Below are 288,358 nucleotides of genomic sequence, written 5' to 3' on the forward strand. Positions count from 1 at the left end.
AAATGGAAGCACACAACTTGACTGTGTGAGGTCTTGTTCTTTTTCAATTTTCCTTTTGGAAGAAAGCTGCAGGTCTGGGCCTGAGGAGATCACAGACCATCTCAGCCACATGACTCTTGAAAGGACTGTGCTTAGGTAACCAGGCTTTTTGCTTAGTGACAAGACGGAGCTGGGTGTTAAAAATGCTCAGGGTGAACTTTGTGGCAGTACCTCAGTCTCTGTTTCTTCCCATTTAAACAGTGGTGGGACAATTAGGTGTAGGAAAAACTAGGGAGGATTAGATACTGAGTGCCCTGATTATTTAGGGTGGCATGTTACTTACCGAGGAGCAGTGGGAGTGATGTGTTTCACAGAAACCCTAGCCAGGACAACAGTATGAACAAAAAGTTCAATACATATCACTGCTGTCGAGAGTGGCTGCAGCGGCACAGGATGAGCTGGTGGGGACTGAAGCACAGCAGTACTTAGGAAAAAGTGTGTGCTAAAAGCTTTTCCCTGTATTTTTGTCTTTCATCAACAATCAGCTTAAGGCAAGCTCTTCTTTCTGTAACTCAGTGCCCAAAAAAAAACCAAGACACAAAACCAGGGAGCAAGTAACCTGGAAAACCTATCAGCAGCCCTGTAAACACACCACAGAAATGCTTCAACACACTTTCTTTTTGTCTCACTGAACCTAAGGTTTTGCTAAAAATGGAGCAACAGGAGAGGTACCCCAGCTGAAACTGAAGGCAGAATTTATCCCATGGGAGTGAACCCTACATGCTAAGATTACTTAGTCCTGATTGTCACGAGATATTCAAGTTAGAAAAAGTTAATTTGCAGTTCTGAAATCATGAGTTAAAAACACTTTCCTCTAAGCTGCCTGGTAAGCAAATGTCAGTGCAGGCAAAAGCCCTTGAGAAACCTTCACTGAGTACTAGGGTTGCAGTTAGTCTTTCACTAACTGCATTTTAGTGAAAGACACAACCAACTTCTTCATGTGTTTTTGCTGTGTTGCCTGTTTGCTGTGTTTGAGAGAATCTTGCATCAAAGGTTTTCATTCCTGCTCCTCTTGTACTGAAAGCAGGCTAAGATTTTGGCAGCAACTGGGGAAAAAATTCCACCTATACACAAAGAGAAGCCGCTGTCTAGGCACAGCTGAGACATCTTCCTACAGCCTCTGTGCCTATATATCTACATCACTTACATGATGCTTAAGCAAATAGGCTCCTGCTCTATAGGTAGAGGCTCCAAGATGTCAAATGTAGAGGCAGACTTTGCGTGTCACAAGACAGACTGTCCTGGTGTGACAGCTGGGAGAGCTGCCATGAGGAAGCTTGTACAAAATGCCAGAGACAGTGGTAACCAGAGCCTGGCTCCCTCCCCTTCCTGGATGCAATTTTCCTAGCTCAGCAATTCTGTTCTTTCCCGCCCATCCTATGGAAGCTGGGAGAGATTACTCATTCTGCTGCATCTGGGTGCATTTACAGGACTGAGACATCTACTAGTGGAAACCGTAACTGGAAATTGTAATTTTGAATGCTGGCAAAAAAAAGGGTGTGATGACACAAGAGGAGCATTGCCATGCGTACTGAAATTCATTTAGTTATAAAAAGAGTGTGTAAAATACAAATGTTAGACACATTTTACAAGCAAGGAAAAGATGCTGGTGGTAGTGAGTCAGACACACTTTAGTGGCCAATCCCTGTGGTCATACAGAGAGCCATACAGAATCAGCAGTGAACTCAGGGCCAGGACTCAAGTGTCCTGTGAAGGCTTTCACTGCTGGAGAGAAAAACTCCCCAGTTTTTACCTCAGTAGATGGCCCACTTCAGAGCCTTTGCCTTCAAACAGGAATATCCAGGATATCCCCAGCATGAGTGTTCCACACAACTTAGAGCCATGAAATGGCTTCTAATGGATGGAAACATACTGTTAAAGTTGACACATTCCTTTACCTTGAGAGCTTTAACTCATTCGTGTTCCCCATGTTCGCTCTTCTCCTTACAGCCTTCCCACCACTGCTCCGTCATGTGGCATCCAATCTCCTGGACACCACGTGCCCAGTGGTCACCAAACCACTTAAAGCTAGTCACTGTCTATGTCCTGATGCTCTTGGTGTCGCTCAGCTTTGCTTCGGGACAGAGCAGGCCATTTAAACATCAGATAGACAACAGAAGTAAGTATGAGTCTCACCTGACATGGTGACCCCACAATCTCTGCTGCACTGAGGGATCAGGGCTTGGCTGTCAGGTAAAGTTCAACAGCAAATCACGTAGGTGTTTCAGTGGTGTCACCTTGGTGTGAAGGCCCTGTGCTTCCGTTTGCACTTGTCAGTGCACGTACAGAACCTCATGTCTTTCTCACAGCCCTTAATTAGCCAAGGCAAACAGCATTATTGTTGATAAATATCAGAGAAGACACTAATGTGCAAAGGACAGATAAGAAAGTGTAAAGTATGCATCAAATATTTAAGCACCAAATTTTCAGGGTTCTGTAGACCTACCAGCTGCTGTGTTGTGGTAGTTGTGTTCTGTAGATCTACACAACTACTTCTAGATAATAAAAAAGAAAGCAATGGCCCAGCAGCTGAAGTTCACTTTGCAGACATCTTCAATTCTGTCTGGGACCATGAGTTGTCTCTAAGTCCAAATACAAGTGCTTGAAGTATCTCCATTCAGCGATGCTGTGAAGAACTGAGAGTATCCAGGTCAGGGATGGTAACATGTATCTGAAGTTTAAAGTAGCACACACAAACCAAAAGATTTTTGAGAAACATCTTTCCCCCAGGAGCACAGGCTGATAATGGTAGGTGGAGTGGGAGAGAGGCATTGTGGAGAGTAAGGTGTGCAGGCTCAGTGCCACACGTCTCCCCATTAAAGAGGATAGAGATGTTGGGAACCTCAGGTTTTAGGTACACAGGTGAAAGTTTCTTGGGTTTTGTTGAGTAGGAAGGCTGTTAAACACTGTGCTGAAAGACTTAAAAGATGTATTTATGGAGAAATTTAAAGGTGAGGTGAATTTTTTCCTCTGTTCAAGCATCAAAATGCACAGGGGAAAATCCTTCTTTCTTGACTGAGACTTTCATGTGATGGGGATGATGTATCGTGCACTTAAATTGTAATTTATTCCTGTTCCTGACAGTTGTCTGTCTCTGGAACAATTTGGGATTTCCCTAGGGTGGCATCATCTCCAGGGTGTTTTATAATTTCCTTTATGCTTTATTTTTTAATACATAGTCTTTAATACCTTTAAAATAATCTTTTTAATATTACAGTCTTGTAATACAACTGTAACCCTCTGTACACCTGCCTCAAAACTGCACTAGACCACAGAAATGTTGTGTGTCCAAGCTTTAAAAGAAAAAAAAGTTATCTATGAAAACTACTTCCTAAGTGAACAAGAATTAATATTTTATGTTTACCTCTCATGTAGGAACCCCCTCTGCAATCCAGTGGTTTTGTTAGCTTGTAGAAATGGTGTACCTGGTACTTACTGCAGAAAATTCGGATGGGCCCTTTGGCTCATGTTAGAAATGCAGGTTGCAGTCCAGATGGATAAAAATTAATTTTGCAACTGAATCCTCTTCCTTTGGGCTCTACACATGGAAAGTAATCTTCAAAGGCATCAGTAACCTGTGTGTCTGGCTGTGGCTTTTCCCTTTCTTTTTTTCCTGGGCTCCAAGTAAGCTAACATCCTCAAGATATTCAAGAAACACTGCCTCCAAGTACAGTGGTACATCTTCACTGAATGCTTTGAATTCCAGGTCCTGAGATCGACCCTTTTTGGTATGTAGGCCGTGGTGTTCGTCCCATCGGTCGCTTTGGGAAGAGGCAGCTGAGAAGCAGCCGTGGCAGCCTGAGGCCTGTGAGCAGACACCTGGATTTCATCTTGAATGCTTTGTGGGAGCAAAAATTGGACACAGAGGACAGTGACTGGTGATCTCTGTTCCCCAAGGTGGCAACCCACCCTCTGTTCTTTGAATTGTGCCCTCCCCTGCGCCTCAGATCTACAGTTTTCCTTTTGCCTAGCAATCCCACACTGCTCTTCTTTCTGCTCCTTGTGCAAGTACCTTCAAAAAGAAACATGTTCAGAGTGCAGGTAAAAGACAATGCATGGACACTAGCACTGAGTGCCACCACTACTTATAAAAACGTTTCTTCATTGTGCATCCCCATCAAACTCCTGATCCTGTTCACTGCTAGGTTCACTGTTAGGTTTATCCAAAACCTGCACAGCTTTTGGGCTGGGATTAAAACTCTGCAGTGTTAAATGTATCATGAAACCCTCCTGTCACATTTCAAAGTCAATGGCTGTTGATATGTAAAAATAAAAAGCAATGGTTGGAAGAAAGAAAAAAGGCTCTTACCAATTTTTAATGTACCTGCATTAATGGCATGAAATACTGCTTCTCTGTGTGTAGCTTTTATAGAGATTGTTAACATCCACTCTTAAGAATGTCTCCCTGAAGTACCCACTGGCCCTTCAGAATTCTTCCTGTACTGGTGGAGAGATATACTAATGAACAGAGGAGCTCCTATTGAAGATTAAGTATTTTCTCCCTGCTGAAGAAAAAATACCGGCTAATTGAACTCCTTGGAGTAGTTTTGTGCCTACTGCATATAATCATGCACCACAATCCAAAAGGAGCAAGAGCCTGAACGAGCTGATTCCCTTTAAAACAATGTCATTATTTTCAAGTACATTGTCTGAGCAAGCTTAAGTCACTCTTTGAGGATCACAAGCCATGTACTATCTACTCCATTAGTCCACATCAATAAGCCTGGAGGTGCAGCTCAATACCCCTACTTACTCATGTTAACATAACTTTGTTATATTACTTTTATAAGAAGTGTTACTCACAATGTGATCTTACATCTTGATTAATAACTATTAGCAGGAATAATACAGTTTAATCTATGGCTTATATCCAAAAAAAGTAGCTTGCAATTTAGGTAATAACTAATTGTTAAATCCAGGCCATGAATCATTCTGCAAAGGCTGAAGTTGAATGGACTTCCACTTCTAGTTGTGCCTTATGAGAACTACTACTAAAATTGAATAATAGTTGAATTAACCATTGCAGACATTTTAACCCTTCTTTCTCTTTTTGCAAATGGCCTGTCAGCAAGGGATGGGTTTTTATTATAATAAAAATGGAGTTAATTCTATTTAGAATACAAAAAAGCTGCGGACCCAAGGTGTTACTTAAAACACATTAATTTTACTGAATGCTTTCATGGTAGAGAAGATATGGTGATAAACATTTTGATCCGCATTAATTGCAAAGAACTCTGGAAGTGCAAGACCAAGATTATTGGCAGGGGTCTTGCTCAGTTTTTGTAGCCATCCCAGAGAGAGATCAAGAAATTCCACCTGAGAAACTGTGCTTGAGATGGTGTTTCAGCCAAGAGACTCAACGGTTTGGAGAAGACTCACCAGCAAATGTTCCTAACAGGATTCCTCCCACCCCAGCCTTAGAGGAGGAGCAGGAGGTGTGAACCGAGCGTGGGCCCTTGCTCTCGTCAAACCCTGACACCCCTGTGGAGATGCCCATGTCCCGGGTGTGACAGTGTCACATGTGTGGCTGCAGGTTCTGCACGCTTCCAGGCCAAAGTGCACATAAATCCAAACAACAGAGAAGAACTTTTTGGTTTTCTTTATGAATCAAGTAGTTGAAAAGGCATTCTTTTCATAAATCGCTTTTACTCTTTTATAATTTCTCTTGACAATAATTCTTGGTGATTATGCAGATAACAACAACAAGGCAAGCTTAATATTCACTCAGACTTAATCAAATAGGTCATATAGTCTTCATTTTACCCATTAAAATATTTTCATTTATAAAAATTAATCTAAATATAAATATTAACACTAAAGATTGAAATCACTTGATGACAAAATAATTCTTTGTGTGCTATAACATATGCTTTTATGATTTTTTTAAAACAGTAAATTATATCTTTGCACATATTTGGCACAATAAACATTTGTAAAAATTCAAATGCCTTAGAGCAGGTGGGATTTTTTTTTTAAGTTTTTTTTGTTGGTTTTTTTTTGCAATGCCTACACAGTACACATTTGTCTGTCAAAGAAGACTGAATATTTTAACATTGTAACACGATAATAGTTGCTTTTCATGCCTCGTAAGGAAAACAATCTACTCCAAACTTTGTTGGCTTGTTTAAATCACACTAACAGAACAAAAGCCAGAGTTATTCTATTAAAATTAGTCATTTCTGCATTGATATTACATACACAATATTAGTTATTATTTATTAGACGAATATGCAGACCAACCACCATTAATGACATTTCATAACACGCATACCTGCATAAACCAGAACCTGGGAATGTATTGTATACATACACGAGAACAGTCAATGGAGGAAGAGATTGAATAACAAAAAAATTACTAGGCATCCTACTCTGTTTAATCTCCTTTGCTGGATTGCATATATAAATAAAATCTATTTGTTTTATGTATATATTTATATATTAAACAGAGTGGACTAAATTCTTCCCTCACATCTGTGCAAACCAATTTCAGAGAACTAGTATTGTGTGAGAGTAAAAGAAGGCCTAGTTTCACCCAGAATGAACACGCTGGGTCAGATCTTGGGCAGATGGAAATTCCTTAAAGGGATGGAGTGACACTTATGTATTGTAAGTGGGAAGATGGTTGTATTTATTCCAAGGGTTCCTCACATGCAGCTGGACATCAGAGTACTGACAAGCTAGATGGCAAATGTGGATGGCAGATTTCAACTGGCACTGTTTTTCCAATCAATCCATCCAGCCATTCCTTGTTTTCCCCACTCACCCCCCTAAATCCAGCCTAGTCAGGAAATTCGCCCAGTTTTGCTTGTATTTGCCCAACCACATTGCACGGCCTGGAGTCCCAGAGAACTGCTTTCCTGCTGCATGTAACATGTGGCACTTTGTCCACTGGGAGCCCAGGGAATGCAGGAGTTCTCCTCCTTCCTGGTACCCACAGCTCTTGGGAGAGCTCATCACTTCTTTATGCTGAGGGGGAACTTGCCAGCCCACGCCTTCCTTCATAGCACATTTCACATCAATCCCATCTGTGCTTGGGTACCTGCTCTGCAACTAGTGTGGAAGGTAAGGGATTCACTGGCTTATCACCTCCTCTGAATACCTTCTTTGTATTCTTCAGAGCAAAAAATACCATAAATTGGCAATGTTCTCCCACAAAAGGGGGAGAGGGACACCCTGTAAGCAGCATCCTCCCTCCTGGGCATCTGCCAAAGGGCCTTCTAGTTTGACTCACCTCTTAAGGGTCTCAAGAAATGAAAGGAATATTACTATTCACAATCTAATTCAGAGTGGTCCAGTAGTAGTGGGGTGCATGTGGCACCAGCAACAGGCCCCAGCTACTCTTTGGGCCTCCAGACTAGTATAAGAACTGAAGTCTGGGCTACATTTGCCTCCTTCTCAGAAACACCAGTGAATGTCGGAAAGGAATCTCTGGCAAGCCGCTGCCACCCCACAACCACCAGTCAGTCAGCAGAGATCTCATCTCCAATGCTTTCACCTCCTTTTTCCAATCTTAAAGGTTTGGACAGAATTTATTCTGAACTAGAGCACGGTTGGCCATCACCAAGTGGACAATGCTGCCAAGAACAAGACATATGAAGGTGTTAATTTCTTTAACAGTGTTCAGATGTTTCCAGACACTGGGATCATAACTCAGCAGACATCTGGTCCACATGTGTGGCCACCAGTTCCTGCCTCAGCATGACACCCCTGCTGCCTAGAGCAATATCCCTAGCTTTGGAGTTGGAACATTCAATCTGTGAGACGTACTCTCAGAGAAGTCTTCCTCCTCCTACCAACCCTCCCAAGACTCCCACTGCCTCCCTGGGAGCAGAGCGAGGTACACAGATACTCCTCTCCTTCCATGCAGCTGAAAAGCAGCACACACTGCACAGAGTTGTTCTTATTGCTCGACACGACAGATGCCCACATGAATAGTAAGAGGCCAGCAAATATGGATCACAGGTCTGCTTTGGCAGATTAATTGGCCTATAATTATGACTGATTGAGTGTACAAAAACATACTGCAGTTTAAAGACATACTTAGTACAATCGATAGGGAGAAAAAGTGCATCTTAAAATGTGGAGCCTTGCATTTGAAACATAGCATCCTGTCTAGAGTCCTCTGAGAACTTTAAGGCAGAGTTTCCTGTAGCAGACCACGATGCTGAAGACTTGGACAGCTTTCTCAGTGAGGTATCCAAATGAAGCCCTATAACTGAGGCTCTGTGGGTTCTTGAGGGTCCATTTTCAGCTGGACATACACAATGGCTGTTAAGAAAAGGCACTCTAGTGTACAGCCTTAGGCAGTGTGTTATTGGCAGTAGGGAAGTGTAAGTTTAGTACATCACAGCAGATCCTATAGCAGGTTCCTAGAACAGAGAGGGATAGAAAAGAAAAATAACATGAATGAAGGACTAAACAAACCTGCTGAAGAACACAGCCAGGTCCTTTCCCTTCTCACCTCCCCATGTATTTCCTACATATCTTGTGGCACACTGCTTTGGGACAGTCATCTTTTCCCCTTTTCCCTCTATGGCTGCTGCAGAGAAATGACTGACAGCTGTCCTGGGTGGTCTGAGTGAAGCCTCTTTTTTCAAACCCTGCAGAGCCACCTGTCTACCCCTTAAATTCCACTTTGATAACCTTTGAACATTTCTCAACAATTAGTGAAATTCAAGGTAATTCTCACCTCCTAAGTTACAAGGCACAGCTGGTTCTCTGAGGGCCTGGTTCAGAGGTCTGAAATGCAGGGGATGACTAATTTAGTTATTCTTTAAAAAATACGGGTAGCACATTCCTGGAGAACTAGCAGCCAGGCTACATTATCACAGGCTGACATTCAGGAGCTGGTATTCTATGATACGTAGTCAGACATCTTCCAGGACACTGGTCAACCTCTTGTTCAAGAGTTGCCTCAGCAGTCTGTATTATTTTTTCCTCAAACTATCAAGAGAAGATTTCTGAAGATGCTGAAATACAGCTGCCTACACAGATAGTGCTATCTCTCTATCTGACTACTTTTAACAGAGTTTTAAAAACATTTGTTTACCATTAAGTCCTTGGCAGTGCTTTTCCTTTCCTTAGTTCTTTGTGTTAGAGATCCTTGAAGCATGAAGTTTCTGTTAAACGTTCTGACAGTGGTAACTGGAGAACCATCTATTTTTTCACCTGGGAAAAATACAAAAGGGGAGATTTTTCACATAAGAGATTGAAGCAGATTTAAAAACACTTATGAAGAGTCACAGCTTCTAGAGAGATAAAACTTTCCCTAAGATGTATGAGGAAAGCTGGATTCAATTCAAATTAAAAACAGCAGGCTGTGGTACTCCAAATAAATTAAAGTTTGAGGCCATGTCAATCAGTGGAATTACAAAAGAATAGTGCAGTGAACCAAGCCCTAGAATTTTCAGAGATAATGCTCTGCAGAGTTAAAAAAAAAAACCCCAACAATAAAAACCCACAAAAAATCATGAAAGAAAAAAACCACTTGATTTTATAAAGACATTTCACAGCCATTCTCTGACATACCAGGAACATTACTGAGCCATTTCATACAGCCTGAAATCAGCAAATACAGACTTTAAGGAAGTGATGGGTTGAGGAGGGTGACAGTCTCACTGTGTGGTGTCCAGCCACACTGCAGCAGCAGCACCCCTCTTGCAGGACAAGTATTGAGCATTCCTTATTTGCTTTCTCCAGCCTTCTGCCTCTGCTCTTGTTTACTTGTCACTGTCACAACTTTCACTGAAGAGAAAGTGGTGATGCTTTTAAATGTAACAAAGGGGTGTTTTATATAATACAAGTACATGGAAAATGAGGAGGATGGGACAGTCTATTAGGCTTCCTCTGTTCATTTCATAACTTAAACTTTTCCCTACTTTGCTGACTTGTACATCATATTGAATCTTACAAAGAGAGTCTCTGTCTCTCACTCTCTCTCATTTATATAACACTTTAGGCGCACCTTGTATTGGTGGAGCTGGAAGTTTTCTCCTCTGCTGTCTTGATGTGTCTATTGTATGCATCTGTAAACAACACATATACATTACTCAATTCCATTATAGAGAAAGAGGCAAGATTTCCCCAATGTATTTTTGAATACTACAGAATGTTCTGGCACCTGGTTTGTTTGCTTTTGATCCCGTTTCCTTGTCAGGCGAACACAGGGAGCCACGTTCAAGCCTGCAACAGTGAGAGCTGATATTCTGCTCTCAATATCTGAAATCTTCAAAGAAAATAAAAGAGAGAGACAGACAGATGGGGAGGGGGGAAAAGAAGTTTTAAAATTACTGTGGATGCCACTACTGAAATATAACCCTCCCCCAGTAAAATCCTCTTTAATAAGAAAATATAAACAGATGGCTAACTTCTTCAGCAATTCTGACACTTTGCTGCATTCTTTAGTCCTGACATTAAAAGGGGCTTAATTTGTTAGTAAAGATGGAGTAAAAGAACAATCCAACCTACCTTGTGACTCCAAGGAAGAGGCATTTTACTCCTTTTGAGGAAAAAAAGAAAGGAGGAGAGAAAACCTGCATCTGCTATCTCCCAATTACCTTACATAATCCCAAATTCATTCAAGCTGTGTTTTTAAAAGGGTACATTCAAAGAATGATTTTGTGGGACACATTTCCTAACTCAAAATTAATTTCATACATGCGCAAAGTAAATCCTCTGTCACAAAATCTAAACATTTGGTCTTAAATATTTATAGTTCAAATGCATATGCATATTAAACACAAGCATGCATAAATGCAGGCACACACTATATAAAAATACTGAATGCAAAAAAAAAACCTGCCAGGGGAAAGTAGTCTGATATTGAGAGTAGTGGAGACAAGTGTTGCCAAAAGAGAAAGAAGAGTCAGAGAAGTCAGACATATAACCCAGCTGATGATTGACAATGACACCTGAAGCCACAGTTGGCTTCACTCTGCAGAAGATCTTCCATTGGCCTCCTTGCATAGTTTAGGCCTCTCTCCTCCTCCCTATCATCCCCATTAACAGATTTACCCTAAAATAATGACCAAAGCCAAGAAAACACCACTGACATTTTGCCAAGTAGTACAGCAATGCACTTCTGACATCAGAGACATGTCAGGCTCTCAGATATTTGCTCAGCCCCAAGTTGAGCATGCTTCCACTGAGAGAAATCATCAGGTACTCCCCGTTAAACCCTGACACAGTCAGGTCAGGGCATCTTGCTGGGTACGGACTGGGCAGTGAGCTGCAAGCAGTGTTAGCCCCTTGAGGTCTGGCAGCATTATCTTGTTCAGCTTTTGGCACCAGATTCCAACTTGTCCTGAGCCCTGGACTTTCTGCAGCCTGCTAGAGCGGTGCTACATCACAGTGCACAAGAGTTCATGCCTTTGGCTGTGATGTGTGCTGCTTAGCATCTAAATCCCATGGCAGGCATGCAAGTCCTAGCCTCTGCCCTTGGCTCAGCCTCTGGCTCCTGTTGGCCTTTGCTGGTAGAAAACTGCCAACAGTGGCATCTTTTGGAAAGTGCTTGACAAGTTTCTGATTAGATAAACTGCCTCAGACTCTATTTGCTGCCTGACTGGGGCCATGCACATGACACAAAGCACACCAGGGGAGCTGCCTGGCAGCAAGGAGTAATCTTATGCAGTAAGAGGCTGCTGCAGTGCCACGTCCAAAACCAAGCTGCGGGAAGAAACAAAGAGATACAGTACATCTGTCTGGGCTGAGTTATACAGCTCAGTTATGCTCTGCTCAGCTTGTGTGATGCAGTCAGCATCTTTAGATCACCAGGCTACAGCAGAACAAAAGAATATTCAAAGTGTATACAGTGAGGTGGGCGTTAGGCAAGGCAGTGTGAAACCTGCAGATGGGGAGGAGCTGCTGTCCTCACCTGAAGCTCTGCATGGTGAACCTGGGCAGCTGCTGTGGCCACCTGATCCTCCAGATCGGCCAGCTCAGATTCCTCAGTCACACTGTTGATCTTGCGTGCGGCGTCTTCCAGGTTGGTCAGCTGCCCCTCCAGCCCATACACCGTGCTGGCTGTCAGGTACACCTGCAGGGCCAAGGCAGGGACAGGGGTCAGTGATTCCTGGTTTGTGGGCATGCAGGTTTGAGCAGACTGCATTTCCCATCATACCTGCAAGCTTCCCTGCTTGCTCGCCCACCACAGGGACATTTAGCTGGCAGAGGAAAGTCATGGGGAAATAATCTGAAAAGCACAGATCCACAAAGAGAAGGGACGAATGAGGTGGCTGCATTGCAGATTTCATAGGTACTACAATGGTATTCCAAACCAGATTTGTTCCAGATTGATCAGCAAAGAAAAAAGTTGGAAAGTTTTCTTTTTTTAATAATTGATATTCCATCACATAACACCCTAAGTATACAAAGAGAAGTCAACAGATCATGCCTCATATAAAGCTGTGTTGCTTTAAATGCACCTGATGCCTTCTGGCAGTAAAAACTGCACAAGTAACTGTTCAGCAGCAAATAGTCATTAACTTCCTATGGAGTAAGTGTGCTTATATGTGTAATGATTTTCAATCCCATCCTGCTCTCACCCAAATATACAGCAGGCAAAACCTTCCCACCTCGTGGGTCTTTGAGAGAACCTGTGGAGGATCAATAGGCTTATTTGGGCCACATAAGAGAGAATTACTGACTTTATAATTCAGAGTTCTTTCCTAAAAATGAACAACTCTTACTATTTTGGCACCCCTCTGGTATCTGTAACTACAGCTAAAGGTTTCATTTCCCATTCAGCCCCTCAGAGCAGTAATTAGTGATACACTGTGTTTTACTGTTTCTTTTATTTCACAAATGCCCTAAAGGTGCATGGAAGTCACTGGTTTATAGAAAAGGGTAATTTTCAAGCATTAGCTTTTGACATCTGTGCTTGAAATTGTGCAGAACCACACAAAAATACTGCACTTTCTGCCCATTTACTCTTTAGGCAAGAGATTTGTTTCCATTAGGCTAGTAACAGTGAGGTGGAAATTAAATATATATTCTGATTTTCCCCACTGCAATAGCAATAAAGACCATGTTGTTACAAAGCCAGCAGGAATTAAACATGGTTGTGGCCGACTTCAGGGTTCAAGGGGCAAGCAAACAGGATCTGAAGCAGATCCTTGAGCCTACACCTTCATTTCATATGTCTTCCACTCCAGTCATTATATCTGTCCACAATTCCTAGATCATTCAGTCCTTTGACATAAGAGGTATTCAAATAATTTATGGCAATGCTGTGGCTTTATGGATCAAAATGGGGGAGAATGACCAGATTGAAATTTGTTTACTTTCTATTCTTTTTCTATTTTTCATTATTGTTTCTTAATTGCTTGAAATAGATTTCTTTTTTCTTTCTGTCGTGCAGATAGTTTTTTTTCATGCATGTGACTTTGCTAAGAAACAAAATCACTACGTTTGTACAAATTGCATCTTGTAAGAACTTCTTCTAACTGCAGGCATGATATCTTTGAAAAACATATCTAAAAGAAATAATGGATCTGATGTAACATCTTTGCTGAAGTACCTTGGGACACAGATGGCCCATAAAGTTAACATGATGATTTAAATAGAAATGCTCCTGGTCTTGTTGGGTTTAATTATTCTAACCGTTCACATAAAAGATGCAACTTTTAAGTATGACACACCATAGCCAGTTCAGATTAAAAGGCAATTTTTCAGATTTCCCTGTCATATCTAAAAGCTTAGAGAAAGAAGAAATAGAACATTTTGAACAGCAGCATCTTTAGAAAGTTGAGGAAAAGATGCATTTAAGTGCTGTGGCAAAAATCTCTGCACAGTAAGATGTCCTTTTCAAGAGAGGAAAAGAAAAATCTAAAGAAAATGGGACTGATAGAAAAATGTGGGAAGGAAAGGTCATCAGTGTTTCTGTAACTCAATCAGCCCCTACATTTGTGAAATGTTGATGAACATTTTCCAGCTGGATCTAAAGAAAATATTTTTCTAAACAGTGTTCTCTTTACCTGGACAATTGTTATAGTTCCAAATAGCAATGGTGTCCTTGCAGGTCTCCCCTAAGTGAAGCCCTTATTCATACATTCACATTTAGATTGTAGAGACTTATTTTACCATCATTTAGGTATGTACAACTTCCACAAAACCCCAACCTTTTGCTGGTACAGATGGCCCTACATTCTCCACACTATGGACGCACAGCCCTCAAAAGGCTAGAGAGAACAAAAATGAACAGAGTGTTTATAAACACCCAGATCCTCTTGTGGAGGTTGCCACAAAGAGGATGTGGTTCATGTAGATATGGTCCCAGCTGCAATGTGAAAAGTTATGGTTTCCTGGATTTCTAAAGGCTCTTTACCATAGAGTTTAATGCTGAAATCTTCAAACTGTGACCATTTTGCACCTACTTCATGTCCTGTGTGGGACAGAGAAAGATATACTGGGGGTACACAGCAAGGCTGAGCTGGATACCTTGTGAGCTCTGCAGGGAACTGGGAGAAGCTAAAACCAGAGATGCTGCAGTGAAGGAGAAGCCAAAGCAAGAAATGCTCTGCCTCTGTTCCCAGTGTCTGCTCAGTGAGAAATGCTTGGCCCAAATGAATGATTAGAGGCCACAGCACCACAGATGCCAAAGCTCCACATTGCTGGGAGTGATTATTGAAGTGTAACTGGGGAAAAAAACATGCATCTTAGATAGTTTACAACACAGTTCTCCACAGGGAAAAAAAAAAAAAAAAAAAAAAAAAAGGCAAAAAAAAAAAATACCAGGACAGAAGCAGATTTCCCCAAATTGCTCTTTGTCCTGCAGAATTTCTTAGTTCTTCTGAAGATGTGGTCCAGCCTGGACTAGGATTTTTACTCCATATTCACTCTCCTACCAGATGAATTCTGTGGTGTTTGGACCTTTTGGATACTATTTGGATACTACAGTGCCAGAACTGGCTTTTAGTGCCATAGAGTATGTTCCACTCAGTTCTTAGCCTGGGGCTACTGAGAAAATGCATTTCTGTGGAGGAAACTGATTTTATCCTCTAAGAGGAGATTCTGTCTGAAAATTTTCTGGGGCTAAAGAAAACCAGGATTTGTTTTCTTGAATTGACCAGGATGATCTAATGGGACAGTTCAGACTCCTATGAGATCTTTAAGAGCTCCTAATGAAGGGAAAGAGCACTGAAAAGTAATCACTTAAATGAGGGAAGCGGAGAAAATTGAAAGTTAAAGGTGTACCAACTCCATTAAGTGGATTCACAAAAATTTCCAATGAGTAGTGACTTCCTTCTATGATTTGGCATTGTACTTTCCCCTGCAGATGACAGGTATTAATGAAAAAGGATGGATGATTTGGACAAGGCCAAACAAGTGTTTGTTTAATTCAGATTCTCCAGCCCGCTCTTTCTAACAGTGCGGGAGACAGCTCCCTGGGTGCTCAGCATTGTGTGCTGGGGAAGAAGAGCTTCTCCACTTCTCTGTGTGACTGGAGACATGCTTTCCCCACCTGTCCTTGGAGTGATGAGGTTGTGCTGAGATGAGGAAATGTGCAGTTTCAGCCAGGCGTGGCATAGCCACACTGCCACAGAGGTGTGGAGGGCATAAGTGAGCTTCTGCGATAGAATTTCTAAATTTAGTTGTAAACCCCAAAGCATCCAACTCCCCCTCCCCTCAGTATTTTAAAGTACATATTAAAAAACCCCCATCAACACAGTTAAGCACTGTTGAAACACAATTCTTCCCTATTTGTATATTTTTTTAAAACCCCAAATTAATTTTGAACACCCACTGATGCTGCCCATGTATTTTCCCTTTCGAGTTGGTGCACACAAACAGGTACCCCAACTCCCACATGTGAGTCTTTCACATACTGATTCATCTTCTTACATTTTCTTCCAGTGTGGTGAGCTGCTCATCGAGTCTGACAGGATCTGTGCCCAGCGGGAGGGTTCCTCGTCCTCTGTCCTGAATGTCATCTGGGAAATCACAGGGATCGGTGGATTCTGCTATCAGTTCTTCAGTGGCATTGATGACTTTCAGGACTTCTGTAGATATGTTGCAGAGAGAGACAGCAGAGTACTTCTATTTTGTTACAAGAACAGACAGAGAAAACAACAGCACTGAATTAGCATAGAGGGGTAAGGTATCAATCACCATCTACTAGCCACAGCTTTAGCCATGCTAAAAGCATATCCATGGCTCTCTCCTGCAAACAGACACAAGAACCATGTAATGGAATTGGAATTTATTTACCTTATCCTCCTTCCCTTTCTCACATACCCTACATACCATCTACACATGCAAAATAACATACACATGCAATTCTTCTACAACACAATTCTACTGGAGGGAGGGTTCAAATCTTATCCCAAAGGAGCACACAAATATCCAGCTTTAAACTCTAAGTGAGCTACATAAAGCTGGTTTTGCGAAAGTGTTTTAGACATATTTTAAAACACAATTTTCCTTTCTGGATACTGACAAAGAGATGTGCAATCATCTTTGTCTGTATCCACAGAAGCCATTTCATTGAAGATGCAAACATGGGAAGGCAATCTTCAGCAGCCCTGTAAGGATAGCATTTTACTAAAATGCTTCCTGTGAATTAAATGATCACCCCAAATAAACAAAGACTGAGCTAAAAGTGTGCAAACACTTGTATCCTTTTATTTTTTTTTTTTTATTTCAATTTACCTATTTTTTTTTAACATGGAATAAATTATATCAGATACCAAGGAAAAACAGGCAGTTTTATTGATCTTTTAAAAACAACTGAAAACCTTTTTATCAGTGTTCCGTACTGCCCTGATTCTTGTGATTCTCACACAGCTTTAAGCTTCAGGACAACTCCTCTGATGAAGTAAAAAAAATTCATCTGATGTATCTTTAAGCACCAAAGCTCAACATCCAAACTATACAGCTTGGAGACTGAGCCAAAGCTTGTTGAAACCGATAAAAATACTGTCACTTAATATATGTGCAATAACTTTAGTGTTGCTTTGCCTAAAAGAAAGTGTGGAAAAAAATTAAACCAAAATTTAATTAATTCCTCAAACCTGCAAATACTTATGCATGTGAATTAGGGGCCCACCTGTTTGTACATTTTCTCACAAACAAAGTATCTGTGGATCAGTACTGAGGAAATGGACAGTCTTTGGATTCTATGCAGTAAATTCTATGGTACAGGAGAGTATAACTGATTAAAAATGTCAATAGGCAGGATATGGGAGAAATAATGTTCTTTTGATTCCCACAGTTTCTGATGGGTTAAACTGGAAATCTACTTTCATTATCTCTTTCCTTTAATCAGCTGTCCATTCTTATGTTAGATAAGACTTTTACTGAAAAGCTACATTTTTAGCAGTACCTATTCAATTTTTGTGTATCAATACGTTAAGGCATCTTTAGCACTATTACTCATCTGAATTACAAGAAATAATTGGAATGAGAGATTAAAGAGAAGAACAAAGCAAATACAGTATGCTTCAGCACTCGATCTTTAGCTTGTTAGGACAGCCAACACAGCTACAAACAAGCAGACCTGGGACTCTCTTACTGAGAACAAATACTTGGACCCCATGAATAGCCTACTGTTTTTTTTTTCCATTTATTTTCACAAGTGCCAATTAGGTTAAAAACAGATCAATAATTTTATAGGAAGAAGAGAAGAAAGAAAATCAATGTTACTTTCTTTTATTATTTAATTCCACAAGTATCTAGTTCTTATATTCTGTGAGTAGTGAACAAAAAAGGATGAAAGCCAGACACTACATATTCTTCATCATATTCACTGATGTATGTTCTTCATTTCTGTACTGTAGCCTCACTTTGGTGTTATTTCTTAAATTTTTATTATCCTTTTTAGTTAATGATGAATTAAAAAAAAAGATTATATTAAGTTAGAAAAAGTTGTTTTTATACCACAATATGAGAATCCATATTGGCATTTTTCACAGACCAATTACTATAAAATAATTTTTCTGTTTTCCCGGTAAAGTTGTCTGTGATAGAAATCTTTGTGATATCAAGATTTTGAGTGAAAAATACCCTAGCTTCTCAACAGGTATGCATAGGGGAAGAGAAGTTCAACAGGATAGAAAAGAACATCTTTTCATTTGGAAGATGATGAGTGATCACCTAGTCCAGCCACCTGACAAGTTCAGGACTGACCAAAAGTTAAAGCACGTCGCTAAGGACGTTGCCCAAATGCCTCCTATACACTAACATGGGTGGGCACTGACCACCTCTCTAGGAAGCCAGTGTTTGAGCAACCTCACAGTGAAGAAATGGTTCCTAATGTCCAGTCTAATCCTCCATAGGTAGAGAAATGGGATTTTTAAAAAACTGGATACTCAGTTAATGATTTTACGTACGTTTTACCCTCCTTTTGAGCAACTGTCAAAAGCTATTAAAACAGCTCATGTTCCAAAATGGTCAATTTACAAATATAGTAAGGTACTCTAGATATTATTATTTAATATGTGTAATGAGAAAACCCCAAAATAGAATTTAAAAAAAAAAAAAAAAAGTGTTGCCGGGTTTTAGTACTTCACAAACATCTCTCTTCCCTGACCACCCTTGTCAAACGCAGGATTTATAGGATCATATAAAAATCACCTGAAATTCAGACACACACACACATCAAGATCATCCTGGTAGGTGGATTTCAAATTGCTCCAAACACCTCTTGGTTGTCTAATTTATCTTGCCCTTGCAGGAAAGGTCATTGTTTGCACCTCTAATGACTCAGAGACAGCTGTCATGCCATGACTCAGGCTCTGTCTTGTCAAGCAAGTCAGAGAACTAATATGGATGTGGTAGATGTAGAAAGCAATCTCTGGTACAAATATCCAGCATAGGAAAGCTAAGTGCAGCCATTCTTCTTAAACTCTGGAATGCATTTGGATTTCAAGTGTGCTACCCCTACTTCTGAATTAACACCACCACTCCCAAATCAAATCCATGCAGCAGACCAAGATGTTTCTATTAGTTATGAGAATTTTTTCTTTTTACTGAATTTGAGACTAAGCATCTAATGGAATGAGGAAAACATGCATTTATCCTTTTTAAGATAATTAATATCCATGGTCATCAACATGTTAAGGACACAGTCAAAAGAACATGCTCAATTTCTCGGAGTTCTTTGTGATTGAATCTTAAAACCAATGAAATGCTAAAAATGTGTGTGTATGCAAGCATACATATATGTTTGCACAGAATATAACAAGTATCTTGTAAAACTTCTTTACTGTCATTTCTGTTTATCAGATGGAAAGTATTCCTGTTTTAAGATTATGTTTCAGTGGTCTAAAGATAAAGTGGTGTGATGACCGTTAGCCACTTCTCTTTCCTTCTGCTATCTCCCTTTCCTTTCCCTGTTGATACTGACAATATTTCCTGAGTTGTTTAACTTGAACATGCTACACTAGAAGGTGCTTTATAGACCATTATTTGCATTCTTGCACAAGTAACAGAAAGAAAACAGGATGATAAAACTAAAGCAATATTAAGTACCCAAATTGCTAAGAGCAGTTGAGCTTTAAGTGTATGCATCTCAGCAGCCTAGGACATTTTCACATCCTTTTCTCTGCATGAACATTATGGCTTTTATTTTTGATGCTCTTAAAATAGTTAAATTCTCTATTACTAGCACTATTTTTTCTGCACACTGTACTCAGCCATTAGTGTTTTCTTTTTCTCTGCCACAACCATGTCATCATTAGGCTCTTTTAAAGAGCATGGGAGGGAGTGACGTGCAATTCAACAGAGAACAGTGACATCAACAGCTAGATCAAGAAGTAGAGCAAGAACACCTTTCCATCACTAGCAGACCTGGCAGTATTGACCACATCCTTGATGACTTCTGGTGCAATCATTTTTAGCTCCAGTGTCAAAGTGTTATATCATGCACTGAGTCACAGTCAATATCCCTCTCTTTATGTAGGGAGATAAGGGGAGCTGGGGAGAAGATAAGTTTTGCTTTGCCACTGATTAACTCATCCTTTCAGAGTAACCTGACTGCATCCAAGCTGGGTGAAAACAAAAGCAAACCCCAAACGTGTCTCACTCATCTCCTCACCCTATGGAAGTTCATTGTAGAGTTTTGAGAAGGCCCTGAAAAGCCCAATCAAAGTCCTTCACAGGTCAGCAGAATCTGGGACACAAGTCACAGCGTGGGAAGAAAAGAGCCATCAGTGCCCAACTATGTGTGGCAATCATCAACCCTGACCTTCAAATGTGAGCCCTAACCACCAATTACCATGAAAACTGTGGGGAAAAAAAAGGCTAAATTTTTCCTGGCTGTCTGATGGCAGACAAGTATACCATGAAAAACTGTGATATCAAGGAATTACTCTTCTGTTCAAGTTTAAGACTTCCCACCCTGACCTTCAACATCAATATCTTCATTTATGGGCATTCCTTTAGAAAAAGAAGGCAAAATTATCTTACAGGCTGAGAGCTATTATTTTACTGATAGTCTCCAAAGTATAACACAGAGAAATAAAGTCTCTCTTTTTGACTGTGCTAGGTAATTCTGAATATTACATTTTACTAACTCAATCCACTGTCCTTATATAGTTACACATGTTATGCCCATTAACTTATAATGCCTTATTTCTAGAATCAAGTTGCCTATAATCACGAGAAAATATGTGATTTTCCAAGAGGTGACATATTATAGGCTAAGTTGGAAATTAAAATATTTACATCTTAAAACCCACAGAGGATTCTGATCTACAATGGACACAGACTGATGACATTACATAACTGGAAAAACACTTCTTCTTTAATGTCACCATTGATATTTTTACTAAATAAAATCAAGATAATTAGAAGATGATTGAAACTCATAGGACAAAATTAAGAGCAAGGAAAAAAGAAAAAAATTGAGAAAAGTTTATTAAGCATCAACTTCTAACACAAAAAAAAGTGATTCTTATTTCATGACTGAGAGAATGATGTATGACATACTAAAAATAGCAGGTATTTTAAAATATAAGATAAACATATATTTGCTTAGGGAATATAATGAAAATATTTTTAATATGTGATCCTCAGAAGCTGAGATTCAAATAGCACAGAATATGAAACCTCTTTCTGCCTAGAAGAGTGGTAAACAACAGTCACTACAGCAAAGTGAGAAGATACCTACTTACTGTACAAACTCTACAATGAATTAAGGGTTTTGATTATTTTTTAAATTGAGAGCTTAGAAAGATTTTTGAAGACCACTACAGTCAGAAAACTTCCTTCCAAATTTCTTAATATAGGTGAGTACATGAGAATAGAAAGTTCATACACCTTATCTTTGTCTTCTTTTCTTCTTTACTGATAAAACCAAATTTTCATCACAAGGCCAAACAAGGGAGCAGTCTGCATCACATATTAATTATGATTATAAAGTAATTTTCTGCAATGATTAGTGATTGTGGCCAAAAAGTATGATTTTTCAGGCCTCATATTTCCAAGAAAACATTCTGAGTTTGAGAATGTTGATTTGGAAATGTGCAAACCCTCAATATCACGTTATGGCATCTCTTACTACATAAGAGATGTAAGAATACACAAACAAAACAAAGCTTTCTCACCTGCTGCAATACAGTGGATAAAAACTGCAGCTTTAAATGAAGATCAAAAGCCTTTTGTTTTTCCTAGATAGTGGGAAAGCAGTTAAATAAAAAGGCAGAAAAGTTATATTAACAGCTACAGAGGTTAACAACTATATAGGTTCAGACTTACAGGGAAGTTCAGGATAAACAGCAAGGATAAAGAAACTACCAAGATTAAAATAGCATAAAATTTAGATTTTACATTTATTACTAAAATATTTTTTAAAAAGCAATGCCTAATTTAATTTTGTAAGATTTAGAGTAACAGAACTCATTGAGACAGATATGGCAAGTCACACACAATTGTTTATAAAATGAAAGAAACAGAGGGAAAATACTATATCCACCATCACTAAAAGTGTCACTAGGAACGAAAAGAAGAAGAAAAGCTATCTTCACTTTTGGAGTGTATATTGCAGCAATTTCAACAGTAGTTACCAAAGAGTCTGTACCTCACTTATGCCACAGTCAGATGCCCATGTGGGAAACACCTGGGCTAAGTTAAGTAAGATGTCTTGTGCCAAATCACTTCCTACTATTTGCTGCTGCCCCTCTCCTGGCCTCACTGTCCCAAAACAAACAAGTAAAACCTGTGGTAGTACAAGTCTCCAGTGACCAGCCAGTAGGCTTACAGTAATCTCCCTAATTTCCTTAGGCCTGTTTAAACTGAACTGACTGGTTTTGCCTTAAGCAATAACAAAACCACAGTTGCCCTAATGGCTGTGCTGTGACAGAAATACCTTCCAGCTGAGGAGCAGCATTTCCTTGAAACTCTTCCAGCTAGATCTGAAAGAGCTCAGTTTTCACTGCCAGGTCTCAGGGCAGTTTACTAAAGAAGACAAAATAGTCTATTTTCCCACCATTTTGTTCCAGCAGCTTACACAAATGTTCACTGATGTTCTGCAACTGGATCTGTAGAATGGCTGGGACATTTTCTCCTTAACTAAATAAATCTTTGGCAAGGAGAGAACTGAAGGAGATTCCCCTTGCATGCACACTGGACAGAGCTGCCTTGGGTGTCCACGCATGCAAGTTTTAAAACTGAGACTATGAGAAAAAATCTGTTTATGAAGATGCTGTATTCCCCATGTGAAGGCAGCTGAAGTGTCACCTCTTCTGCCCTTCACCAGTAGATCCAACAGGGCTTTGATTCAGCTGTTTAAACACAGGTAGACAAAGTGCAATTTGAAACACCTTGAAGTATGTGAGAATTTTGAAACAACACTGTCAGATATGACATCGACCTGGGAGATTCACATTTATTCTGGACAAGCAACTTAAGGCCCTGTGGGACACTAAGATATCTCAGATGGTCCAGCTACATCCATATTTATGCAACTGTACTGAGCCCAGGAAGAATTGCAGGCACACAAACATCACTGCTCGCTTTGAAAACTTTAAAAAAATAAATTTTTATGGTCTTGATGCTTGAAACGTAAGACTCGGATTTTGACAGAATAAACTTAGGATCAGCTTGGCATTTCATACTAAAGACTGATTAATAGCAAATACATAGGAGAAACACCTTGAATGTGAATTTTGTCCAGCAAACCACTTAAACCTCAGTTTAAAGCTGAACATATACTTGACTGCTTTGTTAAACTGAGAACTTATAATTTTGGATCCATTAGCCCAATGCGAAGATTATTGTCTCATACCTCTTTTCACCTTCCCTAAACAAAATGTTTTTTTCTCTGCTGTAATTCAAAATCCTGTTCATAGATTACCTGCAGTTTATAAACTTTAAAGATCACTTTTTACAATGCTGCCCACATTCAGTTTTTAATCCTGCACCCTGGGAGACTGCCCAGATAATTAACACAATCTTAAAAGCAATGATCCATGAGAACACGAGAATTAGTCTGAGCATCTTGCACACAAAAATGTGAAACAACAGACACAAATATCTTCCAAGCTGTTAACCCAGGAAGGTATCATTGTACTACACTGTTCAGCATTACTACCATAATAGCAGCAATGTAGTAAAGCTACTGTACTTACGCTGTTGAGTTTTTTGGTCAAAGTGATCCACGCGGTTCTCCTTTAGCAACTTTTACTCAGAGACTTCTAAAGCTTTTAGGCATATGAAGCTGGATGGCAGTTTCCTATAAACCCCTGCCTGAACCAACACACCAGCCAAAATACCTAGGAATTCAGGCAGTTGCAAGATAATGACCACAGAAACTACAGACATCATCTTCTGTGAGGACAGTGCCTGCACCAGCACTAATGCCTAAAGAAGCCCAGCCACCAGGAGACACAGGCTCATTCTCGCTATTACAGCACAGCTATTCAGCATCCCAGACACCCCCGCCAAGACGATTCAACAGGTCTGTGGTACACAGGAGGAATTCACTGGCATGTGCATGTCCAACGCCGCTCTCCAGCTCCATCAAGGCTGTGAGCAGATGTCTCTCCAGCGACCAAGTCCAGTGAGCCCCATGCTTGCCTGACCTCCCTTACTGAGCCCTGGCCACTCCCTCCAAGGCCAGCCCTGAGCACAGCCACCAGCATACACATCAGGGAGCTGCCTCTCTCTTCTGCAGTAATGTGTACCCACATGCACAGCTACTGGCTATTCTTGCTAAAAAGAGAGAGGCCAGGCAGATTTTCTGACAAGTGTCAATCTCATTATATCAGTAGTTGGAACAGTGCTGATTTACCTGGTGAAAAAAGTAAGATGCACTCTCTTGAAACAAAGGAAATAGGCCTCTGGCAAAAGCCAACATGAAAATGTTATTCATAGTTCATACTTTCCCCAAAATAAGGCTTTTTGAAACCTAAGAAGAATGAAATGTTTCCAGAGAATGGAAGCATAAATATTTAATGAAAAGATTATTTATGCTGTTATTCATGCTGTCAAGAGACTCGGGAGATTTCACTTAGGAAGCAGGATCCCACTGTGCTACTTAACAAACTCACTTAGAGGTTGTCATTCAGAAAAGAGCTACCGTGTCATGCAGTAATGTCAACAGACAACAGCAGAATTTAAACAAAATTACTAAGCCTTGATTGTAAGGTTATCTGAGCAGAAGTAAATGCATAAAGGGAATTAAGGAAATTCCTTACACGCACAGCACTTTGCATCAAGCTAATGTAAAGAGGAGAGAAACTCCACGTTACATGGAAGCTTAACTCACTTGCTAATTTGTATATCTTAAGCAAGTTGTAATACTAAGCAGAAGGAGGAAAAAAAAAAACCAAACCAGGAGTAAGATTTTGACAACTATTTCAGTTTTTATGCTATGTGGGCAATTGAAAAAATGGCAGAGGCTAACCTGTTTTTCAATAATCTCTATTGTTTCTGATTAAGTGCTCATAGGGATAGACTGCATTCAAACTGCAGCCTGCCAAAATCACCTTCTAGAATGTAATTCTGGAATACAGCATAAAATAAAGACCCAGTCAATTTATCTTCATGAAAGCATTAAAAGAGGAGGAGAATGGATGAAGGAGAGCATGAACTAAATACATCTCATTTATCATGCTTGCCACTCTCAGGATCAGTAACAATAAGATACTTCAAAGGGAATTTATATTTTTCTTTCTTCTTCAGGCATTCGTTTAGGGTTTGGGGGAGTAAAGCAAAAACTAACCAACACATACATTAAAAAAAAAAAAAGAAGAAGAAGAAGAGCAAGACAGAAAGAATTATGCAAATCATTGTGCTAGTACAAGATGTTTCACTAAGGTAACAATTGCACAGTTTGAATTTTGGTTTGTTCTCATCTGAAGTTTAGAGGGGCTGAAGGCCAATTCTACCCTAAGCATGGCTTTTGGTAAAAACCATGGCCTTTCACTGCACAACTAAGACAAATGGACTTCTCAGGGCTCTGTATACTCCGGAAAGACCATGAACTACTTCTGTAGCTTAATAAGCACAAAATATTCTCCATAGAAACAAGTCTGCTGCAAGATTACGTTTGTTTTAAAATGAGAGCTGTGAATCTCCACAAGAGCATTTTATGCAATCACAAACTGAGGGATAATGAAAATGAGGGTGCTGAAAATCTAAAAATATTTAAGTCTAAATCCCCAAATTAACTTGGGTTAATTAATACCTACCTTAATCCTCAGGTATCCCAGATGAACCAAATAATTAACTAAAAGGTCGTCATATTCAAATTTGCATCTTAAAGGCAGAAATACAACTCAAAAGCTCAATTTGAAGTGAGAACTGAGAATCCATAAATGCGAAACAACTTCAGCTAACTCTCCATTAAAGATAATTTCTACCACAACTTCAGATCATAATATACTAAGACCCTTTTAAAAGCATCAGCTCAATGTGTGATTACATGAGATTCCCAGTTTCCATTAAGACAGAAGTCCAAGTTTTTAAAGGTGCAGAGAGGTGAAGGTCAGATAAGCACCAAGTACTTAACTTCCAGTGATTAAAAACCAACACATGTTTTTAAGTCTTATCCTATGGTCAGATGTACGAGAACTAAAACTTCCCAGCGATTCAAAGCTGCTGAAGTGTTAGAATGTGTGTCAGAATAAGCTTATGAGAACAGAAGATTAAAGACTAACAAAGACAAGCAGCATGGCTAAATTATAAGCAAGGTGGCTAAAGTACAGTATTTACATTCAGGAACAAAAAGCAGATTCTAGGCACTCCAGCTCTCGTTTTAATGGTGCAGAACTAGTGCTTCTGTATATTTAATTTAAAACCTGATGCCCAGGTCAGGACGCTGTCTCTGACCAATAATGACGAGTGCTAGTCTGAAAGATCTGTAAATCCCTACAAGTCAATTCTCCAACAATCAGGCTTTCAAAAGAGACAGCATATTGAGACTTCTGGCTTTGAAGGCATCTAAAATTACTGGTTGCCTGAAAATAGGTTTTCTATGCTTGTCTTTCAAATGACATCTACTCATCCTTAAGTTATTGCATCTTTTATGAGTTTAGGTATGTCTGTATTTTAGACTGACACAGCCCCACAGTATCGAACACTGTCATCTTCATTATTTTCTTGTAAGATGTTGGCCAGCCCACTTTCCAGAGAGAAGGCACATGTCAGAAGATTTTAAAGTACCTTTAAGGAAAACTTCCAAGAATAAGAATGAAAGCAGTGTGCCTGTTTCTCTACACCTGGAGAATGCTCCCCTGCCAATTCTGCTGAACTCCAGACCATGAAGAGTACTGGAATATCCTGGTTTCTTTATTATAGACAAAAAGAGTATATACTATGACCATTAATGATGAGAACATTTTTATCCAAATCAAATAAAGGATTAGGAACTCCAAGCATTCCTTCTTTGCTGAACATGGTAAACCCTTCTTTTTTAAAATTTAAGAAATTTTTATTGGGAAAAATATATTAATCTCTGCTTCATTTTAAAAAACTGACATACAAATTTTAAAGAAATAGCAAAATTAGGAGAGAAAAAAAAAAACAACCAGTATTACTCTGCAGATGCCCACAGATGAATAAGTACACCAAATCCATACATTCACCATTTTCTGTGCTCTGTTCTCTATACAGGAGCATTTCAGAAAGTCCTCTTTACAGCCTTTCATTCTGGATTTCATTTGCATCATGTTAACTCCAGCTAGTCCATATATGCTGTTGAATAATGTGATATTGCTGTTTTGTCTTTGTAAACTAAATAAAAACAGATTAAATGCTGCTAACAAGCTCTGACAATAAGGCCTTTATGTGACTTCTTTGGAAAGGTTGTGTGGAGGTATGGAGGTATTTGCACACGATAAGAAAGGTATTTATACTCCAGTGTAGTCCATGGCTAAATAACTCAGAATCAGAGTCACACACTCCATACATTTGGAATATAAGAGGATCACCCAGTCCAACTCTTCTGCTCAAAGCACATGCCCAGGGCCATGTCCAGTAGAATTTTGACAATATCCAAGGACACAGACTCTACAATCTTTCTGGGAAACCTATTCCAGTATTTAAACACCACCACAGTGAAAAAACTTTTCATTTGGATGGGACATCTTGTATTTCAGTTTGTGCCCACTGCTTCCATTCCTGAGAGTGGAACAAGTTCCATTTCCACTTTATTCCCCACATCAAACACTCCCCACTCTCCCCCATCACGTATTTAAACACATTCTCCCAAGCCTTCTCTTCTTTTCTTGGATAGACAGTACCAATTCTCTCAGCCTCTCCTCCTACGACAGATGACCCCATTTTCTAATCATCTCTGTGGCCCTTCATAGGACTCATTTCAGTGTGTCCATGGGTCCCCTTGTACAGGGGAGCCCAGAAGAGGACACAGCACTCCAGAAATGGCCTCACCAATACTTAAAGGAGTTGCATGAGATAATCACTTCCCAGGTGCAGGATTTTTTATTTCCCTTTGCATTTGACTACTAAAAGCCTTTTTAAAGCCAAAATAAACAATACTCATAGCTCTGAATGTGTCAGATTGCCATGATCTTTCAAAGATGAACCACACAAGAACGTGGGCCAGTTCCCTCAGGTCTTGGAAGTGCATCCCCATCAGACACCATGCATAAGTGCACATCCCATTTTTTGAAATATTTGCTAACCTGATCCTCCTCTACCAAGGGTAAGTCTTCACTGCTCCAGGCTTTCCCATAGGTCTCAGGGGCCTGGGATTCTTGAGGGAAAATCTTACCTGGAAACTGAGATGAAAACAATGTTGTGTATCAGCCTTTTCCACGTTCTGTGTCACCAGACCACTGCAGTAGTGAGCCCAGCTTTCCCTCATCTGCCTTCTGCTGCTGATGGACCTGTTGAAGACTTATTTTTTCCTTTGTGTCTCTTGACAGATTCAGCTCCAGATGGGCACTGGCTTTTGTGACACCATTCTTGCATACTTGGACAGCATCTCTATCATCTGCCTGGATGACCTGATCCTGTTTTCACCTCCCAGTGTATTAGTTCTTTATATAATTTGAATAAAACACCTTTCAAACTATGACAAATAGATTTCCTTTAGAGAGTTGTCCACATACCTTGTCAAAGCTGAGCTGCTGTGTACACAATACCCCAGTCAAGATATGCAGCAGACTAGAATTAGCCTAAGTGGACCTAAGGAATAGGAGTGCTTGACTGAAGGGGCAGCACTGGGCTCCTATAGCACCAAATTCAAGCACACCACAAGATCTGAGGAGAAATTTAGAGGTAGAAAGGGAAGAGAGGAGGTGGTAAATCCTGTGAGTGACACTGAAATCTGGTATCTTATTGTAAGGGTGAAAAGGCACAAATGAAGGATCTCAGGCACCATCAGAACTGACACCAAATTTCAGTTTCGTTAGAAAATTTTACTACTCTCAGAAGTCTATTAGCTGACAGGGTAACAGGGTTGGAAAGCTTTAAAGAAACACTAAATATTTTGATAGAGACACAAAAGAAGAATCTATGCCATCAGCATGAACTAGATGAAAATACAAAGAGAGGAGCAACTAAAAGGATGGAAAAAAAACACTTAAACTGTCTGGTTAGCAAAGAAAAATAGGATATGTTTTTAAATCAAAAAGTGTCAGTCAATTCTCAGTCAATATAAATTGACATAATTCCATTAATATTACCCAGTTAACAGTTTTGTGGCACAAGCTAAGTTCCCTGCTTGGGACTGATGCTGTAGGCTGGCTGTTCCTCACAGAGAGGAAAACATACCTTGACTGAACTTTTATCTCCATTAAAGATAATTTCTACCACAACTTCAGATCATAAGAGGTTCAGGCTCAGACCGGCATAAAGGACACCAGGTTTTTTTAAGACACTGTGTTCAGTTTTCTGGCCAGAATTTTCTCCTTTTGGATTCTAACTCTTACAGTACTATCACCATTCGTTTACAACTACCACTTACCTTCTTTAACTCTTCCTGAATACTTTTGCCATTTTCCTCTGAGGACAAACTCTCTTTCTGGTTTTCCAGATCTGCTCCAGGTTCTGACTCTTGTTCTTCTCCAGATGATGTTTCCTTGTCACTCATTCTAGCAGCAAGCTGAAATAACCTGGATTTAAGCTCATCCTCCATAAGTTCAGGCTTGACATCATGGTGCTGATCCTCATTGCTTATATCTGTTTCTGATAAATCATCAAAATCCTACAAAGACATTAGAATAAACCATATAATTCCTGTGTAGGCACAGAAAGAAAAAACAAACAGCTTTCTAGAAAACTATAGGTATGATCACTGCAGGGAAGCTAGAAAGAAAGCACACTAAGTGTTCTGATAAAAAAGGAATGCCAGTAAACCAACACTTGCTTGATTACATTCATCATTCCTGCTTACTTTCATGTTATCTAAAAAGGAACTATAAAAATCACTATGTATCTGTGAGCAACTAATAAAACATGCCTCCATTTCCCATTCCCAGCACTGCCATCCCTCGCAGGCAGAGTGCAGATAGAAGTGCGGTGTGGGAATGAAATAACCTGTAACCTGGCAGTTGTGTTCAACTTTCAGCTTGCATTCCCTGACTGCATGGTCTTGAGCATTATCCATGTTCTTCTTAAACACTGCTGGAAACAACTTTTGAAAAACTTCTCTTTTGTTACATGATATTGCTTAAGGTTGTCAGCTTTCCCAGTGATTATTTGCATCTCTACAGAGATGATTTTTTTCCAAATGCCAACCTTCTTGGAACAAGTTCGGTCTTCAGGAGCATCTCCTTTTCTGAGTCTTGGATCCTTAAAGCTGGGAAACACTTAAAGGGTCAGTTAAATACAGTGGGTGCTACAGACTTGGCCACAAGTCCCTTTAGAAGCTGAAGAGAAGCAAAATCTTTTTGCAAATCTGTTTATCAGGGTGCCTGTCCAGCATTTAATAAGGTGGAACGGGGGATAGTTTTGTCAGCCCTTGCTGACAAAATCTGAGAATATCTCATAGTTGTTCTAAAAACTAATCCCCAGGTATGTATCAATTCATTTTCTGGATCTGTGCTGTCTGATAAGGACCCAATTTGCCCTGATTTCCACTACAGTCCCTGGAGAGAGACAGGCACCCCCCCAAAGCAACCTGTTCCACCTACACCATTTGCTGCCTTCTGGAAATGTTCTCTCCCTGCTAACTGCTAGAGAAAGCTTTGAATCATGACATTGTTTGGTGCTTCAGCCAAACCCATGAAATAGGATGGTATTAGGTGGGTTTAATTAAAAGTGACAGATATTTTGAAATGGAGCACAACTGTGCAAAACCACCCAGAAGGAGGGTATGAAGAATTCAGCCTGAGACCAGAGTGGTAGGTGCATCTCAGCAGGTCTAGGAGGATGGTTTGGAGCAATTCTCAGAGAGGAAATTATTCATGTCTGCCTTAGTTTCTCATACTGTGACAAGACCAGACACTGCTGGAGAGACTAAAATCTGTTCTCTCCTCCATTCATTTGGAAATACATAAACAGGAGCAGCTGTAGCAGCACTGTTCACGGATGAACCAATTGCCTCCAGTTCTCACAGGAAATGTTAACTCTGCCCACTCCCTCACAAACCCTACCCACCAAACTGCTTTTAATGGATTGACACATCGTGTTCATAATGTCAGTTCTCATCTTTCATACAGTAAACTGTACTGGAGTGTTCACCACTTTCACAATGTTCTGGACAATTTTTGTCTGCAGTTATTTGCAATTCAATCAATTACACAACTAAATCATTGCTTTATAGTTCACCTTCAGGATGCAGACAGCCTTTTAGAAAATCAGGATTTGAAGGTAAAATGGAAATTTGAGAGCTACAATAGAAGGGGAACCATGGGTTTATGTTGAAACTCTTTTCCCAAACAATCAACTTTTGCAGAATAAAAAGCTTTTTCTGCTAAAAAGCTGTTCAATGATCAAACCCCAAGATTTCAAGTGAGTGTGTTTTCACCTCAGTTTTATAATGACATGCTCTTATATACATGCAAAAGACTGGTGTATTTCACCTCTTAAATTAAAATTCTCAATCATAATGATGTTTCCTCAAATTGCAGAAGTTTCCTTCAGACATTTGTTGCCATCACTCCAGAACTCATTACAAATATCAGTATTACACTCCAACCAACAATCTGCCAATGACCAATACTCAAAAATCACTGAACTACTATTACAAAACCCCTGAAACCTGTTGCTGAATCAATCAGTCCATCAATTTGTACCCAGGAAAGAAACAATCATAATTTATGTTATATATAGGACAGAAAGCACAGCTAAACTGTGCACTTGTATTTTATGAGAATACAGTTTAGTGAAGATACAGCTCATTAAACCTGAGCTATTTACAGCCAGGTATCTAGTCTAAGCTAATTAATGGAACTCCTCTTTATTTTATGAACTTCCATTTATTTAATTGGTACCTCCAAAAACCTGCTCTCATCTACCAAAACACCTGGTTTAGGATTACAGCTCTGCACTAGGGGTGTGGGCTTACTCTAGCAGTGTTGATGAATATTGAGCATGGTTTACTTTGAGGTCAAGTCTGCAAGGTAAAGAAGAAAAGCCCATTCTATGCAGACATTTGAGCAGATCAAGCTTGTAAAGGCAAAGAGTTTGGTATTCCTGTTTAAATGAGCTTACAGATACATAGATAAAATCTAGTGGAGCAGTGAGGGAGGCTGGCAATCCAGAGTGGTGGATTTACCCACACTTCCTCCTTACTCCTGTATTGACTTCACTGTGCAGCAGGACATACACGAGTCCTCTGGGGGCTTCTTAAACAGATCTGCTTAGCTTTAACTGCTTAGCATCTTTATTGGGGTAGCAATGCACATATACACCCTTGGAAAGCACCACTAGTCAATCTAAGGAATCTGTATTGACAACAGTAATATGACAACTTCTCTTGATCTAGAAAAAATACCAGTCTTCATAGGATCACACATGGCACCAATTAGAGATCTTTTTGCTAGATCTGCCAGCACAGATGAAAGTCATGAGATGCCTTGGCAACCCCAGGGTCTCACTCACATTAGCTAAATCTGTGTTTTGAATACACATTGTTTCTTGGGGGAGGACTCATCTTGAGAGTATTGCCTGTCTTACAGCAAGGCTCAGGTATGTCTATTACCCCCTTTTTTAGCTTTCCAACCTCCTTTAAATGAACGAGTGGATTATCTATATTGGCTAGAGCTGTTAATTCCTGTGCACATGCAGAGATAATGGTACCTTACACTGCTGCACTTTGTGGTTTGTTAATAGCAGGCTGCTTGACTTGTGTGTTGGGCTTTTCAGACAGTGGCAGCAAACTATTCGCGAGGAGATTATACTTCTCATGGATTGACAAGTTAAAAAATGCATTAACAGACATGAAAACAATAAAATAAATAAATTGAAAGGTACTACTACTGTTGTTTAATTACATTTTGTTATTCTTTACTGTTCATGTTTTCACTCTTTCTGGTAAGTTTTTATGACATTTTTGTGTCATTACACAAACCATTTTGTAAACTCCGATTTGCATCTATCAGCAATATATAATGCTAATAACTGCAAAGAATAATAAAGGGCTACCATTTTATCTGAAGACTGAGTTTCTGTGAGGGCCTGGCAGACTGACACAGCCACAAACCCAGTTCCACGAAAAGAAAATCAAGTGTTTCTATGCAAGCATAAGTCTTAGGAGACAATGAAAACAAGAAATACATCTTTACTCATAAATAGTATCCAAATCCTTGCACACAAATTTCTGATAACTCAATGTAATCAGAGTGGACAAAAACAAAATACAAAAAAAAGATGCTCCAGAACAAAATCCATGTTGAACTACAAATTCCTGAGGGAAAGTTCCCTTCACATAGGAAACCAAAAATTGCAAACTAAAATTTTTAGAAGAATACACAAATTGTGAGGTTTGCAGGCAGTTTCTCAACAAGAGCCAGAGTGATTTCAGGGAGCTGTTTTCCAAGAATACATCCCAAGCGCCATCCCGTGGGAACAGGCAGTCTGACAGTGCTCACTCCTTACCGGGCTGCAGGGCAGGAGGGCTGTAATTAACAGGTGGGGTCTCCTGATCAAAGAAACAAACTCATAATGAGGGCACTTCTTTCACTTGAAGCAATTAAGCCCCTCCACTTTGCATCAGAAACATAAGAATTTCAGCTACATTAAGCAACAATCATATCCTTCTCTCAAAAAGATAATGAGAGCCAATACATCAACATTATTATTATTAATGGTATCAACTATTACAATTACTACTAATAAAAACAGATAATGATTGGTGGCTTGAGTGTCCATTTTTTTAAAAGGTCACCATTTGAAAAATAATCATTAAAATCAAGGTTGCACTTTCCAGTTCAGTTCCCACAGATATAGAAGTCTTTTGTGGTACATAAGCAATCAGATATTATTTATAGCACGACTTCGGTTTTATCAGGACAGTTTTCATATCTTGCTTCATGACTGTGTTTATGGCATATCTACAGGCAGCTCAGTAAAGGAGCTTGTTCTTTTACTTATCCTTAAGCAAAAAATTCCACAGATACAGCACATTTTGGTATCTGTTCTCAGGTTTCCTCTTCTAAGTCACTGAAGATTTTAAACAAAATGATCTTCTCTCAGTCACAAAGCTGGCATTCCACTGTTTTGTCTAAAATATATTTTAGAAAAACACATGCCACAGCATTATCCTAATCTAGGAACTGGATACTGGTAAAAAAATACCTCATTTTAAATTGAAATATTTTGTGAGTTATGAACTGAGTGCAGTTTTTCTAGAACATAACTGCTTACAACTCTCTAGACTCAGAGCAAAGAAGAAAAAGGGCTTGTCTTCATCTCACTGAGAAACTTGGAGAGTACAACACAAGAAAGCAACCTTCGCTATTTGAAAATTAAAAATGATGCCCTAATTTTTATACTGATAAATTGAAATCCTGTGCTGCAATGCTGATGAAAACATAATGGTTAACAAATTATAATCTTATTATTAAAATGCAGTGAAATAAGATTATATTCCAATGCAGTAAAGTACAGAAAAAAAGTGTGTTTCTTTACTGCAATTGACATATAATCAGTCATTCAGTTTCTAATATCCAGAGATTCAACAAGAGTTGAAGTTCTAATGTCCTGAGGTTCAACAAGAGTTTAGAAGAGTTTGTATGTTTGTCTCTGCAAACTCTGCATAATCTCATATGAAGAGCTATGCCTGATTTAAGACCTTGGAGTCAATCTTTTTTAAGTCTATGCTGTCTGCAGTTCTTCACACACCTACACTATAATTTTGTAGAACTGTTTCTATGTAGGGCTCTCCCTGCTGCAGCCTCAATCATTTTACCAAGATCAATACATTATTCTGGGGAATATCTGAAACTCTGGCATCTCTTTAAATACATTTTCCTGAGCAATGTAAATGATGTCTGGCTAGTTCATTTTCATATATTAAATCAGGTTCCTTACACACGTGACAATTTTACTGGCTTCCTAGAATTGTTCAACCATGCAACATCCTTCCTCAAAATTGTGGTAGTCAGTCCATTCCTGGTGCCAGTAGTGCCAGTTTGCATGAGGCTGGAGTAAAAGTTTGACAAATGTGAGGATCAGCTGTCAAATCAGCTACCTCAGTGTGTATGTGTGTCCAAACACAAACTAAACATGTGCAAACCCACCCATACATTAACTTCCTAGTGAGAATTTCATTGTTTTGAAAACAGTGGCATGATCTGGAGGCAGTGCTCCTCTGCTTGCCCCACTGAGGTTGAGGGAGCAGGAACAGCCTCCTTTAGCCTCATGGGTAAAATGAAGGGGAGAGGGGATTAGAATCCCGGATCTTGCACTTTAAGCACAGCAGAGTGGTTACAAGAGACAAAGCAACTCACAAAAGACCTGGAAAGAACAATCATTTTCCACACCACCTTGCACTTTGAAGCACACACTAATTTGCTAAAGGATGTCATCACGGATGTTTGGGAAGCATCCTGCCTTTCTGACCTCACCTAGATGAGCATGAGGGAGGTTTACATTGGATCCTATGAAAAATTTCTTCACAGAAAGGATTATCCAGCACTGGAAAAGGCTGCCCAGGGAAGTGGTTGATTCACCCTCCCTGGAGGTATTTAAAAGACGTGTAGTTGTGGCACTTAGGGATAATGTTTAAAAGACGTGTAGTTGTGGCACTTAGGGATAATGTTTAAAAGACGTGTAGTTGTGGCACTTAGGGATAATGTTTAGTGGTTGGCCCTGCAGTGCAGGGTTAACAGCTGGAATTGAGGATCTTAAAAGTGTTTCCAATCTAAATGATTCTATGATTCTATAATGGCTCCAGGATTTTCTCTGTGAGCTCGGATCTTCCATGCTCTGCATACTGCCTATTGTGATTGGGAAGCTACAATATGAATACAGACACACTGAGATCATGCACAAATACATAAAGCCAGAAAGCTAAATGCTGAAGTCTGTGTACAAGATATGGTCTTTGTGCAGTCCCTGTAAAGCCTTGTAATTCTGCCTGATGTTTTAAGAAGTTAACAATGGCCACTGATGTGCCATCAGATCACATTATTATACATCATACTCCCCTTCAACTACTGTTGATTTTAAATATATGAGGACACGAGTAAAAATGAATCAGTACAGAACATCCCAAACACCCACACTCTGTCCTAAAAGCAGATAAATGGGTGCAGAATTAATGTCATCCAGCATTAAAGCCCTGCTGAAATCCTAGAATCCTAATACTGACTTACAATCAGCTGTACTGATGTTTTTCTATAGGAAATACAGGCTAGTAGCGTTAGGAAAGAAAAACTGTTCCAGGCATCCTAAATTTGGTCAGATAGCTTTAAGACTGAATCAGGCTGCTCGCAATCAGAGGCACAGAGAGAGGACAGCCCTGAGCTCCTTGCTTCAGGCTTATTATTACTCTGCTGCAGCAACGATGCAGCTTCAGGATTTAAGAGGGGTAGGATGTGGGAAATGGAACTGGACAAGGGGTCAATATTCTCCTGAGCTTGTGTGGGGTTAATATTCTCCTGAGCTTGTGTGCTTGCACTGCTAACAAAATTCTGGGGGAATAAATGGATCCCTTAATATCAGTCCCAGGCCTGGACAAACTCCTAATACGGGAAACTTCTTGGCTTTCTGATGATCCAACACTTCTCCTTTAAAAGAAATGTTTGCTGTCTTCAAGCTGTACGAACAGCTTTTCCAAGTTTGAGACATTACAGCCTGGGGTTTTTGCTTGTTTGTTTGGGTTGTTTGTTTTCTTCTCGAATTGACAAATTATTTAAGTGGAAGTAGTTTGCAAACACTCACCCTAACACATCAGAACTCATCTTAAGGTGATCAATTAAAAGTAGACATCACTTGGACTGGATTTCACAAAAAGTCCTTTTTGAATTTCTGCTGCTCATTAGCTTTATCCCTTGCCAGAATATTTGTAGACACTGCAGAGCAGATTGCCAGGCATATGAGTTATTTCTTATACCAAGAAAACAGAAGTTAAAAAAAAACCAAACCAACAGAACAAAACAAGTGATTAACTAACATTTCTTAGCTGTTGACAAATCCTGAGGGACTTTTTCCTAAGAGCACTGTATTTTACAGCATTAACCATGTCTTTGATTGGAGGAAAGTGGTCTATTTGAGAAAAAGGTGAAGCCTGTCTAACACTCTACTTCTCTTCTTCTTATTTAGGAGATATGAGGAAGATAAAGCTTGCAAGAACACTCCACCTCCCACTCATGATTCACATGATATTGCCAGCATAGCTTAATTAGTTTTGCCCACCTCTTCTTAAGAATGCATTTGGTAAGCTCAAACACAATTACCTGACTTAAATTCATCTTGTTGACTTTTGCCTGATTCTTTTCTTCACTTAAGTCTTCAGAGACAGCTTTGTTCTTCTTCCACCTTCTTGATCTCTTTTCTAAATCATAATGGACTTCTTCAGTCTCGCTGCTGTCTGAATACTCCAAGCTAGTTGCCTGTGGATTGAAATTTACATCTAGTTCTCCGTGGAAGTGCTTCTTTTCCATTCTGGGCATATCGCTTTGAGTTCTGCTTTGCAACCAGAGAGGTTTTCTAGGTCCTTTAGCTTCCTGGGAAAAGTTTACTGAAGATGTTTCTGAATCGGAGAACAGTGTCTCAGTGTTGGTGTATAGCCCAGAGGACGGGGAAGTCACTGTTTGGTACTGATCATTGCCATAAACCCACTCAGTGCCATACTGGGAACTGGAGTAATAGAAGTCGTCGGGCAACTGCCGAGGTCTCCGCCGCAGCTTGTTCAAGGCCACGTTCCAGTCGTAGTCATCCTCGCTGTCCGAGCCCATCTCATCATAGGCAGACACAATGCTGGACTCATTCTCCAAAGCTTTGAACACCTGACTCTTTGGTTTGGCGAGCATCCGAGGACGAGGCAGAGCCACATTCTGCAAAGCCACCCAGTTTCCATCGGTGCTTTGGAAAACGGAAGGCGGACCTATGAAAAGGAAACAAGAATGACTGTGATCACACTGTGAATGGCTGATTTTACTTGCCACAGATTACAAGTTTCAACAAAACTAACAAACAAATGCAAGTGCTGCTGCCACATGAACTCTCCCACGTTGAGAGCCAAGCTGCCCTACTGCTCAGAAGCCACCACTTTGAGTCCTGGTGATGACTAAAATGGGAGAGTAATTGGACCAAAGCTTTTTTCTAAAAGAGTGATTAGGAAAGACTGATGGAACATATGCACACAGGCATGTATAAACCCTGAGTTTTGCAAATGTCTTTGGTTCTGTGTTCAGTTCTGATCCCCACATTGAAAAGGAAAGATGGAAAAAGAATCAGAGAAGAGCAACAAAGGTTGTACCAGGTTCTGAAATAGTGTCCATTCAAGGAATGATTAAGTAAACTAGAACTCTGCCATCTGGAGGACAGAAGACTGAGAGAACACATGCTAAAAGAGATAGGGGAATCTCTTCCAACCTAATTACTAGATGGCATGAAGTGAAGCTAGAGAAATCAAGGTTCTAAACAAACAAAAGAAAGAAGTGGGATGCAACAGAACCAGACCCATAGAACTTCTTGCCTAAGGTTGTTCTGGAGGCTTGAAATTATCTGTGATAAAACAGAGATGGCTATGAACATGGAATCTAAACAACTAAAATTTACTAAATACAGAAAAACCTTCCTAGCTGAGATAGTCATTAAATAGAAAGCTCTAGAGGTTCAGAGTCTACTTAGAGGCAGTATGAAAAATACTTGCTTTGTCCTAATCTCTCCTAGACTCCTAATCTCCTAATCTCTCTTGCTTATGTTGCTGTTGTTGTACCCCAGACTAAATACCAAATGAGCTTTCTGTCTGACACAAGCACTGCTACTCTTGTATCCTTCCACATTTTCAGAGTATGTTTTACAATTTCAACACAAAAACCAAAAGAAGTCATAAATATGGTCAGAAAGTGCTCTTTCACTCTCATAACTCTGAGAATTGTATTTCTTCTAAATTTAGATTTAATTTCCAATTAAAATTGCAAATTCCTCTCATGGGAAATACGGATTTGTGATGACTTTGCCTTCTGCAGCACTTGAAAAATATACAATGCCATGGATTTACACAGTAATCCAGCCTACTGAATGAACTTTTCAGACTTAAGGACTCCTCCCATGGATCCCAATTTGTTATTTTCAGAAACCTACAGAAATACTTAATATAAACCTTAGTTTTCTCAAAATGTAATCAGAACATGACTATTTTCAAATGGACACAGTAACACCTGGATGTGTTGTAGAATATAATTAGGAATTTTGCATTATATGGTTACAAATACTAGGATGAAAAGAAGATTACTTTTTCCTCAGAACTATTCATAAAGAACATTAGTATGCAATAAGCTATGATAAGTTTAAAAAACAAAAAGTCTGAAGTGCACTACCACTACCAAAACATCCCCACAAAAAAAAAACAAACCAACAAAAACCCCAACAAAAAACAACAACAACAACAAAAAAACCACACAAAAATTAAATGGTAATTAAACTTAGGAGCTATGAGAGTTTTATGACAAATTTTGCATTTCTTACTCATTTGAATCCTTTTGGCTTCTTTTCACTTTCTAAGTTTTAAGTCAATTCAGAGAACCTGAGAAAATACAATTCTTACTCCTGCTTAAAAGGAAATCAAAATTATACTAATTTTATTGTAGCAGTGACCAACCAAGGATATAACTGAAGTCAGGTGTGTAATTAATAATTCTTTATTGTAACCCAAATTTTGGAGTAAAAAAAAAACCCCAAACAAGCTATCAAGCAAAAGAAACCTCTGCTTGTTTACTTTTCACAACTATATTAACTAACCTAAGTATAGGGTTCTCCTGAGAAAAAGAACTTGCCTTAAAATATCGTTCCTTCAAACAAAGCCAACAGCTCTGCAGGATATAAATCTCTAACAGGAATTGAATTCGACTGCACCATATTACACAAATGTAATGGGGAGCAAAACCTTTTTTTCTCCCCCAGACCATATCCCTTTATTCTATTTAACACCACCAGATGAGAATCAGTCAACCAACTTCAGCTAACTGAAGAAAGGACAGGATAGTAGTTGATTACATCTTAGAGGACAAACAAGGTAGAAAGCCACTGAGAACTCTATATTCAGAAAGCTGACTCAGTTTTATCCCAGTTTTATTCTATAATGTCAAGTGCTCCCTTCCTGATTTTTCAAAATGAAGTCACTTACTTGACAGAATGTTTTTTTTCCCACAATTCTTTAGGCATAAGCTATAATTCATCCATGTGAAAAAAAAAATATTTAAGATGTTTCATTGTAAGACTACTGATAAAGGGGGAGAAAAAGGACAATACCATAATTTGCCTCTTGAGTCACCATTTAAACCAATATGAACTGTAACCAAAATGAATCGTGAACTACTTTTTTGGCTACATGCCTAAAAACCCCATTGATGTTACCACACCAGACTCTTGGTTGAGATTTCTCTTGTTTTCTGTATCATAATACAAAACTGCTTATTACTGCATAGGTGAGACCATATTTACAGACACTAGAACAATCAACTATTTACTATTAGTTCAACAGGCACCACAATTTCATCACAAATGTGTTTTTTAGATGAAAGAAGCAGAACAAATCCTCTGCGTAGAGCACCTGAAAAGAAATTGGGTCAATTTGTTGTTCTGCTATGGTTAAGCAATTGTTAAATACTTAATTGCTCAACAGTTGAATGCAATGGGATTCAAGTGGGTTCTTAAATTTAAGCACCAAATTAACTGCTTTACTGAAAATAGGCCTTCCACTAGAATTCTCAGGAGAAAAACACTTCTGACAGTGGGTTGATTAAGAAATTCACGAAGTAATGCATACTTGGTTAAGTCAGATTTTAGTACTACTTTAAAATTAATTTCTTTCATGGGGGAGGAGAAGTATTGAAATCATCTAAATTTCAGTCTCCTCAGTGATCAACTGGCATTACAGATAAACAAATTGAACAGATGGGCAGCCCCAGTCCCTGGTCCCCACCAAACCCAAACACACACTTTAACTGCTTCTGCTTGTCAGCACCTAGTGAGGCAGCTGTGGGAGTTACAGCACCAGTGAACTCACCCCACAAAAGAGAAGTTTTCTGCTTGCACAGCTTCAGGAACCAATGTGCTACAGGGGTCAGATGGGCTCTACAGCTGCTACTAGAGAAGAAGCAAGAACAAGCAGATTCTGCCCTGGGATGACAACACTTGGAGCAAGGGAATGCTGATGTAACAAGTTCAGCTCTTCCCCTTGTGCAGCTGTAGGGGTAAAAACTAACCAACTCTATGGTGAGGGAGTTGCCTGGTGCTACTATCTCGTGGCCTCACAAATGCTTCAGCCAGAACAAGAGAGGCAGTGGAAACGGGACCACCCCAAAAGCAGGAAGCCACAACTGCAGAAGCATAGAAAGGGTGAGGTTGGAAGGGACCACAGTGGTACAGCTGGTCCAACCAACCTGCACATGGCACAGGATTGCATCCAGGTTCTTGAATATCTTCAGTGAAGGGGACTCCACAGCATCTCTGGGCAACCTGTTCCAGCGCTTGGTCACCTGCATAGTGAAGAAGTTCTTTCTTATATCCAGGTGGAACTTCCTGTGCACCAGTTTCCGCCTGTTGTCTCTTGTCCTATTGCTTGGCACCACTGAGCAGAGCCTAGCTCCATCCTCTGACACCCTCCCTTCAGATACTTATATACATTGATATACTCTTCATTTACAACCTGTCTTTATGTCATCTAGAAGTAAGCAGGGAATTGCATTCTGTCCCAGAGTACTGATTCAGGAATGGAGCTGACTTGGAAAGCTGCTCAACATCCATCATCGATATTTACATCCATACCTAATGCATGATGACAAAGGTCAGATCCAGGGAAGCTGCTGGTCGGTGAAGTTCCTACTCACACAACTTCCTCAAACTAGTCTGGAAGCACCAGTGAATAGGGCTGCACAGAACACTGTATTTGTGAATTCATCAGGGTTGAAAATAAAGTTGTAAGGAGGAATTCTAAATTATTTTAATGACCATGTAACCTTGTGAACAGTTACCCTGTACCATTAAAGGGACACAATGGGCTGCAAACTCCTTCAACTGGAGGACAGATTACCAATGACAAAGCAGGGCCTTTGAGTTCTTGTTTCTTAGAAACCCTGAAATGTATCCAAACTAGCTGTCTAAATTTTGTAACAGCCCAGAATCAACGTCACAAAGACCCAAATTCTGAATATTTTTTTTAAAGAAAGTTAAGTGATGACATAGCCCAATGAAATTGTGACACGACAATATCAAATATACATTTTACATGTGACTTCTGAAAGCACAGAGGTCAGCAGAAATGCCCTTGAGAAGGTCTTTGCTTTAAGCTGTATTTATTCCACATGGGAGTGAGAACCAAAAAAAGATCTTATTCGTACTAGAAATATTTACTTGTTTCATTTAGCCTGTCTACACTCTTCCAGCTGGGTAAAGCAGAGAGCGTGCGTTCCTTCTGCTTCCTGGACTGTCCCTTTTGCTGCCTCCGAAGAGCTTCAGTCACAGATGATGCAGGGTCTTGTCCTTTACTGGCCATATCTTCACTAGCCAGGGAGAATGCAGACTGAGACCTCTGTGGGATTAAAAATCAAAGAGTGTAATTTAAAAATAGAAGTAGTTAATTATCCAACTCTTAACCATAATTAGTATTCAGTTACCCATGGAAGTGTGGGATCTGCTAACATCACAAAGAGGATTTAATGTATTCAAAAGAATTCAGTGTTAGATTGCTTATTTATGTGCATTTCTGATGCTATGCAAAGAGGCAGGAAATTGTTTATACTACCATGGACCAGATGGAGAGAAATAATTAAGGTGAAGTTGTTGGGAATGTGCTTGGTGAGGACTGATATCAACTGCTTTGACTCAAGTTAGCCAGAAAGGGATCCCTTTGTGGTGAGACATGATGATCTATTGTTGGCTCAACAGGCCATCTGGTGTAACAATTTGCAGAAGATAAAAATTTTTAAAAAAAGCAAACAAACAGCCTGTTCCCCAGAAACAGATATGCAACTAAACTGATTTTAATGCAGAATTCTATTTGCTAGGACATACATGTATAACACTCAATATATTGAGCAGTTTAATGGTGTCTTACTAAGGGAATCAACTTAGGCTACAATTGCACATCCATTTAGTTCTAGGAGGGTCACATTTCAAGGCATAATAAGGTAAAATACTGTTGCGATTGTTAATCAGCCTGACTGCTACTGAGGGGAAGGGACTTGCCTTTGGTTCCACATAAACAGATCAGACATTTTAGTTTTGACCTAGGCACAGAGAAGTCAGTCAGTTACAGAAGACACAGTTAAATTTGGCCCGTTTTAAAAAGCTTTGAGTACAGTCAGTGTCCTGCTGATTTCAGTAGAACTCACACTTGCATATCAAATCACAAACGTAGCTCTAGAAACAAGGCTTTCAGAGCTTGAGTCAAGTTGCCTTCCCAGCAGAGTCAGTAGAAGACTGACTTCTATGCCAGGTTTTCAAGTGGCTCCGCTGTTCTGCACAGGCCAAGTTGGCACTCTCAAATCTTTGCACATTTTTAGTGATGTTCAAATTACAAATAATTAACTAAATCTGTTACTCTCAAAAGGGCCAGTCTTCGCCTGTATCACGGGTCTGCCTTGCACTGGTGCAGGTGAGGTAAAGGAGAACTTGACTTTCAGCTATTTTCACATCCCTTCAATTCCCAGGGCAGCATAAGCATTGCTGGGAGTCCTGCTGGCTCGAAAGCCACACTTACACTACTTTCTGGCTGCACCTCCTCTCATCTGAAATGCTCCTCTGTGGGACTCATATACCGTGCCAGAAGATTTAATTAACTGCAAATCTTCCTGTATCCTTGGCTCAGCAGTAAAAGGAAACACGATTAAGCACAAGGGTTTAGTTTGGCTTCTGAATTCATGAAGAAAGGCCAGAAATATTGCACTAGAATAAAGTACTTTCTATAACTACAATGACTGCACAACTTTGTCGATCTTGTTCATACAAAGACACAGGTCATAATATGATGCATTGGTGTGTTTCTTTTTAAATTTAGTGATATAAACTATTCACAACACGCTTGAAGTAATTTTACTATGGAGAAACTTTCAGGTGCGTCTCTTTTACAAGTCAGCAATATTCAAGTGTGTATTTAGTCTGTTCCAAACCTTGAACTAGATCTTTCACTGATCAAGAACATCTGATTCCTTCTTAATTCTGAAAAAGTAATAAAATAATACAATGCAATGCATACAGGTACCTAAACTGTTTCACTGTAGGAAATTTGCTCCTGAACTTTGATTTCATCCTGCAGGATATGTGGACAATATAAACAATTCTGCCACAAATTTGAAACCTGAACTGTGCCGAGTTTTAACTGTGCTGTGGTTCACTTCATTGTAAAGCTAGAACTACCAAATTCGCCATGCTTTCAATAAATTAGTCTGGTGTCTGTCGCATCTTTTGAAATCTTTGTGTTAAGGTTGTTATATACTGGAAGCAGCAAGTTGTTGTGGCTGACCATGAATATTCTCTCGGGGCACATTTTTCTTCCACATACATATAGTAAATATGAAAGATAAGAGATGCTGAAGATGCTGAATTAGGAGTATCTATTTTCCCTTATTACTCAAAGAACTGGATCTTTAAGGAGAAGAATACCACAAAGAGCTTGAGTAGTCTGTAAAACGATAACTAGGACTCCAATAATGAGAGCTATCTATGTTTGACAGCTTTCCTGTTTTGTTTAAATGGCACTTTCTTGTGTGCCTACTCACCATTCCATAAACATCACAGTAAAGTGATGCCATCGCAGTGATGACAGCATCTGCTCTTTGCTCTCAATTCACCTCAGACCTTCCAGCAGCTTAACCCTGACAAGGCAGAACTTGGCAGGGGCTTGCAAAACCTCCTGAAGAAGCAAGGCACTCCTGCCCCCAGGCTGATGCTTTGGCAGCAAAGCTGTGGCCAGCAGTGCCTGAGCAATTTGAAGCCAGCTCAGGTGCATCCACACTATGGGGCAGATAAAACTTTCAGAAGGACTAGGAGAGACACAACAGCTTAAAGGATTTAAAAAAGAGAAGATGAACAGCCTGAAGGATGAAAGGAGCTGAAAAACCAGGAGGCACAGAAAAGGAAGTGGACACAGTCCCATGTGGTGTAGTAGCCTAGGATCTGAAATAAGCTCAACCAAACAAGCTTATATAGCAAAAAGCTGGTTTTTTTGTTTTTGTGGTTTTTTTGTTGTTGTTGGTTTTTTTTTGTTTTTTGTTTTTTGTTTTTTTTTTTTTGTTTTTTTTTAAATTGTTTGCTAAAACTTTTGGGTTGGATCAGAGGGAAACTGCTCTCCGCAGTTTCTGTAAGGTCTCTGTGGAGCAGGAAATTGCTATTAGGCAGGAACTACTGCTAAGAAATTTTCCCAGGAAATCCAGTTCAAATACAGCAAGGTGTACACACCAAAACCTTCTGGTCCCTCCAAAGCTTGGCTTGAGGCCATCCTCATTATTTTTCCACACTTTATGTGAATTTTTGATAAAATCTGTCTTGGACTCCTCTGCTAGAAGTATCACCTCTTCTCACTGAGGACGTTTCAATGTAACAGAAGGCTCAAGGAGAGAAAAGTAATGGCATGATAAAATAGCTTCGCTGCACCCCTGCATTTAGATCCTAAAAACCAAGACACTGTTGAACTTGCACTCTTCACTACTACATTTGCAGCTGTGTGTAGTTCTTGTACCTGGAGAGATTGAAATGATCAAGAAGTACCAATGTTCTAATAAGCTCCAATTCAGAAGAATATATAAAAGTAGAGGATTACATTATTTCTTGTTCTGAAAGTTAGTTTTAGGTAGGAATGGAGGGAGAAGTAGTAGAATTGTGTTTTACTCAGACAAGCAGGGGTGGAAAGAAAGCATAAACTTTCATCCCTGAGCAGTTCAAATCACTGGTAGCACTGATAATGATACAAAAAAGGAATGTCAATAGCCAAGCTTAGTGTAGGAACAGGACAGAAGCACATCCTGGCATGAGAACAAACCAGTCTAAATTGACTGCATTTTTCGGAGCACAAAAGCAAATGTTTGTCTACAGGTTTATCTCCAATCAATTAGCAGTCATTAGATCATGACTCTATCTGAAATGCAAATGACCTCAAGACCTCCTTTTGTTGTTTCTGCAAATAAAGAGCAAAGTAGAAAGTTAGTTATTTGGTGTGAGGCAACACAGCAAAAGCCCTAATCTTGGCTGGCACATTTACATCAACTTAAATTCAGCCAGCACCACTAACTCCACAGTCCTACAGCTGTAGCACGAGCTACATCCTACTTCCCTGTGGGAGGATTCCACTGCTGCGCTGACCTGTGCAGGCAGCAGAAGCATACATTATTGTATGCTGCATCTGTTACCTCTTCTTCACAGAGGCAACAGCCCATCTGTAGATCCATAGGGGATGTCTTTCCCTTGGGGAGATTTGTATGGAAAGCAAAACACTGAAAACAAGGGAACAGGTTTGAGAAGCCTGCCTGGGGGCTGATGCTCCATGTGGTTTCCCTGTGAATGGATGCATGGAAGTACTGGAGGTAAGGCTGGCGACCCTGGTAGGCTCTTGGACCAGTTTGCTTTGGAATAAGGGATTTTTACTGGCCAAGTGAAGGAACCATGTCCCTTCAAGCTTTATCAGCTGCCTACATGCTTGGACTACAACAAGATCTCAGGGAAGAAGAACTAAAAGTAGAAAAAAAATACAGGAGCCTAGATATAATTTTCAAAAGAAGGCAGGAAGGTAGGAACTTTGATTTATAAAGACATGAGATGTCAAGAAAGGAGCTAAAGATGCTTGGCATTTTTCCTAACCAGAAGTTTTTCTTCCTCAGCAAACAAAAACCCTGACACATCCGCCAAGTACTATTTTAGGTGTATTTATGTGTTATAAATGACAAGGTTGCCCTGTAAGTTTGCAGTCGGACACTGCTGGTTTCTGCAGTAAATTGGTGCATCAGCAGATGGCACTGCAGCCCCGTGAATCATTTGCTGCGCTCTGAACACACACTACAGAGGCAGGTGCTGCTTGCTGAAGTGCTGGATAGTACAGCACAGCTCAGAAAATACAGCTGGGGTATTGACAGGCATTTCCAGACACTTGAGTTAGATGAGTTCCCCACCAAATCCTGCCTAGTGGCACCTACTGTGACATGTTTGTTTGTTTCAATTACAGACACATTATTAACCTTTTATTTTTTTTTTTAATCCCTCTTCAGGGATTTCTGTTGCATAGTTTATAATGTCTGGATGGAGAGAACTCAGCCTTCATTTTTCACTGAACTAGAACTAAAAGGAATCATCTAATTCATTGATGGCCTTGTATAAGAGACAAAGTGGTTTCTGAAGATTAAAGAATGAAGGAGTGAATAAAAAGTAATCCTATCTTCTATTAATAAATATAAATATTCCATTTTCTATCAGTAACAATTTATGAGCTCACTCTTCTGAACACCAAATAAATAAAAGCAAAACAAGTAACCAAAAGCAAGAACAACCCTATAAACCACAATACAGAATATTGAGTCTAATGTTGATAACCTATAGATTCTTTACCTTCAACAACTGCCTCATATGTATGCATATTGTTTAGAGAGACAACATGAAGATTTTGCAATAAAAGATGAATAAGTATAGGTTTTCACCAAAAGATGAAGAGGAGTCCCTCTTTCTCCTAAAGAAACGCCAAAATGGTAATTTCAAATAGGTCCCAAAAGCATCTGATGGGACTTTACAACTGGATCACACATGTTTTTTCCCCCACTTCCCTCCTCTTTCACCCTGTTTTCACCCTTACATTATGCTTCAGTCTGGTATAATAGTGAAACAGTAATTTATTCTGCAATGATTTGAAATGATCAAGGACTCTCCCAGGTTCAGAAAGGAACTGAGGACCCCAGGTGCCACAAGGCAGCAGCAAGGTCACCACAGCAGGTCCTTGCAGGCACAGGGACCTCAACACCCATGCTGAGGGCAGGTACCTCTGGATTTGGGCAGCAGAATCCTGTGCTGAGCAAGCTCTGACCTGAGCAGCAGCTGCTAAGTTGGGCTTTGAGGACTACCTTGTTTATTCAGGGAATCAACCTACAACTGACATATTAAACTCAGATGACCTAAATGCAACCTTATCGATCCCCTCTCCTCCCTTGCACATTCTGCAGCTATGCCTGCCAGCGGTGCAGCAAATCCCCTTCTCAGCTGCGCTCTGTGAATATAATCAAGGCACAGAAAGAACCAGCAGGTCTGGTAGCAAATACAGCAGCAATCCCTAGGCATTAACAGCTTATGCATCCTTTGGTAAGAAAACTCCCACACCAGGAAGGAGACAGTAGGAGCTTGCAAATGGTGCCACTCTGCCATAGCCTATTTATCCTGGAAGTGATTTTTGCTCTGCTCAAATGTATGCAGTCCAGACATCTAGCAGTGGGAGTGAAATACCAAGGGTTTCGAGCATCTGTTCCTTAGTTAATCTTGTATGTGGCAAAGGATCTGATAACAACCTTCTGAAAAAGGGCAAGAACAGGCAGATGAATAGATTTTCACACTCAGTTGAAAGAAAATTCCCTCCTAACCATCCCTTGTAGATATCCCAGCCATCAGGGCAAACCCTTGAAAGCAGGGTGGGAGAAAGCAACGATGACTGGTCCCTCTCCTGCAAAATCCTTAGAACATGTGTCTTCCTAGGGTCTGCCCAAGCCGGCTTTTTGCTCACTAGTGACAGACATCCTGGCTACAATGAATTGCTTCCATCCTTCTACTGGCCTCTTAGACATCTGATTCCTTAAAAAGCACCACTCCTTTGAAAAGGCTACAAAAATAATGATTAGCTAATCAGGAATAGGTCTGTCAGCAGGATGAATTGCACAGCTGTGTAGTAATATGTAGAGACACATTTGGCTGCACATTATTTTGGTTCAGTTCGAATTAGCTGACCTTGATTAACCAGATGGAGACGAGGGTTGTAAGGGAGAGAGACAAGAGGTTATTCCTCAACAAACCCGTTGCTGCTGGGCATGCCAATAGCTCTACACCATCACCTATAGTGTAAAAAGAAGGAAAAAAAAACCCTGGTCCCACATGTGGAAGTGCTACTGCTTTGTTTGCAAGGAATTTGTAAGTGAGTAATAATGGATATTTCATATTGATCCCAAAATATGAGTATAAACTTCCTTTTATTGTACTTATGGGGTTAACAATTTAGGAAAGTGCTAGGAGCATAAAATACCATAGTTTGATCAATGTAATGGATTTATGTGAACAAGACTATTGAATTTTGTGGAACAGAGGCTAGATATACTAATGCAACTGTAATCCATGCAGTGCCTTTTCAAGGTACCCTTATGCATTTAGCCATTACTGCTCCTCACATGCTCACCCAGAGCCCATCCTTTTTCCCTCCTTCCTCATTTTGAATGTTGTGTGACATGTCCTGAAAAAACCTAAACAAGTGAAACTAAGAACAAACAGGGAAGATACTTCCCAGTTTGAAGATACTGAGAGCTCAGTTAGTATCCTGGGGTGACAGTACTGCCATTTTACTTGCAGAAGAGAAAGAGGAAGAGCAAAAGGCAGATCCATGGTTCTGGTATAGGACAGGAGGATTTTGCTTTGCTATTAGCACACCTCTCTGGAAGAGTGCTTGTGTGTAAGAGGGTAGGGGGAGGAGGTGAGTTGGTACTCATGTTTCAGGTCTAACTGCAGCCTTGCACATAAACACATTCATTTTTGTCAAGTGAATACTCTTCACTAAACACAACTATTCTTTTTTCATCCGTCTCGTCTCTAGGTATCTCAGTTCCCTGCGCAACCTTTCATGTCCTGCTCTGACCCTCATCTACAAAGCTGTGCTCAGCACAGCACTTGCCCAGAGAGAATCACTGTATCTTCTACTCAAACACCAGAGGAAGCCTTAAGTGCTCTGTGTTTATTTACTTCTTCCTCTGGCAATACACACCCTGATTTAATCTAAAAATAAAGTAAGGTTTGTCAGGCAGCCTAGCTCTGAGCATCACAGGTTTTAAGTTAAGACCTGAAAATTCTGTGAAACCCAGGAATGGATTACAGTAGCATCTTGAAAACCAAATAAAGCTGAAAGAACAATATATGAGGTTAATTATTTAGAAAATAAACATTATACAATGACCACCCTTCTCCATCCTTTCTCCTACTCCCCTTCATGCCTTAAAACCTATCTTGGTTTGCTGACAGTATGCGCAATGCAGCTGAATGTAGGCCTGCATGGGCTCCATCATGTACCTAGCACCCAAAACCATCTTGAAAGTTTGCACATGTAACACCGTGAAACAAACAAATCAGTAATCTTATGCTAGAGATGCATCTCAAGAAGAATTATAAACTCAAGCTACACGAACAACTTTAAAAGGACAATGCTGTCATGTTTAGCCTTGCACTGATTATTTAGCAACCTGAGTCTTAAAATCTGGCACTAGTTGCTGAGTCAAAATCACAGATTAGTTGTATCCTATCCTGCTGCACCAGTGGAAATCAACCAGTATACCATGGACAGAGCCTTCATAATCTGAAATCCAGATTGTTTTTGCAGCGAGATTATAATGCTACAGTGTCATGTGTGGAGTCAGCAGATGCCAGTACTATCTGTAACCTGGAAAGTATTTAGAGAAAGCTGGATCTTCAAATAATAAATATTAATGAAAAAGACATCTTATTTTTAGAGCACCAAGTGCTTTTCCATCTCAAAATGCACTGTTCTTTCCCATTCTGTGCAAAGAAGATGGTGCTGCAGTTGGCTTCTTTCAAAGGAAACAATACAGCAAATAATTTGTTGGGATCCAGCTAAAGGGCTTCTGGATAAAGGCACACCTGCCTTACTGGAAGTAGGTCCCAGCAATACATGTCATGCAACCTTCTGATGCCAGCTCTTGCATAAAAGTTAAAAGCTCCAACTTCCCTCTGACAAGACACATTTATTTACGAGACAAATATGATGTTTCTGGTGCGGTCATTGACAGATAGGAACTGATATCAGCTGGTACCTACAGTGCTGTGCCTGTCTCATCTGAAATCACTCTTCCACTGTGCTGCATGACTGCTAAACAGGATTCCTCCCCAAAAAGGTCTTCTTCAAGCACTTTTGTTCGAGACTAACCTAAAAAGGTACAGAGCACCTGCAAAACCTCTAGGGATTTCCAGTGCAGTGCTAGACCTCAAGCTTGTGAAACCTTTCTTCTCTTTACAACAAATCAAATAGAGAAAAAAAGGGAAGAAAAAATAAACAGCTGTCAGTACACTGTGGACCTTATAATTAGCTTAACCAGTATATTTCTGCTTCCCCTGAGGTGCATCATAATGTGTATTTAATGAAATCCTCCTTTTCCCTATATCCCTAGCTGTTTTATATACTATAAATTATGGATGAGCTTCTGTTTATATATGCAATCTTTATGCTGTAAAATAAAGACCACTAATACACCGCACTTAAAGCACACCAGGGTGCCTTCACTCTATCAATGTTTAAATGGGATACAACTTGCCAACTGGTCGTTTGCTCTCTGGCTGGCAGTGATGGATGGTGGACGAACTGGACAGAGAAAGCAGAGGAGCATCCACCCATTGCTCTGCACTCTTCCTATCCCAACACTCCACAGCCTTTGCTTACTGGTAATGAGAAACAGATGGTGCTATCCATCTCTTTTTATGAGATGAGGAAATAAAATATTCAGCCCTGTTTCACTATTTTTAGCCTGTGTGAGGAATCTCAAAAAAATATAAGAGGAAAAAAAAGAAGACAATGTCTGTAGCTACTAACACACCGTAGTACTGCAGTTAGACAATCAATACTGAAGTTTGGAGGGGGAAAGTGAGGAACTTATTATTTAATTACTTTTTCAAAGCAAGTGGTTTTGAATGAGCAGGGAGGTAATGCAGGGCTTCCAGAGGCCACTGGAAATTTCTGGCTGATATGGATGAGCTGCACACAAATAGCGGTGATAAAAAGAAAAATTGCTTGGTAGGTGAAACTGCAAGGTAATATCTGGGATTATTAAAGCATCCCCTAACTCTGTAAGAAGTGACTTTGGTAATAAAAAGCAATGCAACAATAAACATGGGTTTCTAAAGGGCACTGTTACAGCATACAATAGTCTTGTATTATATATTATTAGTTTCATTGTGCTAGCAAAAGCACATGTATTATCTTCTGCACAGAAGACAAAAAATATTTCCTCTAAGATAAATTTTGAGGTTTAAATTATGAAATTCTGACTGGCTTAAGATTTTCTATCCTTACCTCCCTTTCCCCCACATGTCTGTCTTCCTGTTAATCATGTTTCTTCTTTCCTTTTATTTAACCTTTCCTGCCTCTGCTAATTTGTTAGCCTGGTACCAAAGAAATACTTGAACAGGGGAAGTTCCAGTTAAATAACTTTTACTGGGAAACAGGTTCACATATGTAACTCCGACACAGTAATAGTATCCTTGGATAGCTTTGATAGAAAAAAAAAAATGAACTCTTGTTTTTCTTCTTCCTTCCACTGGGATTCTTGTGGCCACTGTGTCTGTCTGCAAAAATCTTGGTTACACTAGGAACACCTGTGCTAATAAATCTGTTGCAGTAGACCCCTCATTAGCTGTGGTGTGTACTAATATTAAAAGGTTTTTATCATTACAGGCAGATCTCTGCTTCAACTAAGCCATCACACACACAGATCAATGTTAGGATGTATATACACAAATCAAGAGTTTGGGGTTTTTTTGTCAACAGAATGTCATCAGTTAGGAACGAAGAAAACTTCACTTATTATAGTGGAATCCAAGAAGATTTGCTGTTACAGACTTGGACTCAAGAGTTCCTGGGAGGCAGTAAGAAGCTTTGCCTGGAATGTGCATAGGGCCTCTCTGACCGCTTCTGTAGAAGCTAGGTATTGTTTCAGAACGAAAAAAGTTGCAATTCTTTTGACAGAAAAGATAACTTTCTCCCACGACATACAGAAGAGAAAGTGATGTGGTTTAGTCCTGCAGATGTACTGACAGATGCATGCTTCCTATTTGTTGCTGAATGAAAACAAAATGGAATGGAAAAGAATCTCAGAAAAAGGAATTTGAGTTGTTTCAGCACTGCTGATGAAAATCAAGCAGGCTGTATGTGCTCCACGTTTGCTCTCCACCAACTACCTTACAGTAGACTTTCCAGCAGGCCCAGGTTCTGTGACTTTAATTGTGCTAAGAGCCTAACATAACCGCAACTATCTTAGCTATGGGAATGACTGGACCTATACTTCCTTTACAAGGGTGTCTGGTCATACTAATGAAATTCTCTTCTACTCAGAACAAGGCAAAAAATAAACGTCTACACACTTCAAAGGAGAAAAAAGTAAGGTAACACAACTCTAGCAAACCAAAAGGCAGAAACTAAATTTATGGGAAAGATGAAACAAGTCACAGCAGATGGCCAAATTCATTCGTGTTCCTTAAAGCATTGTGGGAAGACAATTGGAACAAATGGTGAAAAATGTGGCAAAAGGCCCTGTACAGAGGTAGAGTGTTCCTATAAAATACCGTACACATCTGGATCTCTAGTACTGACTGATGGCTACAGAGGTTTCGAAGTTGTTTGCACCTTGGTGTGACATTTCTGCTTACCCAGTGTTTTTCACAAAGTCTACTATTACTCAAACCAATGAGCCTCCCTCTGGCAAAAAAATCAGGACTAAATTGTTACTTCAGAAGAGAATTTCAAAGTGTGTCGAGTTCAAAGTTAACTCTCCAAATGCTGAACAGGCTTCTGGTATAATGACTGAGGATTTGAACAGGATATTTCTCTGAGTCCTGTCCTTAAACTTAAGAAAGAAAACTTGTTTGAATCAGACACAAAATTAGCTCTCTCTCGCTGCTGGCTTTTATATTCCACAAACAACTTGCCTAGGGAGCAACAGAGCAAAGCACTTAAATCATGCTCACCCTAACTTCTGACCACTGATTAACAGTGGTGCATTACAGGCAATACCCATTCATTTTGTAAATAGGTAGAAGACTAGGATACAAATCTGTATCTCAGCGACTCTGGCCCACAGTCAATTTTCTGGCATAAATCTGTTCTCACTGGGAGTGTAAGTGAGCAAACTTAGCTGGGAACTAGGACATAGCCCACGTTCAGTTCTGGTGGTTCTGCTTAGTGGGGGAGAGGTGGTTACTGGAACAGCAGCAGGACACTTGGGAGCAGCAGCTTAAACCACAGTGTCAAAATGCACTGGAACTAACTCATCTGTCGCTGTCTTCCCTCTCTGATTGTCAAAGTGCTTGTCCAAGCCTACAGCTTATTTTCACTTCTTTTTGCTTGCTGCTCTTCTAAAACTGTTTCTAATGCGGCTTGTCAGATTTTCTTTAGCTATATAGCAGGAGATAAAGATGTGCTGAGAAATAAGTGGAAGGAGGAAACACTCCTTAGTGTAAGACATAAATGGCGCTTTGCAGCTGAGTTTACTTTTTTGTTGCTGGTGGTGGCTGTTTTCTGTGAGATGGCTGAGGAGAAAAAGATACATTACAGAAACCTGATTTTATACAAAAGAAAATATAACGCTCAGCAAAGGTTAAGTGAGCAGAAACACTGTTGTGAGGAATAAACACTGAGGCACTGAGTACTGCTAGCATTCAAATCAGGCAGTGAGACTGCTCATATCATAAACTTAGTCCTCCCCAACACAGTCACCAAAACAACACAATGTCGGTGAAGTACCTCCATGGTCCATGGGATGTTAGGAAAGCATGAAACTGAGTGACAGTTTGTTCAGACATAGAATTAACGACAGAATTAATGCTTGTTCTCTGCAAGTCTCTATGTACCATTCCAGGCAGCAAGTACACTTATCCATGACTGCAATCTCCTGGTTTTGTGCACCAGAAAACCTGGCCAGTTGTGCTGTGCCACTCACCCACAAGGTGTAGGACCCCCTGCGGCTCCCTGGGAACGTCAGCATGCTCTGGTCCGAGACAGCGCCGGATGCCAGGCCGCTGCTCCGCGACGGCGGCCATTCCAAGTCGGCCTCGGCCTGCTCAGGTTTGCTTTTCTGCTTCTTTATAATCTGCAGGGTAGGGGAGAAACGGGGTGGGAGGGGACAGAAAAATGCTGCTCGGGAAATATGTCTGAGCCACATGGAGAAGATCTAGATGAACCCTGTCTCAAGGTAAGTTCCCTAGGAAAAACATCTGATTTTCCCTTTGCTCTGGCTCCAGCTCATGCAATTACTTCCCATCTGAAGTGCTACCACTTGCAAGCACATAAGCATCGAAGCAATATATAACAGTGCCTGTAGGAATACCAGAGGTGAATTCCATAAACATAGGAACCTGTTGCTACAGTAACACTTCAGCAGCATCTAAGTGTCAAAGTATTTTCTCAGACAAGACTTTTTTGCCAAGAAACATAAAAAAAACTAGAGATATGGGGAATTTCAAAGGCTCCCATGACATGCAGACACATTTTAGTGAGAACAATCAGGTCTAAGGTCTCTAGACACTATTTTTATTTTTGAAAATCTGCACCATCTTGAGAGAGCACTCACGTCTCCCTACACTAACAGATTATATTCTGCTACACTTTGTTTCCACAATTAAGATATAAAATATCTACAGAACATTTTTCTATGGCATAAAAGATTTTGTTAGGCAGCTCTTGACAAAAACAGTAGCAATTCAGGCTTGGCTGAGAGAGGCTCTGGACTATGAAAGCCCTGATAAACAGACTTGATAGTCTAACATCACCATTAAAAAAGAAGGCAGATTATTTTGCAGTGAGCTGCTGCTCTTCTGGCTTTTCTTGATAGCCTTATAAACAACATGTTCCTCTTCAGGTGTGTGAGCCATACACTGTTAAATGCCACAGCCTATACAAAGATGTGGCGTTTGAATGCTAACAAAGCTTATTTCACATGGAAGGAGACTAACTTAGCAGAGTGGTTACTGTACTGACCACAGGACTTTAACAGTGCACTGTTCGTGCTCATCTGGCCTTACTTCAAATTGTCCAGACAAACTCAAGAGGTACTTTTTCCCACTAACCCTCTACTTTCTGCCAACCATGAGCTTTGCAGGGAGAAGAATGAGCTTTACATAGAAGGCTACAGAATTCAGACACATCAAGGGTTCTGTGATTTTTTTTTTTTTTTAGTGTCTCTGTCACAGCATCATTAAGAGAATTGTGTTAATGATTGGCATTGTTTTCTTCAAACATGTTGCAGATTCGGGGTTCAGTAGACGGTATGGTCAGAAGTCATACTTCTTTACACTGGCCAACTTTATCTTTTGGGAAGTGATGTAAATCATCGAGGGCCATACCTTTTGACATTAGAAAACTTTGTGTCTGTGGGGAAGTGAAATACAGATGGAAAATTCCATCAAGCAAAGACCTTCCCTTCCAAGAAAGGACATCACAAACCTCAGGGAGCGGCACCTCTCAGCTCTGAACATGTAGGACATCAGGTTAGGCACGGGATTGATCTTCCTTATAAACTGATCTGTCAGACATAGCTGATGAAGCCTACACTGTCGTAGTTCACTTACTTTACTTTTTAAGTTGGTGCTATCCTTTTTGTTGTTAGCAGTGTTTGAGCTCAAAAATACTGTGTTTTGGCTATTAAACTTAGGGGGGAAAAAAGCATACCATACCTTCTGCACAATGGTTGTGGCCAGCTCTTCTATGAGGTCCTCCTTGTGCTCCTGCAAGTAACAAGCTTCATTCTGCTTGTCCTGCATGAAAACGGATAACTGTATTTGCTAAAATCACATAAAAACAGCCTTCCCACAGAAAATGTATAGATTGGGAACTGGCTAATATCCCCTACTGGCACTGTGGGAAGAAATGATAGGCACTTTAAGTGCATGTCACCTTCTGAAATGCAATGTGCATCTTTAATACCAGTTTGTAAAACCCATGCCCAACTCTTTAGGTATATCACGAGACAGTCCACTACTTCATCATGTTTTTGTTTGTATCTATTTAGTATCTACCACTATGCAAATTAAAAGAAACATGATTATCCTATTTAAATTAATAGTTGTTTTTTTTTTTTAAAGTGTTACCAGGCTGTCACTGTAGGTCTCTGCCTTAGAAATAGCTTCTTCCACTGCTTCCTCTGCAACACGTAAGGCCACAGCAAGGGTATCCATCATGCTGTGTCCTAGGTGAAGAATAAGATAAAACCACCATGTCCTTTATATACACACATTTTGCATAATGAGCTCCAAAATTCAGATTCATATTCTGGACGCATACTCAAATCTTAAATTGTTCACAAAAAAAGTTATTTCCTCAATTCATAAATATGCACAGTAAAATAAAAAAAACTTAAGACAGAAATTGGCTGCAATCTCTAAGTTTCTGCTTAAATGTAAATCTTAGATACAATAAGACATGGTATTTTATGTTCCTTAGTTTAGACTGTAGCAAAATAGTTTGGAGGAAATAATTAAAAGAAAATTTGTGAAGTTCCTATAAGCAGGAAAAACAAAATTTAAGAAAGAGAATGAAAAAACATATACGAGCATAGGAAAGCACAGGAGAGGGAAGTAAAAAAGACTGAACATCAAGAAAATCACACTAGAAAAGGCATGTAGTAGGTGTAATGCTGAAGCAAGATGTCCCAGCATGATATGCTAAAGACTTTGAGTGTCTTGCTGAATGGTTCAGCCAAAATATGGTTGGATCTGCGGACAAGACTTACCAGCACTCTAAGCTACTTGTCCACTAATTCAAAGTGAAAGGACTGCTTTTTAATCAAAGGAGATTTTAGCAGCATACCTTCTGTCTGTTGGTAGAAGGTAGAGTCACTGCCACAAATGCTTCCTTCATTCTCAAAGCTTCCTTCATACAAACTTCCTTCTGCTAAAAAGAAAGACAGAATCATGTGTTACTGTAAGAATTACTCATTAACAACAGAGGCATTATTAGATTAGAATATTCACTCAAGATATGGTGGCACTGTATGCAACGAGGGATAACTGGAAAATTCCTCCTAGATGTTGCTGTTGGATAAATCATGACTGCAGGAGCTTTTCTACAAAACATGACTGCTTTTATAACATAGACTTCTCATTCATTTTGAAAGGAAAAAACTATTACTACAGTAAAAAAGAGATGAAGAAGCTACTAGGCATAAAACTTACACGGCAGAAGTTAAATACAGGGAATTTGACTTTACTATGACATTTGGGGTAGAAATAGATTCGATATTTTAAAGGGCAATCCTGTATAAATAAAGGAAAACCCAGACACCTATACTAGTTCTTATCTTCAAAGGGAACAAAAGGTTTACCTAACAGTCACAGGGATGGCAGAAGAAAGTTAGCAATGACATTTAGACTCAAAGGCCTTCCGTAGAAAGGTCTAACCGAGAGGGGCACACACCACTGCAACTCATCATTGCATCGCTCACACTAGCACCCATTCACTGAGACTATGGTTAAAAAAAGGCAGCAGGTCATATAGAAGTTTGGAAGCATCCCTGGCCACAGTTTTTACTTCCATTGTCCTACTTCTGCCCTAACTAACCTCATACATATTTGTTTTCAGTTTTTAAGGAACCTTCTCATGAAATATGAATTTGATACCCAAAAAGGAAAAACACTAATAAATCACGATTTAGTAAATAGGTTGCTTCTCCCTAGAAGCTTTTATGTCAATTTTCATAATAAATGAAAATAATAAATAATAATTTTCACCTAAAATTTCTACTCAGGACTACAGAGTCTACTTACCATCCTATATATTTTCAGAAAAAAACAAAGTAAGGACCACAGAAAAATTACAGTACAAATTTTGAAATAATTACAAGAGTAAATTATCCGGTCCAATAAATCCAGTGAAATGTCAAATATTCAGCTAGCTGTGGTCTAATTAATTTGCTGAAGTTATCATTATGACAGCAAGCTCCACTACTTCAAACCCATTTTCTGACTCCAATCACTCTTCTTTTGAGGCGGGGCATTAGAACAGCATAGTTAGGGGTGAATTGTTCTTCACTTAAAAGGTTGATACCAATACTTTATCAGTATCTTTGGTCTATTTATGAACATTGATACAAAAACAAACTGTGGCCAGTTTCAGATCCTTAAGCATGCAAAAATCTAAGTAAGGAAACGTCAGTTTTGGTCAACTGAATGTATCTCAAGTTAATCAAATTTTGTCTCAAACACCACAGAAATATGCCTATGGTCAAATGTTGAATGCAAAATTATTTTCTCATTCTTTGACTACACAGAAATGTGATAAATTTGGGGATGCGAGCTAGAATACAAATTGCAATTTACTTTGTAGACAGTTCTTCTGTATCAGTGACATAATTAAGAACAAACATTGCTTGAATTCTTAAACAGCTTTCTAGACACTTCATCCTTTTCTCTCTCCACTGAGCTATTTCTTTCACAAACAAGAAAATTGCATTAAAAATACTACTGAAATAATTTTCATTGTCTCAGCTTCTGTGTTAAAGTAGATAAGAACAAATCTTATAAGAAATCAACACAGCTGTTCTTACCTATTGCATCAGGACAAAGTCCACTCTCCAGTCTATGCTTCTTGTACAAGTTCTTCAGGACCTTGGCACTTCCAAAACACTTAAAGCGGCTTTTGACATTATTGTAGTACCAATCCAGAGACTGGGTCCTTAGGAGTCTAAAACATAAACCACATATTTGGAATGATTATACAACAAATAAATGTGAGAAAAAAGAATCTTTTAGGCTTCAGATCACAAACCTATTAATGAATGAATACTTCTTTACTGTTTGTACTTTGCAAGTGTCTGGTATACTAAGGAAAGAAAAAACCCAAGAGGTTAAGCCCTAAATAAGTTCTTTACATTGCTTAAGGGTTTATTTGGTTTTGGTACTATCAGATGATAGAGAGTTGGTGTCTCCTTTTACATTACAATGTTCATGCTACAACCTCTTAAAAAATACAAGCAAGCCTTGGAACAGCACAGGGCTTAAAATAGCTTTCATTTACACAGATTTATAAATAATATAAGAACATGAACCCATCAGTGTGCCACAAAACCCCTTCATTTACATAAAAATACATCACTGCTTTTATCTGGGGAAAACAAGAGAGTAGACAAAGCCTAACAGAGGACCTCAAAGCAGAAAGAACTGCAGTTTGCTTTCTCACTTTCCACAGGAAGCATCACTGACAACAGTAATTCATCTTAACAGACTTGTCCCCAGAGCTCAGGTACTTTATAAAGCCACGAGATACTGGCAAGCTCTGTATTCTTTTGAGCGTGGCATGTGGCAACTTGCTTCACGTGTTCCTTCAGCAGTGCATGGAGAGAACCTGTGCCACATTCCCAGGCAAAAACCACCTCAGGTGACCACAGGGTAACCCATCACAGCCCTGAACGTTTCCTACTGAGGGTGTCACTGGGGGGGTATGCTAGGGTTCCATCTATAAATTAAGGCTGATTTATTCTTAACAGCAGAGTTAAATGAACAAAAGGCTAATGTCAGTGCCCAGTGTCAATATATGAACCCCTAAAGAAATTATGTCACCACGAGGAGGGCTGGACTCTCAGCACTTCCAGACTTCAACATATTTAGATGATTTAACTCCATTTTTTAAACCCAGGGCCACATGTGAAAAATAAAATAAAATGACAGTCCCACTGTCACCTTCAAATTTTCCTTCAGGGACTCTGGACTGTTTTCTTTGTAAAGTGTAAGCCAAGTGACAATGCACAATTTTTGTTTTGTCACCTACTGACAGACTGGAAATGTAGTTCTTACTCAGCACCAAACCTGAGGAGATACTCAGTAACAAACAAACAAAAAAACATGCTGAGCCTGGGGGTTCAACTATGTGTTTTCAGTCTGCATCCAGACTTTCTACATTTCAGTATACTGATAAAAAGGAACATCCACTTAATGAAAAGCAGAACATCATGATAGAGTCCACTTATCTGTCATCACCAGAAAGTGCTTAGTAGCAAACACCAGCAGTGGGAAATTAAAAATAAAAATCAATGAAGCCTATCGTATTCAAACTGTGAACCCTTAAAGTTACATTAGCTGCTCTACAGAAGACAACTGAAGAAAAAGCTCATAATGGAACAGAAGTCTATTTTTTTCTCCATTCTGTCTCAGCAAGTAGATACAGGAGAGATGTTTACAGGTAATGTAAGAATATTAGTCCTTTAATATCTATTTGCACAGTAATGGAAAAAGTCCTTTTTTTTTTTTTTTTTTTTTTTAATCCTTACACGTGGTGCACAGATGACTGATGAAACACGAGTGTCCAAAGCACAAGCAACGGGAAGAATGCCTTGATTTGTCTGTGAAATACAGGGTTGCTGAATTGCCATAACGTTGCCACCAAGAGATCTGCTATGATGCCTGTCCAAGACCTGACCCACTGACCAGAGCTTTGCTGCTGGCAGAGCGTTGAAGCAGAATGGAGGAAAATTTCTCTCCCAAACCTGCAATTCTCTGGAATTTTGAGAACCTGCCTTCTTTGTGGGCAGGAAACACTTGCTCTCACGTAAACTGCATCAGAATACTGTGTCTTCTGCTTGCTGAATTTCATTCACTTTTGTCCACTAAGTTTCTACAGAATCTGACCAGGTAAGATTTCAGTCAATAGCACAGTGTCAAAATAATTAAGAAGGATAAAACTTCATGACTGGTTTGGAACTGGCTTAGCAGGGTGTACTGACCAGAAAGGATGCTCTTCTGCCCAGTAAATTCAGCTTTCTCCAAGCTGTCCATAAAAGAAGCATTGCAGCATCATCACCACTAGGGGACTCACGGCACTGGGAGTCCACAAATACATTGTTTTAGGGCTTTGAAGCGCCTTACTAACTCCCTCAGCATGTTTACCAAGTGACCTCAGCTGCGCTAGCTCAAGATGCTAAACTTGTCATCTTGGAAGTCAAGTAGACCCAGTTCTTAATATTCAGACAGAATGACAAGATAAAAAACAGAGAGAGTAACCTATCTTGGAATGCTCTGTGTGAGTTAAGATAGTCAGCTATGAATGCTGACCTAGCACCTTGGGAAAACAAAAGATGTGATTCATTGCAAGCTTGCTTCCTCATCTTCTTTCCTGTGTCACCATGGTTTTATGGGTTTGATCAATACTTTTTGTATAAAAGCAGAAAGCTAACAGCACTAGTTTCTTGATGAGGTGAGAAGGCTTTGCAACTAAAACAGGTTTTTTATTTGTAATCGTAACATTTTCTGTATGTGAAGTTCGGAAGATTCAAATGGATAGAGATTATATATCTCAAAGCAACCGTGAAAGGAGATGCTTGCCTCTTTGTACTAGTTAATCTGGTGTAAACACAAGGATTTTTTTTTTAATTTTTTTTTTTATTATTTTTTTTTTAGGTTTCCTTGTTGCTGTAGGATTAACACTTTGTGAGTAATCTAATCATCTCATGCTTCCCTCCTATGAGCTGGAGAGCTACCAACACTCCAAATCTATGCCTAGGTCCTGAACATGTTTTATAACCGATTACAATGCCTCGTCTAAAGCTTTTCAGCCTCTTAACTTTCAAATAAGTCACAATGTCCCTGCTGATTCCTCCTGCGGAGAAAGGATTTGGAGAAGAGAGAACTTCTCTTATAGATATAAAATAAAGAACTCGCTCAAAAGAGAAATAAGAGCATTTTCACCTCATTTCAAAATCCTTTAATGCTGACCTATATTTTAAAGCTGTTTTCTGCAAAAGCAGTCCATGAGTCCAGAATAATGAAAGACTATGACAGTGCTAGCCTTAAATTGTTGGAATGAAACACTTCCCTTATTAGCTTTAACAGAAAGCGTGCAAATTCTCTCTGTGAAATAAAAGTTCACACTTAAAGGATATTATTTGTCCACATTTTAAAGAAGCAGGACTGGTTGAAGCCATTTCTTGCTCTTTCTGGGCAACCAAGACTGCTATGTCTTTATTGATAAATAGCTTTAAACATTAAGGACATTATTTATGTTATATAATACTGCCGTGGATTTGAGTTGTATTTTGATATGCTTTTGGCAGAGGACAATACTGGGATTTTAAAATTATGTCTTACTAGAAAGTGTGAAAGCAAGGAAGATGCTTTTGATTTCACATTAAAACTTGAACAAGTATTATAAAGCCCCTGTCCTTTTTTTAGTGACACAATGTTTTTGTCTTAATCAAGCAGCACCATAAGAAAGGATTAAAATCTTTGCAATTTGTTTTCAGTACACCTCTCACCTAAAGCACCCAAATAGTAAAGTTCGAGCACTTCCTTCAGGAACTTGAGAAATATCATAAATGCAAATTGTCAGTGGAAAAGCAACATCAATGTTTAGTTTTCACTCTTTGAAAGCATTCCCTGGGCTCATTGAACTGCCTGGAGATTCAGCCAGGAGTGAAGTGACGGAGGGGGTGGGAGCCAGGAGAAGATGGACTATTGAGCTCTGTCAGACCTGGGACACCAGTGGACATGACTCCCCCAGAGCAGACCTGCTTAGCCAGATGCTGGGCTGGAGACAGAGCCATACTGCAGTTAAACATTGCTGCCTCTAACTCTGATGTTCCCCCGCAGACGGGTGACTGCTGCTGCAGGACTGGCAGCCTTGAAGCCTTGGCCCCTCCTGGGAAGCTGTACATCCATCTCCCTCTGGCTGCATTAGCGCCATGTTACGCATCAGTGGTTGGGAAACTCCAGCTAATACGGACTAAGCCGTGACAGGCACGCTGCCTGTCACAGGCCCCCCCACCACGGGCTCTCTCCCCGTATTGACTCACACGCAACATGAAGCTCAAGGCCTTTGTTTCCATTTCCCAGCACAGAGTGGCCTCAACCTGGTGCCCAAAGAAACAATTAAGATTTAACCTGTCACTTCTAATTTACTCGTTTTCGAGTAAAATTGCTTCAAACTCAACATCCTGAACTATTGCTTCTCTGCCAATGGCAATATTTGCTTTTTCCTTTGGGCTGATGCTTTAGAGCTTGTAATGTACTGCTCTTTATAAATTGTTGAATTAAAGGTTTTTAGTTCCTTTCAGTTTCAGTGAAATCAAACCTACTTCCAGGTTCACCTTCATTCCCATCAGCATTAATCATTACAACACAAAACTACTACACACATGAATATCCTGCCAAAGATCAGTTCTCTAAAAATCAGACTTAAAAAAACTAAATATATTGAGAAAGTTCAGCACCCTGAAGCCCTGAACAGGAACCTTGGCCAAGCCCATGTTATTTCAAGAGGGCACTGCTCTGACTGTTTTGCATTTATCCTGTGCTTATGAAAGGCAGTTATTCACACAGGAAAAACAGCTCCTAATCATTTATCCCAGCAGACCATTGTTAACTCTTTGTGACACTTCCCTCCCAAGCCTCAAGTTGAAATCCAATTTATTTTCTTCTTGATGGAATTCTGCAGGTCACCTATCTCTCAAGAAGTGCTGTTCCAGAAAATTTCTTTCTCCAATTACCCACAGCAGAGGGCTGCACACAGATTACACTGTGACAGGTCAAAGCACAGCACACTGAGCCATGCAGGTGTGTCACAGGAAAGGCCACAGCAGGGCACGACTAATTCACTGCTCTGCAGTCAGCAAAATCCAAGTAAGAGCAGAGGGGAGACTCTCTTGAGTCAAAGCATCTGGCCAAGAATGAAAACTGTCTATCCCACTGAAAACATCAACTGTCTTTCTCTACAAGTGGAACAAAACAATTGTCCATGTTCCTCAGTGAAATCATGACTTTCCTGTGCAGCAGACATTAACCTGGCCCAATAACTGCACTGCAGGCTACAGTTGATTAATTATTGGGAGAGTTCAACCAACAGGACAGTACCACAGAGAGCATTTCCTTAAAAAAAAATATCCTCCTAACCATTGACTGGGAAGTTCGCTGCTCCAGTTTGGGTTTTTAAATTTCAACATGAAGCAACACATTTGAAATAAAAAATTAAGGTTAGCAGAGAGAAAACAACGATTTGCTTGTTTACGAAAGACAGCAGTATGTGCAACCCTCAAATTTGGTTACTGTCTCCTTTACCTTTGAAATCAGAGTCAAGAAGTTGGATGAGGAAAACAGAGTAGGTTTTACACAGAAAACCTACATATACTTCATGAATAGAAAAAAGACAAAAACTTGTAACAAGTTCACCTAATGCTGGTAATTGAGGGAAGTATTAAAACCTCTACCACCCTGGCCCTTTAAACCAAGTCTCAGTGCCTTTCCAAAGGGACATGACAAGGATTGCTCACAGCAGCATGTGCCAAAGTGCAGGAATCACCTCCTTGTTATGAAGCAAGCCACAGCAAGTGATTGCTGGTTCATAAAAATAAGATAATGAGTCATACTAGCTGAAATAAAAGGCTTGCCTAGCCTTGTACTCTGCGTCTGGCCATTGGAAATGACATGGAAGAGATGACAGGAAAGGTCCAAGTAAGCAGAGACTGACTTCAGCACTGGTCAGTTCAGGATTCTGTGCTTGACATTACAACAAACAAAGCCTCAAAAGACACAAATGGATGGACTTATATTCCATAAATTTGGCTATACTTCACCTGAATCTAGGCATACTTCTGGCCCACTCAAAGCTCTCTGACAATCAGACTTTGCAGCTACTTGCTATATAGGGATGCTTTGCCTTTCTTCACCTTAACATCTACCTCCTAATTTTCTGGATGCCCCATACATGCCCTGACAGGAGATGCAGCAGCAAAGCTGTCTAACACCAGCATGCAAAAACTGGGAAAAAAGCTTTAGTGAAAATACAGGCATTGTAGAACAGCTGAGGAAAAACAGCAAGTAATGTCCTGGTTTCAAAATGAATTGAAGTTCATGTAGAATCATATTTCCTTCTACTGGATAACATTTCAAAACTCACTAAAAAAGGAGAAATATCTTAAATATGTGGTATGCAAAATCCACTAAAAACCCTTTCTCCATTCACAGGCAGTTCTCTGTACCATAAGTTTTTGACTCATATGCTCAGTGGTAGACTGATCTAATCTAATCTGTGTTAAAATAAACCATGAGATTGTTGATCCTTAAACACAACATTCAATTATTGGACAGTAATCAGTATGTAAAAATCAGGTGTCAAGCATGTACCTCTAATAGCCTTTTTGAAAACTAGAATGGAGAAGATACAGTGCTCCTCTTTTAAGAAAATCACAGACTGAGCCCATGTTTTATTAAATAAAAGAAAAAAGAAAAGAGAAAGATTGATTGATATTTGTAATCTTTGTGCTATTCTTTCCTCCTGTAGGAAAACAGACACAAGAGTAGAACCTGTCAGCATTTAACTGAGCTATTTTGCCCTGTATTTTCCCTGTGAGGCTGTAGGTCAGGATGTCCTGGCTCACAAATAAATGTGTATTTGACATATTAACATGACTTGCTGCTCACAGAAAGCATATTTTGTTTTAGGGCAACCCAAGTGAAACACAGATTTTGCAGCAGTTATTAAAGTCAATTTTTAAAAAGAAGAGTTTTCAAACCCAGTGCTTCACTGTAATTTAGCTGACTATAAACTCCAGGGGTGACAACATGATTGTGGAGAGTTAACAGCAGTTAAAGCAGTGACCTAAGAAGGGGCAGGACCTCTCTTCAGGCATCTACCAGCAGTAAAAGATGTAAGAGGCCACATCCAATACAGCTCCTGACATTATCTCAGCACGAGCTAATAAAATTTTGCCATAACAACACGCTTATAAGGATGTTTGTCATGTCTTACAGTCATTAGTGAATGTTTTTTCCCCATTTTTGCCTTGTAAAGAGAGCCTCAGTTAACTGATATTTATTTATTCAGAGCTGACTTGTGAACTGTAAAGTTCAAAAGGCTGCATTGCAGGGGAGCTTGCAGTACAAGTTACTGCTACTCTCAAGGCACTCTGGCAGAGCCCTAAGTCATAAAAGAAATGGGATCGCATTGGTGTTCCCCCTGCCCCCAAACATTATGAGCTATACCTCTATCACTCCCAGCAGATATACAGGCAGCCTGCTCTTAATGACTGCCGATGTTGCAAGAGCTCCCTAGCCATCCACCGATGTTTTCCTATCCTAATGTTGAAAGGTTTTCGTAACATTTAAGCTGAACCTTCCTTGTTTCTATTTAAACAAGACAGTTTAAGATGTTTGCTCTTTTCCTTCCCCCCCCCCCCCCGCCCTTTTTTTTTTTTAAAAGAGGCTAACGAATCCTGCTTCATCCCAGATCGTGTTTTCTAGTCATCAAATCATTCCCACTGTTTCTTCCCCTGGGATGAGTAAGAAAACACCCAAGTGGTCTGTGTGGTTCTTTAAACACAGACCTAGAATGGATAATCTGAGGCCATTGCAGCACTCTTTCATGAAAGCCAAATATAACTGTGGGGATGTGACTCTGCACAGCACAGCCCCAGTGGATGACATTCCACACTGAGAGCACCAGATATGCCACACTGATCCTGAATCTGGGCTATACAATGCTGTGAGCGACACATCCCTCAAAGTCTTGCTGAGACTTGTGCCATAGGAACTGCCAACTCTTTAGAAAGAAAGTGCTGGTCAAACTAAGTGAAGGCTGTTTTCTTTAAACTGATAATAACATGGATGACACTTTCTTAAATGAGGTTTAAAGTGTCTCTATCTGGCATTTAGCTGTTACACCTTGTTACTGATCAGCAAATAACTGTCACGAAGAGAACCATGAAGCCTGTCCTTCACCAGAAGCATTATGGTCATATCCATAACACTACCAACCCCACCTGCCCATTTCTCTTCATTTGACTCCTGCTTTGGTGTGTAATAATCCCCAGATGTTACTGCAGCCACTGTAGATCATTCAGTGGCCAAAACTGGTCTGTAGCCCTCATCACCACACATGTAAATGGAACGAGAGGACTTGCCCCCTTCCTTTTCTCAGCCCTTCTACATGTTTCATTCAATGCCTGGAAATTTTTTTCTCACCACACTGCCAAGTATTTCCCTCTTAAGCCTTTCATTATAACTCTGATCTTTACACAGCCCATTAATACTACCTGTCAACCCTGTCAAAGAAGAAAATTAAGTAACCACTGGATATTTGAAACTGAACGGAAACAAGTCCAAATCCCTCTGCAAAAGCCGGAACGCTCAGATACTGCACAAATGAAACATTCCATATATTCAGTGCTCTTTTCGGGATACATTCCTGACATTTGTATAAGATCCATGGAATTTATTTCATGATGCAAAAATCATAAAAATAAAAAATATTACCTCTGAAACAAATATTCCCCCTTAAGTAATTTCACCCAGAAATTTCATTTCATGTAAAATTTTTGTTTCTTTTTTTTTTTTTTTGGCCATCTTAATTTGCAATAAAATACATTTTCAATATCGCAGTATTTTTCAAAGGAAAGGAATTTTATATCCTGGCCATCTGGTACCAGATACTTTTATAGGCAAATCTTAAGAATACATCAATACTGCATAATTAATAAATATATGACACTCGCAGGCACACAACATGCTAAAGCAAAATGCAAATAAACATGAATCAAAACAAGTTATTACAGCTACACTGAACACACATATATCGGCTGTCCTTGTCACATTTGTTTCTATTTGCTACAATGCATCAGTCTAATTTTTATTTCAGATTTCTGAAAGAAGACACAGAAAAAGAACAAAAATCCACACTGACAGTACCTCAAAAAGAATGCATCCTGCTGCTTCTCTTAAGAAACAACAACAGCAACAGATACTCATAAATTCTCAATTGCAGAGACATTCATTTCCTGCTGTGCTATTACTACAAATTTATCCTTTGCACCTACCCACTGAAGTGAAGGAAAATTCATACGGAAACCTTATGTAAATAAACTTCCAAATGCAGAGAGCAACATCAAAACACCCTCAGGAACATTTGCTCATTGAACTTTGCATTCATGTTACTGAAACAAAAGTTATTTATAGTCAAAATACAACTGAATAGAAATGGCTATGAATAAATGCACCATTCACCCACATGAGAAATGTTTTCCATAACCACAGCAGATATCAAATGAAACTACAGAGCATAAAGGCACTTTGATTAGTTACTCAAATTACCTAAGTGAAGGGTTTTCTTTCTGTAAACTTCATTTTTAATCCACAGATTCTTGAAAAACAGCTGAAGAACAACAAAAGTAAGGTTGATGAAGCATAAAAATTTTCACAAAAGAGATACAAACTCTGCTCCATCAGAAAAAAATACCAGAGGATAAACCATGCAAATTAATTCTGTAATCCTGATTAGAAAAATACGCAGGGCTTTTAATATAGAGCTCAAGAATACCAAAAAGACAACAATCCTCTGCCTGAAGGTCTGTTTCTGTTCTTATATTTCGAGAAAGCTGTGAACAAACAGCTGTGAAATGCCAGCAAAGATAAGAAGATTCATCACCACGCAAAATCAATGAGAAAGCTGGGCTCATTGCAAGATTATTTAGGTAAGAAAGAAAAAAAGTGAAAAATAATTTAAAAAAAACCAACTTGCTGGGGATCGAAGAGATGCAACTTCAGTTCCTATCTTTTGTACTGGTTACCTCTCCCCACGAGCCCAACTTCTGCTGGGGTGGGCTGCATTGCTTTTTTTCCAGGAGCTGTGCACACAGTGACACCATCACCTCTCTGGGAGAAGACATACTTGTCGCTTTGCAGCTCCACAAGCCACAAAATAGCTTAAGGAATGCACTGGAGGCACTGCTATGTTAACCAGCAGGAGCATGACACCGCCAAATCCTCCCATGCAGGTCCCTAGCGCGGAGGTGTAAGGAGAGTATTTCCTCGCTACCCACCCACCCATTGTGGTAAGAGGAAGAATGAGATGCAGTGATATTACACTCCCCAAAGAGCAAACTACCCAGACAAGGTTCAGGTGTTTATCCAGCAGTTGCAAGGAGATTTCCTTGAATTACAGTGGAAAATGGGCCAGAAGTAGAATAGCTGGCCAGTCCCAGGACGTGGGTTTAGTCGATCACTGCACCTCAGCAGCTCTTCCCAAAAGGACAAAGGGCAACCCAACAGAGCGTATTGCAGTGGTACTCTACTGCTGCATGCACATGAGCATCCCACACGTACCTCCTATGTTACCTACCACTCCATTTCTGCTTTTCTATCTGTTGTGCTACTTACGCCTGGAGCTCACTGATTAAGCCTTTAAAACACACACATAGCATGACTGTAGGGTTTTTTTCTTTTCTAATAATTTATTTTTTCAACTAACTCCACAGTCACTGCATTGAAAATGGTGAGGTTTTCCCGGTTACACAGAAAATATTTTTAGTTAGAAGCTTTATTGTGCAAGCTGTCTAGCAGTCTGACAAAAGCTAAATTCCAGCTTACGGCTGAAAACTGTAGGAAAAATTCCAAAGCCTTTATAAATTATACAAATGAGACTTTAATCCCAGCTGGCCTCACTAACAGGGGCTCTACATCTGGGCACACATACAAATGTTCTTTCATATGGATTTTCGGTTATTTGAATAATGAAAAAATGAAAAAAAAAACCCCAAAAAATCCCAACCCCAAATCTCTGTTTTTTATAAATGCTTGTATCAGAGCAATAAAAAACCAAGCACAGATTAGCCAGACTGTCAGAGAAATACAGCTGTTTCTCAAAATTGCTCCTGCTTCTGGGTAAAACTGATCAGCTATCCAGAGGATTCACTTCCAAACAGCAGAAATCTTCAAAGCCATACAATCTTCCTGCCTTCTCCAAGGCAAGCTTATTCTCATTTGCACAAGGCAGGGGGTATCCTCATAGGGCACCCAGTTGTGACAAGATGCATGTGTGCATGATATCAGCAAGTTTGATCAACCAAGAAAAATGGGAGGAACTAAAAGAATCAGTGTATGAACAGGAGGGATGGAAACAAGAGGAGCCGCAAAGCTACCCTGGTCATGCACATGTTGATGCCAGCATGCAGTGTGCCTTTGAGTGCCCTGCTGCCAGCCTTCAGCTGCTGGCAGTGAACGAAGCATAAACATCAAAGTCCTCCTGAGCTACATCCACAAGGCTCAGCTGAGAAGAGCCCCTGCTTCACTCACAGAAGAAATGCACACCGAGAATTTCTGAGTTCCCATCAAACTGCAATTAGTATCTATCTGCTAGATAAATGCTTTATGTTACTTGGCCTAGACATCTCTTCCTGCTTTAACTCAAAAGGTATCACTACCACAGCTTTCCATGTTTGATTAAGGTAAACACACAGAAGTAGTTCTGAAGAATAAAGAAATCAAGTTATTTCTAACATTTTTCCAAACATGTTGCTTAAACCCAAAGTGAATAAAGGGATTTAATGCAGAAGTGCTGCATAGAGACACTCATGTAGTTTCACCTGGTGGTGGCAGAGGAGATCTCACTGCAATAACAGGAGGTATCTTGGGCATCCCGCCTGTGTGTGGTTACCACAGGGAAAGATGGGGCCAACAGAAGCCATTTCTAATTTCTGAAACACTGTTTATTCTCACCTCTCTTCAAAGGAGACAGAATTTAAGCCAATTCTGAAGCAGAACTTCTCTCACAGAGAAGAGAAACTTGACAGCACTTTTTGGGGGGAAGCAATCCTAACTACTAGGATCACCCACTGAGCAGGCTGTTTATAGTCTGAACTACCAGCTGCTAATATGGCTCACAATACAGGCTGCCAAATGGCTGCTGAGCCCCAGTGGGCTGGAGACAAAGAGATATGTCTGTCTATCCTCTACAGCTAAGGTAGATGCCTTAAAAGCACGAAAATCTTCCTTCCCTCTGCACACATGCAGTACTTTAGTGAGTTACTGTGGGTAATTCATGCTGCTCCTGCCCCTTCTTCTTGTCATTCATTTTCACCATCCTTCTTCCTTTCCTTAGGACAATGTGAAGGTAGGATAAATGATTTGCTTGCACAACTGAAGACAAATTTGCAGAGTACTAGGGCAGGCAGGCAGAAGGCAATACATTAAGAATGTTCCCAGTGTCGGTTCATTACCAAATTGACCTTATTTTAGGAGGTCAGACTACAAGAACTCACCAGGCCAAGCAGAACCAGGGATATGAAATGTCCAATATACATAATGCTTAAATTTTATCCCACAGCTGGTGCAATTCTGCATTTGCCCTGTTACAAAGACAGTGCAGGTGCTAAAGTAATTTCCATTACACAAATACCCATGAGAAAATAATTAAATGATCATTTTTAAAGGATGTTTTTTATGAATTGGGCACACATATTTTCAACCAAAAAAGTTAAAAATTATTTTGGACACAGAAAAACATTAAAAGAATCATATAACTGAGACCCCGAACAGATTAGTCTTAAAGATGACAGATTAATCTATACAGAGTCAGATGGATACATTAAATCTGGTAACTGTGTAAAGAAAAATGAAAAGATAAAACCAGTTATCTCTTTTAGATATGAAACAAATACCAACTACTCAACGGTGTTTACCCTCCACTTTTCCTTTAGTTTTGATGAACTTCCATTAAAAAATATTCTTTTTCATTTCTTTTCTAAGTTCATTTTTGAAAAGGACTACAGACCACAGGAGTAGAAACACCAGGGAAAGAGGGAAAACACAAAAATCAGAAAAAACCCCCACCTGACTTTGAGTTCTAAGATGGCAAAAAAAAAAAAAAAAAAAAAAAAAAAAAAAAAAAAAAAAAAAAAAAAGAAAGTCATTCTTCTCCACCAGTCCCCAAAAATAAGAGGCTGTATTAATACAAAGTATGAAGAGTCTCCATTTACTTTCAGCATATTAAGGAAAATAATAGAAGGATCTACATGGACACTTGTCTCTTAGAATGAATCATACCTTCAATAATGACAGGTTAATAGTGCTGCTTTAAAATATTTGGGTATTACACATCTAATCCATCTCAATACTATTAAATAACACAATCTGAGATAATAATAACAAATACTCTGCAAGCTGCAACAATGGGATTACTTATTAAGTATACCAAAAACAAAAACACAGGTAGTGAAAAGGGATTTTCCAAAAATGTCTAGAAACAGCATTAAAAACAAGAAATCCTCTAATAAATAGTAACCAAAGTATTTTCGCAGGTCAGAGACAGCTACTAATCCTATGATATAAACCATGATCCAAGTCCTAATATTTTTAGAGATTAACTCTGTAATGGAAAAAGTGCAGCAGTTCTATGGTAGGTGAAGCAGCTAGTAAAACTACTTTACATATATTTTATTTTTATGTGACATTTTATATGGTCTTTACTACTCTTTACAATCAATAAGACTATACAATATACCACAAGTTATTTGAAACTTACTACCTCACTGACAATAATGCCATTATTTTAAAGCAATTAAGATCTTCAAAAGGCAGCCAACTAAAATCTCAAATAGTAAATAAAAGAAAGGGCCAAATATCCTTTAAACTCACTGAGGCACCAAAAGACTTGCTTCCAGTTAGTTTGGAGATCAGTGTTGAGAAAGGAATTCAGACATCTTGACTCGAGGGCTTGTGTTTTCCACTCAAGTTGACTGTTCTCTAATTCTGAGCGAATAAACATTTGTCTTAAAGCTCCATTTTCATATCTGCGATTTGTTCAAATTAGATATTTTAGATTAGATGCTTGTGTTGAGATGCTTAGATGCTTGTGAAGAGAAAAGGAAACCAACACTCTCAAAATCTTTACACATGGATTACTGTGAGTGAGATCAAAGGGTCGTATAAGGCAGTGTGACAATGCATGCAATCCTCTTCCAAATCCACTAGGCAAGCAGCATATCTGAACTTGGAAACAGCCTGCAGCCAAGGATTTTGCAGATTGTTTTGTTAAGATATACGGCAAGAATTATTAATGGCTGAATATATGACTGTAGATGCAAATCTTGAAAAGTGATCATCTCCATTAAGCCTACTTAGCACTGCTTCTGTTCCAACAGCTTCACTGCTGTGCTCTGAAATGTATCAGAGTAATAAGACATTCCTATTCTACAGCCAAGGAGCCACAAACACATACCATGTGTCCCAGCAAACTCCTGCCATACAAATCCCTTCATGCAAGCCTGTGTACCCTGTGGCCCAAACACTGTCTTTATTCTCACAGGATTTGGGATGACACAGAAGAAGCTCCATGCCCACACCTACAGGCTTCTGTAGGGTTCCTCATGCTGCCTCATTCAGAAAAGACCATCATTCCTCAAGACAAGAGTTATCAATAGGGAAATGTAGTCTAGAAATATTTTTGGTTAGTATGATCAAAAAAGCTCCATTTCCCAAGACACCACAGTAGCAGGAATCAGGTCAATTAGCTGAATGCTTTTAGTTACATTCCCTTTTTTTAAACAAGACCATCACTCCAAGTTTGGGCTTATTGAAAAACACTGAATCCTAGGCTAAATGAAAGCTCCATAAAGTAAGAAATTTCAGAAGAAAAGGGTATTGTCTTCCCTCCTGATACCACCCTTGGATCCAATGTCACGTCTCAATCCACCTGTAGCATATTACTTTGAGAAAAAGCTTTCATAATAGTCTTTTATCCTGTTGGAAAATAATACTTGCAGAAATTTCTGTGTATCATTGATAACCAAATGTGTCTGCCACTGTGCCAGCAAAGCAAAAATATGTTGCAGCAGCCCTCTTATTAGAGGGTAAAATGAGCCAAGGCACTGAATTCTTGTTAAACACAACATAAAAAGGGTCCTGGTTAATTCCTCTTCACTACTTAGTCATCTTAACTCCAACTATTCGCTGACTCTGGCTGCAGTAAGCTCCTACTGTAGGTTTCCCTTGCAGCTTCTGACTGCTGGCTCTTTCCTGTTAAACTATGACTGTAGGTGTTAGTTTGCAGACTGCAAATGCAGGCTTTCACCTAGCTAGACTGTGACTGCAGGTTCCAACAACAAGCCCTACCTGCAGACCCAGACTGCCCTTGGAGCAATCATCCTCTCTCCCCAGGATCCCGCTTCATGTCCCTCAGTATTCCTCCTCCAAGAGGATCCTCCCCTTACCAGCTCACCCACTCTCTTCTCTCACTCATCCTTACTGGATATAGCTGCTACTCATCAGGGGCGAGGCTGTACTGGTTAATTAACACAGCTGTTACTTATCAGGGGTGAGGCCCCCTGTATTCTCTTCTCCTACAAAATGTACTTTGAAAATTACCATCAGGACTCTGTTTTGACCTTTGTATTACCATGCAAATTCAGAACAGATCAGCCACTGATGGCCAGTGGTAAGTCATTGACCAATACATGGGGATATGAGGACAGCAAATCACCACGAAAAACCGAGCTATGTTACTGACACTGTCATTTCAGACAATTCGGTACAGAAAAGAACTGGAATATCCAGCTCCACTCTAAACATTCTTTTCCAGACACCCATATGTGAGCTGTGAGGCACAGGAAGGGAGCACATGGACACACAACACAATGCACGTGCATGTGTTGTGCAGCACCACAGGACTGCAGCAGCTCTACACACACTGCTCCGCAGCTACAAAGACATATTAAAGACCTACCAAGCCAAACTACTGCAGCCATTATCACAACACTTCTGCTGGGTTATGTCCAAGTTGCCCATCACTCAGGGCCTGAACTTAGTGGTTACTTACACAACAACAAAACTTAATTGGTAGATCACCAAAGTTTTTCATGGGGGATTTAATTTCTGTTAACCAAACCTCTGACAACAAAGGAGCAATATGTTGCTGCCTTTGAAATTGAGTCACTTCAGTAGGAGGACAGGGAGGATGAAGAGAGTATGGAAAGATTTTTCCAACATTGAGTCTTCAAACACATCATCACCCAATTTGTACGAATGCCAGCCACTGTTTTTGGCAGACTAAATGATGTCTTGTTGTATTCTACAGCAAATTTGTTGACTCTAATTAGCAATTTGGGAATAGAGTAACAAGAAAAGAGAAATAAAAAATTAGAGTGCACAGTTATATAGTTAGTGAGACACACACTCTCTCATTTTTTTTTTAACGTAGCTGTACATAGGTTGTGTCCAGCTGCTTCTTTAAAACCAGACATAAGTAGTTCCACAGAACAGAATATCATTGTTTACACTGGAAAAGACCTCTAAGATTATTGAGTCAAACTGTTAAACTAACACTGCCAAGTTCATCACTAAACCATATCCCTAAATGCCCCATCTTCAGGGATGGTGATTCACCCACCTCCCTGGACAACCTCCTTTCAGGGAGTCCTAAAGAGTGATAAAGTTTCCTCTCAGCCTCCTTTTCTCCAGGGTAAGCAACCCCAGCTCCCTCAGTCTCTCTTCATGAGACTTGTGCTCCAGACCCTTCCCCAGCTCTGTTGCCCTTCTTTGGACACACTCCAACACCTCAAAGACTTGAGACTGTGATGATTAAACAAGGAAAAGACAAGTGGCAGATTTGTCTTTTTTTTTTTTTTTTTCCTCTGTTGTACCCAAGCTTCTTTCAGGGATATTTAGACACAAAGTTCCAGCAGATGGAATATTTTCTGGGGTTTGCTATACACTGCTCATAATCCTTTCCTCCACAAACAGGTCTTTTGTGGCCTCATGCCAAATTTCTCCTATTTGAGAGAAAATAATTTTTGTCACAGCCAGAAAACTAATAGTTCATCACCTCTCTTCACCCATATAGCTGGACGTAGGGGAAGTGATGCTGCCTGCAAATGGGCCATTTTGGCTGAAGGGGAAGAAGCAACTGACCTCACATAATATCCTTAGCTGGACATTGCTTCAATAAATGAACTTTCAGCTGGCAGCTGTGACTCTCCTGAGGCTTTCCCAAAGCCCTGCCTACCTGAGCTCAGCTAGCATTTGACTAAGCAGGAGCAGTAGCTAGCTCCATGATCTCTCATAGCTCCATGGAGACTTCTGTTTCTCTCTGAGTGTCAGGTGTATGACCTGGGTACCACTTCTCTTTATGAGCTGTGGCTAGAGAGCCACTGAAGAAAAGCAGCCTCCACCACCTTTATATATTACAGGTAGCAGATGCCTCATACAGGAGAATACAAAAGCAAGTCGTAGTCTTAGCCTTTCTCCAGGTGTTTCTTGAAGAGCATTTTTCAACCTCAGTTCCCTTTACAGACAAAGGGGGTATGGGATGGCAATCACAGAATATGAATCAATGCACCTAAAAAGATGGATGAAGCACTTTAGTATGAACATCCACCCCAAAAGAGTTTCTGACCAACTTAACCATAGTCAATTTAACCACAGACATTTAGACCTTCCCCAATGTCCTGCAACATCTCCTTTTCGCTGTCTTCATTGTCTAACACCAAAAGACTCTAACAGATGCAAAAATATAAAAAGAACAACCTTCCCTGCTTCCACCACTGCCTCTCCTCTACTCTTAAAAGTCATGTTTTTTGTTTTTGGTAAGGACAGCTGCTATCACAGCTTTTGTTGCTGACTGAGTGCTGAGAACTTGAAGTGGCACAGGTGGCTCTAAGACACCCATCGGTGCTGAATCAATTTTTCATAATTTCTTTCTCAACAAGAGCAAATGTATCTTAAACGGCTGCCTTTTACAGAAAAGGAAAGTGAACCAAAAAACTTGCAATGGCTTTGGCAAGAACTACCATTAAAATGACACAGATAGAGGCTAGAGTGCTTACATGGCATTGATGAGCACGTGAAAAACCCCAAAGAATGCACAAGTAATAAGAAGTTGAATCATACTTTTTACAGGAATATTTCAAATTTACATTTTGAAAATACTGTATCTTCATACTGAAAGATTGCTTGATTTTGAAACTAACTCAGGATAGTCAGCACTGAATATTGTCTGCTAAGATATTTGTGTCTTTCAGGAAGAGAGTTTACAAGAGGCATATTTCACAGTGTCATAGAATTGTGGAGGTTGGAAAAGACCTCTAAGATCATTAAGTCCAACCATTACATTAAAACATTAAAATCTGCACGATCACAGAAGATTAGATACAGAACACTCACAAACCTTGAGCAATTAAAGAGGCCATACAGTTACTGTGTGCAGAGCTCTTCTCTCCTTAAAACTTTCCCTTCCTCCTCTCCTCACAACTCTGTTAGCACAGCAGCCTCACTGGCAAGCAATAGCACTTCAGCCAGGGGCAGGCTAGCACATTCACTGGGAGCTGCACCCCTTGGGTGAGCTCACAGATTTTTGGCATGTCTGGCAGGTTGTCCAGCAGGTGACTGGCAGTGGCTGGTGTACAGCAAGTAGGCAGTGATCAGATGCTCTGTCAGAACAGGTAGTCTGCCCATTTTGGCTGTCAAACCTACACTCCAGTCCAACATGTGCAACAGCCCTCGCTGAGGCTGCCAGCCAGACAGGTTACCAAGACAGCAGGAGCTGTGGTCTTGAGCTGGGTAGAAGAGAGGGAGCACAAAACAGTACCGGAGTATCAACACAGGTAATAGATGCAACCCCAACAAACATGTGCTTGTTGGGCACCCCTGTTCTAAAAGATTTAGGGCAAACCATAAAAGCCATAAATTTTCACTATTTGTCAGTGTCACCACAGGTTATTGTTATGTATTAGAGCTATTGCAAAAGATGGGAATATAACAAGCATCTATTCCCCTAAGGAGTAAACAAACAATCATCTGAGTGAGTGTCACAAACAATCATCTGAGTCTTGAGAAAATTTTGCATGCCTCTATGTGCCTGTTCTTAAAGCTCTGGTAATATATAAAAACCTTTGCTTTTTGTGAGAGGTGATAAAGAAAATGGATTCCTTGTGCAAACAAGATCTAAAAGTTTTATTCAAGGGGTGAAGAAACCCATTTTGAAAAATCTGCATTACCTTCTGCACATCTTGGGATTCCCTTGAACTCCTGACTCATGTTGATGCATCTGCCAGGGCCCATTTTCAGCCCTCACAGCAGGACTAGCAAGGACTAAATGATGGGCAGGTGTCGTGGTAAGAGTCTAATACAGATTCTGACGGTGAAGTATCAGAATGATGAGAAAACAGGGTTGGGTTCACCTGTGCTCAATTTCTTCCTCCATTCCCTCCCTCTCTTTGTTCTACTTCTTTTGCAGTCCAGCTCAGGAAGGGGTGTCCAAAAATCCCTAATCCTCCCTCAAAACAAAATTCCTCTTTGAAGTCTTCTGTGCATTACACCCACTTTGCCAAATTCACATCAACACTTTAGCCAACTAACACCCCAAGCCTAGCAAACCCTACTATAATTAAATGCCGCCTCCCGCCCTGGCTTCAACAGCTGATTCTTTTGTGTCTGCAAATTCTTCTGGCTCTTGCTTGGCATTTACTGATACTCTTCTTACCTAACAAAAATCAAAGAAAATTTTAAAATGCTGATTATAAAACTTTTCCTCACTTTAGGATAGCTTAAATCTTTTCACCTAACACAAGCTTTTAGGCAATTGTCAGCAGCTTGCTGGTGACACTTTGTGTGATGGCATGAGAGTTAACTGGGGGTGGCCAAGGAAACTGGCCACCCATCACTCACATCAGACTGCCTAACTCACTTGCTGGAACAGGATCCCCCCACTGCTAGTATATTGGTAGTGATCTTGAGAAATACAGGACAAGAAGTCTACTGCAGGCAGCAAAGAACAAAAGAGATTTTATGTAAGTGTAGCTCAAGCTGAAAGGATAAAATGCCACCAAAATTTTCTTCCTCGCTCTTTTGAGGGAAAGGTGGATTAACTGCACTTGGTACAGCACTGAATCCACCAACTAACATGTTCAAAATATTATACAGGTTTATGTATTTCAGAAGGTTACATAGAATTAGCGTCTTTGACAAGCTTGTTACACATGAATTCACTGTGAATACTTGCAGGAAAAGAACCATCACAGGAAACAACGTGCACATCTATTTGGTTAAACAAGAGGTCAGAGAGGAGTATCACAGAGACAGATAGGTTAATGATTGCCTCAGTTCATTAAATGTCATTTCCATGCTTTCTGTCAAAGTTCAGTCAGACAGTTCAGAGTAGTATTAGGGCCATTATTATTTCAAGGCATTTGGTAGGAAGTGATTTGTAGCAACAGCTTCTGAAATTAATTTCTAAATTGTCAGCTGACTCACTTGTATAGTTTGTCAGGCACTTGTGGTTTCAATAGTCATGAATAGATAAACCAAAGGTACAGTGGCTGGACTTTAAAGATAAAAAGTGGGATTCTTGTTTATATACACAGACCCAAGGAAGGTTAATGAGTCATAAATATACAGTATTTAAAATAAGAAATGTTCTGTGTTACAGACAGCCCTCTGCCCCAGACACCAAAAGACATGAAACATAAAGGGGTTTATTCCTAACACATACCTTAGGATTAAGAAGCACGACCACAAGATGGCACAAACCCTCATCTTGCATATTTGAGTTAGCCCTAGAATGCTTTATGCTTTTGCAGACTAATTTAATATCAGATAATAGGAGAGATGAAGGACTCAAATTTTGTAAGAGGAGTATAAAAGACAACATTAAGTAGTCTTTTTTTCTATTCCACTTACTGCATTTTCATTGCAATCAGAACTTAAGACTGTGCTAGTTTACAGAATTTATATATAGGTAAAAAGGAAATATTGAATTTGGAGTAAGGATGATTGCTCTACTGACAGAAAATTTCAAAGCATTTGTTCTGAAAATCCTTCTTTCAACAGGTAAATCTCTATTATGTAGGAGAGGAGACACTTGGAAATAAACCTACAAGATTTCTGTAGAATAGAAATCATATCTATTCAGTCCTACAGATCAAAATATATTTCTGATACCAAAGTTCTTCATGTTTTGTTATTCCCAAGGCTTGGCTGTTTGAAATAGATGGATCAGCTAAATTTTTGGCAATAGCTGGTTTCTAGAACACTCAGTATTATGCCCAAAATGAACAGATATATTTCTTAATTCGAAAGTACCATAAAATCTCAGAATTCAAAAATATTCCAATAAAAAACTACATACAGGCTTATCCTCTTTATTCTATATCAACATCTTTGTTAGCATCAACGCTATTTCGTATTTATCTTGGTGTCATTATGATCAGAACTTCATTCCTGAAACTGCCTCAGTGGCTGTGAGAAGACACTGCCATAGGTGTAAAAGCCACTAAGAACTTTTACTGGAACTTTTGATAAGTAATAATGCACAAAAAGCTCTTGCAGAAGAATGGAAAAGTGACCACCAAATCACAAATTCCAAAGGCTGCCAGTAATGCAAGTCCCAGAGAGGGACATTCTCAAGAAAACATGTTGAAATCTATGTTAGGTGGCAGAAACTATTTTAAAAGGCACTTAGACCTGCAATGGAGGTACAAGGCTATTTAGCACGCTGTAGCAGTATCAGTAACCCAGAAATAAGAGTGGCGGCTATCCTTAGCTTTCAGTACAAGAAGATCTAATGAATTCTTCATCACTATCACAGCACATCCATTTACTAATCCTTCACTAACAGTGACACTGTTTTTAATCTTAGGAATAAGACAGACAAAATGCAAGCTGGTGTTAGATGCTGACTTTTCTGTTTCAAACCAAGTTGCTTTTGTACCAGAGTAATGTTGCTTGTTCTCCCTTGGTCTCAAGGTGCACCACTTCTCCTCCACTGTCATTTCAGACTTGCTCCCTTTCTTTTTATTGCCATTAGACCCAAGTTCCCCTGAGAACTCCAGTTACCAACTCGGCCCAACATAGACAGAGCAGCTGTCTGTGTACCAGAGCTCTTCACTGTCAGATGCCAACTAGCCCAGGGCCTGCAGAATCAGTGGAATCTCTGCCTTCAGGAAAACTCACCTACTATGCACCGTTGAAGCACAGCCCCTGGAAGCCCAGGATCATGGACACTCAGGCCTAACTCATCTAACTCACCTCAGTGCTTCTGATGGATCAGCTGTCCCAAACCAGGGCAAAACACAAGCAGGTCCACCAGGAAAAAAAACCAAAGAACTCCAGCAGATACTTTCAGTCCCTTAACATTCTCCAGACCTGGAGTACCATGCAGTGACAAGAGATTCTTCCTTTTTCTATGTAAATTCCTAATTTCTAGGTAAAGCATCAGATAAATCAACTTCATGCTCTTCTTTCAGCCTCCAAAACATACAGAGTCCTTCAGTAGCATCAACACAAGCATTCCCAAATAGCCTGGTCATTTAGGACTTACATTTAAATCCTACAGAAATACTAAAGGGACAGAGATATTAAAAGGAAAAAAAAAGATTTGAGTTTAAATTAGCATCCTCAAACAATAATGTGCAAAAAGGGAAATCCCATCTCAGCTTCTTGATCTGTGCGTTAAGAGGGACAAGTACATTCTCCTTCATGCTGCTGATTTGTAAGTGTGTGGTGATGAAGCTGAAAGGGGCACATATCCATGGCTCACATCCATGCATCTGCACCAAACAGAACAACACATCACCAACTGCAGCAGCACTGATGGTCATTAAGACACAGGGAGAAGGAAATCCATGCTCCTTCCATTCATTACTCCTTCCTCCACCTATTACCTAGGTATCTGGCACTCACCAAAAAACATGTCCCAGCAGATGCTAATGAAGAGATTAATCAGAGAAGCTTGTACCAGCATGTGACCCTCTAGCTCATACACGTTGTGTTGCCTCTGCAGAAGACTGGTCAAGTCATTCACCAGCTCTGTGTTACTGCTGCTGGAACAGGGGAAGGGATGGGCAGACAAGCAAATCCACTACAAATGAGTTAGGCAGAGTTTTAATCAAATGACTCACAGTAACAAGTGAATAACAGGGATTATGAAAGTACAGACACTGTTGCATGAGGCCATTCATATGACTTGTTCTCCCCAACGATGGAAGATGTAAATGAATTGAGGACTATTGACAGTGTACAATTCCTATTTTGCTGCCTGCAATACAATTTAGAGGTAGATTCCACAGACAGGCTGAGCCAGAGATAAAAAGTGACATGAGGCAGTTGGTAAAGAAAGAAAAACAGACTCAGCTGATGTTTTTTTGCACTTCTTCACCCCCAGAGATATGGAAACAAACTGATTGCTAAAGGCTTATCAAATGGGGCTTATTCTTCCAGTGATACTGCTTATTCCCCTGGTGAATCAGAGAAGTTTTCTGCATGACTAAGGTTGTTTGGAAGCCCAGCTCCTCATAGCCACACACAAATTACTTGACACTAAAGAGCATCTCTCTCCACTGCCCAGACATGGGCTGGCATGAACATCAGCTGAAACACTGGCAGGACTTTTCAGAGACCCCAAGGTAACTACACAAGCCTGAATTGCTGTTATTCTTCCTAATACTCCAGCAATTAAATGGGATGAAATCCTAGGCTCCTTCACCAGGATTTAGGGGCTAACATGCCAGAACATCATTCAGTTTGTATACCAAGAGAACACCAATGTTGACAAAACCCAAGGCTTTTGCAGCACTTTGATCTGCGGATCCACAAGCTTTCTGTGTGAATGTTCAAGTCTTACCTCCATTTCACAGATGGAATAAAAGTGCTAAGCACAGGGAGGAGTGGTTCAATAGTAGTTCAAATCGCTTTTGCATGGGACACACAAGTGAAATGGTCACTCACTGATCATATCAATGGAGTAAATCACCACAAACCCCCAGGATTTCAATACATGTTTGCTGTCAGTCCACTTGACTTGCATGTCTCATATAAGACAAAACCAAGTTACTTCAAAATACTTTATAGTCAAGCGAAAAATATGTGGAGTAACAAGGGACAGTGAACAAATGATAAATAGTTCAGATTAAAAGATGATCCAGTGAGCAAAGAGGCAATGATACCATCCGCCAGCATGGAATAGATCAAGCCCTGTGAAGCAGCAGCAACGTGTCTCATTGGCATACATAAAACCTGTGGCCCCTACTTTGCCTGTGGATAAAAACCTCCTCAGGAATGCATGGTGCTATTTTCATTGACCTTGATTCTCCATCAGAAGTCAGGAAGTAAGGGAGGATTTTAAACACACACATTCTCCTAGCTTATTTTGCACAAACTTCATGGGACAACCCCACAAAGAAACCATGCCTTGAATGCAAGAATTCCATGGAACTGTATGTTACACAGGTAAAATACTAGTAAATTTAGTATTTTCTAGTATGAGCCAACACTAAACGAATGCCTTGATCTTTTCCCAAAAAGGTAACTTCTTTGATAAAGTTCATGAGCATTTTCAGCTACCAGGGATCCTTTGGTCATTGCTAAAAGCCTACTTTATTAACTCTAGTTTGTCTAGCCAAACATCTCCAGTAACTTAGACATTCTTAATCTCTTCATTGTACTCCAGGTAACAGAAATGAAAGCTAAGATCCAACCGACTTTTACCAAAACGTGGTTCTCATCTCGCATCATGGTTTTTGATAGAGACTGATTTTCATAAAATGTATGTGATTAATTTATTTAACAAGTCTCAAGAGAGGACATATCAGTTTTCTAAGCAACTCTTCCCCAAAAGAGGTGTTACTTCTCCTTTCATCAAGAAATGACAGCCAAAGCAGAGAGAGCCAAAGCTATAGCAGCAGCTTGAATAATACAGAAAAAGCAACAAGTATGCCAAGCTCATCAGAAGCATTACAGGAAGAAAGTAAAAAAAACCTCTTTCTCTGCCCTAATGACAGAATCGTGTTTGCTTACAAGCTGAAAATCTTAGTGTCCACCCCTGACATGATACTACATAAACCTGCAATACTCCTCCCTCCCAAACAAAACATCCACAGGCTTACAGACTGACTCAGCAGATGAAGTTTCTAGACTATGCCCTTTCTTTTAACTGGGGCTTATTGAAACAACAACAACAACACCCCTTTCTTCTTACATTAATTACAATAAAGGTTAAGAAATACTGTGCTACAGAGGCCACACAAATATCCGAAACAGAATCTTTGTTCGTTCCCACTTCTCTTTAAATCTTCTTACTTGGATTTCCTTTTGTGTCTAATATGATTAGTAGCTAAAAAATCTCAGCCTCGGCTTTCTCCCTGAACCCACTTGTTTGCTACAGAATTTGCCTCAGCTATGTCTTACTGCTCCTGTAATGCTTCCAGTCTGGTCAAGTTAGTAAGCTACTGAAATTCTGTGGATCAAGCAGGATCATTATGGAAACAGGGCAGGAAAACACCAATTCCCAGGTATGTTTTAAAGTCAATTGAATGTGTTACAGGCTTTCCACACCTGATGTGTTCAGGAGTTACAAATGTGCCTCCAGAAGTCAGAAGCACTACACAGCAGGTCAGAATTTCTCCCGAATTATCTGCACTCTGTAGCAGCACTGCCGAACACCTCAAGGATCTGTTCAAGAGCACTTCAAAACTTCATAACTTGACTGAATTTGAAGCAAGGTTCCTGATGCAAAAGGGCAGGACTAGCTTTAAGCTGCGTTGGTTTCACTTCATATTTCCTTCATTCCTCAATTGCCTCTGTATCTCTTTAGAAAAATTTATTCTTGGGCATATTTGAAGGGTATTAACCTATGCTTCCAGAAAGCAAATGTGCTCATAAATTGTTTCACAGAAGAAAAATCACTTTTGTCAGTTACCAACACTTCCCTCTCTGATTTATGCTGCAGAGTTTACTGGCCTCTGCAAGCATCCAGCAAAATTGGAAACTTGCTAAAGGAATTTTTAAGATCACTTCCTCTAATAAAATGTTAAAAAAAAAAAAATCCCTCCAAAACACCAAAGCCCCAACTTTCTGCATCTGAGCTATCACCAGGGAAGAGCACTGAAATCATACCATGCTGACACAGTACTACAGAAAATCATGGAAGAATACCAACAAACTTAATAGACTATTTCCCTTATCAGAAATGTGTTATTGGTTCTGAAACTTAAGAAAAGACTGTGAATCCATAAACGACATCCCGGAGCCCTTCAGATCACACTCACTCATCTCTCTCCATATGATGAGCTCATATTCAGAACTGAAACGCCTACAGACATTAATAATGTGAAAATCTATAGAAAAGTATATGCTGATAAGGGGAATGTAGAAACAACCTTCAAATAACTTTTCTTTGATCAAATTCTACTTTTTATTTGAAATTATTATTTCATTCCCAGACTCTTGAAATGGTCTTATATTTCAATTCAAGTAGTATAGGTTTTATAGGTAATACTTTTTAAAATGAAAAGAAAAAAAATCAGCTCTTGAAAAAGAATACTTTGTCATTACTGTCCAGTGCTTTGGGGTTTCTCCATTAGTTCCAGATTTTTCATTTTGAACTTTTTCACTCCCACCATTTCTTCTGATGCCCTACTTTTACCATGTTATTCCCATGCTGCCAGAAAAGGAAGGAAAGATATAAAATAAAATTGTTCAAGAGGGGCAATGCCTTTCTAAATCTCCTTGTGTTCTGACAGTTCTTTTTGTTGTCCAGTTTCCTCCAGTTAGGTTTTAACTTCACAAACACAACTGTGATTTCTTCTTCATAAAATGTATATAACAGTAGTTTTCATAAATGTGTTTTGGAGATAGATGAAGTAGCAATATCTTTTCCTAGTATAGCCTCTCACATTGCTTTTAACTTTGTAGTTGAAGAAATGCATTTAGCCTTTCAAAATTTTATTTATTTTTTAATTTAGTTTTGCCTTTGAGCAGAAGGTAAATAAACTATAAGTTATTATCAAATAGTGTCACAAAAAATTCCTTGTGTTCCTTTCAGGGAAACAAAGGTCCTTCCAGTAGTCACTGACTGTTCACATTTGTAGCATTTGGCTGTCAGAGACAATCCAGCCTGGCTTCACAGCAGGCTAGTAGATGTTAATTGTTGCAGCCTTCCCTTTCAAATCCAAACGCTACTTGTAAGTTCTATTGAAGACTTATTATTTTAACCTTTTTTTAGGACCAAGTAGAATCACATATTTTCTTCTACTTTTTCTAAGAAAGTTTGGTGATTTTGCATTACCCTGTATGGAAGCTAAAAATACAACTGTAGGAGGACCCAAACACAACTGTTTCATAGAGTCAGCTGGTTTTCTAGTTCATTTTGCTTCCATTACAAGATCAGACAACTTTTCAAATACCCCAATAGCCTGCATAAACACAATTAGGATCACTTTAAACAAGTGACCTTGTCACAAACTAGATGGGACCCTAAAGATGGATAGCAGCAGCAGCCCATGGATTAACCATTTAGGAGGCAACTGGAGACTTTTTGTCACCCCTAGGGTAATTCAGTGACACATGCACTGAGAAACATGAGTCTCTTGTCCTGTCATACAACCGGAGCAGCTCCTTTTAAGTGTTGGCCAGTGCAGACCATATTCTTCAGGGCGACTGATCAGAAATGAAAAAATGGGGCAGCGTGATGGGGGCTGAGTTTTATGGCTGCCAAAGGAAAGATGACACCTTGAAAGAAATAATTTTAAATTGCTCATACAGATCACCAAGCTGTAAATTAAATGTGTCCAAATTATGATCCCCCCTCCAAAATATGAAGCAAGCAAACAAAAAGAAAAAACAAAAACAACAAAAACCCCAACAAAAATGTAAATGATTGAATAACATGCACACAAGTAATACCTTCATACATACATTTGATATAGACCAGAAACATATTTAGAAACTTAAGATATCTTATCTGTGTGTCTTAAGCAATCTAAGTTGCAACAGACCTACAGAAAGGCAGTGAGAAGTGGACCAGCTCTTACCTTGAAGTGAGGGATAATGAGACTTATTAAAAAGGAGAGTTATGCATGACAGAAGAACAGGGCTGAAAAAAGCTACTGACAAATCCACTAAGATTATCTGTGAAACAGATCTTTAAAAAAACCGTGTCAGACTGAAGGTTTTTTTGATGGAAAACACAATTAGCATATGGAAGAATTTTTTGTCACAAAGCATGAGCGGCGACTAGAAGTTCATAAACAGAGCAGCACACATAATGCTTGCATGACAGACCTGGACTTCAACCAGCCGATGATCTAGAGCCTACGGTGCTTCACAATCAGCTTGTAACGCCAGCAAGGAAGGAGCAAGGTGCCATGTCAAAGGGCAAAAACCACTTGCCAAGACATGGCCTGATGCCTTTTACCTCTCCAGCATAGAAAGGGAATGGGAAATTTTTAGATTAGGCTATAAAACATAAAAACACTGATCCACTGGAGAGGTCAGTTTGTTCCCAGTAGTGTGCACCGGCCCCAGGGCAGCGTATGATCTGAGAACCACAGCCAACAGTTTAGCTGCTGGATTTAGTCTGCTTTAAAAAAGTGATTTTTTTTTTTTTTTAAGTTTTCTGCAGAGTTGGCACACTGATCAAATCTGAGAACTGTAATAATATCAGCTATCTATGTCTCAAGGGGAAACTTTGCATTTAGTCAAGTTGTAGAGAATTAACAAATTACAGATTTCAAGGCTATTTTACCTTTTCTGAGAGACCAACAATTTATCAGGAGCGTATTTAATATTTTGTAGGCCAAAGAGGATGTTGGAGAATTCAATAATTGTAATTAGGTATATTTAGCTGCAGTCATTAAAAGGATAAATCTAATAAAACTGAGTTAGGGGTTTTGGTTTTTCTTTGCTCTTGTTAAAACAAATCTTACAACTTTAAAGGCAAAATTTCTGTGTTAATAAACTGGGGGTTGGGGAAAGGGGGTAAAAAACACAGGTTGCATTTAAAGTAGGATGAAGCAGTAATATTTTACACTCTGGATATTACCCACCAGAACCTCAGCAGGAATAAGCTAGGGTCAATATAATGAGTTTGATTAAGGTTCTGTCACGAAAGCAGATTGAATTACATGTTCCAGCAACTGGCATAAAAAGGCAGCATTAAGTCTAATTCTGAACAATGACTTGTTCTGGGGAAGCTCAACTTACATTACAGTGGTGGGGAATACTATTACTCACTTTTATAAAAGGAAAACCAGGACACAGGGAGCTAAAGGGGATGTAAGCAAGATTTCACAGTCACAGAATTAACAGACTGTTTAGCAGCCAATTACCAGCTCAGTAAAGTTCCTTCTTAATACTTTTTATGTCTTATTCTAACTGTGATAATAATCTAGCTCAGTTCTTTAATTAAAGAAACAAACAAACAACAACAAAAAAAAAACCCCACACCAAACTTAAACCAAATGAATATGCACAAATTTTTATAATCAGAAAGACAGATAATTTTTCCTCGGAACAGAACTGCTACTGCTTTACATTCATTTCATGGTAAAAGAACATTGGCAAAATTCAAGACTGATGATAATTAATACAGTAGTTTGCCCAGATATTCATTAGCTCTGCCTTAGTGAATCAATGCATTTTCCTTTTTTGCTTTAAGGGATCCTTATTTTTCTTAATACTCGAACACTGACGACATGCAATTATCTGGTACTTGTTTCCTGCTCAGGAGCCTCGTATAGCGACAGAGACTTCTGAGCTATGTTTGTGATAAAAACCATTAATTCTTACAGAATACATTATTTCAGAGTCCAAAGGAAATTAGCAGCTCATTGCTATTTCCTGCTCACCTCAAAAATGCCTGGAAAAAATGAACAAACAAAATCATCATCCTTCAGTTTACCGAAAGAAAGCTCTTCAGAGGGATTGAAGCAACTAGAAACTGTGTCTAAAAATATTCAGCCTAGTTATTCTGCCAAAGTGAGGGAAATGTCAGCTGGGTCATTGAGGCTACAAAATGAATATCCATTCTGATGTGATTATATTATGTACTTTTACCTGTTCATCTACCTGTTTCATCCCTGTGTTGCAGCTGGAACACAGTTCTCAACAGGCACTTTATGGTTCAAACAGCAAACACCTGCACTTCTAAATGTGCTCGTGGCTTTGCCATGGACCGTAAGGGTGTAAAACGAGGCCATTAATGTCTGATACAATGAAACGTTTTGGGCTGTCATCAGCCTCATCCTAAGAGCAGCTAACAAAATTACTGAAATGCTTTAGACTGTTTATGATTAGCTCCTCTAAGGGTGACACAGTCTATTGCAATACATTAAGGCATATAGAAATGGGATTGTGACTAATCAGTAAGTTATAATACACCTCAGCTCTGTGCACGAGAGACCTTTGTGTTCTGCTTCATTCATAAACTTAAGTGGAGCAAGGTAACAAAACTAATTGTATACTTGGCATCATTCTTCAGTGAGTGCTGGGAAAGTGCTTATTCTCTCTTTCTTCAGATTTACTATCCAGATTTTATAAAAGAAATCAACTAACAGGTTTTTGTCCTGTCAACTACTGGTAAATGGCTATAATATTTGACATAAGATTTCATATCTTGCCAGCTGGATGAGTTTTCTCCCATATTTACACCATCAGAATACCTGTTTTTCCATGTCTTTTTCTCACTCATATTTTATATATATGTGTGTATATATGCTAAGTCATAAAAGTAGGCATGGCTTGTATTTCTCTCTAAGACCATACATAAAATAGTCCGCTCTTCGTGTGAATTGATGTTAACCATCTTCTACCATACATACACAAACATTCTTATATCTTTTAACTTCTTTGCATACAGTGAAATATATTTTATTGGTTGGAGACACACTGGAGAACTCCACCAGAAGGAGACAAGAAAATGTACCTGAAGTTTGTAATTGTATAAAGATTATGTAAGCAGTTTACAAATGTATATGATGAGACGTAACCCTCTACAATTGTAGCTGCTGAGACTTTCGGTTGTTCAGTGCTTTCCTGAATGGGAGAGCGCAAGAAAACCCCAAAATATTTCAGGTATTTCTTTCCAGATTATGTTCAAACATCACTTTCAGATCAATATATTTTAAGAAAGCACCTTTGTCACTTGCAATTTTGCCAGTATTCAAAGATTCTGAATATTGGTAATTTTCTCTGAAATACAAGTTTAGGATGGGGTAACTGTGTGTCAATTTTATAATTCCAAAGCAGATCTTCTTTCTTTAGATTCAAATGATTTTGTCCCAAATTCATGCATAAGCCACAAACCCACCTTTAGCTTTTTAATTCCCCAAGAATTATGATGATCACTGGGTAACAGAGGTTGCTACTGGGGAACAAATAACAAGTCACTTGTGAGAGCAACCAGTTCCATAATCACAATTTTTACTTTCTTCCTATTGAAGCCAGGGCAGGAGCAGGCCAAAAGTCCAGTTCCACTGCACAGGGAAATGTCAGCACTTGGAACTGAAGACCCTGCAGTCTTTCTCTCTCCTCGCTGGCCTTCTTCAGAAGTTATAGCCAGAAGCCTGCCATGACCTTTAAGGCTTCCCAAGAGTGAAAACTCAGCAAGGAAAGCTTTATATGGAAAACAGAGGCCAGGTCCAACCACCCATCAAAAGGTGGTGGAGAATGGCACAGCAGGAGAAACCTGACTGACCTGGCTACTGACCATGGGGCTGTTACACTTTCCACATGACTGAATGCCAAGGACAGGCTACATAAAGTCACTCTGTGAGAGGGGGAGAAAGGAGCAGGTGGAAAGAACTGCTTAGCATATGTCAGAGCTCTTCTCCAAAGACACCTGCCAGCACCCTGCACCACTGCAGACATTTCCTGGGTAAATCCACGCTCGTAATACACCAGCAACTAAATCTGGCCCCTTTGTTTTCCTTGCTATGCTGGTTCATCCTTGCTTCCTCCCCACAGCACTGTGCAAGCCCTTTCGTTCCGTACTGCACCCAACATTCCCCTGACAACTCAGACATTAAGAAATATGTCAATGCATTCAACTAAAATCACCTCAAATCTGGTGCACGTGTTACCCTCTACCTGCACAACTGCTTGTAAAGGTTCAGCAAATACAATAGCTTTTAGTGGAACTTGCCGCCACATCCTTTTGGTTAGTTTCTTGCTTGACAGAGACTGAGTATCCAACCACATACAGTGTGGAGCCATGGAAGTAGAGCAATATTCTGGTGGGGGTGCTAAGTATTATTTTGCTAAAAACTTGGAGAGGAGGGTGAGGCAGAAGTTCCTGACTGGCAGATGGTTCCAAACTCCCATACCTTGCCTGTGGCTCCCACCCAGCAGCCAAAAATTCATATGGACAAACAAGTGGACCTCCCACCCTTTCAAAAAAGTCCCCCTCCTGCTAACCTGGGCATATAAAGGTACAGCTAGTTTTTTAGTCTCTCCCTCAGCCTTCTCCTCCTACTGCATACTCTAGCAGCTCATGTATATTCTTCCATTATAAGGGACTTCCCTTTAAATTGCAGAAACATTGGCAGGAGAGGCAGAAATTTCTCATTAGCCTCCTGGCAAAGGACAGAGTCAGAACAGAGTTGTTTTTCCAGACTGGCTATCAAGGGAAGAAAGTCCATGGAAGTTTTTATTATTACAAAAACTGGGATCCCCAGGCTAGAGTCTCTTTAATATATTTGCAGCTACTTTTCCTACTGACAGCCAGAGCTACAGTATCTGTTGCTTCCAGAATTATGAATAACTATCAGTTATTCACAGCCTTATTTTCTACAATCAGTACAAAGATCGTCTCCATAGCACAGGCACCAAAGATGGGAACAACTCAACAGCAACAAGCCCAAAGTACATTCTCTAATGGCATGCCCTGTCTCTGTTTAAATTGATTATAACTGCAAGAGAGACATAATATCCTTTAAAGGTGTTTTTATAGAAGAACAGGAATATGTTTCACAATGAACCAAAACAATCAATTATTTGAATATGCCTAACTTCCCCCTCCCCCTGTTCATCCGACAATAAAAATAAACATCCAGGATTCTGAAGCTGCTGCAGCTGGCAAGACAGAACACAGATGAGAGAATTATCCTCCCATTACCTATGGTTAAGTATATGCAGTGTAATAATGTTTCAGCTTCTGCTCACTTCAGAAGCAGTGGTTCCCCCTACATTAGTGGGACAACACACCACTTCTCCAGCGTCACAACACAGATGCTGTGATGCATCTGGCAAGACTTCACATCGATGCTTGTAAAACCTGTGTTATGACTGCAGCACGAGAAAACAGTGTTTAATGTTAATGCTGCTTCCTGGAATACAGTTAAAATGCATTAAGAGAGAACATATGCAGGAACACTACAGAATGTTTGTCAAAACACTGTCAATACAAAAAAATAGATGCAATGCTGAAGGAAACACATCCTACACCACTTACAGAGAACACTGTGGATCATCAAAACATCATTAAATCAATAAGTAGTTTACTTTGCATCAGTGAGCTCTCAGCATATCTGTATGTCCAAGGAAACTCCTGCCATGGTTGTGTCCACTCCCTTAGGCAGCTGCACAGCACTGCACTGCTTGGGATTTTAGCAGTGCCAATAAACACTGACTAAACATTTATACTCACTCATAAATTTAAGAAGTAAAATTATTTTGTCCATGTAAGCCCTTCTGTTGCCAGATTTGATTTTTGAAGTCTGCATTTGGGGAATAAGCTATTTCAGAACATTAATTAAGGTCATTATAAATGTAAAGATAAATCAAAGATAAATCAAAGCATCTTCAAGAAAATCAATGCTCCCTCTACATAGTCCAGATAAATATTGTGCAGAGATAAATTTGTCACAAGTTCAGAAAACAAAACTTAAAATTTTTGTCATGTTCACTGCATCTCAACATTCAATATTGCAAGGTATTCCCCATCCTATGATTAAATCACACACTAATGTTTAGAACTGAAAGAACTGCATTGCAAGGACAGTGATGCACAAGGAATGAAGTCATCTTACTGTACTGTCATGCACAACAAAGATATGGGTATCAGCATTAGAAATGGTAAAAAAATAAAGCAATAAGCAGATTTACCTGAAGTAGTAACTGTGTTCTATTCCTGCTTTGTTTCATATTCCTTTCCGGATAAATACCCCTAAAGTATATTCCCCACTATGCACTAATATTTTATTCATAGCATATGTACTCCTCATTATTAAGTGAAAAACTGTAAGGTTTTCAGAAGGAAGGCAGGGGGTGGGGGGAAGAGAAGGGCCCCCATTCCCAGCTCTCCCAGATAAAACTCTTATGCTGCAGGTGGACAGAAGGATTCTGCTGGAGGGAAGTCGCAGTGTGTGCAGCTCCTCTCAGCAGCGCTGCTCTCCCCAGCACAGGCAGCTCGAGCGCAGCGGAACAGCCTGCAGTGGAATAACAAGAGAATTTCTCAAGTGCCAGTATAAGCGAAGGAGGGGGTGTCAGGGAAAGCAAGGGAAGAAAACGCTCGGGAGGCTGCTTCTCTCTTCAGCTAAGGCATGCTGTAAGTCCCTCTTTCATGGGGGTCCCACAAAAGGATAGGCACACCAAAGGTTTTAAGGCTCTGAGATGCTGTGTAAGATCTAACACAGGGAGCTGGCTAAAATAACCGTTAGGGAATGCAAGGTATTGCATTTCCCACAGCAATATCAACACCTCCCTGTTACAGCTCCTGTAACGCAATGTACGTTTTGAGACAAACATCAATATGGTGTGTGATAACATCTTCGGCCTGAAATCTAATTGCAAAATCAGTCTAGCTACTACCCCTCCTCAAGATTCATTTGACACTTTTTAAATTTTGCTAGAATTTACAGATATCATTTTCCCCAATGTATTCTTTAGTATTTTCTCCCATCTGACAATGAACAAACAACTAAGACAGTAACCCTTGCAAGTGCTTAGACAGTCCTGTTTACAGCCCATTACCGAACAGTAATTTAAGTGACCACAGAGATAAAAAATTACTCTGCATGTACAAATAGCCAGCAAATCTACACAGCACACGTGCCAGACAGACTTTTATCAGATATGTGCAAGGCTAAACCAGCCATCATGTAAGTGGAGTGTAAAAGACCTGCTGAGCCTCAGGCTGAGCGTGAGGGTTATTCATCTGGCATCCCCTGCTGCAGCTCCCGGGCAGCTCCAGGGGCTGAGCTGACATACAGTGTACGGCTCTGGCACTTTCCTCCAGCCCTGGGGCTAGATCCTAGGCATCCTCCACATGTGATCTCACAGGCAGCCACAGCACCTGACTACAAATGCACCTTTTGCATTAAACAACAGGAGTTGAAATGTTTGATTTCATACATATTATTGCTAACAGCAGACTTTTTAAGGGAACTCTAACTATTAAATTACTACAGTCTCTTGTCCATGCTGACTTTAATAACCAGCCTTAAGGGATATGACCCCAATTTTCTCTCACCCACAGCTTTAAAACAACATTACTTACAACTAGTTGTTTTAAAAAAAAAAATTCACAATGATGTAGTAATGACTATATTTTGTAATCCAGCAATATTAACTCAGAGAAGTTTCAGGGAGAATTTTCATCCCCATGTGGTTTATATATGCTAATTCCTATGCAAATTAAAAACATGCTGACACATCTTATTATAATACTTGTCCATTTTGAACATGTATTTGGTGAAATCATCACAATCATATTATGCTTTGGAAGATGAACACATCCCAGCCTCTACTGTTGCCACGACACGAGATGAGATATGGATCCATCATGGGAGTGTATCCTCCACTTTGGGAGGTGGGTGTTCAGTACCACTAAAATTGCGTGGACAGTGGGTGGCAGCAATTTCTTCCCTACATTATGTAATTAGTTCTGTCAATCCTGACCTTTTAAAAACTCAGACTATAAGAAATAGAAAAAACTGATTTATTTTTACTTATTGCTTCAATATTCTAGCAGTTTAGAATCATATTTTCTGCTCTAAAGAGCTGAGCATCACAACTATTTTTAAGAAAGAAGCCCTAGTTTCCATTACTGTAGAAACTGAAGCTTTAAGGGGAATCACAACAAGATCCATAATAAAATCATGACTGCCAGCAACATCACATACCATGTGAAGGAGAAACCCCCTTATGACATCATGCTGTCACTAAACACAAACTGCTGACAACTTATGAGGAAGGAACAGCAAGTAATGTGAGATCATGAGTGTCACAGTATTGTATAACAGCATGGCTGGGACACTTCTGGATGAGGAAGGGACTTGTGAGGGGACGGACACACAAATATCAGCCCAACAGGCACTGCCTCTCTGGTGACAGCTGTGAGAAAAGGCAAACACAATTGCAGAAAAATCTTTCAAAAGAAGAGCACTGCCTCAAGGCTGAATGGCTCTAACAAGTCAGATTAGGGATATCATGAGCTCAAGGCATTTGTACGCTGCTTACGTTTACTGCAGCCAGATAACAGTGGGTGTCCTGGTCTGCTTCTACATGCAAGCACAGTAGTGCATGGCTCCAACCAGCCCTGAGTGAGGACAGTTCTGACTATTCTCCCTCTTAGCTCCTGTAGATCTGGCTCTCTAACCGTGTGTAAGATCTTTGGCTACTTTGGATTCCAAACAGCAATACAGACAGATGACACAGGGAATCAGCTATTCCAAATCTTGCTATGTGGCTCAAGGCCCGATCATGAGCATACTCTGCAGATATGCAGGGCCAGGTGGTTGACAGACCACGTGCTGACTGAGCACATCTCACTCTTGGGCCACCTACACAAGCACAGGCCATGCCACACTCCTGTGTGAGTGACACCAGCATCAGCAGGAACAACACTTTCATGAGTCCTGATCTAAGCCCTGGAGGTGTGATAGCTCTTACACATCAAAAAGAGAAGATTCTTGTCATTATAGCTCCCTGTTGTACACTATTAACACAAGGGCCAGGCACATCCATCCCTTTGTGAAAAATAGGCTCCTTGGAACTGTGTATGAGAGATAAGTGGTAATACTGATGTGAATCCTATTGTTACACGGTTGGAGACCCCAAGGCCTCCAACAAAACACAGAGAACTGTACAAACAAGAGGCATTCCTTGCCTAAGGGAGCTAATCATCTAAATGAAAAAGACAGGCAGGGAGTTGGAGGGAAAGCAGAAGCCCAGAGAGGTGAAAGCAACTTGCCCATGGCCATGCAGCCAGTCAGCAAGCAAACCAAAAATAGAGGCTGACCCCTTGATTGTCAGGCCATTGTTCTCTCCACTAGACTGAATCTCCCATGGTGAATGTGACACTGAATTGGTATTTCTGTTTTGCTGCTGTCATTTTTAAAAATAAAGCATGACGACAATGTCACTGTACTGAACCGCTGTAATCGAGGCCACACAAGCACTTTCAGGAACAATACCGAGGAGAACTTTTGCTAAGAGAAGAAAGCAAGGCCCCCAGACACAGGGACTGGAAAGCATACCCTGATTACCAGCTACTCCTCTGCCAGGAGAGACAAGGGTTACTGCAGTTTTGAAGGCTCTATAAGCATCAGTGCCCTTACCTTTAGAGCAAACCCTGGACAAGAAGCGCAGCTCAAGAATGCAGCTGAGGGCAGACACTATTAGCAACTGAGAAAGGATCTGGCCCTGAGAAGACTGTATGGGTGTCTGCAGTAGCTCTCAAACTGGCAGGGCAAATTCTGTGCCAAACGTGGCACTTGCACATGAACCACTGCTGACAACTGATCAAAGTCCTGGCTGCTCTGGACACCACTCCAACCTGCCGAGCCCTTGTCCTTTTAAAGCACAGGTTTTCGTCCCCCATAAATGCCCCTTTAAATGTGGTAAAGTCTTCCAAAAGACCTACATCTACATTTTTAAAGGGCTGCACCTGTGTCACTTCAGACATCGCAAGCATAAAACAAAACTTCCACCAATGTGTACCTGAAGCAGTTTTTCAGAAAACCCCAATGAGCATATGGTATAGTACTTGGAGAACTCAGCAGGAAGAAAAGCCACACATGCTGTCCCTGTGGAACAAAAAATCAATTACCTGCATTCCAACAACTTTTCTCAAGTGCATCGATATTTTATTACATTAATTCCAGAATAAAATCACACAGAATTCTTTCAGTTTTTAAACACGCCTTCTTGGTACTACATACTCAGCCTTCATACCCCAAACTGGAATGCAGCAAATGCTTTTCTGATCTTGAAGGAGTACAAGAAGGAAGATTCAGGGAACTACAGGCTGGTCAGCCTCACCTCCACCCCTGGAAAGGTGATGGGAGAAAATTCCCCAAGAAAGCATTTCCTAACACATGAAAGACAAAAAGACAGTAGTCAGAATGGAGTTATAAAGAGGAAATCATACCTGACCAACCTCATTGCCTTCCTCAATGAGATGACTGGCTTGATGGAAAAGCAGAAATCACCAGCTGAGTCTGAAATTCGACTGGCTGGAAAGCAGGTTTGCCTAGAAGGACCTTGGGGATCCTGCTAGGATAGAAGCTGACTATGAGCCTGGAACACACTATTGTAGAAAAAAAAAAAAAAAAAGAAAGGGAAAACAGCATGCTGGGCTGCCTTAGTATAAGCATCAGACCAAAGAAAGTGATCCTTCCTCTCTACTCTACTCAGCACTGATGTGGATGCATCTGGAGTGCTGTGTCCAGTTCTGGATTCCCCAGTACAAGAAAGACAAGGACTTACTGGAGAAGTCCAGGGCAAGACCACAAAGATGATTAAGAGACTGGACCATCTATGGGAGACGAAGAGAGGCTGGAGGACTGGAGACTCTTTATAAAGGAGAAAAGAACACTAGTGGAGTAATCTTATCAATGTGTACAAACATTTCATAGGAGGAAATTAAAAAGAGGGAACCAGGAAGACTCTTCTCAGTAACGCCCAGTGATAGGACAGGAGACAATACAGGGAAATAAAAACACAAAATATTGTATTTAACCACAAGAAAACACTTCTTTTCCATTTGAGAGTGGTGGAACAGTAGGACAGGCTGCCCAGAAAAAGATTATGGATTCTCCGTGAAGATATTAAAAGCTTGGTTGGGTGTGTTCAGGGAAAACTGCTCTGGCTTGAACAGTGGGCCTGGACAAGATGATCCCAAGAGGATAACTTCCAACCTCAATGACTCTGTCGTTTGCTGGTCCTTCAATACATAAACAGCAGCCTTTGCTTGCAATGACCCAACTACAGCTGATGCAAGCATATGCAAGTATCTCCCCATGGTTTCTTGGTGTGCTTTCTCTCCTTCTGCCAACAACAGACTGCATCAAATTGCAGAATTTAATTCCCATTTTAAAACTTAAATGTGACAAGTAATTATTCCTTAATAAGCTGTTGTAATTCACCTTTATTATCTTGTGTCCTTGTGACAGCTGTGCATGCTGTGCATATCCCACTCCTTTCCACCTTTTGGCATGTGAACTGCACTCATTTACCTCATTCCCACTAAAAGTGAAAATGCAGAAATTAAACTGAAGGGAAGTATGTAATTGGCTTCATTATAGAAAGCAGAGGAAACTACCTCACAGAAGTAATCATGTCTGGCACGAAAGTCAAAGAAATTTGCAAAACGCGAGTGAAACAATGCAATTTATGAAGATATTTCAATCTACTATAAATACCGGAAAGGTACAGACTCACATATTCATATCAGAATTCTTTAATTCTGATATGAAAAGAATTCCTTCTTTGAAGGAAGAAAAGTATCTTAAATACTTAATTTACCAACGTTAAAACATTCTAACTTTCTTAAAATATAAGCTGACAGATTTCAGCATATTATTAAATGTATATTATACTTAGTGCTTCCTTCTCCTTTGGGGAAAAAAGAATAAGAAAACTATACTTCTGAAGAGTAAAAATTCCACTATTCCTAGGCCGACTTGATTGAGAAATCAGTAATTCAAGACTTACAATGCATCTTACAAGCTAAAATATTGACTTCTGTACTACGATAACAATGTTGGTATAGCAACAGGTCTTAAGATTCAGTAAGTCAGACACTAAAACTTCTGGCTATGGCAATTCTGGCTTCCTCTGGTAATCTGCACAGCATGGCAACACTCCAAAACACAACACTGTCAAACTAGAGTGGGGAAAAAAAAAAAAAAAAAAAAAGAAAAAGAAAAGGAAAAAAAAAAAAAAAAAAAAAAAAAGCAAGCTTGGGAAATTTATGTTGTGTAATTTCCTGGAGGGAAAAAAAAAAAAACAACCCACCCTAAAACATTAAAAACCCTAGTAAGATGGCAAAGGTAAAAAAATTAGGTTTTCCAAACCAGACGAATTTCATAACACAGATCAATAGTAAAGTAAGAAAACTGAAGTTGTGGTTTCCCTTCTGTACGCTCTAAGTCCACCATATTCTTTTTTACTTCCTATAGTTAAAATTCACACTTTCAGGCCAATACTGTTGTGTAACCAAAGAAAGAAAGAGCCATACCACAAAAAACAAATCCAAACTAAATTTTGTGTTTCTCACACTACAAAGCAGACTACTGTGGCTAGTTCATTAGAAGAATTAGTACAGGAATAGGCATACTTGGTTATGGCAAAACAAAGTTCCTCAGTATTCTGGTACAGCACTCTGTTGGAACACAGGTTTCTAGTAAAAGAAAAGCTCAGTTACTCAAGGCACAAAACCAATCTGCCAGCAAGAGAGGAGAAATATGGATTAAGATTTCACAGTAAAACTTCAATATGGTCTCCTGCTTCCAATGTCACCTTTAAATTTAGAAAAGGTAAATCTCTCCCACTACTAAATTTTCCCTATCATGATTAACACTTAATTGATCATCAGGAGCAGTAAAAGGATCTTGAATTCAGCCCAGCTTGCAAAGACAAGAGAAGCCACACTCACATGACCAAATAATCCATGATGGAACAACTCATAGCTCTGTGTTAATTAAGGTTATAATTTGATTTTCAGCATTTAAAGGAAATCTCCACAGCAGGCTGTGAGGAAGAAAGCAAGCCACCTTCCAGAAGGAAAACAGTACTAGAATTTACTATTCAATATCACACAGGATTTCTGCAGCAAGTCCATCCATATTAAGGCCCTACCATGCCTGACAACAGAGAAAACAAGTTGGAGGAGATAATTCCTGCCCCAGAAAAGCCTGAAACCTGGCAATATGCAGAACAACCTATGAACAATATGCAAAGCAATCTGATCTACCAAAGCCTTGATGGATGATCTTAACCACAGCACATGGATGGCTACACTACAGCAACGTACTCCAAGATTTTAATTAGGCTGCAACCAAATGAGTGGACCAGGTTTCATAGCCTCACAGCACATCTCACAACCCCAAATAAATCCCTGACCCCCACTACGAGAATAGAAATTAGGAGAAAAATGTGCTTGAAATGGAAACAAGACTCTTGCTTTCTGCTGTGTGCCAGCACCTGCTTTTGTCTTAATGCTCGTCCAGTAAATGAAAATGCATTGCAAGAACAAGCAGAATTAGAACAGAAAGCAATATGGCTCCAAGGCAGTGTGACAAGTGTGACACCCTTATATGGTGGCTCCTTTGCTGAAATCATCTAGTTAAGTGTAGAGAAAGATAAATATACCCTGTAATGCAATTAGCTTCTAAGCACAAAAGAGGCGCAATGATCAGAAAAAGATTTATTGGCATCATCAATGAAAACACACAGTAAGAAAGGAAAATACTCATCAGTGCTAGGAAGTGTGTCCCTACCAAGTTAATTACAGGAAGTGAGCAGGTAAGGTCTGAAGTATATTGTAAACTGGCTTATAATTAACTGTTACTCTCTTAAGATTACCTGACATCTTCATCTGTTCTTCATTACTTGGATAAACTTCAACTCTTTGAATTGTGTTGTACTGGGAATTTGCCTTGCATTAAATATTTAGGAAAAAAAAACAATGTTGTTCTGCAATTTCTAAGGATGAGGCTAAATCCACACTTTCCACGTATATGGAAACATTAATCTTCTGAATTTTTTCCTTGAGATGCTTTGCTCTTTCATGTGTTGGAGGACAACTTCAGAAAGACACCAGAAAGTTTGTGCAGTTTTGCTCCATGAAAACAAAAAAAGAAACCTTGGCAAAACTATGTGATTTTGAGAAACCACAGCAAAGTTTACAGAGACTTTGCAGCATGATGTGACTTTGCCAACACACTCTATATAAAAATAAATGCTCACTAAAGCACACACCCTTGCAAAAGCAGGAGCAGAGCCTGAGTCATCTGCTGTTGACAGATCTCTAAGAAACAACTTGACAAAGCATTGCATTTTACTCTCAGGCTGCCGCCCAAAGGCTAACAACCACCTGCTGCTCCTCTTGCCTTGAGTGCCAAAGACCTGCAAGGTTTGCAGAAACAGGCAGATGCTGATATAGATGCACATAGGTCTCAGTCTAATAGCACACGAGGAAGACTTCTTTTGGTTTGCTCTTTTCTTTGCAAGGGGACTACAGAAGCTGTGAAGATTCCTGTAAAGAAACGTAAGCTGTGCCTCCAGGGCAATTTTAGGCTTATTGACCACATTACTCTCAGCTTCTGAAACAAATGAAACAAATAACGGCTTTAACCTCTAGATAGTCCTTTTTTCTCTTCTGCAGTGGGACAATAAGTCAGATGTCCTGTGGGCAAACCAGTGAGAAATCACAGACTGAAAAGAATTGATAATGCATATGTGTGAGTTATCCCTTCACTGTCTTCTTTCTTAATCACTGCAAAACATCTCTCATGTGCTCCCCATTGCAGCTTAAAATGCTCTTTATACACCTTTATGTCACTAAGATACTTAGAGTATTAGATTGTGTTTAACCGATCCCAATGATTTTCTTTTTGCAGCCCTCAAGATTATACAGAGTGTTAAAAATATTTTTAAGAAACATTAAGAGCAAAGAAAGACAATTAGATCACTACTGATGCAAATATTAAATCTATTAGCTGATAAAATACATTGTTGGTAAAAGTAATAACCAGAAGCACTAAGATTGACCTGAACTGTATCTTTTCTTAAAAATAACCAGCTCTTGTATTTCAAGGTAAAGCTAGAGAATGGGAAAACAGAAAAGTGAAATGTTACAAGGAAATATAATCAAAGATCAATGACAAATAGAAGGTCTCTGGGAAAATGGCTCAAGTTTTAAATAGCAGGTATCCAGTGTAAGCACAGAAACATAAAGAAAGTAATTTCTCTGCAGAGTACATTACATTTTTCTTTCACTTGCATTCATTTACTTGTCTGTTCATTTGCTCTGAGTTTTCTCAGTATCTGACTTATTATTTACAAGATGAAATTCCTAGTATTTTTACTGGGAAATGAACTGCCAAAATAGTCCCAAAAAATCTAGGCATTTTTTTGGCCCTTCTGTAATTTCACCATTTGGGTTTAAATTTTAAGCCTATTTCAATTTAGCATTGTAGTCAAGAGTCTGTAGAAGTAAACTTAAGTTAAAAGACCCAATAAAAATCTGCAAATTTGTGTCTGTTATCCCAAACCCGCCAAACTAAAAGGTCAACCTACATCTCAAATAGATCCAGCTACATTAAGGTATGTACCTGCAAGGCAGACTTTCACAAAAAGCTAAAAGCAGTACCTATCATAGCCTGCAGTCCTATAAGGCTCACAGTCCCAGGTTTAAGATTTTAAAGAATACTTTTCATTCCCACTCATACTGTACTGTGGTGCAATGAAAGTTGTGGTTCATTTGGGAATGTAAGATGAATATGTCAATATTGAACAGAGCAGGGATAGCTCAAAGTTGCTGTCTGCCCCAGAAAGCATTGAGATCCACTCCCTTTAAGAGATCAGTGAGTAATGTGCATTTTAAAAGACTGTCCCGCTGAACAGAAGAGTATAGGGGATGTAATTTTGAGTCAGCAAAGAGATTTTAAGAGCTTCTGTCAGTGAAACATTATGTGTTAATTCCCTGCTGAAAAAAACCCCTTTCATTATAGAGAATGGCAGAAGACCCAAGTCTTAAGAGGAAATTCCCCATACATAACAAAAGGTTTCAGTGATTAAGTGAAATGGGAAGTCTGAACAGCTTGCCCTGTTCTATCATTATGCTACATTATGGAGAGAAATTATTTTTAAATTAGATTAAATTCAAATTAATCAAGATACTTACAAAATTTTCAGAGTATTTACTTCAATGCCCTAGATGTAGCTGTTAATCTTAGCAGCAATATGAAGGATAGCTCTTGTGAAGTATCCCTCTTGTGGAGCCCTGCTTCAAATATTTAATTCATTTTAACTTCAATTATGGAAACACAAACAGTATTGACATAATAACATCAAGTAAATTTCACAGATGATGTTAGTGAATATTTATTTATAGTTCATATTTATTTATATAAGCTAAACCAGGACCACATGATCCCACTAGATATATGCACACTGACTCTGAAAGGCAAGTTTGGTTTCAGGGTGGTTTTTCCTCCCTCTGACAGCACCACTGTAGATTTTTAAAAATCCTAAATTAACATTTTTCGTGTTATTCTTGTAATGAGGCCAAAGAGGCTGTAAATACACAGAAATGCCATTTAGACATGGTACTTTTACACACAACTAAATCCTTGGCATCAAAGGAAACACAGAACCTCAAATGACATCTGGCAGAGGCTTTGTGTAAACCAGTTAAAAGGCCCTAAGTATTTTGTGATCTTTCAGTGTAAACTTATGAAAACAGGAGTACCTGGAGGAAAATAATCAAAAATTTGAATTCTTTTGGAAAAGCAGAAAGCTAGGCAACTCATCTCATGGAAGGAGCTTATTATCTCTTGGAAAAAAATATTTTTCTATCGCAAATCCAGATTAAGTTAGCAATTTGTTAAAAAAAATTGAGATGGTACAGCTCCCGGTCATAAGAAAAAGCAAAGCTCATTTAAATCTTGATGTCAGCTTGAATTAATTTATTTCAGACCTGTGGCAATATCCCCTGATGCTGCAGGTTTTTTAATTATTAGGCATAAAAGCAGCTGTCTAATAAATCCCAACAGTAAAGATAACAGTAGAACCATTTTACTTTCTTGCAGACTCTCTGAGGCCATAAATGCTGCATTTATTGTGAGTGTTCAGATAAAGATGAATCTATAGAAGCATATGGAGGCAATTATTCACCTAGAATTAAAAGCAGAACAGACCTGTGAGACCTGTGCTGAAAGGAGCGAGCCTTTGAGCTCTGGAAACAGCACTGTGCCAGTGCAGGGGCTCTGAAGATTTGTTATGTGAGTTTTGGTACCAAGGAACATTTTATCTCCTCTAGGAAGATGGTGCACTAGTGAAAGCAAGCCATTTTAAATGAGGAAAAGGAAGATTTTCTGCCTGTCTTATGGATGTGCCAAATAGGGAAAAGAGCCAAACAACCAATATGTTGCTGTTCTGACAGGATTAGAAGAAGTCACATCACAGAGAAGCAATATAGACACTTAGCACCTGGCTCCCCACCCCAGATTTCTTTAGATTTGCCAGAATCTTTGCTACTAAAGGCAAAAGACATTTTTAGCACAAGAAAGCCGCCACAAAATCATGATAAGGGAGCTATGCTTTCTGGCTTGCCTGAACAGAAACTGCCCACTACTAAGGAAATTCTGGCTAATACACAGTTCCAGTTAAAAGCATTCTCTAATTAAGCTAATTCTTTCCCACCACATAGTGTCTGAGGTTTTTTTTCTTGCAAAATGTAAGTAACAGAATTTGGGAGGTTCCATCAATAAGGCCTAAATAACAACCTCCTTGATACACAAAGCCTATCTACAGAATGATCCAGATCTTACTAATGAAGGGCAAGAATCATGTTTGTTACATGATGATTTTCTCTTATACATGTTGTAACAATATAAGTTACTTGAAATAGGCAGGATGAAACTTGAAATAGGCAGGATATTAGCTCACTGTATCTACAAGCTCTGCTAAAAGGAAATTACTTACAGAATCCAAATTCTCACTTACATTAAGCTCTCATTCCTGGTCTGGCTCCCCAAGTTCATCTTTATAAACTTCATCTGCTGGTCTTCCCAGAAAGGACAGGAGGAGATGCCATTTGTGTAAGTACACCCATATCTGATTTCATGAACACGATTTGCTATAATTTAAGAAATTCCATCACAAGGGACCAGGTTACTTGTGAAAAATCTCAATATAGGACAATTTTTAGAGTTTACTTTATCGGCTGTACAATTTCAACCAAATCGGCCAGCCCTGGACATAAGCCTGAAACAGTTTGTTAATTGGAATGTATGATAATGTCTATGTGTTAAGCAGAAGAAGCACAGTTTTCAGATTTTTTTTTTCATTATAAAAAAAATTATTAAACCCATGAAATCTAACAGCTAAAGACAGCTACTACGGAGGAGGTGTTTCCCTTTGCTAAATGCAAGGCTTTATTTTTATGTTTTGGTTTTTTCTGATCAAGATTTCCCATCTGCTATGTTCTCCACTAAGGAATTTTCCAGTGAGCTCTCTTCAGATTTCACTTGACAATCATTTGGACAGGAAAAACTGCTTTTCCCACAGCTGTCTCTCAGGTTCAACTGCCCTGCCATGACCATGGAAAAAACACATCATTGCAGTGTGAACGAACTTTTAAAAGTCTACAGTGTGGGGTTTTGTTAATCCGAAGGCAGAAACTCCAGCTCTGTTTCCCCACCCTTCCACTGTTTTCCCATGTTACAGCAAAATCTGAACCATCTTGATGCCTTTCTGAATATGGACCTACCTTGTGGATATAACAAAGTAACATGTTCTTCTGCCTTGGAAAGTCCTACTTCAAACTCTGGCCAAAATAAGGCACAGAGCACACAGACACACAATAAGGTTAATAGAGAAAAGTAGACTAGAGATACTCTCCTTCTGACAGATGAGATGAGGCTCTGGACTGATCCTTACAGAGGATGCATAAGTAGGAAAGTTTTAAAGTGTCTGACCTAGTTAAGTGGATGCTGTATCTGTTGTTCATCATTCAAGACACAGTAAGTTTATCAGAGCCTGGAGCCTTCCAAAACACATATGGAGCCTGTCACATTCATGATTTTTATTTGAACTCCAGGTCTGTATGACAGCAAGTATATACATATATATATATATATACATATAATAAGTTCACATGAGCTTATAGAGATAGGGATTACATTTCTCTCATAATGGAGCAAAAAAGGGAAATCCAGAGTGACCTACGCAACACCAGATGGTGAGCACCTTCTGAGCAGGAAGCAGAACCCAGGCCCGCCTTCTACTCCCTACCTGAGTTCTGTCACCTACAGAGTAATAAAAGTACTTCCTCCATTCATGTACTGTAAAAAATCTACAAGTCCTCATATATATCTGAGATATGAGATATGTCAAAACATGGAGGAAACACCCTCTTCCTCCATAGCAGAATCTCTGTATTAATTTTCTACCTTTAGATATACATCAAAGTTATGCTTTGATTTGAAGTTCCTCTGCCCTTTACAAAGCATCCAAAGACATTTGAAATGCACAGAATCAGCATCAGCAACCATCCAGGAAAATGGAAGTGTCCAAATAATTTTGAAAGCCACAATGATGCCTTCATAACCTAAATGAAAATTCTGCAACTATCAGACAGCTCATGAGATTCAACACAATTCAGAAGTCATTGCCTGGCTTCAACAATGAGAAGGCATACATTCCCTTTTTATTTTACAAAGTAATTCTGACAACATTTTTCAGCTTAAGCAATGCTGCAGTGGCGACTTTTCAATGTGCCCTTTAATAACTGGAGTGGTACATGTGAACTGAGTGAAGCAGAATCTTTGTGTGACAGGAGCTAACATAGCCCATGAAAAGGCTAAATCACATATTGTATCATAAAATAAGAAAGTTCAGAAGTGGTGCTGATCTGTATTTACATTCTGGTAGCACCCATCAGCTGTTCTGTGCCTGAGATTTGAACTGGATTTAGAGAAGGTGCTTTCCCGAGAAGCTCTACACTTAAACATAAAGGAATTACCATCATCATCTATTATATTTCACCAAAAAGGACCTGGGGCACACAGAGTTTAACACAGCTGCCCTTAGACAGAGATCATCTGATGGAAAGCTGACATTCAGAATTTCAAGGCAGTGATTTCCTCACATGATGCTCTAATATCAGTAACTTGTGCATCTGAGCAATGGCAGCCGTGGGAAAGGATGCTGCCAAACTTGGAGCAAACCTTCCAGAGGTGACATATATGCTCATTTAGCACAATGTTCTATATCTCTTTGAAAGTCAACAGATTTAAATAAAGCCTGCAAGGCTGAAGTCCTGGTTGTCTGAGATCAAAGAGGGTTTCTGTCCTGAAACTCCCTCCTTAATGTTTTTCACATCCAGATTACTCTAGACACTGTTACTATAGCTAGTCCATGCTGACATCTGAGAAGCTTATTTGGCATCCATTCATCCTACCAAAAAGTGAGCTGTCACTAAAAAAAATTATCAGAAAAAAGAGATATGGCTACAGAGAGCTCAATGTGCATTGTTTTGAATTTACCTCTGCATTTTACTCAGGCTCTCACTTGCTGCCTTTGCAAGCCCTGCAGAACCTGCTGTGAATAACTTGCTCTGTTTCACCTTGGACCTTTCATCACCAGAGAGGAGATCGCTGGAGCCTCAGTCACTACAGCCCCGGCAGCTGGCACAGAAACCTGATACCTGAGGAGGAATAAATACTGTGATTTTTCCAGCTGGCTGTCCCTTTTTCTTTTTTTTTTTTTCTTTTCTTAAGTCTATTAATGCAACATATTTTAAAGTCATAGCCAGCTATCTATAAAGCTGGAAGTCTGTGTTTGCTAATTATATTAAGCACTGGAATGTGGTAGCTTATGGAGTGTGTAAGGCAGGTATCCATCAAACCATTTGCAAATTATATACTGGAAGTGCTATTCAGGGTCCTGAACATTACCCTCCAGTGTTACTAATCCTTTATGCAGATATGTGCTGTTTAATTGCTAGTTGGGAATTACAATGACACGTTACATGACTAATTTTTCAAACTACAGTTGTACTATTTCCTCCACCCTCCCCCTTATATTTTTCCTGTCAATCTCCTTTTACTCTGTTGCTGTTTCTCTTGCCAGAACAACATCCTTTGGTAGCAACTGCAACACTTTAAAAGTAGAAAATACAGTATTTAAATGTACCACACAGAATGGACTCAGTAAAGCATGTTTTCACATGTCCCAAAACCAACCCTCTCTACCCAAACCCTATGTAAGATTGCTTTGAAAGCTGGTGTCTCCAAGAATATTGAATCTCTAATTATAATTTTCACAATGAGAAAAATATAGAGAAAAAATAAGAACAACCACTGTTGCCACACTATGCTCAGGACTAACAGAGACACTAAGTTAAGTATGTTCTCTGTGTGAGTGGTCTGTACTCAGAGGAGTTTCTCAGGGAACAATGTTGGTACAGACATGTTCCAAAATAGTAGCCTTAAATTCCCTTACATCCAATAGCCCTTGGATCCTAGATGCAAAACACAGTAAGGTATTTTGTGACAGGTCACAATGCCAAAGACTGAAAGGCACCAGTTGTAATGTGGGGTTTTTTAGAACATGTAAGAGAACTAACTCCCCACCCCAACTCCCCGCAAAATGAATGGCTCAGAATTTCTGACGCACAAGAGGCAGGGTCATTCAAAATGTAGCTCACAGTGGAGCTACATTCACACTTCTCAGTACACCACTCTACAGTCTTTTTCCTCCAGGACAGTTTCCAAGAGCTTGTTTGATCGAAGGTATGCTCTGCCACCACAGACAGTCCTGGCTACTGCTGAGTTTGCAAGATTGCGACAAGTCATCATAATTTTTTCCTTTCTGCTAACAGATATTAATTCACTTTTTATCTTGCCAGAGTTTGAAAGTGATTTTGACAGTTGCAACTACCTGAGATACAGAGAGCTCAAGAAATCCCCTAAGTTATGAAGTCCTGCAAACACATCAGGGACAAGATTTCAACTGTGACTCCTGATGTAATTTCTGCCATTCTTAATATGGGTGTCCTCTATCTCACAACCATTTATTCAGGTTTCCGTACTCCAGGCACTATTCTACAAGCCCCTACATTGTCAACCAGGAAAAACCATGAACACAAAGCAGATCTGTCATCAGCAAATTAAGAACAATGTGAACCATGATTTCTCCATTACGCTATTAATCTCACATACAACCTCAGAGTGTGACAGATGATGGGAAACAGTATTTCCTAATTAGATGAATAAACTTTCATTCAATACTAATTATTTCTTGGGACCTTAATGAAAATAGAAGGAAGGTTCACCCAGCCTGAGGCCTGCAGAAGCACCCCACAAATCTTCACATCAATGGACAGAAACAGAGATGAAACAAAAATGAACCAGTATGGACATCTGACTCCCACATATTGCCCAGAGAAATCACTTGCCGAATTACAACAAGCTTTACAGCATATTAAATTTCAAATCAAAAAGATGAGGACAGGCAGTATTACAGACCCAGCAGCCGCACCCACCTCATTACTTTACCAAGATTCCTTCCCAAAGCAAAAGTGTTCATTCAGGAAGGCACTGGCCACTCTGTCACACAACAGTCCTTGAAAAAGGGGACTAACAAAACTCCTTCAAAAGGATGTTAGCAACTCCCTGTTGGCTTCTAACACCTAGAGACAAAAGTCAAACTGTAAAGCCACACCATGCTGATTCCCAGAAATGTACATAAGTTTCAAGTATTTTGGTGAGGGATAGGGGTAGGAAGAAAATGGAGGACATATTTGGTATGATTATTTTTATGTTGGCCCTCATTATTTTCCAGTAACTGTGAAGAATTTTTGTTTTTACTACAGCACCTTTCTGATGAGAATAATTTATCAAAGTAAATCCCAAGCACACTATAAACCCAATACTAATCTGAAAACAAAAGCTTTCTTTTGCTATGATCAAACAGCACTTCCAAAGACTTCACAACTTCTTCAAGCAAAAGGGCTCTGGTTTTAAGCAATTTTTATTTATGTCTATGTCAAAATTCAATCTTCCTTTTTTGAAGCTGCTGCTGCAAAAATAAATTTTAAAAAAGCATAAAACAACTTTAAATGAAAGGGGGTGGAAACTCAAAGACAGCTTTAGGTCAGAGATGGGTTTTCCACTACGTTAACATGATCCTGTTCGTGAAAACAAGATAAATGAAAGAGCTGTCTGTTAGCTCCTGCACTAGAGTGGACAAGATGTTTGCCTGGACAGCTCTAGCAGAAGATGCAGCTGGGATGTATGAAAGGAAAGTGCATGAAAAACACTTCCAGAACAGGTAACAGGCAACCATTACTATTTATCTCATGATCCACAAAACTAGGGTCATATTTTGCAAGCAGAGTGAGTGGAAGATATAAGAAGAGTAATTATCTCTCTAACCAGATTCATGCAGTGCTTATCTGAAAGAAGATTTCACAAAAACCTAGATGCAGAAAAGATACTCTACTACAAAAAAAGTACAAGAAACCTAAATACTTAATTCAGCAAATTGGTTTGGAAAACGTCATCTTTGTCAGACACGGGCAATTGCTTTTTCCACCTCCTTTTTCCCACAAGTTGCAGAAGCAGGATGGAACACGTGAATGTAGGATCTCATAGATTCTTACTGGAGACACTTAAGCAGTGAGTGCTTCAGTATCTATTTCATGTGAAAGGTAGGCCTGAACGATAAGAACACAGAGTGACTTGTTTATTGATGTGGTCAATCTTTTATAAAATGATAAATTAAATTCCCATTTTAACTTCTTTGGTAACACAAGAACATTTTAAGAAGGTACTACCGCAAACTGCACTAGCTAGAGGAAATAAGCATTTGTTACTGCCCTTCGCTGCCAGTGGCTACAAGTCCAGAGGATTTCTAATTTTCTCACCAAGGAAAAAAAAACCTCTTTGCAAACCACAGCAAACTTTACTTTGTTAAATCTTGGTGATTGCACAAATACAATAGAAGAAAGTATGAAGACTCACCAAATGCTGAAACAAATATCAAACATCAAACCAGGTAGCAATCTTTCATTGGTGATAATAAAAAAATGTTCAGTGATATGGCTGCGTGAAAGGGCACTCTGCTTAGAGCTACCTCTAGAGTGTTAACCACAGCATGGCTTCTTGCTTTATTACATACATTTTATGATGAACAGCACATAAAGTTCCAGTTGCAGAACTGATGCAAGGGAAGTTCTTCCATAAATTGTGCTTGATACTTAATATTTTCCATCTCAGCTACTGTAAGGCATGATGTTCCCACGTGACATTAAGTGCCCATACTTTAAGAATCTCGTGCAATTTTAATTAGCTTTTAATTTGTCACCCTCACTGAGAGTCCCTCAGCTTTTGCAAAACTGAAAGGCTAAGTAAGTCCAACAAATAATTTGTATGCTGCTTATTATGTGGAAAAACTGTGTTACATCCTTTCGTATCCAGCTTCTCCCAGGTTAGCAGTCCCAAGATTTTTTAATGTAATATTTATTACTACTAGGGAAAATGTTTAATAGCCTTTCTTACCTTGACTTGCTGAAGGTAGGTGAAGCCAAACACAGGCAAGCATTTATATATGAACATTGAACATAAAGCCGTGATATTCTACCCTCATTCATTCCCTAGGAGAATCCAGGAATTAACCTTTCTGTGCAACTGAAAACCACAGAGGTTTAGGCATGCTGACTGCAGCAAAACTCCTCTAATAACAGCACATTAATAATACTTAGCACTTTATAACCAGAGCATTTAACTTTCTAACCAGTAACTTCCAAGAGCTCAGGGTCATCAAATCCATTCTGCACAGGGGGAAATCTGACACATGGAAGTTTCCCCAAGGTGACTTGACAGCTAAAACTGGGATCCAGAGTTTCTAAAACACTGATTAGTCCTCCAGGCACTCAGGCACACATTCACTTTCAAGGCTACTTGAAGCTAGAAAAGATCTCCTAATCAGCACTAGTATTTAGCTGTTTTAATAGACCTCTCTTTCTTACTCTCCTCTTCAATTCCATTTTTAGATACTTTTCTTAAATCTAAGTGCAGCATTGCAGTCTGCTGTATGTTATGCAAGTTCAGCTTTATTCTGTCTAGCAAAAATGAAATTCTTCACAGCGCATACTTCAAAATAATTAAGACAGATCAGTATAGCAAAAAACCCAGCAGAGATCAACCTGTCAAAGCAACCAGTCTGCACATTTCTCTCTCTCCTCCTCCAGTTAGGGAACAAATGAATAAACCAAAGACTGTTCTTGGCTCCTGTGCAAAATCAAAGCTCTTGTCCTTGCTCTTTGTAGGTACAGTGAGCAAAAGGATATGGTGTCTATGATCCACTGTGATGCCAAAGCATGGTAAGGACAAGGAGGTCAAGCAACAGGATACAAAACAGAGAGACAGTGGCAGGACAAGGAGGAAGAAAAAAACTTAGAATAGAGCAGCATTTTTTGAAGGAATTACATCAATTTCTACAAGTATATACAGCTGAGAAAAATAATTTTCACTGCAATTTACTTAAAATTAGTGAATCCTTTAAGTACAATACGAATGGAATCATTCAGAGAACTTTCAAAAAAGCAGAACAAGACCATATAGGTCAAATGAAGACAACAGGCACATGGTAAAACTAAGACTTTATCTTCTGTGCTATGCCACAGAGCAAGTGAACGTTCCTATACAATTCTATGATCTTGGAGGCAAAAACACATTTCTTGGCATTTACTTGACAATGTCACAGCTTCTAAGTTCTGTAGAAGTTCTCACTAATGTCAGACAGGGACCTCAAACAGCAGAAATAGCAACTGTCACAAAACTATACACAAAACTCCGAGCTATGGCTGAGGCAGACTACCTAAAATACATTTCGGCTTCCTTTTACCAGATGGCTGAGCCTGCTTGAAAGCAAAACAAAATTGCTAAGCAGCATTGTATCTTCATTAGTTCTCCACAACTAAGTCCTGAAACTGACTGTTTTTGTTACAGACAAACAAATACAAACTTCAGTTATTAATCAGAAGTATCACTTTTCCTCAAGTACCACACCAGTGTTTTGCCAAATTTTGGTGCTTTCTTTCCCTTTTTCCCTGTAGAGACTGTAAAGAGTTTTACACTAAAACTTGCATCAGCTAAACAGAAGAGATGTATCCTTTTGGCAAGCTCACTTAAACTTTATCATGTTTCCACAAATACATGCTTTGTTCTGCTGACATTGACACACATCACATTGTTTTACAGAGCCCTCCAAACAAAACCATATGAAATATAAAGATTTTATTTAGGACTGTTCCTGAAGCTGGCAAAGCTCCTTTCTATTTGAAGAGTGTTCTGCCTGCCAAGTGAGTCTAGACTTTTATTTTCCGTTGCAATTCTCATTTTCTCAGAAGCATTGCTCCATTTTTTACATGAATGTTAATTCCAATACGTGCCAGTTGCAGAAAAATGTACTGGGTACTGCATGTAGACTGGACCTTAATGCATTTTCTCAGATCTCACTCTGATGTGCACTGAAAAATCCTAATGTATATCTAATTAGGCTAACAAATTTTCAAGTTCCAGTAAGACAATTACATTTACTACTGATGCAATTTGTTACAGTCTTGTTATATTCAGCAAGGCACCCCCAAAAAACCAAAAGAAAATGTAAGGAACATTCAACAATTCTGGATTGAAGAGTTGATGAAGGTAATTGATATACCTTTGGTTTCTTCTTTTTCAAAGCAGCAGTTAAATAGGGTGTGTGAAAATCAAAGTTTAAAAAAAAAAAAAAAAGAAAAAGAGCAGTTCTCTTAAATGTTCAAATAAATCTCTGCTGCAAGCAACCAGCGTGACAATTTTTGAGACACAGTTTGAGCCACCTAAAACACTATTTTGACTGCAGGAAGCCTGAGTACGTGCAGCATGACTGTGCTCTTCGCTAGTTTATAACATAATGGAGAAAAGGACCAGTGACTGAGTCTCTTCCTCTTAATAACTGTTACTAGCAAAGGACCACCACCAACCAGAATAATAAGAAAGCAGAATAATGACTTCCTGCAGACCTTCTCACCCATGGCCTGGCTCAAGAAAGCAAGGCAGGAGTCCATTAAGTGATGAACTTTCACTACCTGAGCAAGAGTTTCGAGAACAACTGAGAAAATCACACACCAGATGGATCTGAAGGCATGAAAGGATTAGGTGCCCATGCTCCCACGCACAACAGAGACAGAAATATTTTAACATACAGATGGTGAGACCAGAAGAAGTGAACCAAGAACGCAGGGGAATTCAGTCATGAAAAGTTGAGGTGGACAGCCAGATGTTTGTGCACCTTATTTTGGATTGGACTCTATATACTTATACTACAGTGCAGAAGCAAAACGTGATTATTTTAGAAAACGTGCAAAAATATGCATTTTAATGGATTATGTCCCCTTTTTTTCTCTTTTTTCTTTTTTTTCTCTTTTATATTTTATTATTTTTATTAGTACAAGTGTTAAACCAGAAAGCAGAGTATCACAAGCAGGGTGTTCTGGGTTATGGCTCCTTGGAGAATGGAAAAGAAAAGTGATCTCACACACATGGAAAGCATGACCTATTTCTACTAAATGAGCAAAGAACCACTGTGTCTGGCATCAAAAGCGTTAATAGAGGGCAAAAAAAACTGTACCTGGAATCTACTTAGCCAAGAGGACTTAAAAAGGACAGACCTCAGCAAGCTGCCTTTATACATTGTCTGACAGGTGTCTAACAAGGAGACATTGTACAAAGCTTTGGAAGAATCGGAACTGCACTATACAGGAATCAAAAACTTGAAATTAGTATTACATAATTTTATCAAAGAGTACTTACAGACTAAGAAGATACACGAGAGGTGAAACCCTGAAGAACATTAACAATAGTATTCAGAGACAAATCTAAATCAAAAAGCATTTGTAGCATGTGTGCTAAATCTGGGAAATTGGGAAATTGAAGGAAGGTTCTCTTGCTCTTCACAAGATTATTACAGACATTGCTGTAAAGACATTTTTGAGCCTGAGATTCCATACCAAGCCCAATTTCTAACTTTTTAAAAGATATATGGCAACAGCAGATGTGCTTTAAAGGAATTCAAACACCAAAGTTTTCATCGGCTTACTGTTTAGTTCTCTGCTTTTGGAAGAAGCAGAGACTAACTTTTTTGACCGATTTTCTACAATGTTCTATGTTTCAAATGCTGACCTGAATTTTCACTCTCTGCTAAATGCTAATGCAGATGTCTGCTTCGGAAGATGAAAATCAACAGAATAGGTATCTCCACTGGGGTCAAAACTTAAAAGACTAACCCAACATGTCTGCTTTTCTTGAGTGTAAAACACTGCCTTCAGATATTTCTAGCCCACTAGCGCTCACTTTCTACTGTGCATCTACTCTAAGATGTGCAGGCAAAAAACAGCTAAACCAAGACCCACCTCCTCTATCTCTGCTGCCTTATCAAACCTAAAATAAAAGACACAAGCAGAGGAGCCGGGGAGAGGCAGGAGAACACAGTCCACCTGAGGAATAAGTCACTGTGAAGACAACAGGAACTCACAATAGACTGCTGTGCTTTCCGCTGGAAGAAATACTGACCAAGAGTTAAACCCCCAAAAATTTTACCACCCACCTCTCCCTAAATACAAAAAAATCCCCCACCAAATCAAAATACATCAGCAGCCTCTGAGGAATACTAGCCCGTGATCTACCTACAGGGATTTTTAAGTAGCACAGAGCAATAAACCAGAACATAAAATGATTAGCAGCAGTGTTAGTTAATTTATTCACTGAAAAATTACGCAAGCTGTGTGTCAGGTCTCATAAATAAAGAAAATGTGTATAACTGAGTTACAAGTGGGTGACTCTGTGTGCTGCACAGGACTGTGGGCAAAGCCCTGACTTCAAGGGTCAGAGACAGCATTTTTATAATATAGCTACAGATTTTTCTTCTGAAATTAAATTCTTCTGAGACATATTCTGTGGAGTCAGCAAAACGTATTTTAAGTGCAGTTCATCAGCATCCACAAACCTAGCTGCTGTGCTGATGCCCCTACGGGTGAACACAGAATAAATGGAAGAAAGAGGTGTAATATGAAATGGTTGAATGACTAAGGCAGAAACAAGCACTGGCTCCGCAGCTCTCTGTGTTGCTGGAAAAGATACTCCTGCCATTCATCTGCCTCCTCACCAGGGAAAAGGGGGTTTCTGTAGGTTTTCCAGGGTAAAAAGCAGAGAAGGATCAGGTGCCCCAAAGAACACAACCACCTTTGCCTTCAAAGACTGATGTTTGGAAATTGTCATTGTCTATCTAGGATTCCTATGATTTTAAGGACCTGTGTCAAAGGGCACACACTTACTTCACAGACTCTGTAGGAAAGCTTATGGCATCCTGGCCTGTATCAGGAATAGTGTGGCCAGCAAGAGCAGGGAGGTAATTCTTCCCCTGCACTTGGCACTGGTGAGGCCACACCTCGAGTGCTGTGTCCAGTTCTGGCCCCTCAGTTTAGGAAGGACATTGAGACGCTTGAGCGTGTCCAGAGGAGGCAACGAGGCTGGTGAGGGGCTTGGAACACAATCCCTGTGAGGAATGACTGAGGGAGGTGGGGGTGTTTAGCCTGGAGAAGCAAAGATTCAGAGGTGACCTTATCACTCTCTACAGCTTCCTGAAAGGTGGCTGTAGCCAGGTGGGGTTTGGTCTCTTTCTCCAGGCAGCAACTGACAGAAGGAGAGGACACAGTCTTAAGTTGCACCAAGGGAAATAAAGGTTGGATATTAGGAAAAAGGTTTTTATGGAAAGACTAATAAAGTCCTGGAATTGTCTGCCTGGGGAGGTGGTAGAGTCACCAGCCCTGGATGTCTTTAAAAAAAAGACTGAATGTGGCACTCAGTGCCATGGTTTAGTTGAGGTGTTGGGGCATGGGTTGGACTCGTGATCTTGAAGGTCTCTTCCAACCTACTGATTCTGTGATTTCAAGTGGGAGTTAATGGGAAACAAGAGGGAATAGTATGGCTTTGGTGACCACAGGAGTATCATAAAGCATTGCAGAGACTTGTCTCTTGTCTTCATCCTGTGTTCTCTAGTAAAGAGAAAGATGTAGAATAAAAAGGCATTTTTGTCACATTAGTTTTAGTCACCAGTGGTCAAAATTAAACTACAAGGAATTGAGTTACTTCATTCACCCTTCTTGTCTGAGTTAAAAAGACTTTGACTTGTTGGTCAGGACTACGTCACCACAGTTATGGCTGCTTTTGGAACTTGGCAACAAGGACCAGCACAGTCACCATCCAAGGAATGGCCCCTCTGCCACTGTTAAATGTTTTGTTTTTCTGGTGCTATCTTTAAATGTTGGGGCTCTCTTACCCTCAGAAGGGTGATATAGTAAATCCCTGATACCCTCTGCAAATAGAAGCCTGGCACCATATTCTTAGTAGATGTTATAAATTATAACAGGTTGCACCACTATTTTCTTTGGGTACCTGCCAAAATAGGCTCAAGGCAGCCCAACCAGTAAGCTGGCATTAAGAAATACACTCTAAAACACAGTCACAGCTGGATGATCTATTCACAAATATTCTTCCTTCCATTCCTGACCCATCAGTGGGATTAGCTGCCAAACTTTTAACTGCCGTACCACCATCTGTGCTCAGGTTCCATTAGTAACCCAGGTGTTTCAGAACATCCCAGTCCTGCACAAGTTATGCCCAGTTACTGCTTGCTGATACATCAGTCCAGCTAAACAAGCCTGGAAAACGCAACAGGTAAACAAACATTCTCAGAACAAATTAACCTCTACAAAAACCAGGCACGTCAGGAATAAATCAACCTCTATATAAATGGGTACTTCATGTTCTGTCCCACCAGAGTTAACTACTGACAAATACAAGGAAAAGCTCAGGTCAGGCCACAGCTGTTTTGCACAAGTTGCTGAAAAATAGGCCTTTACCTTGCTTGCTGACAGACACTGCAAATCCAAGCCTTCTCCTTCTTCTGGTAAGTGCTGCAGCTCTTGCAGATGTTGTACTTGCAGTCTTGGCACTGTCGCTTGCTGTTGATAAGAAATGTGAAAGGCGAACAGCAGCGAATGCAGCAGTGCTCATTGAACTTCTGCTGCTTGGAAAGGATGCTGCACTTGTTACCCTCTTCATCCAACTTCTGCTTCATTTCACTGGAATGAAGAGAACAAAAACATAAACAAAATTTCAATGGGAAATTTTTACACTCTTTCCACATATTCATGTTATACTCTTCAAATAACTTTTGCAGGTGTGAAATGAAAATGAGAAATGCATATTCTAAATTTAGAATTGGAAACCAAAAATTCCTATGTTCCCTTAAGACACCCATGGTCAACCCACTTAAACTCTCCCTGAGTCATGAACCAGAGCAAAATTTACTCATTCCAGAGAGACAACCCTAAGAAAAGCCAGGTTGCTGCTCCAGGCGCTTCAGCTGTGCCAAGCCATAGAAGCCATGTGAAACTTCAGGGCTGCTCTCAGAACCCTTTACAAATCAAAAATCAGTTTATGAAAGTCAAAAACCTTGGCACAGAGTAATAAAAAAATCCTTCTGACCAATAGTTTTGAAAACAAAAAGTTTGTTTTGTTCTGACCCATAGGGTCATATTATTCATAATAGCTCCATTTTGTCAAGCAACATTAATGATATCCTTCATTTCAGAGAGATTTAGGTGCTTTATTAGTTAGGACCAATATTAAGACAACTGCTAAATGTGAAAGTGTTTTCAGGCCCTCTGCATAAAGTTTCCTGTATTACAGCAGAAGAGCTCACTTATTTAAAAAAAGCTGAAATAAATTGTGTTTGCATAGTATCAAGTAAATTGCTTTCTCCCCTTTTACAGTGCTTTTGATATTTACAAATTAGGCAATATATTTCATGATAGGAGTAATAAAAAAGCTTGCAGAAGGAAGAGTTTGACAGCACACAAGTCTGCAAACTCCTCACGCATTTTGGCACATACAACTAGGACATACACTACGAGAAGAAAAAATAAGAATCAATGAAAAACGAGTAAAAAAAAGCTTTTAACACAGAGTGCACTCACATTCATTCTCTCTATTTCTCAGAACTAGTGGTGAGCACCTTACTATTTCCAATTGCTGATAAAAACTACTTTTAAGACTAGAGTAACACAAAAGTCTAAACAAAATTTAGAGGTACCACAAAACAGACGAAGCTGCAAGAAAACTTATTCATAACACGCTGACTTACTCTTAAATTAACATTTAAATACCTTGCTACAGGAAAAAAAGAATACACTTATTGCATACTTATTCAGGAACTCAATCAAGATCATCTATTGATGAGATGATCAAGAACATCATTGTGAGCCAAGCCTAGAATTTTAAAAATAATCACATTACTGGGCTATATATCACCTTATTTGCCACTTCTGCCTCAGATTCGTAACTCAAAATAAAACCAGCCTGTTTTATGAAAATCTGAAAGGTCAATTCTAAACTTCCAATCTAAAAGACAAGTAAAACAGTGATCTAAACCGTATAATTTTTGAACTTGCACATACAACATATTTAAGCGTATTTCCAATATATGCCTTTTAATAAATTTAAAATTTGAAAACAATGTATGTTTCTGCTGCTCACACCCTGTACAAGGGTTTTACTAAATTAGACTAGGTGCTCAAACAGATACTCCTTGCACTTTCAAGTAAATAATCTTTATGACTTTTTTCTGTCCAGATGGCAAAACTTCCTTGTTCTGCCACATTTTTACAGAACGTGCTGAATGAAAAAGGTAAGAGATTATCATGTAAAAGAGGAAATGTCTGAATTATGCAAGTCAAACTGGCTTCCTTGGGTAAAGTGATGGAACTATCCCAGAGATTAAATGGAATGGCTAGACTAGTTTGTCTTAATCTCCATTACTCCCTCCTGCCATGGTACTACATGGACAACCTTTCTAGCAGAAGAGAGGAAGTGAACCATCTCCATGTTGCTCCTCCAACCACAGCAGGCATGCTGTCTGCAGCAATGGGGAGAGACAAAGCATTGTTTCTGCACAGAAGGTCAGGCAGGAGCCCCAGGTCCCAGGACAAAAGCTGATGAAGGTGAGGGCTCTATGATTCAAGGAGGATTTCTGGCATGGAAAAGCATTCAGCAGCCCAAGATGTTGCAATCTTTGCTTCAGGATGGAGACCCCAGGCAGCAGATCCTGGCCTTCCCATTAAAACAAGAACAGCTAAGGAGTCAGGGTCAGGGGGAGTGATGAAAGAAGAGAATTTTGTCCTTACGCAGTTTTATTATCTTCCAGAACTAGTAACGCTGATGCCTAGTAGTATCAGCCCACACACGCAACACTGTTATGCTCAGTGGCATTTTGAACCCTCATTAGGGCCCTGATGCATGATAGCAAGATAAACCACAGAGGCAAAGCTACCAATTAAAACACTACAATAATGCCTACAATAAAAAAACAGGCAGTTTTGTTCACAACAGAGCTAATAAAGCTTGATACCTAGAAAAAGCTGAGCACACACTGAAATCTTTTCATCAGAACAGGCATTAATTGCATCTCTCTCGTCTATCAGGCTGCCAGTATTCATTACAGTGGTAGAACTCAATACCATTAAGGCATCTGCTTCAGTGTTAAATAGGACTAAAATTTGCCAATGGATTAAAAAAGTAAATAGGATAGGGTTGGGCAGCCTGTCAGAGAGAGAGCATGACAGAAAAAGCCTAATTTCCACAGGAAACCAGGCAGAACAGAAAAGAAAGCAATGCACATCTCTCTGACAACTGTAACAAATTAGGGTTCTCATACATTGCCTGCCAAAGGCTATTCTATAAGGAGTCAAATGGCAAAAGGGACTGTCAACTGGACTTGTCATTTGAAGCCAAAAGGCTCCTCTCCACACTCCTTCCTTGGAAGCAAAACATGGGTCTCATATGAAAGAGAAGTGCTGCAATTCAACCTGCCTGGTTTGAGGAAGATTAGCTGAAGTGAAATGTAGGCACTGGTTTACACTCAGCAATACCGAGAAAACCTTACTTGGACCATCCAGCTGGATGATCACCCTGAGTGGATGATTAATGTGGTCATCAATGTTGATACACTGAGAAAGTTTGTCGCACTGAAATTCAGGAGGTACAAGCTGAACCTCAAAGCATCCCAAATTTGAAAATCTCAGGCTTTACTTTCAGGATGTTTCAAATTGTTTAGGGCAAGAAGATTGTCAGAATGTTCTAAGGAAAGGGCAGCAGCCAACAACAACTGATTGTCTCATGAAGTGAAACTCGCTTCCAAAAAGACGACAGCCACGTGTGCAAGAGCTATTTCTAAGAAGGTGGTCGAACCCCTTGGTCATTGCAAACATTATCCCCCGCCTCCCCACGCAACACTATTTCCCCCAACAAAACACAGCAGAGGGGGACAGGACAGAGAACAGAGAGACAATGCCTCTCCCTCTCTGAATGTGCACTCGTGTGTGCTTACCTCCCCAAGGAGGTAACATAATGTATTCACAGATGTATACACAGAATAAGTGTGAAAATAAAACAAGCGACAAAATACAACCTCACAAAAAATGGCCCTCTTGGGGTAAGCACAGAACAGTGGGAATGACAAACGACAGAATTTATTCAGAAATCACAGCTGATGGGGCTCAGCTATTATGGTTATGTGTAACATAGTAATAAGCACCTGTGGAGAAGAGAACTCCTGCTATGTGAATGAATCTCAGACTGAGTTCCATTTTCTTTCTCGAGTGGTTGCATTTCAACGATTGCTTACAAGTACAAAAGAAGCAAAAAATACTCGATGGATATCCAACATATCTATCACCAAAACCAATTCTGTCAAAGAACATTGTATGAGTTCCAAGTTCCAAATAAATTCAAAAATAAGCAGATGCATATTAGATTTTTCTAGAAGCTTTTACTAATGAATTTACACAGTTTGCATAAAAAATATGTAATTAATTTCAGTCAATGTTTTAGGTGATAGGCTCCTGGCATGTAATTCCCAGAAATAGTCAGATTAGGAACACTTTCTATCACACTGTTTGGATGTAGGTTTTTCTATTATATTCTGAGGGTGAATAGTTGTCTTCCCCTCACCACCCACTATGTCTTTGTGACTTTTATAAACATAAATTAAATAGCTTCCATTGGTATAGTTTACTTCTTCTTAGTGTCTGGCAGGTTTAAACATAATTCTTCAATGTTTGCCTGAACAATGCCTTCTCCTCTAATAAATTTCTTCAAAACAACTGGTTTATTGCACCTCCTGAACACAGAAATACAAACTTTTTTGAGTAAAGTATTTCTAAAAGTTATCTCCTTTTCTTTTTTCGTTTTTTTTTTTTTTTTTGGTATGCTTCTGACCAAGAGGCATTACTGTGACTAAATACTCAAGGGATGGGCCAGGTGGAGCTTTAACCTCAAACTGCCAAGTCAGTATATATATAATATACACATTGACAACTTGCCAGAATAAGAAAATAATGGGAAGTTTCAAAAAAAACCCAAAAACCAAAATCAAAAAAACAAAAAAACAACTGTAAAGAAGCCTATGATGAGTTAAAAAAACAGGTTAAAAAACTCATTACTAAATGTGTAAGTTTAGGGTGATTGAACTCTAAACCTCCGGGTGCAGCAATGAAAAGGAGACCACAAAACAGGCATTTGTATTACAACACAAAGCTAATCCCCCCACACCCCCCCTGTTTTTCATATAAGAAAGAGAACAGTTCCTGGTGAAAACCTGATAGCTGGCTTGAGCCCCAAGACAGAGTCTGTATAAGCAAGTCTGTCAGTCAAGCTCCCAAAAATGCAGCTCTCTACTCTTCTCTAAGGGCTTCTCTAAGCCCAGTTATTGGGCTGTACCATCTTACTCTTGCCTCACACCAGTCTCCATTTCAGGAGTTTAAACCTGGAAGTTTAAAAGCAAAGTCCAGCTGGACTGCTTCCCATTTCCTCTGCTGCTTTCTTAAGTGATGGATAAATACAATTTTTCCTGCTGTTTAAACACCTGTTATCTTCCCCAGTAGAGTAGAGGCTAAATCTATTCTAGTTGCCTGCACAGGCAAAGAGGAAAATGGAAGGACAATGCTCCTGGATTCACCTCACTCCCTCCTGATGAACAGAGGAGCAGTGCTTTTACAAGTTCTCACAGACGGGTAGAAAGTTTCTCCTTCGGTACTACAGATGAGGGTTTCTGTTTCTTCTGTTTTCTGTCCTCTTAATTCAAATTACATCTATTTTATTAAATAAGCCATGTTTTATCCATTGGCCTTAGAGCCTTTTTTACTTCAAAGACTAACGACCACACAGCACACACTGCAAAGTGCTTTTCTTAGGAGAAGAGCATTTGCCCAGCTGAGTAACTGGTTATCCCTCTGCACTTGTTTGCACTGTCTCACTTCCCAGAGTGGATCCGGAGCACTGCATGAAGACCACTAATTTTTCTTAAAACTGGTTTTGATCTTAGTTTGACAACTGCTAAAACGCTCTTTCCCTCCACAGAAGAGAATGCCTTCAGACACTTTTCTGTTCAGGCATCCTTAATACTCTCACCTATGCATAACAAACTACTGATGCCTTTTGCTTAGCACAAAGTCTGGATTTTCGCATATTTTGGGGAGTAGATGAAAAAGTTCTGATGTACCCATTTCCAGCCTTTCAGAGAGACCACTTTTACCACTGCTCCTCGTGTTTTTCCACTCCCACAGTCAATCCAAATTTGGCACACTGGGCTAGGAGTTTGCTTGGGCTACAAAGATGACCTAAAAATACAGGTTTTCCCAATATCCTCTAAGCTACAATGCTGAAGGACAAAGGGCTTTTCATATTAAGTGACTAAAGTGTACACAGTGTTCTCATCTCCACTCTTCTGAAACCCAGCCAGAGCTGGGGTAAAGATCTTTCAATCTGTGGGGAACATGACAGTCTCTTACTCCTTGATTACTAGTACAATGAGAAGGAGTCACAGGCTGAATGTGACTGAAATTTCTCTCCCATTCACATGTTTTCAATCTGACGTTCAAGGTCCTAGATTGTGGTAACTACAAGCAGTTCCCACCTCAGCGCTTACTTCCTCTCTCCTTCAGAAATGGACCAACCAGGTTAGTAAAATGCTGCTAAATTCAGGAAAAACACCCACTGGAAGTTTTATAAGCCTGACTCCTGGACAGGGATCTGAGAGAACAAGCCAAAATTGCCAAGGAGAGCTGCTCAGTGTTTTATCCCTTCCATATTTCTTGTGTCTCAAACTGTGGCATGGTACAAATAGGGATGAAGCTCTGTGCTGACAGAGTCGTACACCTTTTCCACCTGCAATACACAGTAAAAACTAAATTCTCCCAGCAGGCATATGCCTCCTTCACTATTTACTCTCTATGAGTTCAGTGCTAGTTTCTTTTTGCTGCCTCTTCTTCTAAAGTATTTTATTCTTCTCCACCAAGACAGGCATCTACACAACTTCCGTATAGTACTACATCACCATTTCTTTTGTTTCCTTGATGTCTTTGCTAAATTTCCCCTAGTGAAACTAATTGCTCTCTGAAGAAGTGGAGCATAGGATAGTACTATAGCAAATGCCAAGTCAATTCATTATCTTATCATCAAGGCCATTTTTCCTAAGTTCTTATCAACACCACCACAAGTGTGCTTTGTGCTATATTTAACACTTAGCACATGAAATAGTGCTCTACACATCGCTGGTACTATCAAAAAGCCATGCTAGGCACACATGCAAACACACCACTTGCATTTGGGGAGCCTTGGAGGAACACACATCACGTTAATCTGTTCAGAGGGATACCAGTCCAGCAGCAGTAGCTGACATTTTTCGTGATGATTAGACAGCAGAGAGTGTACCATAAATGAGGGGGGGCAGGGTGCAGGGAAGAGGGGGGAGTGACAGCAGTAACGTCAAAAAACATCCTAAAGCAAAAAAGCAAACCACAAACCCCACTTCGGGGGGGGGGGGGGGAGATAGGGGGAGTCGAGCCCTAAGAAAATCATAAATAGTTATGAGTAAGTCACTTGTACAAAAATCACAAAGATTAACATTTCACAGTCCAATTACTCCAACTGCAGTTGTATTCTTTTACTTAAGACCTAACCAGCATCTCTTCAGTTTTTTTTCCCTCTTCAGCTTTTAATTTCTATAAAATTATAAGATTAGATTTCTATAATATTCATGTGTATTCGTATCAAATCTCACTTTCTGTATTTTTCCTTCTCTCATCAAAAGTGGAAGCAAAAAGTGAGGATGCTGTATATATGCTATGCTCTGATCTGGGGACAATCTCTTTCTAAAAATAAAGAAATCCATCACAGTGGAAACACTGTTTATGGGTTTTACTTTTATAAGATCTGCAAACACTTCTTACTCTTGGAAAAAATTGCATTGACACCTTCATATTTCTTATTAAAAACCAGAAAAAAAATGTTGTGCAGACTAACCTGTGGAAGTTTTGTGCTAATCACACTTGAACCAATTAAACCGCTGATAGAATGAGAAAAATGTCAACATACTCAACAGTTACCCTTGCCAAAAACACAGATTGGGCACTGTGTTTGCTAGAGAGAAAGCCAGACAGCACCAAGACAAATTGTGGTGCACTTGCCCCAGACCAGTACCTAGTTTGTCATACCAGGTTCTATCCTAATCTGTTAACAATTTCATGCTGAGGCGAAGCTGTTTCACAAAATAAGTGACTGCTGCTGTATTACTTTATAGACATTGTGCTAATGGCTATTAGGGGAAGTTTCCTTTTCTTTTGCCAGCACAAGCACTGTCAGTCAGTGTCTATCATCAGCTGGAACTGACTGACATGTCCGAGTGTAGATAAATGAAATAAATACTATACTGTTTTGATTTTAAATTCCTTTTCACTTCATAAACACATAAATTGTCAAGGGACATTGTATTTAACCCCATTTTCTTTTGTCATGTTGGATTTCACTGGAGCACAAACTGTGCACCACATTTAACTGATAGGCTTTGAAATCTTCTGTGGGCAAGTGGAGCAGCAAGGGTGAAGCAGGTTTTGAAATACAGAGGAGATATTCTGGGAAGCTCTGGGGACATTGGAAATCTCTACATGAAAGCTGAAATGATCTTTTTTAAGACAGTGCCATGACTACAGGCTCCTTTGCCCTCCCATTCTTTTACTGCCCCATGAGACATATGAAAATAAAGCTGGGTTTTGACATACTTTTCCCTCCTCACTCTTCTTTCTCATCTGCTCTCCTATCTCAGTTACAGCTTGATCTGCAGTAAGGTAGGGTAGTCTGAGGTGAAATAATGTGTCAGTATCAGGGACAAGCACTTTTGCTGCAGGTTAAATCCTACAGGACCTTCTGGTTAAATCCTGGGTTTGACTCAGAATGATCAAAAGGTGTGTATCCATACTGGACATCAACTGCAAGTGATGGTAAGCTGGAAAGTTTCCCCCTTTCTTCCCTATTATGTCTATATTGAACCACTAACCACTACAATCTGAGTGATTTTTTTTATAATTTCGCCAGCATATGCCCCAGCCCTACAATGTGACTACAAAATGGTATGCTTAAACTATTATTTAAAATAGCATTTTGGAGCATTTTTCTCTTAGATTATGAACCCATAATACTTTATGTTGTACTACCCTATCAAACTTCCTAACACCCTAGCAAAACATCATTAGCTTTACCACCTTTCTTATATGGCTTCCCTGTTTTTTCCTTTCCCACATTTGATACTGATTTTTAGTAACACAAATATTTGCTATATTTGCCTTTTTCTCATTTCCTCTCAATAAGTGTCATTTAGCTCTCCCTGAAGTGTATTTCTCACTGCCCGTCTGGTACCTATCCTTGGAGACCTTTTTCCTGTGAGGTCCTGACTTTTAGTGCAGGTTCATTCCTAGAGAATGATAAATACAGACAAGCATTCTTTAGAATAAAGCATTTTTCAACTCAAAAACCCCAAAAATACTTTAGTGAAAGTATTTTTTAAAGTGTACATACTCTTCCATCATAGTTACATGCAACACATTCTTTCATCACTGGTGACATCTTGTGAGTCCACCTTTCCTTGAAATCCAATTTAATGCCCATATTAACTTGAAAAACTTCCTTTAATAATAGAAACAGTTCTCCTACATTAAACAGTTCTCTCAGTGCTCCTTTCACAGTGCCATCTGGCTTGACCTCATAAAGCACAATTCATAGCCTGGCCAGTGTACAGCAGGAGAGTAACCGAGACATGGGCTCTGAAAATCCCTGAAGTATTCACCATGAGTCATTCTTCCCTCTTCCTGGCTGGACTTCTAGCAATGCAGGCCTACAAAGATTTGTTCTGGAATCGCTGCTGTTACTTGACCCTTCCCCACAGATCACACAGCAGAATAAACAAGAGCAGGCAGCAGAGCAAACAGCAGAGCTCGCTAAGGAACTAGGTCTCACAGCCTGATGACTGTGAGTGTGTTAGAAAGAACAGCCCAGAGATTTTCATCCTGGTTTGTGTACAGACAGGATGAGTGATGCCGTGTAGTCAAGGGCCTTCTGCCTGATGACACTGGCTCTGAAATCTGCCCTCCCCAACCACTGGCACTCCAGAACCCCAGTGGGATGGGAACATTGGGAAAGCCCTGTCCTCCACATCCTCCATGGGGAATGCAACACAAACCAATCAGTATGTATCCTCCCACACTAAAGTCCACTGAGTATTTTGCCACTTTCTGCAACAACCACAGGAGCCCTAATGAGGCATTAAAAGAGAGCAGAAGGCATTAACAAATGCCTTAGGCCATCCATGGGCTTATTTCAGCTGAGACTCCTGTGAAATCCTAGGATCACACCATGATGTTCCCATTAACTCAGTCTCAGAGTGAATACCTTTCAACTGTAGCACTCAACACTTTACTTTCAATAAGTCTGCATGTATATAGCTCCTAAAGTCCAATTCCAAATCCACCTCATTGAAACACATATATTTTGGGTAGTCCTTTAAAAAATATTGGCATATACTATTTCTATCGTAACACCTGTATTTAACAATGACACGATCTTCCGTTAACATTTTCATAGTACTTTGGCCATCTTACAGTTGATGTTCTTAACTTAATCCAGAACTTTTTCTTATGGGAATGTTTCTGCAAATTTAACAACATACTGGTATTTTAACATATAAAAGAATATACAGTAATGGACTGAAAGGAAACCAGTAAGCAACAACAAAAAACAAAGAAAACACCCTAATAATTCAGAATTTATTTAGAAAATAATAATCTTTATTCTGCAGCTGTGAACCAGAAGTGCTGTTTAGTTTTATTCTGCATATGTGTGTAAGCACGCATACACTTACAGCTAAACTGCATTATTCAATATCCCTTGCAAGTGAAGACCAGGATTCTCACTCACCTAATACTCTCTATACCCCATTCCCATGGAAACGTAGTACTATGGATTGTCCTTGACAAGACAACTTAGCTAGAGAAGAGGAAAGCCAAGTTACCAGACAAATAGCCTATTAAGGAACTAGAAATAAATTTAAGTCCTCTTGTGCAGATGCTCCTACAGCTCTATGAATCCCAGTAAATCTTCCTTAGCCCTTGATAGTATGCCTCACCCCAGACACAGAAAGCTAAGGCCTGTGAACTGTCCCAGAGGGAAAAGGAGGAAGGGGAACTTCATAAAGCTGCCACTTCCATTAATCTTCTCAGCCTGTTTGTGCTCTTCATCTTCTCAATCAGCTATCTATCAATCTGAAGTACAGCAAACACACTTCGGTGGGATGTTTTTGGTGAATGGAAAAAAACCCCCTGAAATAACACAAAAACTTTCAAAAAACGTAAATTCACCTAATTCACAATTAGAATTCAGATTAGCTGGTGCACATTTGGAAAAGACAGAATGATTTTTCACCATTTTTAAAATAACACGTTTTGAATTTTAAAAATGCCATTTTGTTCTGACTTTTTTTGTAATAAAAGAATTTCAAATACTATTATTCACTTCGTCTGTGGACAGTACCATTCAGATATGTGATGCCTCTCTTCTCTCCCTTGAGCATTTCCTCTCTTGAAAAACAGCAGATGGAAGACATCTCCCCAGTGGGGACTTTATGGCATAATCAGACCCGCAGACTTGGTTCGCATACTTGGTGCAGACCCTGTGGCTGTGTCTGAATTTGTGAGATCTGCCTGCACCAAGAGCAGACCAGTATCCTGAACCGGACAATGCTGAAGGCCTACACCTACATAGCATGTAGGTCCTCAGCTTTGCTTCAGGGACGACAGTATGATTCCCTGGACCAAACATTCCCACACTGCACACAATCTGAACCGGTCTAACTGTGTAATTCATTGGTTCAGAAACATTGACTTAGTTACTTCCAGAAAGAGTCTAGCTTGTGCACACCAAAACCAGCCTGTACACCATGCTGTAATAAGTGAGGAGAAGGAGTAGGCTTGCTCCAGAACTGTAGCTTCTGATTAGGAATTCTTTTTCTTTTAAAATAAATCACTGGGCCAGAAGACTTGTGCTGGAGTTTTTGAAAATTTCCCTTGAAATAACATTAGAAGTTCAATGTATCGTACACCCACTTCATTTCGAGACATATTCTGGATTGGTATACTTAAATTTTAGCTTTATAAAGCATTCCCAATAGGACTCTAATTTGCACCAGTTAGTTTGAAATTCCTTTGAACATAACTGATTTAATTCTCCATAGCACTGCATTGGCTCAGAGTGGCGTCACTCTAGTAATTTCATCAATGCTGTGGTCCAAGAAGACAGACAGGGTAACGGAACAAGGAGACAAAAGGTACACCTTTGTAGCTATGGCCTGAAATACTACCAGAGGATGGTCAGACTGTCAGTTTTTATTCAGCAGCAGAAAATGGGTATGGAGTAATCTAGGGATTCTCTAAAGAAAACACAAACACATTTTCTCAGACTTTTCTGCTACCTAGCAGATGTCTGTGCTTCAATTAATTCCTCCTTCCCTTACCACGCTTTCAAACAAAACCTAGCAAGCTGCTTTCCTCATAGGTACACGTAGCTTGGATTTACCTTCCGGACTGAGCAGCTGGAGTGACAGTCTGTGGGCAGAGAACTGTCAGCAGATACTCCCTTCCTAAAGCCCTCTTCTTCACTGATGCACCGTCACCTGAATTACAGACCAGATCTACTTCTGATGTGTGACTGTAAGTGATTTAAAATTAAATATATTGAAAAGGAGAATTACTGCTTTTAAAGTAACAATTTGTTCTCAAAATCCAATATTTATTCTTAAGAAACAAAAGAAGAATGACTGTGAAACACAAATCTTTCAAAATAACAAGAATATGAAAGGACTGGCATGTCCATAAATTCAGGACTTCAAAACTTGCATGATTAAATTATCACAAGGGACCATCTCCGTAACTGAAAGATTGGTTGATTTATAACAAATATCAAAATGCATTTAATTAAATTGCAGGTGGAAGGGGATCCTCCAGTAGGAGCCAGAACAATATAATTAAAAGTTACACAATTATACAATTAACAATTAAAAATTCTGGTGTTAACAAAATAAATATTTCTTTTTAAGAAATTAAGAGCTCAGTTTAGTTTTATACATTTAGTTGGAAATATGTGAAAAGACTAAGGAGTGACCAATTTGGTGCTTAGAGGGTAAGAGAAATGCAACTGGATAACTCCTTCAAAACAGTTCTAAAATTCACATTTAACCAAAATTTTACTGCTTAGAAAAGGTCTAACTATGTTTTCTATAAATATTCCCTAACCATGGAGGTGCTTTTCCATTCCCTTCCCTTCCACAGAAAACAAAGCAATCACCATTTATTTTCTGTCTGTTTGCCCACTTCTACCCTATGCCATACTTTTTACAGCTTTGACACTTTTATCTATTTTCTGTTAAAGTACGAACACCCTGGAAAAGGTGCAAGTTAAATTCAGAAAATATGTCATAGAGGGTCAAAGGTGGACCACAGGAACCAAAAGGCAAATAGCTCTCCCCACAAGCAGAGGTGGAAGAAGCAGGTAATCAAGAGTTAGTTGTTGGCAGTTTAGCAGCCACTTATATCCATTCAAGAGTAAGAAAAATATAGCCAAATACTGATATAGCAAGATGATGGCTTTCTTCACACACAAGGCTATATGATTTTTCACAGAGTTCTCTACTTTATTCTTAAATATTTCAAGGTTGTTTTAAACCACCATTGTAGGCTAAGGGTGCAAATTGCAGTTACTGTGGCAGTATGTGTAAGTCAACATAACAAGGCACTATTTTAAAACTTAGAGCTAAACAAAATTCTTCTAAAAAATCTTGACAGATGCTTATTTTCGCTGAGAAAAATAATTGCACAAATTCATTCCTACAGCAAAAGTCTAATTATACATAACATTTTTGAGAGCTCTGAAACACAAATTGGAATGCACCAATACTTGTAATAAAGGACTCTCCCCTTGAGGGGAAAAAAAAAAAAAGCTTTAGAGGAATTCGGTATGCTGGTTATATCTGTGTAACTACAAAAGCAGATAAAACAAAAGCTCTGAGTACAATCAATATTTTATAAATCAAAGCAAAGCCTTACTTCATAAACCAGAAGGAGAATTGAGAAGAGCAGCTGATTTATGAAAACCATTATTTAAAATCAGCAAGGAATTAAAGCAAAGCATTTCTCTTTCTGCTATATAGGCAAAGTATGCACTGGCTCTAACACACATAATCAATTACGGAGAAAGTTGTAGCATCTGAAATATTTCCTCCTTGCAAGAAACACTGAAGTTACAAAGATTCCCTTGACTGCAGCTCAGTTCAGTTTTGAACAGTGCCACCACAATCTGTGCCCAAGAATTACTCAAACCACTCTACAAATACATTTAAAGCTCTCTAGCACACTAAAAAACCTGAATGTCTAACTTGGCAAAAGTACCAGTTCAAAGGCTTCACATGGGACAGATCAACATCAGCTACACTCAATGGCAAGAAAAAGAACAGACTAAGCTCAAATAACACACAATAAATAAATAATTATAGTGATGCTATAAAAGCTAGCAGCAATTTCACAGATTTTTGGCTGTACAGTGCCCAGCTAAAGCCCAGAGCACAAACCAAGAAATACAAAGCAATAAAAAGACCCAATGTCATTATTAGATTTGGTCATCTGCACTCTGTGCTCAGGACATATTTTTCCAAATTGCATTCTGAATGCTTTCAGCCTGTTGGTACAGATGTATGTGAATATTAGATCATACCACCCACGGACTACAGATACTCAAGTAGGATGTTAAAGATCAGATATTTGGTTCCTCAGTTACGGGATGCAGAATGACAGGTGTTTCACTGGAGCTTGTTTTTCAGGGAAGGCTTAGCCTTTCTTGAAAATCAAGTCCCTTAAATTTCTTCCTCTCTTCTCTCTTTGCATATCTCAAAATTTAAAGATACAAAAGCATTGATCAAACAGTTTTTACTCTCTGTTGCTAACTGGTACAATATCAGCTCTTGTCAAACTTCATTAAAATGGGTTATATTCAATACACTGTACCAGAATATTTGCCCTTTTTTTTCTATCTTAAAGTAATACTACAAATATCCAAGTAAAATAAAATACTGTGCTGAAGGAAACTATATAAACTGTCTCTACCCTGTGTAGCTGAGAAGTTCCTCCAACAATCTTCTCAAAAACCTTCAATGACTATAACTTCTTCAAAACCCTTAACAATAAAGCATGTGTTTACGAGAGGGTAGAAATTCCCAGATTTATTATTTAATCAGGAGAACATAAAGGCAAGTTTGTAAAAGATCAAAGAAACAGAGATGCAAGAGAAAAGTAAGCTACATAAACTGGAGAAACATTTTAAAATATGTATTATATGCCTGTTATGTTTGTGTTATGCAATTATAACAACCAAAATCCCAACCAAACTCTTTGAGAGCGTGCAAGTATTTCATCTAAGGAGGTCTAATGTTCTATTCAAGAAAGCACAAGTGAGTCATTTTTACTTCCTGATTAACACTACTAAAAAAGCCCCAAACCCAAAATAACCTAATAAAAATAAAAACATGACATCTAGATTTTATTAGGACCACGATTCTCACATCTGAGATTAACAGGGGGTTTGCCCTTCAATAAAATCAGAGCATAATAAAAGTCATTTAGCACAACCCACAACACTTTGGTGTGAATGTATGTGACCTAACAGGAGTGACACAAAATTCACCTACTTCAGTATCTTAATATTAGACACTACATCAGATACAGTAAGCATAACAGGATCTGCTACTTGGAAGGAAAAAAATGGTAAGAGCAATGGCATTGATTTTAATTAGCAGGCTGTGTATTTCTAAGATGTCTCTGGCATCCCAGTGCCAATTATCCTGATATGTACTATTTTATCAAGCCATTGAAAGTGGATCCTTAAGGGCATTTATATTATTCAGTAACTCAAGCTAAGTTCCCTTCAAGTCAGTGAAAATATTCCTCTTCCACACAGGGATAATCTTTCTCGAGTTTGGAGATGTGCTCATATTAAAATACACTGTTCAGGATTCAACATTTTACTTAGGATTATCTTCCCAGAGCACCAGAAGTTTATTCTTAACACTTATTTTGTAGTTTCTTTTACTCCTTCCCTTCAACAACCTGTATGTTTGTAGGTCATCAGATAACAGCACATATGGTGTAACACTGCACAGAGGAACAACTTCACCCTTCACCTCTACTCCTCCTGCTTTTCAACCTTCTGCTAATGCAGCAATCCATCGCGTAATACTTAAAAGCAGTAACTACACACACACCTGTTCTCACGAGAGGCTTTGTGCTGGCACATCCAGAAAGGAAGTCATGGCGACTGATGCATTTCTGAGAGCATCAATGTCCCTCTGGAGATGTGCAGCCAGATACATTTACCTCATGCAACACCAGGCCTAACTGTGCAGTAACAATTCCCACTGCATTTCACATTTCCAAATGTTGACAAAAGAAAAGGAACTATGAAGGTGTCATTACAGTACGGCCCTCTAGAAAGTTCACCATTCATAACCAAAATGTTTATTTACTCAAATATTGCTAAACACATACTATTTCTGTTACTTTTCTCACGAATACGAATTTTAAACCTGATTATGCCACATTTTGCTTAAGCAAAAAACCATCTCACTTTTTTTAAAGAAAAAAATTAGTTCCAGATTCTCCAATACTGCTAATTTAATCTTCTTTTTAGATTTCTGGTGATCTTTTCCAGCAAAATTCTCAACCTGAGTTAATTAAGAATCATCTGCCTCTCTTAAGGCTTTCACTGAGTATTATAGCACTGAGTGCATTCCTTTATATTGACTGTAAAGCACCTGGTATTGTTAATTGTCTGCCAGAGACCAAGGAATTCAGTGGCATATTGCAAAGACATCAGGTACCCTAGCACAGAAATTTATTCTGTATATGGATACATAGATATATACATATATACATATACATATATATATATATATACACACATATATACATATATATAAATAAAATCAATATGCTCCTGCATAAACCATGCTTTTTCCATGCCAGCCCAAACCCATTTGTCTAAAGTAGGTGACATATAGAATACTTGCTGTACACTGTGCTCTTGCTGCTGTTATTCAGTAGCATTATCATTTTCTCCCTCCTGCTCTAAGATTTTGGATTTTTCACACACATCAAGCTTGGGAGACTTTATAACTTCTTAAAATTGAGTATTTAAAACGTATTTTCAATGAACTGTTTAAACAACAGCTAGTAATTTATCTCAACAGCTTTTTCATTCAGTCTTCACTTAAAAACTCAATCTCTGAATTAAATTTCACCCTTTTTTTTTTTTTTCTTTTGAAAAGCACATAATCAAAACCTGCAATCAGCATTACAATAGTTTGTCAAGGCTGCATCCTGGGCTGTCTGTAACAGACATTGAAGCCTACAGGTACCTCCCTCTCTTGGATCAGGGCACCTCCCCTGTCTATTCTTTGTTTGGTTCCTTCTTTTTCCCTTCTCCTCCATATTTCAATTTAGTGACTAACAGTTGTGCAGTGACTGACTTTAGGCTTGGGAAGTAAATTCCATGATGGACTACGTACAGTCCATGTAACACCTGGGATGGGCAGGAGTTTTTGGAACAAAGATAATTTGGGGGTTTTTATCTTCCTTCCAGTTAAATCTGTACCTCATTATTATTTGAAAAATGAATTCCCTGGCCTAACCGTGCAAAAATAATTGGATTTATGTAGTGTAAAGTTGATGATGGTACATGTGTTATCAAAAGGAACTACAAGAACACTTAATTTTATACCATGTAGTATCTCCTGTACTTTCATTGTGTCCTTTCTTGTCCCTTCTGTAAGGCAAACTCTCTTGTTTCATTTAATAAGAAAGCTGCTAATGAAAGCTCTCATTATTATCTATTACCTTCTATCCTGATCAGAAGCAATGATTATTTTAGGCAAGAAGGCACCTTCAGATTGCCAGTGGAATTATGAGAGCATCAGCACTACATTCATCATAATTTTTACATCCTCCTGTGTCTATCTTGCACAGGTACAGTATTTGATACGGCATCTTCCTACCTATTTCCCATGAGTTTTCAAACCCAGGCAGAACATCTGGCCAGGTTCCTCTATCCAGGTGGCATTGCCCAGCATTTGTTAAAAGGGTAAAAAAGAAAAAAATAAAAAAGAGGAAACAAAATTAAAAACAAAACCCCAAAAAAATCCCAATCCAGTCAGAGTTTGAAATAAACCATTACCTATGTCGTTAGAGACACCTTTGACTTCACGTAACTGAAATCCTTCTGTTGCCTCTGAACACTTTGTCTTTCATTTCTAGATCTCCGTTTAATAAGTTAATGAACAAAAGACCTTAATATGAAGCCCCACATGCCTCTAACCAAAGCTGAAAATTCAGTTTGTTCCTACTCCTTAATCTAGTTGCATTTTCTAGTCTGTAATACTTCTTTATTTCTAACCTCCTGATAACATCATGACTTTTTCTTCATTTTTTTTCTAATGATAATTCTTTTTTTCCTTGAAAGTTTTCTTGAAATTGAAACAATTAATGCTATAGAGTTAGGCAGAGGAAATAGCACAAAAAGTTCAAGACTAAAAATTTAACTCTGACACCTGGAGTTTGATATAAAATATAAATGTTATGGCTACTGGTTTTTTTAAATGTTTAGACAAACACTAATGGATTAACTGAAATTGGACACAATTCCTTAATCATACAATCCTCTTGCTTCATTTGATAAATGCAGATGATAACATTTACCCAACTTCTCTGCAGGGCACCATCATAACTGCAAGTGAAAAGTGCTATAGGAGGTATACATAATGGATGCATCTTAATTGATTCTTTGTTGCTAGAGATAATGACATTAAAAATTGAAAACATACAGTAAGATGATTCCAAATCTATTATAATTTCTCATCCTATTAATTAAGATCTAACATAATTGACAGCTAAAAAATACTTTTCATTATGTTAACAAAACAATGGCATTTAAATAGCGTTCAGAATAACAAAACATACACGAAACACTGCAGCCTGTAGAAAATTAGCTGAACTCCAAACCACATCAAAATGTTTTGCTAGAAATGGTGGAAAGGTTATCTTCAGAACCATGAACTACCTCATCACATATTCGTTTGTTCAAATTATTCAGGCATGCCTAAGAAAATTTTATCTTCCACGAACATAAGAGATATATTTTTCCTATGCACATTTAAGCTCCTATAGAAGAAAATATTACAATTGAAACCATTTATAAAAGTTACTTTAAGCTACAGTAGCTTCATTTTCTGGCTCAGTGTAGGCCTAAATAAATAATTTTCTACACATCTATTTGTGACTCAGTCACAAATCTTTTCAACCTTTATTAAGCAAAAATGGCTATCAACATCTGAATAGAGAAGCAGAATAAAAATGCTTTAACAGTCTTTCCAAATGGCTGAAATTACCTTCCCAAAAGTAACAACAACAACATGAATCACAAACTGGGTCCAAATTTTTCAAGCAGTGCATCATTAAGATGATCATTAACATTTTTTCCATGATGGATTGTGTTCTCCTTACCAAAACATTTATAGAACAAGAGAAGGCCTTAAGGTTGGGTAGGCAGGTTTGTTGCCTTCCTTGAAACTAAGAAAACGTATTACACATGGAAACACCAGTGTGTTTTTACAGATATGTGTATAAAAAAAATCGAACATATCAACACACTCACATGCTGCTTTGCTGCCCGGTCACTAAGGATCAAAAGTCTCTGTGCAACTTTTCTCAGCAAATTTGCTAATTTCATTATTTATTCTTATACAGCTTTTAAAGGAAATCCAGTAATAATCTAATACTAAGAAAAGTGATCATTTTTTCAGCCTAGCCTGATTTTCAAAAATCAGTATTCAATCCATGAAAAACATGCCCTCTTACTACTCAACAGCTTCCTTTCCTCAAGAGCTTCCATTGAGTGAACTCACTGAAAACCTTTTAAATCCAAGTGCAGTACAACAACTCGGTCACCATAATTCACATTTTTCAGACTCTTCAAGGCCGCCTGCTTGATTTGCAAGGAGTGACTTTACCTCCAGGATCAGGTGGATTCCTCCCCAGTATTCTTGATTTGAGTGTGACTATTTTCTTTACCAACTTCATTATTCTTTGAGTACAGAAGTCCTGGTGTGCAGCTTGCCCATTCCTGCATCCTCTTTTGGAAACCAGCATCACATATCAAATCCATTAATTTTCCTGGTATCAATTTAGGAGACAATTTTCATACCACAGTTCAGCTATTTCATTTTTGAGTTCCTGTAGAACCTGTGAGCAACTGCCATCTGGTTCTGGAGACTAATTTCTCTTTACTGATTTAGTCTAAAACTTACTCTTGACACTTCCAATTAAGGCAGCCCTCACACAGTGAGAGACTGATGTGAAAACTCTTCTAAACTCTTCCAGTAAAAAAAAAAAAAAAAAAGAAAGGCAATGCAAAAAAATTCTTTTACAGTCATTAACTGAACTTATCTTCCTCTATGGCTTATTTTTCATCCTCCTCTTCAGACAGCAGACTCACTCAAAAACTCTCCAGAAAACTTCCTCTTGATAGCTCTGCATAAAATTCTGGGGCTTTTTGGTTTTGGTTTTTTTTTTATTACTTCCCCATCTTTAAAAAGCATTTGAGCTGCACTAATTCACTGGTAAGTTCAGTCACCCATGTTACAGAAAACGAAGGGAAGTGATCAAAACTGAATTGTTAGTCATTCCACAAAGAAACTTCATTTTCCTTTCAAGTCCTAGTAATAGACTGCTACTTCTCTTTCCCTAAACATTTTGTTGACCAGAAAAAGTTAACACCAACAGCATTCTTATTGCCATCTGAATCAATACAAATGAGATAATTTACACCTCTAAAACATCATTCCAGCTTTTCTGCAAATTCAGCAAACATGACTTAATTGGTTTGGTTCTAACCACATTTTCCAAACCTTTCTCCATAAAGCAGCTAAATTTGTTTTCCTCATGAAGTATAAACTGCCAAAATAGTGGCCAAATGTTTTGCTCAGATTTTCAAAATCAAAGGGGATATGCCTGCAGGAAATAATATTTTTTACAAAAATAATCACATTCCACAAAAATGCCAAAAGTATTTCAGAAATGAGTAATCTACTATCACTGGCTTACAGAAAGACACCGTCACCTACGCAAGAGCTTTCAAATGACTAGAATAAGATACAACCCTGTATTCATGGAACATCCTGAAGTCTTCCAGAGCTGATGATAAGATGAATAATAGCAATAGCAAATGATGCACTGCTATTTTTTCATTACTGAGTAATTCGCTTTAGAAGTCATTAGGTAATTTGGGTTTAAAATGAGATGCTGAGCTGTTCTTGCTGCTATTTTTTTCTTTTAAGTTACAGATTCCCGACTTCAGCCGGTAGTTATGTAATACTGTAAAAGCAGATCACTCTGGTTTCCAAGAATAGTTTTACCAAGTATACAGTTAACTAAACAAGAGAACCCAGGAGTTCTGCAAATTACATACTGCTGTTAATTTTTTATTATTTCTCCAGTAAACATGATTATTTCACCAATAAACTTTATTAACTGATGTCCAGTGCAACACCAAGAAAATAAAGACTGCAAGTAATACTTTGCTGGTGCTCTTGACTGCATACCATAATGTTCTGCTACATTACCTGATGCAGAAAATTAAATTATATGCTTACTTTAATTTTCTCAACCTGCCAACATTGGAAAGAAGGCTATTATATGAAAGAAGTTCATTTAAACCAAAGGTTATTATTAAGTACAGATTGGGAAAAGAAACTGCAATTACCATTTATTGGCTTTCATTAGCAAAAGAAAACAGAAGAGTATCTATTACTACCAAGTATTCTATGGCTTAGTTCAGTAAGTTTGCTCTTTAGGCTTGCAAATAGGCAACAAAAAGGTATCAATGTAAATTCAGTTACAATGTCAGTTTCCCTTAAGCCAAACACTTTGATTTCACCACCTGAAGGGACTGAGAAAGCCCTTGTAGAACACCTCCAACAGCCCAGCCAGGAGCACAGCAGCTCAACACAGAGAGAAGGAGTCAGGGACTTTTGCAAGAGATGCAAGTTCTCAAAGAAAACTCCGGGACCAGCCTCAGTAACAAGATTATCTCTTTGGATCTACCTGATCCTCATTCAAAGAATGGAAAAGCTAGGGTAAAATACCAACAGGCCCATCCTTTCTGAGCCTAAGCTCTTCCATCTCATGTAAATCAAACTGAATCCCTGCACACAAATGAAGCTATTCAAAAGTCACTTTGCTGGTACTTGTACTGGATTTCTGTTTGTTCTGTGCAAGTGAAAACAACTTACATCACTTTTGAAAAATGAAAGTATGGAGAAGAATGTTGGTCCTTCAAAGGACTATGTTTAAAAATCTTTTAGAATGGTAAAGCAAAAAAGGAAAAAAAAAAGTATATTATCAACTCTACCACTGTGACATAACCATACAAAATAAGGCATATAAAAATATAAGCATTTCAATTGCAAACATCTGTGTAGTCTTACAAAAAGAAGACAAAACTGGAAGAGCCAAGTGCAGCACAGCAGGACAGAACTGCTTCATTTGATCAGTATGGAAAATTGCATTAATAGCAGAAGACTCGACAGATAAAACAGCATTCAAGAAGCTGCATTATTTTTAAAACACCACTTTACTCTTCTTTCTAAATTGATAGATCTTTAAAGAACTAGCATCTCAGATCCCTAAGTTAATGAAACTAGTGCAAAGATCCATCACTCCATCAGTACAAATGAAAACTGTTTCTCAACGACATTTCTGAGTTTCCAATTTTTTGAAAGAGCAGGTTTCAAGTGCGCAATAAACAGCTCCACCTACTGTCCCTGAAGCAGAGAAAACATTTCCCAAATCTACATTTCCAGGCTGTGGCAAGTACAAGAGATTTGTTATCATGCCCTTCCACCCTACCCTTTTGCAATGTGCTATGCCTGAAAAACATGGATATCAAGGTACGAAGAAGAGAATCGGCCATGTAAAATCCCACTCTGAAGTTCTTGAGATGTCCTTAGGCAAGTGAAGGTCCCTATCCCAGTCAGAGAAAGCACAAGAGACCCACTGAGACCCAGACCCTCCCACTCAGCTCCTGCCACATTGCACCAGAAGGGAAGGAAAAGATACTCCCCCAGCAGTTCTTGCTGTTTTGATGTCTTGCATAAATAGCTGACTCTCACCACCATTGTCTGTCTCCCAGTGAGAACTATCTGAAAAACAATAAAGCACTACAGAGACCAAATCAAAGTCTGATACAACTTGTTACAGATTTTTTTCTGATTTTTGAACATGCAAGATTCTTGTGTCTGAGAAGAAGTGTATCCAGCAACACGAGATGACAGCGAGCTTGAGCTTGGATCTTCTGTATTGACATGAGGAGCAATGCTGTGATAGATAAGAATTGTTATAAAGTTATAAGTTGTTGGTTATAGAATTGTAATGTTTTGTTAAATTTAGTTCAAGAGTTATAATGCTGTTTGGCAGTTTTGTCCACTCTGTATCCCTTACCCCAAAATCCCACTTACCTGATTCCGTCGCCTTTCCGTCGAGTCAAGCCGTTGCTGCTCCCTGGCATCACTGCTCTCCATTTCTGCCTGCTGCTTTGCCTGCCTGCACCTAGCCTGTCCCATTGGCTTGTTCCCTGCTTGCTCCACTTCCTGTCGGATCCTCTTCCTACTTCCTGCTGACAACCGGCCTGTCAGTCAGGCTGCTGCTGCCACCCTCATGGGAATTAAAAGAGCCCAGCTGCATGATGGGACCATATCAACACCAAGAGCCCCTGGCCAAAACGAGCCAACTCGAAGTTTAAATCTGCCAAGGACAGCACTGGACGGACCATACACAAGGGTATTTATGCTGAGGGTTTTCATAAGCTTTTGTGTCTCACCATAATTTACAAAGCACTTAAAGAGCAAGAGACCCCTGGACTCCATGAGCCACGAAAAGTTCTTTGGAACCCCTGCAAGGCAAGAACTCCCACTCTGCAGCACGGGCAGCAAAGTGGATTGCACTTCCTCCTCAGCGGTGTGGACGAAAGGGAGCAGCAGCGGCGTAGGCCACCCCTCGAGACCCCGCTTTATTAATAAAGGCATTTAAAGGAGAAAACTGTGTCTCCTGCCATTTGTAACAATGCTGTACCAACCCTTATGAAATCAAGGGGCAAAATTGACAAGGTCATTTCCTACAGTCTCACAGTAGCTCAGCTATTTTGATGCATTGGTAAGACTTTTACTCAGCTTTCTTTGAGTAATGCTCTCCTTTGTAAACAAATCAATTATCAATGGAGAAAAAAGAAAGACTGCACTTCCTTCCCTTTCAAGAATCACAAAAACATTCAAATACTGCAGCATTAAGGTACTCAGAAAAGCACAATTTATGATCTTTGAGCTCCAAACTAGTTTATAACTCAAGTAACTCTTCAAAGATGAAAGTAAGTTTATTTAACTTAAAGTTGCCTGTTTTAAATAACCAGTAACTTAACATACACAAAATCAACCTAGATACTACTTATATGCTCTATGGGACAGTCAAGTTTTCTTGTGCTCCAAATAAAACCAGTAAAGTCCACCCACAACTCCTACCCCAATGAGCAGGCTTTAAGCATCTTTGAAAAAACTTGTAACCTGCTTGTGAAAAAAGCAGAGCACAAGCTGTCTGTCCAGCTCTTTGGGAAACATCATGAGACTGCCCAACTGCAGTGTCCAGGCAGCATTCATGATTCTCAGGTGGGATAATACCACCACATTTATAACCATAACTAGATGTTTGAAACTATTGTGACATAAGATGGATAAAATATGTTTCATGCAGAAAGGAAAAATATTTGTGAAGTTTTTGTGGGTTTTTTTGCTTGATCTTCGATTTTTTTTAATAACATAAAATTAGGATGATTCAAATGAATCACACTGAAGTTAACTTTTGCTCATGTGAACCAACTGGCACAAACAGTCATGTCAACTGATTGTAATACATTTAGTAAAGGGAAAAGTTGTGTTGGGAATTTGAAAATAATCCTGTTCCATTTCCTACTACAGGGTCACACTGGAGTAACAATATTAGAGGAGAGAGCTGCACAGAGGAGAAGCCAGAGTAGCAGTACATGGCATCTCTTTCACACAGTCTTGCCACCTTCCCCCAGGGCCCCAGGCTGGATTACAAGACACACTTTTTCAACCTGATGTTAACTGCTCCTAAAAATGTCACCTGCCAAATGTGAAGCCATCAAATGCAAGGCTTGCAGCCCAGAATGCAAACCAGCAAGGAACACGCCAAGATCCTAATCCCAGCAATCTTTCTCACTCTCACTGGAGCCTGTTTTAGCTCCTAAATTTAGGATCTGTCAGTGTATCAAGTAGATGGCACTACAAGCTTTGGCTGAGTAGAAGTGGGGTGCAGGCTCAATAGGAGTATATTTCAGTAGCAGCACAGTTTAGAAGGATGCATACACTAACAAAACCTAACTCTTAGGAAAAAGCAGGGAAACATTCTTGCCCTTTGCATGGATGCAGGCCAGATGAGTAAGTGCAGTTACACGCAGCACACCGCTGCCATAACTTTCAAAACCAGAAACTTCAAGTTTATGACTGTCATTTTTCATAAACACAGACTTATTCAATAAATATGAAAACTTCTCCTGTGGGGAGGAATTTATATTAAATGCCTTGTATAACATCTTTGTCCTTAATTATTTGGATAGTAAGTGGAAATGTGTCCATTTCAAGGAAGTTACAACTCTTCCCAGTTCCCAGCAGTGAAAACAAGGTTGGCTGAAGCCAGGCTTCATGCCAGGCATTCACAAGGACTGTTATGCCTTGGGTTACGCCTTGCTGTGACAGCACTCCCCTTACCCGCTATTATCTAACCTCTCTCAAGGACACTGAGACACTTGAGAACTATGCTGATAGGTGGAAGCTGGACACCTTGCTTCCTGTTCATCAACACTACACTGAGGAGTTCAAGCTGTTTTTAAGAGGGTGGCCAGTAGCATCCACACATGCAGGGCATTTTGGCCCCCCCAAAAGCGGTGCTCATAAATACATTGGTGCATTTACTCTAAATTTCATGCAATTTCTGCTTCTTTGCAAACAGAGATAGCTGAGTTAGCTATACCACTGAGCAGCTGTACCTGAGCTGATGTGACTGCAGTGAAGCTGCACTTTTCCCGATTCCATCTTGTTTTGATTTCCTCTTCCAATAAGATAGAAAAGTTACAGTTATTCACTTAAGCTACTTAATATGTGTGTTACAGACCGCAAAATAAAAGCTCAGCAAATACCTCCAACAATTTAACAGCTCTAAGGAAGCAGAGCAGGTTTTGGGCATTTGCTTTTGGGACCAAGAGTTTCACAGGATATGTTCAAGCCACTGCATGTGTGATCAAGTTTCCTTAAAGTGTGCCCTGAACCATGAACTATCACCTTTGCTGTATCTGAGTAAATAAACAGAGTGTCCTCCTTTCAAAAAGTACAGTTAGAAAACACTCAAGATCCAGGGGCATGATGTATCAACGTCCACCAAGAAAGTACACACAGCCTCTCTCTTATAGCCCTTTGAACCCTGTGATTAATACAATCCCAGGCAAAGCCTTAGCATAACTGTAATAAAAATATCTGTTGCAATTTAAACTAATATTAGCAATCTTATGTTTTGCATGCATATCCATTTGAGGAAATTGGGTCAATCCTCATTTTGTTCTTTCTTATGGATACACTATGTAAATTCTGTATTTCTTTAGATGAATAAAATGCAAAATACTGTAAAATCCTGGCAAACACTGTGTCTAAAACTCAGTGAAACATATAGCCAGACTCACAAAACCTACTTAAAAAATTAATGTTATTTAATCTGTTTTGTAATGTCCTCTTTTGCTCAGTACAATAACACAACTCAGTAAAGGTGCCTTAACACTGAATTTATATTGGTTTTATGAGAGAATTTATTAATCAGATAGAACAAGCTATCACATTCTGATAGATTTCATATCTATTTCATTATACACTTTTATTCTCATATATTGTAACTATTAGCTGCATCATTCCAACATTCTCAAAAATGTAGAAACGTAAGACAAAAAATGTGGTGAGAAAAGAAAACATACTCAGCACCAAGAACAATGTGCATAAAATAACTTAGCTTGTTATTGGCACTATTTTATTAAAAGAAAGAATGAAAGCTCCACTGTACTGGAAAAAAATAGCTGTTCAGATGCCAAGTCTTAATAGCTCCATATGTCTCATCAACTAAAAATCCTGAGTTTATTAAGCTCCAGAGGGGAAAAAGAAGTTCATAGCAGAATCAAAGTCATACCTTTTTCTTCCTAAGAAAAAGACCACCCTGGCTGCTTCTAGATACCCAGTCCTAAGAAGGGTCAGAGTACAGGCTAACCCAGTATCTAGACAAAGTCCATTAGACCATGAGGGTGAGCTTTTCTAGCTTTCCCCAATGGAAGTAACACTCCTGATTAAAAAAAAAAAAAAAAAAACAGCAGCTTTCCCCCAATTCCTAGCAAGTGAGCATGACGGAGATTTGGGTCATTAGAGAATTTTGTTGGGGTTTTTTTTTGTAATATAAACATCAATTTCAGAACAATTCTGAAATTTCAAAGAAGTCTGTACTGTGATACAGTGGAGATACTCAAGGGGGTATGTTCATGTGGACAGCAGTTGCCAACAACCATCATTTGCTCTTGGCCTGGACTAGAAGGATTAATTGACTGGGAAAGAACAGTCCACAGATTACTTACAGACTCCATGCCTAGTTAACAGTGATATTATGAAGTTGTATCAAGATATGACCACAGTTTTCATCTTACCAGTGTATTCCAGAACTCAGTGAAATACCACTTGTACTACACAGGATAAAGACCAGGGCATGGTTCTGTTTCTCACAGTAGTTAGGTGAGAAAACATTGTCACTCTTTTGGTGCTGGATACCTTGAAACTTCCATCTAATTTTCAGTATCATGTCATTTTTCTACCGGGAGCTTTGGCTGCAATTACTTGCAACCTTGGTTGCTGCAGATGTATTAAGACTGAAAAGATAATGTGAAACAAAAAAAAAACACCCTAAATTAAATATTTCATTAAGTATTTGTAGATCTTCTTATTTCATTAAACCAAACTCTAAGCTTTTTTGGCTGATGGACAGAAGGATATTAATATGAAAAACATGTAGGTCAAAATTTGATGCTTTTCTCCCTAAGTAATAAGGCCATACAGTCAGTATCTGGGCACCTTGTATTCACTGTATTCCTTCACCCCCTGCCCCACCCCCCGTTTTTTTTTTTAATTACAAGATAGTTTACACTCAAAATTCAAAACATGAAATTTCAAACAACTTTTGAATACAAATCTTCTCAATTATCCTCAGTGTCCTACCTCCTGTCTTTCTTTCTACTAAAGGGCAGCTGACTAGAAGTGCTTTGAGCAACAGAAGCAAAGATCAAGGCAGCTGCCTGTCTTGGTGCTTCACCTGACACAGAGACAGAAATTTATGCTTTTTGAGGATGTGTGTGTCAGGCAGCCAGTCACCCTAGGTTATACAAGCTGAATTAAGGCAAATTGGGCATGGAAGGGTCTTCATGAGAACATTTAGCTCATACCTCCCCCCCAAGGCTGATTCACTTACATATATACAACTCCTAGTGAATATTTCTTTATTCCAAGACACTGCTAGAAATGGAGAACTTGCCGTTTTTGCAGGTAAGCACTAAAAAGTCTCACTACCCTCAGTGCGTAACGGTGCTTCTCAGTGTGAACCTACACGTCAATTTAAACACATTAATTCATCTCCTAACACCAGCTGTTTATTCCCTCTCTTATTCCAAGAATTTTTTACTTATTCGGTCTGTGCAGTACACATCAACCTGATTGTGCTAGGCTGCAGGACCTCTGAGGTATTTCAGCCTCATTCTTGGGTGCACACTGCATTTATTTCACCTGTCTAATTGAGATTTCTTTGTGTGGCAGAGCTGCTGTTCAGTAAGCATTCAGGCTAACAGTTGTGGGAGCTGTACACTTACTGAAAGAGCTCCTGCCACTTTCACCATACATCAGAAATGGTCAAATGAGGACATGGGAAGAACACACATGCTCATGTTTTCTAATTTAATAGACTCTGACCTTCCTTCTTCTCATGTGACAGTCAGGGATTGTTCATCCTTTTTTCAGGAGTTCATGCCACTGCCTTTCACACCTTACTAAGCATCTGCTAAAACAAGCTTTGTATCTAAGAATCTGGAAGTAGTAGCTTGCATGATATGCCATAGGAGATACAGTGAATTAAGTTAAAATACAGGGGAAAGTATCTGCTTTCTCTAAGTGTAACAATTAGATCCATAACACACAAACTTTACAAAGCCATCCTCTCTTTCTCCCCCACCCTACGTTCTAAAGGCCACAATGGAAAAGAAAATGCACAATAGATTTAATCTGCTCCTTGTCTGACCAAGGGCTAGTAGTACATGATAAACATTTAATGAGGTTGGAATTAGGACAATTTTACCTCTTTGACTCAAGTGTACACATTATACACATCCATCAGCTTAACAACACTAATCTTTACAAAGGAAGACAGGCAAGGACATGAGATGGTCTATTAAAAATTAATGTCTTACTTTTTACAAAATCAACTACAGAAAGATTTTTGAAATGCAACAAATCTTTCTGTAACTAAAATTCGTTACTTCTGCTATTCTACCACCCCAACCATTAAATTAGCCTTTCTCCTATTTTTATGTACTCCAAAGATATTGCTTTACATTTTGTACTATGCACCTCAGTGACTCACTCATTTGATCATCTTTTGAGCACACAGTGAAAACATTTCCTGAGTAAATCACACAAATAGGATTATTCTGAAGCAATTTCACCCAGGCTGAAACCACAAGACAGAATTGTACAAGAGGAGGTCAAAAAGTACTCCACTTAACATGCAAAAGCTTTCCTGTAAATAGGAAGCAGTTTAGGGTTAACAAAGTGAGTAAGATGACCCATCAGGCACTGAAATCTGCAGTAGAAATGAATGCTAGGTGAAAATAGATAACACCGAAATGCTACAATCTAAGTCAATGATGTGGTACCCATCTTAAAGAGATGGAGTCCTCACAGCTACTTACAATCTTAAACAGTCAGGAATAATAACTTACGATCTCTCCAAAGCCTGGAGTTTTTACTTATCCAAATTGATCAGATTTTTCAGGACTGTAGTATTCTAACTAACCCAAAGCAGCAATCAAGATGCATCCACCCTATGTTACTTCATTCATTCAACATCTCAATTAAGCAACTGAAAATTCTTTTTTAAGATAATTAAAATACAGAATGGCACAGCATCAGAAATAGAAGAAATCTACGATAGGAAGTTGCAATCCTTTTACACTTTATTTTAGAAGATGTTTCCTCAGGTAGCTGACTGAGTTCAGGTTACTCTTATTTTTCTTGCACTATAATTTCCCAAGAAGGATTCTTACTTTCAGCCTAGTCTGACAACGCAAAAAAGAGCACAAATCTCATGAAATTTCTTTTATCACACCAAAATGGAATTAGGTTTTAACCTTTGGATAGATGAAGACTCCCTGTCTGTGATCGTTTAAAATTCATGTTCTCCACATTCTCTCATCTCCAGAGTTTGAATAAAATTTGCTTTAATAGTCTTTATGCTGCCTGAGTCTTGTCATACAGCAAACTACCACACAATGTCAATCAAACCCATGTATCTTTAATTTTTGATAGAGGTAAAACATTCAACAATAAAGTGGCAAAGATAAAAAGTTTTTCCTTTGCTTCTTACAAATCTACACCTATAATTACTCATGACAACTTCAGTTAAATGAATTTCAATAAAAAAGGTCAAGCCATAAAGGCCTAATTAATTTTACAAATACTCAGTAGTATTTCTCTGGAGAGTTAGAAAACCTGAAAGGACTAATTAAGAATGAGAATATGACATGGTAGCTCACAATTATGGAAATTCTTTTTCATGCATTTTCATTCTGATCTAAACTTGTTGGAACACACCTCAAATATTTCACTGAGTTGTAGTTACAAAGTAAGTCAAAAATGTTGAAAGGTTACAGAGAAATTATCATTTCCCTACTTCCTTTATCTTCTGAAACAAAATACTTCAATTGTTTATATACATACGTAGGGCATAGTAGGGCAATTAGCAGGTTTTACCTTAGCGTTCAGTTTTCTAGTTTTCCAATATAGGGGAGTTTACTTGTATCGTATAGCTTCCAAAAATAAATATCTATATGAAATTTAGACCATTTTAAGTGAACACCAGGAGAGGGTTACACTAGAAAGCCACTGAATTATTTAAAATATATTCTGAAAAATAATCTGTCTTATTTCAAGATACTCCTCTTCTGCTTTCATCCAAAACTGACGAAAGAAACAATCCGCAGCATACATTGGCATGATAAGCTCAAAGCTCATACAAGTACCTATAAAATTCCAGCTTTCCTGTATAAAGAGGAAAGCATGCGGGAAAAATAAATCTTATCAGAAACCTAAAGAGATAAAGACTTCAATGCAAGTTACAAAAACACTTAAAATTCTGTTTTACTCCAGATTTCCATGGTACATGATGTTCAGCATTTCAGGCCAGCTATATCAAGTGCATCTTTTGATACTGCCTGTTAAGAGAATGGAGTGAGATAAACCCACAGAATCCACTCAGCAGTCACCTGTTTCACAACGAGAGTGAATAGGATTACACAATATGTATAGTTCTACTTTGTATGGAGGGGACATGTGATACCCTGTGGACACAGACTGTTCTGCCAACAGAGGTAAACAGAACAGTAATTATAATTAACTACATTTTTCTCCACTGGATGGATTTCTACACACATCAGCCCCCAACAAAATGAAAATTGATTTTAATACAATAGAATAAATACCATGCCATAGAATAGGGTAAAATATTGCTATTTAAATAGCAAGAGAGATTGTAACTTATTGTGGGGATTTTTGTTGTCTGGTTGGGTTTTTTTTAGTTTGCTTTAGAAGAACCTTATGTTGTTTTCACATGTCAAAAGCATATTTTTCAGCTCAAGGTGGTAAGTTTAGGCTCCATACCATCATGAAAATACAGTATCTATTAAGTAATCACAGTAAGACCGCCAGTAAGGAAAAAACACCCCCCCACACACAAGAAAAAATCAGCATGCCCTCATTTGATAAGCATTCAGACATTCTCATCATCTTTAAAATAATGTAAGCTGTAGCAATCATTCACAAGTGCAGAGACTACTCATAACATCCAGATACACAAATATACAAAATTACTTGAAATTACACACTGCTTTAGCAACTCTTAAACTTGCAGTCATTTGCTGAATGACCTTGCAACCCTTTACATGATGAATCTGCTCTTGCCCTTATAAGACAAACACATAGTTCCATGAACCCTGAATACGTGGATGTTGTTGTTGCCATACAGGAATAAACAATCTCTCAAATTTCATTATATAAAGCACTTTTGATGAGCTTCAAACTTCTTTCATTTCCAATTGCTTGGAGAGAAAAAATGAAATCTCATTTTATTTTCAACAGCCCTTTGTGGATAGTCTCCTCACCACCACCAAGACATAATAATAAATTTTCAAGAAATTCTGCTTTACTTTTAACATATAGAAATAAGCCTTAGGGCTTGCATTAATCTCCCACAGTTTCACAGTATTCTTTCATTAAATATCTCACAAGCATACACTGGCATAGTTTTTTTCCTGCGGGGAAAAAAAGAAAAGGTATTTCTATTAAAGGCATCCTCTTTTAATAAGAATAGGTTCTAACCCTTGTGGTCTGGCTATTTAGGGCTGAAAAACAGAGTTTTTCCACTTCCACACAAGCAAGTAAAAACTGGAAACATCTGGGCAAGAAATATAAATCTCCTACAGAAAAAAAACTTCAGCTATTCCTTATTTAAAGGACCTTGAAAAATATTCTATTTATATAATCACACATTCAGTGACATCAAAAATCTTAAGCTACAGTTATGAAAACATGGAAGCATGGAAATTTATCTGATTTGATAACAAAATGTAAATAATTTGATAACAAAATGCTTTTGTGACAATCTCATTAAATTTATACAGTGGAACGTCGCTCAGAGAGGTAGAAGGCATTTAATCATCGTTTATGGGGGCAGGCATTTTTCTCCATTATCAAGTAAGACACCAACCAGTTGAGAGACCCAGAATGGGCAAGAACCAGAAATGAGGCCCAGGTGGGACAGTGTTCAAGGCAATACCTACAGAGGTGGGAAGGCTGAGCTGCCTCAGGGCAGGATATTTAGCCCTGCTCCCACAGTGTATCTATATCGGTTTTTCTGATGCCTGCGCCTTCCACATGTGGACAAGAAACCCTCTCTTGCACAGGAGCTGTTCCTTTTTTCAGGGTTGAAGAGGTCACAGATTCATCTTCAGAAAGTCCTTCCTGAATACATTTGGGCTTCAACTACATCACCTTATTAACCTCAGTCTCCAGCTTTGAAATTGGACCATTAAGGGGATAAACAATACAGGTTTCCTGGGTTCTCCAAGGCCAGAGTGACACAGATTGTAACTTTCCTGAGTAAGGCAGACACCCCACTCAGCCACATCTTATGGAGATGGAAAACAACATCAGAGGCAAGACAGAACCTAAAACAACCTTAAAACAAACACACACAGATGGAATTAACTGTAAAATAGAAAACCTAATTAAACGATTTTTGATCAAATCCAAGAGAGCAAAATTTTAAAATATAAATAGCAAAGATAGTAACATTTTAATTTTCCTGATCTTTTGTTGTGTTTAGTGAGGGTTTTTATATGCTTTTTGCTCCACCACACTCTATCAATATGTAAAGGCTGATACTGCATTGACTTGCTTAGCAGTAGAGCTTTGTGAGACCAAAATAAGGTATTGTTGCTTTGTTGTGTTGTGCCTCCTCACTGAACACTTGAGGGTCTTCAGCCTTTTGAGTGTGTTATGTACAAACATGCAAACCAGAAGGAATGCTCAACACTTGAACGTGGAATACAACTCACTAGCACCTATATATAAAACAGCTTTGATTTTTCACAGAATTCTCCCATCCCTTGCACCAATAATAATAATAGAACTTGGCAGCTTGAATTTTTAACCTCCTTTGCTAACCAATGAAGATCATGGAGTTAGCATACCAATTACTATATTAGATACTCAGTGATTTATGCCCCACAAAAACTATGAAATCTTACCACTGTCATTAGTCCACTTAAAAACTACTGAAAGTGTGCTTAACTTCATGCAAGCGTCATCTAAACAAGGCAGATATGATCATCTGACTATGGGATGTTGCATATTTTAAAATACTTACTTTGCAGAGAAAATGAGGCCTCCCATTATGTTCAATAGTAAGTTTTCATACAGTTGAGATTAAGATTAGATCTCACCTTTTTTGTTGTTTTTGGACAGCATAGCATGGAATGAAAACTTAGCTCTGAGTTGTGATACTTTTAGTAACTGTGGAAGAGAGCTAATTTGGAGGATGCAACACTTCCATACAGTCAATGTATGCATCAAATATGGACGTTTGCATATGACTGGGTCCAAATTTCTGCATGTGATTTATTTTAAACTGTCTTCCTAATCTAATGTAAAATCTGCTCAGCTTGGGAGATACCCCTCTGCATATTTCCAAAATATCCATCAATAGTGCTGGCTGTCCCACAAAAGGGAGAAACAGAGTCAGGGTAATGTACACGTCCTAGATTATCAACAATCAATTCAGCTGTAAAAAAAGCCCGTCCTAGGACTGCAGCTTTATTTCCACATTTGCCATTAAGAAATGTTTTGCTTCTTTCAGTAGGAAACATCCAAAATACCTAACAATTAAGAGGTTATTAACATTACAAACTCAAGGAAAAAAAGCTGTAGAAATGTAATTAGGTATATTCAAGAGTGCTCGCCTATTAGGTACATAACATGTATTTTTTAATATTGCTTAACTGCAATCCATTCTCTTGGGTTATCAAAAAACACACATCTGAAAAATTTACCTGGGAGAACAGAACTAGAATCTTTAATCATGGAAAATACTGCACATTCTTTACATTTGTTTAGTTAATCAGCATATTATCCCATTGCCTTCCTCCATTACAGTTAGCCACGACAAACTTTTGTCATTTGGGTCAAAAGATCAAAGTTATGAAATTGAAGTTCAAAGTATTAAAAACCTTAGTAAGTGTTGATTTTCTTATTCAACAAAACTGTGTCACACTATGATCTGCCCAGAAGGGTCTGTTTGTGTGTTTTGCACAGCTCACAACATGTGCTCTCTCTGGCACTGAGGCCTTTTACAGTGAGGAGTACCCTGGACCAGACACTCAACATGTGTACAGTAAGAGACTTCAACTGTGCTGGTAACTGGCCTTGCCTGCCCTGCCTGCTTAGGCAAAGCACTGAGAAACAAAGAGAACTAACTTGCCAAGACTCACACAACCATTTGGTCACAGGGCTCACTCACAATGTTCTCCCAGCTCCCCCAGAGCTGCCTTGTTTCTGGGTCACATTGTCCCCTTCTCTCGGAGATTATCTTCCCCAAGGAAGGCGCATTATGAAGGAAATAGGTGCACAGAGCACAAGCCCTGTGAGCACTTTAAAGCCTGGCAGTATTAGGCAAACAGTTGGGATCCTCTGCAGGCATTAATTTTCTTTCCTAATGAAAAAAGTTTATTTCAACTTCTGCCTGTGTCCTTATCTCTAAATTTAATGAGGAAACAGCCTCTTTTCTGCTGTTTTCCAAGTCTCTTTGATCTTATGATTACGTACATTGCTGGTTCCTTGCCATTATATAGAATCTGAATAATGTATATCGATGCCAGATAGCTCTGAGTACACTGTGTACCCAGGAATAATGAAAAGCTGCTTTTCTGTAACAGGAATCTTAGGAGTGGTTCAAAAAATTTTGGGAAGGAGAGGAGGAATATCTAAAGCTGTCCCACAGTGATTCCATGCTCGTTCCATGTCTGCATCACCCTAAATCACATGGGGGTGCACTGGGCAGAAACAAGAAGACAAGAAATAAGTCAAAAAAGAACTGCACATGGACCTTACCAAAGACACACTGGGCTCACTCCCTCTTCCTCCTCAGCAGCACACAGGAAGTATGCTGAGGGAGGACGGAGGACCTCACCTTTCACAGGCCTGAACCATCCTCCCACCCAGGGAGCTAACCACTGCACTTCAGTCTAAAACATTTTCAGCCTCAAGGAACAAAACCACCTTTACAAAAGCCAAACTTCCAGATACCTTTGTTTCTAGGAAATTCTGTCCACTTTGGCCTTACCATATTCATTTGCTTGCTCACTTTTTCTCCTGTACCACACACCTCTGAGGAGACAGGGGATACACCATACACACTCTCACTGAATACACCTATATACCAGGAAGAAAAATTCACTTTCTTTTATTCAAACCAGTGGATCCCACTTACCTTCACTTCAGACTTGCATTTCCTTGGTCCTCCTCTATTTCAAGCTGATGGTACACAGCCCTCCCATTCCAATGTGGTTCTGAGGTACGTCAGGGAAAGTTTCTGTACAAGAGTAATAGCTAACCCCATTATTACCACTGCAACAACTGATCTCAGTTACATTAAATCCCTGGTAACACTTTCCTTTGTAATACCTTCAAAATTTTGATTCTTCTCCTCCCTATCAATAATACTGTGAATATTTTGGACAGTTACATGTGGGTTGACCAAGACAATGCTGACATTTCAGACTTACAGAAGTCTGAAAATAAGAACAGCTACTCATCTAAGGTAAAAAAAAAAAAAAAAAAAAAAAAAAAAAAAAAAAAAAAAAAAAAGAGAGATCTGCAGCTAAACACAGGTCTAAAATGAAACAATTCTGAAATTCTTTCAGCTTTAATAATCTTTATTCCACTATGTTCCTTTTTATGTTTTACAGTTAACAAATAAATTTGGACAGAAAAAACCAAAGCATTAAATATTAATTTTCAAAATACCAATTATTCCACTATCATGAGAGCTAGGTTAAAAAATTTATACGATAATATAAAGGGAAAAATATTATGCATCAAAAATCCAAAGGAAAGTCAGCTTTTATGGTGGGGTTTTTATGGTTTCTTCCTTTAGTATATCACAAATTTTTACATTCTAAGCTTGGCTCTATCTGCTTTTACATCCATAATGTGCCAGGTCTCCAAAGGATGCTTATTTATGACACTTTCATTAGGAGGGTACAAATTTAGATACACTAGAAATTTAAGATTCAGGATATGCACAATTTCACAAACAAGCAGTGCTATTCAGGAACTTGAAATGAAAGCAGTACATAAAAATAGATCTGAAACAGAGACAAGCAAAACAGGCTACTTCTGCAAATGATCTGCTGTGACTTCTCTGCACACATACACACATTTAAAGAGGCAGAAAAAACCACACTTTCTGGCCTGTTTCAACCAGTTACTGAAAAAAATTTGTTATTTATACTTCTGAAGTATAAGGACAGTACCATCATTATCATAACTCTCTCACCCGCATACTTTGCATTCTCTTCTACAATGTGGAAAATATTACCCTGGAAACAGTTGTTTCAGGACGATTATGCAGAGGAAAGGCAAGCTGAGAGCTTGAACCAAGGCCTGGCCACCACAGGTAGTGACTTGCACTATAGAAAGCTCCTCTGCAGCATCTGACAAGTCACTTCTTCTCTTCTGGCCTCCACTTGTCTTCTGACCTGCATCCCAATTTTACCTGGCTATCCAAAAGTCTCAGGGATGCATAAAAGGCTGCACAGACCAAAGACTAGAGTACGCAGATGCTAACGCAATTGAAGATTAGGCACATACTAAAGTGAAAGAGATACGTAGACAACTCTGGTGTTTATCAAAGGCTACAAAGCTTTAAAAGCAAACAGGAAAACAGACAGGGAAGCAGCTGCTTGCCATAGAAAGGGGCTAAGTCCCTGTACAAACAGCATGCAGCCAGCTCTTGACATGCAAAACCAGCATCATGTTGTTTCCAGACTGGGGAATTACACTGATTTCAACAGCTTCCTTTAAACCCACAGTGGTGTTCAGCCAAACATGTACCACCTTCAGCACGAGGGGGAAATACGTTCCTGAGCCTAGCAAGAAGGCTTCTGAAAACACAAAAAAACGCTCTTATTTCCTGAGGCTATCAGTGTTAAAATGTCAGTTGTAAAGAATCATTTACACACAAACGTGGTTGCATAATTTAATTATATAGGGATTCTGATATCATTAACTATTAATTAAATCATGCAGACAAGTGAATTTTGCTTGCAGGCAAGCTATCTTTCCCCAAATTATAATTAAATAAAATATTACCAAATAAAAGCTGCAGAAACAAGACAATCTGTGTTCACTGCTGCTGTGTTTTCCTACAGTCATAAAGGCGATGCTTCATAATTCCAGCATACTAATTAGCAGTATGGTGATATAGAAAGAAATCACCTGTTGCAAAGGCAACTTCATTGACTTGGAGTAAAGTCAATACAAACTACTGGATCCATTCAAGACAAAATCTCAAAAAAACAGGAAGGCAAAACTTTATTTTCTAAACCTGAGTTAAAGGGACCACAAAGATATCATCCAGATCTTCAGCATTTTTCATAGTGGAACACACAGAGATGAAATTCACAGCCGAAGTCAAATGTAGTTTCAGAAGAAAGCTGTCTCCGTAGGACCTCCCAAAAAATTTGGAATAGTTTGCATCAAATGCACATTTCATAAAATATACAAGGACACAACCCATGCACTCATTCTTTACATGACTGAGGTCAACAGTACTTAAAAGGAAAATGAAGGAATATGAACATAATGAAGAATGACGACATGGAGGAAGGTTTTCCAGGGCAGTATTGAAAGCAATCTACTATTACACAAATTTGACTATCCCGCTCAGAAAAAAAAATTTTGAAGTTTAAGACTCCTCCTCTAAAGATCCCTAAAGAATTTATGAAAAGGAAAAAAAAAAAGAAAAAGAAGCATAAAAAATTCTGTGGGAAGAATCAAGCCTTTTGTGAGCCAAACTGATGTTTAATGATGCAAAGAGAACATACAGGTATATTGGATCTCTTAGTATGTATCAAAACCCATGCAAGTTAAATAAAATAATCAGCTAGAATTTGATGAGACAATTTTAGCATCAAAGTCTATAGTACAGTCAAACCCAGCATCCCTTTTAACTTTTCAAGAGCCAGACCACCTTGGCACCTGACTGCAATTTAGTATCTTTGTCCTTACTTACTTTGGTTTTAGGGTACTACATAGTCCTTAAGATCCAGGGTCAGATTACACTCAGATAAACATGGTGATGTGATCACAAATAATCACTGCCTGCAATAGCAGAGAGCCCCACACCTGTGTTAAGCACAGCCTTCAACTACTCAACTTCAACTACTCAAAAGACACGGCCAGGTTTGGGCCAGGTTTGGCCCTTCAAAGGCACTTAGACATTTAACTCAAGGAAATCAATGGAAGGAACTCAAGTATCTCCAAAGGCTGTGGGACAAACTGATTTCTCCAAGGTCAGACATCAAAGTTTTCTGTATAAACTCCACCTCTTCTCTGGTCACAGGATATTCCATCTTTTCTGTGAGACCACTGGTGCAAACCAGGCTCCTCAAGGCTAATAGGGACTGAGGAGTTTTCATGTGCATGACAAACATAGAAGCTAAATTGCTTTAGTTCAGAGGGTCTCCCATATTACCTCACTGAATAATTCAGCATTGTACCCACTGGAGTGAATGGGGTGATGTAGATTACTCAGTTTTATAAATAATACACTTGAGTAGCAGGCAGCCCAGCTTCTAACAGAACAAAGAAATTGTGGCAACATTTTAATGCTTTTACTATGTCCCATTTAAGTGCAATGAACCTGCAGCAAAATCTAACCTAATCAGCTTCCCTTATGCAATTTCCATTAACTGCATCTGAGAGAAAAAGCTGTTTTTGCAAGACTTTATTACAGCAAGAACTATGAGCTTTTCAGCGACCTTCAAAAAAAGCTTCTCATCTATGTCTTAATGAAAAACTTCACAAAACTTTACAAACATTCGGATGGCGTTTTTAAAACCATTAAAAATCAAGTTGAACTAATCTGTGCTGCACAGTCTTGACAATAAGAAATACAGATGCTGAACAGATTGGCCAACTATAAACAAAGAGAAGCTTTCAATGCACCCTCAAAATGGAAAGAGATTAAGAGGCACTGCCAGCGGTTCACTGTTAATTAACGAGGTTGAAAAAAGAATATGTTTGCAAATGACAAAGACAGTCAGAAGAAACTCAAAATAATAAAGATTGTTGGTAAACTGTCTGAAGAGAAACATCTGTGATATCCAGTAAGAGAATAATCCAAGGCTGGAGACTTATACAGAGAGAACCATCTGTGCAAACACGGGATGAAGACAGTGGTGGAGCAGTCCCAGAAGAACAGCAGAAGCTGAGTGCAAGGCAACAATGTTTTCAATACTACAGCAGAACCACAAAGCATTGACAGACTAACGACCCAAAAAACACCTGAAATCACCATTCTTTACACAAGTAAGATCTCAGCTAAGCTTATTAAACCAGGGAAAGGTACTCTTTTTCAGTAATATAGGCACTAAGCAAATACACTCAGCAGCAGCAACTGTAATGATCTGAGATCTAGAGAAAAAAAAAGAGATACACATATAAAGAATATCTACCTAATAAAAATTATTAAGTCTAGAAAAAAAGCTGATTTCCAAAGGTCCCATTTATGTCTCTTCATTTTTCTTACAATGAAATGCTCACAATATGTAATTGGCATGTTTTTAAATAGCTGAAATTCATAGTCAGGGAAAAGAATAAAGAGGAAATAAGCGGATTAGGTAGAGGGTGCAGAACATAACAAAGAAACACAATCAGGGAAATCGGGAATGCTTCTGATTCAAGGAGACTATCACTTGGCAATAACATTTCCCTATTTAAAAGTGGGAATGTTTTCACATGAACTCCTTTCATAACTGCTGTGGTAGCTACAGCATACAGACCCAGACAGGATCTTCTAGCCCCCAACTTTCAAACTGTTTCATGAAACAAGCATGGTTATTCCCTAGTAACAGCTCTTTAGCTTTAAAATACGATTCTTCAGAATAAAACTGCGCATCCATGCATATCTCATCAAAATTTCTTTTTTCCTCAGGTACATCCTGAAAGTTTTTAATTTTTGAGGTGAATAAAATAGAATTGTGGAATAAATATAGGAGCTCTCTCTCCTGTCTTTTAATAGAAAAAGAAGGAATCCATCATCACTCACAGATTTATGGACATGTCAGCTGTGTGCTGACATGTACACCTGGATAGTTTTCTGTCTCTCATACTTAACCATCTAAGTTAAGCCTTCATCTCACTTCAAAAATTAGTTGAGCATCAAAGCATTAGGACTGTGCGTGTAGTGAGGAAAATGATTGAGCAGATATGTCAAATAAACTGTTCAACTGCACCAAACGATGTTTCAACTGGAGGTAAACTGTGAAATGATTGATAAATCTTGTCTGATTTTCTGCCTTTGAAAACGTCAACGTCAACCCTTGAGATTACTTCACACAGTAAAAATGAAAATTGTATTTACATTAAAAGTAACCACAATTTTGATCTGGTGACATAAAAAGTTTATTACTTACATTTCATCATTCTTTAAATGCAGAGATATTGCAAAGTAGTAGGAGCGTACTCCTTACCCTGAGCAAAAGACTTTTTTTCCTGTTTATCAAAGGTCACACCATATGACTTCAATGCATTTTTCTTCATTTCAGAGGTCTAGCATTCCAAAGTGACACAAGATACAGTTGACCGACTTCAGATAACATTCCTAGACAGTCTGATTCAGAATACCTTCAAGGTTGTATGTTGAACATCTTAGAATATGTCCAGATTTCAAAATACACAAGACTTCTAGGATGACTGGGCTCAGCATCAAAGATTCTTTCACAATAGTTTGTGAATTGCTATAATAACATTTTCTTCAGTTAACTTAAGAATTGTGTTTGCAGATGGGCGAAAAAATCAAATTTGTTTACATGCATTTTTTCCAACTTGTTCGCTGTTCTCTTTGCCATAGTAAAAGATATGCCTACTTTAATTCAGATAAATGAAGCATAATTTCTGACAACAGCACGTTACAGGTGTGAAAAAATAAACAGCAAACAATTCATTGCATACTGAAATGCCAAATTAAAGGTGAATTCAAATTGACAGACTAGTCTTTAATTTTCACTGGAATAGCTATATCTGGAAATTTCTGTTTTGGTTCATTTTGTCTTTGTAGTCTGCAAAATACTCTAATTAATGCAATTAAACAATCATATTTAACTAGAAGGATTTTGCTGAGACACAGCAGCAGACTTAGAACAGGCACATTTTAGAAACTGTCTAGGCTCCACTTTGACAAATCAAATAATAAAAATTCAGCAGACCACAATTGTCAATCTCAGCTATTTTAACTTTCTCTCTCACACTGTTCTCAAATGAACATCACTGAAAAAAATCTCCCTTGAAAATACCACATACTAAAGCATACCCATTTGGAAATTACTGCTTTTGTGCACAATAAGGAGTATCTTCATGGAATAAACTATTTCCACTTAACTTCTTTATTTTAACATACCTTTTCCTTAAAAGATTGATCCCTTACACACTTAATTTCTAGTCATCACTTTCAGCATTTCAGAATATTGTTGTCAACAAACAAAATCAATCTCCATGCTCTTAATTTCTGCCTAACTATGTGCCCTTAACTATTTTCTCCAATTCCAACACAATTGCCATGCATTTAATCAGCAAAAAAGCATACACATCCCTGTGTTCAGTGGCTTTTATATTATCAATTTGGCCACAGGGGTTTATTTTTTTCATGCTGGAAAAGTCAAAATGTTGGATGAGAATCTTTTTTTCTCTCTCTGCATGGATAAAACTCAAACTAAGTATGGACCACTATATGCTAAAACCTCTGGAATCAGCAAAAGTACTAAAAATACTGGTATCTGCATTAATTTCAAAGAGTTAGAAATGCACTAACATCTGTGAATTCACATTCGCAATGCAAGAGTATACTGGCAACTGCTGCTTACAGAACAGAAAAAAGAAAAATGGAAGAAACAGGACAGGGGGATTGTCCTCAAAACCAACCAGCACTTTTACACTTGCATCTGTGAAAGGAACACTAATTTTACAGTTTATAAGAAAGTATATAATCAGTGAAAAAATATACTGACTTTCTAAATAAAGTAATAGTAAGATATTAAAGGAATGTAAATAACATTGTGCTGACAGTTACTGTCAGGTGATAATAGTGTTTTATTGGCCTTTAAGTGCCATAATCACTAAACTATAAGCAGTCATGAAACAGACGTTCAGTTAAAGTCACTAACATGCCCACAGCATGGATGGCAAGCTCCATGTATCAAAAGAACCAGCCCTCTAGACCTTTGCCAGTAAGCACAGAAGACAGAACAGAATACACAGAGAATACAGAAGCAACCAGCATCTTGACCTAGGCTTGTCACAGGAAACCTGTGACAGGAAATTCCTATTAGATATCAGGAGTGAGATGCCCAGTGAGCATGGAGTGAAGGCATAAATTCATAGTAGTTCAGTGAAGCCAAACAAAGCATTCACTCCTGACAAGTCTGGCTATCAGCACAATCCTGAACTGGACAAGCCACAGTTGGACCTCCTGGCCTTGAGAGGAAAGGTGATTCCTCAGCTGCTTCCCCCATGTTCTCCAGACATCTGACCAGGCATAGGAAGGAAAAACAAGTAAGACAAGGCAAGGTATGGCAAACTTGATCTGGAGATGACCAAAATAAGAGGATTAACACTTTAGACATCAAATGCCGTAAACAAACAAAAATTTTGCAAATTAAAAGTCCTTTTAGAAACATGAGCGAATCAAAACACCCAGCACTTTTGATTCAGAGCAGTTGGCCAGGCTGCCTTGGAAGGAAAGAAGCACATTTGCTACAGGATAGTGAAATTTGAAGAAAGAGAGTCTGGCATAACTGGGAGAGTTGTAAGAGGGATCAACTTAACTAATCATAAAAGGTACTATTGCTGAAAACGTTGAAAATAAAGGACACGGAATCTGACTCAGGCAACTCCTTTTTTAAAAAAAGCAAACCGCACAAAGAAGTGACAGGTGTAGCGAGCTGCTGAATGCTTGAAGCATGTGAGGCAAAAGGCATGGAGATGAAATCATAATGTAAGTGATCGTGGCATGGCCTACAGTTCTGAAAGTAGATAGAAAAGAAAAATTAAGTTTGGCAACTCAACTAGCTGATACTACATGCTCTTTTGGTACAGCCCAGAGGCCAGGACCTACAAGTACCAGCAGATTATAAGTTCAAAGTGATGGGCTGGCTGATGAGTTCATCTATGGCAGTGAAAAAGGTAGCAGAAGGCAGACCAAGCAAAGTTCAGGAGCCCCATTTAGCCACAAATAGGTAGCCGGAGTTCCACAAAGTTTTTGGATTTTTTTTCAGGTGGGGTGAAGGCTGAGTTTGATCCAAAAAGGAAACAGGCCCAGCATACGGACTGATCAATTCATTACCAGTAACAAGACAGTAGTCCTACTATTTGATACACAGTATCAAAGATCAAGAAACAGATGTTGTAAGATGTCCAAAAAAAGATGAAACTAGCACTTGAAAAAGAGAAATCCTTCAAAGCGAGTGTTGAAACAGCCACTAGGGAAAGAAAATCGAGACACATGTTCTCCACTTTGTCAAGATTTCAAGACCAAGATTTCTCTGGTTCTGAAGACTATTGTGATGGCAAAGAGGTGGTTTAATTAGTTCAGGGGAAGGGGGGAAATCACTCAGAGGAGTAGCCCTGTAGTTCTGCTATTTAAATTCCATTATCCACATTTTACTGTATTCTTAAAATACGGCAGACTTTTAGAGTAAACATATTCACTACTATAACTGAAAGCTACTGGAGTAGGAGAAGAGTCTAAAAAGGATGCTTCCTTTGGTGACTAGACAGAGCTGAGGGATGACTGAAGCTTTTTGTAAAAGTGAGATGTAGGAAGCATTAGGAAGCAAAAGAATGAAGACAATTAATACCCCTAAACCTACCAAATGATGAAACTGTTAAAAGATTCCACAATAATTCTATGACTTCTCAACTGAAGGCTTGAAAACCCTTGCATAGATAATGCCCATATGACAATAGTGTCAGCCTATAATAAAGGGAGAAAAGCACATAACCTGAAATGTACTGGGAGCTTCATGACTGAATCTTTCCAGTGGATTTAAAAAATTGACAAAAAACCCCCAAAACAAAATAACAAAACCACCAAACAAACAAAATGAACCCCAAAAACACTTGAAATACAAGTGGGAGGCACAAAAAGTGTAACATTAAGTACCTTGGTCTCTTTTTGGAAGATTTTAGTTGTAGCACTAGAAGCCAGTTTTAATCCCGAATTTTTCCACGGCAACTCAACCATGTCAATGGGTATTTTGATCAGATTAAAAAGTGTGTAAGAGACATTTACAAGAATACATGTTGGCCACAGAATTACAGTTATAAGACAGGGTTGGCAAAAGCAAAAAACTCTTCATTAATATTTAAAAGGAAAAAACTCATCTCTCATCCACATAACTGCTCTTTTTTAAAATTTATAAATAATAATGAACAAGACATTTTATTTATGAATAGTAACAGTCAGGAAAGCTTTACAGTTCACATTACTGGAGAAACTTAGTTGAAGTAAAACACATGAAAAATTAATTCTCCCTAAACATATCTCACTTAATACATCCATTTATGCATTACATTAAAGAAGCATGCATGCATCTCTGAGCTTGTGTTCATATCATGTCTCAGTTTCAGAAAGAGTCAAGGCAAAGAAAATACTCAGAGGCAATCCAACTGAGTTCAAGTGCTGTTCTGACCACATATTTTCAAAAATAAACATACTTTGTAGAAGTCAGAGAATAATTAAGTGTCCAGATGCCCATTTAATTCTTACCCTTTGGCAAGCTTGATCACTCCCATGCCATGTGTTACATGGGCATGTTTCCACAGAGCTCAAGACTAGAACAAACAACTCCCTCTAAGACAGACTGCTCAGCAGAGGGCAACTACTTTATCATTGCCACTTATACTTAAATTTGAACTTGTGATCTTCAGGCAAAAAGCCTTATATCCTTGTCATCAATGCATTATAATTATTTACTTCTTTAAACACAGGAACACTAATTGTAAATGGCAAAATCTCTTGAAAACAACTGTGGTGGAAGGGGTCTGTAAAGTTATGCCACAAGATGTGATGCACCTGGCGTACCTTTCAGGTTTTCTGTTCCTCTGCTGATGATATTCCTGTGATATCTACTGCTCTCAGCAATACAGATGACGTATGCATCCTGTCTTTTTCAGTTGAAGTAATTAAAGAGCAAAAATTCCTCACACTTTACTTATCACCAAGTACAATCCTACGCAATTACAGTGAGGGGTTTATTTTAACTGCTGTACAGCTTTATTACTGGCAATTTAATTATTTGTCAGTAGTTTCATTCCTAAAGAGTGGCAAATGTATATGATATTCTAAACGTCTATATTTTGCAATTAGTTTTAATGAGGAAGTGTTCCTAATTATAAAATGTTTTGCATAATTAAGCCCCCAGAATGAGCAAATGTGACACTTGTACACATACCTGTGTGCTACTTTACTTTGTTGTCCTTTATATTACCACACTATGTGTTAGAGTACTACAATAGGATGCTACTTCTTTATTTTGATCTTTTTTGTTCTTGTTTTTACTCACCTAGAGTATAAAACCATTTAGCTACCTACCACTTCCGCTGTGCTTTTACTACAATGGCTTGCGAATTCAGAAGTCATCCCTGGGCAACCTGTGCCAGTGTTTGGCCACCCTCAGAATGAAAGAATTTTTCCTGGTTTTCAGAGGAAACTTCCTGTGTTTCAGTTGGTGCCCAGTGCTTCCAATCTTGTCACTGGGAACCACCAAATGGAGCCTGGCTCCATCCCCTTTTGTACTCTACCTTGAAGTATTTATGAAAAAGTGTTAGGTTAGTTACTCCTGAGTCTTCTCTCCTCCAGGCTGAACAGTCCCAACTCTCCCAGCTTTTCTCCATAAGAGAGATGCTCTGGTTCCATGATAGTCTTGGTGGCCTTTCAATGGACACTCTCCAGTATGCCCATCTCTCTCCTGTACTGGGGAGCCCAGGACTGGACCTGCAGTCCAAGAGCAGCCTCACCAGCGCTGAGGAGGAGGATGATCACCTTCAAACTGCGGGCAGTGCATTGGCTAATGTTGCCCAGAGTAACATTACCTTTTTTTTTTTTTTTTCTGCAAGAGCACATTGCTGGCTCACGTTCAATTTGGTGCTCAGCAGGTCCTTTTCTCACAAGGTGGTTTCTAGATGGGCAGCCCCCAACGTATATTGGTGCCTGGGGCTGTTCCCCTCCACATGCAAGACTTTGTACTTCCTCTTGGTGAACTATAACCCTACTCCAAGAAATCATGAATAAAAAACATGGAGTCTATTATTTTGTTATGAATTCCTACACAGCCACACTGAAATTAAATAAAAGTTACTTTCAACACAGAAATTTAACAGTAGCCTTTCAGCTAAATGAGACTGAAGAATAAACAGATTCGTTTAATACCATGCTTAATTAACTTCCTTTTCTCTTCTTAATGGAACAGTCAAAAATGATCCATTACTTCATAATACAAGATCATACACTTCTCTATACAGATACAGAGAAAAATTACACTGTTTCTGATATGTCTAAGGAGCAACTATGGAAACAGAATGTCATTGCTTCTAGTTCAGAAACAACATGATATACTAGACCTGTAGATTATGCCTATATATCAAATTTGTACTGTATGGATGAAATACAGAAATTAGTCTTTCTATTTCTAATCAGTTTTAAAATGTAGAAAACACCTTAATCTTAGCAAAATTGGAGAACACTCAGAGACCAACAAATTGTTGCCAACAGAATCAACAGCAAGACACAGAGTATGAAGGACAAACTTATGAAACAAAAACTTGAAGGAATCTCTGTGCTGAAGAAACACTTCTTAACAGATGCAGCGTAATCCCAAGACTGGTTGTGTCTAAGAGTATCTGAATACTCTTATCTAGGACAAAAAACCTGAATCTGCCTGCATTTAGTAGATTATCACAAGATGTTTCTCTCAGAGCAGTATTTTCTACGTGGGTTGAGACTGCTGGCAGGTTTCAAGATTTTTTAAGTAAGAAGAAAAGTCAAGATTGCATAGAGTTTATTAGGTGACCAGAAGGGTTAGACTCCAACAGAGAGGAGTGCAGTTTTGTTCAGCCTAAAGTGAAAGCTAAGTTATTCCACTGCTGACTTGGTAATCACTGACAGGCCTGGCACCAGGAACAACTCAGCACCCCAACAGCACCAGGAGAGCTCCCTCCAGTACTGCTCTTTGCCTGGGAGCCATAGGAAGACACACAGGGAGAGGACACAGAGCAGGCTCTCACTGTTCAAAGAGAAATTTCTCTGCACTTTGTTTGATTTTAAAGGAGATGGTTTTGATGCTATTTTTAACTGCATATAATAGTGCAGAAAGAATTGTAGTAAATGAAAGCAAGATGATGGAATCTTTTAGGAATGAGACATTGTTGAATGAACATTGTCTCGTTGCACAGCCTCATTTGACCCTAAATGCAGTAGAAACTGCAAACTTGATAAAAAAACAAAGTTCATTACAGTACACACTGTAAGGCATAATATAAAAAAGCACTCAAAAGAAACAAGCTGGAACAAAATATATTGAGTAAACAGCAGTCCAAATTCACTGGCTCAACTAAGGAAGTAATAAGAAACAAAACAGAAGATTTGATTTTCACAAGGACCATGGAAAATATCAGGACATTGAGAAAAACAAGTAATTTACATTCATAATGTAAAAAAAAAAAACCCTTAATGATTTAGCTACTGTAAACCTAGGAGAAATGTTTCCTGTTAACTTTTAAAACAAATGGAACCCAGTAAAAGATTTGCCAAACACATTCTAACACCCATTCTTCCATTTCTGAATTTCCACAATTACTGTAGAAACAGCTTCCTTTTTTACATTTTTTGGAAACATTGTTTTTCACGCTACAGTACTAAAACAATTTACAAGAAAGCACTCTCATTTAAAAGAACTTTTTATTGTTTGCTCTACCATTCTTGTCTGTATTTTGTTATCACAGTACTCCTATATATTTTGCAATCTGCAGGGCACACACCTAAAGCACAATCCCACTTGGTGCTTGTCCCCTCTTTGCAGTTATTTTTCATTCCCATCATTTCAGCTCCTCTAACTTAGGGCATCTCCTCAGAGCCAAAGATCATTTGCTACTAGCTATGGGAGCAACACCTCACTCTCCAAACACTGTCACCAGATGGAGATTGTGCATTAATTGCTGGGCCAACTCAACTGGGCCAGCAGGGTACTGGAACCAAACATAGTAGAGCTAAACCACCTGACTTAACATGAGTTGTTTGACTGAAAATATACATAAATTTTTAAGAGCTGCAAAAGAAGCCATGCATATTTGTTTAGAGAATGCTGGTTAACAGAGGTAAGTTCATTACCTAGACTTCAGTGACCTTGGGGACAATCTTCACCTGATGAGAGTGCATTTATGGGTGACATGTCAAAGGAAAGCCATAGGATCTCTTCCTTCTCTCCCTGAAGGGTAAAGAAGAGGGCTCATAGCTATCAGCACCAGCTAAATCCTGAATGAGATTTCTCATTCCTCACTCACCCTTACCCTCTCCATGCTCTCTGCTTAAAGAAGTATAATCTTGGTAACCTGGATGGTTTCCTCTGCACAACACTGCTGCAAGTCAGCAACTCAAGGCAATACTGAAGCCAGTGCCTTAAGCAGCCCTGTGATGACACAAACTCAACAAGTTTTGCTAGGCACAGTTAAGGAGGGAACATGCTTCCCACTTGCCCTCAGCACTGAGCACTGGCTGCAGAAATGAATGCTCTTTCTGGCCTTTGCGCTGAGGGGTGCACTCCAACAGCACCAGCTGCCCCCCTTCACCTGGGTGAGGCCTCTAATTTCCCCCCCTTTCCTCCAAAAGTACTAGTTAGTATGTCTGTAATATTTTAACCCCAAATTTTTAATTCTATGATACAGAAACAAGTAGGTGTCATTATGACAATAAAAATTAGTTCTGTATTTAACTGTATTCTTTTGTTGGGTTTCTGTCTTCTTGGAAAAAAAAGAAAAAGCTAAATAGATTTCTTTTTCCCCAACCATTGACTGCTTACTTCATTTTCAAATAGATGGAGGCCTCACTACTCAGACATTTATCTAACAACCAAATCTTGCATTACTAAACCATAGTGTTGAACACCTTTTCATTTTTTTGTTCTATTTAAAATAATTTAAACTCTTGAGACAGGGAGACAGGAGAGAATGCTGCCCTTTACTCTCAGACCTATACTAACAGCCAGTGCTTTGTGACATACATAAAAATTTTGAAGCTTTATGGAATTACAGGTAAAAATGATCAGAAGTCACCAACCAGGTCTAGCTAAACTATCTTGATCCTGAGATACAGGATAATTAAGATTAAATATGTTACCTCAGTACTGACAGTGTCTTTTCAAACTAAAATTTCAGTCAAGCATTAGTGGACTTTGTTTCTTCTCCTTTAGAAGAAAAGAAGGCAAAGTTGCTCCATTATTTATATTTAATGAATCATTCAAAGACACCAGTTTTGTCTATTTATAATTGCAATGTTTAAATATAGTCCACTGATTGCTTCTTGTCTTTTTGAAGTACCACATGGAAACATCTGTGAGTTTATTTTGGAAAAAAAATCAATAGAACCTATAAATTCAGAATCCAAGTGGCTCTTAATTGAAGATGCTGATGCTGACTGGTACTTAACATGACTTCCAGTTTCAGTTTAGGTCCACTGGGGTCTGACCCTTCCAGTGGTTTCCAAGAAGAATATAGAACAGGAAAGCAAAGGGGGAGCCCCCAAAGATGGGGAAGAAAAGGAAAACCAGGGAGAGATTGTATTATTGTGTGTGGAACATGCTGATGCCAACTGCTTCTCTCTCCTCTGACTCCCTCCGTTTTGACAATATTTCTACTCCAGCCCTTTTGAGGAGGGGTACTTCCTGTCAGCTATACTGTCAGAATAGGGATATCTGTCATGACACTTTGTGAGAACTGCAACACATGGTTCCCTATGTCCAGAATTTTTTTTTAATCATATGCTGCCTCTGGAGCTCCTAGTTAAGAGTTACTACTGCCACAAAAGAGAACAGCTAAGGAGAAGCAATGCAGAACTAAGTCTTCTGCTGGACAAGACTGCTCCAAGACTGTCTCTAGCTGCCAAGAGATCAGTAGGCTCATGCTTTGCTCACAAGAATGCCCTCTCCACACAGGTATCCAGTTTCTCTCCCTGCACCACTGCTGGCTGTGACCTCTCACTTTCCATATCCTCGTAAGAACTTCTGCACTATTTAAAAGGCACAGAGTATTTCTTACTCTCACATGCTACAATCTCACTGCCTTCCCCATGGATTTATCAGAGTAAAACGTGAATCCAATCCAGTCCCTGGTGTCTGAGGTGTAACACAGGGACACAGACATAACCCAGATACCTGGAATGTGCCAGGACACTGAAAGAAAGAAACGTGCCAACAGTGGGAGCCAGGGAGAAAACCCCACTTTTGCAAACAACTATAATCCTGTGCCTACTCTAAAAATTTATTCAAAGCTGTAGCCACCACAGGAAATTTTTAAACAGTCTCACTGTACACTCAGCTCTCCAAGTAAGAATCAGATATAGTGAAATAAAAGTAAATAACAAAAAACTAAACAAGACACTAAAAGTTCTATGTCTCAATTGAAAGTTTCAGTTGAAATAAGCTTGCCTTTTGTAGTTGAGCCATTACTTTATAGTAACTGCTAGAATTCATACTGACCTTAGCCAAAGCATTCTTCTGTCTGTATGATCATGTCCACAAAGCATCTCAGGCCATCTGCCCCTTGAGATCATGAAACAGAAGCTTATCTGGAGGTTGGGCATATGAAAGTATAACTTTCTCCTGACACTTAACAGGATATAAAGGCTTCTATTAGATTAAGGCATACCTGTAACTAAATAGTGAGATGAGCTTGTAGATGGTGCACCAGGAAAATGAGGATGCTGCATACACTATGTCTACTTGGTAGTTGTCCACATCCAGCATGACAGCACCCATCTCACAGAGGTGTTTGTCCCACTTAAGGGAGGATTAAGGGGCAAGGAGAGAATGAGTTAAATCCTTTAATTTTTTCTCTCAAACTAGAAGTTTGTTTCTTTGACTTAATATTCTATGTCTTGTTCCAAATAGAACAATACTATTGTCAACTCCATATAATTTTATAAGTAATTTGTGAATTAAAAACTAATGCTGTGCAATTTTCCAACCTGACAAGTATGGGTAACTACGATGATCTGTGAGTGAAAGGGTCAAGCAATTTCCTAGTTGAGATTTTTTTTATTTCTCAGTGAGGTAAGCAACAATTGGAGGAAGGAAAGGCTTAAGCATGACATTTCAGAAGCCAGAAGTTGTTCTTGTAAAGCAGATGAACTGTACAATTCAAAACCAGGAAAATCACATATAATTACAGGTCAAAAAGCTAAAAACATTAAGGAGGGAAGGAACCAAAACATTGAGAATCTAAAAGACCAACTAAATAGCAGAAACAACTAGAATGAACATATGCATAGAAGCAGAAAAAGTAGAAAATAATTAAGTGAATTGAAATAAGACAGGCCATCAAAACACTAGCATGAGCAAGATGTACTGCTCATCTTTATATTTTGATGAACAAGAGTACCTAAATGGTCTGGTTTTCCCTCAGGAAATAAATGTTAGATTTTAACTTTCAGAAGGAAAAATAAAATAAATTTGCAATATTTTTTTTTTTTAACAGTACTCAAGTTTAATGAAAATAATTTGACAAGCCAGAGGGCTATCTGTTCAAATCGGAGATTAATTAAACAAGACTTGTTTAATTATTCCTAAAATAAAACTGTTATATTTATCTTTTTAAAAGATTTATCAGTGGAGAATGCTATCATCTCTAGACTTGGAAATCTGAAAGATTACCAGCCATATATTGAAGGTTTTGAGAACTGCAGTATGAAAATAAAAGTTAGTTCAGTCTTAGGGACAAGCAAAAAAAGGATTTAACTGCAAGATGTTCCCATACAGTAAAGAGAGTGCAGATCCTTCAGCCATTTGACACAGTAACAGCTTTTATATCTGGTATAAAGACTAGATAATTCACACACATCCCTGCTTACTAGTGGGTCTCCTTTAATTCCCTTTCTAAAGGAACTCCATCTAACACGCACGTCGACTAAACTGTGTTTCAGAACAGACTGGCTTTTCTCAAGAAAAATATGCAAACAACACAAAAGACATCTGAGCTTTTGCCAGACTACAGCTAGCTGTAAATATGGATCTAATAATTCGGTACATGCTGTACAAAGTTGTACAGCTTTTCAAAATTGGGCATGTTAAGAACATGCAGACTTTATCAATAACTAGGCCACATATTTGGAAATGGGGATAATCAGTTTAAATCTTAGTCAAACTTAAAAGGTAAAGCCTAAAAATAAGATTACAGTAAAACGCATTAGCGGCACAACAGCTGCCAGAAAGATTAAAAATGAGTGAAACAATTGAGCCTTTGACACAAACACATCAATCTGAGATGCTCACACTGTCATGGAGAGACAAGGAGTCATTAGAAGAATCAGGTACAGATGCAAGAGAATCTGTGTTCTAAAGAAATGCTTTTCGTTTGTTTAAACTATGCAGTTGAAACATAATGTACAGGTTTATTTAATCCATGGTAACTTCTGCAACTTCATTATTTCAGAAGCTAATGCAGCAGGGAAGGTGAAGAAGACAGACACATATTTGGGACACACAAGGTTTTTTTCAGACTAGTCTGATTTTAGTGACTGTGACTTTTGGAGTGATGAATTTTCCTACAGATCATATCTTCTTTTTTCTGTACACAATCTTGGCTGCACTACCAGTATGAACAGGTCTTTGAAGGAAGAGTCATTGGCATTCATTTGCTCTTTTTAAATAACCTGTTTCCTCCTTATTCAACCATGTACTATAATTCACACCACCAATGCAAAATGATGAAAACAAAGTCTATATTCACACTTTTCACTACACTCAAGGTTTTGAAAACCTATTTGAACTATCCCCATGCAGCTAGCTTTTTTTCTGAGAAGTTTTAGTCCTCAGACAGAAAATATTCCATACCTTTGATCAAGCATGACAACCTTTGCTATTTAGTACTGCTGTCATATTTTAAAGATAACTATAACATTGGGGAAGTGGATAATACTGGAAAGTGGTTGTGGTAGAAATTAATGCATTTGAACTAGTCAAGTTTTCTGATTTGTTCTCTATTCCTTTACTAGTCTATTGTCAACATCCTTTCAGATTCCTTCTAGATAGTCCACCACCACTGAGTACTGAACCAATTCCCAAGACATAAGTCCTTCTTTAATCGCAACAGCTGATTTATTAATTTAAAGGTCAAGGTTTTTAAGTTTTTTTCTTCTTCACCATGTAAAGTTCTTGGTACTTACCTAAGTTTAACCCCATCTGCATTTAAATACTGGCACCACAAAGTCCCCTGGAAGTTTTCATGGTTGCTTTTGACTCACAGGAATCTTTCTCCATAATGAAGAAATGCCAACATATTGCAACTTCCTGTCTAATATTTCAATAGGGCAAACACTCTTGAGTTTTTGAGACTCTGAGTTCACTCAGATATGAACCCCAATGAAAAAATACTTAAATTAACTGTGCTGCAATCACATTATCTATCTGTAATGTCTCCTTTTCATCTTCATAAGTATTAGCTTTGCTGACTCCTGGCAAATTTGTTTCTTGCTTATTATGTATTAATAGCTGTTATGCACTTACAGATTAAGGGAGGGGGGTTTGTTATTTTGTCTTTAAAATGTCAGAGTTTACATCTTTTCCATTTTCTTCAGTGGATATTGCCTTCACTTTTTGAAGGAGCATTTTTATTTTCAACAGATATTTCATTCAGCTTTCTGGTGCTTCTTTTTTCTTCTTAGAGTTTACCCTTAATTGGGACATTTCCTTGAGCCTCTACCATTCAATGTAATTCATCCTGACTCCAAGCAGCCTCCCTTTTAGCTGGTTCTTTTATTTCTTTTTTTAAATTAAAATCCTCTTTGTAACTCAAAACACTAGACAAAACGAAAGTAAAACAAGGGTACAGTGGTGCCAGCACCTCCACCGTAGAAATAGTTCTGCAAAGAATAAAAGACTTCTATATGCACAGCCATCGTTCCTCTTTCTCAGACAAAAGACACATAAGATCTAGTCCAAAAAACCAAAAAGCTTTAAAAACTCAGGGATGCTGTTCAACTAGCGACACAACTATGAAGACAAAACTTGCTTAGTCCTACCACTGAATGCAAGTTACACATAATTGGGTGCTTATAACACAACAGTTCCAGGATTACATATGGACTGGACCTAGCAATGCAAAGCATTTCCATCCTTAATTAATAAAGATTAAAAATCTTTAAGCTTTTCATCCCTCTTTTCCACCCCCGCCCCCGCCAAAGAATTTTATGTTGTCCACCTCTACAGCTAAGTCATTCCCACTAAATAATAGAAAAACTTCTTCAAGGTCAAGTGCAAGGGCCTGCATAAGGTCCAGACAATCCCAAGCACAAATATAGGCTGGGCAAAGCATGAATTGAGAGCAGCCCTGCTGAGAAGGACTTGGGGCTCCTGCTATATGAGAGTTGGACATGACCTGGCAATGCACACTCACAGCCCAGAATGCCAAACAAATCCTAGGCTGCATCAAACACAGGTGGGCAGAAGGGTGAAGGAGGGGATTCCGTCTGCTCTGCTCTGGTGAGATCCTATCTGGAGAGTTGCATCCAGCTCTGGCGTCCCAGTACAGGAAGGACATGGACCTGCTGAAGCGAGTCCAGAGGAGAGCCACAAAAATTATTAGAGGGCTGGAGCACCTCTGCTACAAAGGCTGAGAGAGTTCGGGCTTTTCAGCCTGGAAGAGAGAGAGCTCCAGGGAGACCTTAGAATATTTTCCAGTACCCGAAGGGGCTAAAAGAGAGACAGAGGGGAACTTTATATACAGGCATGGAGTGATAGGACAAGGGGGGAATGGCTTTAAATTGATAGAGATATTAGGAAATTCATTATTGTGACAGTAGTGAGGCACTGGAACAGGTTGTCCAGAGAAGCTGTGGATACCCCCATCCCTGGAGGTGCTCAAGGCCAGGTTGGATGGGGCTTTGTGCAACCCCATCTGGTGCAAGATGTAACTGCCCAAGGCAGAGGCCTGCATCTAGATGCTCTTTAAGGCCCTGCCCAACCAAAACCATTCTATGACTCTTAAATGATTACAGAATTGGAGTCGTTGAGTGGAAAAAAACTCCTCACACACCAAACACATATATGCCTCGTGTTGGTTGGCTAAATAGGTAAAACATGTTAGATCATTTTATTCACTCTAGTAGTTTACTTACTTATTAAAGGTTTGTAACCACATACATACTGCTATTACTTAATTTTTCATTTTTGATGCAAATATAAAATTTGAAAGCTTCTGGCTTGTTCACCCTTCCAAACGCTACTTCTCCAGTGATTTCTAGAGCTCAGTCTTGCCACATAAAGTCTGATCCAACACTTGTCTGGCATAAATAGTTCTTTTAGATCATAAAATACTGAGGTCCTAAAAGACAGTTCTTTTGACACACAGTAGAACATAACTTCTCTTCTGCCAAGAAAAGATAAATCACACAGGCTCAAATAACCAGGAACTGCAATACAGAAACACAGCTGGTTAGCAAGAAATAACCAAACCACCAAGAAACAAATCAACCCAATCCAAACCTGAGAAACGTGTTTTCATTTTCTTTCAGTAAGAAAGAAATGCTTTTGCACTAGGTCTTTCAGGCATCACGAATTAGTATTCCAGGATGACTTGTTGCAAGTCAACCTCACATAAGTGACCATTTGTATTTTGAGAATATTGATTACATGCAGTTGAAGAAAGCTTCTTGAGCTAAAAAGCTGAGGTTCAATAAATGAAAAAAAAAAGCCAGTAAAAACTGACTTGCCAATGTTAAAGTAACATATGCCTAAGGCATCTTCACAACATCTTTTAAAATTCTGGTCCCTATAAATAAACATCTAATAATTAACAACAGTTAATTAGGCCTATACCCAACTTATATTAATGTTGTGAATCATAAATATTTTTCACAATTGGCTGCTGTGAAAAGGATTGTGTGTCATATGCAGAGGATTAGGATGCCACATTGGAAGTGATCAGGAACAGACGGATTTATAAGAACCACTGATCCAGTTTTTATGGAAAGAACATGAGCGTATCTTTTCCTACAGTTTCCAGAATGCAGTAGCATGAATCTCTTATAGCAGTCTTTTTATTACTGAGCCTTTTAAAATAAAAATTTCAAAAAAAGTAGAGAACAAAAAACAAATAGAAGGTAATAAGGATGTATCACTACTGAAATGCTCAAAGTAGCAGAGAAAGCCAAACTTACCGAGTCCTGCTTCTGCAAACAGTTCACAGGAGGCTATGCTCTGTCTACAAGTTGCACCTTGATTTAATCCTCATGTAACAGTATATAGCATACCAGAGCAAAAGGAACCAGTGCAAGACCTCTTGCACACCTATCCTTAGAAACAAAAGTCAAAAGCAAGAAGCATTCACCTGGATAAAAAATACATTCATAGCTCTCTAAAACAGAACTAGCCCTAAGCAACTGTGCAGACAGGAAGGTCCTAGTTTAGAAGCACCAAGCAGCTTAGGTTGATAGGAGCTTTACTCTGACTTGTGTTCTCAAAGCTATTAGCAAGTTTTCCACTTTAGGCACTTTCAAAATGGTCTGACTTTAGCTTTACAATACATTTTTCCTTTGAAATTAAGTCCTCAGTAAGAAGAGAAAAGGGGAGAATTGAGGTCTGGCAGCTCTCCTTCTTCCTCAGCCATTTTCATACATAAAGTGATAACTTACTACATAAGTAGCATCATTGCTCAAGGACCACTTCCCAATACCACGGCTCCTGAAAAGTCAGCCTGCCCGTAGATCCACACAGGAGCTGCATCTTGTCAGTGGGACTGGCTTTCCAGAGATGCAAAACATGGGACATCCCTCTGACACCTAAAGGGACTGGCTGCTATTCCCCTCTCTTGATAGAAAAAAAAAAAAAAGTCCTACAGGACACTGAGTCATTGCTATAGGTAAATCATGTCATCTACTAGCTACCATTTAAAAAATGTGGACATCAAACCTTGAAACAAATGGGGTGTTCATTATATCCATAAGAAACAGTTCTGGGCTTCCAGTACAAGTGAGAGATGGACATCCTATAAAGTACAGCAAAGGCCCACTAAGACTATTTAGGGACTACGGTACCTCTCCTATAAGGAGAACTTGTTCTGCTCAGCCTGGAGAAGAGAAAGCTCAGTGGGGCATCTCATTAGTTTTTCATAAATACTTAAAAGGAGGGCACACAGAAGACAGAGCCAGGCTTTTTTCAGTGGTTCCCAGTGACAAGATGAAAGATGATGGGTACAAACAGAAACACGGAAAGTTACCCCTGAACATCAGAAAACAGCAGTCACCTCCATGATAAAGAGAGCACTGGCACAGGTTGTCCAAGGAAGTTGCAGAGTTTTCCTGGAAGAAATTTAAAAGTCACCTGAACGTGGCCCTGGGAAACTGGGTCTTGGTGGTCCTGCCTCAGCAGGGTTGTTGGACAAGAGGACCTCCAGAGGTCCCTTCCAGCCATGCTATGATTTTGTGAACATCAACTAAAAAAGAAAGAAGCATGGCAATTTATCATTTTCAGAATAAACTGCACTCTAAATTTCACATGGTGCTCAAACCTCAGCAATCTTACTAAATGCTGAGTAGGTCTCATCAATGAAGCACTCTTTAGAAGATGGCTCAGTATGCATGGATTGGCAAAATTCTGAGTATTACTATTGGATCAATACTTTAATTAAGATGGATGAAATTATGTTTGGGAATTACTTTTAGCAGTAATAAGGCAAAAAATTTCCACTTTCTTACTCTGCTTTGATATTAAATATAAATCACAGTGTTGAATAAGCCTCTGGCAAGGTTAATTAGTAAAGCAATATCAATCAAGCATAAAATTCTCACGGGACAAATGTTACCCATGGCAGAAATAGAGAACAAGAAGAGACATCCATCAAAGATTAAAGGCCAGGCAAAGACCATGTTGTTTCCAAAACGAGACCCTAAGCTGGGCAAGCACAGTACAAAGCTTAAATAGACTATTTGAATGCATCACCTAATACAATACCTCAAATCCATCAATTTTCATGTTAAAGTGCATCTGAATGGAAATACCCATTTACAGCATGCCAGTTTAAATATCACTGGCTTTTCCCCATTGTAAATTTAAAGTCATCAATTATTAATCATTGATAGAACAAAAATCTGGAAACAAATATATGAAAACATGTTCCCTGATGCCCCAAGGTATTCAATCAAAACTTCTGGAACAGTTCCATAGCAGTTCTAGGCCTCACATGAAATGAATCATTCATTTGGTGTGACTACCCAAAACATCTTGCTTAGGCTCAAACTCATCAGCTCTATTTTCCAACTCTAAGTAGAGGATTTGCTGTTCTACAAGTGCCCTCTGATTATAATGCCCAAGATTTTGGAGAAAAAAAACCAAAACCAAAACATTTCTAAATCACAGACTAGATGCAACTCTTAGAATTTTGCACCCTTCCTGAACAAGGTAACATTACAGGAGTCATCTCCTCACTGAGGTGGGGTCATATACCTCATCTGTTGTACAGGCACTGTGTGCTTTCAGCTCCCAGACAGAGAATCAGAGCTAGGGACACTTAGTACTTCTCTGAAAGTCTCTTAATGAGACAGGACTAGGAAGCATCCCTGACTTCATTTACTGAGCCTAATGCATGGAAAAAACAATGACGAGAAAATTCTTCCAGACAATGAAATTTATTTTTACTTCCAATTAAAAACAAATGAGAACTACTGAAAAAAGCAGCACCACAGGATGTCATGCTTGCACAGTTAAACAAGTGTTAGGAAATACATGAATTCACACAGAATGCGTCATTAATCAATTCTACATTAGGAGTCAGCTTTTAATTACACTATCGCATGCTAGATCTTCAAGTTACTCCTGAAATTTCCCACTGATATGGAGTCTTGATGGCCTTCAGGGTATTTCTGACTCTTCAATAAGGTACTTCCAGTATGAAGCTCCCCTTCCTTCCCATGCTGTAGTCAGAAGCCACCAGCATCAGAAGGCTGATAAACTACTATAGGCCAGAGCAATATATATACATACATACATATATTTATATACATATATGTATACATATATATATACACACAAATCACCAAGATATCAGCTTTGCTTACAAGAGAAGTGTTCTCAACACTCATTAGTTTAAAAGGTAGTTTGAGCCTGAACTAAATACATCCCAAAAGGAGCTGAGAAACAAACTTGGACTTCTAAAGCTTGCTAGCTACTTCATGCTGCCTGCATTTAATTTTCTGGATGCTTACCAACATACAGGAGGAAGAAGGACAAAAGACATTTTTAATTATTGAAGGAGTCTAGTTAAAAACATAAAATTAAAAAGAAATCCAGACCATTTAATTTAACACAAAACAAAAACCTACAATATCAGAGCTATTGTTCATGACCAGTGACCCAGCACACAAAGAACCTGAACAAAATAAATGAGCATTTTTTTCTGTTATCTGAAGAGAATTATCTTTATTAAAACCAATCTAGCCTTTATGAATAATACACACCAACTTCAAAGAGAACAAAGAACAGCTACTCATTACAGAATTACCTCTAGGAGGGGGAAAAAAAGGACTCAGTTTTACTCAACAGATCTGCTTCCTGGTACTTCCAGTCAGAAAGACAGCCATAAATTGCCATGTATTTTAAAAAGGGGAAAAAACCCATAGCATTCTTCTACAGCCAGCCTTGCTGAGCAGGAGCCACCATGGTGGGCTTTGCTGCCAAAGGCACCCTTCATGTGCTGGGAGCAGTTCAGGCATTATTGCCACAGCTAGTCCAGCACGCAAGGGAAAAGGCGTTCTGCAGGATGCTGTATACAAATAACCTGGGTATTCCTACCACTTAAGCAAGAGATGATGGATGCTGTGATTCGAGACAAACAATAGGAAATAAAGCCCACTCAGTGCACAGGTGGATGGCAGGTCCACTCAAAGCAGCTACACAGGGAACATAGCAGAAATTGGACTGTTGTTGCATCTTCACAAGGGGCTTCACAAGCTGACAACAAATTGTTGAGGAAACACAGATAAAAACCATGTTTAATATTCCTGTGGCCTTCATGTAATGAGGTTGAAATTTAAAAAAAGGTCAGATAATAGTTCTACTGGATGGGTAGAAGGTTAAATGCCCATCAAATCAACTGCTGCAACTATCCCTGCTGTGAATTACTGCAGCACACACTTCAGTTTACTAGAAAGATAACAAATTATTTTGACAGGTTTTTTGCCACACTTTAAAGTGTTTCCCAAGCATTAAAAATTAAAGGCTTGAAATTTAGTGGAAGACTGTGAAGAAAATCAAAACCTCAAGTCCTCCATCTATTTTTCAACAACAGCTGCTATTCCAAAACTGTATTCTAAAATTAAGTTTTATAGATGTATTCATGCCAAGGTCAGCAGCTTGGCAGAGAACCTGTCCCAAGCAGACTTTAAAGGAACAACATATATACTTATAGACAACTTGTCACTTGGAATATATCTTTTCTCAAAGCAGGATGTGGATGCTTGAGGTTCACAAGCATCAGTTAAGCACGGCATGCCTGGCCCAGAGAACACTGCACTTCAATGCTACTAGCTGAGGGTGGAGTTTGTCAAACACAGAAGATAAGGCATCTCTGAAATTGTTAATATTTTATCAATACTTTGGAGCAAACAATGCTGAAAACCAGTTGGGAACTAAGCTGTCAGTATGTGCCAGCAACTAACTTAAATGCTTAATAACATGCTGAAAAAACATAACATGTTAAACAGAAGCACAAATAACATGAAGTTTGAATATATTTTCTTTAAAGGCACATACCACTTCATTTTTGAAATTAACATCACAATTAATATATAACAAAGTTGGTTCAAGTGACCAACTCCATCTGTGAAAAGTCTGATAGAAGTCTCATTCAGATCAGAAATATCTATGCATACAACAGTCCCCAAAAGATACAGTTGCAGAATTTTAGACTTTTTCTATGCCATAGTGTAGAGGACATGATTCTAAGAATCTTTTAGCATTTCTAACAGTAAGAAAACAAGAGAGCACGTTGATGAAGGCAAGGCTAAAAGTGAAAAAAGTAGCATTAAATACACAAATTCTTGAATGAGATGAGTAAGAAGTCATCATGACAGCAAAATGGAATGAAATTCAAGTGGGTAGTAAAACAGACATCATAAAATGATATTCAGTCAAAGCCGGTCTTACAAACTGCCCCACTCTCTGCCAAAACCCCACAAAAAAACTTCACACCTTTATATGATTATTATTCCAAATTTTTTGTCCCAACTCTTCTAGCTGTTAGCACTGATGTTAATGTGTAAAAGTTACACACAGAGGGATAAATCTGTATGCAACACTAATCTGACTTGCTTTGCTTCCTCTACTGCAGCCTAACACAGGAAAACTTATTTGTCCTCCTCTGCCCATTCCCTCAAAGAAACTCTTCTGTCTTGACAAACTCTCTCTTTCTGCCAAGTATCCCGTGTTCCAACATTTCTTCATTTTAATAACTGAATATCCTTATTTGGGGGGGTAGTGATGCTAACAAAAAATACTTATTTATGTATTACTTCATTAAAATAAAAATAGAGTTGACAGCTTATTGACAGAATTCATTAATATATAAAGGAAAAAACTCGAGTTTAAATCACTGGACTCATTGCTACAATGTGTAAAGAGTACAAGCCAAGACAGCAACAATAGTCCTCTTATGCTTTACTGAGAAGGTCACACACAGGATTAAAGCTGATAAATCTCCATGGGTGCATGGTTCCATAGATCTTGTGTCCTCAAGATTAAACCTTTGGTTTTCATTAATACTACAAAGAGCAAGAACAAAACCTTGTTGAATCAGATACATAAGCTTATTTCAAGAAATGCCAAAGTCCCAACTCAAATTCAAGAAGATAAAGAAAACCCCAACACAGTCTCAGGATGACTGAGGCAGGAGCCCAGGTCACTGAAACCAGCTAATCCCTTGCTAAGTAAAGGTCTCTGCCCAGCTAGAGTCTTTGTACCCACAGAACGCCATTGGTTTCCTCAGGTCGAGTATGTGCTCAGCTAAGCTTGCAAGTCTACTAGATGAGGATCAGGTTTATTTCCCAGGGTGCTTAAACTGGCTACCAGCTTCTCCTCTATCTACGTCAATGCCGTCCAATTTCAAATTCCTGCATGAAGGATCAGTAGCCAGACTGGAGACCTCCAAGAAGCAGCACAGCTCAGAACCAGACACAGCTGCCAGTTTCAGAGAAGGATCAAAGATCCACAAAGCAAACCAGCTCCTTTGCTCCACATTCCCCTGAGGCAGGGCAAAATTGAGACCAATTCTGAATTGGTGTAACAAACATTGCAGCTAATAGCAGAGTTAATTTCAGATGAAATGCAACTCTATTTATACTGTACTGGAGCTGCCCTTTAGCTACAGCAAGAGAAGTACTCCTCACTCCTTGGACAACCCTTCAACCCTCTTCAGTCTCTTGACTCATGCCCAAATGCTCAGGAAAGAAAAGCTGCAAGCCTGCAAGGGGGAGAGGCTGGCAGTACACACACACTAAACAGAAACAGGTAATAATTAGACATACAGCACGAATGTGACATTGTTATAAAAGAACTTTGCAGTGAGATCAGCTAAGAGAGATGAGGTCAAAGTAGTGCTGCTGCAACAGCAATCAGAAACGTTTAATGGAGATAAGAGTGACTGCACTAACATGTCAGAGATGTGAAGGTTGCACATGTCTTGTAAAATACTTTATTCCACTAATTACAAAACTTTCCCAGAATACTTTTATTATAAAATGCTCTATCAGAAGTCTAGTTTAAAAATCAGTTGCAGAGGATGAGGGAAAAACAAAGAGCACACTCAACTCAGATTAAGTTTATTTCCCCAAAACAAAGAAACCTTTCTGAACTCCCTCTGACCCATGCCTCTGTCATCTACAGTCCCTCAAGTACTATCAAATTGATTACAGGGGATTTTATAGAACTTAAATAACCCTCAAAGATCCTGCATTTATCCCTGCCAGGGATGCGTGACTCACATTTCAAAAAAAGGCCACTCTAACACACTTGGCAGCTAAATATATTGGAACCAATTATCACTGCACAACTTCAGTTCTGGTGAGTTCACCAAACAGAAGGACTTTTCAGATACACTGTAAAGGTCCATTCTTCCAGCTGAATGAGCAACCTAGAGTTGCCATCAAACTAACTATGTGAAAGCAAGCAATAAGAATCTGCCTAAATTGCTTACAATAATAAACATTTTTTAAAAACACAGCCATGTTTTAATGTTTACATTCAAAAGTGCAAAGTTCACTTTTCTTTGGTCAGGAATAGATTATTTAACACTGTAACACATTTCAAGTTCTTGTTGAACAAGAGGAGGCAAGATGATACAAATGAGAAACTGACATTGTATTTTTTTTAATTCTCCCCAAATGTTCCTGAAAGATGACAGAAAAACTCCTAAAAAGCAAAGTTCTTCTTGCCTAGGAACAGAAAACGTTTTAGGTTTTGTTTTTCTACACAGAGTAGGAAATGCTATACCTAAAAAGAAAAAATAGTAACTCTTGCCTTCTTTAACCAGAGGTCTTTGAAAAACTGTTTACTGAAGGGTCGGTTGTGCTCCTAATACCTGGGTTGACAATACTGAGGTGACTTATCTTCTCCCTTACATGCATTAACAGCAAAACACCACTTACACAAAAGCAGTTGGTTCTCTGCTGCAAGGCTCTTTTATGTAGGCACTTGCACAGATTTTTTTCTAGGACTGCATCTATGCTGGAGCATAGTAAGGCACACAACCAATCTGTTTGACTCCCGAAACATTTTAGTCCTGTTTGTACTGCCTGGGAGCTAATAAGCCTTGCAGGGATTTGTCAGGGAATATGCCCCTTTCAGCCCTGAGACCATAGTTGCACTTAGTAGAACCCAGTTCTGCTGCACTGATGTCTGCTTTCCTGCCCAAAACACTATTCATTCCTTCAGCAAGAGGCACGAACAAAACATGCTGATGGACTTAACAATCACGAGGCACACCTCCCAGTCAATGCAATGATCTGTAGGGGATGTAAGGTGATGCACTGATCTGTAGGGAAAAAGACAAGCTTTCGAAGGAGGGCAGAGAATGTGGTAGTTAATGCAACAGACCCCTCTTCTGCAAGTGTTTTCAGCCTCCTACCAGTAAGCAGAGACAGGTGAGAGACAAGTAGGCTCTCCTACCTCTTTGTTACCAGGAATCATTTACATAAATCATCTACAATCTTCCACTCTCTTCATTTCAGAGTTAATGAAATGATACCAGAGCAGCTGGAAAGAAGTACAGGAAGATGCAAGTGAGTGAACAGAGCTTTAATATGTCCCATGAAGAGTGTCTTGACCCAGAAGATTAGTCCCTCTCCACTTTCTGTCAAGATGGAAAACTGGCCTATGGCAAGGCTTCAAGAGCAGTGAAGTGAATGCCTGTCCTGCTCCAAAGCAGTGACAGTATTTTAGCCACTATCTACCAAGTTTGGAACCATTTCTTTTATATAAGCAGTTAAACTTCTTCGAACAGTCATTTTCTGGTGAAAATATAGGTTTCAGCCACCTAAAATTCCCTTCAGGTGACCAATAAAGTTTTTACAGTATTACCCCCAAGACAGCTAACTACTCCTATAGACACATCTAACAGGAACAACAGCTACACAGAATGTTGAAAAACTGCCTCAGTGCCAGATTTCAATACAATTCCTATACTGCACTGCTGTGTTAAGTAACTAAATAACAAACAAATCTGTAATTTGTTAGCAAAAAGGTTTCAGTAGACTGAAGGCACAAACACTGCATCTGCCCAGAGCATGAAACGGGAAAACACAGTTGAATCACCTGGAAGAGTCTTACCAAATCCTTGTGATGAGTTCAGGAATTTAAAAATGAAATCCATTTAAAGTATTTATACTACAATTTGCAATGTTATATAGATTTTTTATCTTGCACAAGACAAACATTAGTAGGCAAAAACCTTAATAGCCTACTTCACTGTTAACCTTTTTAATAACCAATTCACTTTTAGCTACAAAAGTTAATGACAGATTTTCTGCCAATGCTAGTGGAAACCAGCTGAAGTAGGTTAAATATGAACATAATCCACAATATGCATGTTTCCAATCAACTAAAATTGTCTTTCCTGTCACAATTTAGTTCTTCATAATTAACCTTGAAGTGACAACTCTAAATGGATAGACAAAAGATACAATCTCAGTTCTCTAACTGTTGAAGATTTAGGTCTATAATGAAAGCTAAAGCCTTTCATATGATAGGCTCATTTTAGCTAACAGACGCAGAAATGCTACTTGATTTGCATCTACCCCACAGAAACTAAAAATATTATGACAACTGTAAATAGCAGGTTTTAAACAAAGGCTCAATATGTCTGAAATTTTAACTCTTGAAATGTTATTATCTCAGGGGTGGATTTGTGAGATGATGGTTCCAGAAATATTACCTTGAGTTGAAACACAACTCTCTTTTTTTTTTATACTGCAGACTCTCTCCCAGTGAGTATTCATACTTGTTTGATGAAAATCAGCATATAACTTCTTATTCCTCAGAAGCCCTGAAGACATAACATTGCTAAATTGAAAACACAGATGGCTTTATTACTTCTTATGCAACATTTCACAAAAAAATCTAATTACTCACAGTCACGCAACCCTACTGGTGATGAAAAGGCTGCACAAGCAATACTTCCATCTCACCAATGCTTCAGGGATTTTAAAAGGATTGCAATGAATTGAATTGAAAGAACTCAGCTCACCTTTTGCAGCAGCTGTCAAGTCTGCAGTTAGTATCAAGGGGATAGAGAATGCAAGTGATAACAGAATACCAAGAAACAGCGAATATCAAACTTCAAGTAAGAATTTTTATATTCAAGTCTTCTGAACTAGGCGTACATTAAAGGGTTTCTTTAAGTCAAACACGATCACACCTTGCTGCACCTTGCTAAACCACAGTCTGCCAAACTCTGTGAAGCCTTCCTCACTTCCCCGAAGGTAGGACAGATTTGTGTGTCCATTCCGGCATCACACAGAAGAGCTTCCAGACCACATCCCAAATCCCCTGTGTACACACACACAGACATTCACTTCAGCAAGATAAGTGCAATTCTTTTCCCCCTACCACACACTTCATGAGCCAAGGAAGAGGCAGGATACTAAGGAAAGCATGACAAAATCCCAGTGCCAGTTGAGAATTTCCCAACAGCAGAAGAAAGTTCCTACACTCTCAGTGCTTTAAATCAACAGCCAGGATCACTGCAATGCCAATGCCAATGGCATATGGCTTCTGGTACACAGGAAACAGGCTCTTCTGCTTTTAAGGGCAGCTGCTCATTGCACAACTTCCTTCTGTATGACACTCCCCTTCTAGCCAGTTTCCTGGGTAATTTCACCAGATTTTGCATAATGTGGAGGAAAAATGGACACCTTGTCAAATGATTCCTGCCAGGAAACAACACTCACTTTTAAACAACTGCTAAACATCATCAGGACTATGCATGAGCTTTGTTTAAATACAGAATTTTCATAGCCTTTTCTGACATTGATAACAGAGAGAGTAATTATATAACTCAAAAGGTTCTGCAATAAATACCACTGTGTGGTTTATTATGGCCAAAGAAATGTATTTTCTGTCTCAAACTCTAAAACAATGACAATATGTGCAATTTTCTCAACATTTGCCTATCTGTTAAAGCAAACCTAAATGTTTTCCTAATAGGAAGTGCATCATGTGTGATCAACATGAGGTAGTAAATAGTAGCTCACAAGCCATGTAGGTAAAAAATGAACACACAGTACAATTTAAAGCTTTGCAAAGCAGCTGAATACTTGGAAACAAATGAGGAGTTAAAAAAGAGAGAAGACCCAGATAACATGTATCAATAGATAGATCTAATCAGCACTGACTAATACCATGACTTTTTCTCACCACAGATATCTATGGAGAATGTTTTTTCAAGATGTGCAGCATATAAAAAGACACAGTGTTTATTATTTTCACCATCCAATTCCTGACCACTTCATGAAACCCAATATCCATTTCCTAGAGATACTTAACAGTAAGCTGTTTTGGTCTCAAGTTTTGCTACGTTACGCAACTACAAAACGCAGAGACTTAAATACACATGTATCTTGGAGTTGTAGTGCCTCACAATTTGGTTTTTATTTCTCAGAAAGAAAAGACTAGATCGTGACTTTACATCCTCCATGGTAAATGCTGTTATCTAAAACTAAGCTATTTGAGTGAAGAAAGAAATCCATAGTACTGAAGAGGAGTTTTATCCATGGACAGCCAACTGAGATGAACTCATAAACCGCAACAGAGGCAGCCAAATCAAGAAACCATAAGCAGAGAAAGGGAACATCAGATTTCACCAGATAAAAGTGACTTCAAAGATATCCTTTCTTCTTCCATGTCTTTCCTAATATCCCTTGTCTTAGATAACCCAAATCACCATTACAAAGTGTAAAATGCTGAAGCAAACTTATCAAAAGAAAACACCACCACATTAACCAAGTTAAATGTGGAGACATCAAATACATGACTGAAATGCTCTGCAAATTTCTGAGATTACTGTTCTGCAACAAACATCAGTATTTGAAAATTTTTCCACTGAAGGAAAAAAGCATCATAGCAGTTTTTAAAATTCTTACCTGTTCATATACACTACAATTATGTGCTGCTGACTTACTCATCACATTAATTGCAATTAATGCTAATGGCAATAATTGATGCTAAAGCAGCAATGCTTGCAATAACATATATTTAAAATAACATATATAACATATATATTTGAGATCATAATTTCTGCTCAAAGTAATGACATCACATTCTCTTCTTGCAACATTATCCTCTGCTGTAATTAATTCAAAGTAGATGTTGTATGGCCAGGACTATTTGCTTAAAAGAACACTTTAATGAAGAGTCCTGCCTACAGGAACTTCCTGTTCAATAGCCTACAAGACCACATAACTGCTGAATCTCAGCAGTCTCACTTGCTCTTCCTATCAGGAGTCCTTACTGATATGCATCTAAAACCAATCTTACTTAAACCAGCTACTGTAAACATGAGACTGGGGAAAATTTTGGGAAACAGTCTGTTATCATAAAAAGCGCCAAAGATATCACCTTAGCCAGAGAAATGTAGGTCAACGCAGAGTACTCCTGAAAAGTGCATAAAGTAAATTTCTGTGACGGTGGAGTTACTGCCCTTCCTTTTTGAGACCTAAGTTGATTAATGGAATGCTGCATATTTTTACATTACTCAAGGGCAGACATGATTTGCATTAGAGTGCCTGGAACTGCTTCCTCAATTGACGAAAGACAAATGAAGTTTGAGAGAACTGTTGACCAGAGAAACACTTTTTGGTGATCATAAACTCCATTAATGCCTAGAATAATATTTTGTTTGATTACAAAGAAAAATTATTCCCTCTTGTGTTACTAACACTTGTGTTCCATCCTCATTTTTTATTCAGTATACAAAAAGATAAGAATACCAGCCTGGAACTAAACCAGAATTTGTGAAATGTAAAGAATTTAAAGGTTATTTCCCCTGAGACCCACTATAAAACACTAAAAACACCTTCAAGCAGGTATTTCCAGAAAGCTGATGTAATCTATGTCAGGAAAACCCTCGTTTACAGTTTGCTGACAGAAGTGCCATCCAAAAGAATCTGTGCTTAAGACTATTCCAAACACATGAATGTTAATTCAATCTCTGCCCAGTGTTTCTGAAACTGGGCTACTTCCTAAGTCCTAAGCTAGCTTTTCAAATCACAAGTTTGCATCTTTGGAGAGCTGCAAGTGAAGCCTGTGTTAACGGCAGACAAGAATGTACATGTTTAACTTGTTATAAACCCCTGATTTCAGAGGTCTTCCTCTGATTTCTCACCTGCTCTAACAATCTGAAAGCACACTTTGCTAGTGTGGTTGTACTGACTAGTATTCTATTATATACTAGACTAGTAGAAAACTAGTATATAGTCAATATTATTCTATAATATTAATAACAGAACATTAAAGCTCATGGGAAAAAAAAAAAAATCCGAGTGGCAGAAGGGAAAAAATGCTCAGGCTACTTTATACTTTGCCTGCTGAGACACAGAAAATTCATCAGTCCTGGACTGATATATAAATTGTTTATGCGCTCCTTTTGGAACTTAAAGGAACTCAGTTTTACACAGATTCACCACTTACCATATAACAAACCTGTCAGTTCACAGATCACACTAGCTAGCTAGGTGTCATGTTAGCACTGAAGAATTGTTCTCAAGAACCATGCTGCGTAAAATACGAAAGGAAAATAAATACACAGTATTTATACAAATATAGAAATACACAGTAAATTCACAGTAATTTTAATCAATTTACAATAAAATTACTTTTCTTTATCTAGATAACCAATTAGCTTTACATGAAACACAAATTCATAGTCCCCTTTTATGCACTAAATTTGGCTACCTGTAACAATATAACAATGAAATAACAACAGGCAACATTTATGAGGCATATATAAATTTCAAATAATATTTTATGGCATGGAGCAGGTTTCTTTACTAGTGACATTATTTAAATTACAGTCCCCTATCTAACAAGAGATATTCTATATATGCCATACAAGTATGTGACTATTTTCATATTAGCCCACAATCCAATAAAATGAAGTTTTCAAAAGACAGAGTCACAGGTGACATCTTGCTACCGACTGAAGGAACATCAATTGGCAAGACAGGTTCATTCTTTTGTGAGACCAACGCAGCGGAAGGATTACCACAGGATTATCTCCAGGATAACTGACAGCCTACATGCAGTTCCAAAAAATCCTGGAAAATTCATCAGATGTTCAACACTCCTACCAGAAGACCACAAGTTTATTTTTATTCTTAAATAGGAAAGTAAAGGAGCAGAAAACCCCACAAAATCAAAACAGAAGCAAATAACTCATCACTTCTGCATGTTTGAGAACTATAAAACCCACAGAATCACAATGGCAGCACTAATGAGCTTCCCCCCTTTAATGACAGATCCTCTATCACAATACAATGGTCCCCTCCCTCCTAGTGCTATGCTGAGAAAAAACATAAAGTCCATCATGCACTGATGAAAACTGAAGAGGGATAAAGAAGAGAGATGCCACCAGCACATAATCAGCCACCCTCACTGACAGATGCTACACAGTAGCCAAGAGAGATACCAAAGATTCTTTTGTTAAATCTCAAATTGTTCCTGTACAGCAGAAAAAAAATTATTAAATCCCTGCCACCTCCATCAGGCATCTCTTTTAATTGCTTCCTGATTTAGACTTCTTTTGATTGAGATGCAAACACTGACTTCTGTGCTTCATTCCATTCTCAATGCACTTCACAAAACCAAGACAATTTTGGACTATCCTTTCAAGCTGAAAGTGCTACAGAAACACCACATAATTTGCAGTCTGTATCTTCCAATATTTACTAGCCAAGTCGTAATCCAAACCGTACCAAGAACCACATGTAATTTGCCATTAACCAGTATTAAGTTCACATCTTCCTAATGCACTGAAGAATAGCATTAATGAAGACTTATTATGATGCTCTAAGATACTAATTCTATTGTAAACCAGCTTTATAGAGATATATATTATTTTCCTTTATGGAGGTAGGATAGCAGAATGGGTAAAGTAAGTACCATAGAGGAAAAAGCTTTAAAAATATGTTTGTGTTCAACTGCTTTCAAGAGAACTTTAAGTCATAACTAGAAGGAGAATCAAATTATTACAGCAATAAAGGAAAAGACGCATAAACAAATATATAGAGTAGTTATAATTCATTCCAATCAAAAACAACTCCAGTGGGCAGTTCAAAGACATTCTCTCACTTCAGGCACAGAGCCAAATACACACCAACTGTAAATAAAGCCAACAATAGATTAACAATTTACCCCAAGTTAAATTACACTAAAAAGTATGACTGCAGTAACTGCCCATATGTTAGTTCCTTCCCTTAGGCAAACATGAAGCTCCTTACTGTACCCCTCAAGGGTAAATTATAATTATCTTGCATTTATCATAGGGGTAAGATTATATACTTAAGCAACACCCATTGCAGCAAAACTTTGTGGTATATTAGGTTGCATAATACCCGCAGCTGAGATACATCTGACAATTTTTGTATGTCTAAAATATTATAAATGCAAAACTTGATTTATTGATTTCTCCTCCTACTACTTTTTTTAATTATTATTTTCACAGAAATAGCAAAAGCAAATCCATTTTATTTCATATATGAACCAGTAAGTGGCAGAATGTGTTACAGTTAAAAAGTATCTCCAAAGATATTTCTGAAGCTACATTTTGGAAGTGTTGACGAAGTGTTTTGACATCTGTGGTACTCTCCCACACATGCATATCCCTCTTTCCTTTAGCTGAAAATATTCACCAAGTTCATTTAGAAAACTTCATGCTGAAAATTTGGGCATTTTTGAAACAGAGATCAGTGGTTTCTAAGATACACCTTAAGTCAGTTGGCTCCATTCCTCACAGAAGTTGACTGGTAGTCCTTGGAACTCACCATAAACACAGAACATGATTATAAACACTAAAAATTGACCTCCCCTTAACCTACACACAGTGACATTTTTGGAAAGCAAGCAGATTCTAGTTTGCAATAGTTCACTTTGGAATGAGGTATAGTAGTGAAGAACCTGGCACAAGTGATTATCAAGTAGCTGTCTTTACACAGACCTCCTCAAGTTCCTAGACTCAGGACAGATTCATAAGAACCATATCCCCTTTTTGGCACAGCTAATTCCTCTGGCACAGCTTTGAGGAGGAAGCTGCACAACACAAGACTAATAGAGAACCTGAAGGATGAGGTGCTAGGTAAATACAAACTCACCAAAGCAATTTATTAACATTCACCTCTGCTGATTCAATTGGTTGAGATGGATCTCGCGACATAATCCCTTAAGCTTCAGCACAGTGAACAAAACACCCAATTTGCTCTAATGCAGCAGCCTTACCTCCCCAAAGTGCTCCTTCCACACACAGAACATTTATTTGTCATGTGGATTCCAAGATGCTTTTGGTACTTCATGGGCTTCAGAAAGGAAGTATTAGGAAGTATTCAAAAGGCACGTTTTTATAATGAAAAGCATGGACAATGGGATACAGATCCATAGTCAGTTGCTCAGCTGCAAGGGCAACTCAACTTCACAGCAGCCCTTTTTCACTCTGTCTTCCTGTGCTGTTTCTCACAGCCGTTCTTCGTTTTACTCCCAACTGGGGGCAAAGTAACTGGCCACAAAAAATGACCAGAGAAATTTCAATGACTGTAAAGAACACAGAGCATGGAAATGCTTGAAGTAAGCAAAGCAAAGACTATCCCTTGATTCACCAACAATACTTGAAATAAATCAGCAAATCTAAGCCAATATTAATTTCCATAAATGTCCTGTCTCTGAAATATTATTATTCTTCTTAAAAATGGCTACTACTTTGTAGGCAGAGGCAGAAGTATTTTCCTTTCACAGACATTAGTGTTTCTTTAAAGTATACTTTTACAATTCCATAATGCCTATTACTGAAAAAAGGGATTACAAGTCAAATTTCACATCTAAATGAAAAGTCATAGCTCAGATTGATAATAACCTAACTTCATAATGATGAGCAGTATTTATTTTTTGGAGAATCAACAGTGTGTATAATGAAGATGGGAAGGCCTGCAGCTTCAGTCAGATCCATCCAGATTAGTGCAGACAAGGGCAGGCCTATGCCATGTTGTTACAGAAACTTACGGTAAAACAATTCCCTTCTGTCATAAATAAACTCCAAAACCAAAACCCAATCCACATTCTATATTCAACACCTCTTCCAAAATCGTAATACTTGGTACTACTTACAAGTTACTAAACATCATATGGAAATGCACTCAGAGTATCCCTGTTCTCTAAATTCTAATATGAAGAAGAAATCCTGAATAAAATACATTATGCAGCCATTCTTCTCATGTTTACTTACATGTTCTGCCATAACTTGAACGTACTACCAGTTGTACTGCTATAATAACATGCAAACAGAGAAACCAACACTTAAGGTAGACTAAACTGTAAAGACGGGAGTACATACGCAAGAGAACATCCCCTTCCCGCACTGCAGGGCCAGTCAGGTGAGAGAAGATTACTACTACAAGTCATGTTTAACAGCTCAGACTCTTCATACACAAGACATTGGAGATTAAATATTGATTTTACATTATAGCTATTCATTATCACTAGGAACACTCATTCCTTTTAGCTAAATTGTAGCCAATAATTTGATTAGTCATAACTCACAATGAAGACCAAATTACACAAAAAAAGCCTGCAATAAGTTTTATAACATCTCTGCAACATCATGCTGCTTCCTTTAAATACTTAGCCACAGTTTATGCAAGCTTGGCACATTAAATGCAGGATGTACTTCAGCTACATCTCCTGTAGCCAGTCTAATATTTAAAATGTGAGCTGGAGGCAGTTATTTCTATACAAGTTTCTCTAATATTCCCTAAAATAAGGTGCTTCCTTTTGGCACCTTTTCATAAGCATGAAGAAACATGAGAGATGATGTTTGGATCACCAGCATTTCCTCTCAGTTGAAACTGCATTCGTAAATACATTTTGAAAAAGCCAAAACTCACACTTGGCATTGCCTATACTCAAATCCTTGGCAGAAAGAACTTGTTGAGAAGTTCCATCTGTGCTTCTCCTATAGCATCTACATGCCATTCAGATAGCAAGAAACATCATGGTGGGGTCCTAAGATAGTCACAAGCATGCACAAGCAAGATGCACACAACTAGTTTTAGAGCCAGCTACCCATAAGCTGCCCTTTGGAAGTACCCTGGCATTTTTTCCTTCATTAGGCAGAAAAAAAATTGGGCCAAAATCTATAACTTGAATCAGATGAAAGTTTTTTGCTTCAAAGGCCAGATTCTTTCAGTGGGCTGGTTTCTCTCTTGTAAAGCATAAACTAGACCCTGACTATCTTGTCAGCTGCAAACACTTTCTCCACTTACAGGTGAGGCCAGGACCAATGTCAGAGTCAGCGGAACCCACATACTCACCACCCTTGCACCAGGACCCTGTGGTGTCAAGGGAGGAAGTTTGGGGCAAACCACAGGAAATGGTGCTGCACTGCACAAGGTAAGACGTTGCATCATTGCTGAGAAACCTCTTTCCTTGTCTAACCCCAAACATGGCATTATTCCCTATCAAGCAGCACACTTGGATCGACATTTCCTGAAATTAGCAGCAAGTAACAGTTTCTAAATGCATTCTAAAGTGCACCCTTACTGACTGCAGCAAAAACAACCATTAGCTCTGACTTCCATGCAGAATTCATCCAAGTAGCCATTTTTTGATAAGTAACTTATCCTGACCTGAGAACGCTGCTAAGGAATAGCTGTTAAAATATTAAACACAGCTGTTGAGAGAGGGCAACACAGTAACAGTGTAAAGCATCTAGTACACAGATGCAGTTACTGACAACTCTTAATCCTGACAGGCTGAGCTAGAAAACAGGTTTGCATCTTGGAACATTATGTAACAAAATTGGTGATAAGCTATAAAAAAAATGTCTTGCTCTTAATCTTGTTAATAAACCCCTACTTCCAGGAAAGAGCTGTAGTGCCCTACATATGTTTTAATCTTGTTTTATAAGTCAAAGCACTAGTAAAATAATGTATTTAGATGCAGCTAGGATTCTGATGAATCATTCCTTGCACCCAAAAATAATTTTAGGCATGAGTGCTAAACTCATGACAGCTCAGCAGAACCTTGCACTGGAGAAGCGTGCAGCTGTTTTAACATGGCAATCGCAAAGAACAATTTTCTCAGAGGACTAAGACCTTTTATCACAGGGAGAGAACATATCTGTCAGGACAACCCAGGAAGCAGAATAGTGATTACCTGTTCAAATAAAAAAATAAAATAAGTCAGAGTAATGGGCTTCCCCCACACTGTTCATCAGAGTGAAGAGCAGGAAGGCTGACCTTATGAAATCACTTCAAGTAATAAGGTATTGATCAACAAGTTCATCTGCTGGAACTCTGAAGCTTGACACAATGAGACCAATCTCCTGTTCCTTCCTCACTAGGAAAACAGCTATAAAATGGCTTTGCTTGGAGGCAAGGAGAAGGGAGAAGACAGACAGGAGGGGTTTTCTGCTCAGTTTTTGTTTGGTTTAAGGTATTTGGTACAAGCCTGCCACAGGAAGGAGGAACAAGAACTGATATTTAGAATCAACAGATAGCTACCCAAATGTCTGTCCTGGCATCTTGCCAGTTTGATATGACTCACACCGACAATATTTTGATTAACAAGCTTTGGAAGGAGTTCAATATTTTATCCACTACAAGACCCATGACACATACTGTAAAAACACTGAAGCCTACTGTAGATTGACAAGAAAGTGTCAAACTGGTTTCTGGGTTTTCTAAGGTGTGAGAGTTTTGCTTCTCTTCACAGGCCTACTCATGCTACAATAGGATATGCCACAAAAGAAGCAAAAATAAGAAAGTAGGCAAAAGCAATTTTAAACCATTTCATAATGTTCTACACAAGGCTCTGTTCTAATCCTTTACACATTCTTTAGTTAAAAAGGTAATTAAAACAACCAGAGCAGAGAGGGCCCTCCTGTGAGCACAGACATCTCATTTTTTTTTTCTGCAAATAAAACACTTCTGGAAAACTGATCAAAAATCACTGCATTTGTCTTTACTACAACTGAAAATGTGACTTTATAAAAAAAAAGCAGCAAAACTGATATTCAGCAACCCAGCCGTGAAAGACACAACATCACGCAAGATATAGTGATGTGTCTGCCTGTGGGACACAGTCAGTTCACAACACTTCCCTTGTGCTGTTCCAGCAAACCCCACGTAAGTATATTAAGTACCTGAACTGTTATGAACACATATCCATGTGGCACCAGAAGGTCAGCAGTTTTTCTTTGTAAATATGTTTTCTCAGGTGATTAACAGCAGTGGTTTAAACAAAAGAGAACCACCCTGCCTGCAAAGAAGCATTTTTCATCCCTGCCCAGTGCAAGTTTTACCACTGAAATATCAACATGCAAATAGCTGATCCAGCATTCACTAAGGTGATGGAAACTCTTCTTAGCCAATAATTATAGAAAGACAGCTTAAGTCACTCTAAGCATGGCCTCCCAAGGTAAAGTAGCCGCTGAAAGGTAAAGAATCTGGTCCTTTTGCAGTCTGCTCTGTTTACAGCTGATCAGCACTGAGCCCCTTCTATGCCTGAAGCCTTCAGCCCTTCTAATTTTCCTCCCTTTGTACTCACTCTGAAGGTTAAATTAAGAATCAGAACATCCATTTTTTAACCTGTCCACATGGCTAAAACATAACATCTACCACAATAAGATGATCCAGAAGATATTTTCTGTGAAATTATAATTTCACTTATTTAAAACAACTTGCCTTCTCAGCATTCCTGACCTAAAACAAATGGATACACGTATTTAAAAATACAGGCGTATTTACGTAAAAACGAAACTAAAGGGGGACTTGATCTGTACACGAGGAAACAAACCATTAGCATGTCCAGTCAACTTCCTCAAAAAGCCATCCATTAGTGTCGCAGGAACCCAGAAACGCCCACAGAGCTTCAGTGGCAGAAGGGATGTACACAAGGTTGTCCTGAGCATACACAGCAAGAAACTCAAATCAATCACTTTCCTAGTTACCCCAGATCTGCCTTGTTTGTCTACTTCAACTGATTCACAGTAATCTCAGCCCATCCATTTGCCAATATGTGTTATAATTTTAGCCACAATGGTTCTGGGTGACTACACTAACATTGGGGTAAATAAAAACATAACACTACTGCCAAATACCACAACGAACACATAATCAAAATAGAAAGATAATGGGTGAACAAGTGACAAAGAACCATAAATATTATTAATCTTACATCAGATTGAAAGCCATAGCAAAAAAGAAACTAAAACGATATGAAGCGGTAAGGCATAACAAACCAACCACTCTACTCACTAAATAGGTACATGTTTATCTTATTGTTATCTTACTAGTTGTAGCCAACTAATTTTTTCTCACAAAAAGTACAAGAGCAAACTGTCTGATAACAGTGGGAGATAAAGTTCTGAGAAAGACTTAAATAAGAGAACCACTGCAAAAAATCCTCACTGCAGAGAAATTCAAAACAGCTTTGCAGCAGAAAATGCAGATCACCAGTATGGCCTTCCTCCATACATTATGTCATTTTGTTTACAGAATATGGGAAAATGAAATAACATGTAAAAAGAGCAATATTATAAAAAACATTGGAATGTTAGCTCTAAAATATTTGTAATTTTACTTTACCACCTTAAAAACATTTCTTAGAAGTAAAGATAAGCTTCACTTCTTGCATTTTGCTAGTTAACTGTTCAGCTGCCACTAGAAAAGCAAAATTGAAGTTATCAACTACGCACAGTTTTTTTAGCTTTCTTTACTCTCCTGATACAGTGGAAATCTATCATATATTCTCTTAAGTATTTCTTGATCTTTAGAAATATTTGTTGCCAATGGGAATAATACACAAAAGGATTTGGGAAAGAGCTCCTTAAATCTTGGTGGGGAAAAGCACCCAAAAATAAAACTATCTATGATATGAAGAATTATACAGACACCCTATTTTAAGAAAGTAGCACACGCAAAAGCTTCAACAGTTCCATTTAAAGTCTAATGCTGCTACCTCAAATTAATTACAGGGGGAAAAAAAAGAAATGCAAAACCATACCTTCATTTATAGCTTGGTTTTGAATTTGTTAAAAGAAGTCTAAAAGTGTAACATAAAATATATATATATATATATATATCAGCCTTTTATCTTAGAAAAGATTAGAAAGCCTTACAGAGTTTCACTTCTAAATTGAAACTATATGGTAAACTTTGCCAGTCGATAACATTCTAAATACAAACACAATGGATCCAAGAATATCAAAGCAGATGTAATCTCTTTTCTTCCAGGCTGAAAAATCTAATCTACAGCAAGATCATATAATTATCTTATATATTTTCAATCACACAGTAAGACAAAAAAGATGTGCTGCAAACCAAGCAACCAAAACCAACCAGAGTGGCCTGATTTAAAAAAAAAGAAAAAAAAAAAAAAAGAAAAAAAAAAGTCATAGCTTTTAAGTCAGAAGTAAGCTTTGAACTCCACCGGCAATTTTTAGTGTCATTAAAACTACTTAAATTCATATATCTTAACTATCAGCTAAATTTCAGAACTTTTCCTTTGTCGGTACAGCTCATTATTCACAGCACGTTAGCATAGGTTAACACTTGCAAAAGGCATAACTTTGCAAGAAGAAAAAAGTCATGCATACTTGAACTATACATATTCATACATAAGCTGAGTTGCATCCATGTGTTTTTCCTACCTTTCCAGTGTTTTAGCTGTCTTCTCACACCAGTTTTCTACTTATGAAATTAAGTGTCATGAAAATTAGATATGATGAAAAACTTAAAGTTGCAAAATGGCAAAACACAAACACCAGCAAAAAATTTATCTATCCAGGCTTTCCAGTCAGTTTTCTCTGTGTGTGCTTTTCATCCCTTCCCCTCCTCCTTCCACTATGGATCTAATGTATAGAACAGGCAAGATGTCCCAGCACTTCCTAATGGTGGTATGGTTGCTCCAGTAGGATACAACCAGCCACAGTATAAAAAGCCAGAGAGAGCTCACACACTCACCCTCCTTAAGATGTTTCTAGAATCTCTTGGCTGTGTTGTGAAAAATTACCAAAGTAATCAGAACAGTCAAAAAAAAATTTGTGTGCTATCCTCATGCAGTTTTTTCTCCCTGCAGCAAGCTTGCACTACCAACCCAAGCAAGAACTTGCACAGCATGCTAAAATTGAATTAGGCCTATACTGCAAGACACATTCCTTGCACCTAATGTTCCAGGTGAAACAGGATTCCTCTCAGTTTCAATTGCACATAGTATATATGCCTAGTTTTGTGTTGATTTCAGTCATCTTCCTGCTCTGCTGACTTCAGCTTGATACTAAATGAAAAAGAAACATGATGATGCCTGAGATATGAATAGCACAGTAAGAGATTGTGCATTTGTCAACCATAGATAGAGACATCAGAGCATTCTGGGTAATAAATAATGGTGTGTTCAAAGAAGGTAATAAAAAATCAGGCATAATAATTCAAGGAAATATTGTTGAAACTAGAAAGAAAATATTGCATCTAACAATTCAGGTCTCTATCTGTAGTCCCCTTGTCACATACCAAACTCCCTCAGCTACCTTGCCAACAAATTCCATCTGTTTTCTTCAGGATTATTTCTGCTGGCAATCATTTTGTACAGAGACTACTAAAAGCAAAGTTAAGTGATCTCAATACAATGGATAACACATCCTATTGACTGTTTTAGGGGAAAGAGATGGGTTGAACTTCTTCACTTTCAGATGTTTGCATGTAGACAAAGTTTCTGAATTAAAAAAAGGAACTGACTACATCAGGCAAAAATTTTTCTTAACATGAACTTCTGCTTTTGCTACGTCAAACACTACTTAGCCTCTACCCAGGAGATATACACAGGTGATTTAGAAACACTGCAGTAGTTTAATCTAGGATAGACTAAATGCAAAAATTAATTACTACTCAATAATTGAATTCATGTGGAGGAGTTTGAATATTTCTTGCCTCTGTGACAGGAATGATTATCAATGCATAGAACACCACAAAAAAGCTGTGTTCTCTGGTTTCCTTCAAAACCACTTTGTAATAATCAAAATAGACCAATATTTTTAACTCTTTTTTATCCTTACCTCAGCCTTTCTTCTTCTTTCTTACGAAGGCTGAAATCTCGCTGAACCACCTGGAGCACATGCTCTGCTTCTTCATCAGTCAAGCCAGAGAGGTCCAGTTTTCTGCCCATTATACACTAGGTCCTGGATATGAATAACTATAAGGAATACCTGAAATTAAAAGCAGAAAATAAAATAGAAAACTAAATTGAAACACTCATATTTTTTGCAAGTGTGTTGAGATCACAGGCACGTATACATCAGAACACAATTGCATCTTTTTAACTGAAAAAGACATTTTACTTTGAGTCCAACCATTAATCCAGCACTGCCAAGTCCACCACCAAACCATGTCTCTAAGTGCCACTCCTGCACATTTTTTAAATACCTCCAGGAATGGCAGTTCAACCCCTTCCCTGGGCAGCATATTCCAATGTTCAACAACCCTTTCAATGAAGGAATTGCTCTTAAAATCCAATCTAAACTTCCCTGGTACAACCTGAAGGATTCATTTCAGGATTATTTTTCAGGTTCCATGCACTGAAAGCAATCACCCCACCCCCTTACACAGAAAAGAAAAAGATAAATTATTTGGGATATTAAGAGATGCTGAGGACAGACTTAAGTGTTGACCTCAAAAAAAGAACATGTTTAACTAAGTTGGGTCAAATCAGGTATAGACATTTCTTAAGATTTTATAAAACTGTTTGCAGTGCAATCCCTGCCATCGTGTATGAACAGAGAACACACTCTGCTGTCATACTCAAAAAATATTTTACACTGCCAACTAAGAAATCAGGAATTATTTTAAACCACCATTTAAAAAATTAGCATAAAAATTTTAAATGGAATTTCACAGAGTGACTGGAAAGATTTAGATGTCATAATCTATATTCAGATGTCACCACTATATCATTATTTCCCATATTTGGAGGAGAAAAAGTAGTAGTTAACATTATGTGTGAATTTAAGGTACTACAAAGTTTGAACTAGAGCTTGGTCCATTAAGTATCACTAATGAAATTTGTTCTAGTTTATTTTCTCATTACTTTTACTCATTTAATTGAATTCTAGAAAATTCAGCTCTCAGTATTAACTTGTGTCATTTGATTTATGCAATTATTTGGGCAATCACAGAAGTGTCCATCTCCACACTGTGTTACAGTTTCAGAAGCATAAGACACTTATTGCATCTCTGTTATGAGCTCTCAGCAACATATTTAATAACCATTAACAGAGTTTAGATCCCACACTGTATAAAAGAGGCAATTAGTGCCTCTTCATCCATGGAGAGTGGCAACCGAATGAGGTTATGTAAAGCATCTAAGCTGGTTCTGGCTCAAAAAACTCCACCTCTAAAGAAAACTGCTATGGCAGACAATTAAGTGCTCCAAGTACTACTGCAAGTAGAAGCATGGGGGGAAAAATCAGCTTTATTTTCTAAACATTTCATTTGCTACTCAGATAATTACGTGGGATGTGGTTGGTTGGGTTTTGTTTGGCGGGGTTTTTTAAATACAGTATTTACCATCCTACAATCATCTGATGACCATTCTTCAAACAGGAAAAAAACACACACACAGAAGGAGGGCACTGCTCATTTTTTTCTGTTTTGGTTAGGCTACTCATGAAGTTTAGAATAAACTCCTTGTTCAAGAAAACAGCACTTCACCAAAACCATGCAGATGGTATACAAGCTTAGGTGAAATAAACGTGACAGGATCTCTCCAACAAGATGCATGCTCACCATACAGCTAAAATAAAAAGGTCACAATGCTCTGGCTTGACTCTGAATCTACTTAGGAAGATGACAATGAGTACTTAATAAAGGCTATAAATATTTACTTCTAAAAAAATTTACCCTGATTTGCACAGAGGAAAAGAGCCAGAGAAACAAAGGACTGTACGTAGCCTTCATTAATCTCACTTGCAAGACCAAGAATGTATGTTAAAATTAAAGATTGGCTAAAACATAGCGAGGAACAACAGGCAAGATTTTTCATCAATGCTACACATGTGCATAAATCTTCTCTAAATTTTCACCAGAATGTTAAGATTTTCCTCTGTCCTTTCACCTACAGTCCTTATACCAAAACCTCACTTGAGCATCAGCAAGGAAAAGGGAAGGGTTTGCTGAGGGAGCACTTGGGTTGCAGCTCAAAGAGCATGAAGTGCCCTGGGACACATCCTTCCCTTCAGGCTTTGGGGTATCTGCTCAGCTCTTCCCACACAAAGCACTTGAGTGCAAAAGGACCTCTGACTTACTAAAAGCATGGAAGGGGCTTCATTATAGGAAGGCCACTTCCATGGAGAATTGAGCAGCAATTTTCCAAGTAACTTTTTTTACACACATACATTTAAGGAGAAAATACAGGATACACAGTAAAAGGAAATAAAACTTTTTAAGCAATTCCTGGAGCCAGCAGAGACACCTTCATGCTAGGGCTACAGTCTTCTGAGACACAAGATAATGAAGGCAATTGGAGTAGCATCTTTGATCTCCTAGTATCTTGAGCATCAAGTTAACAACTGTAATTAATATTCTCAAAATAAGTTCTCCCTTAAAGTCTTCCTTTTGGAAATGGTGTAAAAATCAGTAATGTTTTTTCACACCTGAAAACTGGTTCATCAGTAAAACGTTATCCCTTTGATTCAGCTGCCAGTGCTGATTGTGACCATGTATTGGAAAGGGGAAATTTACTACTAAATCTGGGAACAAGCAGGCAGCCCCACCACCTCTGACTGTCTGGGTTGGCAAAGACTTCATTTCAAGTATATATGCTTTAAAATCACAAGCAGCTTTAACTTTTGACTTTCATGTGGTTTAGTTCTCTATGGTATTCTCAGTCTGCATTCCAATATTATATTAACCTCTAAGGAACTCCGTGTGTTTTCCCAGGAAATAATATTTCATCACATTACTAAATCACCTCTGATCTGGGAGTATTACAGCAGTTTATAAATATTTATAAACAATTCTTAAATGTCCTTTCTGTGGTAGATCCAGATTATGCATTTTGGAAATACACAATGGGAAGTCTTCTAGAGGAAATGTAACAAGTTAGACTTAAAACTAGCTTAAAACACACAAAATAGCTTCTCAGCCTAAAGTAACTTCTGGCCTCAATTAAAATAACTTACATGAGACTGTTCAGATGATTGCCTTCATGAGGACTTCTCTGATAAATCTCAAACTGAATACAAAATCTTAAGATCTCACAGACTTTACAAGGAATATTATCACTCCCTAGTAAACTTTTGCTCAACAAATTAAAACACTGTAACAAGAAAGCCTAGGCTTACAAAACAGGATTGGGTATCGAGTAATCTTAACACTTCTGACAGTCTGTTTCAAAATCTAATTAAAACTTCCACATTGAAAACATTTATTGAGTTTAAACTTAAAAACAAAACCAAACCCTAGGGGGAAAAAAAAAAAAAAGGCAAATGAAAAGTTTTTCAAGAACAGCAAGCAACACATGGTTTTAACACAGACAAGGGCATCAACACAAGAAACAAGGGCAAGTAGTGCATTTTCCACTCATCATATGACAGCTAAGCTGTTTGGACTTGGAGTCTCAGCAGATGATTAGCATTACTGGGAGGGTGGGGAGGGGGAAGAAAGTTTTTTGGGCTAAGTGCCAACTAATATTTAAGACAGATTCTCTGCTTGACAAAGAACCACATTATAAAGTTAATTATGCAATCGGTCACCCTGAATATTGTACAACACGGACTTCTTAGTTTTATGCTGTACCAAAGCAATCAGCACTAGTGAGGCTGCATCTGGAGTCATGAGTCCAGTCTGGGCTTCCCCAGAACAAGAAAGAAACTTAGGGCCACAATGACGGTTAAGGGATTGGACCATCTTTCACAGGCAGTGATGCTGGGAGTACTAGGACTGCTCAGCCTGGAGAAGAGAAGGCTTGGGGGGTATACAGAGCGGGTAACTGGAAGAAAGCTCTCCAGACAAGAATATCCTATAATTTTTTCTGTTTCTGAGCACATTTTTAATCAAGATTTCACCGGTTTTCACAGCACAGTATAAGTTTTGCTCTAAAATGCTGTTGATTTGCATCAATGAAATGTAATACCTGAGGAACTAAGACCACCAACTCCTTTAACCCAGTTATTTGCAATTGAAATATTTCATACACAATACCTTTTCCCACATAGTCTCAGCTTTAGAGTCACCAAACTCTTCACCAGCTTTTCTACTCTGTTCTGCTATTCTACCACTTGTATAATTTCCAGGTAGAAAATCAAGAAAAAACCTACTAGGATTATATCTTCGATTCTGTCACCAACACGCTCATCCTTCCTTCCTTCAGCAGTCTGTCAGGACCCAAATACTACTACTCAATCTTTCTTCTCATGCTTTCCAGAATTCTTTTCGTACCATACAAAATTTCTTGTATAATCTTACTGGTGAGCATTTTTCCCTTTTAAATCATCCAATAAGACAGTCACCTGTCTAAGACAAAGAGCAATACAAGCACTTTGCCCCCAACAGAGCTCCTTCACCACCCCTCAAATTTTAAAAAGTTTTCTTTACTGAATTGTCCAAAAGAAGTTGCCACATTGCCCATGAGGTCATTATGATAATTTTTTAATGCAAATGTCACAATATTTAAAATATAAACTACATAATGTCACACACTTCATTTGACAAATATAAGGTGACAAAAGTAAGGTCTGAATAGTGCTCTGAGTTATGTCAATGCACTTGAACAAAACAGACTTTAGCCATAACCCAACATTTAAAAAACATCACTGTCCAAAGTAATTTCTACTACAGCTAGCACATCATTAAGTCTGAAATGAGGCATAATTAACATTGGCCACAAATCTGTTAATCTTTTTTAAAACTCCAAGAATGTCTAGAAGCTTGGGTAAAAACACTGAGTATTCTTCCCTTTACACTTAAAATGAAAAAAGGTCTCAAAATTAGAAAAAGAAAAATACACTCATCAGAAATAAAAGGCCACCTCTTTGATTGAAAAAGTCAATACAACCCACCTGGCTTCAACATGGGACTTGTATCTGGTGTATCACATTTTAAATGAGATATTAGATAAAGATCTCAAAGAGGATGTTATTTTTGTACCCACACTGATTTTAACTGAGTTTTACTGCACATATTTTCCGGCCCATAAAAGCAAAAAAAACTTATCTTGCTTTCAGCCTTGGACTAATTTTATGAGAAATTTGCAAGCAGCAAAGCAAAGAGGTGGCAAGCTCCTGAGCAAAGTTACACTTGCTTCACTGGGGAGTGTAAGGGTTAAAGCAGCAGGTTTTAAAACGCGAAGTTCATTCAGTTCCTTCAGGGAGAAATGTTCCTTATTAATGCAAGTTATTACAATAATTTTACGTACGTTTGTCTAAAAGATTGCTGGAACATACCATAATGGATGAAACTGTAAACCTTACAGGTTAAAGGTTAGTACTGCATGGCTTTAAATTTTTAGCTATTTAGAAAATAAACAGGACTTTCACACTTTTCTTGCTTCTATATTTAATGTTACTTTAAGTACTGAATATGAAGTAGCAGAATGCCCTGGTGACAGCTGGGATAGAGTTCATTTTCTTCTTAGTAGCTGGTACAGCCTTGTGGGGTTAAACCATGACACAGAATTAAAAATCTTAGTGAAGTCACATTCCATTCAAGAAAGAATGGCATCTCTCATCTAAGGAACAGCACTCTCCTAAAGGCGGAACACAGAATATAAGAGTTTCTAAAAAAAATAGAACCTATTTTATTTAAATAGAAAAAAAAAATTAGATAAGACTAAAGATTACACTGTAGGAGCTAATTTCTGTCATCTACTTCTGATGGTTCAAAGAAAGTCATATTAAAAAGAGAATCTGTATAACAACCAGATGACCATTTTATACTTATGTATCAGGCCTACAACTGATACACAAGTACAAATCCCACTGGGAATTCAAAATGTGATACAAAAGCTAAACTGATGGACCAGAATAATCCTCTCACTGGTAAAGCTGAACTAGAGTAAAGTCTTACCAAAATTTGTCCCTGCAACTGCTAAAGATTATAGGTTATCTGGCATATACTGATTTCACATATTTCACATAGAAGAGGATTTCTAGTTAGTGTATATTCTCGTTTTACTTCAGTCTCTTCTTCCATTGTTTATGCTGAATTTAGGCAAGTCATATTCAGCTCTATTTTCTCTATTTAGTAGCAACCGTCTCATGGAAGAGTGCGTAAAGATGATGGATCTGACAGTATTCTGACTGTGTAAGACTGACTATCACTCTTCCAGAAACAAAGAAGACAGCTTGGAGAAAAAGACAAAACTGGAGCAGTAATGTGCTGACATGCAGTTGTATCTTGGATGATTTGCCTCTTTTCCATGTGCCTTCAATCTAAAGCAGGAAATTCAGCTCATTACTGTAATGGACTGTCAACCAACTCCAGAGTGAATCAACACAGGACAGCAAGAAAGCCAGCATGTGCACTTAGGGAATGCAGCTGATCCCAAAGAGTCCAACACAATCAGAAATTTTCACACCTGTAAGCACAGACTGCAGGAGCTTCCCTTTGAATGCCCAACCTGCAAAGTGGGACTCAGAGCTTGATTCTATGTGCCTAGACTCCCTGCACAGAGAGGGCAGCCACTGAACTGAGTTACACCTCTTCCACCTTTGCATCAAAACACAAACCAGAACACACCTGGCAAATCAAGCTTCACACTGTACTTGCTAAGCTTGAGTCAGCATGAAGAGAATACTAACCAAAAAGCTTATTTGTGCCCCTACCTCTCCCCTCTGCATTAGCTCAAGAGTGAGGACTGCAAAAATACATTCACCCGATTCTGCTGCATTACACACGCCACAACCCTCTCCTGAGACACCTGTGGTCCTAGCATTTCACAATCCATGGCCCTCAAATGAGCCACATGGATTGAAGGGAGATAAAAGAAACAGTGAATACTTCTTGGTTCCTTCAAAGAATTGCTGGGCTTCTCTCTCATTCTAAGAGGCAGGCAGAGAAGTGAGCGCTCACTTTACCAATGCAAATACATGTAAATACCAGTCTAGTACTGGCACCCAGAAAAGCTCAGGTTCAATGCCATATTAAATCTGGGAAGGTTCAATCATCTCCCTCCTTGTAGAGGACAACTGAGAGGAGTGCTCAGCAGTGCCTGTAAGTATCTGAAGGGAGGGGGAGTGGATACCAAGAGGATGTTTCCAGGCTCTTCTCGGTGGTCCCAAACAATAGGACAACAGGCAAAGGGCAGAAACTGATGCAAGGAAGTTCCATCTGAACGTGAGGAAGAGGTGACCACACACCACAACAGGTTGCCCAGACAGGTTGTGGCATCTCCCTCACCAGGAATACTCAAAACCAACCTGGATGCAATCCTGTGCCATGTGCTCTAGGATGGCCCAGCTTGAGCAGGGAGGTTGGACCAGATGACCAGACAGTCCCTTCCAACTTTACCCATTCTGGACATTACTGTGCAGATCCCTATTTCAGATGCCAACATCCCATTTTCCTGTATGACCTGGAGCAACTGAATGATACAAAAGGTCCCCTACCATACAAGCTGTAGAGCAGCACATGACAAGTATGTGTATCAAAGTTAAATGCTTGCCCCTATACCACAGCAGTTAGAATAACTAGAGAGAAGCCTCCTACAGATAACATTCAATAAACTAACCAAGAAAATAGCTCTACTAAGATAAGTTTTTCAACTTCAAAATGCCAAAGCATCATTATTGAGTTAAGTGGTGATAAGGCTTCTCATCTGAGTTTCTAGCATCTTTAAGATGGGGATTAAAAAAAAGAAAAAAAGAGAAAAAACACCAAGAGAAAAGGTGAAGCTTTTGTAAAAAGTCAAACAGCTCTGGGAGCATTACACCTTTTGCATCTGCATTTAATTCTTCATTTCAATAATACAGGCAATAGACTTATGATAAATTAAGAAACTCATCATAATTTAAAAGCCATATTGTGATTAATCCACAAAAACTACAAAAGTAAACAGTTAGTGTGGATTGTTTAACTGCTACTAAAACATCCATAACATAAAATCCAACCAATATGCAAACATACCACAGGCATAATTAAAATATCCTACACAGTAAAATCTATTTTTTCCCCACAACTTCTGTTTGCACTAATTGATATCCCTCATCCCTCTTATGAAATACCAACCGTGAATATATAATTAAGATTTATCCAAGAACCAAACTTTCACTGAGAGAATCTTCCTGCAGGACTAGAAGAAGGACAAAAGCTCTATTTTTAGAGGTAAGAAAATGCTTCCAACAGCAGTTGCCACAATGAGGCAGTATTCTCTAGTGCTGCCAGATGTGAAAACAAATTTAATACAAATTAAATCACTGTTAATTCAAACCACTGACAGGAAACCCCACTGCAAATTACTGAATTTTACAGATTAGCAAGTAAATTAACAAAATAAAAGGCTAAAATAAATTCCTAAGACTGTGCTGTCCACATTCACTATGACACTTGTAAAATGCTTCTAACCCTGATTTATCCCCAAAGAAGCAAGAATCATAAAATACACAACAATGAAGTGGCATGTATAAAGCCACATGCCCCATTTCACTGAGACTTTGTGATGAGCTGTAGTTGGCTGACACATAACATATGCCCTGTGCACTGTAAAAAGGGTTTCAGTAGCAGGTCGTCTTCGGTTTGTTTAGATAATCATTTATCAAGTGGCATAAAACAAGAGTAAAGTAGAGCCAGAGCTGTAGATAGCTTTTGAAAACCAAAGGAGCTGGGTTAATCTGCCGGGTGGGGGAGTTAATGGATTCGTCTGTTGACACTGGGACCTACTTCACACTGTGCTCAGAAGAGCTTCTGCTTTGGACCAGAGTTCAGCTGATTTTTTTTATATTGACACTGCACAACATGGAGATAACCTAAGCCTAGATCAATAAACACAAATCTGAAGTTCTGGATCATAAGTTTATACAAACAAAGAATGTTTATATTCAAGCACAACACATGGTCAGTCAGTTTCTGGAGTTCAAAGGCCAACTTCAGTGTCAGGTTTTGACTACTGCTTCACTGATATTTGGATCCGAACTGGAGTAGTATCACAGCTCCTTTAGTTTAAACTACAGAACCAGTTCATCCTCTTACAGGTTCAAGAAATCATCCAGCTAGCACAGACATCTTTTTGAGTCCCACAGAACTTATTATTTTAACAGTGTAATCAAGCTAAGCCACCACCATTATGAACTAACTAGGGCTCCTCATTTAATCCTGTGGAACCCAAGTCCACAGTATTTACAGTGATTTGCCTCTTTTTTACCTGTGATACTACCTTGGAGCAGGAATATGAAACCTCATTATAAACATTAGAAAAGGAGTGGGAGATGGAATAATCAGGCTTATCCTCCTCTAGAGGTGAAATGCTTTTTTCCCATCTGGGACTCCATTCATGGTTTCTGTGCTAGCAGTGATTAACACACGGACAATTTTTGTCACTGGCTTTTAGATCAAGACCGGCAGAGATAGTGAAATAAAACATCACATTTTTGAATTCTCCCCAAAGCTCTTTCAATTGTTTTTGAAACCTGATGGTACTCCAATTCACGCATTGTGCTTTAACTTGAATCCAAGTCACAGTCTGTCAAACAAATATCAAAGCACTTATGACAGCTAGATGCAAGCGCTGAGATAATTTCCAGAAAGGTATACCAAGCACTCCTGGGGATGATCTCTGAGGGGCAAAAGGATCAGTTCTCATAAGGGGGAAAAAAAAAGGAATCTATTTCTTGCAAGATTAACAATGGTTAGAAAAACTAGTACGTCTCTGAAATTTGAGGTATTTCAAGTCAGTGCTAGTTGCATCTCTGTCAACAGCACTTAAATCATACACTGTGTATCTACACCGTAGCAATTAATCATAACGGCACAAGCCAGGACTTCTCTTTTTGGATAACTCTGGAACACAAAATCCTGTTCATACAGCTCAAAAGGGGCAGAAGAAAACCCCATTAAATACATCCTTTGTCCCATAAACAATGCCTAATAAGCAAAAAAGCTCTTCTATTAATTTCAGGAGAGATAAAACTCATTGTAAGAGCAGAACAGAAAGTTTATTCCACAAGTTAAAAACATATTTTGCTTTCTTTGCTCTTGAGAAAGAAAACAACAGATTACATACTGTCTTCCTCCAACAGCAGAAAGCTGGTTTACAACAGCACAACCACCTATTATTCTGCATGGTGAGAGGTGGAGGTGCTGTGGAAGGGAGTGTTTTGTTATTAAAAAACCCCAAAGATTTCAGGTTGTTGCCTGGCTTCAAGACTCATTACAGACAGTGGGAATGCCATGAACTTTAATAGCCTTTGAATGAGACTTTACACTTCAGATTGCTATCACATGAAGATACTACATTTCACTTTCTACCGAAAATTACTGTAGCACCCTTTAAACAGACTTAACCCAGAAACTACGGCTGCCCTATTTATTCTTTTCCATCAATAAGCAGTACATTTTGCAAGGAAGAGTCCAGAAGGAGCTTCTTGAAACTGCTGCACAGCAGAACTTGAGCTTGGGTGCTCAGAAAGAAGACAAGCTAGAGTTGCCTTCCTGCCTGCCAGTCAATGCCAGCAAAACACAAGAAAACTACTTAATTGATTACCATGAGCCAGTGGAGACAATGCCACTGAAAGTGTCTCATCAAGATTAATCTCCACTAGTCAGCTCCACCCCAGTGGGTGTTTTATTTGGAGGTATACTTTGCCTTGAAGAATGTGTATTTCATTTCCAGAGGTAATGCTTTTTGATCTTCACACAACCAGTAGACAGTAATAACTCCAATAATCTGAATGCCAAATACCAATATTAGTTTTTTCTTTTCTGATCATGAATGGATCAAAAGGGTCATGAAGCATAAAAGTAATAAAAAGAAACAAGAGATTTTTTTGAACCCAGTCCAGGGGCTAATTGGTCAGTAAAAACTTGCTAGATTAGATGTTTTACTAGTAGAACACTCTTTAAAAAGTATAATACATATATACATACATACATACATACATACATACATACATACATATATATATATATATATATATATATATATATATAGCTGTGCTGCTGAAATTTAATGCATATTGGCCTGGAAATTTATTGTGTTTCTATTCCCTGAATAGTATGAATAAGATCTAAAAATCTGTCATTATTGCAATAGTGCTGATATTAGCTTTTAGCCAGTCAAGCCACTGCAGTCTTTATACCCTCTTCATCTACAATGAAGCTGCTAAGGTGATTCATTAAACCTGCTTTCCACTACAGTGTGCTTTATTTATTTTCAGGACATAGAATGCCAAGCATAAAGTTTGTTTACAGAAAATGAAGTTTTAAAAAACACAGAATGGCATTTTTCTACAAGATTGTTAAAAGAAAAAAAAAAAGGGATAGCATGTTTTAACTGCAAGTTAAATAGCAAGCACATCGTAACCACTGGCCTACCATATGAGTGACAGAATGGTGTATCAGACATGTATGGGAGATTTTCGTCTCAGGTTTCAGCAAATGCATAAAATTTCGGATACAGCCATCTTTGACCAACCTCACTAAGAGATGTGCAAAACTAGACCACTGCTTGAAATCTTATCAAATCACACTGTATTTAGCTCTTCTGTAAACTTGCCCGGTTTTATCATAAAGGTGAAGTTTCTTTGGTAAATTGAAGAACAGTGTGGTGTGCTTCACTTCACACCAAAATATAGCAGTCATCTTTCTCAACCCTTAAGCCCTAAAAGCTTCTTCTGAAAGTAAGCTGCTATAAATCTCTGAGTATAAGAAACTTGGAGCTGTTTTATTCTCTGGCTGTCAGTAGTTCATAGGTAAGCCAGAAGCCTTTATTATCTCTAAAAATCTATCTAAGAAAATAACCTACCTGAATCCAAAAGGAAGGTGAATAAAGCATTCCACGGGAAGGCAGCATTAATCCGCTCAAACAATTCAATGGGTTTTCTCAATGAGAAAAGCTGTCCCTGCGGTTTTCATGGAATTATATTCAGCTAGTTTCTTTCAACTTGTCCAGTTCTCCAAGGGCAAGCTAAGATGGTTTACACTGCCAAACCACAGTTTCCAGTCTTATAACAATATGGCACGTTAATGTTGGCAGCAATACAAAGGAGTCTCATTTTCATACCAATGTACTGTTTACGAACAATAGTGCACTAGGTACATACAGCCTTTCTTCATCATCACCCATGCATACTTTGAGGATTTTTTTTTTCTTTATTTAAATACAAGCCGTTCAAGTGCTCTGTTTACAGCAAGTATGAAGTGAGAAAGGTGAACTCCTACTGCGCTCAAACACTTGGGTAACTCTATGTAGTGCATTCAGATGTATTCATCAGGTTAGCATGGAAGCAAGAAACCAACTCAGGAAAATAAATGAAAGTCCTAACTCAGTTTTCTAGATCCAGACAGCGCTGGTTCAGATGAAGACAAAAAAGCGTTACCCTGCCTGAAAGGACAATATTGTTTCATTTGAACAGGCGGCAGGTCCAAGAGGCAAATCCTGCCTCAGGGCGTAGTGCTCTAAGTATGTCTCACCCCTGTGAGGGACACCAGGGTGGAATTGACTTGTGTGCATTCTCACCACTGGCAATTAATGTGTTACAGGTATTGAAAACGCTACTCCCCCATTTCTAACTGCATTTTACTAAGTTATCTGACAAACTCCCCAGGAAGGCTACACACGAGTGAAGGACCTTTTTACATGCTTGGGCATAAGGCATCAGTAAATATGCTCTGATACAATCCAATACCTGAGTAATGACAGGTAAGGCAGTAGCCTGAGGGGCTGTGTACAAGATACAGCATCTTCTGCTTTTTGCTCAGCTCTGATCACTGTCTAAGGGTAGAATTAAGCGGCAAACGCTACTGTATGACATTTAACAGCACGGGCTTAGTCAGTGGTCTCAATGCAATTTACGGAGAACAGCTATCACCATAAAAAAGCAACTATAAAAATCTGTCCAGTCTGATGACACGTCCATCAAAATCAGAAAGATGTCCAGTAATATGAGAACTAGACTAACTATGCCTCCATTCTCTCCCTCCAGCCTTCCAGAAAAGGCTTATGAGAGGAATAAGTAAAAGCCTTTATTGCTAAAATCTTTGCTGCGCCTATTCGAAAAAACTCCTGGCTCCATAGCAAGGCAGCTTCCCACATTTTAAAAAATGCAGGAAATAATAAAATGGTAGGTATGAGGTAAAAAGCATAATTTGCCGAAATAGATTACTAGTTACAGTTAATGTCCCCGCAAACACGCTTGAGGAGGGACACATACACGCTATAAGGCATTTTACAATCTAATTCAGTTACGCTTGCTTGAAACATAACACAAATCCCAGCACAACACAGGCTCCTACTTAATTAGATTCCCTAAGAAAAGTCAGTCTAAGCCATATGGTATTTTCCTCAGCAGTTACGATAAACTGACCTTGATACTAGGAAAACGCACGCTGCTTCTGTCTGAGGCATAAATTACAAGCGCAGCGTGGCGGGATGCTCCCATGAAACGGGGACAGCGGCAGCGCCACGCTGAAACCCTCCCCGGGCTCCCGGGGAAGTTGATCAAGAGTAAAACACTCCAATGATAATGATGATGATGATGCACTGCAGTGACAGTGCTCCAACAGCCACGCGGTCAGCAGAACACCACGAAGCTGCTCAGACATCTGTCCGGTAATTAAAGCACAGCCTAATGCCGCGCTGCCGAGGAGGAGCGGCCGGCTTCGCCCCCGAACGCCGCGGAGGGCGGCGGCCTCTCGGCCACCAGCCGGCCCCAACGCCCGGCCCCGCCCGACCCCTCCCCAGCGGCGCGGGGCCCCCCACAGCCCGAGCCCGGCCGCCCCCGACGGGCGCTGCGGCCCCGCACCTCGGCCCTGCCGCAGGCCGCCCCACGGCGCCGGCCGGCCCCGAGCTGCCGCGGCAGGGGGCCCCCAGCCCATCCCGGCCCCGGCCGTACTCACCCCGGCCAAGTGCAAGGGCTGCACCACAATGGCAGGCGGGCGGGAAGCGGTCGCGCTGGGGCACGGGCAGAGCCACCGCCGGCGGCTGCGCCCCGTCCCTCATGCACGGCGGGGTCTGCGGCCGCCTCGCGCCGGCCCCCGGCCACCACCTGCGCGGAGCCGCCGGGCACAGGTGCCCCGGTCCCGCTCCGCACCGGCCGGCGCACGGCGAAAGCCGCTGTCTCCTCCTCCTGCTGCTGCTGCTGCTTCTGCCGCCGCTGCTGCTGCTGTCGCTGCTGTCGCCGCCGCCTTCAGCCCTCCCCGCCCCGCCGGACGCGCCACCGAGTGCTGCTGCGGTGCCGGCGGCGGCAGCTCCCGCCGCGCACCGGCACCTGCCCGGGCGCTGCCGCCAATCGCCGGGAAGGGGCCGGGCGGGAGGCGGGGGCGGCGCGCCCGGCGGAGGCGGGAGTTGCGCACACCTCCGCGCTCCGCGGTGCGCATCCATCCCTCAAGCTGCGCCCCCGACAGACAAGGACCGGGCTCCTGCCGCCCCGGCGTGTGCCCCGGGGCCGCCTTTCGCTGTCACACCCGCCGGCCAGGGGGAACACCTGCGGCCCGTCTGCCACCTAAGCCCCAGCCGGCCAGGCGAGGCTGGGAGAGGCACAGGTGCTGCCAGGCGGTGCCTGTCTGGGCCCTGCCGTGGTGCGGGCCGCCTGTGGCTGGTGTCTAGCGAAGGAAAAGAGAGGCCGGTTGTTGGGAACGGGCGAGAATTCCATCCATATGGATAAGGCGCACCGGGCAGTCATCAGGAAGGTGCGGCCTGGTCAGTCGTTCAGCTCATCTGTGAGTCACCGCTGTAACGTGAAAGCGCTTTTTTATGTCCTGAATCACTCCAGATTGTATTGTATCAGACTAATTACTTTTCCCCGGTATTATTTTTCTTTCCCGGTTTTTTGTGGGTTTGTTTTTTTTTTTCATGCTTGCTCTACTTCATTTTAAAATAGCTGCAGCTGTTCACTGCAAGGTATGGATTTATTTGATCTCAGCTGAAGTGCTCTGTCAAGACAGATTAATTCAATAAATTTTGGCAGATTTTCAAAGAAAATATTTTCTGAGAGAGTATTTTTGTTTACATGAATTTCATGGTATTACAAATAAACTGGTTTAGCAAACGTTTACTTCTATGCTAACCTACGCTTGCCTGTGTTAGTAAAATGAGTGCTACTCTGTGAAGCAGATGTCACATTCATTTTAAATGTGTATGCAAAAAAAACCAAACAAAAACAACTTTAGGTAGTACTCTGCATCAAACGGCATTTTGTATTTCCCAAAGCATCTATAGGTAAATACGTATCTCAGTGCTTCCCAAACAGAAGAAACTTTTTATTTCTTTAAATAAAAACAAGAAAAAGAAACAGTCATTTTCAGCAGTAAAACTTTTTCGAGAGCGACATGACATGGCAACAAATGACGGATTGACTTAAACAATAGGTCACACATTGCCTGTATTAGAAGAGTAATTGATAACACACATGAGCACTTTTAACAATTGAAAAAACATCTGGATAGAAAACCCTCCCCCGCCAATCTTCCAGCTGAAACACTGGAAGAATAATATTTTTAAAGTCAGCCACCAATATCAATAATTCTATAATGCTTATGATTATACAACCATGAGGTCAAACAGATAAAACTGAGATCCTGCTCCTCACACTCGAGCTACTAAGCTAATATTGAGTTCAAGAGTAAAGTCTCGCCCTTTCCTCAACATTCTGCAATTAGGTACACAGAGAGTTTTTCCTTTGAAGGTAATATTTCACATTCTTCTCCACTGGAGATAAAGCATTTGACTTGAGGCTCTTTCATTCCACACCAGTACAGTAATCAATATGTTTTTACATGTTTACATGTAAATCAGTGCATGTTTACATGTTTACATTTACATGGTTTTACTGCAAGAGTACTCCATGAGGAAGGTATTAATCTGTGGCACAGCTAAGCCAGCCATTAACAACTGACAGAGTGCCACTGAAGGAGGGGAAAGGGAACAATGCAAAAGTGAAGAAATACTGTAGTCGCCTTGTGGATACTGTGCTGGACTTTTCTATTTGACTGTATCCCCACCCTACTTGTTGGATGCCCCGTCCCCATCTACAGGTTCTGGTGTCTCACTTGGAGAGAAATCAACTTCTCTTTGCACCTGTAGCAAGTATTTTTGATGGATGCCATTCACAGTAAAAAAAAAAAAAAAACCGAATAAAACAAAACAAAACCCCCAAACCTGCATAAAATCTCTTCTTCACCCCATTGGCCAAATTATAAGGGATAAATGGGGAAACTGGGATATGCCAGGCTTTCCCTGGAATCACATGAGACACAGGCCATTGACTAATTAAAATAAGTATCTAAATAAGCATGCAGAATAAACGGAAGTCTAAGGAAGATAAACTATCCAGCCAAAGACAAGTCCCTAGTGGTGGCATGAGAATTTTTATGCCATAAGCAATAAAATGCCCAAGCACCTTCCCACCCAGTGCCTGGCAGCTGCAGAGGAGCAAGGGCTACTGGCAAGAGTGAGTGGTCATCAGGGAGAGGAGACTGCCCTGCATGCTTGTCTCACATCCTATAGCTCTGAAATTCCCAGTTCTCCATATATTCACAACAGTTAGGATAAACTACAGACCATGCAATCTTTCAGTGATAAGAACCTCAGTGTAGAGAAAAGCAAAAAAGGAGTCAGACCCAGGGAACGCATCTGTACTAACAGCAACTATGTTGCCATATGGTGCTGATTAGGCAGCAGCAAGGGAGAAAATCTTGTAAAAAAATGGGAAGCAGATCTGGTAATAAGGGGGTGCAGGACAAGAAAATAATGTGTTTTCTTGGTGGTAAGTTTCTCTTGTCACAATACAGCCTTTTTCCATGAAGAAAAAAAGTCATCCAAATGCAGACTGAAATAAGCGGGCTGGTATTGCTTGGAATGCTCAGCACTAAATCCAGTGATGCCTTAACTTGTGGCTACAAGGCTGCAGTGGCCAACAGGTGACTCTTCAGGCTGTCCCCAAGCTGTGCTGTGTAACCAGCTGGCTGCACTGGTGTAAGGAGGTCAGGGCAGGCTGCTGCCAGCACCTGTGGGACCCTGACAACAGTAGTTCTGGGTAGGAGGTCCTACTATACAAAGAATTTCTCTCTGCCCTCAGCATCCATGGAATGGGACCGCTAGCCATAGGAAGATTTTTGGAGCACAGTTCATGCAATCAGGGGTTTTGGCCATCTTTTGTACGGCATATGATTTTGGCAAAACCTTCAAATAAATTGATTTTTGGGAAAATAAGATTTTTGCTGGTTTGGTATTCCCTCAGACAATACATAGGGGGATGCAGAAACATGATGTTAGCCAATGCACACAGTCATGCTGGATTATTGACTGACAATCACAGACCACTTCAGGAGGACTTCATGAAGTTTGCTTTCTGAGTGTCCCAACCTTCTCAATAAAAGTAGGGGTTTTCATAGGGAAATTGGAGAGGCAAATGGGGACAGTACCTGCTCAAAAGCCACCAGCTGCTGTTTTAGCCACAGGGACCAATTGTGAATTTATTCCAGCCTACTGGTATCTCAGGGCAGCAAATGAAGACAGTAATAAGTAATTAAGTTTCTCTTGCTTTCAACTGATCTCTTAAGACCTCAGAGTATTTTCACAAAGTGTAGTTAATAATAATTTGATGGTAATGACTTGGAAGTCATTGTAACCTTTTATCTTAGGGTCTTAAAGAACTTCATAAACATAAATCATTTTACAAAGCATCTATGCAAAACATGAAGTACTATGATAAATAAGTTAAAATAGTTAAGTTATTCATAGGCCATAAGAAAATGAGTATGAAGAGAAAGAACTGAAAAGAATGGACACATTTTTAACAGTACTTAGTATGTAGGGCAAAATATTTGATGTCGCACTTTGCCATGACTTTCCTTTGGAGATTTCAACAGCCATGCTCCCTGCCCCACAAGCCTCACAGTGTATGGGGAGCTCTGATAAATGCTAAGTGTGAAAGGAGAAAAAGGAAAGCTGATACAAGACAGGATTAGGGTTATATACCTACACTAGTAAAGGAGACAGCTTGAGGAAGTTTTGGTTTTTACCTAGCAGCAGCAGAACTTAGGCGAGTTAACACTTTTAAAAGACACTTACCAAATTCCCACAACTGGGATGAAAACAGTTGCAGACAAACTGTAACTAATGCAGAAAAAACAACTTATGATCAGTGGGGAGAGAGAAAGGAGGGGGTTTTTTTTGTTTTGTTGTGGTTTTGTGGTCAACGAAAAGGCAACAAAAGGAATATGAGTTAGTTAGAGAGATGGTAGAGAAAAAACATGTGATACGTAATTAGTAAGGGAAATTCTTTCCACGATTACTGGAAAGAATGGGAATAATCAGAATGGGAATAAATTGCAGAAGAGAACATGATGCTGCTGTATTGCTGTTGCTGTAGATTTCCTCATTCTTTCAGGGTGCATAAATGCAAGCTTGAAGGTGTCTGCAGAAGAAGCTCCATGTAAAGAAATGCAGACTCCTTCAGTGCTCTTCCCTTATGACTGCCACCAAATGGGTATGGGCGAGGACAAGATTAAGCTCCTACATTTCTGCAACGAAAAAGAAAATTCTTGAAAAGGTCTGGTGACTTCTTCAGTTTTCCTGAAGAGTGGACTTTATTTTTTGGCAGTGGCTGAAACACATGAAACAACTGTCCTTCATTTTCAGGGGATGGTTTTTTGTTTCTTTGTTTATTTTTTCTATCAGTCTTTTTCTCCACTTAACCTCACCTTTCATGCAATAACTCCTTCTTAGTCATGAGTCCGAGGATGAGCAAGGAGCAGAGGGATGTGATCCACCAATGCTTTTCTTTAGAGCTGCATTTGTGTCCGGGACAAAGTGGCACTGAGGATGTGGTAGCATCCTTAGTATAGCTCAGCTCTGCTTTCTTCTTCACAAATCAAAAAAAAAAAAAAAAAAAAGGAAAAAAAAAGAAAAAAAAAAGAAAGAAAAAAAAAAGAAAAAGTGCTGTGGTGCCCAGGGGAGGAATAAGAAAAACTGTGCAAGTCTCCAACTAAACAGGAAAATGTTCATATTAAGGCAGATTTGACTTCACAGATTCAAGCACTGAACAAACAGGAGCAAATGTTGGTTTAGCTCTTGATCTCTTGTGTTTAGTGGTATTTTCTTTCAGCTTCATTTGATTTCTTTGTACCAGAATCAACAGACGGCTATGAATTTTTGGGTTTAAAACAAACCCATCTAAAACTATTATGCCTGCAGCTCTCTTTTGGGTTCATTGCTTCAATTCTCTAGCACCATCAAGAATTTTTTATTTTACTCAACAATTCTGATACCTAGAGTCATTCTGCAAGAATAAACTCTAGAAGGTTGTTTTTTCATAAAAAGACCTATTAAATGCTTTTTTTATTCAAATAAATTTATGTTCTTCATTATCTGAAATTATTAAAATCTAAGTTGTCATCAACCCAACTGCCTTTGGCTAAAGCTGATAAATGGTGAAAGTGTTAAATGATTTTCTGTCCCTTATTATAACTCTACATGGAAAAACTATCATCAGATGCATAGAGTATACTTTATATAATTCTATGCTAATATTTTACAATATTGCAAAATATTGTAATAATGTACAATATTGTAATAATGTACAATATTGCAATAATGTAACAAATCCTTATGAACAGAGTCTTGAAAATCCTAGGCAGTACAAAAACAGTGAATTCCTTTAAGGAAGATTAGTCAAAATCAAAATACTTTATATTAACTTCTTATATTTTAGTACATCCTGAATAAAGTAGTTTTCAGATTTTTTTTTTTTTTTGTGAAAGAAACTCTAATCCTGACAGTAATTTCCGCATGGAAATGAGGTCAACAAAACCAGATCAGCATAATTTTCCAACCAATTGTTCGGGGTTATAGGATTTAACCATTTCTGAGTCAAAGAGAAAATTCCTCTTTTCAAAGAGAAAAAGTTTGCTCACTTTTTTCCCCTTCCCAGCAGACCATTGGATGGAAATAGGTACAATTTCATCCACATGTGCAAAACTTTTATGCAGCCATCTTACATTGAAGTCCCTTCTTCTGTGATCTTCATCTGTTCAGAATCAGTAGCACATCACTGAGGAAAAAGTGGATGTTGTGAACAGCAAAAATGCCTGGTGGCAGTGAGATGAGCTCTTTGCTAATGACACAGGCTAGTCCATTAACATTTCTGTGCCATGTTAGTGAGACACACTGACTAGTAAGGTTCACCCAGGAGCGGTAGTAACAGATATTTTGAGAATCTTTTCTCCATGGTACATCTAGCAGAGATGGACATTAAAATAAAAATTACCAAGCAAAAACTATTTCCATGATGACTCTTGAAGAAAGGTAGTTTCTCTGTTCCCGAACCCAAAGCTTAGTGATGAATGCATAGCAGCAACAGTCAAAACAATTAAAAGAAAGTTGCCTACCAGCACATCATTCCAGAAAAGGACTGAGTCAAAGTATTGTGAAAGTAGATGTGTCGGATACTGGCACATCTAATCATGTTACTGTTTGACATATTCTTGCACAACCTCTCACATGCCTTGATTATGCTCAGTACCCTTTGAGCTTGTTCTGTACAAGCACAGAGAAAATACATTGTGCTTGTTTCAAAGAGCTTAACTCACGAATGCTTTAATTCCTCTCCCTGGATTTTCTATAATCAGTTTGTTACTTGGTGTTTTCTCACACACAAAGTAAAATTCTTCTCATTTAATTCACCCCCAAAAGAGCATGGGATATACTGGAGCAGGATTATATCTGTCACAAGCTGCAGAAATGACTGTGTGGTTTTATTCCAATCAAATCCTCCAGGGATTGTCCCAAATACACACAAGTTTCTTTTTTTCTATATCTGCCTTGGGACCTCAGATCAGCCATTTTACTTTTCCATCTTGTTTTAAAGGTATTGTGTGTGACAGGACCATGTCATTTCACCTTGCATTGTCCTTGCAGAGGGCTGCAGGCACTGCACGGATGCACTCTTTTTCTGCAAGACCAGCGCCAGCCCTGCAAGACTTATTCCTTAACTCCTTCCACTCTGCCCAAATTAACAACAGCTAGACTTCAGGAATTTCTCATTTTTATAATTCCTATGGGAACCACCTTTCCAGTGTGCAAACTGCCAGACACCAGCCCTCCAGCAGACCCAGGCCCAGATGACATATGTCCTCTTTCCCTGCTCAGCTCTGAAACTCTCAGCTCTCAGAACAATAGGGTGTGTCACTCCAGACAAATATTTATATACTGAGCTTCATTTCCTTATGCAAGTTCCTGGTGAATGTATAAAAATACAATCACTAGAATTTTAAAACCTAGAATACCCACATCTATTAATTAAGTATTTAAGGGGAGAGACCGGTCTCTAATTGCAGAGCTTGAACTGCTCATTTTCCTATGGGAGCCAATTATTGTTGTTCTTCTCGGTGGCATCTCCACTTAAGGCCATGGGGTAATGAAGACAGATGAGTAAATAGTGCATATAAGATATCTGTGAATCATTAACAAAGTCATTAAAACAATTATAGATCATTTTTACTGAAATGGGGTCTAGCACAGAGAATAGTTTGTCTTATTGGGCCCAGGCCATCTGTGATACCAGGAACAGAAAGCTCTGCAGCCAGATCCTAATCCAACAACCTTTTTGATGAAAAAGCCTCTGACATTCACTTTGAAAGCCCTCAGCTGTTTTCTTGTGGTCATTCTTATGCAGAATTATTCTGATGCACTGGCTCTTTGCTGACAAGCATCTCTGTGTCAGGAAAGATGCCTGTGGCCTTCACAGCAGGACTTGGGAAGACTAACAGGATGGTTGCCCAGATGGGCAAGCATTAGTCCCTAACTGTAAATATAAAGTTGCAGACCAATGTTTTTCTTTAAATGCACCTCAGAAGAGCATGGCCATCAACAGCCTTCCCGGGCAGGTGAATTTTCCATGTGTTGGTTGGTACCAGTGTGCTGCACACGTGCTACCACATTTCCTGTAACAAGTTGGCATTGTTTGAATCCTCCCCGTATGCAAACCATTTAGAACAGGCCTCCATCATTGGGCAATTAAGCTGTTACAGCCATCACTGCTTGATGGCTTGATCTCTGGAAGAGCAGATGTCCCATACCACTTACTGGAGATTTCATCCCATTTTATTTCAAGTGCTCCTCGTTCTGTAGCTTTATCTCCTTGTGCCTGAACAGCAAAGCTGGAGTGGTCGTGAGGTGCCACCTGAAATGCAGCCTCACTCCTATTACACCACCTGCCACAGAAAAGTGAGAAATTTGCTCTCCTTTAATGAAACTACCTTTGGTGAAGGTCATTCATATTTCTTTTTCTCTGAAATGGTCTGGAACGTAATCCTTGAAAAAACAAACCTGCTACAATTATGTACTGCCATGGTAAAAGAGACAATAAGGTTTCCACAGCAACTATTAGTACTGACCCAGCATACACCATGAGCATTATGTGATTTCTTTACTTCTAAACTATTCAATGGTCTATATTAAACAGCATTGACAGGAATAGGTTCAGTTACACTTTTAATACCCTGTTGATGCACTTGATGCAAATAGCTCTATAACTCTTTGAAAAAAAAAAAACAACAAAACCCAAATCAAACCCTCAAACAGAATAGCAAATAAATTATCAAGCCAGTGTTGCTGTAAGACTTTAGCTTTTATATATGCGGTTCATTTGTTTCAATTGCAGCTATATTGCCCTTTCTTGCAACTTAATCTTACCTCTACTACACGCATAAACATTTTAAAACATCTCCATGTGAAGTACCAAAGAATTTAAAATTACTCTATTCTCAAAGGCATTATCAAGGTTCTTCACTTGGTGGAAGGGAATATCTTGCCAGTGGAGAAGTGAAGGGGAATGCAAAGGGATAAGCAGAGAAAATTCAGGATCCCTGTAGGCCCCAGACACAGCTTTATCTGTGAGGTGAGGTTCTCTGAACATAAAATGGGGAGGATAAGGATGAATTCTTGATAAGAAGACAGAAATACATAGTGTTTTACCAGCTACATGAATAATAAAATTCCTTCAGTCTGTTGACCAAGTGCAGTTCAGGAGCAGGACATGAGCACCAGCTTTTGTGGTCTAGGACCTTTTGTGAGCTCTAGGACCTCAACATTCATTCCTACTTAGTGAGAAAATTATACGGAGCCAGATGCACACACTCATGGAAGCTGATATCTCAAATCTCAGGAACTCAGGAAAAGGCAAAACAGAAATTATAAATGAGGTATAAATTAAGTACATCAGTGGAGTGTGTTCAGTTGTTAATGGGGGAATCCATTCTCCTAATCTTCACTGGAGCATTAACTAACTTTAGACCACAGATCCTGCCATTCAGATAAAGAAAGGTCTGTAGATTACAGGAAATCTTTTCCCAATAGGTTGTAGCTAATATGGCATCTTAACCAAGCGAGTCCTCATGTAGGGATACATACACGAGTTGTCTCTCCAGACTCACTCAGTGTCTCTTTAAAGTCACTAGATGAAAAAATAAAAATCACATGACCTGCATTTTTTCCATCTCTGTTTACACTGTGCCTGATATGTTATGAGAGATAGTACTATAATAATAAGTGATGAGAGAGAGTACAGTAAGTGATTCTTGTAGGCAGAAAATAAACTCACACCTTTCCAACTTCCCTTGTGTGACCGTGTTGTGACATAACTTGTGTCTTACTTTGCAGGACTACTACTCACATATGGGACTACTTAAATTTATTATTTCAAGTAAAATTATGTGAAAGGTTGGTTTTCAGCAATACAAGAAAAAAGCAACAGTGAAACAGCCAAGGTTGAGACCAATTCATCCATCAAAAGCTGAACTCAGGAAAGACAAAATTGTAAAGATATATGGGAAGAAAAAAATCCCTAAAAACCTTTCCAAGAGCTCCCAGCAGCAACAAATTCTCATTTTACAGGAGTCACACATCATTTTTGGAGAGGTCATACCATTGTTTTGGGCCAAAATCCACTTTCTCCCTGGCATTCCACTCCAGAATCACAGGAGCTCCTTTTGGCTAAGAGGCTCCATCCCAAGGCAGTGAACAATATTCTCGCCTTGTTATAGAAATTCCAACGTCAGGACACTGCAGTGCAGCTCTGAAGCCCGATGAAGCCCTGGTATTACCATGTTGCCCAGCATCTCATTCTGTTCTTCTAGGTCAGTAATGTCCTGGGGTAGGACATAACATGTCCTCTGAGGCTCTGCAGTAGAAATCAAGGGTGACTATTCCTCTGAAGCTCCCCTATTATGGCCTTGGCAGGGGAGAGATCTTCCCAAAGATACTGCTTACCTATGAAGTCTATCTTGAGAGAGACACACAGTCATCTGCATTCTGCTATAAAATTTCTTCAAATTTTTCTTAATGTTTGATACGATTTGCATTTTAAAGTAAATGCAATCAGGTTCAGACACTTTGCAGCATGTATTATAGACACCAAGGGAAGGAGAGAATACAGTCCACATTGGAAACGACAGTCACATCCGTTCTACAAGGAAATGAGAATAGACTGTGCGAGGAGAGTGATATCTCAATCTGTATCAGAGCAACTACATTTGAAACACTGGCACCAACAAGGTGAGTCTCAGACAACCTCATTACTCCCTGGGTGTGATTACTTTGGTGGTTTTTCTCCCAAATGGCTGTTCCTTGTCTTGTAGGGTCTGAACGTGCAAGTTATTCTACCCCTCTCTGCCTGTGCTGTACCAAATCTATCATGGATGAGAGGGATAACTTCAATCACTTTCCAAAATCTGTATGTGACTATATTTACTATTTTGCTAATTATTATGTTTTATTATTTCAAAGATTCTTTAACGGTCTTCTGGGACATTACACCTTATCCACTTTTCAGAAGAATAACTTTTCTGCGTTGCAGCAAGTGTCAAATGTGCAAATAGTTTCTTTTTGGCTTGAGAAATATCCCAGTGTATTTTTGAGCTACTGACTACTAAAAACTTTGCTTCTCAAATTAAATTGTCATTTCTTTTCCCAGTCAGGAAAATATAACATGTACTTAAATGGAATAATAAAGGGCACCAGCAAAGAACCCAGCAGCAACTGAGACAACTGTTCTTGCACTCTAACTATAGAGGTAAATTAGACCTTTTTCCCCCTCCATAAATCTTCATAAAAAAACTAATTCATGTCTTTGTCCCGATTTCTCCCTCTACTGGTCTGAAACAGAATCTTTCCTATGGGAAATGTCAAGACCTTTTGAATTAAAATCTGACCTTTGTGTTTGCACTACTGCAAAGAAAGCATGATGCCCCTGGAGTTCATCCTCTGCAATTCTCATGAATTGCATGCTCCTGTAGTCCACAGCCAAGGACAATGTCTTCAACTGTCTGGCCACATTTATGCTATTTCTTCTTAAAATACCTCCTCTCTGTAGGGATTTGAGCTTGAATAGTCATGTGACAGCATGAGAATAAATCACCAATCCATGACTTAAACATCACCTTGAACCTCATTCAAGTGATGAGAGCGGATTGCTGTTTGAAGTTTGCTCTTTGTTAAGCAAAATGGAACACATGAATGAGAAAAGGTGAGACAATTGCCATTTTAAACATTGTAAAGGTAAGAATAGCTCAAATTATCTGAGGCTGGGTATTCCTTACTCAAGAGAAGCCAGTCTACATGGAGGCTATGCTCAAATGACATTGCCATTCTGTTCCTCTTCTGTCATGCTTTTCTCTCCTTCGGCAGTCACATAGTGAGCTAGCTGGCCAAAAAATGCCTTCAAAATGTTGGTTTTTTAATCCAGAAACTTGCACTTGAGTCAGCTTAATAAGAGAATGAATAACAGCCTGATCACAGTTCTGGCATACTCAGGTTGCCTGTTTTCCTTAATATAGCCTTAATTTCATCTACTACATTTGCTGTGTTCTCCTTCCAAGGAACCCCACCACACTGTCCCTGGTTTATCTTTGGGTCTGAGAGGTGTCCTTTAACCTACAGTGCCGGCACACAGGTGAATGTGCCAACACTGAAGTCCACTTGCATACTCTCTAGATTAGGCCACCATGTATTCCCATGGAATGCAGGGAGTGTGTCAGCATGGATTATGCTCAGATCAACATACCCTGGACATCCATCTTATGATTTAAACTGCAGAGGAAATACTGATTTTCAGCATGACTCATTGACAAGTTTTTACCTCAGTGCTTGCTGCTGATGAAGGCTTGTGTTACTGGGTTCCTTCAGCCACAGGAAGAAAGCCTGATCTCCTTCCAGGCTGAGCTCTCCTGAGGCCAGCATAAGCAGCTGCGGCATCCCAGCAAGTAGCCACATCACAGCACCAGGATTCTCAGGCTTTGATTCCTGGAGCAGGAATCCACTACATTTGCAAAACCAATTGGACCAGAGGGACAAGAGATGCAGGGGAAGTTTCCAAGTCAAGGTGCATCATACAGCTGTTTGCAAGGTGAGCCCAGATTACTTTCTGCACTGGAGGTTGTTTTACGTTTAGAGGTATAACCTCAGCAAACCAGGTTATCCAGGGCCTATAAAATTAATGGCATTTTTTTTCCCCCCATCACAGCCTGGCAGCTTGCAGCTTTGAGTGGAGAAACAGAGGGAGATTACTAAAATTAAATGTAAAACACTCAACTTGTAAGCACCATTAGTCTTGATGGCAATAAGAAATGTTTGCTGAGGAGCTCAGAGGATCACATACTTGACAATGTGAGAAGGTATATAACCTTGCTGTCAGAGGAGAAAAGGGTGTTAAGATAGAAGAGAGAAGCCTTGCTCAGTGTCAAGGATGGCTAAGCAAGTGTTTAAAGCTAATCACAATTTGGAGAGGTAGCCAGGAGATGCGAGGCAGGGAAAAAAAAAAGGAGTTAATGCTAAACCCATGTGGCCAAGGAAAGGAAAGAAATACTCTGGAAGGAACCCATAAACAATAGAATTATATATTTACAGAGTGCATCTTAATGGCAGTATTGCGTACATTCTCATTTGTGGATCTTTCTGGTCTCTACAAAGACAGGAGAAAGCAATGGTATGAATGATGCCTGTCTCCAGGTTAGATTTTTCTTCTTGCACCATCGATACTGAGGCAGGTGTGAGACAGGTCAGCTCACCCTGGGATATATATGCCTGCAAAGCCGAGAGTCCTGCAGCCACCCAGCCTCATCTGTCCTCCCCGGCCAGCTTAGGCTGCTCCCCTCAGGGAGATTCAATAGTTCTACTCAGAACTATCACAACCTGCTAACCCTGGTAACTTGGGGTTTAGCCCTCTGCAGCCTGGCTGGGGTGTGAAGCTTTCCTCCAGGAGGGCAAAGGAGGCAAGCACAGGCTGGGGCTGTACTAAAAAGCTGGGAGATTTAATAGCCCAGGCTTTGCACGCCTAAATTGAAAGTTCTGTTACTGAATTAATAATAATTAATTAATCCTGGGGGTGCAGGCACCACACCCTCCTGGCCTCAGCCCAGCAGAGCCACCCCTCCCAGCTGTATGGTGAAATGTAACCAGGGTAGAGTTAAATTCAGAGTTTTGCTGAAAAGCATTACAAACACCTGTGTTCTTTCTCACTCCTTGGTTTGATGAAGGCAGTGATATGTCCTAATAAAATATCCAGGAGGCATTCAGCTTCCCATTCCCTTGAATGCATTTGATCTCACATTGTCCATTTCTGCATGCTAGGGTGAAATGAGTGGGCTAGAAAGCAGGAGGAGTGGGCATTGCTTCCTCCCAGATCCCCCTGAATGGAGTAGTTTCTCAGGAGAGGAAATGGTCTTCAAGGAGCAAATGTGGCTTTGCCATGAGACAGAGTAAGAGAGACGAGGATTGCAGTGGGTGCCAAATTCTTCTTTACCCACTCAAACAGGCAGGACAAGGCTTTCAAGGCTTTGATTTCTCAGCACCAGCTGTGGTAAAGCTGGTGGATATGCCCTGTATTCCCCACAGTACTTAAATAGAGCAATTGGGCACCATCTGCACAGTGATTATGAGCAAAAACACTCCCTGCCCTGGGTGCATGCACACACAGTGGACCTGATGAGGAGCCAGCTGTGAGAAGAGAAAGGAAATGCCACTGAAGCTAGCTGTGCCCAGGGAAGGGATGCTCTGTGACCAGGGAGAGATATGCTCAGGATATCTATGGGAGTGAGGAGACACATGCTGCTAAACCAGGGGAGTAGGAATTGTATGTATGGCTCTAAGAGGTCCAGAGAAACATGCCTGGTACACAATAAACTCTGTCCAGAGCTTCCTGCTTGGCTGCCAATTGCTCATTTCTCTCCATACAATCATAGACGTTTAACCTCACCAGTTAAATACCCTCCATGACTTTTGATGGCTGGGAAGGACCCACATCCTCTCACCCAATTAACCTGTGGCCATCATTCAGTAGCTCACCCCGAAAAAACCCCTGCACAGCTCAGCCTGGCAGCTCATTCAGATGCTACTCCTATTCCGCCATGGGGTTCAATGGCATCTGCACAGGCATCAAATAGTGGATCAGTTCTGTTATTCCTCACGATGCGCTTGGGCTGCGGAGCAGTTGCTGTCCCAAAGCCACCTTCTGTGGGTCAGACCCTTCATATCTCACTGGGTTAGACCCTACCTCATCTTTTCAGCAGTTTCAGTGTGCTTCTGCCTCTGCTCTCTTGGCTTTCTCCAGGACATCTTGATTTTGGAAATTTCCCTGACAAAATGCTGAGCAGAATTACAAAGTCCTAAAAAAACCCCACCACCCCCCCCACCCCCCCCGCGGAAGAAAAAGACCCACAAAAACCAACCAACCAAACGACAAACTGGGGAAAGAGGAAATAAAACCGATCCCATTTCCAAGCATGGCTTAAAGCTGCTTGCCATCACTGCCTGACAGTGCTCGTGTCGTATCGGCTGTCTGCTTACTTCTTGAATTCCCTCTACAAGTTACTCTAGTCAGAGGAAAAAAAAGTGACAAGCAGCGCTGACGTGTATGTGCTCTGAAGAGGACGGGGGCAAAGTCCTCTGTGAGGTTTTAAAAATAGATGTGCTGAAAAGGGTACAAAAAGATGGACTAAGAGTTTCTTTCCCCCACATGCAGCTTCTGTAGACACTCTGAATGCTGGTAGGGTCATCACATGATTTACTGTATGTGCTTAAGTAGGATAGCAAGACATACTGCTAGGTGACTGTCAAAATACAAGTAATTTCATGGTTTGAAATCATTATCTAATTAGCTAATCCAACACTGCAAAAAAATCATATACCTTTTGCCTTTATCACTTGCAGTTTCCTGACTTATTTGCAGTTGAAAAATTAACACATCAGTTACCACAAATCGTTTTGATGTGTGTATGACAGATTAAGAACTGGAAACACAGCAGGGATTTGTTAGTGTTGGGCTGGGCTTTTCCCCTTTCAAGTTATCCCTCTAAGCTTCCTGTAAATACACACAAGTCTTGTGGTTTTTGTATTCCTCTGTAAAATAATAGGAACTGTGCACAATATCACAAACACTTTAACCAATCAAGCACACAATTAACAACCAATTTGTATGTTTTGTCTGCAATTTTCCTCAGCAGCAGCTTTTGTGGAGACTATTGCTTGGCTTGCAAGATCAGCTTTGCCAAGATAGTTGCAATTAATTGAAAGTTTTTCCTATTGCCTCTAAAGGTGGCTGAAAAGAAATTATATAGCCAGTCCTGCCTACCCAGAAGGCAGCATTGGCAATTCTAAGGAGGTAATATCCACTTTATTTAAATAAGTTTTTATCATGGTTAGTAGAAGGCTGCACGAGGCAAATTAAATTTCTTATCAGCATTAAGACAGAGACAACTGTTGTGATAGGAATTCAATAGCATTATATTTAAATACTTATTTTACAGGGAAAATATATCAGTGAAAAATGAAAAACCCTCCAGTTATCAAGAACTCAACTAATGCATACTAAAAATTTGAAATACACCCAGGAATTTCACTTTAAAAATACACACTGGACTCAGTAATTCATCACAGTCACTGGTGGAGTATACTGTAAAGGGAATTTTTGTTTTCAGCACCTTAATCCTAGGCTACAAAATAAGAGTTGGTTTTCTGAGATACTCCAACCAGCACATGCACTGAGGAGACCAGCAGCAGTATTCCTCCTGAGACTTTGGTAGTCTTGCAGTAATTGACTGATGTTCGCTTACCTACACACCACAGCCAGCCCCAGATCTGAGGGTTTTTTAACCGATTCAGATGTTTATATCACTTTTGTGAAGTATCACACATAGCAAACCTGATTCCTACCCATGGGTAGGGCCAGGGTATAAGTGGAGTTGACCTGTCCTAAGTGCAAAGAGATGTTTTCTACTTTTGCATATTACATAGTCCCAGAAGAAACAAAGGAAGTTCCCTCACCTGCTTCATTCCTAGAAAGGAATCTCATCTTGGGGTTCTGGAGAACAGCAGATGACATCCAGAACAGGAAATTAATTATTCCCATTATTCCTGAGCAGAAAAAATATTATTTCTATAAATCTTTGCAGGGCACACACAAATATATTCAAGTTGTGTTTGAACTAACTGTAGCAGAAAGCCTCCCCCACCCACAACTACAAAAAGTTAAATGAATCAAAAAGCTCCAAATTCTGTTGTGATAGGCCAGGGATTCCTTGAAACTTGGAACTTCAAACAACAGCTGGGAACAAAGTTCAGACTCGTTTACTGTTGAGAAAAAATAGTGGCATTGCACATTACAAGCTAGTACTTTAATGAATGTGGAAGAGGATAAAAAACCCCAATATCTGGCAGAAGCCAGTGTTATTTATCTATTTACATGAGCTCTAAGAACAGAAACCCTTTCTAGAAACACCTCCTGGCTTACATGCCTTCAACATCATGTTTTTTCCCTACCTACATTTAGCTTTTTGCATTATTCCTTGATAAACTTCTTGTTACTCACAGGCATTTTAATACCCAAATACTACAGATCGTACTTACCCTAAAATTTTGACAACAAATTCTCATTTTAATCTATTCTGGCAGTTTATTTTTGCTGCAGGAATACACTTCCCTTTTCTCTCTTTCCCAAGCAACACCTCTACAAATTTTCTGTTCTTTCCTTTACTCCTTCAGAGGAGCTTAACCACCCACAGGTTATATTTTTCTTCCAAGAGTGCCAGTCTGCTGCTTGCTCAGTTGTGACAGATTCAATCTAAGCAGAGACCTTTCTCTTAGCAGGAGATTTTTAGTCCCACAGTGCAGGGTACAGTATCTCTCTGATCACACTGCTGACTGCACTGTTCCCCTCTGTTTCTCTTAAGGGAGGATGTCCTTTGTGAGTAGGCATTGACTGGGTGTGTTTCCGTGGGTTTCCACCCCACTAACATCAGCTTCTAGCTCCTCCACCAGAAATCCCTTTGGTCCCAAAGCAAGATCTGCTTCTCACCTACTCTCTCTGTCCCTGTAAGGAACCAAGTATTTTCCAGCACTTAATTTTTTTAGTCAAAAGGTCCTGAGGAGTGATCCCCATGCAGGCAAACAGACTTTCCTCTGAGACCTCCACCTCTGCATTTATCCTGGAGCAATCTTTGTAATGATGCATTGGCAAATTTTCTCATACAGATGTTATGCATGAGATGAGACTAAGCATGTTCTTGGTAATGCAACCTGTCAGTCTTAAATCATCTAGATTAAACAGACATGTCTGGACTCTCTGAAACATGCATGCAAAAAAACGCTCTAGGGGAAAAAAAAAAACAGTCTTGTGCCAATACTTGAGGGGGCAGGGAGCATCTTTATCACCTAGGATTGCTCTGGGCACACAGAAACCCAGAGGAAGCTCATTTCAAAACCAAGGTGTTGCTGTTGCCCTAAGTGACAGTCAAAAACGGCCTAGGCTGCCCACAGAGCAGATTCATGGCTGGAGAGAATGTAGGCAGAGCTCATTGCCTGCCCAGTGGGAGATGCTGCACCAAACAGTGCCCATGCCTTCCACCGTCCCTGCCCCAGGCTGTTTAGGGACCACGGGTGCCTGGAGAAAGGAAGATGTTTGGCCCCATATCCAGAGGTTTTGATTTAGGCTGAGATTTGCTGGATGGTGCAGCATCCTCAAAAGCACCACACTGTTCTGTGTGCGCATGAAACGCATCCTTGTCATTGTCTCAGACTTGCACTGGCTCTACCTGCAACAGTCACCCCGTCCCCTCTGGAAGAGGAAGTGAGCTACTGTGGTCAGAACTGGCCTTTGGGAGACCAAGGCTTGTATTTTGTATAATTTCAAATTCTAAAACTATCTGTGAAAATCCTAAATTATATTCCTGTTGGGCAAAATGCTCCAAATTACATTTTTTACCTGGACACTTTAATGAAGGAATAATGAAATCACTGGTCACAGACAACTCCCCAAAATCTCACACTGATATAAACTTACATGCAGTGGATGAAGATATTAAAACACACACACTAGGAGATAGAAAAAGGGAAGCCCTACAGTCTGGGAAAGAGCAGCACAGAAAAAAACTGATCCACTCATGTAATTTCTCTTTTCTAGTTTATTCTAGCAATTCCTAGAATTTAAAAAGATGTGAGAAATCTTTATTAAAAGATGAGATAAAAAGCCAAAGCCTTTTCTGAAGCTGACTTTAGTCAGATGGGCAAATTAGAAGTTTTGAAATATTCAGTCTTTAAAGATGGATGTTTCCACTAATTTTTGTATCATGAACTTAATTATGCCTCCCCACAGATTTGATACAGTTCTTCAGTAATAACTGCTTATAAAATTCTGAAAAAAATCCTTGGACAAAGTCTTTAAAATAAAAACTGTCCCCAGATAATTGCTATAATAGTCATCAGAAACAGGCAATTATTTTTTAGAAAATTAAATTTCAACTCATGGATTCATATAAAATACCACCATTTGTTCAAACCTGAATTTCCACACAGCATAACAAAATATGTTCCTGGGACAGGCTGATAAATGTGTGTCAGCTTAGACAAAATTTTGATGTGGCCAAAAGTAAACACTAGGCATATACTTAATTATCTATATTTTATTTAGAACTTTTATTTAAATTATGTAGGACATTTTAGATTTTCTTGACCCTACTGACATCTGACCACCTTTAGTAATATAACACTTTAAGAAAATAATATTCTCAGCTCCTTTTAGTAGCAGTGCAGTCAGAGTGGGTGACTGACTCTATAAACTTTGGATTGTTTTACACCTAGGAGAGGAAGTGGAAAGTTGGGGGGCTTTCCTGGTCCTGGAAGGGCTTTTTCCTCTCCAGATACTTCCCTAATGATCCATGAGCAGAAATCAGCTGAGACTCACAGCAATACTGCTGAAGAGCAGATCTTTTTCTTGTGACTTGGCAAGACTGGTTTAAACACCAGATGGATCCAAAATAATAATTGGAAGAAAAGCAGTATCTTCTTCCACTGGTCCCCCACAATCTTTTTCCTGTCTCACACACACCTACACTCTTACAGTCACATGCTGAATGCTGCTCTTGGTAGGATTCTGGAGCACCAAGTGCTTTCCACTAAACGTGTCCAGAGATTTGCTCTGTCGTGATGCTTCCTTCACCAGCTGTGTTTAAGAGAGACTGGATTTGTTTAGCTGCATTACCTGGAGCCAATGAGCTCTGCAGTGAGTCTTCCAGGTGTTACTGGAGCAACAAATGAAATGGACTGCAAACCAGTAGTGTAAACCTTTATGGCATGGGGAAAGAGGGAGAGTTCTACCATGCCCAGACTCACTGTCCCTACATCCATTTTCCAGTTCCTCTGGCAAAGTCACACTCGCTTGAGCCTGGAGGGGCAAAGCTACTCTAATTGTGTCTAAATTAAATAGCAAATCCTCTTCCAACCTGTCCATTTTTATAAATGTCACATCTTCTGTATGGATGACCTTTTCCTTTCCTGAGTTTTCTATCTGACTGGACATGGGGAGGAATGAAGTCCGGGATTTGGCGGATGGTGACACAGTAGCTCTGGGATGGCATATGCTGTGGAAATGCAGTGCAGCCACTCTTTTCAGGCTCCTGATTACAGGGCTGGATTGCAAGTATGTCTGGCAGAACAATACAAATGGATGGAACAATCAAAGGCTGAGAGGAGCCACTGCAAACCGGCACATTACATTTTTAAGTATCCTTTACAAAAGCTCACAGATCAGCTTCTTGCAGGACCAGCATGCTGACTAACAGAAATTTATCAAACTAGTGATTAAATACCAACAAAACAAGCTAGGTGATTTTTTTTCCTAAATGGAAAATCTCTCCAAGCTCAAGTGTCACTTGAGTGTTCCCCACGAGCATTTGTGGATCTGACAGAGCTGATGAAAGCATGTGGGTAACCATAGAGAGCTCACTGCAGCTACGTCTTCTGAGATCCCTCCAGCATGCCTATGACCAAGAGAGAGCATCCTTGCATGGCACCAGTGTAAAGGGAGCACATCCAATGTCAGAAAGGACCTACAGAAAACAGACCTACAATGCAGACACCCAAAAGTCCTAACTGAACAGGCCCTACAGGGCAGTAGATCAGCATGTGGGTACGTGGCTGCTGTTCGCTTCACGGACTAACCATGTTTCTACCTGGCTGGTCTTTGTGCTGGCTGCCCCTCCAAGGCTACAAAGGAGGTAATTATATGAAAACAGCAGCATTGCTGCCCTTTCAGTCCAGTTTTGGACCATTTTTCCTACAGTTAGAGAGCAGGAGTAGAGCATTTTTATTGCTTGAGCCCAGAGATAATAAACATGGAGATTAGCCAATTCAATACTTTTAGGGCTTTGTGTTTGGTTTTTTTTTTTTTAATTTAACACAAATGACTCTTAAGTTCCAATTTTAACACAAATTACTCTTAATTTCCAATTTGTCCCCAACACAGCAACAATCAGTTCCCAGCATTGCATGAAATATGTCTTTTCTCAAGCTGTGCTAACAGTTAAAAAATCATCAGTGCTGAGGCAGTGATTTTGGACAATACCATTCTGTTTTTTTTCCCTCGAGGATCAAGATAAACATTTTCTACTGATTCCCCATAAAAACTTCAAATAGTGAAGCTAATCCTTAGTCAGGCTGTCTGTTTCTGTGGCTTTTGTGCAGCAAATTAAGATACAGAAGTGATGTTTTTAATTGTGTCTGTGTAAGAAGTCATGATACTGGGATTTCCAGCATTCTTTCTGTGCTTTTAGGAATCTGTCACTGCACCTGGAGAAGTGGTTCTTGTTTCTCCACCTTCCTATTGTCATTTCCAAAGATATTTCCTAACTTTTTTCTAAACGCTAAGGTACCATAAGAATAACAGCTTGCTTAACTTTCATGGTGGCCCACAGTATAAGTGACAGGTGAAAGAGTAACAAATACATCCAAAGGCTTTCTTTTTTTTGAACAGTGAGTCTTGTAAGCTTACCAGATTCTGAGGTCTATTTTCCCTAAGGCATTGATGGGAGTTAAATGCTGATTTCCAACACCCCTCGATACAGGCACAAAGCCTTGGGCTGTTCTTGAGCAGTTATGCAAATCAAGTATTTTACTTCCCTTGCTTTGATAGCAAGTGCCTGAAAGCAAACAGCTGCTTTCTGGGAAGACAGTGTGTTTTGCTGGACACAGAGCAACACTTTTTTTCCCTAGTTCCATTTCAGGGAAACACTCTCAGTTGCATCCAAACTCCAGAGTTGAGTTTGACCCAGGTGAAATTTCCTATTGTTTTTGCTTTGCCTTTTAACATGGTAATCCCCCTAAACAGCCACCTCTCTCTCGGTATTTGGGTACCTTGTGGTCTCTTCTCTCTCTTTTCCTTTCCTTGGAGCTGCTCAGTTCTGCAACCAGCCACAAAGCTGCCAGAACAAGGCTGCTCTTAGGGCTAAAGGAGATAGAGGTATTCACCTTTTTCTTATATTGAAAGGCTGTAACACCAAAAAAAAGAGGGCTTTTCTAAAATATCCACTGCTCAAAAACAGTCACTTTGAAATAAAGGATTTAATTTCCCTGTTTGACAGGAACAGTGAGGGATGAGACTGATTAGTTTTCTTTGCATGTGCTGTACATAAGAAAGGTGAGGGCTGCTTTGGGCAGTCTTTGGAGCCGAAGCAGTTGAGTCCAAGCCAGCATGGAGCAACCAGAGACAGCCTGGATGCCCCCACAGTTCTGAGACTCCTGCCCAACAGGTTGCTGGAACTGCCTCTGTTGGGGGATTGCAGGAGGCTCATTTCTCACACAGCCTGCAAAAAATCAGAGGGGTATCCAAGAAACCTCCAAGACCAGCCCTCTTACCAGAGACATTACAGGAACAACAAATACTTCTTGCTGGAATATTTGCTAACACTCTCCTCTAGGCTACACTAGACATAAACAAGCACAGGAAGAACCTCTTGGTTTTGCATAAGGCTGAAGCCAGTCAGACATCAAAATGGCAACACGCATTTCTGTAAAAAGCCCTATTTAGGCTTCCAAAATCCAAATTATATTTTTATAGTTTGAAAATAGCCACACGCAAATCATAGAATCGTAGATTGACCTGGGTCATCTAGTTCCAATCCCTCTGCCATGGTCAGGGACACCTTCCACTAGGCCTGGTTGCCTAAATCCCCATCCAACCTGGCCTTGAACACATGCAGGGATACGGCATCCACAGCTTCTCTGGGCAGCCTGTTCCTGTGCCTCACCACCCTCACAGTAAATGATTCATAGCTTGACAAAAGAATTTGTGAAAGGTAAACCACAAATTTCATTAGGAAGCTTCTATGGGTGTGCCACCACTTCCCTTGTACCCCAACCACCAACCTGTCAGTCCTCTGACCACAGCCTGCACCAACTTGCCTTGAAGTCTGGCAGACCATTTCAGCCTAATGTTTAGCACAGGCAAATATGGCATTCAGGCATTCCTGTTCCTTTAAAATATATGTTTGGGGTTGTTTTGTTGTTTGTTTTTTTAATTTAAATGTATTGAATTTAAATATAAAAATTAATTTAGCATTCTGGCTAAAATTATGAAGATAGCTTCCTTGCAAAAAAGTAGAGAAGGTTTCAGCTGAATTTTCTGTTCCATTCCCCTGAGGGATGGTCTGAGGAAATATTTTTTTTTGGTCTGTTACACTAAAACTTCCAATGTTTATCGCTTTACAATAACGAAATGTTGAGACAGGAAGAGTCCTCCATTGTGAATGATTTGTGCTGTCGTTCTCCAATGAAAATGGATAGATAACTGATTTTGCCATGATAAGTAATTTTGGTTACTTATTCTTTTTGTATATCATAACTTGCACTTTTTTATATTAAAAAGGGGGTATATTAGAGAAAATGGGGGCCTTGCAGACACACGTAGAGGCAAAGCAGTAAAAAACATGTCCTTCCAGACAGTGCATTAGCAGGCCTGATGGATGGCTTTTGTGATGCCCCCAGATTGTGCAATCCCATTTGATAATAAATTACAGTTTTGTGCAGTTTATTAACAAATCTGAGCAGAAGAGGATATCCAGATATTATGTTTCAGGCTCTGTGCATACATTACTTTCCTGACCCTACAGAGCTGTTCTCATTTTTTAATGCAAATGCTCTATGCTGCTGATCAGTGATACATTCTCTTGCCCAGTTTTTCCAAGAAAAGGAGGTATGGAATGGTCTTATCTGTGAGTGCCCACATAATTACTTTTAATCCAGAGGACAATTTCAACTACATCTCAGGGAGGACTACATGCCTCAAAGCCTGAGAAAACATGCGGAAAGAGTGGAAAGCAGAGGGGCAGCAGAAGGATGGAGAAGAACTGTCCTACAGGCAGCCAGCACAGGCCACTGCTCCATCCATACTTGCATAATTCTGCTGAGACATGCAGAGAAAAATACAGAAGCCAAAAGTTCTAATCTGTTGGAAAGCAGGCTTCCTTGGATCTGTTACCAACTGCACAGCTTAAATTGCTGCAGGGTAATCATCATGCTGCTGTAAAAAGAATTAATCAAAAGGGCATGCAAAGCTTTCCGAAGACTTTGATCCTTACAGCTGTAGAAATCTAAGTGAATCACTCCCGTTTTCCATAAGGTATGTATTTTGACATGTATGGTCTCATCCCTGGGCTTCAGCAAAAGCTAGTTACTCTTTAGTGAGCAGTGACACGCTATATATTTATTTATTAATTTTTCTCTGGAGGTGGATATAATCTCAGGAAAAATATATATAGATCTTAGAAGACTGTAAAGTGTCCAACAGAAGTACAGCCTTTTCAAAACTTGCTAGCTGAAGGCGGAATAAAAAAGCCATAATAAGCTGATCTCCAAGCTTTTCCCTCCTCAGATACCAGTAGTAAAAAAAAAAAATTCCTTAATTCCTTTCTCAGAAAGGTGAAAGTTTGAAAATATTAACAAGAAGTGAGAGGTAGTGTAAGTGGCAGTAAAATATTTCTCATTTACACACAAATCAATAGAAAACAAAGCAGAAAAGATGATGTTAAGAGAACTAGAATGAAAAAACTCTGCTTATAAGCACTCACCCAAGACAGAACAGCTCAGTGTTATCCCGGCAGGCACCCTGCTGGTGCTCTTCCAAACCCATTTGTCTCTAGGGCTGGATGTGTACAGAAAATGTTAAGTCAGGACCCACTTTTCACCTGCTGAAAAGGGAGGCATAAAACTGGAGGATCACTGCCTCTGGCCCTCTGCAATTATTGGCAATCCTGTGTGGCCAACATAAGTGGTGTTTGGCACAGCCAGTCCCACAGCACTCCCAGGCACCAAAATCCCTCCTGCACAATGCTGAAGCACATTCTTGTGGCCTGATAACTAGTTTAAGTATAAAAAACCAGCTTCAAGAGGCACAGTGCCAAGGGGGAGTCTCAGCTGCATCTGCCACTCAACTGTGTCAAAGCATGGAGGGAGCAGCCCAGTGGCACCTCTGAAACCCCAGTACTTTGTGTCCTGTGACTCACCTTTCCCTCCAAGACTGGCGACGAAGGACTTCCCTGTTTGCAAATGCATACTGCACGTCTGAGTTAGGTGCAAATCGACATTCCAGTGTAGATAAAATGCAAATATGTTTTCATTTTTCATTTGCAAATGTCCTTGCAGCTCCTAAACCAAAAACCTCCTGATAAAATTCACTTCTGGTAGTGTGCTCAAGGCTTTCCCTCCTTTGCTGTACTGGTGATTTTGAGCAGAAGTTCCCTACACTAGAAACACTCTACCGAGTGTTCCCTACCGAGGTAAGTTCCCTACTGAGAAACATTCAAATGATTGAAAAAATAATTCCAAAAGATTGCTTCAGGGTTAAGATATGTTGCAGATGATGCCATATCAGGTGCAGATTATTAATCTGTGCTATCCCAAATTGCAGCATTACTGTTGAGAGAGGCGATTAATATTTAAATTCTTATTTGGATTAAATTGATGCAAATAACATCTCTTGCTCAAGTACCGGAATGTTATTTTTTGTGGTATTTCTGGAAACTTACCAAAGGAAGTTTCTTTTGGTAGACCTGGACCACAAGAAAAATATTGAAAATAATGAATTGATAAAGTCTCTCAAACAATCTCTGTATGTGTTTTTCTGAGTCTTTCTTTTCCCCCAGTATTGCCCCTTCCGTTTCTACTGTGAATCTGCCTCTTTTCAAAGTTAAGACACCACATCTCCATCTCTGTTGAAAACATGTATTCCTGTTTTTACCCTTCCATACCTGAAGTGGAAATAGCTTTAGGGAAGTGTGAAGATGAGTCAGGAGGAATGACAGTAAATCGGCCCATGCTTCATCCCATATATATAAGACTGGCAAAGTAGACGAAATGCAATTACGTTGCAGCTTCGCTCAGGCAGTACAGCAAGCATTGCCTTCTTAGATCTCAGCATCATCGAATCCTGGGAGGTAGGAAGGGACCACCGGATGACATCCAGTCCAGCCTCCTGCCCAAATCGTGGTCAACCATTGGATTGCACCAGGTGCCTCAGGGGTTTAGCTGGTCAGGTCCTGAGAGCCTCCAAGGATGGAGGTGGCAGAACCTCTCCGGATAACCTGAGTCATAGCCTTTCCTGTGATAGCTCTGGGGTAGCAGAATTCTGCCCTGTAATGACAAATCCACTGCTATGACATGGCCATACTCTGAAACCCTTACCTACAAGCAAGGACTTAAGGGCTCATGAGAGGTTTTGGTGGCTTTCCCTCTGCTGCTCTGTTGGCTCTTGCACACTGAACATCAGACCCAGGGTTTCTCCCAACCCCTTCTGTGACTCAGTTTACACCATGTCTTTACTCTGTGCCATGGGACAAGCTCTCTGCCGCCCTGAAGCACAGTAGGATGGCAGCTGCCACTTCTCTAGACAGAAGAAGAGCCTTCCCACATGGCCACTTCCCAGACTCATTATCAAAGCCTTCCCACACATGTAACCAGTGAGCCAATTTCCACCTCTGTACCCATTATCTCGCAGTGGAAAAGTGACGTCACTCTGTGACAGGACATGAAATAGCTGGAGCAGAGCCTCCGTCTCAATTGCCTACATCCACTGAGGTGGTAGCCTAAATTAGAGAAACTGCAAAATGCCTTTTCAGTATTAAACCACCTGAGGCAGAGCCTCTCACAGCTCACAGTGGATATGCTTACCTGCCTGCATTCCCCTCTGGGGCCAAAACAGGTGTTTCTTGCTAATGCAATTGCTGAGATCTATCAGAATTAAAAATATATACATACACAGAGAATTGAACAGGGTAAAAAAGCAGTTTAAAAAGGTGTGGTGACTAAAGAAAGAACTGTGATTTTTGAGACAGCTATTTCTACAGCTACTGTTCTGGTTTGGCTTTTCTCCTCTTCTTCCCTCCTTCATTAAAGCACATCCTTCCTGACCTCCTTCATTACACCACATCAGATACCATGAATTAGATAATCAAAATCTTGAACATTTTCAGTCTCTCATGCACTTTCACAGTCTTTGACTTCACATGAAGAGCATTTGTTGAGTGATGTTTTTAGTCCCATTCAGATTTCAGCATCCCTCAGCCAGTGTGTATTGTCTCAGGAGGCACATGTTGGGATGGCACAGCCAGTACAAACCTTCCTATTCTCCCTGCAGGGAAATTTCCACATTAGGAGAGCACACAGGCATGAGAAACAGGCCAATTCCACTCCGCTCCCCCCCCCCCCCCCATGACTTTCCTTGTTGTGAAACATAAGGATGCTTCTATCAGAAGAGCTCTGGAGGAGCTCTGAGTTGCACAGTTCCACTGCCACTTTCTCCAGCCCAGAAGAGCACCAGGGTTTTCGCTACTGATCCATGAAGGTACACAAGCATGGCATCAACACCCACGAAGAAAATGACATGTTTAACTGCCAATCCCAACCCTTCATAATTCCAGAGCTGATTAAATCATCTGAACCAGTGGTTTCAGGGCCAAATTAAATGACAAAAGTGGAAGAGGGGGGCCAGCACTCATTCCCTAAATAGCACAAATTGTTCTGACCTGTCACAGTAGATCAGGATGAAGGTAGCCATGAAAATCAAATAGGGATGAAGGTAGAGGAGAACTAATATGTATTTAATCCTAGACACTCTACTGTGACAAGAAAATATTTTTCCAAAAGTTATTTGAGGTGTTTCCAGGGCTGAAGTGAGGGAGTAGCCATCAGATCCACATGACCTTGCTCAGAGTCCTGCACTATGCCCCCAGCACCCAGAGCAGGAGCCAGGTAATGACCAAAATACTGGCTGCTGTCCCATCTCTGTTCCATCTTCGCTGGCAGGAAAGTCCCTGGAGAGGAAGGATGACAGTGTTGTCCCAGGGCACCGCTGACACAGGAGGGCCAGAAGGACACCATTGTGGCAGGTCCATGGTCAGTGCATGTCATCTCGGCAGACACCACCTCACCAGTGATACTGAGGAAATGAGAAAACTGAAAGGGAACATGAAAGCTAAAGAAATTTGAGAATAAAGTGATGCAGGACATGCTGTTTCCCTTATTGGTGCAACATTCAGAACACTGATTTAGGCTGTGTGTGTGCTAAGCTCAGGGTCAGGGCTGTTTCCTCTTGTCTGCCCAGGGCTGCCTTGCCCAGAAACCACATGGGCTGGACGTCCTAGATCTTCCTGGGCTGCTTGATAGTCCTTTCACAAACCACTTTCTTCTCTAACCCCAGACAGATCATCTTAATGTTAATAAAAAGACTAAGAGAAAACTCCTTCTGTGCCCACAAACAATAACCTCATCAGCTCACTGAACAGGAGCTTAGCAATTATCCTCCAAACGAGATGAATCGAAAGCAAAGGCACTAAGCTCAGATTCTCAGTGTGTCATATTTACGTAAATATCTGAGTAAAATAGTCCTCAGCACTGCTCTGAGAGGTGAGGAGGTGGGGGACAGCTGGGGGCAGAGTGCTGGCAAGGGATCTAGAAACCTCACAACCAGAAGCAGCAAATATCAAAGTGCCATAAGGAGGATGGATTTGGGTTCTCCAATTGCTTCACATTTCATTGAACATGATATTTGTGCTTTGATGCTTTTCAGTATTGGGGGCAAAGTACCACCTGGGGTAAAGGTTAAAAGAACCAATGGCTGGAAAATGCTGTTGCTGAGAGACAGAGCTTTTGAGATAGGTGCTGGGACTGCCCTAAGCCCAGTGGGTTGTGTGAGGAAAGGGACAGGAAATCAAGGCTTTCTGGAGCAATGTCTACTCACAAAGTTTCTGGAACTCTCTCTTGTTCACTTATCCTCACTTTTCTTGCATGAAGTTTCTGAGACACCATTTTATAGGATTTATTTAACATTTCCCCACTTTGATGCAGTTACCTTACTAGGGCTTCAACACAGCAAATATATGGGGGAACTGAATGGCTGTGATTCAAAGGCTTCAGGGCCATCTTTACACAGGAGGTGTTATCATATCTTCCCTCCCACCTTTGCAAAAAGTTCGAGCAGAAACCTTGATTTTGGTCATTATTGGAAAGCAATAGAACACGTTTTTCTGTGCAAGCAAAGTTAATCAATACCAGTTTTCTGGAGTTATGGGTACGTGAGCAGAATATAGCTCTGAAAGTCAGATCTCTCCACAGGGAGGCTGCTTAAGAAGTCAGTTTCGGCAGATCTTGCTGCCTGTGAGTGCTGCTAAAGCTATTTCTGAGCTCTGCTACAGAATTTACTACAGTGACCTGTGTGAAAACATGTGGTAATGCAATTCGGTTCTGGAAACTCTGTGGCCAATTTCTACATTTTCAAAATTAAGTCACCATTATTTAGCATCTAGTTATGTCCCCAAGGAAAAGTTTTTATTAGTATAAAAGTATTCAGATTTTAAAGGCAAGAGAACAAATGAGCCAACTAATACTTCATAAAATGATCTTCCCAGTTTGCCTTGAATGATACAGCAAAATTATTATAATGGAAAAAGCATTAGAGGACCCTGATCAAACATGATCCTTCAGGGCTGAGGAACCTCATTTTCCTGCATACAGACACAGTTCACTCAGTCCCTCAAGATTTCATAACACATGAAGACATCACTATTTTCAGCAGAATTAAGCAGTGTAGTTAAATAGTTACTCTACTGCTGCACCACAGAAAAATACTGTAGAATAATTTCACAGGAATAGCTAACCCATTCCTAATCAAGGATCAGCTGGTCTTACAGTACACCTGCTGTGAATTAATGCTTCCCTCTCCACCAGAACAGGCAGCTCCAGGGACACCACCCCACATCTGGACCAGGCTTAAAAACAAGTAGCTCCTTTACAAGTGGTTTCTCTCTTTGCAAGAATGTGAATTAGTGAAGACCAAACCACTTCACTTGTTAACCGTTTTTTAGTGAACAGCCACAACAAAAGGGTTTAACAAAACAAGAGTAACCAAATTCAGTCTGAAGAAGTGGGTTTGATTACTTCTGAGGTGCCAATATTAAGCAAATTGCTCTCCAGCCACTGACAGCTGGTGCCACCTGTGGGCTTTGGAGGAATGCCAGTGCAGTCTCTGTGAATGCTTTGAGCTGAGACACACGGTACCATGCAGAAGATGTAACAAAGCAGACACAGTGAAGGAGCAGATGCTCCAGAAGACTCTCTACCTGCTGTGACTAACACTGGTCTTTCAAAGCACACAAATGGAGCGTGCAAAAGAGGAAATGACAGTCACACGAAGATGTGTCACTGTAAGATGGGGTACAGAGCAAGCCAGCACTAAGGGCTTGCTGGTGGATTTTGGCCAAGTCCAGTGAACAGACCTTTGCGCAGCAGTTTGTTTGCGGACAGAGGCAGCAGGAGCAGGTTTGGCCTGCTGCACATGGTGCAAGTTGAATGCAGACAATCCAAAACACACACGAGACTCAGATAAATAAAGTTGTCATTTATGAATAACAGCCCTCTCCACAGCACAAAGCTTGGATGGACAGTTTCATGAAGTCTGAGCAGTCAGTGAATTTACTTCTATTTAAATAGACTGAGCTGCTCAAAAATAATAATAATAAATGATGAGGCTGCAAAGCCGATGCTCAGTACTTCTAGAGACTTTATCTAGTGCTCCTACCACTGCTGGGTGCTGGAACAATGAGACTTTTACCCACTTGTGTCTTATGTGCTGAGTTGATTATATCTTCACAGTTCACGGAGTAGTTAAATTACTTTCTCAGGATCACATAACTCATCTTTGTCAGCACTGAAACAAGAAGCCAGGTGCTCTCTTTGCCACTGCAGACTTCAGGCCCTAATAGCTAGATTTTGTGTTTCTTTACTTACTTCTGCTGGATGAAAAGTACAAGCAATTCATCCTGCATTATATGCAGGAAAGAACGCAGAAATTTGAATAGTTGCCATCTGCTGGAGATGCTTTGATTTATTGCTTTCCAGCCTCAGCTGGATCAAACAAGCTCTAGAGAGAAACATTTCCTTAGGTTGTTGTACCGTGTATATCTCTGCTCAATGCTAAACTAAGTCACAAGGAAATGGGCAGAGAACATTCCCTTTCTTCACCAGAACAACTGGGACTTTTAATTCAGTTGTTATACTCAGCCACTCAAAATGTATTGTTGCCTCCACTGACATCAGTTTTTCTCTCAACTAGCATCAAATTTGAAATTAAATAAAGCAATTACACTTTAGAGTTCTCTGTCTGACTTAATTGTGTTTTCTCAGAAAAGAGCTCTTTATCCATTAGAAGCATATCCCTATCTTTCTTCAAAGTGTCACACAGACAACAATAATGTTGTGGCATTTCGCCCCATCTGTCTACCTTTTTAGAAATAAGTTTTGCACTTTATGTATTTTCATTTCCTATCCAAGTCCAAAGCCATAAAACTCTTCAGTTAATTACTGCTACTGTTTCCTTCAGATTATATAATTACTTTCCTTGTCTATCTATGCCCTTTCATTTGTAGTTTCCATGTTGATTAAACAAGTACAGTGCCACTGCTAATTTTACTTCAAAGAGGGACTTTCACATTAGGGCAAATAAAAAACCCCCTAGCATCAATATCTATGCATAAAGTAAATTATTTTTACAGTAATTTTCTCTATTCTCTCATCCACTTTGCTATTACTGGAGATCTTTGGGTTTTGAATTGACTCTGTTTCTTTGTAACCATATTTGTCTTTGGCCCAGGTCCTGAGTACTGGTAATAGCTGAGAGAGGTAATTGATGGACTGAAAAGAGAGTTTCCAACAGAGTCCTACCCAGAGGGTTAGAGGTTTAGTGTATGTCCTACCAAACTACTGGTACTAATGCCAGTAGTTAGATTAGGAAATAACCAAAAATTATGCAGTTTTTGCATGGCTGAGGTTGTAAGATCCGCAGGCTTTTGGACAGAATAACGCTACCCTGTTTCTCTCTGCCTGGGCCATTGCCTAAGACCCATGAAACCCAAAATAACCTTCTGAAATCAAAGTGCCACACTTAGCAGTAATCCTACAATGGCAGATGAGTATAGTAGAGAGAGAAAAGTCTTAACCCCCACCTACATATTCCCTACATGCTAACCTGGCTGCTTTCTGTCCTTTAGAAGAGACTTGGGGTGAGCTGGGGTTCCCAGGCACTGTGTAGCAGGTTGGCTGTCAGCCCCTGCCTCCAGCTCCTCTCACCACCTCCTTGTCAGACCCCCCCTATGCTCTTGCAAGCTGTGACACCCCTATCTTCAGACACAGCGTGAGGAACCCAGCTGACTCCTGTGTTACCCTACAAGATGCCAAAGGGGAGCTTGGCAGGGTTCTTCTTCTCTCGGTGCAGCCAGCCAGCCATGCCTTGCAGGGGAACCCATTTTTCCTTACATTAAACATCTTTCCAGCAACGAGAAAAACATGCAGAGCTTTGATCCAATCTTGCTTCCCATCTGCACCACTGACATGCTGAGCAGCCCCACACCAGATGGTTGTTTCACCAGGAACTGTGCCAATGCAAAGCGCAAAGAGAGTTCCTGTCCTCAAATACGTCAAGAAACAGCGCTGAGATGAAAGGACGTCGGTCCAGGCAATAATGAATAATCCTGGCATGCCAGCAAATTAACTGTTGGCAGTTTCAGGTATGTCAGGCATTTGTAGGCAGTAGAGAAGGGAGATCTGCTTGTGTAGTCATTTGAAAGACGGTGCTATTCATTGCTTTTAGGTGGCACAAAGTCAAAGCAGTGCAGACAACATCAAAAATGCTCCACGCTTGTCATCTTTTAGCCAGGAGAGCTGGGTAAAATCATGTCTTCAACCTCAAGACATGGAACTAATGGAGACCTTTAAAATCAACAGTGTGTTTCCAACTGAAAATCAATGAACACAAGGAAAGGATTCAAAGAGCGCAACATCCAAGCCAGAATCAGAACCTGTGTATACTTGGGTCCAACCACAGCTTCTCTCCTTTCTTCTTGTCTCCAGTACCTCCCTTCATTTTCTTGTCTTGGGCGTAAAAATCACAACATCATTTATGACAATTCTTTGCACTGCTAGGAGACCTGATTTATCACAATAAATGCTTTAATGAAGTCTGAAACAGTGCTTCTCTACCACTGAAATCATAACCTACTAGAACAAAACAATTTCAAGGGAGCCTCAGGACAAAAGTATTCAACTGAATCTTTCAAAAAATACCCTACACATTCCATTCTTTCCTCCAAAATAATTGTCAGGCAGCAATGCCGCCGTATTGTGTTCAGTCAAACATAGCAGTGAAAAACCTACCTGCAGTAGAAAATAAACTTAAGAATTAAAGCCAAACTTAAAGATGTTCTTTCCTAGTCCTTGCCTTAAATTTCCATTTTCTCTGGCAGATTTAAACTTACTGTGAATGACTACAGTAACTTGCAGGCATTCAGTTGCTTCATCAGTGTTAAACTCCCAGGAGGAAAAATGGCAGAACTACAGCAAGGGTGAAGACAGCATGTGGGTGACCAGCAGTGAGCTGTCCACATCCCACATGTACACGTTAATTTAAAATTCTGAAAGAAATTCTGATCAGAGTATTAATTGTCAGTGTTTTAAATATTATAATTAAGTTATTGCTTTTCATCTCCTGTGAAGTGGAAAAGTGTTGTCACTTCAAATCTCTCTTGCTTTATGCCAGAGATTTCTAGCAGATGTGAATCTGTGATGTTAATGTTTGCATTTGTATTCACTCAGCAAACAGCTAAAATGTTCACCTCCTATGAATATTCAGTCTATAAAAATTCAGACAACATTTTTCACTTGCAGGACAATAATTGAAATAATTTATTCACCGGAAGAGCTGAAACACACACAGTTGAGCAAATTATCTATCTATCTATCTATCTATCTATCTATCTATCTATCTATCTATCTATCATCTCCTTGGACAACTTGTTTAACTGTAAAAATGTTGCAAAAAATCTTAAAACATTTAATCTAGTATGAAGTTCTATCAGGACTAGTAATGGGCAAATATGATAGAAGACAGCAGATAGGAGATACACAAGCTGTTTCTTTTTTGCACTGGAAAGGAACACAGAATGCCATGTTAGTGCTTTAAATCTTTCAAAAATGGGGAAAATTGTAGCTAGAGATTAAAGCAATGGCAAAGTGGTGGCAAAGCACAGATAACTTTGCTGGATAACTTTGCAGTGGTGCACAACAGGGAACAGCAAGTGCTTCTAGCATGGGGTTACGGCAAGTTGATGGTACCATACCAAGCTTTGCTTTTAAGGAAGGAGCAGTTGTGTTTCCAAAACCTTGGTGGGCACCAAAGAAGAGTACCTTTCATTGCAGGAGGGAGCTTCATGCCAGCTTTGTATTATTGCTGCTGCAAGCATGTAATCATCAGATTAACCTTTCTCTGAGTACTGCTGTCTGTGCTATCAGACTTTACAGTCCTAACCTGCACCCACAGCTCAACTCTGCAGCTGAACTGTCAGTTTGACTTTAGTTCATGTTAGTGACCTAGGACTCTCAGCAAATCGAGTGAATTAAACATCCTAAGATATCATCATTCACTCTAATTTGACAAAGTAGATTTTTACCCAGCATAGCCGGCTGTCCATAACTTTCTGGAGGTCACCTGGAGCACTGGGAGCTGGTGTCCCCAGGGTGAAGTAAAAGCCAGAAGTACATGCTGATGAAGGAGCTGACAAAGCAGAAGTCAAATGCAATTAATATTCATCAGAAAAAGATTTTCTAGGAGAGACAGGAAAATATTAATGTGACTGCAGAAGCAATTGCTGTTGCCTCATCTATGGTGCAGTCCACATCCCTGGGCACTTTGAACTGTCTAAGAGAATTCAAACCAAGTTGGAATAAAATCTATGAACATAACAAGTGGAGACATTTTTTTTATCGGGGGTCTGAAAATCTGGGCTAAACTGGCCTAGAAAAACATCCTTGCTGCTTTTCATGTGGAGTTTTCGCAGCAAGAACAGTCTGGCACAATTCCCTGCCACACCAGGGGGGCTTGATGCTGCTGTCCCAGGCAGTCCCTTCCAGCTCTCTCTTCAAAGCCTTGTGGCTCTGGAGTGTCCATCTGAGGCAGTAACTCATGACAGAAAGAATTAGTTCTTGAGAATAAGAAGATGAATGTCAACACTGAACCATGTTGGAAGCAACGCTTTTATTCTAAGAAGCTCAGTCTTCTGCATGCAAAAGCCAAAGATTTCAAGGATGATACAATGATGCTGAGGGGGAAGGGACTCCCCCATTCCCTCTGATGGCCTGTGGAGAGAGGAGCCCTACAGAATAATGCATTATTCAGACACAAAATGCAGTTCCACTAATAAACTTTTTAACATCAAATGGCAATGGTACCAGTAGACTGTAAGCAAGTTGCACTGATTACAGAGTAATTTTCTTGTGAGGCAACTGAACAGAAAATAAATAAATAAATGCAAAGCTGTCTCTCAACGTGGATGAGTTTGTTCCTTTTTTGCAAATCCTCTGGTGAGTTCCAGCAGGACAAACAAGGACCAAACAACAAGGAAAAGATCACTTCTTAGTTACCAGCAACATGATCCCTCCACCTGCAAAGTGGCTACAGCAGAGCATTGGGGCATATTCCTGAATTATCAGAGGCATACACAGATACCAACTGTTTGGTTCTGATTCTGTCATGTGAGAGTCTGATCTGACAATGTGCTGGTGGGATGGACCCACTCTGGTCCCATGTGCCAGACTCTTCCTGAGCAGACAATTGGAAAGTGCTACCTGAAGCAGCTGGGACAGTAGGCATAGCTGGCATATGCCTCTAGTGCACCTGGGATCGATTCATGTTGGTGATTTATGTCATAGCTTACAATGAGCTGAGGGGACCTGCCCTCCTGAACTAAAGCAAGTGCTCTCTTCCCACAGCTTAGGATCTGCACTCTGACAAATGGGAATACTCCCATGAGTTAGGTCTTTTTATATGAAGATGCAAAGCAGGTGACAAGAGAAAGAAAACTGCCACAGGTGCTACAGAAAAAAAAGTCCTTGGGGAACTAGAGACAAAGCAACTTTTTAGGTTTCCTTCTAGTGAATAATTCCTCTTCACAACTCTGACCTCTAATTTCAGCAGTTAGTTCTTCAGCTGCTCTCATATCCAGTCTTTTTACATCTCCAGGTTTATTTGGATTCTGCCATGTTCAATCTGAATAGTATCATATGCTATGTGCAGTCACATTTATTAATCTCTCTGGAAAAAGATGTCTTCAAAATCAGCAATAAATGCCATATTCTTTCCCCAGTGACCAGCCCTGACGTCATTCCATGATGCTGCAACTGTCTTTCCCTGTTAGCTAGATTCCCACAATTCACAATGAATAGATTTCTTTCAGATAGGTGAATGTGTCACTGTAGGCCAATTTTATGAATAATTTCTATTTATACCAAAGTAAACAAATGAAATGTAAAGAGGGGATTTGATATACTGCCATTATCCTAATGCTGTTGAAATGCCTGTAGTTCTTACTGTCAATATACTATCCTCTTGGATCCATCATGGAGAGGAGACACTACAACTAGGCCTGAGATACACTTTGTTAAGTTACTTTACATGTCAAATGACATATTATATGAAATGAGACAGTAGCTGCTCAAATGAGCTTCCCACATGAATTGAGAAAAGTAAACAGATGGGACCCAGACAACCTGACACATGTGTAGCCTATTTATTGCCTTAAGATTGTTTTCTGCTGCAGTACTTTGCTTTTGAATAACACATCTTTTGTTGTAGGAACACGGTCTTCATAGTCTGCCACAAGAGTTTATGGCAGGTACCTCCCCCAAACCCTCTAGGGAAACATGGCAAATAGTTGGCAACTGAGGAGCAAAATCTGAGAATGCCATGAAATCCCAAAAGGAGTTGCAGTTTCAAATTAGAAAAGGAAAGAATTTCCCTGATATAAGAGCCTCAGAAGTGCACAGTAACTGAGATATCCCTTTGCCATGAGATGCTGCTCTACTGACTCTTCAGATTGCTTTAAACATCAGGGGTTTCACCCGTGCCTTTCTGGATTGTCATAATATCATATTGGGCAATCTCATTAAATAGAGAGCTTTTCCTGTCTATTTGTTCAATGATGAAAATGTTTATTCTGCAAGCCCTCTTTTACAAGCTATTTCTTTATCCTTTCTATCATCCATTATATTCAGGTTAAGAGACTGGCAGGATAAGATCGGGATTCCTTGCAGAGTTTATAACGTGAACATCAAATGTTTCAACAACTAAGCTTGAAGAGATAGACATTCTTACCATCTGCTAGGCAAGTGTAGGTGAGTGCTTATCTATCGAGCCTTTGGCAGCCGTTTAATAGCACTTTTATTTTTCTTTTGGTCTGTGTTTATCACTACATCCATGAGATTCTCGCTTGTGGTTTTGTCCCTTATTTGTATGAAATCAAAATAATTCCAAACAATCACAAAAGCTTCTCCAGTGAGAAGCTGAAAGAGAAAATGATGCAGTAGTCTCTTCTGTAAGCTGCGCTTGCTAGTGCTAATTCAATGTTCCTCTGCGAGGATGCTCTTCGTGGTGTACAGAAGGGGAGAGCAGGTATTCCAAACAATGGCCTGCCCTATCTCCCAACAAATCAAGATTAATTGTTGGTGTTGCTCACCAGCACAGATGTCATGTTCATCTAGCTCTCCCCACCGAACTAGCTCACGTGCCAACACATCAGAGGAGCAAAGCCAAAGAGCCCTGAAGACAGCCCAACACAGTTTTGCTAACATCACTGGCACATTGCTGGTTACAGGAAAACAGGCCCAGCTGAAAACTCATCAAGGTGCTGTTCCCACTCTGTCAACACATTCTGGTGAGGAGAATTTCCATTTTAACATCAATGTTTAATGTTTGACAGACAAGTCACCAGTAGCCCACCATCAGAAAAATGTAGGGATTTTCCTCTTGTCTTCTCAAAATCTTTTCACCCTGCCTTGACCACTGAAAAATCGTTACCAAGATGTCATTCTTCCAAGACACCTCACTGAAACACCAAGATGAACAATCCTGGGAACTTTCAAATTAGCTTTCTGCCTGTTCATTTCAGTTCAGTTTTGCTTAATGACTTCACAGAAGTGACAGTAAAAATAACAACAACAACCATAATAATAATAAAAATCCTACCTATATATAATTGTGTACTTCAATCCTAACTTCATTCCTCAGTGAGGGACACAGGGTGCATAGCCTCAGTTTTGCTCTCTGGGTGAACTGAAGGAGCACAGGGACAGCACAATTTGTTCTCAGATCAGTTTTTCCCAAAGTGAAACACTTTGAAATATACAGCTCCCAGCTTTAGGAAGGCTACACAGTGAGTGGCCATTACAGCTCCTGTAGGAAGAGAAGAGTTTTCCAGTTTTTCAGTTTCTTGAAAGCACGGTTATGTCAGAGGGAGTGCACCAGTGTCAGTGTGAGAAAAACCCACATAAAAGAACCGAAAGGGGCAGTTTTTCTGTACACTGGCTTTTTAATATTCTTTGCCTATATATCAGCAGATCATGGGTTAAGTCTTTAATATAGACTTGGTACCGCCACGCTTAAGTCTTGGATTTTCAACGATCACTTGAGATGCAAAACTCTTGGCTAAACTTGATGTTTCTGAAAAGCTTTTTTTCTAGAGTATTTTGCTCTGCAGAGAATCTAGTGTCTCCTTGCACCTCTACTCACATTTGCTAGTTTTAGATATTCTTTGAACAAACGACAAGCTGAAAATATACACTCAGTAATGGAATTATTAATTTTTGTGCCCAGTTTCAGGACGTGGATAAGTCATTAATGGGACAGGGAATTAAAAAACGTTACAGTAGCAATAGTACAACCAACATGGAAGTGTTTCAATGACGGATTCATCTAGTGTAGATGTCTTAAAATACATGCAACCTTCTTTGGAGGAACTCATTTGTAAAGACTTAAGCAATGTGAAAATATGCTTTTATGCAGACTGTCTTAAGAAAATACTGATGGATTGTAGAATTCAGGGGACTGCTTTTAATGCAATCAGAAGCTGATGAGATAAAAAAAAAGCTGCCAGATGAAGTTTACAACACAGGCTAAAACAACATTAAACTCTGGTTTTAGATCTAGTGCTAGTAGGCATTTCTGGATTTAGAGCAAAATTCCAGTTGCAGTTGGGGAGTAAAGGTGAGGTGAAGACTACTAATACTAGTTCTATCCCTTTAGGCCCCTGTCATCTCCATCCTATGAACATGTAGGTACTTACTGGGGAGAGCTCTTAACCCAGGCTGTGCTGTATTATGTACACTTGCCCCTTCTAGTCCAAACCTCACACCAGCTCTTGTTTTAATCTGCCACTTTCACATTAAAGTTAGAAAGACAGCTCCTAACACACTGAGTCCAGTTATGCACAGCTCCTCTCCTTCTGACACCAATTCTAACATGAAACCCAACTTTACTTTTGGTCTTGACCAAGCCAAACTTTAGGGAGAAGGAGTTTACAGGCACCAGTAGCAACTCTATTTCCCCTCTGCCCCCGGCCCAATGCCTGATCTCAGACTTTCCTGTTATTAGCACTTAAAACCAGTTTACAAACCTACATTTGATGCTAACACTGTTTTTAAAGGTCCTGTCCTCAGCGGAACTAAGGATTAGTTTGGGGTCAGGAGGCACTCCTGGGCTACATCTTAGGATTGGAATCAGCAAAGATGTCAGTGGTGAGCTTGTCTGAAGGCAGGTGAGGATTAAGCCTGTGGCTGGATAAAGACTTGGGCGGTAAGGCTTAAGGGTTTTCATGCAGTGCTGCTGGGCAGGCACTTTGGGAGGCAGCAGTATCAGCATTTTCCTGTATCCCCTTGGCATTCTGCCCCTGCTATGCCCAGCAAAATCCAACCAGTGTTCACCCTGAACATGCTTCACCTGCCCTCTGCCTTTCACTAATGCCCACACTCCTGAGCTACAGCAAGTGCACCAGGGTGCTTTCCCCCTCATGAGTCTCTAAGCCAGCTAAAAGGGACGTCAGCTAAATATTCATTTAAGGGAACAATAAGGAAGCCTCTGACTCACGGGTGGGCTGACAAACCTTGGGAAGGTTTTCTCACAAGAACTGAAATTCCTAGTTTAGTTTCTTGCCAGTTGAAATTACTGCCAGCAGTAATTGCCCATGAGTCACTGATCCAGCTCTGAGTTGTGGCCGCTCGAGTGTATTTGGCCTGTTTGAGCCACTGCAGTTTTCTTTTGTTAAGCATCAAATGGCTTTTATATCATCTAGCAATTCACTGCATATCACTGAAAACAGCTCTGGAACTCAGCATCAGTAAGTGCCTGCAATCATGTCCCTTTTTTTTGCTCTCTCTCTCTATTTTTTTTTTTTAAACATCTGAGCTATTTTTGAGCTGAACAGAGTGCTGAATACTATAATGTCTTCCTTCCTGTGAATACACCACTTATCTGATTACTAAATATTGTCATAAATTATGCCCCCTACAATAATTTTACATAACCTGCTGGAGACGCAGTGTGGAAAAGGGACTGTGATTACAAAGAAGTTCACTTACAAGATGTTTTATATAGGGGTGGAACATTGTTATCCTTATCTCAGTTTCACTGTTCACTTTTCTGAGATGAAATACACATACTAGACCCAAGTCTCTGCAGATGGCTGTGTCTTGTACCTCATGCTATGACTGAAATTAAGCAGGGCAGAAAGTGAAATAAACTCATTCAGGTCAGACCTCAGCTAAAATTTGGTCTAAGATTGGGAAAAACTTAGGGTAGCTCATCTGAACCTCTCTTGTGCTTCCTAGTTTTCATCTCAGATGGTAATGAAATACCTCTCCCTCTTGCTGCCTCCCAAGGGTGGGATTAATATTACATAGGGTGGGATCAAACAATGTGCTTTGTAAACATATGTTGCAATACAAAATCTTTGATGCAAAAATATCTCTAATATCTGGGTCAGGCACCTACCTTTTCTTTGAGAAAACCCATATGGCAACTAGTTCTTTCTCCTCCTCTCTGCTCCTCCTACACTCTTGCAACCCTCATCAGGGCTGCTCTGATTTAGAGCAGCGTATTTTTAGTGTTACTGTGGTTTTGGAGTTGTGAAGGAAAGGAATTACAAGTTGACTGTGGAGTCCCTTGTAATCCAGGGAGACAAAACTCTAAATCCAACTGGTTTGCCTCTCTTGGCTTACAGTTGTATCTGCTTTCTTTAACACACAATACCTGTATATGATACACTGCAAATACCTGCAATACAGGATTTATATGATAGGCACAAGCTCCTGACACACAGCTGTCATCTGAAAGTTATCCACTTTAAACATGGTTCAGAAGTCACGATTAAGAAAAAATAATCACTTCAAGCCTTCAAATGGAGAAAAGGTCAACTTCAGTGGATAAATGATTCCTAGAAACATTTCATCCTGGCTTAGACTTTTTAGAGGTACTTGTAAACTTTGCCATGGTCTGTGATGTGAAAATACTTCATGTGTCTCTCTAAATAATAACTGAACATCTGAGACAGCAGAAAAGAGCGACCAAGAAAACAAAATCCCAGGTGCTTGGAAAGTCAAACACTGAAGAGCAATAAAGAATTTAATTAATATGAGATAATTTGGCTACATCCCGTTAAATGGAAATTGCTTTGCCTTATTCTAGGAAGACATAAGCCCATCCTTTGCAAGGACTTATACCAGTCTATGGAGAACAACAGAGTGCAGAGTATGAATTCAGCAGTTTGTTTAAAGGAACTGGAAAATTAACCAGATTCTCACAACTGTGTACTTCAGGGGGAATCTGTACATTTCCACCCCTTCCACAAAGTTCTGTGCCCATAACAAGATTTAAGAGCTGTGCTGCCTTGTTACAGAGTGAGAAGCAGCCAAGAGAATTATGTCAAACAAATTCATGCCCATATAAATTACAAACTAAAGCCCAGAGCAGTATCTTTTTCATAATAGTGTGATGATCCTGTCTGCCAGAAACCAACGTCATCAGTAATGCTTATCTCTCAAAGCAGTTATATGTATCAATTTATATTTCAGGCACTATCTTGCAATTAAATTTCTAGGCTTAAAAAGCCTGTTTCCCACACCCTCCCCCTTTACAATTCTAGGTCCTCCAAGATTAACAAAACATCCTCTGTGGCAGTAAATTAATCACACTACAAAACTAAACTGTTCATTAGAGACGCAGCACACCAAAACTGCTATTAAAAACTCAACATTGCTATTTTTTGTCTTTAATTTTGTGATGCTGTTTGCAGCATATCCTCCTCTAAGTATACACACTGCCAAAGCAAATACGGGGATAAGCCCTGAACCCTGATAGTGCCATGAGCTTGCAGTGAGGCTACAACACCAGAGCCCTTGTATAGGGGCTTTTTTGAAGTCTACAGTGTGCAAATTCTCACAAACATCAATTCCCATGGGATTTGCCAAGACAGCCCCAAAGCATCACCTTAGCCCACGTTCACTGATGCTTTGCTGCAGAGGATGAGCAGAGATGCAGCTGCACTCCCATCTTTAGCAGTGATCTTGCCAGTGCCCTCTCCCTTTTCTGGCCTTTCCTCTCCCCCCTGAAAAATCTTTAGTCTTTTTTACTTCCTGATCCTTCACCTCTTTGGAGAGAACTCACTGATCTAGTGAGCAGTGCAGAGTTTCTCAGGATCTCCTCTGTTCCCTACTCCAGGGTTTTGTCAGCTGGCTGACTACAGGCTCATGCACGGGTCAGCAGTCTTTCCTACCCTTTCAGCCTGGGGGAATGTCCTCTGGACATTCACAACCTCAGCTCCTCATGAGATTTCCTTTTTTATTTAAAACTTCTACTTTTGTTTGTTTGCTTGTTTTGCTGTTAGAAATACATGGAATTTTAAGTTCCTTCTTCAAAGGCAGTACTGTAGAGCAAGGGACAGCCTTGCATTTTGGATAAAAGCAAGGTGTTTAATCAAAATCTGAGTTCCTTTGCCCTAGTGTGCAAGCTGAGGTATATACCATGCCACCCTGCTCTTAGACATCTCATTTCATATTTTGCAAAGAAAGGAAACAAGAAAGCATAACTGCAGAAAGAAAGAAAACATGGACATGGGCCCTCTCAAAGACTGTCTAGATCCACTGGGAGTCTACAGGAAAATGCAGCAGCCCCATCAAAAAATCTCCTCATGCCCTGCAGTTTCCCTGAGTCAGCTATTGCATTAAGCACTGGAAGAAGCCCTCAGGCTTAGGCACTTCTGAATTACAGGTAAATTATGCATGATTTTAAACACGCAAAATGAGTCTTGGCCTCCAAGCCTTCTGCTGAAGAAAGAACCCCTTTATAGAGCTTAAGCAAGTAGGTCTTAACCTGAGGACAGCAGAGCTTTGAACTCTCTAAAAAACACCTGGGCTGGTGTAGGCTTCGGTCCTGACTTGATGAAGACAATGAAACCATAGCTTTGCTGCAGGACTCTCCACCACATCCTGCTCTCACCCTGAGGCACAGAAGGCAGATCAAAGGCACAGCAGGAGATACAGCCCTGGAGAGTCATCTCTCTCCTTAGAAGCTGTGGGAAGTCACCAGAACTCAGGCAAACTCACCTCTCCTCTGGCAAAGCATCTGGCATGTCATTTTAAAACACCCTCTTACCTTCTACCACTCCTTACCTAAATGTGCAAAGGGGAAGACAATCAAACTTCCTTTTCTATAAGACACAGATCCCTATCTCTTGCTTTTAAAATAATTTTGTTCATCTTGCAACTTTCTTGCCAAAGCAGCACAGAATAGCAAATTAGCTCAAGCTTTTAGATGTGAAATACAATGTCCAGCACTCAACTGCTCTGATTAAATATGCATCAACAGTACTCACGCATTGCTAGCAACCTCAACTGCTAAACAAAACTCTTCCTCACGTTGTCATCTCAATTTTGCTTGTTGAAATTATATATTACATTTGAAATTGTGTAATATCATACCTCTGTGAACTATAGCCACCTACTTAGCTTGCTTGCAATATTCCATATTAAAATCTACCCCAAATCACAGGGGCATTTCTTGTTCTGTCTGCACAAGTAGCAGCACAGTTGATGTGCTTTGCTCTCTTGGAGACCTCAGCTTTTCAGCTTTATCAAACACTTCAGGCCCTGAATGAGGACTCCAGAACTCATCAAAGAGTTCTCCCTGCACTTAGCAGCAGGACTAAAACAAGTTTTCTCTAAAAACCAGAAGCACAGGTCTGTAGCCCTGTGCTCCTCCAGATTTTGCCTCTGCCTCCTTCTGCTACCCATGCCCTGACAGCCTGCTGGGGACCCAGCGTGAGACTTTGTCAAGCAAATTGCTTCTCCCCAGGTGTGCTGCAGGATCTGCTGAGATGCTGAAATGGTGCTTAACTCTCCACTGGGAGATCCAGGGTCCTGCTCCAATGCCTGTGCAAGCACCTGGAGCTGGAAAGCAGAGCAGAGGAGGGAGGATGCTGGAAAGGGAGAAGGGAGAAATGCAGGTGAAAAAAATCTGTGAAAGGTGAAAGATAAACTGATTCTGCACGAGATCTCGCAAATGCCTTTCTGATGGGAGAAACTTTACAACGGGAAAAGAATGTTTCTTATCTCAGAGCTGGGGTGTGAGGAGGTGCCAAGGAGCCTCCTGCAATCCTGTGGCTCTGTCTCTGGATGGAGAAGCCAAAGAGTGCACCGTGAGTATGGCAGTGGGATGGCTGGAGCCACCTCTACTTGTCTATCCAGCTGCAGCTTTCCTATCCTCTGTATTTCATCCTTTTATCAGCAAACAGCTGTTTCCTCAGTTGATACTCGTGATACTGTGACTATTACTTTTTTAAAGTGTCTATCAAAGAGATCATCAAAGCAACAGTTTTTTTCTTACTTTCCCTACTTACTTGTGTGTTTTTGCAGTAAAGAAAACAGAAGTAAATTAGTTGACTATTGCCTTCATTCTTGGTACACATGCATATACTTCACAAATTTTTGTAATTACTTTATTCAGATACTGGTATCACACAGAAACAAGACCTGGAGCCAAAATATCCTTCTGTTGGTGCTGGCAGAGCAATGATGTAAAGAAGGTAGCAGCAACTTTTTTTTTTATTCAAAATTTTTTTTGTATAACACTCTACAGTTCTACAAAATATACAAGTTGCTATTGAACCAGCCCTGCCATGTTGTGGATGCCTAGAAGTTTAGGACTTTCCTTATTTGTTCTGATTGCTTCAAACTTTGCAGATTCATTTTCATTCTGCCTTTGGGGAGCCACATTTTACACCTGTCTAAAGGTGTGATGTAGCAGTGGAATAATCTTTTAGCAAAGCAATAACTTCTTTCCTGGCCATGCTCTTCCTTCCTTCTCCCCACCACCTGGCCCTGCCTCCCCTTCCTTGCTGACACAAGGAACTTCAGAGTTTGTGCCCATACAAAGAACTTCATACTCTTGCTCTAGACCTGGGGTACAGGCTCAGGAACCTCGGCTTGAAACCTGAACCCATTTGGTGATCATGGCAGTGTTGGCAAATGCTTTGTCTTCTCTAGAGGTCAGGTCCTCACCCCTTGCAGGTCAGAAGAGGGCACACTACTTGTACCATGCCCTCTGACCTCCTATGCACCCAACACTCCCACTTCTAGTGATTTTAAGGAGCCCAGCTACACTAGTGAAACAAAGAGCACACCTCTCCCTCTCCTCCATGGCCCTGACAAAGTGCCATAGGGTCAAGACATAGCCTAATCTCTAAGTCTCTAAATAAAATTCAGGTCAAAGCCTTAAACCCCAAATGTGGCCAAGGGGAAATCTCTCCATTTTTGTCCTTGTTAAATTCAAAGAATGTTAAAAATATTTGCTGGTCAAGCATTTTCTAGTCTGGCTTCTGGCTTCGGGCACCCAATTCAGGGCAATTTTAAAGGGTCTGATTTTCAGAATGAGCTTAGTACCAACTTTCTTCTGAAAACCCAACTCTGACAAGTGTCTCTCAGGAGGGAAGGTATACAGACAACCAACCTGACCAGTGCACTAAGATTCCCTATCTTGGTGCCTGTGCTGTCTTCAGCCAAGATGCTCAGAGACACAAACAACTTCTTTGAGCCAAGAAAAGCCCTCAGTGACAGAATGTGATACTGCACAAAACACTGGATTCAGAACCCTGGAGATTAGAAACCATTGCTTAGTGACAGCAGGTTTTGCAGCAGAAGCATTAAGAAAGTGCCTAACGAAAGAGATATATCATAAACACATTTCCTTCCATTGCTGTAAAACCCATAAGGGAATGAAGAGATCTTCAGACACAGCTTCACTGATCAGCTGTGCTCCAGTGCTTTGCTCCTGATCCTTTAGCAGATATGTAGCTTTCAGACATGAAATATTCCTGGTCAGCAGGCATTTTTCCATTAGCAGTATGATTTATTTCTTAGTAGGATCATATTTGCTTTCTTGGGAACTTTCTTCCATGCATCTCCCAGACAGAATACCAATCAAGTGGAAATTGCTTGAGATGACATCCCTGAATCACAAAATAAGATGAGCTGGAAGGGATCCACAGGGATCATCAAGTCCAACTCCCTGCACAGGACACCCCAAGAGTCACACCATGTCCCCAAGAGCATTGTCCAAATGCTTCCTGAACTCTGTCAGGATTGGAGCTGTGACCACTTCCCTGGGGAGCCTGTTCAGTGCCTGACAACCCTCTGGGTGAAAAACTTTTTCTTACATCCAACCTAAACCTCTCCTGACACAACTAGAGGACATTCCTTTGTGTCTTGTCACTGGTCACAACAGAGAAGAGATCAGTGTCTGCCCCTTCTCTTCCCCTCACAAGGAAGTTGTAACAGCAATGAGGTCTCTCCTCAGTCTCCTCTTTTCCAGCTAAACAGACCAAGTGACCTCAGCCACTCCTCATATGGCTTCCCCTCTAGGCCCTTCACCATCTTGATTGCCCTCCTTTGGACTCTCTCCAATAGCTTAATGCCTTTCTTACATTGTGGCACCCCAAAACTGCCCCCAGCACTTGAGGTGACGCCGCCCCAGTGCAGAGCAGAGCGGGACAATCCCCTCCCTTGCCTGGCTGGCCATGCTGTCCCTGATGCCCCCCTGGACACACTTGGGCCTCCTGGCTGCCAGGGCACTGCTGACTCACATTCAACTTGCCATTGACCAGGTCAGCAAGTTCCCATTAGTGGTTGCACACTCTTTGCTGACTTCCAGTCTGTGTTGGAACCAAGCCTTTGACTATGGTGAACAGGACATTCTATTGTTGTTATCTGGAGTTTGCTCTTTCTGTGCCCCAAAGGAATTGCACCTGAGCTTTCAATATCTTTTAAAGTTCAGCTGAGCTAAAAGTGGTGAAAAATCAACATTAAGGCTTTAGAAAAATTACTGAAAGGCTTCCTGTGGCTGCAAGTAATATTAAAAATCTGTTATCCTTGTTTAAACTCAGATGATGAACATTACTCAGCCCTTTCCCTGAGGCCAGTTCAGAGTTTTGCATCTTGTCAGTGCTGAGTGACACACTGCTTATCCGGTCTTCCTTGTTTGTGAACAGGCTGTTTGGGTTGACGTTGAAAAGAATAGATCTGCATGAATAACTGTGCAGAAAAACAAGAGCCTGTGCTCTCTTCAAGCTCAGTGACAGCCAGAAATACCAGCCAAACTAGTGCCAAAATACAGACTGTGTGGCTGTAACAGTATAACACCAAGCTCAAGTGGTCTTTTCATGAGAGTTTGGCTTCCACAGCCTGTGATTAGGCAACTGGATACTGCATATTTTGAACCTAGCAAGTCCTTTGGCATTCTCTCCTACAGCCTCTTTGTAACCAAACTGATGTGGTGTCAACTGGATAACTGGAAGGTAAAGTGGGTGGAAACTTGGCTGGTCGAAGGGTTTTGACCAGCAGAATAGAATCCAGATAGCAGCCCACTGATACTTGAGCCAATGCTGTTTAGCACTTTTGCTAACACCAGAAAAGGGGAACGGAGTGAGATCTCAGCAAGTTCACAAGAGCAACCTGAGGAATCAGTGGGCATGCTGGAGGGTCAGGCTGCTGTTCAGAGAGCTGGGCTAGGCAGGCAGGAGACAGGGTGGTTGGGAACATCATGAATTCAGCAAAGGCAAATGCAAAGTCCTGTGGTTGGGATGTGATAAACCCTGCAGCACCACAGGCTGGGGGCTCTGGCTGGCAAGCAAGGATCAGTCTGGATCTGGCCTCTCAGCTCACATGGCTCAAACTTCACAGCTGGAGCTGCATCCAGGTCCCATGACAGTCATCAGGGCACCAGCACTGCAATCTGGAGTCTGCAGCACAGCTCATGAAGATGCAAAGCACCGTGCAAGAAGCTGGCAAAACTGATGCAGCAAGTGCTGCTCAGACAAGCTAGCTGGCTTCTTGCACTGCTTCTTGAGAGGAACAAAGATATATGGGAGAGGAGGAATGGAGGTGCTGTGACACTGCAGTCCAAGCATCTTGCTCAGCCTGTGGCAGCTTCCCAGGATCAAGAGATAGTTTCCTTCCTTGCTGGGATAAGCCCACTACCCTGGGCCCAGCCAAGGATTCCCTCCAGGGGAATCAGCCTGCTCCAGCAACAGGAAGGGATTTCTGTGCCTTCAGTTTCTATGCCTTCGGAAGGTTCATGTCTTCCATTATTTACCACCCAACCTGATGGCTCTGTGTCCTGCACCCAGTCACTGCACAGGGAAAGGCAGAAGGCTTCTGCTGAAATTCTGAGATGACCTTAGCTCAGTGTAGAGCCTCACAGGTAACCTGCTAGCAGAGACTTCTTTTTTGGAGGATATGCAAGTAGACTAATAGACAAAGATGTGCTAGCTAATGGCACATCCAGTTCTCCCAGGATGAAAAACTCAGGGCTGACAGCACCCTCAAGTCCCTCACTTATCTAACAACCCATTTCTCATCCAAAAGATTTTGAGGCCACTGAAAATGTTCAGTCTTTACATTTCATGATTATATGATTTTCTTTCCTCTCCTGTTTTATCCTGGGGATAAAACACTTACTGATAACTTCAGTATAGCTCTTACTTTGTGGCTCCTCTCAAAAAAGGCAAGTCCAGCAATGGTGAATATCTCTGTCTTGTTTACTGCTACCAATTGAAAATGCTTTTGTGATGTTTCAGAGAACTCATATTTTACAACCTCTTCCTCTAGCTGAGTAGCAATTTGTTTGGCTCATTACTTAGGAAAACACTTGCCATATTAAATATACTACTTCAAAGCAGGGTTAAAATGTACCCAAATTACATTGCTCTGTTATTACAAACACTAATGTGTATTGAGAGAAAATTACATTACTCTGTTATTACTAACACTAAGGTAATACAGAGAGCTTTACTTACATAAGCAGTTGGATAAGGCTTAACCTCACTTGCTATTGTGCAGAATTCAAATTCTGGTATGGAAAAATACTCTATTTTGCATTCAGAAGGACTGAGCATTTGGCTGTAGATGAAATGTAGTTTTGTTTTGTAAGCAGCAGTTAGTAATTATCAGGCTTGCCTATGGCTGTTTCATGGGAGGTGGGAATATGAATATATTTACTGGTGCTTTATAGGGAATTATAGGTCACATTAACACGTCTAAATTATGTTTCTTTTTGAATTAATTGCTATAAATGCAGACAACCCTATACAAAAACTGTAGTTAAATTGCCCAACACAGAAATACATGAAAACCTTCTCTCCTAAAAAAATATTTTACAGCTGGCCTGTTTTCATTTTCTCTTGTCATGCATCTGCTTTGCCTTCCATCTTCTTTCTCCACTTGTGCCTTCGCTCCCTCTGCTCCACTTTACCTTTCAGAGCAGCAGCATCTGCAGCACTACCCACAGCTGAGCTTCTCCACCGCGGGCTCTAGGGGAGCTGGTAGCAGCTCACCTTTCAATCTCGAGCGTGTGGCAGCGGCGTTTGTGCCGCCGTTTCAAAGCAGGAAGCTTATGGAAAGGTTCAGGAGAGATAAAAAGCTAATGAAATGCCACTGTAAAAATAACTCCCGCGGGAGCAAACGATCCTTGGCATACCAGGAACACTCAGAACATCTGTGCGGAGGGATCTTTACCTCACCACGTCCAGAGCTGCTACACCTCCTCACAAAAGTGAAGGTCCCTGCCTGTTATTTATAACTGATGCCAGTGCTCCTTAAGGACTGTCGTGACAAGCAGCAGCCTCCCTGCCCCAAGCAGAAAGCCCATCCCTGCCCCACGGAGCTCGCTAAGGGATGGCTTTGAGAGGGGGACATATCCCCGGGGCAGGCAGGGGGATGAACGAGGGGAAGGGGAGGCAGCGCCACATCACACAGTGACCACCCATCCCTAGGGATGCTTCCCTTCCCCAGCCTGGCGTTATCCGGATCTGTGCAAGGGTCAGAGCCAGTTCTGCTGGAACGGATTGTGAAAATCTAGCTTTATGGTCATTGTTAGTGTTTTTCTGTTTCCTTCTCCACTAGAAAGAACATCATTGGAGAAAACATAAAAGAATTTGATTGAAAATTTGGCAAACAAGTGATAGTGGATTACGCTCAGCCAAGAGGAAGCAGGGGGATTTAGCTTCCAAGCACAGAGGGATGGGAAAGGTCACAGTGACCCCGAATCTGGGCCTACAGATGGGGAGAGCACTTCCCATCTGCAGCCAGCACCTGTGGCGGGGACGTAGGACAGGTCCCTGCTTTGGGAGGAGAGGTTTCTGCCTGCACAACTGGTGGGACACTTCCCCTCTTGGGAAGGAAGTGGGAGCCTGTCAGCTTGCTCCCAAATGAGCTGCATTTCTTTCCTCTGGCCAAGTAAATAAAGAATATAAGATGCACACATAATTGCTGCAGTTCTTGATGCCCAGTGAAGGCTTTAGGGACTTCGTTTGAGCATTATCATGCATCGTGTTATCACACTAAATCTCAACAACTCCAAAGAAGTCAATATTCAGTTAATATTTATTACATCTGCATCTTTGCTAAGGAAATGCAGATGAGGTTTCCTCTGCAGATCTAGCTACCAGCTAAAGATTCACTGAGATCTCTAGGTGAGAAAATACAGCAGTGATATCCAGAGAGGTTTTTCCTGTATTTCATTCTTTCTGCTGATTTTCAACCCTTCCTCCTGGGTCAGGACCTCAGTTAAAGCATAGAGCTGGAGTGCCTAATAATTCATTTTGTCAGCTTTAAAGTTAAGAAAGCTTCAGAAAGTCAAAAGGAAAAACAAGAAAGAGAAAAGTGAAGGGGGGGTCCCCCACACCTACTTATATTCTTTTTATTTCATATTTAATGGCAGAAAGGGGAAGAAATGGGGCACACAGAAGCTCCTCTTTTGATGACAAATTACAGATAAAAAAGAAGTTGCTAATTTATAAACCTTTCCAAAGGGAAATTGTTGACCATTGCCTCAGAAACACACCTGCAGTCTTGTGCCTTAGTGATGTGCTGCCTCCAGCTGCATGGGACCAGTGTGACTGGGTCTGCTGGGGACTGCTGGAGTCCTCTGCTCTGTGAAATAGCAGTGCCACAAAATCACTTCTGTTCTTCCAAAGAATAAACTAAGAAACCCTGAGAGAGCAAGCCTTTGGGATATAGGCCTGGTGTATGGTGCTTCCACAGCCGGAGAAGCAGGAATTTTTGCACTAAAGGTGGGCACTAGATCTGCAGCTTTTTCCTGGCAATTGGGCAGGGGAGCTGGTGAAATAGAAGCTGTTTGGTGCTTTCATGCTGACTGTACCACCCAGGCTCTGCATTCTCATTTTCCTCTCCACAATGCCCTTACTCGCCTGCTTGTCTGGGACCCTCTGCAGCATCATGCAACCAGCAGTGCAGCCTTTAGGAGAAGTAGGTGGGGAATAAACAGGGCCCCTTGTAAAAAAAAGAGCAACCTGACAGCAAACCAGCCTCACCTTATGTAAGGAAACCCCGAATGATGATTGTCTCCCAGCTACCCTGAGCACAAGCTTGAGGGGAAGCTGGAGGTTGTCTTAGTAAATCTGTGCTCATATTTACATTCAGAAGGAGGTTCCTGATGGTAAAAGAAAGGAAACCGCATCTTGTCTTCCAGCACAGAAGGGCTGGAAAGTGTCTTTAAAGCCAGAAGTAAACGTGGAGTAGAGAACTGCTACTGCAGATGAGAACAATTTTAGGTGTCTGCAGACGATCAATAAATTCCCTGATTTTAAATAAAGGAGAAAAAGGAAGGAGGAAGTAGCTCTAGACAGATCCAATACAGGGAAAATTTTGTCTTCCTCACTGCAGAGCAGACCACAGCTGGCCAAATAACCACACATGACTCTTTGGAGAGCTGGCAGCAACCCTGAACATATGGCTTTTGCCACTGGGCGGGCATTTTCTTTTATGAACAGGGATCTCTCCTGGCCAAGAGGATGACTTTTGGCAATCAAAAGGCATAACAAATAGACCCTAAAATGAAGCAAAAGTTATAAGTGGAAAATATTTATGTAGTAAACACATTTCTGGAACAATATGGGAGGCTACATCCCTCACAAGCAATGAAGCCACCCATGAGCTATACAAGATAACTGCAATACCAATAAACTACAGAGCACAATTATTCCCTTGCAGGGCATCACAGACCCGGCACAAGCAGCAAGGGGCTTCTATGGGTCTCCAACCCAACCCTGTTCCAGTGTTTGGCTACTCTGGGTTAGATGATTTTTACCCCAGGGAAAAGGTGGTTCCTTAAAGCTAATCAAATTATTCCTTTTTCCAGCTTGTGTTCACTGAAGAATATCAGGTCTAAAGGTCCAGATCCTCTAAGATGCCAGCTGTTCAATCAATGAGTAGGCTGTACATGCCATGCCCATTTTTAATTTCTGGTGTGATCACTTGGGAGGACAGAACAGGAAATAAAATAATTTAGATACACAGAGTAAGAAAGAGTAGGGGGGAAAAAAAGAAAGTCAAATATAGGGTACCAAATAAAAGATAAATAATCAATCTCCAGAGGACAACAGCTGTTCTTTAAAACCCCAGTGCAGGACAGGATAAGAAAGATTGGATTTTGGACATAAGACAAAGGTCTGGAGGTTACAAAATAAACTAAATTAACAAAATGGTAAGCTATATTCAGAGCATGACTATCCTAAGGAACCTGTAAAATATCACTGAGAAAAGTTATTCAGAAATACTAACTAGCCTGAAGAGTCCTGTCTTCCTTGCAGCCCCCTTAAACCAGACAGTGAGTCATTCAGGGATAATTTACACATTGAAATAAATCACCTCACTGCATTATTCCATAATTATCTTCACATCATCAGGGAAACAAAATGTGCTAGAGAAAAACAAGTCTAAAATTTTTAAATGTATCAGCTCAAAAAATGGACTGCTCTCATAAATATTAAAGGAAGACCTGCAGTTGAGTGAACATCATTCATCATTTCTCATGACAATCACTTTTCCTTAACTGGCGTAGATATTTCATAGTAATAAAGATGAGTTCTTGTTCTAAAAAAATTGTGTTCTTAAAAATCTATTGCCAAAGTCAGAACAAGCATGCTGCTCTTCCATCCACAAGTTCAACTGTGCAATAAAAAAAGGATTAATAAAAGATAAATGCTTTTACAGTGAACCCTCATAGGGTCCCAGATGCTGCTGTTGTTGTCTCCACTGCAAGAAGTTCATTTGAATCTCTCCTCATCCTATAGCCCAAAAACTACATCTTGTTTATCAACATGCACAAGAGCTCTCAACTGCTTCAGATGATGGTAGGATGAAAAAAAAAAAAAGAAAAAGCACAGGTAAGTGATAAACAAAGATTTCCAGACATAATTATCACCAGATTTTGATAAAAGCACTGCAACTAACACCCAGGCGTTTCTTAAATAATAAAGATTTACTAACTGTAGAAAGAAGAAGGTGTTCAGGTTTTATTTCATTTCTTTCAGAAGAATATACTGCTACACATTGGTAGAGATAAAAGCGTGTCACCAGCTCATGATTATCATCTGTCTGACATGGTCCTCTTGGTTTGCTGGGTACCAGAAAAGCACAGACTGCGATTGGTAACTGCCAAGGCAGAGATCATCCCATTTGTGTACCAATATTGCTTTCTTCACTTGCTTATCCCTAAAACCAACTCTGAATATTAAACAGGGTCTGTCTCATAGGGTATCTGTGAGACCACAGCCCAAGCTCTGATTACTGTCCCCATACAACTCAATGGCATAATATACAGCCAGCTTCCTACCAGAACCTGCTGGTTTATTTCCTGCAAACAGGTATCAACAGAAGCAGAAACCTGAGAGAAGGACCCACACATTCATCCTTGTAGGAAAACTTCTGAAATGTGGCAGTCTTTACCCTAGCAAAAGAGCATCTGACGGGGATAACTAATAATACGGGATAACTACTATAAATATGTATTGAGATGTCAGGAAGAAGATGGGAATCAATGACATCAAATACTCAGAGAAAAGAAAATGACAATGAGCTTACAATAATGAAATAGGAGAAAAGGCCCCAGTTCCAAACTGACAATAGGAGATGGTTAAGAAATTAGTTGATCAACAGTGAACTAAGAAAAAAAATAATATAATACCTGTTTTTTATCCCATATACCTCTCATCCCAAATGCTTCTTCCTATGTTGACCCTTATTATATTTATTTATTTGTAAGCAAGAACTTTGAAAGGTGGAACATAGTGGTTATCCTGTAATGAGACTATGCTCCCAAGCTCATTTCTCAGCTAGATGGGCACATTTGGATGTAACTCGTTCATTTATAGTGATGCTGTCCAAAAGGTTTTAGTTCAGCTTCGTTGAAAAGTCCTTGTAAATTAGAATCTGGCTGCAAGTAATCCTTAGAAATTCAGGGGTGCCTGCAGGTAATTATTTCTGATTCTCATTCAAGGATGGATTCCGCATGTATATTCATACAGTTTGGGGATACTTGGTTAAAGACCACACCAAAAGTAGAATTCTGCCATTTTGGTAATCTGTGTGTAAGTAAATGACAATCTGCCCTTCTGCAGCATCCAAAGGGACTGAATGCATTGCTGTACATTTTATGCATGTAGGGAAACAGCAGCACTGGAAATGTTTTGCTGTTTCTTAGGAGCCCTCTCTGTAGGTATCTCCAATTCAGCGGGTATCTGACTGGGAAATCCAGGAGGTGTTTCACACCTTGCAGCTACCAGATGACCCAGTTTCTAATCTGCCACCAATGACCCATCCCTTCATGCCACCCCTAGTTTGGTTTTTTTCCCCTTTAAGCTGCATGTCCCTTTGCACGTCATGCTACCACAGCCATTTCAGATACAGCTGTAATTATCTTTGTTACTCATCAGCTTTTCAATATGTCAGCATAGGCAGATGATGAATGTTCATGAATTTTACTGAATTTTAGTCATTATTCAGCCAAGTCCGCCTGTATCTCCCAAAAATAAAATGCATGATGGCCTCTTGTCATCTGTTCCAGCACAAACTAGTTTAAGAGACAAACACCCCTTTTTAATAGGAGGAAATAACAACTTTACTGTTAGCAAGGGTAATAATAACAACTACTGACCTGTGACCACGAATGTGCTGTTTCTCAGAGAAAGGCAACTAAATACTGATGTGACCAAATATCAGAGGCAACTAGAAAGATGTGTAAATTGAGACAAGTGAGGGGGTCTTTTGAAAGAACACCAGTTTAGCACCAGGGAAAGAGACAACTAAACAAAAAATTCTGTACATTATGATGAAATTTTTGAATAAGTTTCATAGCCTCACCTAGTCACACTATCTCCATTTAATATACAGAATCATAGAGCAAAATCATAGGATGGTGTGGGTTGGAATGGACCTTAAAGAGCACCTAGTTCCAACCTCTGTACCATGGGCAGGGACACCACCCCTTAAACCAGGTTGCTCAAGGCCCCATCCAGCCTGGCCTTGAACACTGCCTGGGATGGGGGATCCACAACTCCTCTGGGTAACCTATTCAAGTGCTTCATCACCCTCAGAGTAAGGCACTTTCTTCCGCATATCTAACCTAAATTTTTCCTTTTTCAGTTTGAAGACATTACTTTGTGTTCTACCACTAGAGTTCCTGATTAAGAGTTCCTCTCCAGCTTCCTTGTAGGCCTAACCTTCAGTAGGTCTTATCCTGTACTAATTACCTATAAACACACAAGTTTTAAAGATATCTAAGGAGAAAAATTACATTTGAAGCCAAGACTGCCCTGGTTTTAAGATGTTCTGATGACAGCACATGGTGCTGTGCGAGTCTTTGCTCTCTGGACAGCATCAGATTCTGCTTGTGGGTTTCAATGTTCCCACTCTTTCCAAGAGCAAAGACATCTCAAGGAAGGTGCCTGAGCAGTATTCAGTGCAATATTTAAGGAGAACATCGTGGGTTTTCATGTAGAAAATATCTCATCTTTGTTCCTTGATTTCAGCCCTTGAAGTCAATTTTCCCAGCCTGTGGCACAGCCTAAATCCAAGCACCTGCAGGTAAAGCCCCATCCACTGAAACCTAGCAGCCAGTCCCTCTCCTCCAAAAACTCACCCTCCTTTCCAACCTAATCAACCCAATTTTCCAAATGGAAAAAGGAGATAGCTATGATCCCAGGGTCCATAAATGACTCAGGATCCTGAGCGTTTTGCCAAGAGCAGTCAGCTCACTGTGCTGGCACAGCCACGGATGCTCTTGGTCACAGTTGTTCCTTTGGTCACGGTCAGCTATTGTTGTTTAAAAACATCACTCCTGGTCTTTCTGCTGTGCCATGAAGCACTGCATTAACATCCAACAGGGACAAACAGAAATTAAAAATATAGTTCTGATGAACACCAGAACAACCCCACGCTGGTCTCTCCCACTAGAAGGTTTTATTGATCAGAAAACTTGTTACCACAATACCAAGTATGGAAGGACCCTGCCAGGTTCTCCTCTGTGGACACTGAGTCTGTAGCCCCTGCACCAAGGGGCTCCATGACCTCCTCCAGCTCCCCTATCCAAACAGAGCATTTGAGAGGCACCAGGTAGGCATGGACGCTACACATGGCAAGAGGAGGCATGGGCTGCCACAGGCTGCTACCCTGGGTGCAGGTCCCGTAGCAGGTCTCCTCCTGGCAGATCTAAAAACAGTAGCCAAGTACATCCCATGGGCAACTCAGCTCTGGGGATCTGACCCATGTCCTCACCTTCAGCTTGCATGGAGTCAACACCCAAATACGTGAGTCAGAAACTGCCTCTACTGCTGCCCCATCCTCTCCAGAGTTCCCCTCTCATTGCTTTTTCCTCTTAATGTCTCGGCAGGTCTCCTGCATGCTAATCAGACAGCACTGGGTGCTTACCTAGCCAGCCACTGTCTCAGTATTCATTCAGATTTTAGATATCCCATGCAGCAACTCTGGCTGATTGCTGAATGACTGACTTGCCACATACACAAGGTCTGGGAGCTGGGGAAAATAAGCATACAACACAGCCCTGGTGTGAGAAACCACTGTCTCTGAAAGGCAGTCCTGCTTGATCTCATCCCTTTGTTACTGCTAGATCTAAAGAGAGAGCAGGCAGACATTTTAGATTATAATCTCTAGCATTAAAAAAGGTAATAAAAAAATAATAGTAGCACAATAAGGGGTTTCAGGCAGAAGAAAGTGAATAGCAACATTTCCTAGACTGTGTTAGGTAAGAGTGAAACAAGTAGATTTTATGATCTTCAAATGCCACTGTAGTGGGCTGAGTATAAGTGATAAAATGGTTTCATGCCTCTTATGGCAAAATTGAAGCTAGAAACATGTATAAATAGAATTATTCCCACTTTCCTAATAAAAGACAAACCTATTTATATAAATAAGCTAAATGGTGACAATCTAAACAGATTTCAGAAAGTTTCCTGTCTTCCCTTGAACTATTAAATAAATGCAGCTTTGTCCCTTTGGAGCTCTAATAAAAATCCCATCAAAATCTAATTTACAGAATGCTGAGACATAGTGCAAGTTAGCAGCGTTAAATTAATTGATTTGCCTTAAAGAGTTATCAAGACTGGATTTGTCAGTCACATTTGAACGTGAAAATCTGTTGTGTTTTAGCAGGAAGAGGCTCCTTCTCTTGCAGCACTTCAGGCTAGCAGTAGTAATTTCTTTGGCAATCTCCCCATGTGCCCCTGGATGAGCTGAAGACAAGATCACACATCTCTGCAGGAAGGCTGTGGGGCACTCACCTTGCACTGAACATCCCCCTGCCTGCCCACTGGCTCTGGCACTTGCTGCTGGGGCAGCTGGGGAGGACATTTCCTCCAGCTCTCCTCAGCTCTCCTCAGGTCCTATCCTGGAGAAGGAAGATCCCAAGCAGGTTTGATAGTGTATGTAAAACCAGCAATGGAATGTGGGATCCCAAGCCAGGGTACAGGTGTCGCCAAGCCCACAAGGTACACCTGACTCCCCTCCTCTCCCCTGCTAACACAAATCTGGGCTGTGGAATTCCTCCCCCCTTTCTACTTTCCACCTGGGATGCAGAATATCAGTTTCTCTAGCAACACCTGAACTGCAAGATTAAATCAAACTCAAGATTTTGCCAATAAAAGTGAAATAAAATTCTGCAATGTATTGGCCTAAGGAAAAAAAATAAAATCAAGAATTATCCATTGTTTGTGTCAAATTCATCAGCAGGTTTGAAATAAGAATTGTTAGGTGAACTACAGCCAAAAAATGAGGGAGAAAGAGTCACTACCAGCTTGCTGTGTATTTAAGACTAAAGGGCTAAAGCGACGAGAAGAGCTGGCTCAGTCTCCTGTCACCTGTGAAGGGGTAAGAGAGGACAGCAGAGCTCCCAGTATTCTGGAAATGTGCTCTTAACACCGTGCTGTACGACATTCCAAACTGAGCTGGTCTTCTCTCCTGGTAGCCCTATTTGAAGTTTTATAGAAGAAGAATGGGGCAGAAGAAGTTGACTATCACTGAAGGACACCCAGGATTCAAATCAGTCCTTGGATTTGGTCTCCATTTCCATTGTCCTGGTTTACCTGATGATGACAAACTAGAAATCAAAACTGTTATTTGAGCCTCAAAGTAAGGCCTTCATTCAAATTAAAAAAACACATGTTACTAGTATTATTACTTATATAGTTCTAATACACCTGGAGTGAAGACAGACCCACCTAAAATGGATTTGAGCTGAGAGCAAAAGAGTGCATTCAGTGCAAGGAACACACCTGAAGATGGACACAATTTTGTAGTCATTACCCTTCAACAGATCAGAGTTCAAACCTTTTCTGCTTCCTCAGCTTCCCCTGAGATTTCATATAATTCATTTATCCTCCGCACAGACTCTCCTTCATTTCCTACACCTCTGCCACTCTTGTCACTCTAGACTGCAATTTGTGTCCTTAAATCTGGAGAGACCTCTCATGGCATCACAGGGATGTTTTCAAGATATACAGCACCACTCTTGGGTTTTATATGGAAGCTGGGAGAAGAAAAAAAGAAGTATTAAATGCATCGTTGATGAACATAAGCCCTTGCCCCAAGGAACAGCACTGGGTTTTCCAGAGGATGCTGCCCATTGTGTTGGGAGCACAGCAGAAAGTCCCAGCTTGCTGGGAGATGCAGTGCTCATCTATGGGCTTCCCCTAGTTTTCTTCCAATGGTTGCCTTTCCCCTTTATGCAAGTCTTTGGATCACATGATGGGAGCTGCAGAGAAGCTCCTTTTCCTCTGTCACTGACCATGCTTTAATATTGTCTGTGCAGTTCTTCCTCAGACAGCGATGTTATTCTTTCTCTTGTTCGTAACAAGGTTAAAACAGAAATTAATAGTGGCTTGACAAGGTGCATAAATGCTTGGAAGATCATGTGGCTTTACTGGCACTGAGAGTGGATACCAAAATATGCACGTACACAAGCCGAGACGCCGGCAGCTCCAAACAGGAAAGCTGAAGTGACCATTTGTTTCTGGTGTGACAGCTTCTTTCTGCCAAGGAAGACTCACACTGAACTGATGCTTCACGCAGGAAATACATCAACTGAAACCATTTCACAATACTCTTTGGACATCCTATTTTTGGTAACTTTTAAATACCTCCTTACGTGGCTTCTGGGTAAGAATCTAAATATGTTTTTCAATCCACTGGGAGGGAGAAGGGGCCTAATTATTTTTCAGTTTTATTTAGAAATAGAATTACAACGAGCAGCATGAAACCCAAACTTATTAGCCCTGGTAGGAAATAGGATTTAATACAGAAGTAAAAATAGCCCAGTTCTACTTACCCTTAATGCAAAAAGCATTAAGAGATACAAACTCCTAAAAAAGGCAAATTTCTTTTTAATTTTGCTTTATTTAGGCCTGTCTTCTAAACATCTGTGCACTGATGTGAGATGAATATGTAAAACAGTAATAACTGCAGCTAGGTATCATATAAAATGATTCATACCTATTATTACCTAGTGCTTTTTGCCCCAAAAGGATTGCACACAATTTACAATCTGTGGCTGAGATATAGCACATAAAAATGCAACGCTCCATCCATCACTGATAGGAACTGGTTCAGGTATGAAAAATGATAGGAGTTTAACAGCAACAATGCATCAGAGTTAAAGACAAGAAGCTATTAAATCCTGTTACTGATATTTGGGTAGGTAGAATGTCATCAAAGGGAAACTTTCCTATATTCTCCTGTTCTCAAAAGACAAATAAACAAGTGAGAGAAAGAGTGACATAAATGGTCAAGAGCTCAATTAAAATTTTAACCTGAGAATTTAAACTTTAAAAAATCAAGTAGAATGATGCTGAGAGCTGTAGCACATTGTGATGCTTAAAAGGCCTGCGTTGAGATTGTTTCTAATTACTTCTGAGCATTTCCCGTTCTCTTTATGGAGGGTGATACCCAAGTGTGGGGACATGGGAGGAGGCCAAAAATGCCCTCCAATTCCCAAAATGCTTACAAAGGCAACAAATGTTTTCCAAGCTGGAAATACTTAGGAACTGAATTTGAGGAATTGTCACATAGCACACTTATGTCCTGAACACATGCTTTCTAGCTAAAGTGGAGCCAAGGACTCACAAAAGGGAAATACAAAAACTAGTCAGCTTTAAATTTATTTTCTTGACATGAAAGCATTCTTCTGGATCTCTTGCTACATGCACGACACTGCTTTTTATATCATAATCTTTGAGATCACCAACAATGTGCACATGGCAGAGTGCATACTGAGCCTTCAGCATGTAGTAGAGGCCCTGCTTTCTATCCATTCTAACTTATTTACATGAAATTGCCTCTCAATCAACTTGGCTTAAGCTTTATTAGGAGATGCTGTTCCTGGCAAGCTGAGTTCAGCTGCTCTTTTCAAACTAGGTGGGATTTTTATGGAGTGTAAAGGCGGTGGGTTTGGCTAATCTCAATCTCAGCCTCTCCAAATCAAGTTTGAAGTGACAAACACAAACACACATGCAGACCTGTCCCAGTCCCACACTGGAATCACATAATGTTTCACCTACAGGAAACTTTTCTTACCTGAATGCTGACCAGACACAGCCCTGATCTTAACTCCAGCACACTTTTAAATGAAGAAGGGATGTTTGAGGGACAGAACCTAAAAAGATAATTTCAGACTGCTGAGATTTGCTGTGCTTTTAAGCACAGACCATTTTTCCTTTCTCCCAGGATGTCTCCTGGGTCTGATCTGACACAGGTTCCTGCATCTAGTTTGAGCTCAGCAATAGTAAATGACAGCATGACCACGGATAATCTGATAGAGAGGCAGTGGTGAGGAGTTCTGCACTAGTTGACCCTGGCCTGAGAGAAGAGGATACTATCTACATCCCAGTCTTTTCAGTCTTCCCTTCTCCTTCACTAGCATAAATGCTGGCATAATAATTATCTTTGGTTCTTCTGCCAAGCTCATACACATAAGCCTATCCTACAAAATCACTTCCTGCCAGCCAAGCTGCCATAATGCACCTGTGAATGTTTCCAGCTTTTATCAAGAGTGTTATACATGGACTTTCAGTTTTACATGAGGGTAAGATAGGCCCTGAGGCTGGTGCCTGTAGCATAGTTCTAACTCCTCATGTAAGGCTGTGTGGCCACTTGGGACCTTTGGGACATGTGTGTGAGGTGGGTGTGGGCAGAATCCACTTGAATCAAAACTCTTATTGGTTTAGTTCAGCCAACAACACAGAGCATGCGGCAGGTCTGGTGTCTGAGACCCGGTTTAGGTGTAACACAATTCATTTGATGCAAGTGGAAATTGATATGATTTTAAATTGTTGATCTGATCCTGAACACACAAACACACCTTTGTAAATCTAATTGAATTTAGAGTGTGATTTCGACTGGCGGTTTAGCACAGTCCATCCTGAGGAGCTGTGGAAGTAATTACACATTTTAAACTAACTACACAGATAGCAGTCATAGCGACCCTAAATCTCTTTGAGATATGGGAACAGGTTCCTTAGAAATAGAGGTTTCAGACATGATTGACATGCCAGTCAATCACCTTCCTAACCAAAAGAGGAAAAATATCAGTTCTCGTTGAAGTTTACTTCCTTTATCATTACAGACACTTGCAGATTTGGGATCATGAATGTATCTACAGTACAGAAGATCAGCCTCTAGCAATTATCTTACACTGTGCTGCAATGCCACATGCAATTAGGACTGCTCCTTCAACACACCAGACAGGTGTACTTCTTGCCCAGAATTATTTTTCATCTGACAGCACTGTGAAAGAAAGTGGAAAAGACAAGTAGAAAAAGCAGCTAAAGCTAATGAGGGCATTCACAATGCCTGGGAAAGTGAAGAACCTGGAGGAAAAGGATGTAAGGTGCAGGAGGAAAAAGATGCCAAATCCAAACCTCAAAAAACTCAGACTGGCTTCTCCCGAATGCCATTGAGAGCAAGTATAGGCTATGCTACTCCAGCATAGGTATGTGTTCAGAGATGTTGCTATGGGATGCCCAGCACCTGCCCCAATGGGAGAGAGGCAGAGGAAGCCAAGTTGCAGTGGGGACAGCTTCCTGCACACAGCCTTGAGGATACATCCAGCTCATTCTCCCCGGCAATTCAGGCTCCCTGGGTTTCTGCTACCTCTGCACTCCTCTTCTTGCAAACCACTTCCCTGCTCTCCTTGCTGGGCTCTTTGTTCATTTGGAAATCCACATCAGCAATATTTGGTGCTTGTGTGGCATTTTTCAGAGGCAAAGCTTGGAAAATAATCCTGTGCCCTGTCAGTCTCAGCAGTACTCCTGTGGAAGCTTCCAAGCCAAATGGGGCCGTGGAGGGTTAGGGAAAAAAAATCTCTGTCCCCAGAGATCAGAGGAATGGGATTGAGTATGCTAATGAGAAAAAATTGATGTCACTATATAGCTATCAGTATTTTGCAGACTTCTGTCAGTATCAGCAATCTTTTGATCAGGTTTATGAAGCTTCTTTTTCCAAATGGAAAAAACACAGATCAAAAGTAAAACCTCACTGAATCTGGATTGCATGGGCTATTCTGCAGCCAGATCCCTTGACTGCTCTATGTACTGCTCCCCCTTCTCTGCTTTGATACAGCCAGAAGATTGTAAATCTTTCCCATCACACTCACATAACTGGGAATGGGACCCTGAGCATGTGTGCAAAGATGTTGGACTTAAAAGACCAATTCAATTGATCTTTGACCTGGCCAGGGTTTGCCATTTTCAGAGAAGAAATAAGAGAAATATTCAGCTGCCTAGGATATGCCTCTCTTTCTCTCTTCAAACATCTTAAATACCAGAGGTGCAATGAAAGATATGTGCAAAGTGAAAATAAACACTTCATCCATGATTTTAATTGTTAAAATAATCATCTCTCCCCTTTGCACGAAGATGTGTGAATTCATACATTTAAATGCAGTGTAATTGATTAATAGGCCTAAAGAGCAAGCCATCTGGCATCAAAAAAATATTGTGACAAATCTGACACTGTTTTCATAGTTTTATGAATTGCTTCCCACAACACAAGCAAACAGATTAAAGGTCACTGAAAAGGGAAAATGTGTATTTGTGAGTGGTTTGCTTCCTTATGCTTTATGTTTGCCCATGAATGTGAGATATTTTACATTTGCTTTTAGGGAAGGAGGGAAAGGAGGAGGCTGTGGGAGGACAGAGGGGCCTTTGTCTTAGAAACCGAAGGCAAATCGTTCAGCCTTCCCTGGAGGCCTTGACTAATCAGGGAATCAGCATAAGCCATGAGTATGAAACCTGGTACACTGAGAGAAGACATGGTTTTTACTCGGGCTATTATTTATTTTTGCTAGTATCTATTAAACTTCAACCTTTTTCTCTTTTTTTTTTTTTTTTTAGTGTCAGCAGTTTCCCTTCTACATGGAGACCTCAGTGCCATCCTGAAAAGAATCAATATTGATGCTAGCATAATGGGCTACTTTAAAGTTAGAGGCTGGAAATTGTATAACTACAGCAGGAGATGCCTTTCCTCCTTATTTCAAGGAGACAAAAATAAAGGTACAAACATTTTTAGGCATCTTAAGTGCCTTTTCCTGTGGAAGCCACCTGCTTTACAGAGGAGCTGTTGGTTGAGGCTGTCTGGAAATGAGGGTGTGTCCCTGAGGAAGCGTACAACTCTGTAGTGGTTTTACATTCCCCAAATTTAGTGTCTGCTTTTTTTTTTTGCTTCTGAGAGATAGGATTTGGGGGAAAAAGGCAAAATAGGCCCCAATTTAAGGTAAACAGATAATTTATTAACACACACTAAGAAAAAGAAAATAAGAAAGGGAAAAAAACTACGAATGAAATTTCTAAACCAACCCTTTCTCCCACTACAAACTGTTCATTTTCTACAAACAATGTAAAGAGGCAAAACTCAGAACTCCAGGTCAGTACCAGTTATAAAACAGTCTTTCATTCAATCTTTGAGAGAGGGAAGTCTCTCCTGTTGTTTGATAACTTCCCACAAGAGAAACACTCTGCTTGTTGCTTCTAACTTATACAAAAGCAGCCCACTCATGGAACTTCTGCAGTTGTGGAACCTCTTATATTATGTAGCCTTTCTTGTGACTGAAAGGCACTGAGTGTGCCTTGGGCACACTCAGTTTTATATGGGTATTACCAAAAGTTGCCTTCAACTCTCTTAGTGGTCAAACTACTTGCCAATAGAAAGAACTGCCTCCTGATAGGTCTCTGTCCTTTCCAAAACAAAGTCCCAGGTCCTGGCAGGGCAATATTCCATTAACCAAAAACCAAACTGTGTTAACCTATGACAAACTCCCAAAGTTTCCTCAGACACACCTAGCCACAAAGTTTGTCAAAGAGGTAATCCGAAATCTCTTGTACATCACTGTATCTTTCCAGAGGTTAATGACTGTTGACCAGACTTTAATGGTTGAATGCTGACCCTTGAGATCAAGCACCATCAGCTGAATTTTATAACCTATCTTATGTCAAACCAGACTGTGCAATAGGCCTTATTACAACAGGTAATTGACTAACTTTATCAACTAGAACCTCCGCAGAAACTTTGTTATCGGTGTGGGAATTTTGCAAATGTTTTCACCAGCTGCATGCAGTGAAAGGGATTTCCAGATGCAAGACTCTTAAAGGGTAAAACACATAAACCCCAGGCTCAAGTCCTGGCTTTATAAAGTTTTTGACTGAGTTCTCATGGATACAAGCAAGGTTTCATGCTTGGTCTGTACACACAATTATCTATATTGATGTAGGTTACGTCACCACATTAGTGAAATCATTTTTACTCAGAAACATTGGCACTGAAGTGCTCAAAAATAGCAGCTGCTAGTTTACAAATTTCTCTGGCAAAGACTCACCAGAAAATAAAATTGTTCTAGAATATACTTTGCTGTAACAGAATAAAAATTTTAAAAAGATCTTTGCAAATAGATAAATTAAGTAGAGTATAATTGCTTGAGGCATTTCCTATCTTTACTTGTCAGAGAACAGATAAGAAACTGGGCACCAGTGTGTTTTAATTAATGTTCCCTGGGTCCCATTTACAAGACTGTTGATCTGTTTAGGCTTTTCAAATACCTAGATTTTCCATTAAAAAAAATCAACTTCCAAACGCTGAGGGAAATAACTAAGTGGTACTTACTTAATTGCCAAGCAGAGAAGAAACTACTCCCATCTGAGTTAACTCTGCAGAAATGGCACTTAGTGACCGAGGTGTGTGCACTCTGCCAGCAAGGACACAGAACCCCTGCTGACAAAGTCATTCAGGAATATGAATAGTTGCGCTCTCTCCTGTGTTTAGGAAAAAACCTAGATTTCCATTATCTGCTACATGCTGCATTATGTAAGAAAGACTAAAATAAACCAAACCAAAACCATATTCCTTCAATCTTGTGGCCTCTCTCCCTTTCAAACATGAGCAAGTGAATTGGTTATTTGGACCAAGAGATTTGGGGAAAAGATGCTTACTGCTGACCAAAGGAAAGCCTCTGGGTTAATGCTTTATTTAAACTCCTTAAATGTAAACAACAAAAGCATCTTTGGACGCAACAGACCACATTGGGAGCAACAAGAAGTCTGCCAGGTTTGAATCTTACCCACATCCTGTCCAACACAGGGTTTTGCTGTGTTCTGTCTCCTGATGATGATCCAGGACTCTGTTACTTTCATAGTCAGGGTATGTTTTACAGCATGTTATTCCAATAAGATGCTTTAACATGACTTTTAGAACCAATGCCCTTAGCTAATCATTCTTCCACGTAAAGCAGCAAGTGAGGAGACTGGCACGGCGAGGGGATGCTGTCAAAAAGTGGAGAGTGATGTGACTGTATGCACTGATAGGGCCAAGCCCCTCGTCCCTCAAAGAGAGATTTTAGGTGTGACCAAACCACAGCCAATTTAAACATCTGCATTTGAGCAGGGGTCCAGGCAGCCTGCTCATTACCAGAGGGAGCAAAAGGGATACAGAGTAATTGTCAACTTCAAAACTGGGGGGCAGCTTTCAGATACCCCAGTACTGGTCCTCTGTGAGCATCTTGCTTGAACACAGGCACTGTTCCTGCTGCAGGTACTTATTTTTGGAAGCCTTCACTGTCATCTCATTTTTTCAGCAAGGCAAGGAACACAGATATACCTCAAAGAATGGTGATTATCTCAGGAATTTCTCTGCTGAGCAAATGACTCACTGAGTTTTTAGCCCTCAACACTGAACTAAAATTTCATAAGAAAAGCTCAGAGTGGGGGGAAAAAAGTTCATTTCACTGCAGAGAAGGACTTTTGGTTGCAAAGAAAATGAATGCAATGGTCTGTGCAGTTTGAACTATGTGTGCAGATGTCATTCTTTAATAGATAATGCAATTTATTCCTTAGACATTCGCCAGTGTCTCAAAAGCATTGATAACAAGATCTGTACTGCCAGGATCTAATTGAGTTTAAAGTTTGGCTGCTTAGTAAAAGTCTTTAGAAGAAGGAGAGTTTGGCTCATATTGCTGATTTGAGAAACGTTTGTTAAACACTACCAATGAAATAGTGAAATTGGTGATGATAGACCTAGAAGGGTGGAATGATCACAAAGATAATTTGCTTCTCATTTCTTACATTTTTCTATTCCCAAGGAGTTGTACCAATGAATTTTTTTGAGGATTTTATCTTCTGTACTGTCCTGGGTTGTAGTATAGGATGTGCTCAAAGTATTCTATCACCATCTTCATGAACTGTTGAATCCAGGTGGGGCAGTGTTTTCCCAGACCCCCTCCCTCTGGGCCATTATCTTCTGTTAATGGCCCACCAAATGCCTTGCCCATGACTCACAGAAAACCCCCTCCAGGAGCTATCTCTGTTTAATGGGCCATCAAGGACCCCCTGCATGACTCATCATCCCATTGTGAGATGCTCCACCCAGGGGGAGGAACCAAGCATTCCCACCTGGATATAATCTGGGGTTTAGGACAGTACGGGGGGCCTCTACCCACTGGATTCCCAGAGGACCAGAGCTACCAGACCTTTCTACGAGATCACTGCTTCAGGAAGACCACCTCATCTGGACTGGTTCCGTCACCCTGCTCAGGTAGTATTCTGACTCTGTCAGTGGTCTTTTGTATTATTGCATCAATTTTTATTTTACCTTTTTTCCTTTCTTCCCATTAAATTGTATCTCTGACTTGGAGCTTCTCATTTGTTTTGCTTTCAAACCACTAAATGTACGCATCCTGGAAAAAACTCTCTGGATTTTTACTTGTCTGCATGCTCTCTCCAGATCAGCTGGCAGAAGGGACCATGTGGGAACCAGTCTGCCCAATCAAATGAGGGACAGCAAAGAGAAATGAAAGAAAAGGAGAAAATGAAATGAGAGCTTTCATTTTGGAGGGAAATATAATTTACTGTGCAATAAAGGAGTGAGAAAGACAAGGATTTGATATTGCTTGCTAGATTTCATCAAATCCACAAGAAAGTAAAGCCAACAGTCAAGTACTCTACATTCACACATGCGTCAAAATCTAAGATTGAAACAGCACAACTGAATTTTACAAAGAGTCAATCCAAAGCACCTCAAGTCAGAGATTTTTCAGACTAACAGCAGCATTTTTTTTTTTTTTTTTGAGTCAGACAGAAATTAGGATAGGAATGCTGAACTGGTAAAGCCACACACAAAGCTGAGAAACAGAAATCTCAAAGTGCTGGCCAGTGTTACACCCCCCTGGGTATACTTATGTTTCCAAGTACTTGGATCTGGCCTGCCGTGCTGAGGTACTTTGTTACTCAAGTCCATGACTGGAAGTTGATCTGGTGTGGTCTTTGATGTACAGAGTACTAGGGCAACTGAAATAGTGAGCAGAGGAAAAACTCATACTTCTATGATAGCTTTGTAAGCTAACTACTACCACTTTCTTTTCAATGAAATATAGATTTCTGTAAAATACACACACACACGATTTGTAAGGCTGGGCCTTGAGAGCTTTTCCATTCCCTTTCCATTGTGTTACAAGAGCATGGCAAACAGAAGTGTTTGATAGAGTGCATGTTTGTTTAGAGAGCCAGCCAAGTCAGTGTTCTAATAAAATGTAATTTCATTTGTGGTGGCTACAGAGCATGCAGTCTTGGCCCAGGATAAGGATTTTCAAACTCAAAAAAAATCAACAGAGCTTTCAGAAAGTATTTTTGAAAAAATGGTCAGTGGTGAAGGGAAAGAAGATGAAACAGCTACTGCCTCATTGTGCTGGAGAGTTCCTGAAACAGTCATGCAGCAAAATAGTTCTGCTGCAGGCCAAATAGAAATGCTTCCAAGTATACACAAACCATGTGGCACAACTTGGCTGGTGCTTCAGCACAGATGATCACAAGAATAAGAGAATTGAAATGAGGCCTCAGTCAAGTCCATGTTTGAGAAGGTATTTTGGAGCTATTTGGATTGGGAGGTACTGGATCGTGATACCAAAAGTGCCCTTGTCTGACATGTCATCTTGACCCCTTCCGAGACAGAGTCTCCAGAAAAACACGTTTCCACACAGTGTGTCGCTGATGTGAAGCTCTCCAGCTGTACTCATTGCACTGTGTGGTGTCACTTGATAAGCACAGAAAAGACATTTCAAATATCTCAAGAGCAAACTGGATTTTACTGGGGAAAGGAAAGAAATAAAGGATGTATAATCTTGCTGTTTAAATGAGATTCCTTCTGGCAACATTTATTAAAGTACAGTCCTGTACTTTGGAAATGTCTTCATTTTATTGTAAAGAATATTTTGATCCATTGCATCAGAGACAGTGAATTGCAGAATTATTATACTTCAGGGAGTCAAACTCAGACCCAATGAATCCTGTTTTGTAATTTATCACTCAGCAGACTGCAGTTCCTGTGGCATTTTACAACCAGTCCTTTTATTAATTATTTGCATTGCAGCGGTGAGAGATCAAGAAAGAATAAACAGGGGCAAACTGACCCAGCCACTGTATATTTCAAATTTATAAGAAATAATTCTTTCCCCAAATATCTCAAAGCTCTGCAAATGTATGCAGACAGACTCCTGGGAAATTGTGTTAAATAGAAGGAAATATGGTTCCTGCAGCAGAATTGTCATGCAATCCAGATCAATTGGTCCATGCAAAACAAGCAAAGAATCAGCTCAGTATCTGGCAGGGCTTTTACCCCATGCTCCAGGGGAAGTTCTCCAGCTCAACTCCCCTCTCAGTGCTGCAACTCTGCATTGCACCCAAGAATGCAGAAACCTGTGGTGAATCTGATCCTGTAGAAAAGACTACGGATTGTCCACCCACATGGTGTTTTTGGCCACGAGTAAAGTGTCATCCATTTAGTCCATCACTGGCATCCAGCAGTGCAGTGAATTTCTTCCCAGTCCTTTAATCTATTCTAAAGTATAAAACCACTCTTAAGAGGAGCCAATTCAGCTGAGATAATGATTCCTGCATGACACAGTTTAGTATTTAATAGACATAACACCATCTGTTCTAGCTTTAAACAATAAAATCTGAGACAACGGAACCAGAAGCTGCAATCATTAAAAAAAAATCAGCCTGTGGGAGAGGAAGGAGGTAAGTGAATTCATACAGTACACGCATAGAAAATGGTTGCAGGGGAAACTTTCTCAAGATACTCTGCAAGAGAGCTTGCTGCTACCTTCTGCATTCTGCACAGCATTTATCTATATTTTGTCTTGTGTTTTAGAAGCAAACTAGTGGGGGAAAGAAGAGAATAGAGCGCTACCCTGAAACAGTGAATCCCCATCAGTGCCACTTTCTTCACAGCAAACAGGAATTTACAGACAGGCTTTTTTCTCACACTGGAGTGATGATTAGATTAAATGGGGAAGACAACATTTTTCTCTCTGGGCTGCAGGCAGGTCCCAGCTGGACCTAGGGTTTATTTCCTGCTAAATCCAGGGTCTGCATTTTCCACAAGGCATGTCAGCCAGCAATGAAGCACCAAGGGGTAGCCATGTTTCTGGAACCAAGAGCAAGACATTGAACAGGTACAAGACTATCTTCCTTCTTTGCACCTTTTCTAGATACACCTGCCAGTGAGCTAAAGCAACATTTTGACTGTTTTCACCAACCCTCACCCAGAGTGTCTCTTTTCGAATAGCTATAGCCTGAAGTAGATATTTAGTTGTGTTTGAAAAGGTAAAATTACATTTCACACAGTTTTTCCTAAGGAAAATTTTAAAGCTGAATAAAAATCAACCAAGTAGATGATCAGTCTTCATGAGTGTGTATAAGAACATGACTTCAGAAAATTCTGTAAGGATATGCAGTGGAAGAACTAAGATTTTGAATCTAATTTTAAGCTTATGTGATCTTTTTACCTTACTCCAAAGATATGTGTCAAAATCAAGAACATAGCTACCATCAGCTACCATCAGGAGAGTTGAACCCATGCTATAAAAATACAGCTGGAATCGGGCTCAGTGACTTGACGTCTCACACATTCAGTGTACTCCTATTTAAAACCAAACAAAAAAAATTCTACTGTTTACAGAAAGCTTTGCCAAGGGTTTCAGAGGAATTGGCATGGGAGTAACACTAGAAAAGGAATATCAAGATCCACTTGTGTCTTTTATAGGAGCTGTGAACAATATTTGGTGAAATACCTGGGAAAGAAAACCAGTGAGCCTCTGAACAGCTGCCCCTTGTATGCACTACTCCAAGAAACACACTGCAAATAAATAGCTACTATACAGCCCTCACTACAATACAGAGACTCTGAAATAGTCTTATTCTCCAGTTAAATCAGTCTAACAATACTGAGAGCCCTGCAGCCAAGCCTGCTTGTACTACTTTAAGATCAGCTGAGTGTCAACCTTGATTTTGTTAATAAATCAATCTAAAACACTAGTGAAATTTCAGTTGAAGATTCTCTCAACTTGGGTCTCAAACATTCACCTTAAGGATTTTTCTCTTTTCTAAATCCCTCTGCACTTTCTCCTGGCAGTCCTCCCTGCCTGCTTGCTTGAAACCTGTTTTAGTAAAGAGTGTCTTGGGTCACCCCACTTGCCTAGAAGAGGTGATCATAAATCATATCCTATGACTCCATCAAACAGAAATTTGAAGACCAGAAGAGATGAGAGAATACTTGCCCTGTGCTGTCACTATGAGGTATCTTGTGCAAAGACAGGTGTCCAAATCAGATTCTGACAAGATGGTGCGGACGTATATTTTACTTGCATGCCAAACACTTTCTCCAAGGAGGTTGTAATTTTTTTCACTACATCTCATCTTGACGCTTTTTCTAAATTCTCTTTGTTTGCTGTTCTTTGGAAACCTGAAGGGGAAGCCTCCAGCTGGAGTTAACTTCAGTAAGACATGCTGCGAGACTCTGTAACTGACAGGATCATGTGGAAACAGCTGAGCAACAAAATTAATTAGAATATGAGGAATATCATGTAAAAAACTATGCAAGATGAGCTAATGTACTAAAACCTACATTTAAGGATGACAAATTTTGGAAGAATTAGTATAAAGTAAGAGCAGTAGCTTCTAAGATGGCAAAAGCTCAGCTGGACAGATTTATTTCACTGTTTTAATATAGCTTTTGTAGATAGAATAACCTTTCCCTATGAAGAGCTTGTCTAAGATGGGTGCCAAGCTGAAACTTGGACAGCACAGTACTGGTTTTGTTTGGACATCTGCTGCTACTGCTCCTATTTACATGTTTTTGGTGAACATTTGACTTGCTTGCAATAAACATGATTGTTACGAAAGGTCTGGAGCATATGCGTCATGTCTATGGAACTAAGTGGTGAAGAACTTGGAGCTTGTTGGGTGTACTTTCAAGGAGGCAATGAAATCAGCTATTTCAAATCTGGATATTGCAAAAAACATTATTTTAGTGAAATAATATGTAGTCTTTTCAGGCCTGAGGCATGAAAGAATAATCAGTGTATATAAACTATTTTCATTTGCTTGTTTCCTTTATGCAATAGTAACAGGACAGATGGAAGACTTGCACTGATTAGCCAAGATAAAGCCATTGATATGCTCCTGAAGGGACTTGTTATTCTGTCATGTGGAAAAGAAAATATGCCTATGAAGCGTGTTTTCTTGCCATGTGTTGTGAAATCATTTATAAATTCTAGTCATTAATGCTGACTAGATCAAAAGAGTGTGGTGTTTAAATAGTCTTAAAATGCCACACTAGATAAATCTTATTTTGGTATTTAAATAATAACATAAATTTTTAAAAAATCTCTCCTCTGACCTGCACCTTGGCTTGGAACAGTATTGGCAGACACGTGAGGACCATGAGTGGTAGAGGAAAGATGTCCCCCTCTGTGAACGGGTATGTCTGTGGAATGCTCGCCACTGAAGAGCTGCCACCCCACGCCACAGGGAATGAGCAGAGTACATCCAGCATCCCAGTTCAACAACAGGTACCAGCAGGTACCAGTATCAGCTCCTCTGTGACACAGCTGACACCTACCAGGACATAGGGAAACATCACTGCTGACAGAAAGGAGCGGTGTCTCCCTCGGGACAGTCCCCCCTACCCAGACTGCCATGCCTGACACACACCATGAGCAGACAAACCTGCTGCCTAGCTACTCTTGTCTTAGGCTAAACTGTGAGTAAACGTGTGAAGAGTTATCCTATCTGCCTGGGGATATCCAGAAAAATTGGCAAGGTTAATAATAATCTTTATTATTTCAAGGGGAAGGAGCCTCTGTGGCTCCCTCTCTGCCCCAGTCAGTGAAGGAAGAGGAGCTGCTTTCCATAATGGGGTCAGTTCCTTCGGTTGACCTTCACGTACAATTTCAATAAACTTTCAAGGAATGCCCCTCCCACGAGGAGAAAACTGCTTTTCACAATCTTTAAAAGAAGAACAGAAAAACAACCAGTGTACTTGATGAAAAACCTTACCTACTCTTCATAAGAGGTCAAGAAACAATAAATGCAATATTTGTAATGCACATTGAGTGGAGACAAATTATATTAAATTATATGCTGAATAACAAATTAAATGCAATGAAGTCAGAAGCTTCACTTAACTCTCTGTGGACAGCTGTGGTAGTGTACAGAAGAGAACCTGCATGTGCACCAATGAAAAAAATATGAAAGCTTCACCCAGTAGTGGGACTGTTCTTTTATTACCTGTGCTCCTGTGCTGGTTTTGCCTGGGGTAGACTTAATTTTCTTCACAGTAGCTGGTATGAGGCTGCGTTTTGGATTTGTGCTGAACACAGGGTTGATAATGTAGAGATGTTTTTGTGGTTGCTGAGCAGGGCTTACACAGAGCCAAGGCCTTTTCTGCTTTCCATGCTGCCACACTGGCTGGGAAGTTGCGGGTGCATGGAAGGTTGGGAGGAGACACAGCCAGGACAGGTGACCCAAACTGACCAAAGGGACATTCCAGACCATACAGCATCATGCTCAGTGTATAATAAAGTGGCGGTGGGGGGCAAGGCAGGAGAAGGGACGTTAGGAGTGATGGTGTTTGTCTTCCCATGTCACTGTTGTATTTGATGGAGCCCTGCTCTCCTGGAGATGGCTGAACAGCTGCTTGCCCATGGGAAGCAGGGGATGAATCCCTTGCTTTGCTTTGTTTGCATGGACAGCTTTTGCTTTCTCTATTGAATTGCCTTGATCACAGCCCATGAGTTTTCTGGGTTTCGCTGTCCTGATTCTTTCCCCAGTCCTGCTGGTAGGGGAGCGAGCAAGTGGCTGTGTGGGGCTTGGCTGCTGGCTGGGGTTTAACCATGACACCTACTAAAATAAAACTACTCTATCACACATAAAGCAAGCTTATCTGTTTGGTTATTTGTGATCAGGCTCATTCAGTCGCCCACACTTCTAGGAAATCTCTGGCTCAGTCTGTGTTGTCCTTACTGTATTTTGCTATGACCTCAGTTTGGCTCTCTAAGTCAAGGTAAGACTGATGTGGTCTGTACATTCGTCACAAAGACTGATAAATACTTTTCTCAAAAAAGTGTAACTGTATTTGAACTCTGCTGCTGCATAAAAGGGTTAGAGGCTGTTCTGTAATACACTGACTTGCCCTCTGAAGAGCCCTCTTTTACTGCCATGACTCTATCAAAGCCCAGAAATGGAAACAAAGTTCAGCCAGATATATCAAAGTTGTGGGTAGATAAATGCAGAGGATACAAACTCTTTCCATAATGTCCTGCAACTGTCTTACAGTACCTGTCACATGCTGGAGTAAACTGAGTCACCTGCTTATGACTCACTTAGTCATTGGAGGGGTGGGTTAAGTAATTCCTTAATTATATGGAATAATTAAGAAATATGCAGAAATTATTTTTGACTAGTACATAAAATACATAAAACTTCGGTGTTGTATCAAAAATGTATGCATAATCTACTGGAAAAGTTTGCCATTAAGAAAGCAGTTACTTT

At 39.7% G+C, this 288,358-nt stretch overlaps 1 protein-coding gene across 4 annotated transcripts; it reads right to left on the bottom strand.

Moving 5' to 3' along the window:
• Positions 1-5,665: 5,665 nt before the first annotated feature.
• On the bottom strand, positions 5,666-213,559 carry MYRIP (myosin VIIA and Rab interacting protein). Of its 4 annotated transcripts, XM_066193032.1 has the most exons (19): positions 213,341-213,559; positions 199,354-199,503; positions 118,433-118,654; positions 59,544-59,680; positions 57,809-57,892; positions 57,091-57,188; positions 56,677-56,757; positions 54,945-55,094; positions 42,412-42,589; positions 41,442-41,537; positions 37,287-37,936; positions 29,408-29,647; positions 28,122-28,217; positions 15,880-16,074; positions 11,912-12,073; positions 10,160-10,264; positions 10,004-10,064; positions 9,089-9,207; positions 5,666-8,408 (listed from the first exon to the last, which is right to left on the bottom strand). In XM_066193032.1, exons 2-19 carry the CDS (start codon positions 199,461-199,463, stop codon positions 8,376-8,378), a joined length of 2,817 nt encoding a protein of 938 aa, XP_066049129.1. In that variant the 5' UTR covers positions 199,464-199,503; positions 213,341-213,559; the 3' UTR covers positions 5,666-8,375. The 4 variants fall into 4 exon arrangements, with proteins under 4 accessions (XP_066049129.1, XP_066049146.1, XP_066049137.1 ...); XM_066193049.1 differs by lacking the exon at positions 41,442-41,537; XM_066193040.1 differs by lacking the exon at positions 28,122-28,217.
• Positions 213,560-288,358: the final 74,799 nt, after the last annotated feature.

The sequence above is a fragment of the Chamaea fasciata genome, unplaced genomic scaffold, assembly GCF_029207755.1.
Source record: "Chamaea fasciata isolate MVZ Bird 193981 ecotype frontalis unplaced genomic scaffold, bChaFas1.0.hap1 SCAF_1, whole genome shotgun sequence".
Classification (NCBI taxonomy): domain Eukaryota; kingdom Metazoa; phylum Chordata; class Aves; order Passeriformes; family Sylviidae; genus Chamaea; species Chamaea fasciata.

Coding starts and splice junctions, on each gene's coding strand:
- MYRIP (XM_066193032.1), bottom strand. CDS start 199,463: ATGGGCAGAAAACTGGACCTCTCTGGCTTGACTGATGAAGAAGCAGAG. Junction 57,893..59,543: donor ACTTTGTCCTGATGCAATAG/GTAAGAACAGCT, acceptor CTTTCTTTTTAG/CAGAAGGAAGTTTGTATGAA. Junction 37,937..41,441: donor CAATCCTGTGCCATGTGCAG/GTTGGTTGGACC, acceptor TCCTTTTCATAG/GTCCGCCTTCCGTTTTCCAA.